Below are 288,358 nucleotides of genomic sequence, written 5' to 3'. Positions count from 1 at the left end.
TTTTCACTCAACATTTCTGTAAATGCGAGAGAAGAGTTAGCCAGGTGGCTAATTTTCAACTGTAGTCCTAGTTACCAAGCACGCATGTCTTTATGGTGGGAGGACACCCACGCAAACACGGAGAGTACATGCTAACTCCACACCGAAAAGGCTCTGCCCGGACCAGCGGTCGAACTCCGCACTGCCAACCTGCTGTGAGGCAGAAGTGCTGACCGCTGAGCCGCCGTGCTGTGTCACGGTAACCTCCGTGTAAAAACACATTACCCAGAGACGCCTCTGGGCATTCAGCTGCTCACGCTTTGCTAGCCATGAATCAACGTCAGTCAGATAACGTTCAGTGCTCTGTAGTGAGATATCTTCAGTAAGACAGAAGTGTGTGTGTGTGTGTGTGTGTGTGTGTGTGTGTGTGTGTGTGTGTGTGTGTGTGTGTGTGTGTGTGTGTGTGTGTGTGTGTGTGTGTGTGTGTGTGTGAGAATCAGCTGTTCACAAGAACAAACGCTCGCATTCATATTCTAACTACTCCTCTTCTGGTGTCCTCATCACAGAAAGGAACCAATGAGCTGCTGACATATTTAAGAGGAAGAATTAAAGGTACGGTTCACTTTTTTGGGACGCGTTGGACCCGTTTCCATCGTCTTGTTTGTAATTGTTTCAGCTAAGGTCACCAAAAGAGAATGACTTCTGGTCCGATCGGAGTTTGTCTTTACCCCATACACAATCATAGGGAAAGAAGCGGCTATGACGCGGTGAATATTAAATATTACATAATATGTTATCTTTCTGAGAGTCACAATGAACAGAAATGACTCTCAATGTGATCCGCTGCATCCAGTAGGTCTTCAGGTGTGCGCGCTCTGTGACAATCTGTCCGTGTCTGTCAATGCTGAGACATGATCATATGAGGACACCTGGAACCGTGACGTTAAGACGTTAAAGACAAAGCCAGTGGGCCCGCGTCCACTCCTACCGTGTCTCCGTGTGAAGGGAGGTTCAAGTTGCACTCGTTTAGTGTAAATTCAACCGCTGAAATTCCAATCTGACCTGTGACTGTGATGTCATGTGATCTGACTCAGGGTGCCACCAAATCATCACATCTCGTCAATGAATGAAGTCTTGCAGATGAATTACATGGATTAGAGATAGAATACAGAGATTCTGTTGGATTTGGGAATTGCATTGTGCACCTAAACCAGCAAACCCTGAAGTTTCCATGTTGATGTTATTTTTCTGTTTGTCTGTGTGTGTGTGTGTGTGTCTCTGTGTGTGTGTGTGTGTGTGTGTGTGTGTTTCAGAGGATCCTGAGAGAACAGACGAAGGGCCGACGGCCATGACGTTACCCAGCCAGGCCAGAGTCAACGTGCACAGCATTAAAACGCTCAAGTTGTTGGAGTACAGGTCAGTGATGCACGCATCACGCAATGATGGGGGCATGGCGATACACACAATCTAATGGCGTCATCATCGGCTTCACACACAGCCGGCGTCTTGGTCTTTCTGTGTTTAATCGGCGGCAGAAAGGCTTCATGTCAAGGGTCCGTTTCCCACAATGATAAAGTTCTGACGTGATTGGAGCCGATATATCCGATATTATTCTCTGATATTAGCTTATCAGAAGCCCATCAGTGACTAGAGGTGTGTGTGTTTGTGTGTGTGTGTGTGTTTGTGTGTTTGTGTGTGTGTGTGTGTGTGTGTGTGTGTGTGTGTGTGTGTGTGTGTGTGTGTGTGTGTGTGTGTGTGTGTGTGTGCGTGCGCGTGCGTGTGTGAGAAGCAGGCGGCTCATGTTCCAGATGAGCTGTTTGACGCTGCAGCAGGTCTAAGTGTCACCACTGTTAACTTCAGCAAGAACCAGCTCACCTGCACCCCTCCCAGGTACACACACACACACACACACACACACACACACAGCATCACTGTGTGAAGGAGATCACAGACTGTAATGTGGCCAGATGCCTTACTTTGTGTGTGTGTGTGTGTGTGTGTGTGTGTGTGTGTGTGTGTGTGTGTGTGTGTGGGGGGTGTGGGGTGTGGGGGGGGGGCGCAGACTGCAGGAGTTCCTGTCCTCTCTGTCAGATATCAACTTGGCTTTCAACAGACTGAGCTGCTGTTCTGACCTCTGCAAGTTCCTGCAGCTGGTCCACATCGACCTCAGGTACACACACACACACACACACACACACACACAGTGTTGACTTGGAGCACTGCAGCTGACTGTTGTCCAAGGTGACGTCTTCAAATGTCTCGTTGTGTCCGACCCCACCCTCCACCTTTCCCCCCCCCTCTCTCCTCCTCAATAGCTACAGACACAGAAATGGCACATCCTAAGGAAAGCTCATTGTGGGACTGGCTCTAGTGGCTGTAATTCTGCACCAAGGCTGAATTTCGGGAAAGAGACTTCAGATACAGTATTAGGGGACCACTAAGGTCTATATAAAAGAGACTTCAGATACAGTATTAGGGGACCATTAAGGTCTATATAAAAAAGAGACTTCAGATACAGTATTAGGGGACCACTAAGGTCTATATAAAAGAGACTTCAGATACAGTATTAGGGGACCATTAAGGTCTATATAAAAGAGACTTCAGATACAGTATTAGGGGACCACTAAGGTCTATATAAAAGAGACTTCAGATACAGTATTAGGGGACCACTAAGGTCTATATAAAAGAGACTTCAGATACAGTATTAGGGGACCACTAAGGTCTATATAAAAGAGACTTCAGATACAGTATTAGGGGACCACTAAGGTCTATATAAAAGAGACTTCAGATACAGTATTAGGGGACCACTAAGGTCTATATAAAAGAGACTTCAGATACAGTATTAGGGGACCACTAAGGCCTATATAAAAGAGACTTCAGATACAGTATTAGGGGACCACTAAGGTCTATATAAAAGCATCCAAAGAGCACCATGTCATGGGACCTTTAATAGTACTAACGCATCGATGTGTTTCAGGAACAACCAGCTGAGCGATCTACCGTCTGACATGAAGAACTTAACTAAACTGTCCTCCATCATCCTCAGTTACAACAGGTGAGTCATGGGGGGGATCTGACGATTCTTGTGCAGCATTGGGAACGTCACGTAACAAATGGCCCATTTGTGTGACGTCTTGTGTTATTTAACCACCCCTCCCAATGTAACACAAGTAGACCTTATATTTTACAATTACCGTTTTCCGTCAGATCCTTTATAGATCTCGACGTTTCCGAACGCACTTGAAGGCAGCTTCATTTCACAGGAGAGAGAGAGAGAGAGAGAGAGAGAGAGAACCATAGGGAGTGCTTTGTTGTTGCTGGAAACAGTCAGCTGTTCCACAAACTCCCAGGCAGTTTAGAGCTTGCGTTTGGCGTTTTAAAACTTTCCTGTGGCAGCGATAGAGGCAGTGATGTTTCCTGTTTTCCTGTACGGGTCTCTCACACCGCCTCAAAACACACCGACAAAGTCTGATCCAAGCGCACATGACTGGCCACCGCAGCGTGACGTGTGGTTGCGTTTGTCCAAACGGTGAGTTGGTCTCAACTTTTTGCCACAGGCCCGCTGCGTTTTTTTTAAATGTTATTTTTTGGGCATTTTTAGGCCTTTATTGACAGGACAGCTGAAGACATTAAAGGAGAGAGACGGGGGGGAAATGACATGCAGCAAAGGACCGCAGGTCGGAGTCGCACCCGGGCCACTGCGCCGAGGAGTAAACCTCTATATACGGGCGCCTGCTCTACCAACTGAGCTATCCAGGCACCCGGCCCGCTGCGTTTTGAGTGCCCCCCCCCGCTGCAGCCTAAACACAATACCCCCCCCATTCAAAGTGAATGGAAAGACCTGCGGTTTTTTGCCAAACGCAGGCTGTGTGAATGAGGCCTTACAGACGTTACTGCGTCAGCCACGATGGCCCGGAGGAGCAGAACCAGTTCGACTGTCTCTGTGTACTGATCACAGGTTCAAGTCCTTCCCTGAAGTCCTCTACCACGTGGTTTCCTTGGAGACGGTGTTGCTCGGTAACAACCAGGTGGACAAGGTGGACCCTCAGCGTCTGATGAAGCTGGTTCGTCTGTCGACGCTGGACCTGTCCAACAACGACCTGCTGAGCATCGCTCCGGAGCTGGGCCTGTGCACCAGCCTCAGGTACACACACGCACACACACACATACACGCTAATAATAATGGATTTAATCAACAACTGTAAGATGTGTGTGTCGTCCTCAGGAGTCTGAGTCTGGAGGGGAATCCTTTCCGCGCCCCCCGAGCCGCCATCGTGGCCAGAGGGACAGATGCCGTGTTGGAGTACCTGCGCAGCCGCATACCCACATGATATTTTTTTTTATTTTTTATCAATGTGGGGCATTTAACCTTTGTGTTGATTTCGCGTCAAATTGACCCGTTTTCAATTTTTGTTTTATATCAGAAAATATGGGACATAGAAATAAGCGCTGAAAATGTGTAGAAGAAAAATTTAACAATTTAAAACATTGGAAAAAGCAAAAACAAAATGTGAAAAGGTTTACAGGAAGACAGCACAAGGGTTAAATGCATCAACATGATTGTTCTTCATGTTACACAAGTCTGCAATAATCCACAGCTGCGTGTGAAGTAGGGACGTGATGCAGCGCCTTCCCTCTGAAGTGGATCTGTCTGCAGTCCATGGATGTGTCGCGTAATTTTGGACAATCATAATACATGCTGATGCCTGCATGCGTGACCAATGACAAAGACTCTTTTCTTGATTGGTTATTTGGTTGATTGATAATAAAGTTGATGCTGAGAATTGGAAGTAGTGGAGTGAGTTGTATTATAGGGTCGCAGCAACACTTCTCAAACTCATTTTCCCAGAGGGCCACAGTGGAAAAAGAGAATCACACCAAGGGCCAGACATATAGAGTTTATTACCGCATGTCACTTTTTTTTAAAAACATTTTGGTAGCTTTTTTTCCTCATTTTTGTTGTCTTTGTTCCGGCTTTTTTTGTGGCTTTCTCAGACATTTGTCACCTTTTGTAAATTTGTTGCTTTTTCCGACATTTTTGTACGCTTTTTGTTGTTGACATGAAGCCCTACAAAAGTCATCAAAAGAGTTCCTTAGCCATAGAATTTAGCAAATCAAGCAAAACAATGATACCTTTTTTTTTCACAGCCTGAATATGAAAACTCTCTGCTTCTGGGGGAATTTCTGAGTCTCAGAGTCGGCAAATCTGCACAAATGTCTGCTTTGAATGTCAGGTAAATTGCACAGATGAAGACATGAAAGGGGGGGGGGGGATGACATGCAGCAAAGGGCCGCAGGTTGGAGTCGAACTCGGGCTGCTGCGTTGAGTATACCTCTATATATGGGTGCCTGCTCCACTAACTGAGCTATCTGGGCGCCCGTCCTCAGGCATCCTTAATGCCCCCCCCCCCAGGGGCGCCGTATAGGGGGGAAAAGTTAGGACAATTCCAAGGGCCCATGACTGACAGGGGCCCCAAAAAATAGGTAAAAACTAATATAAAATTATTAAACCATCATCATTCAAGTATATATATTTCAAATATAATAATAAAAGTAATGATCTCTTTGTTTTACTAGTTTTTGGCAGTAAAAGTTAAATATCCACATTGACCAAAAAGTAAACATCCATATTGACCGACCACCCCCCTGTATCTGCATGAAATGGTTTGGTCCTGCCTTAGCGCACTCCGTGACGGTGTTTAGTTGCAGTCAGTAGATGCGCCAGAACTACAGTGACCACAATGTTGCTAAGTAATGTTATATCAAAATCAGGGGCCTGTTTCACAAAAGCAGAATATCTAAATCCAGGATGACTGATAAAGCGAGGCTTGACCTAGTCTAATCTGTGCAGCCTGGCTTGGTGCGTTTCACGAAGGCCGAGCCAGGCTAAGGAGGAGCGACTAGGTCGAGCCAGGATGAAGTCATTCGGATAGATGCGCGTCCACGGCTTTCCTCAAAAGACCGCGAGGTCGATCACAGATTTACTGATGCCAAAATGGAGAATACACATTGTACATACTTTATACAGAGTGAGCAGCAGCTTCTTGTGGAAGTATGATGACGTGAAACACATGATTTGTATAAAAAGAAAAGAAACACGGCCGCTGTAATGAAACAGCGAGAAAAAGCGCAGCAGACGATCACGGACCGACTGAATGCGTAAGCAGCCTAAACATAACTAACCACGGCTCTGAATTGAAACCGTCATAATCATACCATTCAAGGATTAGGCTACTAATCATTTTCACAAATTAACAGTTGTACTCTTTGCCTTGAAATTTACCATCAAGATCAATTTTCTACAACGCTAAAATATGATGCGTAAATATCTCTTTCACTCTGTTCCTCCCTCTCTCTCTCTCTCTCTCTCTCTCTCTCTCTCTCTCTCTCTCATGGGCTAAAATATAAGTTTCCTAAGTCATTAACTTCCACTGCTCGATTTTAATGCAAAGTGTAGCATACAACTGTACGTTTTGCAAGTGACAGTGACTCATTGAATGGTTTCAGTTAAGAGCAGTAGTTCATAAATGGATATTTTAGACTAGCATTCAGTCGGTCCGCTATTATCTGCCACGCTTTTAATAGCGTTTTTTCTTATTTTTTATAGAGGACGAGTTTCTTTCTCTACATATTATATGCCTTGCTCCCTCAAATACTGTATGGACATAGAAAATAAAGACACTGAAGAAATTGGACTAAAATCTAGAAACTATTAAGATAATTAAGTGATAAATTCCATGCACACTGTAAACATGAATGGAACAGAGTGTATTCATCAGTTATTTCCCCCCAGCAAAAAAGTTCAAAACCCATTGAGTTGTCCTCTACCTGTTGTTATATGAATGTACAGTAGCCTACATCACTAGATAGTTACTGGTCCAGTGAACTAAGACTATAATTTGGGAGGATTGTACAATAAGAATATGTTCTTAAAATTGTTCAATCTTCCCAAATTATAGTCCCAGTTTACTGGACAACACAAATTGTGTGCTAAGAATTCCAAATACAATGCACATGAAAGAGGAATAAACACGATCCTTATTGTTAAAGAATAATAAAAAAATAAATTCTCAACTAAAATAATTTAAGGTGCATTGGTCAACTATAGAAATGTACAGCATTGTATATATTGCCCTTAGTAACAGACTTCATTTGAAACATATTTGAAATTTTATCAGCCTTTTCTAATCATCTCAAAAACTGCCATAATATATTCATCAAACTTCTAACAACAATATGAACATCAGTCTTCATACAGCAATATAACAGTAACAATGACTGTCACATGAAAAATTATAAAAAATAATGGTCACAACTTTAACTAATAACTTTTCTTAAATGAACAGCAATATGCTGTATTTTAATCCAGGCTGATAATAACAATAGGGTAAAACCAGTGCTGGGTGATCAGAAAAGGCTCCAGGATTAAATAAATCCTGGCTGTTAGCCTGGTCAGGAGCAGGCTAGCTGCACAGAATAAATCTCCATGGTGATTTATGTGCCTCCGCTTTTGTGAAACCGAGTCAAGGCTAAATTGAGCCAGGATAACTGGGAAATCCCGGCTTAATCCCTTATCCTGGTTTTGTGAAACAGGCCCCGGGTTTTCAAAAAAGGAAAGAGAGAAAAGAGAGGAAAAACAAAGGAAAGGGTGTCAAACTGTAACCCAGTTTTTCACCAAGAAAGGTGGGTATCATCTAGTCTGTGAGTGGTATTAACCTGTTGGCTTAATGGTCTCCCCCTAACTGTGCCCCTCCCTGTCCCAGTGAAGAAGGTGAGCCAGTTAGCATCATTGCAAGGAGTCTGTGGGGATTTATCTGTCTCTCTTGCTCTTTTTACCATTACAAAAAAAGAAAACGAAATATTTGTTAATGACAAAAATTCTAACACATTAATAAAAATGTTATCACATAATGATTATTATGAAATAAAATAAAAAACAACAACAACCTACTGTCTGTACTGGATGCTGGACAGTTGGAAACAGTGAGTAGCTTACCTGAGCCTGCATGTAAGATACAGACTGGTATGGTAATTTGACTGTCCAATTAAAATCAAGGTTGGGACGATTGGTGCACACGGCTTTTAAAATTATAGGGGGTGTGGGGGAACGATCACCCCAAGAGCTATTTGATGCTTCAATTCTAAACCATGCCAAGAAAATTGTGAGAGACGATACGCATATCTTGAATGATAATTTTAAATTATTACCTTCGGAAGGAGGGTATAGGGTCTTGATGTGCAGGTCTAATCGACTAAAAACTCCTTTGTTCCTACTGCAATCAAAGCGCTAAATAGAAATGAAATACTGTGAACTGCCTTCTTGTGCTTTTTTTTTTTTTAAACTTCTCTTATTTGTTTTAACGGATGCTGTATTGTGTGAATGATCTATTATTGTGTTTTATGCATTTTGATCATGTGTTTTATGTACTTTGATCATGTTGCTTTGCAGGACTAGACTATGCACGGTGTCCAAGACAAATTTCCCAGTGATGGGACTAATAAAGTATAAAGTAAAGTAAGACAATATTAAAATAATCCAGTTTGATACGTTCATTTAGATTGAATTATGGAATGACATCTATAGATACAGACTTTATTATTCCCATCATGAAGGACAATTTATTTGAGAAGCTTAAACACACACACACACACACACACACACACACAAACACACAAACACAAAAAAATCTATCGTATCTAATGTATGTAATCAAGTGGTGGTGATACAGAACTAGGTAATTTGGGTCAATGTTCTGTAGTGTTAGTGTTATTTATTAGTATATGGCAATCTTGCATCAAATAGTGAACTACATACTAGACTTGCATGCAGGGGTTAAATTGGGCCGGGGCTCTCCGGGGCTCAGCCCCAGCACATAAGCCTACTCGTGTCCGGATGTGCCTGCTTGCAGTCTAAATATGTCACAAAAAATATGATGAAAGTGATGCTTTTGAAAACATGATATTTCTGTGTGTGCGTGTGAGTGTGGTGTGTGTGTGTGTGTGTGTGTGTGTGTGTGTGTGTTGTGTGTGTGTGTTAGTAAAGAGAGAGAATGGGAGAAGGAAGTTTGTGTGAGGTGGACCTGGTGACCACAGACCCAAATCTTCTCAGCTGTTGCTATTGTCATATGCTGCACTGTCTCTTCATGTGGCACATTATGTTTGGCACATTGTATGGGTCATTTCTGATATCATAACAAGGTAATATAATGTGTAATCAAGTGATGACTGATTAACAGTAATGTAAATGCTAAATGCCCTAATACCTGTTGATACTACAACAATGCAAAATATAGGCTCTTAACCTTGTAGTTTTGCACATATCATGTAAGACTCGATTTCTCCATTTCTTTGCACAAAACTCTCCAGAAAGTGCCATTTAACGGTTTATTTTTCTTTCTTTTTTCCCGGGGGTGCATACTCCCGGACCCCCCTAGAGAGAGCCCCCCCACATAACAAATTCCAATTTAACCCCTGCTTGCATGCATGTACAAATCACCAGCAGCAATATATTGTGCTAGTACTAGTATTGAACTACAAGCAGCAAGACAGTTGCAAGCCTTTAATTAGAGTTATGTAAAGCTTTTGATGGGACAGTTAGGTCCTAGAAATGTGGTGACAACAGCTGCGCAGAGGGGGCACAATTAGATTTTTTGTCATGGGAGCATCACCAGGAAAATGAGGATGCTGCTTCTGGCTGCAGCTCCCTTTCCGACCAGCAGAGGATGCTGCTGCTCCGCCACGAGATCAGATGCCAACATCATCCCACTGCATCCAGGTTCAATCTTAAATGGCTGAAATGGTGTTTGTGCTGAAATGAACTAGTTCAATGTAATATGAATCACCACGTCTCATTCATTTGAATATAGCACATGGAGATTAAAAAGAAAAGAGCTGGGAAATAAATGTGGAATTATAAAATAAGAATCCCCTGAAATAAATAAAAGTAGCCTAACGTTTAGTAGGCATTTTTTTAATAGAATTTCATCAAACGTTTGGACACACTTTCTCATTTCAGTGAATTGGAAAGGGTCCAAACCTTTGACTGGTACTGTAGGTTGACACATTTATAACAATTGCCTCTTTAATTTTATTTATTTATTTATTTGTGTAAATAAATGCCGTTCCATACTGTAAATCTACCGTATAGTACAGTACAGTTGGTGCTCGGAGCGCTAATGGCGGTGCAGTACCTCTTCCAGGACGGCAGGGGGCGCTGCATGACCCCGTCTAACGACGTCGCAGAAGTGTCTTCCGGGTCAAACCTCTCATTACGCCGCTGCGCTCCTCCAGCAGTCCTTCCGGCTTGACCGCCATCATAGACAGCAGGTAAGATTTTAATGTTGACAACTATCGCAGAAAAGCCGCGTTTAATCTCTGCCATCCGTCCTTCTCTACCGAACAAACTGAAACTACAGCCATCTACTGACCTTACGGAACATCTGTGGGCAGTATTGTAGCTCCCCAAACAGTCAAAAGAGATTTAAAAAAAAAAGTAGCTAGCTCCATGTCTGTTCGTTCTGCACTGCAGCAGCTCATATTGCTCCTGACAACCACACTAATAATTATTTATTACACATACATACAACAGTGTTGAGAAACTACTGTAGCCGCTCTGTGTGTCAGACAGGATACACGGTTTATAATTCCACCCTTTTAACGTTACATGTGTGAATGCTCCGTTAACGTTACTGTTTCACTGCCGTTAGCCAACTCGCTCAGGGAAGTACCCGTATGTGCAACACGTTCCAGTGTAAATAATCATCATGTAAATAATGTGCAACATGTTGAGGGATTGTGTATATAATGTGGAACGTTTTCCCACACGTGTATATATTTAGGGAACTTGTTCCAGTGATCTTGCTCTCTGCTGTTACTGTGGATGCTGTTAGTGGTGTCCCCATGTGTCAATGTGGGCTTACGTGCAGTTTAGTGTCCCAAATTATTTTCCAAAAACTGAGTGTCCTAAATGATGAGGGTCTTATTTGAGACAGGGTAAGGTTAGGGTAGCACAGGTGGTTTAGCAGGTTCATAATTAATCAAGAACATTGTATGGGGAATTTGGGACACCGAACTGCACGTATACCATCCCTATGTGTCTGATGCTGTTGTTGCTGTCCCCATGTGTCTGATGCTGTTAGTGCTATCTCCATGTGTCCCTATGTGTCTGATGCTGTTAGTGCTGTCCCTATGTGTCTGATGCTGTTATTGCTGTCTCCATGTGTCCCTATGTGTCTGATGCTGTTATTGCTGTCTCCATGTGTCCCTATGTGTCTGATGCTGTTAGTGCTGTCTCCATGTGTCCCTATGTGTCTGATGCTGTTAGTGCTTTATCCATGTTTCTGATGCTGTTGGTACTGTCCCCATGCGTCTGATAGCTTGTGATGTCCCTGAGCAGCTAATAACACACGTGTGTGTTTGTGTTCCACAGACATGGCTATACGCTACCCAATGGCCGTTGGCCTGAACAAAGGCCATCCAGTCACCAAGAACGTGACTGCTCCCAAACACAGCCGCCGCCGCGGGGTGAGTAAGGTTACCTGTCGCTGACTCCCAGGTAGACCCTGCTGGGCCTCTGGCTCGCCTGGTCTCACAGCTGTAAACCCCTCCATCAGTAGACTGGGATACTCCATGAGCAGTTGGTTTAACATAGGCTCACTGTATTCCAGACACTTAACCCTTTTCCCCGCAAATTCTATAAAATACTTTATTTAATGGGCAACATACATACGTCATCCTCGTCTCCTCTTTCGACTCCGACTAACCTCCTGTTTCCAGAGCCAATCGTTTGGGAGAAACCAACGGGAGTTTCCAAAGTGCGTCCTATGAGCGTTCTGAAAATGGGGAGGGTTTTCAGCCAGGGCGACAGGCAGAAGGGAAAGACTTAGGATCACAAAGTACTGGTTTAAAGCATGGTAACTCACCATCAAAATGACAAACGTTTGCCTCCATAGAATTTTTGACTTAGTCTTTGCAAATATTTTGACTTTATGATGGGAAATACACATTTACAGAGGCATTTTGTCTGACGTGAAATTCCCAGCCGTCAGAATACCGTGAGCCCCCTCAGTAATCTGGACCCCTTGTCTACTGAGTTTTTTTTATTTTTTTTTAAAGATTCCTTCTAAATAATTTGCACATTGTGTCAATCAAACTTTGGTATGTGTGTAAGACCTGCCCCCCGAGACATGTAAACCAATCAGGCGTAGCTTTCTATGCATTGATCTCTTATGGGACTTTACTGTGCTTACTGCGTCAAAAGTGGAATACAGTGAGTCTACGTTGCATATTTCTGTTGTCATTTCACAAGTGTTCAGCAGTTTGTCTACACATTTTGTGATGAAGGGACAGCTCATCCCTGAAATCCAACCTGTATGTGTCTCCTCTCACCTGTAGTGCTATTTATCAGTCTGGGTAGTTTTGGTTTGAGTTGCCCTGTGTTGGAGATGTCTGCCTTCTCAGCTTGTGGTTCTCAAAGTGCCAAAAAAACACATTTGAAAACTCTTTTCAGACCTGGTTGTCATGTAGGATCCACGGTAGAAAGAAAACTGTCAAACTAATGACGTTCTATAGAACGTAGTGTAAACTGTGGTGACGCTCTCAGCAGTCCCTCCAGAAAAATGTGATTATGCGATAACATAATTCAATGCATAATCAGCCAAAGTCTGCATATTTATGCGGGGGCCACATTTTTTTCAAATACGTTGCACTTTCGCCGCATAAATTGCCGTTTTCTGCGCAAAATATGCAGAGCTTGCTTGATTTCATAATCCCTGCATTTTCGTTGCAAAAAATTCACATATCTTAGCAGAAAGTTGAAAAATTTTGCGTTTACTTCACACAAGAGCAGCCATTTTCCCCTGTTGCCATGGGAACGTTATGAAGTGACGTAATTACGCGATGTGAACATCATTGAAAAGCAGGGTGTTGGGAATCACTTCTTTCTTTCATCAAACCGCAGTTTTTGCAAGTTCACGCAATCTCATCGCATAAATATCCCGCATATTCCATCGCATTTTTTTAAGAAAACGTGCCGCATAATCATGGATTTTTTCCCCGCAACAGTCACAAAAAACTCTGCATTATTCTGGAAGGACAGTCTCAGGCTGATCTAAAGTGAAGGAGTCTAAAAGTTATTTTTTGTGAATGTATGCAGTCATTTCAGTGAGTTATAGACATGCTGCAGAAGATGTAGTGGAGCCTGTATTATGGATGAACCTGTGGAGAGTTCACACTGCTGACATGAGGTGGATCATTGTCTTCACGCACCTCCTCTTTCCTCTGCAGCGTCTCACCAAACACAGCAAGTTTGTCCGGGACATGATCCGTGAAGTGTGTGGCTTCGCGCCGTACGAGAGGCGAGCCATGGAGCTGCTGAAGGTGTCCAAGGACAAGAGAGCCCTCAAGTTCATCAAGAAGAGGGTGAGTCTGTATTTCTGCTGTCGGAGCACGTAAAGCTGCCGCACGGCCTCGGTAGCACTTCCTGCTCATTACTCACCTGTGAGAACTGTTGGAGTAAAAGACAGACTGATGGTGATCTTTTCTCTGCTGAGTGTTGTTGAGTCAGTCTAACGTTGCTTTATTTCCTCCCCAGATTGGCACTCACATCCGCGCTAAGAGAAAGAGAGAGGAGCTGAGCAACGTCCTGGCCGCCATGAGGAAAGCTGCCGCCAAGAAGGACTAATCTGTTGCTTTAATAAACGTTTACTACAAACTACAAAATCCAGACTGTTGGTCTGTTTGTCCTCTGCTTTGCTCATCAGGTCTGAGCTCAAAATACTAACCTGGTGCACTGCAGTTCACAACAGAGGTGTATAGTCCAGGTGCCAGAAAGTAGAAATCCTGTCCAGCAGCTGTCTCAACCATCACTAAACCAGCTCCTCTACCAGGTAGATGAGCTCGTTAGTGAAAACACCTGTTCTAGATGTAGAGGCAGATCCAAAAACATGGCAGGATTTTTACTTTCTGGCACCTGGACTATACACCTCTGGTTCACAAGTTGTTTATGGGCAACGTGTGCGAGTGGGGGGGTGTGTGTGTGTGGACTGGCTCTGCCGTCTGTGGCTGAGGTGACGGAAGCTGAGCTCAATCGGTAAACTTTAGATGAAATCCAGACGTGATCACTGTTGATGCATCTGAAATATAATGCCTGGTGTAAGGATGGGCTGCTTATTTACTGACATTGAATCAGACCAACCATACAGCATGCAGATGTTAATGGTGTCCTTTTTATTCTTTCTTTGTCATCACTTTAGTTGGTCAGTGCCATAACTCTAATAACTATTGTATTCCCAAAAGCTCTGAAGCAGCGATCTTCAACGGTTACTGCAGGGGGCAGCCAAATTATGAATTTTCTAGTCCATACTAGAAATGTTGAAAGATGTCTGGAAAAAAATAGATCAACATGAATCCAACATTAGCGAAGAGAAATCAGCCTAGGAGTTTACACAACTTTGATGATGGACTTTAGTGTGGTGATGTGCAGGCCCAGTTTATTTTGAACATGATAAAACTAAAATATAAATAAGAACATGAAAATGCCATTCAAGCAAGAAAACCAACAAAATATCTTCAAGATTATTGTATATGATTGAAATGAGGATTTCCACGTTCATAAAGAAGTAGGACTTTGTCACACGCTACCACAGTTTTTTCTACTTTGATTTATATAGGTGGTTATATACAAACCATTATTCTTCACTTATTTATACATGTATACTTACACATACATGCAACTGTAGTAGGTATATATGCATGACATGCATATATACCTACTTATAGGCACATACAAACGTGCAATACACACCCTATATACATTTAGGTTCACAATACGTTTTGGCCCAAATACAGTTTGTTCAAGAATGTTGTAAACAGGCCAAAATACAAAATGTATAAGTTGTTGCAATATGTACAGCTATATGCTTCATTGTGGTTTAATCCTGCCATACATATTGGTAAAACGTCAGTGTATTGGAGGCAGTGGCGTTCAAGTGGTTTATGTACTAATGGGACACCTGTACAAAAATGGACAATTCGTGTCTTATGAGGAATTATCGCATCATTTTAAACTCGAAGGCAAACAACATTTTTGGAAATACTTGCAAATCAGGGATGGTGTAAAATCCCAAATTGGTAATTGTCCAGAAAAATGATATTCTGGAATATCTGAATGCGCCACAGGAACGCTGCATGGCCACACAATTTTATAGACTAACAAACTATTCAGTAAGTGGTGAGTCCTCTAATGTGAACTTGTTGTGGCAGAGAGACCTGAGAATAGTCTTAACACAGGAGAAATGGTTGGGGCTACTAGCAGACTGGAAAGTATGTAAGGGAAGTTCACACAATATAAGATCATGCATAGATATGATGAATGATAATATGGGTTGGAAGTGTAAAACAGAGGTAGGAACTTTTCTTCACTGTGGATGGGAATGTGCATTAGTGAGTCAATTTTGGGTCAAAGTTGTGGATTTCCTGAGTAACTGGTCAGGTTCAGCGATTCCCCTGACTCCTGCCTTTATGTTTACTAGGGGACAGATCACAAATACCGAATATATCAAAAAGAACTTTTTCTGTCATTACAGCGGGCTTGGTCACAGCTTCTAGACTTATTTTAAGACACTGGAAAACTTCTTTATCTCCTAATCTGAAAGACTGGACTAATGCAAGGGTGGAGACAGCATCTTATGAGTCTATGCTTCACAAACTCTCGGCTAACATGGAGGATGGGATGACCTCTTGCGATCTCTTTTGGACCTACACAAGGGCTAATGAAAACTCAAGCCCCCCCCCCAGGAGAAAATGTTGTACCTTTTAAAATTAATGGATCAATCTGGTGCACTTTGAGAAGAATATTAAGAGGCCATATCTGATTAATATTGTGCTCTGTACGCAACTATGTCCTGTGTAGTATTATTAACTTTAATAATTTGGAGATACTGGGTCACGTGAACTGGAAGTTATTGAAGAAAAACCCATGGATTTACAATGACGTTCATAAAAAATAGAATATGCACTGAATCATTTACACAATATATAACAAACACTGACTCTCATTTTATAACTTAATATATGCATCTAAAGTGAACATGGGAAAAGGTTCTGGTCTGACCATACTTGTACAAAATGCATCATCTGACAATGCTACTTTCAAAAGCACCTCAGGACACTCAAATTGATTCATAATAAAGGATTTCGTTAGGCAACATTAAATAGGCAGACTTTGCCCCCCTTGACTCAGTTTTAAAAGAAAAGTGCAAAAACCCACGTTCGATATTCGGCCGAGCGTTCCAGCATGTTCGGTTCCAGCCAACAATTTTCATTTCTGTGCACCGAAAAAAAATGAACGTTAAATCACGGAAAACAAAAAAAAAAGCAGTAGAACAAGAATGGAAAAATGACTCAAAGAACAGCTCATTTTAGGCCTACATATTTCCATGTCTGTACAAAGGATCTGAAGGTGGTAGGCCTCAGACAACCATGAGGTGCAGTCACTGATGTTACTTGTTACTGCTTATTTTCGTTACACATTGACATATTTCACATAGAATTACATATACTTACAAGAAAAAATTATTGAATTCATAGGCAGGGTTTGATGTACATACATTGCATACAGGGCATTTTAAAGGCATGGTGTCTTTGCTCTCCTCCTCCTGCATGTATTATATAAAGTCCTATAGTAAAGGAACTAGAGATGTCTAAAAGGGAAATATTTGAAAATATTACAGACTGTAATACTGTATTTATTTACAGTCGACATTAGCAAAATTTACAGCAGCACAGTCTCCTTTCTGAGTTTCCATGCTGAGTGGCAAATTGTGTGACAAATTTCTCCATATCAAAAGATTTTGCCCTCCGAGCCTTAATACTAAGGATTCCTAAGCTGCTCAGGCGGCTGTCTGTCATCGTTATCCTTGTGTGGGGTCTTGATCAGTTTCAGTGCAGAGAAACTTCAGTTACACTTTACTTGGAGGTATCTACATAAGAGTGACATGACACTGTAAAAACTCTCTCTTCCTCAATAGCTCCAGACACAGAAATGGTACATCCTAAGGAAAGCTCATTGTGGGACTGGCTCTAGTGGCTGTAATTCTGCACCAAGGCTGAATTTCGGGAAAGAGACTTCAGATACAGTATTAGGGGACCACTAAGGTCTATATAAAAGAGACTTCAGATACAGTATTAGGGGACCACTAAGGTCTATATAAAAGAGACTTCAGATACAGTATTAGGGGACCACTAAGGTCTATATAAAAGAGACTTCAGATACAGTATTAGGGGACCACTAAGGTCTATATAAAAGAGACTTCAGATACAGTATATAGGGGACCACTAAGGTCTATATAAAAGAGACTTCAGATACAGTATTAGGGGACCACTAAGGTCTATATAAAAGAGACTTCAGATACAGTATTAGGGCACCTAAGGTTATATATAAAGAGACTTCAGATACAGTACTAGGGGACCACTAAGGCCTATATAAAAGAGACTTCAGATACAGTATTAGGGGACCACTAAGGTCTATATAAAAGAGACTTCAGATACAGTATTAGGGGACCACTAAGGTCTATATAAAAGAGACTTCAGATACAGTATTAGGGGACCACTAAGGTCTATATAAAAGAGACTTCAGATACAGTATTAGGGGACCACTAAGGTCTATATAAAAGAGACTTCAGATATAGTATTAGGGGACCACTAAGGCCTATATAAAAGAGACTTCAGATACAGTATTAGGAGACCACTAAGGTCTATATAAAAGAGACTTCAGATACAGTATTAGGGGACCACTAAGGTCTATAAAAAGAGACTTCAGATACAATATTAGGGGACCACTAAGGCCTATATAAAAGAGACTTCAGATACACTATTAGGGGACCACTAAGGCCTATATAAAAGAGACTTCAGATACAGTATTAGGGGACCACTAAGGCCTATATAAAGGCATCCAAAGAGCACCATGTCATGGGACCTTTAAGTTCCCTCGGCTGCCCCTGGTACACATCTTTCTGGTACTCCAACCACTTCTGGTGTACATATGAGCCAGATATTTACGTACAGTCGCTGAAGAACAGAGAAAAAGCTGTGTGTCTCTGTGCCACATGTATGTTTTAACATAAAAAGATAATTTATAAAATCATGCTAACAATTATTTTAATAGCTTAGTATTCTATGCAGAAAAGGTATAAAGGCTTTAGGCCGCCCTACACTTTATTGTAAGCTCAGTTTAATATGCAACTTGATTTTTAATTGAAATTTAATTTTTAATACAATATTAGTAGTAGGGGTCCCTTCTCCGTCTCTCTTTCAGTTAAGGGGTCCTTGATTTAAAAATCGTTGAAGAACCCTGCTGGTCTAGAGTTACAGAAGTAACTTGGTAGGTCAGGGTTATGACGGCGCATCAGTCATGAGTGGTAAGCACTTTGGTGTCTCTACTTGCATTAAGGAAGAAGCAAAGCATGCCTTTTATGAGCATTGTAATGCCCACTGCTTGAATCTTGTCCTGGTCGACACAGCCAAGTCTGTACTGTCCGATAGCTTATTTTTTAAAATTAAATTGGGACAAAGAGATATTCTCGAGCGACAGCTTGTGGCTGATGGTCTGGGTGATGGGGGTCTGGGTGACCCTGCACCGCGGGTAGTTGCTCCTCTATGGACGGCAGCTCCGTACCAGTATATTTTGTGAGCATGTGTTTGCGGGGAAGGACTGGTTTGGCCACTTTTGTGTTTGGCAGAAATAGTTTTTGTTGATTGCTTAAACATTTCCAGTTCCCAAAACACACACAACATTTCCCTTAACCGTAAACTGTTTCCACACAATATTTATAAGTCACTGTGCCAGCTGACAGTCAGTCAACTGCTGCTGGGAACTACTGCCTCAGCGTTGTAATATAATAACAAAAGCAAGCGCGCGTGCACACACACACACACACACACACACACACACACACACACACACACACACACACACACACACACACACACACACACATCCAGAAGTGGTAATTTATTTTTATTTTTATTATTGTTAGTAGCCTAGTAATACACATATATGACCTGATATTACCACATTATAGCCTACCTCATATTGACTTTCATATTTTCGTTTTATTTAAATTGTGTGATATTCAGCATGTGTAGCTACACTTTAAAAGATAAATTAGTGGTACATGCACAAGACTGGCACGAGCGGTGTCGCCATGGCCCTAGCAGTCACTGCTCAGTGTGCGCGGCGTTGCCCCTGGTGACGCGTCTCTATCGAGAGTAGGCCCCGCCCATGCATCTCACTCTCGGCCTGTGGTTGGCTGTCAGCAGCTACACTGCGCCGTTGACTGGCTGGGCTAGCTGTCTGTCGGTTAGCTGGGTATATTTAGCTGATTGCATTATCGGATGAGATTTAACCTGCAGTGCAACAATCTAGAGTTAAGGACATCCATATAGTTGATGGTGTTTTCATGCCGAGGAACTAAGCTAACATCTAGCAGCAGCTGGATCTTCTGTGTGAGGAGCACCGACAACAACAGACACAACAGGTTCCGAGATGTCTTCAGACGAAGACAGGGCCAAGGAGATCCTCAAGGGCTTCAGACTGTATCCTTTCTGCTCCGACACGGTGCTCTGCTCCCTGTTCATCACTGACTCTAACTAGCGTTAGCGTTAGCAGAGGAGTTAGCATGCTGTGACTGAGTGAGAAGCTACAGGCAGGTTAGCATTAGCTGCGGCGGCTAGCTGCCACCAGTCCCGCCTCTCGCTGTCCGCTACAGCCATGTCCGTCTTAATGCGAACATGGGGACTAGCTAGCTACAGCATTAAATGTTGTTGTAGTTAGGAACCAGCTGTTCTCATCTGAAACACGGCCTGCCAGCTAACACGGGTGGCCTCGGCTCTGGCTAACTGCTAGTGTTGCTAGACTTAAGTAGCTGTTAGCTGTTAGCTGTATGATGCTACATAACGGTGACAGATGGGAGATGTCAAACCCAGGTGGGACCCTATCTACAGACAAGGCAGTCCACTTAAGTGCTGCTCTGCCTAACAGTCTTTTCAGTGTGTTGTATTGTAGTTATAATAATAAATAATAATAATAATAATAATACACTTATAATAGCACCTTTCATATCATAAAATGCAGCTCAAACTAGAGCTGATATTTTATCGATATCGTGATATGAGACTAGATATCGTGTTACATTTTGGATATCGTAATATCGTTATAAGGCATGTGTCTTTTCCTTACAGTAAAGTGATATCATTTTCTGAACTTACCATACTGTTGTAACTGTTCTATTATTTGCCTTTACCCACTTAGTCATTATATTCACATCACTGATGATTATTTATCAAAAATCTCATTGTGTAAATATTTTGTAAAAGCACCAATAGTCAACACTACAATATCGTTGCGGTATCGATATCGAGGTATTTGGTCAAAAATATCGTTATATTTGATTATCTCCATATCGCCCAGCCCTAGCTCAAACTGCTTTACTGAGAAGTCAATAACACAGATATAACAAACAGGAGACAGCGAAATGATGCAATAATAAAATCCCTTAATAAATGAAAATAGGATCATACTGGTAATAATAAAACCAATTTGTTGATAGTGATAGCAACACTTTAAAAGCCATAAAACAAGTATAATAAATATTAAAGAAACTGTTATCAAATGATAACAGTGATGTTAAATTAAAAGCAAGATCATAAAAGTAGGGTTTGGAGCTTTGTTCCAAACCTTTGGTGCACAACAACACAAAGCTGCTTCGCTCACAACCTGAGGGAGACCTATAATAATATTATTATATTAATAATAATGATAATAAGCATTTAAAACCAGTGGAATCATTTAGGCCACAGTGTTATGATGCTGGTACTGCTGTGATGTGTTCTCTTTTCCTTGTTGTGGTTCAAGGTCCATTCCTCAAAAGCCACGTCTTTACTTTATATTACGTGTTGGACATTTTTCCAGTGGTGTTGTCTGTGTGTGTCACAGTGACTGACTGACTGACTGACTGACTGACTGACTGACTGACTGATGCAGAGAGTTCTAAATTCATCTGCAGACATGGCTGAAGACAGTCACTTGTTTTAAGAGGACTTTGGAAACAACTATACTGTTAGTATTCTCCCCTTTTAATGCTCTGTTTTACTCTTGTAGCACTTATTTGAATTTCCTGGTTGTGTTTGACTTACAGTCATCTACAAAATACCTAAAGCAGGGGTCTTCAACGTTTTTTTAAGCCAAGGACCCCTTAACTGAGAGACACGGAGCAGGGACCCCCTACTACATATATTGTATAAATTGAAGTTGCGTATTAAACTGGGCCTACAATAACGTGTGGGCGACTATAGCCTTTAAACATACCTTTTTTTGTTGTTGCATAGAATACTAAGCTATTAAAATAATAATTGTTGGCATGATTTTATAAATCACGTTTTAATGTAAAATCACATGTGGCACAGTGAATCCTTAGGATGAACTGTATCTGTAGATGGCCTTAGTGCCTACTTTACCTATAGGCCAGTAAGCCTATCATCAATGTTTTTTTCACAAATAGGCTGATTTATATCTGCTAAAAATAGGTTGGAATTATGTTAAGATATATTAGTTTTTGAAACGAACTTTCAAAAAATTAACAATAATTTGGACTAACTCTGAGGACCCCATAGGGGCCCCGGACCCCCCTGTTGAAGATCTCTGACCTAAAGCGTTGTTGAACATTTCCATTCATCTCTGCTCATGACAAATCATTCGTGGTTAGGAATGTGCTGTAAACTGGTTTTGCATTTTAAAGTGTGTTGGTGGTCACATCGGCTGATCTGACTGCATGTACTCTCACACTATTCGTTAGGGGCTTTCCAAACACCAGCTGCCTGCTCCACAGCAGCTTCTCAACATTAAGTTCCAGAGAAAAGCTGAAGCAGCCACCTCTCACTCACTCACTCACTCACTCACTCACTCATTTCAATTCAAGTCTTGTGCCTCTCTCTGCAAAATAATATGACAAAAATAATCATCTGAGCCAAGCTTTCTGAACTGCCGCGTGGACCGACTCGTCCTGTCGCTGGTGTTTATTGGATCCTGTCTCTACTTTATTGTGCTGTCAGTGTAGAATCCCAGGGTCCACATTCAGACAGAGGTTCAGTTGGGACAGCCCAAAGGACACACATCTGCACGGTCCACATACTTTACAGTTTTTTTACGATCACTTTGCTACTAATTTCAGAACCTTGACGTCATTTTTCAAAACTCTAGACACAAAACTCAAAACGATCATCACTTGTAACACAGGCTGTCCAATGTTCAAAACATTGCATTGTGCATTCATATCTTTAAATAAATCTTGCACTTGCACAATCATTGGTTCAAAAGACAAATTGATTGTGAAATACCAAAGAAACGTTGAAACGTTACTTTAGATCACCCACACACAAGCTACCCATAGTTTCACTGGGTCATCGTTCGTACAATCATTAAATATTGTAGTACAAAATAAGTGATACCTTTTTCATTATGGTACTAGATGTAAATACATCCCTGTAAAAGTACTGCAGTAGTAGAGAGAAAACTACAGACTGTGGATTCATTGACCATAACCTGAAATGTATTGATGAAAAACAATACAGTATCACAACATAGGTTTATTTGAATCAAAGTGAAATAATTAGCTACAAAATAGAAAAGACAGTACTGTAAAACATCAAATGCAGTGTTCCTCAACTTGCTTGTACTGTAAAAAGCTAAACAAAGAAGTGATTACTGTACTTCTACATCTTCATCAACTCTGTCTTGTGGATTTGGCCACAGGTTCTCATCTACATTGCAATTAGCCAAACATCTTGGAAAAAACCTTCGGGCATGGCGAACAATGTGGTACAAGTATATATGTATATGTATATATACAGTACAGTGTATGTATATATATATATATCCAAGGGCCTGCATGCATACAGTGCAGTACTGTCAATACTGTAAATAGTCTCAAAGGTGGTACATGGGACCATAGAAACAGTGTCTGATAAACAGTAATACATTACAGTAAAGAAGGATGATGAAATATTACATCCATAGATCATGTAGTCTAATTGGTTCATGTTCCACACTAATTGGTGACAATGAATCTCGTTATCTTGAAACTTTCATGATCTAAACATGGAATATTGTTTGTCTGTTTCCATACAGTCATTAAGAGTAATGCAACAGTTACTTATCATTTAGAGTAGTTGTATCGATTGATAGTTAGATGATTGTAATGGAATGAATAGACAATTATCTAAAATGTAATGTGTGAAATACTTTTTGAAATAGTAGTACTTTGATGTTAAGTTGTGTCATATTTAACAGGTGATCTTTGTTAAATGAACAAATGATCTTTGGTTTATGTGTGTTGTATCCAAGCAATTGAAAAAAGTATTAGAGTTTTGAAAAATTTGCATTTTGATCATTGGTTGTGAGTTTTGTGTCTAGAGTTTTGAAAAATTACGTCAAGGTTCTGAAATTAGTAGCAAAGTGATTGTAAAAACTGTAATCATCTGTCCGTGTCCAACATGTATGAACGCAGACATACGTACTTGCCGACAAACACTGGATGTAGTCCAAACAGAACCAGGTGTGCGTGGCCCCTTTAAGCTGATCCACCTGAGCTGAACAGGAAGCAGGATGGATGTTACAGCTCATCTACTGATAGTATTAAACCTCCATCATTATTTGACAGCCCTTGACAGACAGTCACAGTAACAACAACGCAAAAAGTAGTCCCATTTGCTTGAAGTGGGCTGTTTTAAAGTTGGTTTGTTTGGGTCACAGTAAATGTGCCAGATAACATCTGCTGCTGTAAGCGCCCAGCTTGTAGATTATGTTTTTATGAAAGCAGACTGCAGCTTTGTGGATGAGGTGGGGCAAACTGATGCTTCCCATATTACTGAAGACACCTTTGGATGTGACCACCTAGTACCGAATTAGCCTCAGTAATTCCTTCTAATGAGCAGCCGAGCAGTGCATACTGCAACAGAGACCCAGTGAAAGCAGGACGAACAGCTTCAGTTAGTATAATAGCAATACAGTGTGTGTGTGTGTGTGTGTGTGTGTGTGTGTGTGTGTGTGTGTGTGTGTGTGTGTGTGTGTGTGTGTGTGTGTGTGTGGCCTCTTGCTGTAGCGGGGTAATGCCTAAATCCACGATTTAGTGACCAGGGATTTACTACCTTCTGTCCATGCTGGCTAAAGCCAACACGGAGAGCTTGTGTTCCACACTGCTCCCATCGCCATTTGTTGTCCAAATCCTTTTTAAGAATATGACTAGGAATATAAAACTGGCTCTACAGCTATGAGAACAGGCCGTCAACTTGGGAAGTTTTCTCACTTTGTTGTTTACGGAGGTTCACCTGCCAATTGGTAGTCTCACATATTCCAACCAAACTGCTAACTGATTATATTGTTATTCTGAGATAGTTAAAAAAAATAAAAAGGAGAAAGTTATGCCCAAACTTTTCAAAAAGAAACGATCACGGCCAACAATAACCTAATCAGCGCCGACCTTTTTCATTCGTTGTTGCAAAAGTGAACAGAATAGTGAAGTTTCAAACCATTTCAAATGCTTATTTTCTGAGAGAAGGACTCCGAATTCAAGCATTGAACTGTAGGATGCTTCTCTGACTTTGCCAGATCACTGAGGCAGCCTCAGTTATTGGGAGCAGAGACTTCCCCCCGGGCCTGCTCCATTGACCTGAGAGCCCTCGAACTGGATGATGATGATGATGATGGTCATCTGTAACAGTTGTTGTTGAACAGGCCAGAGCAGTGTGTTGGGCTATAGAGGTGTTCAGAGTGTTGGGCTGCAGAGGTAGGGGGGCAGTGGTGGCCTAGAGGTTAGAGAAGCGTGGTTAAAACGTACTGCCTGCCTAAATTCTCTCCTCCTCAATTGAGTGTTCATTAAATGCTCCTGTGTAATTCATCAAGGTCTTCAAATTAGTTGTCTTTCCGTAACAGCGGCCGTCCTCTCAACCATTAACGCATCTTTATAAATAAACAAAGACTAAACAGTGACAGCAGCTTCTCACTGGGGGCTTATTAGCCTGTGTGTGTGTGTGTGTGTGTGTGTGTGTGTGTGTGTGTGTGTGTGTGTGTGTGTGTGTGTGTGTGTGTGTGTGTGTGTGTGTGTGTGTGTGTGTGTGTGTGTGTCCCTGGGGAGGCTGGTGCAGCTTTGTATGTTGTTGGAAGAGCTGTGAGAGTGAATGGAGGAAAAGAAGACACACCTGATCCGATGTGAACAGTAAACGTGTGTTGTGATCTTTGACATCCGCTGACATCGTAAACCACCTGCTAAAGGAGGCCGCTGTTCTTTTGTCGGCAGTGACCGGTTCAGAAATGAGGGGAGTGAAAGAGGATTGTTCTGGAAGGTGTGGAGGATGATGGGTTTGATGTGGGAGATTGGATTTAGTTAGACTTGAGAGGATTACAGAAACCATTCAACTCAGCACACTTTACGGGGGGGGGGGGGGGGGGGGAGAAAAAAAAAAAAGAGGAAAAAAAAAAAAACAAAAAAAAAAAAAAAAAAAAAAAAAAAAGGGGAAAAAAAAAAAAAATGTAAAGCCAGAGAAAAAGGGGGGGGGGTTGGGGGCCCCCCCCCCAACACCGGTGTTTTTTTTTTTTTTTTTTTTTGTGTGTGGTTATGTGCACCGTTGGTGGGTTGGTTTTTTTTTTTTTTTTCCTTTTTTTTTTTTTTTTTTTTTTTTTTTTTTTTTTTTTTTTTTTTTTTTTTTTTTTTTTTTTGATGTACCCTCACCTTCCTCCTGAACATTGACAGCGTATCAAATCTCCCCCAGTTAAAAAAGCCTGTTATAGTCTGTCACCTCCCTCTGTCCTCCTAAATATGACAAGCTGGTGAAGCCGCTGCTCATCATTACGGAGGCGCTGACCTCTCCTAAACACACTCCGTGTCTTCTCCGGAATCGTCTGAGAACCAACTGATGTATGACTGTCAAACTGAGGAATATGCTGTCCTCTCAGACGACTGTGAGTGTGTGGGCTGTGAGTGTAACAGTATGCTAACTGTCCCTTTTAAGGCGCTGACACACCAGCCCGATTATCGGCCGTCGGACAGTCTGGCGAGGTCGGTGACTCGAGTCTGGTCGGTGTGTTCCGTGCCGTCGTCAGCCATCGGAGCCGTCGGCCGATTTGACTTGTTGAATCGGCCGGTGGGCAGTCGGACTCGATGACCAGTCTGATTGGTGGAGTGCTAGCCCTCGACTAGCGACTCAGTGCACGAGAAAACCGGAGCTTACAACGCCAGTATCTTCTTGTTACTAGCCATCGTATTTTCTTCCGTTCAGCGAGTAATGACAACAACGATCCTTCTTGACTACTAAACGTTCTTTGATGAAAACAATGGCTGACGACAGCGTGCTCTGTGTTTACGAGGTCTAGAGAGATGTTCCGTCATTTCCGGTTTTTATTTTTCGGGCGACAATACCGATTAGCCTGCTGTTATGGAGACGTATTACGTCTCGCGCACGCGTACGCTCAAGTCGGCGTCGCTTCGGGGGGTGTTCCAAGGCACTTTTTGTGACCTCGGGGAGCCAACCAATCGGCCCAACTGCCTTTTCTGCCGACGGGTTGGTGTGTCAGAGCCTTTAGGAGTTGTGTGTTAGGAGGCAGTTGGGATGGAGGGCTTCACAGATGGTGTGGAGTCCAGTGCATGTGTGTGTGACACTAAGTACTATCTGAGTGTGACAGGGTGCCGAGTGGGGGATGTTCAGGAACAGAGGGCGGCGTGTCCGTCAGTCTGATATATTCACAGTTAAAGTGTGCCGCCAACACTTCCTCTGCAGAGGGAAGCAGCAGCACCCTGAGCAGCTGACCAGTCCAGTAGCCGATGGTCAGTTCTCTTAGAAGTAAACAAGCGCAGGCTTTGCCTTCAGTCATCAAATATCACCGCCCACCTCCGTCAATCGTAGATCAGTAGCGCTTGTTGGGAGCATTTCAACCTGGGCCTGGGTTAAACATCCATTTAGTCACTGACGACCAGCCCACTTCCTGTCGGGCGGGCGCGGGGGGGGGGAACGACAGTGAGTGTCCTGCAGGCTCTGCCACTGACAGCTGTATTGTGTGGACAGTCAGGACCAGCTGACCCGCTGACAGACACACCTCCACACGGCTGTCTTTAGCTGACCTGGAAGCTTTTCGTTCACCTTTCATCCGCACTCAGTTTGGACCAACAATGCTTTCTAAAGCATGATATAATAAATATATATTACTTCAATCAAATCCATGACTCAGCAGTAGGGTTGGGCATCGTTTGGATTTTAACAATTCTGATTCCAATTGCGATTCTTCCTTTCGATTCCGGTTCTTATCGATTCTCGATCCCGATTCTTTGAGGAGTGGAGGTGAAACGGGTCACATGCTTATTATTTCACAAATAAGAGGAAAGTTTGATTTTGATTCAATGGTGGTTTGCAGTTTTACCGGGCGTAAAACAAAGCCAGACTAGAGCTCCACGGCTGGAACACAACTAGCGCCTGGCCGCTACGGAAACCAAAACTTAAACGTGTTAAATGTGGAACCGATGATTTGGAGGATTGAAACCAAATCCTCCAAACGATTCCAATAAAGAAACGATTCCGATGGAATTGTAAATTTTTGGAACGATTCCATGTAGGAATCGGTTCTCGATGCCCAATCCATGACTCAGCACTGTCCTCGTCAGCTGTTTGTAGATTAGTAGTTTGTATACTGGTACATACTATATACATCAATGTGTATCATAGCTGGAACCAAATAAAGCTGCACAGCCACATGTCGGGGGGGGGGGGTTGCTTTGTTTTGTGTGTGTATCAGGGTTATTATAGGAAACAAAAACTAAAATAAGCAATGAAAAACTAAAATAAAAACTATAACTAAACTGAAACTATATTGCTAGGTTAAAAAAATCCGAATTAAAACAAAAACTAATAAAAATATCTGGAGCAGTTTCAATAGGGCCGTCACCCACCGACCGTACCGACAGCAGTCGGTGCTTGGCCCTAATAAAATAAATGAACTGAAATAAACGTAAAGCATTTCAGTTTTTTTGCCAAAATTAGATGACCTTGACATTGACGTTCCAAAAGGTGGCGCTGTGCTGCTATTGCTTCACATCGGACACTAAAGTAGCTCAAAGATCAAACGTAAAAACGCCATGGCTGTTCTCCAACCAGGCGTTCTGTATGAATATGTAGTCACATACTTCTGAGACATTATAGCTTGCTGGCAGTGTGTGTGAAGGCTCGGCAGGGAAGTGGGCTTGTCATTAGTGACTGAATGGATGTTTAACCCAGGCCCAACAATTCTCCACCAGTCACAGGTGGGTGGGGGTGATCTTTGACGCCTGAAGGCCAAGCCTGCACTTCTTTACTGCTAACATTAACTGACCTTATTGATAAGACGAGTCAGCTGGTAGTAGGGCTGTAGTCAAGACAACCTTTATCGAGTCCAAGACAAGTCCAAGTTCAGGACTAGTCGAGACCAAGTCAAGACCGAGTCCAAAGAGGTTGGAGTCCGAGTCAAGACTGAGTCCAGGACAAAAAAAAAAAAAAGTCTTATGATGCCTCTGCAGGTGTCTTTACGAAGTTGGATGTTGTCCCACAGGTTTCTGAAATTGTTGCTTTGCAGAATTTGCAGTCTGCCCTGTGTTTCTTTTTAAGCGCAGTGCTGAGAAATTCCTGATGATTTCTATAACCAAATTTGATTATGGCCGAATTGGCGGACGTCTTCGTTTGTTACAGTGTGTGTGTGAATCAATGAAAATGAATGGCAATAACGTTAGCAGGGCACGCAGATGCAGGGCGTGCAAAGATAAATCTAGTGTGTGATTGGTTATCAGGTGGCCAGTGTTTCACTTTCCCTCCAATATTATTATAAACATAATAAAGACACCTGGACTCGGTCAAGACCAAAAGCCATATTTGGCAAGACCAGTGGCAGAGGACCGAGACAAGAACAAGTCCAAATACCAGCGAGTCCGAGACCATAGAAAAAGTCCGGACTCAAGACGGTTTTTCTATACTACAGCTCTGGCTGGTAGTGACTACCAACGTGCACACACCTCCCTAACTGGGAACAGCTGGCAGAGAGATGGGGCAGCAGGATCTCCTCACTGACCTGCTGTCAGCTGGTAGTGGTAGGCTCCAAATCTTTATAGGAGAAATCACAGCAACTTTCCAGATTAAATATCCTGTTAACTCATTTTTCGAGTGATGGGTACTGTGGGTGGATTACACGAGCGCATTGTTCCCCCAAATATTCATGATGTTCTGTTCCGTAGCTGGTTGTTGTCACTCAACCTTTTCCTGACAGAAACTGGATGAATCTTCGAGATGCAGAGACGGGCAAAGTGCTGTGGCAGGGAACTGAGGACCTGTCTGTGCCAGGAGTCGAACATGAAGGTACATCACACACATGCACACACACACAGACACACACACACACACACACACACACACACACAGACCGCTTTCAGACCAGCTTACCACAGTTCCTTACAATCATTAGAAAGAGTTATTCCCACCATTCATCATTCTGACTGTAGCTCTGAAGAAACAGGATTTAAATGTGTCACACACAAAAACAATATGTTGTGAGTGGCTTCAGGCTGTGCATAAAGACTAGTGTGAAAATAAGAACAAGATAAAAAAATATATATAAATGTGTGTATATATATATATTGTGCTCAGCATAAGTGAATACACCCATGCTAAATTGGCATGGTTTTATTTGAGTTAGCCTAATAGCTGGTTTGATTTGCATTGAGAGATGATCTTATGGAAAGTACCCCATGCCAATCTCTAGGTATGGTGAAGGGTATATGATGATGGGGGGCTATTTTAATTCCAAAGGCCAAGGGAACTTTATCAGGATGCATAGTATCCTGGATCCATGAAATAACTGGCCTTTAAAAATCGAAATCTGCCTGCCTCTATGGGAATTTAACATAGGGGTGTACTGACTTATGCCCCCTGTATTTTAAGGAAGAACATTTATTTATTTACGAAACATATTCATTCACAAAGAAAATTGTTGTCCTTAAAGGTTGGATTTTTTTCCCCTCATTTTTTAAATAAGGCATTAAGATCAATTTCAAAAAGATTATTTTTGTATTCCTCTTTTTAGTCAACTTTAGCACGGGTGTATTCACTTATGCTGAACACTATATATATACTGTGTATATATGAAATGTACAGGCCCCTATTTGAAGGAAGATTATATAATAAAAAGGACAGTGTGCCACAAAGCTGAGGATATACTGAGGTCATTTTGAGTGCCTATTAGTGGTTTAGATAGTCTGGTTCAATTGTGTGGAGTTGATTATAAAGCTGTGTAATGAGCCCTAGCTAAAGTCTGACCATAACTACAAGCTTCATTAGACTCTGTGTATATTTAAAAGATGACATGCTAAAGGAGAGACATAAACAGAATATAGAGTTCTGTTAAAAGCTCTGATATCTCACCAATCAGAGCATGTTCCCATCACCTTTTCACGACCGCTTCAATGTGTGACTAATGCTGTGTGTTAGATGTTGTAGTGTGTTGTTTTCTGTGATCATTTGAGCTCCTGTAAAGTGTCTCCAAGTATCCTGAAACCGATCTATAAATCAAATATAGTATTACTATCACCAGGGTATAGATTAACAGAAGAATCCTGATGTGTGGCACAATGGTTCCCGGTTGGCTACAGGAAGATAATTAACAAGTGTAAATTCTGTTTAAAAAAAAATACTCTGACATGATTTGCTGGTGTTTATTTAAATGCAGTTATTTATTATTTAAGTGTTTACATCTCAAAGCGTCTGGTTGCTATTGGTCACGTTTGGAATCCAAAGCTCTTCTCTCAGTTAATTCCAGTCGGTCTGTCTCTGCAGCTCGCGTCCCAAAGAAGATCCTGAAGTGTAAAGCCGTGTCCAGAGAACTGAACTTTTCCTCCTCAGAGAAACTGGAGAAGTTCCGACTGGAGCAGAAGGTTTTCTTCAAGGGACAGTGTCTAGAAGGTAATCTGAGCAGCTTAAAGCTGCAGTGTGTGTTGAACTGAATGTGTTGAACCGAGTGACAGTGTTGACCTTATGTCAAAGACGTCGTCGTCTATCTATCTAATGTATGTATGTATGTATATGTGTTGCAGAGAGATCCACTAAAATCAGCATGCTAACCCGCTAGCCTGGCCCGTGCTGTCTCCTTATACACATTGTACCTCGAGATGCGGTAGTGAGTCACTGTAGCGTCCACCATGAGAGGACGCAGGAGAGGGAGGGACAGTCAGGTATCTGCAGGGCTGAGAGGGGGGGGGGGGTCTGAATTCCCTGACACACCAACCTGATAATCGGCCGTCGGACAGTCTGGCGAGGTCAGTGACTCGAGTCTGTTTGGTGTGTTCCGTGTCGTCGGCCTTCATTTTGGCCGATTTGACATGTTGAATCGCAGGGCGGGCAGTCGGACTCAATGACCAGTCTGATTGGTGGCGTGCTAGCCCGGGAAATAACGAGCGGGATGAGCCTGACAAACGCCTCTCAAAATCTGACGAAAATCTTTTAAACTGACCTTTGTCGATCTCAAATGAAGACAATTCAGCAAATGCACGGCCTATTTCTCGCTTAAAAGGTTTTCAGAAAGACGTTTCAGTGAACTATTTTCGTAAAATACCAGATCGTAATCCGAACGAGCAGCCATTATTGTCGGCCGGAGAAACCAGACCCAACGTGACGCATTCGTCATTTACGGTTTTCATTTTTTTTGGGGCGACGATACAGATTAGAGCCGCCTGCAATTCTGGAGACCTACTACGTCTCGCGCACACGCAGAACGTACGCTCCAAGTCGCCACTTTTTTGACCTCGGGGAGCTCTGATCAGCCCGACTGCCTTTTCTGCCGACGGTCTGCCGTCGGGTTGGTGTGTCAGGGCCTTGAGGGAGGAGGGCAGGACTGGCCAGTGAGAGGACAAGACCTTCCAGACCCGAGATTGAAAAGATAAAGAGACGTGGCTGACTCACATTAAAAGCTCAAGATAAGATAATTAGTGTTGCATGAGCCCTTGAGTGTCTCAAGTTGTTTAAACATTTAACAAACTATAAAGATCTCATTTAGTTCCTCTGTCTTCAGGAGGTCAGGCCAACAGGTCTGAAACGGTTCACTTCTTTAGGTGTGCTGAAATGATTGTTAAATGTTTCCATATCTGAGAAACTAGCTACAACTTGAAAGACTTTGAGCAGGGGTGTAGTCTACGTGATACACAGGTATACGCAGTATACCCACTAAGAAAGCTCCAGGATTTCCATATACCCACTTACAAATGCCCAATGACACGCAACAACATACTTTCTATTATATTTTTTATATATTTTGAATTGTCATTTATGTTTTTCTTCTTCGCATAGGCTAAATAAAGTTATTTCCACCGTAAATTGGTGCATAAAAGTGTATCCAAATGCAGGAAATGAAGTCTTTGACGCTCAAAATTTCCCTGTGGGAGGGCACCCAGACCCCCCACTATGATATGCCCCCCCTCCCGCAAAGGCAGATTCTGGCCCATATATATAGGCCAATATATTTATATACAGTACAGTATACCCACTACAGTAAATTGGACTACACCACTGACTTTGAGGAAATAAAGGAAAGATGCAGTTAAAGGAAACCTCTACTCCTACACTTTAGCTTATCGCTGTAAAACTCCCGTTTGAACTTCTGTTATTACTCTATGTTTTACACCTTTCATCCCATTCCCAGTTTTCCATCTATTCCTACTGCTTCACCTTCTTCTAACACATTTCCAGCCAGCACTCCAGTGTAGCGTCAGCCTTTCAGCATCCAGTTCCTTCAGAAATTGCATTCTCTAGTTCTAAAGTGTTAACCACTTTTTCTTTACAAGGCCATATTTCTCAAACTGCCTCCTTACAAATGTTCTCTGCTGACTCCTGAAACTATCCATAGCTGTCACACGAACAGATGATGTGTCATTCCTCCAACACACACACATGCACTGTCTTTGGTGAAAGTGCTTTTCAAGGTTTTGCCCCTCATTTTGGTGTGAGCTACAGAGTCGCATTAAAGCTGAAGCACAGAGGACTATAAAAACAGGATTAAGGACTATCGCTTTTTTGGTGGATGTCATTTGTAAATTTTTAAATTTATTATTATAATTTTTAAGGTGGCTGAGATGAAATTTAGGGGGGCTTGAACCCCCCTAAAAAGGGTCTAAAATCGCCACTGCTCAATGGGAAGATTCCTAGTGAGATGACTGTTAGCTGAGGGGCTAATACCTGCAGCAACACCAACAGAAAGCAGAGTAGGGCGAGGTAATGTCGTGATAAAATGCTTGGGTTTCCTAAAATGTGCCATAAGATCCGTCGGTTGCGAACTGTTGCTGTGTTACAGCCCTGTCTGGTTCCCTGTTACTGTGTGTGTTTCCATTGCAGTGCTGTCCCCCGGGGGCCCCTCGGTAAGCTCAGCTGTGTTCAGCAGGGCCCCGGGGACAGCACACACCAACACAACATGTTTGTGTTGCTGAGAATGTCTTTGGAGCGTCATGGCGCCCTGACACAGTATAAACTACAGCAATAATGATAATGAGCTGTGTCTGTCTGTCTATCTGTCTGTCTGTCTGTGTCTCTGTCCAGAATGGTTCTTTGAGTTTGGTTTTGTCATCCCTAACTCCACCAACACGTGGCAGTCTCTGATCGAAGCAGCTCCAGAGTCCCAGATGATGCCAGCCAACGTTCTAACGTGAGTCTCCACTTCTCTGTCGTATGTTTTCGTGCTGCGGACACATTGCTCAGCCTGAACAGCTGCAACTCACCAGCACACGGCACACGTCTCCGGGCCAGCTCACCTGTGTGCTGCGTTGACTAATCGGATCTGATGTTCGGATCATTCAGTGACAGTGTTTGGAAGATCGTCGCACTCGTTTGTACATGTTTAAAGGATCATTTATTACAAACGTGGGTCTTATTTTCATAGTTCTATCAATCATTTCTGTCAGTTATGATAACATTGTATACACCTGAGATGTGGGGACACTGAAGGGCGATGGGTCAGAAACACAAAGCCACGGGTTAGTCTGCGTTCACACAGCTTGCATCGGCCGTCAGACGGTGTGGCAAAAACTCAGGTCTTTCCATTCTTTTTATTTTTTCTTTAAGATTATTTTTTGGGCATTTTTAGGCCTTTGACAGGGCAGCTGAAGACATGAATGTGGGGGGGGGAGTGTGTGTAGCTGGGAGCTGGAAAAAACCTGCAGCGGCCAGCAGCCAAAGGTTGAGACCGAGTCAACTAGAATGTCAACCCCACGTCACGCTGCGGTGGCCAGTCATGTGCGCGGGGGTCAGACTTGTCGGTGTGTTTTGAGGCGGTGTGAGAGTCCCGTACAGGGAAACAGGAAACAGGAAACATCACTGCCTCTATCGCTGCCACAGGAAAGTTTTAAAACGCCAAACACAAGCTCTGAACTGCCCGGGAGTTTGTGAAACACCTGACCTCCGTCCCTCCTTCTCTTTTCTGTCTCTCCAGGAAATGAAGTTGCCTTCAAGTGCGATTGGAACCATCCAGATCTATAAATCATATCCCTGTTTTTCTAACGTAGACATGTAATCTTGCAGCCCTCTCCTGGCATTATGTCACGTGACCCTTTGGCGATTCGTTTAATAGTTGACAGCTAATTGATTCATCTTTGCGGCTCACGTTGTGATGATCTGAATCTGAATTCTGCATTGTTTCCATTTACTGCACTGCACTGGTTACCTGTTTACATTTACTCCTGCATTCATTTCATCAATGCCCTTGCACTGCTAACACCCAAAACTGCATAATATATTTATTTTTTTATTCCATAACCTGCCCATAAACCTGTGTAATATACATATGTATATCACATGTATGTGGATATATACATACACATACACATATATACATATATATATATATATATATATATATATATATATATATATATATATATATATATATATATATATATATATATATACAGTACAGGCCAAAAGTTTGGACAAACCTTCTCATTCAATGCGTTTCCTTTTTATTTTCATGACTATTTACATTGTAGATTCTCACTGAAGGCATCAAAACTATGAATATGGAAAATATGGAATTATGTACTTAACAAAAAAGTGTGAAATAACTGAAAACATGTCTTATATTTTAGATTCTTCAAAGTAGCCACCCTTTGCTTTTTTATTAATAAGGGAAAACATTTCACTAATTAACCCTGACAAAGCACACCTGTGAAGTGAAAACCATTTCAGGTGACTACCTCATGAAGCTCATTGAGAGAACACCAAGGGTTTGCAGAGTTATCAAAAAAAGCAAAGGGTGGAAGAATCTAAAATATAAGACATGTTTTCAGTTCTTTCACACTTTTTTGTTAAGTACATAATTCCATATGTGTTCATTCATAGTTTTGATGCCTTCAGTGAGAATCTACAATGTAAATAGTCATGAAAATAAAGAAACACATTGAATGAGAAGGTGTGTCCAAACTTTTGGCCTGTACTGTGTATATATATATATATATATATACACAGTACGGCAACATTTCTGCCCCCCACAGTATCAGAAATAGGGCTGCATTGTTAGAGTGCATGTCGAAGAACGTTTGTATTTTAGGTGCATTATTTACATGCTGAAGTAGTTACACTGCATTAAGATAATGTAATTAATAGTGGGTTTATTGTTATTTGCTACAGAATGCTTAGCCTATATGTCAAGATCAAAGTTGGCCTATATAGTAACTCAAAAAATACACTATCAATCAATACAATCACAACTGAAAATATGCAGTGTTTCCTTTTAGGATTTTTTTTAGCAGTGGGGGCAGGTCCGAACACCGCAATTCTGTAGCAAATAACAATAATCCCACTATTAATGACATTATCTTAATGCAGTGTCACTACTTCAGCATGTAAATAATGCACCTAAAATACAAACGTGAGCAAGGGCGTTGAGCAATCGCTATTATATCGAATCAACCGCTACGTGCAATTTAGCTCGCAGGTGAAGAATACAAACAACGAGCTGACAACAGAAGTTATACCACTTATAGTTCTCAAGGACGTACACACACCATCTCAACTGGCTTATCATCCGGACAGCTTCTCTTTTTCCTTTCTGCCTTTTTCTGCAGAGTGACCGCGCTATTCTCCGACATGCACTCTAACTATGCAGCCCTATTTCTGATACCGTGGGGGGCCGCCACGGTCAAATCAACATAGAGGAAACACTGATATGCCTCAGTGACTACGTTTACAAGCTGTCAATTTTCGGGTTATGGTCGGGTTAAGGTCACTATTCGGGTTTCTGAAACATTCGGAATAACCCGTTTACATGCGTGAGCAGAGAGAGTTACTCCTACATGGAATTTGTAATCAATTGGCGATATCCCGACGTAAACGGCGAGGCACGGTTAGCGTCTGGACGTAGCCTACGGACAACCTTAAGACGCAATAACTTTTCGGTCACCTTCTTATAAATCTCACTATCTCGGTACTTTCTGCCGTCAACAAAAGACATTATATTCATGGTTTTCACCACACTAATAAAGAAACTGGTTTCCTCCTCGCTCCAAAAGTGTGGTGCTGTGCTGCGTCTCGCCATGTTTACCTCTACTTCTTGTTTACTTCCGGTATACTGCGCGCAGGTTTTCTGCATTGACATATATATAACTATATTATTATAGTATATAATTATTATTATAACTATGTTTTCTGGCACATACAAGAAGTTCCTCTACTCAAAAGACCAAGATTCCTTGTGAATAGAACATGCGCAGAACACAAATCAATGTTCCTTTTGATGGGATATGCCGATACGCGTTTAGATGACCAAAATTTCGGGTTAGAAAAGGGGTAACCCAGGTAGCATATTCGGGTTTTTAAAAACCAGAATATGAGCATTTTTATTTTTTGTTTTTGCCGGTGTTTACATGGCCGTGCGCGACTGGGTTATTGCTAATATTCCGGTTTTGAACGGGTTATTGGCTGCATATAAACGTAGTCATTGTGTGTGTGAATAGAGGTGAATAAATATATTTGTTTGTGTTGCAGCAAAGTGTCAGTTCTGTTTCATGGGGGGGGGGGGTATTCGGACCTGCCCCCACTGCTAAAAAAATCCTAAAGGAAACACTGTGTATATATATATATTTTTTTTATTTTATATAATTATTTATATAGAATGTCTATTTATACTCTCTATACTCCTTATCTGTAATCTGGAAAACCTGCATTTATCTAACTATACACTGTTGTACATAATTAATCTTTAAAGTCTACATAACTGCACAGAATACTGTACTCAACCTGCACTTGGGTATTTAATGCTTCTTTTGCACTTCTGGTTGGTTGTCAACTGCTTTCCATTGGCTCTGTCCCTGTACTCTGCTAAATGACAGTAAAGTTGAATCTAATCTAATCATCTGAAATGTTTCTGTAACTTTGTGTACTCCTTCATGGGTTGATGCTGATGTCTCCGTGTGTCTCTGTCTTCCAGTGGTAATGTGATCATAGAGACCAAGTTCTACGACGACGACCTCCACGTCAGTACCTCCAGGGTACGACTCTTCTACGTCTGACCTCTGACCGCTCACTCTGACCTTCCAAACCGCCGACGTCCTGCCAAGGTCTATAGATTACCGAGGTTAGCTACAGTAAACGGCTCATCGCTGACCTGGGATCAGCACATCCGGACGAACCCAGCTGTGGTCCCTCAGCCAGTGACGTGAGCTGTGTGTTTGGTTGTTTTCATGTTTCGTGTCCACCTGAAAACTTGTTGTAAACCTTTTTTTTGGGGGGGGAGGAGAGGGGAGAGGAGGAGGAGAGCGCCCTCTGCTGTTTCCTCTGTCTCTCTGTATCCCTAACCCTCCAGACTGTTCCACTGTAAATACCCTCCACTGATCTCCAGTCAGCCAGGGAGCCACTCAGGAACACAACATCAGACGTGAAACCTGTCTGCTGGGACCTTCTCCTTTCTGTTGGAAAACACTGCTCTCCGCATGACAAGGGAGGACGCTCAGAGTCTCTGCTGAGCTGCGTGTTCAACGTGTCCTCCTGCTCATCACAACCCCCAACCCCAACCCCACCCCCACCCCCCACCCCCCTAGATAACACTTCCTCCAGCTGTGTCCCACTTCCTGTGAAGTCCACTCTCCCTGACAGAGTAGATCATTGTGTCCCACTCCACCAGTCAAACGCAGCCTCTGTTTGTAGTCAGTAACATGCAAAGTCAGAAAATGGTTCCGTGACATCAGAAAAATAGAAGTTTTACGCGTGTATTTGGACACAGCAACTCAGCTCTGAGAAGGTCCACTTTTACGAGCTGACGAGGACCGCCTGAACGCATCGTTGATGGCGGTCTCCGCGAGGTCCAGTGGTAGCTGTAGTCCTCTGAAGTGGGACACAGCATCCATCAACCCGTTTCCTGTTTCCTGAGGACATGAGCCTGGTCAGAACAGTGATGTTTTAGGATGAGAAGCTGCACACTGACGCGTCTTTTATTACATCCACTCACATGCTTGTACTTATAATGCTTGACTTTTAACTAAACCCTTATCCGGTGTAGACCTGCGTCATTTACTCTCTAGTAGTTGACAGTTTGAGCCCAGCTAGCCCCAGATGCTAACAGCTGCTCAGCTCAGCTCTGTACATTCTGGCTTCACTGCGTGGATGTCACTGTTTGTTTGTTTTTTCCTAGCGGCTAACTGAGCTGTGTAAAATAGTTTTAATATGACACAAGTTGTGGATTAAAGTTATCCAATGTTGTAATAACATGAGGTGTGTGTGTATGTGTGTGTGTGTGTGTGTGTGTGTGTGTGTGTGTGTGTGTGTGTGTGTGTGTGTGTGTGTGTGTGTGTGTGTGTGTGTGGTCCTTATTGTGTTGTTTTTAGATAACGTGCACCTGTGTGTGTTGGGCATCTCTGACACAAACAGCTTTATTCTGACCAGCTGACATTTAGTAAAGACAGGCTGCTGCTGATTGATCACATCACATCACAGCTCCACACAGCGGCCACCCCAACCAGACCGCAGACAGCAGCAGGGCACAGGGAACTCTGCAGCACTGCTACAACTAATATAAGAACAAGAAGAAGGAGTGTGATGAAATTATCCAAATCCAGAGTGTGTTTTAATGTCCGTACATTTAAAAAGACAGAGGAAGAAAGAGCAGAGCAGATGGCGGTCAGACAGCAGGTGCTTAATGTCTGTCTGCACCTGCAGCTTCAACACTGTTACAGCGAGGAGCTCAGGTCAGCATCGGGTCACACACACACACACACACACACACAAACACACACACACAAAGACAGACAAAGACACACACGCAGACAGAGACACACAAACACACACAGACAGACATATGTGGTCACCTGCAGCTTCAACACTTACAGAAAGGAGCTCAGGTCACACACACAGATACACACAAAGACAGACAGAGACACACACACACAAACCTACAGACCCACAGACACACACACACACACACACAAAGACAGATGTGGTCACCTGCAGCTTCAACACTGTTACAGAAAGGAGCTTAGGTCACACACACACACACAAAGACAGACATGTGGTCACCTGCAGCTTCAACACTTACAGAAAGGAGCTCAGGTCACACACACTCACAGAGACACACATACACACAAAGACAGACAGAGATGCACACACACACACACACACACAAACCTACAGACACACAGACACACACACACACACAAAGACAGATGTGGTCACCTGCAGCTTCAACACTGTTACAGAAAGGAGCTCAGGTCACACACACACACACACAGAGACACACACACACAAAGACAGACAGAGACGCACACACACACAAACCTACACACACACAGACAGACAGAGACACACTCACACACAAAGACAGAAAGAGACGCACACACAGACAGAGATACACACACACAGACAGACAGACAGAGATACACACAGACAGACAGAGACACACACACACAAACCTACACACTCACAGACAGACAGAGATACACACAGACAGACAGAGACACACTCACACACAAAGACAGAAAGAGACACACAGACAGACAGGCAGACATATGAGGTCACCTGCAGCTTCAACACTGTTACAGAGCAGACGCTGTGGCACCAGAGCTCCTCAGGCCAGCATCAGGTCACAAACACACATCATTATTTATTGGTATTAGTTTATGTTATGATGTTATCAGTTACCTTTTGCCCCCAACATACAGCCGGCTTTTCATATAGTTTAATAGTTGTATTGTACATGTTTGTTTATTCATGTTAACGTTTCTTTTACATTTATTTATTTCCTTTCAATGTGTTTATGTATGCATCATCCACCAATGCACATTCCCTGTAAGTGATACCTACGTGGCAATCATCCTTTCTGATTCTAATTATTTCTGCATACTGTAAGTTATACAGTGTGTGTGTGTGTGTGTGTGTGTGTGTGTGTGTGTGTGTGTGATGGAGGAGTGTGAGTGTTTTTTTGTGTGTGTGTGTTTTGTGTGTAGGAGTGTGTGTGTGTGTGTGTGTGTGTGACCTCAGTGTAACCTGCAGCAGGTGCATCATATGGATGAAAGAGCAGCGGACACCTGCCCGCAGACTGCAGGTGGGATGGGGGGGGGGGGATCAGGGTCAGCACCGAAACATTGTTGCACTTTAAAGACTCTCAGACGTCTACAAATATGGGATGGTCCAACACACACACACACATACACACACACACACACACACACACACACACACACACACACTCTCACTCTGCAGCGCTCATTTTCTCTGCAGCTATGGAAAGACAGGTCAGGGTCCAGGGCTCGCTGCTCTCTGCCTGGAACAGCGGCTTCGACATGTGGCATGACTACATGAAGCTGGGCTGCCTGCTCAAGAGGCTGGCCGACAGCCACAGAGACTCCGGGGAGGGAGACTGCGGGGAGGGACACATCGAGGCCCCGAAGAGACAATCAGCGGCGGCACCGTGGAGCCACATCCGAACCTCTCCAAACCTAGAGACCAGCTCAGCCTCAGTCAGCAGCCTGTCTGACACCAGCTGCACCGGGACGGACACCAGCTGCACCGGGACGGACTCCAGCTGCACCGGGACCTCCTCCTCAGGGTACTGTGGCTTCTGTAAGCAGAACGGGGAGTCTCCGCGGGTGTACCGGTCGCACAACCTGAAATCAGACTACGGGAAAGTCACGTGCCCGATCCTCTGGAACTACACGTGTCCCATATGTGAAGCCACCGGGGAGAGCGCTCACACGCGCCGCTACTGCCCGCAGGCACAGCGGCTGGAGGCTGGGCGGATGCTGCCGGGGCCCCGGTCCCGGTCCTGGTAACACCGGGACACTGGAGTATTGAGGACACCGGAAACACTGTACATATTTACCTTAACATGTTTGGGCAATGAGTTCGTGTTTACATCGACGGTTGTAAGTTTGTGCATTAATATGTTAGTGTCATCCTGCACAGAGAGAGATAGAGTTTAATTCAGCGTTTCATTCATTCATGTTATCCAACCTGTAATATCTGCCCTCTGTGCATTATCAGGAATAAATCAGGGAACAGTTCTTCTGCTTTGTTGTTTGATTTGAGCTTGAAAAACAGAACAATAACATTCAGTTGCTGTCATTGAAAAAAAAGAAAATGGGCCTAGAGATATATTTCCAGTCAGATGAATATGCAACACTGCAGGAAAAAACTTGATTTTTCAGTTTAGAGGTGTTGTGCTCTTTATCTTCCAGAACATGTCTTCTATTCATCAGACTGGTGGAAAGATTTCTTTTACTACACTTTGTCTTTTCGTGTCTGTAGATTTCTCCTTAATCCACCAAAAATAGCATTATATATATATATGTATATATATATATATATATATATATATATATATATATATATTAACACACACAGTACAGGCCAAAAGTTTAGACACACCTTCACATATATATATATATATATATATATATATATATATATATATATATATATATATATATATATATATATATAATATACTACAGGCCAAAGTTTAGACACACCTTCACATTCAATGCGTTCTTTTATAATTTTCATGACTATTTACATTGTAGATTATCACTGAAGGCATCAAAACAATGAATGAACACATATAGAATTATGTACTTACACAAAAGTATAAAAACAAAGTCTTATATTTTAGATTCTTCAAAGTAGCCACTCTTTGCTTTTTATTAATAAGGAAAAACTTCCACTAATTAACCCTGACAAAGCACACCTGTGAAGGTAAAACCATTTCAGGTGACTACCTCATGAAGCTCATTGAGAGAACACCAAGGGTTTGCAGAGTTATCAAAAAGCAAAGGGTGGCTACTTTGAGTAATCTAAAATATAAGACATGTTTTCAGTTATTTCACACTTTTTTGTTAAGTACATAATTCAATATGTGTTCATTCATAGTTTTGATGCCTTCAGTGAGAATCTACAATGTAAATAGTCATGAAAATAAAGAAACACATTGAATGAGAGGGTGTGTCCAAACTTTTGGCCTGTACTGTATATATATATATATATATATATATATATATATATATATATATATATATATATATATATATATATATATATAGCATGACTCTGGTTTCTCCACCTGCTGCTGTCAGAGGGTCATAAACCAAACCTATAGCTCATATTATATTGTTGCTTTATTATAAATATGTCAAATAAAAATCTCCTATACTTTGGGCCCTTTGGGTTTGCTTGAACCACCTTTCACTCAAATAGATCCATTCATGAAACAGTTAAAACATAAATAAATGTGGCCGGGTTGGATCAGTGGGTAGAGCAGGCGCATATATACTGAGAGGTGTATGCCCCGACGCAAAGGTCCAGGGTTCGAATCTGACCTGTGGCGGTTTCCTGCATGTCTTCCCCCATTTCTCACCTAGCTGTCAAATTAAAGGCGGAAAAGCCCAGAAAATTCTCTTTAAAAAAACATAAATATATAATTTAAATATAAAATACCTTTCTGCCAGTTATAGTGCTAGGGGTGACTTCCGTTTGATCCACATCAGTAATATGCATTATAAGAACACTTTATATATATATATATATGTATATGTACATGAGTAGCCCATGACCAGATAGGTGTGGATGACTTTATGTTTTTGTCAGTACTTTGAGTTCCTTTCTCTTTGTCTTTATCATCTCCTATGAAGACATATTAGCCCAGTGAGGTTGAGATGGCCTGGCCATGCAGTAAACATGCCACTCCTGCAGAAACCATGCAGCTCATTAATACCCTTGCTGTTTATTAGCCTTCACACCATATCCATTTCCTAACTTCCTGAGCATGTTGCCGGAAGAGCATCAGCCCCATGAACTCTGCTGCTCAGCTCATCAAACCGAAACTCTCTGCACCGTCAGGTGAGAAAATGTGTGTGTGAGCTCTGCAACAAAGAATACTTGAGTAATCCACTAGCAGACGATGAACCTGAGAGATAGCGTGCCATCTGCTGCTCCCTGTTAAACCCAGCACAGATTAGGCCTACAGCTCTCTTTCCTTCACCATGTCTCTGGGACACTGCAGCTTTGAAATCAGATGTCTCTTATGGCTTTGCACTAGTTATGTGCAGCATGGCCATAGAGCAGGGGTGTCAAACTCATTTTCACTGAGGGCCACACTGGAAAAAGAGAATCACACCAAGGGCCAGACATTTAGAGTTTATTGACTTGCTTTTGTTACCGCATGTCACTTTTTTTTTAAACATTTTGGTAACTTTTTCCCTCATTTTTGTTGTTTTTCTTCCGACTTTTTTGTGGCTTGCTCAGACATTTGTCACCTTTTTGTAAATTTGTTGCTTTTTCTGACATTTTTGTACGCTTTTTGTCACATTTTTGTTGACATGAAGCCCTACAAAAGTCATCAAAAGAGTTCCTTAGCCATCATAGAATTTAGCTAACCAAGCAAAACAATGATAGATTTTTTTTTTTTTTACAACGACTTATTCACAGCCTGAATATGAAAACTCTCTGCTGTTTCTGGGGGAATTTCTGAGTCTCAGAGTCGATAAATCTGCCATATTCTGCTTTGAATGTCAGGTAATTGCAGTTTAAAAAACACTTCCTATGTGTTTTTGGTTTGGCGCACAACTATAGGCAGGCCAAAATGTATTGTGAACCCAAATTGATATACGGGCCGGATCTAAATCTGCAACGGGCCGGATTTGGCCCGCGGGCCTTGAGTTTGACACATGTGCCATAGAGTATTCATAATGGCTTTACATCTTTAAAAAATAAAATGTTTACTGTTGCAGTTCATTTTATATGGAATGTGTTGTGTCCTTATTTGGAACAAAAATACCTAGGCCTACCCCTTATCTGTTTCAAATGACACGTTTCATTTTATTTTCAAAATATTTTGGGATACTAAATAGATTTGGGATGTTATTATGGTCTAGTAAGCCATCCTCTGAGCATCTACTCATCAACATTGGTTATCTATAGTACGTAGACAGAGTGGAAAGCACACATCAGAAAAGTCGAGTCAGGATCTCGTGTCTGACTTTTAACTACCTAACATTGTATATTGTTCTTTCCATTAGCCTACACCTATATCAACCTATTGCACCTTTGTAAATTCTATGGGCTTACAGCAAACAATCATGCAGTAGCCTATGCTGTTGATAGAAAGGGCAAACACGTGACAATGGGATGGCCAATGTGTCGACAGGATCATGAAAGCCTCATTACTGCTCATGTTTACTTCACGGTGTATAATTGCATATAGGAGATATATATGGTGTAAACAAGACTCTGTGTGTGTGTGTGTGTGTGTGCGCGCGCGCGCGCGTCTCTCTCTCTCTCTCTCTCTCTCTCTCTCTCTCTCTCTCTCTCCCATCATCCATTGCGAGACAGGAAGCGTCCTCTGCTTTTGGCGCGGTGATGATAGCGGTGTCGGCCATCTTGGAGTCTCTTCAGTATGTATTTCGGGTTCTGAGAGCACGCGACTCATTGATTGACCTCTTGTCGTTAAATAAGAAGAGAAACCGTTTTCGCGTCACCGTTTGACATTTATACGTAGCTATTATATCTACGTTAGTGTTGCGTGTTGCTCTCCCGGAGGATTGTTGAAAGAAACCGTCATGGCGACCGCTACCCCGAGCCGTGAAGCTGGCCGGTCGGCGGCCTCCTCCACGCCTCTCTCCCCGACCAGGATCTCTCGCCTGCAGGAGAAGCAGGACCTGCAGCACCTGAACGACCGGCTGGCCGTGTACATCGACCGCGTCCGGTCTCTGGAGCTGGAGAACGACCGGCTGATGGTCAAAGTGTCCGAGAAAGAGGAGGTGACGACCAGAGAGGTGAGTGAAGGGAGCCCTGTGTTCACTCACTCGTCCGCATGTAGTTCACGTTAGTAATAAAGTATTACAAAGCAATACTGTTACTGAACTGTTAAGTTATAATAGCGTGAGTAATGGCTGCCGACTTGCCATACAAACATGTTAACAGCCGAACACTCTCAGGACACTCGGTGCGCTAACGTTAGTCTACAGTAACTTTGTTAGCGTTAATAAGACACACGCTGCTGGCTGCTGCATTTCCTACCGTGCATTCAAACAAGACCGGGAAGATCGGGCGGGTGGGTCTGCGCGCCAATCTATAAATATTACCCAAGTTATGAGTTCACGTTCATAACTTAACTTGACGGAAGCGTGCTGAATCTACATTTTTTTTTTTCATTTGCGTGGTTTAACAACGTAAAGTTAAAGCTTTAGACGACTTTAAACGAATTTGACCTGCAGCAGAGTCACACTGAAGGCCGCTCTTCATTTACTCTGTGATGTAATCATGCTTTGGATCATTTTGCGGGGGATGCTCTAATTTAGTTACATGCTGAGGGCTATTCTCGCTGTGTGTGTGTGTGTGTGTGTGTGTGTGTGTGTGTGTGTGTGTGTGTGTGTGTGTGTTCATGGCTAAATGTGGACCTGGAGACACCAACTTTAGCAGAAACACAGAAGCTGTTTGAGTACTTTGCCAGCTGTTGATATTTCTTTTGATCACCGCGATAGCGTCATAACTGTGCAAATTACAGTCACGAGACTTTTAAGGTGTGTAGTCGGGATCAAAATGGAGGTCTTGTTCGAAGATGGGTGTGGTTTGATCAAAGGTGCAGGAAGTAGGGGGGTATCCAATCAACTTTATATATTGTATGAAATCATAGGAGGCTAATTGCGTGCATTCCCATCAGCTCCTTCAGTGTAATGAGTGGCCATTGCCCCTCCCCCCCTCTCTCTCACTTTACGCCCCTTGCCCAGCTGGTGTGATGTTAATCCCATAACTAGATGGTCTTCTAGTCTAGCATTAGGGCTGCACGATATGAGGAAAGTATCTAATTGCGATTATTTTGACTGATATTGCGATGTGATTCGCGATATTGGAGGGAATGATAATTTTTCTCATTTTCATTGAAAAACATTTAAAAAATGCAATTGATTATAGTGTGATTTTATTTTTGCAAGGCTCTGTACCAAACATATGTTTTATCATAGTCTGTAGGATAAGATTTGTAGGCCGGGATGTGTCTGCAGCACCACAATACTTTATTTTAGAATGGTTTGACACACATTTTGCTTTTCTGTATCTAATATTGCGCTCCCCCCTGCGATTTGGATATGACACTAGTCCATGTTGCGATTTTGATAAAATTGCGATTAATTGTGCAGCTCTACATAGTATTACTAATCCAATCAAATTATTTTTATCATATTTTTCTAGAGATGCACCGATCAGACATTCCCAGTTCCAGGGCTCTGTATATGGCTCTGATACCTGTGTTTAATTAATAAGCCCTATGACTGGGGGTCATTATGTGTTAGCCTGCATCAGACTGGACTTAAACACTGATTTCTTAACTTGTGTAACTGCTACGATGTAACAAATACATTTACTCTATTGGCATTTAAATAATGATTTGTGAACCAGCAACTTGGTAACAAATCTTAATCAAAACGAACAGGATTTACAATTCATGTGTTAAACAGCAGTAATGCAGCAACAAATGGACCAACCCTGAACTGAAAGGTTTATTTTTCCACCTAGCCAGCCCTGTAGTAATGAGTGTGTGTCCTTCTCTTCAGGTGAGCGGCCTGAAGGGTCTGTACGAGGCAGAGCTAGCTGATGCTCGGCGGGTTCTGGATGAAACGGCTAGAGAGAGAGCCAGGCTGCAGATAGACCTGGGCAAGGCTCAGGCTGACCTGGAAGAGGCCACACGCAGGTGAGCTGATACAGTACACCTAACTAGCACACGGGTCTCACTGTTGGAGATCAGATGAATCTGGAGACCATAACGGGTTTCTCCTTCCCCTGTCCATGTGTCCCAGTGCCAAGAAGAAGGAAAGTGATCTTGCAGCAGCCGTGTCCAGGGCCGGTGGTTTGGAAGCCCAGCTGAACAAGAGTGAGGCCTCTCTTTCTACAGCTCTAAGCCAGAATGCTGCTCTGTCCTCTGAGCTGGCTGATGTCAAGGGCCTGCTGGCTAAGGTGAGTACTGCAACCAGGGAAGAAGGACACTAGAGAGGGTTAAATGGTCTGAAGAGAACTAGAGTGTGATATTTTTTTATTTTTTAATGAAAGATGGTGCTTAAGTACCCTCCAGATAGGGCTGGGCGATATGGACAAAATCAAATACCCCGATATTTTTGACCAAATACCTCTATCGATACCGCAACGATATTGTAGTGTTGGATTATGGTGCTTCCACAAAATATATACACGATGAGATTTTAGATAAATAATCATCAATAATGTGGATATAATGACTAAGTGGGTAAAGGCAAATATTAGAACAGTTACAACAGTCTGGTAAGTTCAGAAAAGTGCATCACTTTACTGTAATGCAGCCTTTAAAACCAGGAAAAGACAACACTTATGTCATATTACGATATCCAAAATCTAAGACGATATCTAGTCTCATACCAGATATCGATATAATATCGATATATTGCCCAGCTTTACCTCCAGAGACAATACAAATCTGATCGGGAACCAGTGGGGACAGTGTCTCAGCTTTCTCCATCCCACTGAGGCTAAGACGTCGAAAGTCCTAATAGTGAAGCATCTAAGGATTGGGTATGTAGGTATTACACAGCCACAGTAGCAGAGTAATTATTTAATGTAACGGTCCGCAAGATGACCGTGACATAAAAAGACATGGGGCGGCGGGGACAATCACAGACCAGGTTCAGGATCAGTAGATCAGAATAAACCCCATGGTCATCTTCTATAATGTTGAACTCTTGTCAGGTTTTCTACCACAGCTTGCTCATCATGGGTCAGTTGGGTAAACCTATTTTGTGTTTCCATGTGCTAATATCGGTTGTAGGCAGAGGACAGCCATGCTGTTGCTAAGCGCCAGCTGGAGGCGGAGACGCTGATGCGTGTAGACCTGGAGAACCGCTGCCAGTCACTGAGCGAAGATCTGGAGTTCAGGAAGAGCATGTTCGAAGAGGTAAGGGCTGGTTTTTACTAACTACTAGTTAATCTAACTAAAGTTAAAAACATGAAATACTGCTGTTTATTAACTATATATATATATATATATATATATATAGTCAGTCCTTTTTTTCCGTTTTCTACCTTAAAACATTTTTGCATTGTGTTTAGAAGAGAACACACTTCCTAACAAGAGTCACATCTGCATGCAAAGCATTGACCTGGTTCTAATGGATGACATGTCCCGCTCTGATCTTCTTCCTGGTGTTCAGGAGGTGCGCGAGTCGCGGCGTCGACAGGAGCAGAGGATCGTGGAGGTGGACTCTGGAGTCAGACACGACTACGAGTTCAAACTGGCACAAGCTTTACAGGTACCGATAGAAACCTGTCGGGGAAACAGAATGCAAACATGGTGTAGGTGTTCCACTCACATTTCCCTCTGTACATTGCCAAAGTGCTTTTGAATTTAAATGTCTGTGGGCTTTCCGCTGGTGCGTTGAAGAGGGCAGGGCGTACTGCAGCTGTGCCATGATGTCTGGCTGGGCCCACAGTGAATGGGAAAGTTCATGTGAAAGGTGTCAGCAGCCTAATTAATGTCTATTTCAATTACTTTTTAGCACATCCAGTTTTGAGTTTAGCAGGTCTCAATTTGAATAAAACCATCGGATCAGATGTTGCCAGAATTAGCTGATGTCCTCATGAGCACTTAGCGCTACAGAACACTACAACTTGACACTTGTTTGATAGAGAAAAGTCACCTGAAGTTAATAGTCTGTGTAAAGTAGAGAACCAGTGGTTCTGTTGTTGTGTGAAAATGTGCACTTTGCTGATTACAGTGTGCCTAATTTATAATTGGCATTATTAATGTGTGTGTGTGTGTGTGTGTCTGCTCCCCCAGGACCTGCGCAGGCAACATGATGAGCAGGTCTCTCTTTATAAGGGAGAACTGGAGCAAACCTTCCAGGCCAAGGTGAGAGGCTGATTCCTTGTTCTTCTGTCTGTGGAAGCTCAGACTCTGCACACAAAGTCTCACGCAAAGTGTGTCTTGTTGTCCCACCTAGTTGGACAATGCCAAGGTGTCCTCTGAGATCAACGACAAGGCAGTGGGCACAGCCAGGGAGGAGGTGCAGGAGTCCCGCATGAGAATAGAGAGCCTGGGATATCAGCTCAGTGCCCTGCAGAAACAGGTACCGCTTCATGACCGCCTGTGCCGCTCAGCTTCAGAATTAGTTTAATTATTATTAGCTTCACGAGTTGATGGTTCTGCTGGTCGGGGGGTGTGTGTGTTTGTAGGTGGCTGCCTCCGAGGATCGCATCAGAGAGCTGGAGGAAGTTCTGTCTGCAGAGCGAGACAAGCACCGGCGTGCCATGGAAGGAAAAGAACAAGAGATGAGCGAGCTGAGAGAGAGGATGAACGCTCAGCTCAGTGAATACCAGGAGCTGCTGGACGTCAAGCTCGCCCTAGATATGGAGATCAATGCCTACAGGAAACTGCTGGAAGGAGAGGAGCACAGGTAACACACACACACACACACACACCTGCAGTAGTATTCACCCCTCTGTGTTTTTACTATTTTGTTGTATTGCAGCCTGGAATTGAAATGGCTCTTTGTTATATAATGGGACGGACACAAAATAGTAAACATTGTTGAAATGAAGAAAAAGAAAGAATATATATACACAGACAGACAGACGGCCAAAAGTTTGGACACACCCTCTCATTCAATGCATTTTATTTTCATGACTATTTACATTGTAGATTCTCACGGAAGGCATCAAAACTATGAATGAACACATATGGAATTATGTAATTAACAAAAAAGTGTGAAATAACTGAAAACATGTCTTATATTTTAGATTCTTCAAAGTAGCCACCCTTTGCTTTTTTATTAATAAGGGAAACAATTCCACTAATTAACCCTGACAAAGCACACCTGTGAAGGTAAAACCATTTCAGGTGACTACCTCATGAAGCTCATTGAGAGAACAGTTATCCAAAAAATAAAAAAATATATATATATATATATATATATATATATATATATATATATAAAAAATAATAAAAAACCTCTTGGAGTCAAGTAATTGCAACTTTATAGCATTTCATAAAGTTCCGAAGCAGTGGCAGCAATAATCTAATTCAATGTATAGCCCTATTGTATCTAGTGTAATTATTTTTTTTCCTCAACAAAATACAAAACCTACAACTCTCAACATGATGAGACATCACCACCCACCCAGACAAATCAAGAAAAGATGACCGGAACTACAATACCACCACGGCTGACTTGTTTCTGTTAGGGACAGACAGACAGACAGTAGCTTAGACAACCATAACACAACAAACACAGATATATCTCACATACATCAACACTTTTTAAAGAGTGGTCATTGTAGTAGTGGCGTGGCTCTTGTGTCTTCCTGCCGGCCTCTGGCAGCTCAGACCCAGCTGTGTCATGGAGGGATGGCTGGGGTTACCTGACCGGTGAGCGCTGTGCTTCTTTCAGGCTGAAGCTGTCTCCCAGCCCGTCGGCTCGAGTCACCGTCGCCAGGACAACAGGATCCTCCTCATCCTCCCGCTCCTCCAAGAGGAAGAGGGCGGAGGTGGAGGCCAAGGATCTGTCAGAGGTGACGAGAGGAGAGGGGCAGCTGCTCGTGTCTGAAGAAGCCACGGCCAGCGGTGCGGTCACCATATCGCCCACGGACATGGACGGAAACGCTGTCACGCTGGCCAACGACTCTGAGCAGGTGTGTAAGACTAACAGCACGCGCTGACCAGGACCGGTACAGTCTTCTGTGGTTAATGTCCTGTTGTTGTGCTGCTTAGGACCAGCCGCTGGGCAGTTGGAGGTTGAAGAGACAGGTGGACAACGGGGACGAGGTGGTCTACAAGTTCTCCCCAAAGTTTGTCCTGAAGGCGGGCCAGACAGTCACGGTGAGAAATGTCAAGAGAGGAGGAAGGGAAGAGTGCTGCCACTGTGGTATCTCTTCATTGAGCTTTGTTTAATATAATGTGTATGACCTAATAGATAATAGGAGACCAGAGGCCTGTACTACAAATCCAGATCAACATGCCCTGGATTTCTTTCAGTTACCCGGCTTCACTAAACAACCGTGGTCCCGCATAAACTGTGTCACGACGGTGGTTAACAACTAGTTCAATCAACCCAGGGTCTCCAATCCAGCGCAGCACGACCAATCACAAACCTCTACCAGAGCAGCATATTTTACATAAGAAGAGCAAACTGTAATCTTCTACATAAATAGGAAGAACACAGACATGGTTTTACAGTCAAAACGCAATACAGTCGCTGCTTCCTGACACAGGAAGGAAAGCTGGCAAAAAATAGCTGACGCTGTAGATGCGTAAATCGCAAAACTTATTAATATCACTTCCCTCATCAGTCAGGCACAAGATCTGACCATCATTACACTTTGTGCTTTCCATCAACTGTTGTTGCTTTAGTCTATTATTTCAGTTGCAACCCTGGCAGTGGTAAGCGATCGGGAGACTCTCTCTCTCTCTCTGTCTGTCTGTCTGTCTGTCTGTCTGTCTGTCTGTCTGTGTGCACCGAGCTCTGCCTGATCTTCTATAAGAACGGTGACGCTGTTGTCAATCGAGTATTGATTGGTCAGTAGGCGGTGCTTTTGCACCGGTTGATCTCTAATCTCCAACATAACCTTAGGTTAGGTGTTCAGCATAAGTTACCATGGCGATTTAACCCGGTAACAAGTGATCTACCGTCGTGGTACACCAAACCCTGGGTTGAACCTGAAGTTACCTCGTGAACGCCAAATCTTGCTTTGTAGTACAGGCCCCTCTGTTCAGTTCAGAACCCACACACAGTGATGTGTAGTAGTGTACAGCTGAACCCTGAAACATTTACCATGGGTTTTCAAGTGAAAGCGAGTGCTGAATAAATGTCTTCTGTGTCCAGGTCTGGTCCGCTGATGCTGGCGTGTCCCACAGTCCGCCGTCTGACCTGTTGTGGAAGAGTCAGACTTCCTGGGGCACAGGAAATGACATGGTTACCACTTTGGTCAACGCTGATGGCGAGGTAAAGATATCCACGTATCCCTGTGTCTTTGATTTGGCGGGTTGATGTGCTGTCATGGCTGAGGGGCAGCTTGCCGTTTTTTTGTGTTTTGGTCATGGTGGCTGACTGTCTGTCCTGCAGGAGGTGGCCACCAGATGCGTCACCAAGACTGAGATGGAGGTGGAGAATGGAGAGGAGGAGGAGGAGGAAGAGGCACAGACGGTGAGTAGACAATAAAAAAAAATCTCCCCTCTGAATGTCCTAAGGGATGTATAAGCATGAGATGCTTGCAGTGACAGGGCAGGTAAGGTGCTCTATGGTAAGGTGCTCTATGAGAGTGTGTCATGGTGGTAGTGCAAATAAGTCCAATAGTGCAAGGAATGTAGATCTAGTAATATAAAAACGATATAGCATTGCAAGGATAAAGTAAAAAAAAAAGAAAAAAAAGACAGCATTACATATGGGCATTAAATGGGAATAAAGTGGACAGTAGGATAGACACAAATCAACAGTCTTAGAGTTACAGCCATTGTGCAAGTATTAAGTAAGACCTCAGTCCAGGCTGGAGGAAGGGGTGTTAGGGGATGTGCATATGGGCTAATAGAGCCAGTAAACAAACTGTGTGAGCAGTGTGCCAGTGGACAGTCAGTACATAACTTTATATAGGAGGACTACTATAATAGGGACTAAAATAGAGGGGTGTTCATACAGAATCAACCGTTGTGAATGCAATCAGGAAACACTTTGTGTAATACCAACAAGCCTAAATTCAAGAGTTTGAGACTGAGGAAGTTTCTGTAATGAGGCCTTAATGGTGTGTTCCTTCTTTGGTTGAAAGTACATATATTCATTCATATATGAATTATATATATCATATATTCATCATTCATTCATATCATCAAATGTTTTTCTGACAATCTGGACCATTTGTGTTTCTCCTACAGGGCAAGGTGTCCTCCAGAGAGTGTGCCGTCATGTGAAGCCTTCCCCCTTTTGTGTCGGCTTTCACTTCCCCATTATATATAAATATATATTTCTCTAGAGCCACTCAGATATGATCCTATCCATCGTCTATCATTATGTGTTTGTTTTTTATTGGACCGATGGACTCTTTTTACTGCCCTCCACATTTCTGGACCTCTTTTTTTATTTTTTAACAAGTCCTTCTAAATATTACTAGCAATGCCAAGGTCTGTGGATCACAATGCTGACGGAGCCAACGATGGCTGGACGTCTAAAACTAAACTACTCTCGCGTGTTCGCCTGCGGTTCCCTTGTCCTCGATGCGCCGTAGAACACAATCTGGAGCCATTGCTCAGAAATCCACTGAAAAGAAAGCTGTCGTTAGAGTTCTGTACCCAGCGGACCTGCGCTGTATATCGCCATAAAGATGTGAAGAAGTCAGAACTGTAGTGTTGGAACAAGTGAAATCCAGACTTTTTTTATTTATGCGCTTTTACCAGATATTTATTCACGTCTTCCGTTGAAAGGGCAGATTGAGTCGGCTTTATTTATACAGCCCGATATTACAAATTGTCCACGGGCGTGCTTTACAGGAGGTCTGTTGGAGGGCCGTACAGCATCCTCTGACCGCCGACCCTCCGTTCAGATCAGGACAAACTCTCCCCAAAAAAACAGTCGAAATTAGGGATTGATCGGTGATAATAATGATGCATTATTGTGTGGGAGAGCTGATTTCTTTAATCCAAAAAGTGCTCCATGTGTGCACAACTGAACTCCAAACCCCTCCCCATTTCCCCAATCCCTCTGCTCCATCTGGTGCCCGTCTTAATGAAGGACCCGCGTTTTGAACCTTGTAGCAAAGGTTCGCAGAGGAGCGGAAGTCGTCTCTGGAACAGGAACACTACAGGTTAATAAGTCTGACTGACATCAGCGATATGTGTGCGCGTGCGACTCGTGCAGGCAGCCCGGCATCTCTCCGAGGAGGTAGGCCCGTGCTGCCTGCGAGCCCCGCTTAGCGTCGGGACACGCAAGTCAGGTATTGTCGTTCTTCTGAAAATACACACACACACACACACACACACAGTGGAAACCTCCGGTGCCCACTCCAATCGGAAGTGTCCTCGGGAGCAGCGGGGTAGGGCTAACTGCTTCTGTCTGACATGGATCGGGTGCTTATATGTGTAACGAGAGGCGCACGGGAACACGTGCCGCCCACCAGACCGGCTCCACGCGGCCTCCTGTGTGTTGAACTCTCTGAGCCGGTGATGCTCAGGAGCTCAGAGAGGCGTTGACGCCGGAGGTAGAGGCCGGAGCGGTGTCTGAGCTGCGTCTCTCCCGTTTTTCTCTTGCGCGCGTCTGCCTGCCGTGCTTTACATTACTAGTTATTTTTCTATAGAGTGGCTGTCTGTCTCTGTAATCAATTTGTTTACACAAGATAATTAATTTCTTATTTAGGGTTTTAGGATTTCTGGGAGGATTTAAAAGTTGCGTGTTTATTACCTCTTTTAAAAAATCTATCGAGGGTTCTGATGAACCAGTACTGAACCGAACACTCCTGCGGCTTCTGCCGAGAGCTTCAAAGTGGTCCCACGCTCGGGTCCCTGCAGCCTGGCAGCGTGGGCGCCGCTAAACTGACTATTACGTTTTATATATTGATAACTGAAATATGGTGGCATTTCAGCCCCTCCAGGAATGAAAGCGTACCGCCAATGCCAATTTTAGAATTAAGAAGCCGAATTAAAGGTGATCCGGAACTCCAGTAAGGGTCAATCTCCCTGGAACTAAAGTACAATAAGAGTTTGCAGCGGAGATGAAATGTGCGAACATAACTGAAATCAGTTCCCATCTTCCTGGAGGGACTGTCAACGTGATGAGGCTGTTTTGTGATATTTCATTTAACCTAGTGTTAATGCAGGGGGGGGTGGGTGTGGGGGGGCGGCATGCCAAATGTGAGTCTTTATTCATGATTGTGTTGTTGAACTACTTTTGTACACAATAAATGTTTTACATATACACATTTGATGTCAGTGGTGTTATTATTACTAATACACACGTGACCACATGCTGCTGTTACAGTATGCTCACAGTGGTACAAAGCATTAAACCTGTAAGTAACACTGTAAAAACTAGTATACACGCTCAGGTAATAGTTTGTTAAAGAGTACAAGCATTTAGGATCCATTATTGATAGAAAGTTGCATTTTGAGCCAAACACTAGTTTGCTTTGCAAGAAAAGGCCAGCAGCGCCTGTATTGCCTTAGGAGGAAGCTGGCCAAGTTTAATGTAGACGAGACCCTGATGGCCTTTTCTAAAAGGTCCTTTGTTGAGTCAGTTGTCGCCTTCTCCTTAATCTGCTGGTATGGGTCCATTACATATACTGTATATTATTATTAATATTAACAGTCTATGGTCCATTACTGTAAAACAAACAACAACTCTCCCTTTCCAGGTTAGAGTTTAGATTCTCTGCCCAGGCCTCATGTGACACCAATTGAGCGGTATATGCTCTCTCTTTTATACCTCCAGACTAACAGACAGCATAACAAGCACTTTAAACGTACATTTTTTATAATTTATGTACTGTATGTATTGTATATTGTGTTTATTGTATTGGATTTATGCTCTATTTTTTTATGGGTATTAAGACGGGTATGAGCACTGTAATTTCCATTTTTCTGGATGAAATAAACTTGACTAGACTTCATACCCCTGCAGCGGACACAGGATCCACTCTGAGCTCCGTCCACTGCTGTCATGGACGACTCTTAACAGTACTGCACAAACAGTACTGAGACAAAACATACTTTATTATTTTTTACTTTATTACGTTATCCATCAAAACAGACCAGCGTTGTAATAAATCAGCCGCCTGAAAGGTAAAAATGTTATTCCGATACTATATTACATGATTGGGGCTACGTAGGCTCTCTGTTAGTGAGAACACTGAAACTGTTTACCAATATTAAGAATAAAATGACCAAAGTTATTGATGATAGTATGGCGGGAAGACACCGTTAAGGCATAGCCTACGTTTTCTTTTTCGACAACAGACCGATACATAAATCAGCAGTGACCTCACATTCAGACAGCAGACCCAGCAGGACCAGGACCTCTCCACATCCCGTTGCTCTGCTGATCCGGTCCAGCAGGGGGCAGCACCGCAGCAGGCTGCAGGAATACACCGGACAAGAAGAAGGAGGAGAAAGCTACCAAAGCTACGGTCAAAGAACGGTTCCAGGGGGTTTCCGGGTTCATGGATCTGTTTACTCCTGACTATTGTTGAACGGGACCAGGGTCCAGAGGCTCTGCTGGGTGTTCAGGACTGTGCTGGGTGTGTTTCGGGACTGTGCTGGACTGTACTGGGTGTGTTTTGGGACTGTCCTGGAGTGTGCTGGTGTGTGCTGGGTGTGTTCGGGACTGTGCTGGACCCTTGAGGATGCTGCTGGTCCTGTCTGAAGACCATAAGGAGCACCTCTCCTTCCTGCCGATGGTTGACTCCGCAGGTCAGTTAAACTGTTCTGGACCAGGACCAGGATCACATGTGGGCTGTCAGCTGACTGTCAGCTGATTTTACACACACACACACACACACACACACACACACACACACACACACACACACACACACACACACACACTGTCCATCAGGTGTTCTATTCTAATTAAATATGATTTAAAAGAACTGAGAGTTGTAGCGGACCAGGAGTTTTCTGGGAGTTAGTTCCAGATATGTGGTGAACAGAAACTGAATGCTGCTTCTCCCTGTTTAGCTCAGAAAGCAGACCTGACCCAGACCACCTGAGAGGTCTGGAGGGTTCAGAATGCAGCACTGAACGGTTTATTTCAGATCTGCTGCTTATAAACCAACAGTAGTATTTAGAAATCAATTCTTTGAGGGACAGGAAGCCAGTGTAAAGACTTCAGAACTGGAGTGATGTGATCCACTTTCTTGGCCTAAGTGAGGACTGGAGCAGCAGAGTTCTGAATCAGCTGCAGCTGTTTTTAGGGAGATCTGTAAAGACGCCATTACAGTAGTCAAGTCTACTGAAGATAAAAGCATGGACAATTTTTTTCCAAATCCTGCTGAGACATAAGTCCTTTAACCCTTGATATATTCTTAAGGTGATAGCAGGCTGACTTTGTCATTGTTGAAATTCAAAGATTTCTGCCTTTGTCTTTTTTTTTTAACACGAGAGCGGAGAAATGAATGAAAGACAGGCAGTAGAGGTTGATGTTGATATGTGTCCTACACGTGTGTTGTCTGTCCTCAGTGGTGGGAGAGTTTGGTCGCATCGCTCTGGAGTTTCTGAGGAGAGGGACCAGTCCAAAGATCTACGAGGGGGCTGCCAGTAAGACCGCAGCTTTCGTTCCCCAGCAGCTGATTGGTCCACACTGGTGGACACATGTGGACAGCAGTGGTGGACCAGTCAGGACAATGTGGTGTCAAACCCTTGGTACTGCGTAGACAGCAGGACCGCAGTGTTCTCACAGTGTGTGTGTATTCAGTGGTCATCGCTAGGCAGAGCGAGCCAAAGTCAATGCAAAATATTAGTGGTGCACGATATATCGGCCACCGATATGATATCGGCCGATATGGTCATTTTTTTTAACACATCAATATCGGTTCGATGTCAAATTATATATAATTATATAAATATTATTTTTTTTCTTCTGAAAATCTGATGATAGTCATATTTTGCACACAGGTAAAGATGCCCAATATTAGTCATTTTGGAAAATTATTCACAAAAGTGAAAAAAAAAAAATGCGTTTTGGAAAATAGTTCTTTATTTGATTATCATAAAAAAAAAAAATTCTATACAGAGATATCAACATTGGTAAATATCGGTATCAGCCACAACAGCAATATTAATATCGGTTATCAGTATCGGCCACAATTTTCACATCGGTGCATCGCTACAAAATATATATATATATATATATATATATATATATATAGCTAATGATGATCACCGGAACTGTCACGTGACCAGCGTCTGCTTTCAGGGAAGCTGTCTGTTCCCGTGGAGACGGTTCAGCACGGAGTGGAAGGCCTGATGTTCCTGATGACCGAGAGCTCCAAACACATGGTGTGACACGCACACGCACACGCACACACACACACACACACACGCACACACACACACACACACACACACACGTCTTGGTTATAGCTTTTGGTAATTTGTGTGTGTGTGTGTGTGTATGTGTGTGTGTGTGTGTGTGTGTGTGTGTGTGTGTGTGCGTGTGTGTGTGTGTGTGTGTGTGTGTGTGTGTTCCTGTAGATCTCTGAAGTGGATTTCCTGGACTCGGTGCTGGTTCTGGGGTTCGGTGAGGAGCTGAACCAGATCCTGTTACAGGTACATGACTCTGTTTCATTGGTGTGTGTTGTTAGTGTTAGCCGACAGTGTTCTCAGTGTGTGTGTGTGTGTGTGTGTGTGTGCGTGTGTGTGTGTTTTGCAGCTCTACCTGCAGCACCACGCTCAGATCCGCAGCATCCTGAGTCAGCTGCCCTCCAACCTGCCGGCCTACCACAACCTGGAGTGGAGACTGGATGTTCAGGTGTGTGTGTGTGTGTGTGTGTGTGTGTGACCCCGGTATGGCTGTAAGCTTTCCGTTTTATCAGCGTTGACATTGCCTCTCATCGCGCTGTGCTCTGCTCCTTCCTGCCAGTTGGCAAGCCGTCCGCTGCGTCAGCAAGTGGTTCCCACGGTGACGATGCGTCTGCTGCTGGCGGGCGGGGGTGATGGCGGCCGAAGCAGCCGCGTTCTCCAGACGGACCCCAGCTCCCTACTGCACCTCATCTCCACGCTGGAGGCCGCTCTGGCCGCCATGAAAACCAGCCACGCTCGCCGCATATTTCGCAACATCAAATAACCCATCACTGCCTTTCGTACCTGGAGACGTTAGGCAGGGTTGATTTAAACTAGGCTTTGTTTTCAAACCCCCCACTATGTGGCAGATGGTACTGACTGTGTTGTACATAAGGTTTCTACGGTTTCTAACGTTGACGTTGTATTAAAGTGTCAGACAAGATAAAACGCCATCCTTGTGGTTTGTCGAAGCCAACTGTGCAAACGTGAGAGGATGAACGGTGACAGACGTTTATCATTTATGCCCTTTGTGTAACTCATGTTTGCGTGCTGCGTGACAATGAGCCGTTTATTCAGTGTTGGTGGTTCCACATTAGCCTGGTCCTACCAGACTCTCGTACATCTCTCGCCTCTCTCCATTGTCAAGTGTTAACTTCCTTGAAGGCGGGTACTCTGTTGAAGTTTAAAACTATTGGATCTGCCCAGAGCCACTCTGGATCTGCCGTAACCAATCGCTAACGTTTGGTCGTGACGTATGTAATGCTAATGTCCGACAAGAGGGGAGACAAGGGGGTAAGCTTCGCTTCAGAACTCGAACCTTCGATGGCGCCATTTTGTTGCTACAAAGGTATCACCTCCCGTTAGCATTCCACTGACCGCCATTTTTTTTTTACGTCACTTGACAGCGAATAACTTTACATCTGAAGCAGATAAAGACTCTATTTGTCCATTGTTTAGTTCTAAAGAAACACGACAATGTATAAAAGGCTCCATTACCTTGTACCTCACGTTATGGCTCCGTAGCAGACGCTTTTATAAAAATAGGCTAAGGATTGTGTCATAACCAAGCGACTTACTGTCACACAGTAGAGGAATTACCGTATAGTACAGGAGAAGCTCGCAGGCAGTTTCGACTTACATTAGCTGTTAAGGTTTAATTACTAATGTTAACTAGCATGTTAGTTAGCAATAATTAGCCTGTGCTTATGTTATCTCCTTACATATACCTACGCTGTCCGTCTCTGTAAGATTGGGAATGATTGAGATTTCTCTTGGCACAGCTACCAGAAGACTTCCAACTTTCAGACACGTTGCTCACGTCACATTTACGTTGTCTCTGTCAGTTGGAGGCTCCGCAGTAAAGCTAGCGATCACCGGAAAAGTGCTTCTAATAGCCTTCACTGGTCTCCGGCCAGAGCAACGGGATCTGTTGGTCCATTATATATATGTCAATGAGGGGAGACCGTCAAGGCTTATATTTAGCATTAGTATCGCTAGCGTTAGCCTTAGCCAACTCCTTCACCACTAACGGAGCTGGAAAATCTAACTTTTCCCGAACCCCGTGGGGGGGGCCACAACATCATGGCCACCAACTAAAACTAAGCAAAGTTTGTTCTTGCTCTGGCTCTGGATATTCGGAACCCAGACTTAGTACTGAAAGAAAATGACAATTGAGCTTAAGTACATAGGAGGGCGGAGCCAGGCTAGTTCCACATCAAGCCAGTGGGAATGTGACGCGGTCTACTTGGTCAGTTAGGACAGAAGACAAACAACCTCGGGGGTAATTGGAAAGGATGGTGTCAGGTTACTTTAATAGGAATTCAAACTACAGTATTTCAACCAGTCTAACTGCCCAATCACCCTCAAATGTCTGTGCTCTTTGTGTGTGTGTGTGTGTGTGTGTGTGTGTGTGTGTGTGTGTGTGTGTGTGTGTGTGTGTGTGTGTGTGTGTGTGTGTGTGTGTGTGTGTCCTCACCCAGAAAAAACATTGTATAGGTCGACTGTGCAAAAGCAGCTCATAACCAGCCATTTTAACCAGGGCAGCAGTTTTCAGATGACATCATGTGCTTACATAATTGCAAAAGGCTTTTTCGACTGTTGTAGAAAGAAGTGGCTGATCTTTAATGCAATATCTACATTGCCCATTATCAGCAACCATTCAGCCAATGTTCCAAAGGTCCATTCTGTTTACTAATCTGATATCATTTTAAAAGGCTAACTGAGAAAACACTGGAGAATTTTGCAATTCTGTAAGCACATAATGTAATCTTAAAACTGCTGTCCTGGTTAAAAAAACAATGCAACTGATCTCAGCTGGTATTCTGTCTATAATGGAGTGGAATGGAAATTTCTAAGTGACCCCAAACTTTTGACCGGTTGTGTGTGTGTGTGTGTGTGTGTTATTGTGTGTTATTCATCATGTGATGAAGGGGGGCTATTTTAATTCTAAAGGCCAAGGGAACTTTATCAGGATGCATAGTATCCTGGATCCATGAAATAACTGGCCTTTAAAAATCAAAATCTGCCTGCCTCTATGGGAATCTAACATAGGGGTGGACTGACTTTTGTTGCTAGCGGTTTAGACATTAATGGCTGTGTGTTCAGTTATTTTGATGGGACAGCACATTTACACTGTTATACAAGCTTAATACACTTAATACACTTAATACTTTACATTGTAGCAAAGTGTCATTTCTTCAGCGTTGTCCCATTAAAAGATATAATGAAATATTTACTAAAATGTGAGGGGTGTACTCACTTTTGTGAGATACTGTGTGTGTGTGTGTGTGTGTGTGTGTGTGTGTATGTATATATACAGTGCCTTGCGAAAGTATTCGGCCCCCTTGAACTTTTCGACCTTTTGCCACATTTCAGGCTTCAAACATAAAGATATAAAACTGTAATTTTTTGTGAAGAATCAACAACAAGTGGGACACAATCATGAAGTGGAACGAAATTTATTGGATATTTCAAACTTTTTTAACAAATAAAAAACTGAAAAATTGGACGTGCACAATTATTCAGCCCCTTTACTTTCAGTGCAGCAAACTCTCCAGAAGTTCAGTGAGGATCTCTGAATGATCCAATGTTGACCTAAATGACTAATGATGATAAATAGAATCCACCTGTGTGTAATCAAGTCTCCGTATAAATGCACCTGCTCTGTGATAGTCTCAGAGGTCCGTTTAAAGCGCAGAAAGCATCATGAAGAACAAGGAACACACCAGGCTGGTCCGAGATACTGTTGTGGAGAAGTTTAAAGCCGGATTTTGATACAAAAATATTTCCCAAGCTTTAAACATCCCAAGGAGCACTGTGCAAGCGATAATATTGAAATGGAAGGAGTATCAGACCACTGCAAATCTACGAAGACCCGGCCGTCCCTCTAAACTTTCAGCTCGTACAATGAGAAGACTGATCAGAGATGCAGCCAAGAGGCCCATGATCACTCTGGATGAACTGCAGAGATCTACAGCTGAGGTGGGAGACTCTGTCCATAGGACAACAATCAGTCGTATACTGCACAAATCTGGCCTTTATGGAAGAGTGGCAAGAAGAAAGCCATTTCTTAAAGATATCCATAAAAAGTGTTGTTTAAAGTTTGCCACAAGCCACCTGGGAGACACACCAAACATGTGGAAGAAGGTGCTCTGGTCAGATGAAACCAAAATCGAACTTTTGGCAACAATGCAAAACGTTATGTTTGGCGTAAAAAGCAACACAGCTCATCACCCTGAACACACCATCCCCACTGTCAAACATGGTGGTGGCAGCATCATGGTTTGGGCCTGCTTTTCTTCAGCAGGGACAGGGAAGATGGTTAAAATTGATGGGAAGATGGATGGAGCCAAATACAGGACCATTCTGGAAGAAAACCTGATGGAGTCTGCAAAAGACCTGAGACTGGGATGGAGATTTGTCTTCCAACAAGACAATGATCCAAAACATAAAGCAAAATCTACAATTAAATGGTTCACAAATAAACATATCCAGGTGTTAGAATGGCCAAGTCAAAATCCAGACCTGAATCCAATCGAGAATATGTGGAAAGAACTGAAAACTGCTGTTCACAAACGCTCTCCATCCAACCTCACTGAGCTTGAGCTGTTTTGCAAGGAGGAATGGGCAAAAATGTCAGTCTCTCGATGTGCAAAACTGATAGAGACATACCCCAAGCGACTTACAGCTGTAATCGCAGCAAAAGGTGGCGCTACAAAGTATTAACTTAAGGGGGCTGAATAATTTTGCACGCCCAATTTTTCAGTTTTTTGTTTGTTAAAAAAGTTTGAAATATCCAATAAATTTCGTTCCACTTCATGATTGTGTCCCACTTGTTGTTGATTCTTCACAAAAAATTACAGTTTTATATCTTTATGTTTGAAGCCTGAAATGTGGCAAAAGGTCGAAAAGTTCAAGGGGGCCGAATACTTTCGCAAGGCACTGTGTATATATATATATCTATATCTCAAATGGGGTGCTGAGAGCACATTCTTGCAGAGAGTGAAGAGTGGCCTATATGGATTTGTCTTAATAATAAATAATAATGAATAATGACACAGATTCAGTCAGTATCCTGCAGAAGTCCAGCGACCTAGAGGACCAGAGGACCCGGCTCAGTAACTTCCTAAACCAGCTGCTCACTGTAGTTTTTCAGGCAGCACATTCTTCCCTCAGGGTTTATGAATGGCTGACCAACACATCAGCATGTTGTCTGGTCCTACACTCGCTAATAATAAAGTAATTCTATACATAATGAGGACGGGCTTTGTTCTTGATATTTTATACAGCTTTCGACATGCAGAACATGTTTTTTTATTTTCAGAATTTCAGGAATGTAATGAAAGGCTTTTATCATGACGCTATAGCTCAATATCTTTATCAGGTGGAATAAAACAAGGCTGCCCCGTTTCACCATCACTTGTCTAGTCTCTCAGTCCTGATTAGAAATTGAGATATTGAGACCTTGATTGTCTTTGAGAACCAAGTAGACGACCCAGCTCCGGTTCTGAAAGTGTTGAGCAGCTTCCAGATCCTTCATTACTATGAATATATGGAACACAATGGATGACTGCCTGCATCAGGGTTAGACAGATGGGTAAATAGAGATCAACAGAGCCTCAGTGAAAGGCCTGCAGCTCTCACCGCGCTCTGCCACACAGAACTAAAGTACAACAAGTTCATTTGGATGGTTTGAAACATTTTGAGGAGTCAGTTCATGATGCAGAGGGACCTGAGGGGACTGTGTGGACAGTAGAGACGTGTCCTCAGTCAGAGCCCCATCCACCTAACCTGAACACAGAAACTGAACACAATGCTTATAGCAAACCAAACCTGCTATCATGAGTAATCAGACTACACTGCCTCTGCACATCCATCACCGTTTGGTTTGGGGCAGCCACAAAACAGGACTAACGCAGATTAGGCCTACAACACCCAATTCGGACAGCTGAAAAAAAAATCATTGGTGCACTTTTTGCACCTTACATCCCACTCCATGTGTAGTTTGTCTTGATAAAAAAGTTCCTTTTTGTATTTTTGTATATTATGTTGATGTGTGCCTATATGTATATTGCTGTCTCTATCGTACAGTATGTCTATATTCTATTTGTCTACTGAATGTTTAGTACTACATGTCTATTTGTTGAATGTATAGAGAGTTAACACCTACCGAAGTCAAATTCCTTGTGTATGTAAGTATACTTGGCCAATAAAACTGATTCTGATTCTATATCTCCTGGTGTTTACATATATGATATGTAAACACCAACAAGTGAGGTGAGAGAGAGACAACACCAAGTGAGGAGAAAGAGACAACAGCAAGTGAGGAGAGAGAGAGAGAGAGACAACAGCAAGTGAGGAGAGAGAGACAACAGCAAGTGAGGAGAGACAACAGCAAGTGAGGAGAGACAACAGCAAGTGAGGAGAGAGAGACAACAGCAACTGAGGAGAGAGAGAGACAATAGCAAGTGAGGAGAGTTGAAGGAGGAGAGTTGAAATGTGAATGCAGGGTATTTTGTTGCTTTGCTGTTTATAGTTACATTTGTTTTGGGGCTGTGGTGGCAGAGGATAATATCTGATATTTTTTCCACTTACACCTCTGTTGATGTTAGTTTTGGTTCTACTGCCAGTGTTTCTTGATCATAATTAAATGGTTGATTCTAAGCACTTGGCCTTATGCTTGTTTGTATTTGTGTTTTGTTTGTAATGTTCAATTTTTCCTTTTTTGGGCCGCTCACACCTAATCAGACTAATTGAAGCCAGATGATGTGTCAGCTGAATGTGAGCCCTACATATATCCTTTTATCAAATGTGTTCACCATTTGCCTGAAGAAGACCCAGTAGGGTCGAAACGTTGCATTTTATATTAAAAATGGGAGTTTAAAGCAGTGTTGTGGACATTAAATTTTTTTCGTTTTAAGTAGCCCACTTTCATTTGTCCTGCAACTGCCAGAAGGTGAGATGTACACACAGTTACCTAGGGGCCCCTGACCACCTTAATCCTCCCCTGCATAATTCGGCTGCTTTGGTATAAATGTATTGTATGGTTTTGTACTGTACTATCTATAACGCAAGGCCGTAGGTAATAACCAGGTAATAACCAGGAAATAACCTACCTAGGGACCGCAGAGGGAAGTGAGCTCATTGTCTTACATTTACACTGAGGTGCAAACTGAATAATGGCCACTGCCCCTGCTAAATACATACATACATAAATCATAATGGAGGATTAAAAAAAACGAATTTATTTTTTATTTTGGGTAAATGTTTTTAGCCATAAATGTATTAGGACTCTTTATGACAGAACTAACACTGCAAGCATCACTGTAGCATATGGAAAAGAAATGTACTGAACATTACTGATGCTTTAGGATTATCAGAGGAGGCTAATAGATATTTACTTTTATTATAAGTTTGTTCCCATTGATGTGCTCTGTTGTCTACTGAGCCTCCTGCTGACGATGATACACATTACTGGCCATATGCTGTTGTACATTTTCTACTTCATTAATAAAAAATAAAGAGCAGAGAGGAAAAGGAAGTGCATGAGCATCAGCTGATCCGTCTCAGCTCTACAGGAAGTCGCCTGCTGAATCCAACATGGCTGCTGTCTGCGAATAGAGAAGGAGCGGTGTTGACTCGGTTTCGGTGTGTTAGCTGGTGTCGACATCATGGCCCAATGTGTTCAGTCGGTGCAGGAGTTCGTCCAGGACTCGTTCGTCCCGATGGTGGCCGTCTTGTACAGCGAGGAGGCGGAGAGAGTGACCCGCAAGAACAAGCTGGGCTTCGCGGAGCTGCTGCGGCCTTTCTGCAGACTGACGTCCGAAGGTAGGAGAGAGAGAGACAGATAGAAAGACACACAGGGCTGTCTGTCTCTCAGCTGTCAGTCAGTGAGGGAGGAAGCGTCTTTAGCTGCGGTGGGTTAGTTAGCTCCGAGCTAGCAGAGCAGGCTGGAGTGTGACTTGACCGAGCCGGGCGGAGGAGGTGAAGACGGACACCCGGACCTCTGAGCCTCTGGTTCTGGACACACCGACAGCTAACTAGCTAACTAGCTGTTGTGCTGTTCGGTGAAGTAGTCAGTCCGTCACTCGGCTACCAGGCTCTAGTTTCAGGCTGACTCCATAGTGCCGAGCCGCCGTGTCACCGCAACAACAACAGGCTGATTTCAGGCCACGGCGGCACGGTCCGGAAGTCCCGAGGACCATGACCACGGTGACACGATACAGTTGTTCTGTCACCATAACATACGTTTAGCCGTCGAGGTATACGTGCAGATTAGTGTCCCAAATTCCTCATACAATGTCCTTAATTATGAACCTGCTAAACCACCTGTTTAACAGGTGTTTGGGTTAGGGTTAGGGCAACCTGTCTCAAATAAGACCCTCATCATTTGGGACACTTGGGAAAATAATGTGGGACACTAAACTGCACGTATACCAGCAGTCGATACCAATACCAGTGAAAGAGATTCTCGATGCCACTCTTAACAGCAAACCAATAAATCCCATCCCACATAGAACCGTGCTAGTTCAAGTTATCTGACGTTATGCAGAGGTCTGCTGGAACTGAGCACTTATGTTAGATAATATCAGCTATTATAGCTAACGTTAGGCTTTATGTAGTCTGGATCAACGGAAGTACATTTCCATGATAATTGACATACGCCAGATGTCCCTCTTTTGCTTCGGCTAAATGCTGAAAATGTCAAGTTTAGAAGAAAATTTGGATGGTGCAACAAGACAGGCCTGCTTGGTTATTTTGGGGAATGATTGTAAAGATATTCAAAGAATACGTTCACTGCGTTTCCTCTCTAACTGGGACGTTTTGGGACCGATCGGTGGGTTAGCTGTGGACGAAGTACACACGGAGATACGCTGGTAAGACCCAATGAGGTTTAACCATGTATCCAGCTAATATAATAGCTCACGTTACTGTATTGTGTCAACAGTTAACTTCATTTAATATTGTATGTGGCGTTTTCTTTTGCGGGGCGCAAATGTTCCACCAAAACGAGTTCCTTCCAGAGACCGTTTAGCAGAGCCACCGTCGACGGTCCGGAGCTTAGCGCCGACCAAGACCATTGGGATTGGTTTAAAGAAACGCCAAAAACCCAGAGAGTTTGTTCTCCTATCCCAGAATGCATCTGTGGGGTATCTCTGCAGCGCTGTGGAGATCGAGATCGACAACAGACGAGGCTCTATGTGAAAAACAGTTGCAGAGAGAAACAGACTTACTTTAGTTTAGAGTTCCATGTAAACCCATAAAAGCCGTTGGCGGAGTAGCATTATGATAAAGCCAGAGGCTGACTGCGGTCAAGCCGTCTGTGCGCACCATGGCGTGCGCAGAGAGCATGCGCTATTCACTGTTATTTCCGTGCCGGTAGACCTTCTTGTTCTTCGGCATTTAGCGGAAGACTAGAACACTCGTAGACCTATGTACCGCCCTGTCAGGTCCGGAAGAATTGCATCCCCTGGTGACCTAGGTAGGTTTTTCCTGTACCTGTGGTGCTCCACGTTTTCAGGAGATTTTGGCATTGACTTGGTAACAAAGTATGGGTTCTTGTGACATACCGAGTTCTGTATACTACTGTGTGTTGCTGGAGTTTGGACCTCGTCACACTTCTCTCTGGTCTTTCCGGAGGCTTGAGGGGGAAATACACACAAGTGGTACATGTCTTAAAACCTCTTTTGCTGACAGCATAAATAAATGTCCTGCGTTCTTCTTCTCCAGGTCACATACGGGACCCCAATAACCAGGTGCAGGTTGTGAAAAACCTGCGCATCTGTGTCAACAACGTGGTGACGAGCCCCACCCCCGCGTCCGCTGCCTCCAGCCCCGCCCTGCGGCGACTGCTCAACGACGTGGTGCTGTCCTGCCAGCCACAGGAGGGCGCTGCAACCAACGTCCTCACGGCAGGAGACTATGACCTCAGCTTCAGTGGTAAGGACCCCAAGCTGGAACCATCATCCGATGACCATAAATCTGCTTATATTAATGTTTAAACAGAACCGTGTAGTACAGTGCCCAGTTAGGACGACGCGGTTTATTTGTCTGTTAGGATGGTCACTGTGTCAGATGAATAGGGGATTCATGGTCACGCATTCTTGCCGTGACTTAGCTGACATAATGACAGACTACACGCTGGTCATTGACATAATGCATTCCCTAGCCCCTTACCCTAACCTTAACCATCACCACTAAATGCTTAACCCTGACCCTAACCGTAACCTAATTCTATCCCTAATCCTAAAACCAAGTCTTAACCCTCAAACAGCCCTTTAAACTTGTGGGGTCCAGCATTTTGGCCCCACAAAGCTGTCGGGACCCCACAAGTATACTGGACTCCCGGTTTTTGGACCCCACGGATATAGTTAAACAAGAACACACACACACACACACACACACACACACACACACACACACACACAAAAGCAGTTTACCACACAGTCGCGCAACAGACCAACACACAGACTCTGACACTGTTCTGTCAGCGGTCACCTCAGCTGTGATGCCTTCAGGGAACATCCTTATGCTCTCTAGTGGACAAACTGCACTACAGTGACAGCGCTAATAAAACAGCTCAAGCACATATCTTTGGCTTTCCATTCCTTCAATTTCTTGTTACTTATCGGTAACTGCTCTCTTCCAGGGGCCTGTTTATCAATAACTGGTAATAACAACTTATTGAAAGCACGGTAACTCTGAGACCGTCAGTGACACGCAGCTTGTTTAGCTCCAGATGAAGACGGACAGACTGTTGGCCGGGTGAGAGCCGGTCACGCCGCTTGTCTTTCTTTAACCAGCTGGACTTGTTTTCAGTGATGTCACCACCATGTTCACACCAGTTGGAGTTTCGCTGTGATGAAAATACAGATTAGAAAAACAGATACATGTACGGAATTGTATGACATTATGAAAATGACATGAATGTACTGTATGTGAAATAGAATTTGCGTAAGGGGAAATCTGCAGACCGTTACTTTTCCTTCTGGTCACAATTGGCGTTTCTGCAAGGTGCACTGTAAGAGTTGATGTAACATGGTTTCCTAATGCTTCTCCTCCCTGGTGATCATCTGTAAGCTCTCACTTTGAATGCAGAGACCATGCTAACATTAGCCCTGGCTGTCTGCTTCCACCTATCAGATCACTGTGTTAAAGCTAGCCTCCCCTGGTACAGTGCCTGGAGAGAAACACTGTTGGAAGTCAGCACCTCCCAGCAGCACACAGGTATCCCAGGTATCCCAGGTACCACTGTCTCCGGCTCATGTGTGGATTAGCTGTAGTCTCTCCTACTAGTTTTCCATCTAGCTGCCCTGTCTCTCCGCTTTCTGTCACAATGTGGTGGGTGCTTCTTGTATCAAATGATAACTGTTTATATCTGACCTCGGGGGGGCCAGATGTATAAACCACGTGTGTGCACACACAAAGCATGCGCACACCGTTTCCCACACCTAAAGTGGTTTTTCTAAAGGAAGGATGTGTTGCCTGGCGCAGACGTCTGACCAGCTGAACACCGTTTACCACAGCCAGCTGCAGGGGAAATGATCAGGAGGAGATTAAAAAAATATCTTATTTTGTTTTGACATTTGAGCCATCATTTCCCCCGGGTGCATGATATCTTTATTTGATCTTGAATTGTGTTTCAATATAACTTCTATATATTAATCATTGACCCTCTCTCTGCTGTTTTTATTTATTTATTATTATGTGTGTGTGAGATATCTATCTATCTATCTCTATATATAAACGAGTGCTGGAGTATTGATATGCAAACTGATGTTTCAGGGCTTTTCTATAGCATAGCTACCTGTAGGAATGAGGCGCGTGCCCGTGTGACTCACATTTATAACAAAGAACCAGGAAAATTACAGCTATGCATATTGTGGTCTGCAGAGTTTTATGCATCTGGCCCCTCAAACTACTTTCCCCAGTGTTTCCTCTACTCATCACCTGACTGTACAGAGTCCTGTAGCTGTAGTCAGTCCCTCCAGAAAAACGCGATTATGCGATCGCATAATTCAATGCATAATCAGCCAAAGTCCGCATATTTATGCCAGGGCATTTTTTCAAATACGCTGCACTTTCGCCGCATAAATTGCAGATTTCAAAATATGCGGGGCTTGCATGCTTTCGTAATCCCCGCATTTCCGTTGCAAAAAAGTCACATATATCTTAACAGAAAGTTGAAAAATGTTGCGTTTACTTCACACAAGAGCAGCCATTTTCCCATTATGAAGTGACGTAATTATGCGACGTGAACATCATCGAAAAGCAGGGTGTTGGAGGAATCACTTTTTTTTCTCTTTTTCATCAAACACCAGTTTTTGCAAGTTCCCGCAATTTCATCGCATAAAATTGCATAAATATCCCGCATATTCCATCGCATTTTTTAAGAAAATGTGCCGCATAATCAAGGATTTTTGCCTGCAACAATCACAAAAAAACTGCATTTTTCTGGAAGGACTGTGTAGTTCCCGATATTGAGTACATATTCACAGGTCTCTAATAAAACATTTGCGTATGGTTAGGTGATGCGATGGTGGTTCACCTGATCCCTGGCGGCCTGGGTATCCCCAGTGACTTCCAGATGGATTTGATTCCAATCCACAAGGTCCCGATTTCCATTACGTTTCTGATTGGATATTAGTTAGGTTTTTTTCTTGGCTATAAAAGATTGTCGGAGTACTTCTGCTGTAAATTGTACAAGCAAGAAGCAACCCTCAGATATTTATATAATGCAGCAGGTTAATGTTTACATCAAGAACTGAGCCCCAAAGGACTTTTTACTGACCAGGACTAACATGCCAGGCATTAACAGAGTACAGCAGTCATCAACACGCCAGAGAGCAGTGAGACCATTACACAACTGTACAGCTACACCGTGGGACGCCCACATACGTATCCATGGTGAACAGAACCATTTCTGGATTTTACCAATCAATATCAGATTACTAAAACAAAGATCCATTTTTAACTGGAGAGTTGATTATTTGAAGCAATTTTATAGCCCTGACAGAAGATTCAGACCAAAAAGGGATTGAGGTGTTTGCAGATCCTGTAGGATCGGAGAGGAGACTTGCAGAGCTGTGATGAAGATCATTCATCTCTACTGAGAACTTGTGCTTTTGCTGAGAAAGCAGGCAGTTCAAACCAAGCATTGGCGCAGTATGGGTTTCACTCCCTCCTCTAAGCTCTGTCTCTCTGCAGCTCTTTACAGATCAGGAAGGACAGGGACAGGACTGTGAAAAGTGCTCATATTATGCTTTTTGGCTTTTTCCCTTTCCTTTATTGTGTTATATCTCTTTTTTTGTGCATGTTATAGGTTTACAAAGTGAAAAAGCCCAAAGTCCACCCCAAAGGGACTTACCATCTCCAACAGAAAACACTGTTCATCAACTGCTCCAAACAGCTCTGTTGTAGTCCAGCCTTTACTTCAGAGACAAACGTGGTCACTTTGGAACACACGTTCTAATGCTCGCCTAGCTGCTAGCATGGCACGCCCTCATACTCTGCTTCTGACTGGCTAGTAGTCCCAACAAAGATGGGACAGAAGTGCGATGCCTCACTCTGTAGCTAAAACCGAGAGCTCAACACACAGGGTGAAAAGAGGAGCTGCAGCAATGTGCAGCACACCAAAAAATATGGTTGTTGTTTTTTTAATTAAACCATATAAACCTATTCTGATATAACCTCTAAATACAATTATGAACCTGAAAATGAGCATCATATGAGCACTTTAAGAAGTCCTGTTCAGAGAGGACAGCTATGTTGGGTCAAAAGGCTCGCTGAAGGGGAGAAGTTACCATGCTGAACCAGCGTCAGTGATTATAACTGATAACGCAAGTAAACATGTTGTTGTTAATGATGTATGATTCTGTTAATGGTTTTATAGTTGCCCCCCCCCCCTCCAATCTAGAGTAGGGAGGGATGGATGGATGGATGGATGCATGATGTAGAGTAGTAGCTTAGTAAGATGGTAGATAGAGGACAGGGAATGAATGACACTGGGGTTGATGGCCGGCAACCTGAGCACCTGTGTCTTTGTGATGTCATTAATGATGCCTTAGCCAAGATGGTGGCCACATGTCGACCTCTGGGAAATCAAAGTTTAAACAGGGAAAACCTGCCGTAGGACACAAAAGCTGTGTTGGAAACCGTTTCCTCATTCACTCTCTCACTATTCCCTATATAGTGTTTATTAAATAGTGAGCTATATAGGGAATGACCGAACCAGATTTGGGACACCCTACTGAAAATATCGATGCGTCAGGAGATGCTCCGGGTTATTAGTGTGACGGAGGCATCGTGTAAACAAACCGAAACCAAAATACTTCTAAAACGTCCCTGAAACAAAGCGAGCACTCAGGAGAATGGTAAAAGGTTGTATATATGTTGCATGTTACATTTCCGCTGTTTAGAAACGAAAGCCCGCTCTTTTTTCCTTTTCAGTTTTCATGGTGATTTCTGCTTCTTCTTCTCGTATGGGAAAACACGACCGCGTTGCATTGTGGGATACGGGAGTAACACGTAGGGTACATCGTTTGTAAACTCAAAGTAGCTGTGCATTGTGGGTATTTTATAGTGGACTATATTGTGAATGAAATTAACCTCAGAGTATTCAAACACCACTACAGAAAAGGCGAACACACTTTATAGGGAACTATTTCTGTGATGGGGAACGGTTTTGAACACAGCTAATGTGCGACCGCGTGCTGGATGAAGTCCTCCGTCTCATTGTGTCCGTGTGTTTGCAGCTACCACGCCCTGGTTCGAAGCCTACAGGGAGAACTTCCTGCAGTCGATGCCCGCCTCCGACCACGAGTTTCTCAATCACTACCTCGCCTGTATCCTTCCGCCAGCGCACCAAACAAATACTGTTATTGTACCACATGACGGCTTTGTTTCTTGAGTTAAATGACAAGTGTATTTGCATAATGTGAAGTATTTCCTGTGGATTAAGTATTGTCAGTAGCAGCAGTCCTGCTGTGGAGTGTGTGTTCCTTGACGCGTGGGTCCCCCCCCCCGCCCCAGGCCTGCTGGTGGTGTCCTCCACGGAGGCCGTCCCAGTGGAGCAGTTCCTCAAGCTCTCCCAGGAGCAGCACAGGATCCAGCACAGCGGAGAGTACACCAACCCCAAGTGGTTCATCCCCAACACGCTCAAGTACTACGTCTTACTGCACGACATGAGCGAGGGCGACGAGCAGAGGTACCGAACGCAGCGCCACTGTGTGCATGTTGTATGTTGTGTTTTCCTTTCTCTGTTAAAGAACCGTGAAAGTAAGTAAAGTGCTCATATTATGCTTTTTGGCTTTTTCCCTTTCCTTTATTGTGTTATATCTCTTTTTTTGTGCATGTTATAGGTTTACAAAGTGAAAAAGCCCAAAGTCCCCCCCCCAAAGGGACTTACCATCTCCAACAGAAAACACTGTTCACAAACTGCTCCAAACAGCTCAAATTTAAAATAAACTTAAGGACAAACACGAGTCATGACATGGTGTGCTTCCTGGTAAACCTTTTCGGAGGGCTAAATAACGGAAAATCCGAACAAGTGTAGTCCAGCGTTTACTTCCGTGACGAACGTGCGTCACTTTGTAACACCAGTTATAATGCTCGTCTAGCTGCTACTGTGGCACTCCCTCATACTCTGCTTCTGACTGGCTGGGAGTCTTTACCTAGCTACTGAGCATGTGCGACTCCCAACAAAGATGGGACAGAAGTGTGATGCCTCACTCTGTAGCTAAAACAGAGAGCTCAACACACAGGGAGAAAAGAGGAGCTGCAGCAATGTGTAGTACAACAAAAATATGGTGTTTTAAAAAAAAAATTAAACCATGTAAATCTATTCTGATATAACCTCTAAATGCAATTATGAACCTGAAAATGAGCATAATATGAGCACTTTAATATGAGTCAATAAGAAAAGAAGCAGTGTTAAAGATGAGTCGACAATGGTTAATGGTTTAAAAAAAGAAGAACTAGGGTGGATGAAAAAGGCTAACGTTGTGGTCTTGGTTTGTTTCTCGTCCCCCCTTCCAGGGCCGACTCGGTGTATGAGGACATGAAACAGAGGTACGGTCATCAGGGCTGCTATCTGTTGAAACTGAACTCTCGTACGTCCTCGGCAGAAGAAGATGAACAGATTCCCGACCCCTGGAGTCAGTACCTGCACAGGAACACTCTGCAGAACCAGGTAGGCCCTCCCTGCGTCTCCCTGCTACATGCAGAGACTGACACGAGTCTGCCGTGTTGTGTGTTAACATGGTGACCCTGCCCGCAGGACGTGCTGGACGAAGGAGCTGCAGCTGGGAGCGCCGCTGCTGCAGCTGTAGAGAACAACATCAGTGCAGCTGAGGGGGACGGCCAGCACCCAACAGAGAAAGGTCCGTCACTTGTGACTCTGGCTTCTCTGCTTCGCACTTCTGAGCTGACTGAAACGTTAAGGGGAAGTTATTTAAAACTGCAGTGGGTAGAAAGCAAAACAACGGCAGAATTTGAAGCCGAGTGAGACCTTTTCCTCTCCCCTCTCTGTCTTCACGTGTAGAACAGCAAATAGGAACGCTCTATCTTGGTGATGGAACGATTTTATCGGCCGGCCGATATATCGGGCCGATATTTGCGCTTTTACGTGTACCGTCATCGGCCGATACGCAGCTGCTGCGTTCGCTGATATTTTTTCCCCCCGCATTATTTACAGACAGGCGTCCACAGGCAGCTCTGTGTTACTGGAGACGCTGCAGTTCACGTGCAGACCATGCACTGCTCCTCCCCCACTAGCGGAGTGCTGGTGGTGGTGGCGCAGTGGATATGACACATGCCTTTGGTGCGGGAGATCCCGGTTCAATTCCCACTGCGGTGCATCAACTAACGAGCAAGACCCTTAACCCTGAGTTGCTACAGAGGTGTGTGGCCTCTGACATATATAGCAGTTGTAAGTCGCTTTGGATAAAAGCGTCAGCTAAATGACATGTAATGTGCTGGTGATAAATTAGAAATCAATTTATTTTATTATTATTCTTAAAGAAATGGCAGAGCACATTCCGAAAACAAATCCAGTGTGGTAGAGTTTACATTTTTATGATGTAAATTGAGGGAGCAAAATCCGCATCGGCTCCAAATATCGACTCAAGAAAATCAGCAGCCCGTATCGGCTGATGGAAAAAAAAACGGTATCGGCATCGGTCGATCCCCCCTCTCTCTCTCTCTCTCTCTCTCTCTCTCTCTCTCTCTCTCTCTCTCTCTCTCTCTCTCTCTCTCTCTCTCTCCCTCTCTCTGAAATGACCTATGATTGGCCAAAGTTTCCCGTCTAGATTTTCTGAAGCCTGAAAAGGACCGGAGCTGAAAAAGTCTAGTTTTCTCTCAGAACACTTGAATTACAATATGCTGAAAGATTATAATTGAAAGTTTGCCCAACAACGATAAAAATCCATTACCTACTGCAGCTCTAAGCAGAGCTTTATGCACCCACACATGCATGCACGCACACACGCACGCACACACACACTCTGAGTCAAACAGTGTTGTTTAGTGTGAACTCGTGTGCCCAGGGTTGATTGCTGGCTGTGTTCTAAGTGCTGAACACCACAGGTCTCTCTCTCTGTGAGCGAGTGAGCTTAGCTTCTTCCCTGTCTCCTGGCAGACGGAGCGTCCACCAGCCTGGACAGCCATCCTCTGCAGCTGGACCCAGCCAGCAGCTCGGGGAGCCTGCACGCCCTCACCGCTGCTAACGCTGAGCTGAAGAGAGGCGCCAGAGAGCCAGAGGGCCTGGCGGTGGGCGCAGGGGGCCACGGTGCCTGTCTGACCCTGAATGACCACGACCACATCAGACAGTTCATCCAGGAGTTCACCTTCAGAGGCCTGCTGCCACACGTAGAGAAGAACATCCGACAGCTCAACGACCAGGTGCAACTCTCTCACCCCCCCCCCCCCAACTGGCAGAGACGAGCTGTTGATTCTACTCTACCATCACTGTGGAGGCTGCAGTCTGTGCTGACGTGTTTCTCATATTTAGTCTATCCTCTGAAATGGGGCGAACAAAATAATAGAAACGGCAGCGGCAGCCTCCACAAAGAGCATACAGTTGAAGGAGGATTTAACTGTGTAATAACTTCAGTAACTATGCAAAGTACAGTTGAACAGTTTTTGCCTTTTTCATATTTTCAGTTGCTTTGTCTGTTTGTTAGTAGGATATTTAAAAAAACTACTTTTAAAACTAAAATTTTTAAATTTAATTACAAATAAAAGTTTGGCCAAAAAAAAAAGTTTTGTTATTAGTTTTGTGGTGTGGTTTGGCCACGTGGCCATTATGTAGCACTTCTTGAACCCTGAGGTTGAGTAACCGCGAGGACAGTGGCCTTTTATGGCGGCATTATTGTAGCAATATTATTTACAACCGTACGTGGAGAGTTGTGAAACTGTACCTGGAGCCGTATGTGCGTACTCACATTAGTGCACGTGGAAAAGAATGTGAACGCGTTGAAGGTACGAACCGCTTTTTATGAAATGAGTTCCACCTCACAAGTCTTTCTACGCCAGGGTGCGATGGACATGAATGTACGATTTCCAGATTCCACAGCTCTCCATGCACAGTGCTCCAGTAATAGCCTGTAGAGTGTGAGAGCAGCACTGAGTGAGCCCCCTGCCTCTCTGTCCACAGCTGGTCTCCAGGAAAGGGCTGAGTCGCTCGCTGTTCACGGCCACCAAGAAGTGGTTTGGCGGAGGGAAGGTTCCAGAGAAGAGCATCAGTGAGCCAAAGAGCACCTGTGGCCTTCTGTAAGCATCACACTTCATCTGTGTTTCCACACCGTGAACACTGTACACACTGCTGGCTGATCTTTCCCGTCTGTGATGGCAGATATCCCCCAGAAGCCCCGGAGCTGCAGATCAGGAAGATGGCCGACCTGTGCTTCCTGGTCCAGCACTACGAGCTGGCCTACAGCTGTTACCACACTGCCAAGAAGGACTTCCTGTCAGACCAGGCCATGCTGTATGCCGCAGGAGCACTGGTGAGAACACACACCTCACACACACACACCTTTCTGTCTGTCCTTATGAGGACCACGTGTTAGCAGGCCTCTCTAACACAGTGATTTTCAACCACTGTGCCGCGGCACACTAGTGTGAGAGATCGTCCTGTGTGCCGTGAGAAATTATCCGATTTTACTTAATTGGTCCAACAAAGTGTTTTATGGAGTTACTGCAAATGATTTGCCATTGTTGCGCATCTGTGCCTGCAATATAATGACTGGCAGATAAATTAAATACTATTCTGTATCAGTAGGTGGCAGTATATAGCGCAATAATGACCTTGTTGATTTAAAACAATAGAATTACTGCCACAGGGCTCCAGACACTTTGCGGCCAAAATTTGAGAATGTTCGACTGAATTTTACATGCAGTTGCACATGTGCGACCAGTAAATTTGCCCCCTTTTTTTACACGTTAAACGTTGAAATTTCGGTACCTGAGAGCGCATAAGCGCAAGCTTATCTGTCCTCTCTGAAATTTAAAAGAGAGCAGAGCTCTGACACAAACACACACACACTCGCACACGCAGAGCTGCAGACGATGCAGACGATGCAAACTACGTCGGCTCTGCAGTTTTGTTGAAGTCACAGTGAGTCACGGAAATGCTGATAAAGTGGTTTCACAGTTTTTCATAACTTCACGCAGACAGCAGTGTGTGGATATGATATTAATGGCAAGCCGAAAGCGGTCGCGGTGCTGTTGATGTTACACTTCCTCGGAGACGAGCAGGCACAACAGTGGTTTCTATGATCTGGTGACTGACTGACAGGCTGAGGTTGGAAGGCAAGGCAACTTTATTTCTACAGCACCTTTCAGAAACAAGGCAATTCAAAGTGCTTTACATGAAACAGTAAAGAGCAATTAAAAACGGTCAGGATGAAAATAAAACAGGCTAAAAAATAATATACAAATACAATAATATTTGTATATAATAATGGTGCGTTCTTTTTGTCCACCGAAGTCGTTTTACGAGTTGTTTTCCGGAGTTACGACCCGGAAGTTGCAAAAAGAACGCCCCCGAGGTCGTATTTACGACTCGTCAAGTCGTCTGAACTCAGAGGACCCCGAACTCACTTTCAAAGATGGCTACGTCGTGCATCACATGTAGTAAACATTGTGGTTATCTACAATTTTAAGCACTTTTGTCTTTGTTGTAACCAAATTAAGAAGTCGTACACATAGCGCTGTATACTGCTACCTATAGGCATGTTGCTACAGTCTTATTAGGAGTTAAATACCGCCTGATTAGTTATTTTGTAGCTTGAGCAGCTGAAATTGGCTAGAAACGCTCGGTTGCTATATGACAACAACGGCTTTAAGCCGAGTCTTGAGCAGAAAGCAGAGCAGTAGCCTATCGTTAACGTTAATCAAAACGTAATTTTCATGTATCAAACTGTGAAATATATGTGTGTAATATGTCAATAACTGGGTGAATAGAATCCTAAATGTTACTAAAAATGTTACAAAAATCCATCTTTTCTCCGACTCGTAGTATTGTGTGACAAAAAGAATGCAACAACCCGCGGTTATTCGTTTTTCGACACGGATGTGACGTCACGCTCGAGCTACTAGTCGCGATTACAAGACAAAAAGAACGCACCATAATAATAATATTTTTTTTTACTGTCATGACAGCAATGGGGCTGTCAGTTTACCTTATATGTTGCATCTTCAAAAGTGACACTGAATTTGAAACAGCACATTCTAATTTCTGCATCTATTATCAAAGTATTTATTAGTAATACAGTGGAAATTAGTAGAAAGGTGAATATTTGGTTAGCATGTTGATTTACGGTGTGTGCCCCTACATTTTCTGGTTGTGCCCCTAACATTTTCAGTTGGGGGCCACTGTGCTCCTAGTGAAAAAAGTTAGTCTGGAGCCCTGTGCCACCTTTCGCGCGCATCCCGCAGTGACAGGATGTAAACAGTAGGGCCGAGATCAACAATGTAAGCCTGCAAAAGTGATGGACACATTTTTATAAAAGAAAAATGCAGATTCTGATCTTATTAGGCTACAATGTGTCATTTTGTAACGTTTTTGGTTGGTGGTGTGCCGCGGGATTTTTTTTTTATGTAAAAAATGTGCCGTGGCTCAAAAAAGGTTGAAAAACACTGCTCTAACAGACCGTTGATCTGCAGATGGAAGAAGCCTGTAGTTGTCAGAGAGTAGGGACCAGTGTGTCAAAACCTTGTCTAATTTCGTAGAGTCTAACTTTGGCACACAAATGTTGCAGTTGACCAACATTAAACTTTGATGACGGTGCTAACCTTTTGAGGTACTGAAGAAGAATCCAAAATAGAGGATGCTGTCACACTAACTGTGTCAGCACATCCCATGTGATAGAAGAAGCCTGCTCTGCTGGAGGATTGAGTGCTCCGCAGCCCAGGTGCAGCATCCTCTGCAGTCACGGTATAGCCTGGGTTTGAGTTTGTTAGCTTATAGTGTAGTTAGCACAGAGAGCGCAGTAGTCACCACGTTTTGCACAAAAGAATGAGTCCCTTCCAGGTTTAAATATGCACTTGTGTATCTCCTGGTCAGCAGCTGCAGTTCTCCGACAATCCTGCTTGATACTGAAAGGCATTTTACCTGCGCTCCCTGCACAATACACAGCCAGCACAGCTACACGTGGAAGGCAGAAGCACATTGACATAACGCCTTGCTGCAGGGCAACAGCAGCACCATAGTGCAACAGAGTGGTGCTTCAGTTTCACGGTGTTATCGAACATCAGATAACACTACTGCTCTGTAAAAACCTGCGAGTGGACTGAATCATGACGTCTTTCTTCATTCCTCCATCTGTCCTCATGTTGTGTCCCTTCATCTTGTGTAGGAAATGGCTGCAGTGTCAGCCTTCCTGCAGCCTGGAGCTCCCAGACCGTATCCAGCACACTACATGGACACCGCCATCCAGACGTACAGAGATGTCTGCAAGTATGACCCCATTACACCAAGTCTCTCTGTCTGCTGGTTCAGTGTATGGTTAGGTTTAGGTCTAACAGGCTGCTGTGCTAATGCAGTGGCACTTAGAGGCTCACCATTGTGAATCTGTCTTTGTGCGCCCTAATGAAAGTTTAATATGTCTATTTGCGTTCTTTTTGGAGTGTAAATCCCTTTTAGTCTTCTCCTGATTGGTTACCCAGGACCACATTGACTGGGCAGCAGGTTTCCCTGGCTCAGCTACAGTTTGACTTCATAGATCCCATCTGAGCACCTGCCAATGTTAAAACTGTTACTGAATGAATGGAATAGAAACGCATAGCGGTCTCCAGGCTCTACCTGATCAGGTCGCCCTTGCAAGACCATCTTTTTTCCTCTTCCTGGGCTTTCTTTTTTTTCAGAATAACGTTTCAGCTGGAAACAAAATGGCTCCAAAGGATGTTTACATTTTTTCTTTATTTAACCAGGCAAGTTATTAAGAGCACATTGTTATTTACAATGGCGGCCTGGAAAAAGGCAAAGCCTCTTGAGGGAGGGGGGTGAGGGCTAATAAAGAAAAGTTAAAAAGACAGCCGCACATATCCAAACAGAGTGGAGCTCACCCAGCTGTCCTCACTTGAGGTTCCATTCTGAGGACACACAGCGTTGGAGGACAGAATGTGCAGTACATTAGGCACATGATTGGCTCTACTGCGCCACAGCTACCAGAGTAATACATGACATGTGAGAGCGTATTCTCTTTTAGTTGAGCGTATGCGTTGGTATGTTCTCTGCCCTCTACAGGAACATGGTGCTGGCTGAGCGCTGTGCATTACTCAGTGCTGAGATCCTCAAGAGTCAGGGCAAATACTCGGAGGCTGCTACACTCCTCATCAAGATGACCAGCGAGGTAAGCAAAGGCTGCACACTGCACTCCACTTTACTCCAGTACTCTCAAGTGCACAGGCACAACTGACACATGCGCTGTTCCATTGAAATGTCTTACTAATAAATAGTTCACTTTTCACTATACAGTTGGTTATGTAGCACAGTGGCGTTGCACAAATTATCCCACAATGCAATGTTTGTTGTGTAAAATCAATGGCCGCCATCCAAGACATAAATCCCATCATGCATTGCAAGACAGATGAGAGTAATGACCTGAGTATGGTGAATCCAAAGGCCTGAGTATCTCCATTTGTTACCTTGTCATTCAATAACAGAATTATGGAGTAAAATTGCATTGGATTCATTCAGCGTGGACCTTTTGTTTGTGCAGGACTCTGACCTGCGCAGTGCTCTGCTGTTGGAACAGGCTGCCCACTGCTTCATTAATATGCGGAACCCTATGGTGCGCAAGTTTGCCTTCCATATGATCCTGGCTGGTCATCGTTTCAGCAAAGCGGGACAGGTGAGCCTTTGGACCGTCACTGATCTACTGAATGTGTGAATCTATACCATACTATCCCAGGTCTGTTTGTGTTAGCTTTATATTGTTAAGTTTATTGATTCAACCCTGAGTTCCTGAGTCAATCACCATGCTCACCACACTCTCCGGGAGTTAAAAGTGGGGGAAAACGTTTCCTGCTTTTATGATCTCGCTGACATTATTGATGAGGTTATGGGAAAAACCAAGAACTCAGAAGTCATGGGGCAGTTTTGGGGATTTACTGTTAGTGTTAGATGCAGTACGTGAGAGGAATCCTGGAACAGCTCTGGTCCAGCTCCGTTTTTTAGCTGAAAGCTCACAAAGACAAAATATGGAGTGAGTTCAGTCATCCGTTATTAACCTGACTAATGGGGTATCATAACAAGACTTTTCTCGTCCTGTCTCCTCCTGTGCTGCTGTGTCTCCGTATCTTCTGCTCCTGGCTGATGCGTCCTGTCCCTGGGCCTGTCTCTTTATCTTCTGCTCCTGGCTGATGCGTCCTGTCCCTGGGCCTGTCTCCGTATCTTCTGCCCCTGGCTGATGCGTCCTGTCCCTGGGCCTGTCTCCGTATCTTCTGCTCCTGGCTGATGCGTCCTGTCCCTGGGCCTGTCTCCGTATCTTCTGCTCCTGGCTGATGCGTCCTGTCCCTGGGCCTGTCCTCTGTGTCTGCATGCAGAGGAGGCACGCGCTGCGCTGCTACTGCCAGGCCATGCAGGTGTACAAGGAGCGGGGCTGGTCCCTGGCAGAGGACCACATCAACTTCACCATCGGCCGGCAGTCCTTCACCCTGTCCCAGCCGGAGAACGCGGTTACAGCCTTCAGACACATCCTGACCAATGACAGCAGGCAGACGGCCACGCAGCAGGGCGCCTTCCTCCGAGAGTATCTCTATGTTTATAAGGTAACCACGTCTACTTCGTGTCGGTAACATTCTCAAAACTCTTCTGCTTCGCATCTACACGCCTCCTCCAGCTCAGATTAAGAAACACTGTGTGTGTCTGTGTGTGTGTTTTCAGAGTGTGATGGGGGGGGATGCAGACAGCCTCCCAGAGCTGCCTCTGCCTTGCATCCACAGCTCAGCCACCAGGGTCTACTTCGGACATGAACGCCGCCTTGCAGAAGGTAACGCAGCGATCGGTCATCTATGATCTCTTCCCAGCTCGACTCCATCCAAAGAAGAGAGCGCCGATTAGTTCATATCAACCTCCACCATTTGCTTCAAGTACATACTCCCAATTCATGTGTTGCTCACTAAGACGTTCACATTAACATCTGTCTCCACTGTTCTCTGTCACAGTGAGAACACAAGCTCTCCTCTCTGGGCAGAACCGTGGTTTTTTAGTAAGGGGTATTAATTCAGCTCTGCATGCAGAGCTCAGAGCTTTTCTCTGCACCTGGAGGAGACTTTTATAGAACTCTGCATGCAGGGTTTCATTAGGACGTTTGTCCCAGTTAGTCCAGTCTTGTTGACCTCACTGACATGTAATGGGTCCCATGATTGATTTATTGTTCTCTCGATGGCAAAGAAAGCCCTTTTTGCATTGTCCGTGAGTTCATTCACAGCCAAGTTAAAGGTGCCATAGGTAGGATTGTGAAGATCCAGGACTTAGCCAAAATGTTTTAATTTAATCATCGACAACTTCTCAGTCCTCACCCCTTTTCTGCTAAAGCCCAAAACTGTCTCCTAAGCCTCTCCCCCCCACAAGGGAGAATGAATGCGTGTGCATGAGCAGTGATTGACACGCAGTTGTTGATTGTAATGAGCTGGTGTGTGCAGGGGAGAAGCAGGCAGCCACCCACGTGTCCCTGGACCAGGAGTATGACCAGGATACGGCAGCCATGTGGGGCCACCTAGAGGAGCAACTTGTGGCCGCCGCCAACAGGGGGACTGTCCCAGCAAACTTCCAGCCCACCCAGTGCTGCCTGAACAGCCAGACAGACAACCTGCGCCACCCACTGGCTGTGGCCGAGGGTAAGAGGTGGAACTACTGCTGAGTAGGGATGCAACGAATCTAGATTTTTGGGTTTTGGCCGAATACCGAATCCACTGGTTAAGAACACATTAATAAAGTAAACAACGTCCAAAGCTGCGTATTTTTCATTTTATTTTATTTTAACTGTAACACAAGTTTTTAACTGTGACCTTGCCACCACGAGACAAATCGGCATTGCAAATTGAACATGTAGCTGGACTTGAATGGCCTTCTTTTGACTGAAAGTACTGCCAAACAACACTTTTTAGGCTCACGAGTTCCATTTTCATTTTCTCACAGCCTACTGCATTGAACGCTCCACCTACGTAAACACCTTCCCGTAATCAACAGCGGCGTCATTACGTCGACCAGCGTAGCGCGCTTAGTGCAAGCGTAGGGTTCGGTGGAAAAAAATTCTAAGGTCGAAGCCGAATCCTGGATTCGGTGTATCCCTGCTGCGGAGTACTACTCTGCACCATCAGCACACTAACCAGTGTTGACTGTCTGCTGCGCCTCTCTGTCTCCGCAGAGCCAATCATTGTGGAGGTGACGTTCAGGAACCCTCTGAAGGTGCCTCTGGCTCTGTCCAACCTGTCTCTCCTCTGGAGGTTCACTGCCGATGGTGCGTCTCCGTCCCAGGACAGGACCGCGGATTGGTCGGCAGCAGAGGCCGTCACCAACGAGGAGACGGTGTCTGTCGGGGTGGGGACCTGGCCACTGATGGACAGATGCTTTAAAAAAACTAAAGTTTCCATGGTCCCTTCAATATCTTTTTCCTGTTGCAGATGGCACAGAGAGACGACGTGGTCGCCACTGAGATCATCGTGGAGTTTCTCCTGGGGCCAGAGGAGACCAAGATGGTGAGGCTCCGGCTGTTTGTGTCTGCAGAGACTGTGTACACTTATCTGCATTGTGTTATTAGGAGTTGTCTCTTATAGACTGATTGATTAGTGGAGTTGCAGTTGCTCCTTTATGTCCTAGTGAGCTGTTCACTCAAACTGTCTGGGCATGTCTCTTATTTCCATGCAGCATGTCAGTACTGAGACTTCACCCTGACCTTATTTTGGAAGCATAGCAAACTGATTTTTTGGCTTTCAGTGGTATGATGCGCAGGCTCCTGTTTAAGGGCTGCAGGCGCAGTGAAAGGAGCTGCTGGAAACATTCAGCAGTGGATTGCTAGAAGCTTAGAGGCATTATTTATGACAACCTCAATCAGGACTTTTTTTTTTTTTTTAAACATCCACTCAGGTGGACAGCATATGTTTGAGTTTTCAAATGAAGAAACTACTTTTTGTGAAAACTATACTATATATATTTAATGCTGTGAAACTAATACACATATTTTAACATCTTCTGATGCTTTACTGACTCAGATGGGGTTTGCGCCCCTGTCCTGCAGGCCTTTCTGTCACACATTACACAACATATAGAGACTCCCATCTGCACAAAATATTTGTTCTATTACAAAAGCTGCAAGTTACATCTACTAACATAAGATTTACAGCCACACAAGTTAGCGCAGACAAAGTAGTTTCAAGAACCACAGAGCTGCAGTAACAGTGTGAACTGTTGAAATACAGCCAGCGATGCATGATGTCAAACTTAGTAATTTCCTCCCAATATAAAGTCAATACTTGGAAATATTATCAATTATGTTACTCCTTAGATGTTACTTGATGTTGTTAACAATTTAATTTACCTGCAAGGGTCTTGTACTGTAGAATATTGGCAAGATATTCCAGAGTCTTATTGAATTAACCCTAGATTTGCTCGAACCATAACCAGAGACTTTTGCAAATCTTGGGTTACCATCTACTAGACACGGCTGAGTTTCTGACCGTCCGTCGGCCACCTTTTGTTTTCAGAGATGTGTTGCACTTATGACTGCTGGCCAGTAGGTGGCAGTGTTTGGCATGACGCCCTCTGGTCCGCTGTGGTGACTGACGTGCATCAAAACAGCATCAAAACCTGCATATACATGGAAGTGGCTTTACATACTTGTCCACTGCAGTGACCACTAGGCTTGTGAGACTTACTTTCTATATGCCTTTCAGTTTTGTGTGTGTGTGTGTGTGTGTGTGTGTGTGTGTGTGTGTGTGTGTGTGTGTGTGTGTGTGTGTGTGTGTGTGACTATATCCGTGGGGTCCAAAGACCGGGAGTCCAGTATACTAGTGGGGTCCAGACAGCTTTGTGGGGCCAAAATAATGGACCCCACAAGTTTAAAGGGCTGTTTGAGCGTTAAGACTTGGTTTTAGGATTAGGTATAGAATTAGGTTATGGTTAGAATAAGGGTTAAGGCTAGACATTTAGTTGTGATGGTTAGGGTAAGGGGCCAGGGAATGCATTATGTCAATGACGGGTCCCCACAAAGATAATGAAACGCACTGTGTGTGTGTTTGCTCACATTGGTTATGAAATGCACAAAGATCATTTAAATTGACTAAAAAAAATCGTTCATCTCTTTTCAATGAAGTGGGCTGTTCCTGGACAAACATGTAGGTGTGTTGTTCTGCTAACAGTCCTGTGACCTTTGACCCCAGGCTCGACTCCGGCTGCTGCCACACGCCACTGGCCAGCTGCACATTGTGGGTGTGGTGTACGACCTGGCTGCAGCGTCCTCTGGAGACACGGCTCCCAGCACTGAAGGTCAGGCGCACGTTCGTCACTTCCTGTTGCTTTGCTCTCAGCTGGCAGGAGATGCCATACATCACACATCACGAGTCATACGTCCTTCACTTGTAGCTTTGCTTCTTAAATGTTGACTCACATTGTCTTACTTCCTGCTGTTCTTTCAACTCTCTTTCGTTTGTGTCGGGTTAAAAAATGTTTGAGAGAAGCCCGTGTTGAAAAGAAGGGCACTAACCCACAGTGTGGACGTCCTCCTGTCTCCAGGCCAGCAGATGCTGGATCTCATGGTGGTTCGGGGCAGACAGGACCTGAAGATCCGCGGCCCGCGCCTCAACCAGACCAAAGAGGACAAGATGGTGATTCGACATGGCTTGGACCTGCGTCTGAATCCCATCATAACTCCACCCATGCCCCTGATGGAGGTACCACTGAACACCACTGTAGAGACCCAGTCTGAGCCCAGTCTGGTTCCATCTCATATTTTCCTACAGAATACAACTGTACCCACTTAGCCTACGCTGTCGGACATTAAGAAAGTTAAGCATGCTTCCAGCTGGCCAGTAATGGCGTCAGCCGTGGGATTTCAGAGATCATCAAGATCAGGAAAGAAATAATAATGCAGTGATCGTGACTTTAGTATTGAGTGTATGTGTAATGATTAATGTACTGTAGTAGGAAGCATTAAATCTCCTGGGTCTAGCTTAATGTTTAGCATTCAGATCATTTTAACTCTTGATGATCTTAACTCTTTCCCATAATGTCTATTATGAACTATTATCTATTGTTTTTTTTCTTACAATAATGTGCACATGATGTCACTGAAAATATTTGACAGTTGTCTCATTTTCATTCTCTACAACCCTCTGTCTGTGACGTCACCAAAACAAATGGCAAACATAAATCAAAGTGTGTGTCTGTGTGCTGTGTGTTGTGGGTGTTGTGTGTGTCAGGTCTTCTTCCTGCAGTTTCCCACGGCGCTGCTGTGCGGTGAGATCAGGAAGGCCTACGTCGAGTTCTGTAACGTCAGCGGCGTTGCTCTGTGCGGCCTGCGGGTGGCGTCCACGCACCCAGATTTCTTCACCTTCGGCAGCCAGACCACGACGCCCGTCACGCCCCTCAGCCCGACCTCGGCTGAAAACTGCTCGGCCTACAAAACGCTGTCCACGGCGCGCGAGCCAGGCTCCGTGGCGTCCGAGATGTTGGTCTCAGCAGAGGACTTCAGCCAGCCGTCCGGTGTGATGGACATCCCCATGGATGGCAGCACCCTGCAGCCGGGGCAGTCCACCCAGCTGCCTCTCTGGCTCAGAGGACCAGACCAGGAGGGAGTCCACGAAATCAACTTCCTGTTCTACTACGAGAGCACAGAGAAAGGAATCCGAATCAGGTAACGCTGAAGTAACTGAGGGCTGATTTACAGGTAGCAACCTTAAACATCAGCAGCCTGGATCACAGAGTGCAACACCTCATAATACATTTTTAATAACAGGAGATCTATACGCGTATGTATCCTGACCAGCCTTCAGCCAATCACAGAGCCCACTTCCATTGCAGGAACGTACCCGTGCTTCAGCTCGTGCACAGGTCCAGCACACAGAGTATCACTGAGGACCAGGGTCACACATAGTGAGTGGCACTGAACACAAAGCAGCCTAACTTTACTCTTACCCCCAATTTCCACCAACTGTGGAACGTCTGCGGATCCGCTCTGGAACGGCGGCGGAGTCATTAGGTTTCCATTAAAGTCATTGAGTGTATTTCCACTGACTGAGGAACGGCTGCGTTCCGACTCCGTCCCAGCTCTGTCAGTCCGCAGATACGCAGAGCTTCCTATTTTTGCCGGACGCCGGAGAGCTCTGCAGCAATTCAGCACAATTCAGATTGTGCGGGACAGGAAGTCGAGCACAGAAACAATATAAAACATCCGGTTAATATTAAAAATAAAATCCACCGTGCTCACGGCAGATCACACTTCCCTGTACTACACCTTGAAAACACAGCACAGAGTTGTTTCCCCCTCTATTCCTCTGGATGGAAACTAACTGGTGTTGGTTTTGTGGTTCTGTTCTACGTGAATTCGCGAGATCTCGTGGGTCTTCGTGACTACAGCTGTCAGTCACGGCCGCAGCCGTGCCGCAACAAATCCGGACAGAGCCGTCACGCAGCGGAGCCGGTCCGCAGTTGGTGGAAATGAGGGGTTAGTGTTATCACACAAAGAGAAATATTCCCCCCTCGTCAGGGCCCTCCACCAATGTGTTGGGTGGAGAACGGGCGGGTGCCACCTCTCAATATGCCTGTGTTCAGAAATGAGAAACGATGGCATGTGCTGTATGTGACCTTGAAACCTAAACCCATCTCAGCCATGGTATTATTTTTTTGGGGGGATGAAATAGTCCGTAGCAATCTATAACACAGTCCTATGCTTATTCTACATAAACTATAAATAAACTTTGTGTTTACTTTAATGAATCATTTCTTATTTTCTTTGGAATTGTTGTCATATAGCCTGCTGATATGCAGTGATGATTGCTGGGTAATATAGCATGTTGATGTTGTCCAATGTGCCAGGGGGCCCTAGGGCCCGTCGTAACTACCTTAAACCACTGTCCCCTCATCCTAAAATGGTCATACTTTGATATGAGACTACTTCCTTGTTTTGTGTCTGTTTGACCAATCAGGAGCCATCTGTGGTTCCTGTACTTTCACAAAATACTACACTCTGATCAGGGGCTTTTTTGGGGGGGCCCTAGAACTTAAAGGAGAAATCCGGCCGATTTTTACCTGCATCTTGATCGCTAGATGTCACAGAGTACTGTCGATAGGAAAAAGAACAAAAATCCACCAAAATTGGTGATAGCAAACTAGAGTTGCTGCAGCTAATGGACAGAGCTCCCAGTTAGCTAAAATGCCAGTTGTGGGAGCATGTTCTAAAGAGTGCCTTTGTGCCTCTTAACAGACACAAAATTCTGTGCAACTTGAACAGGGCCCTTATGTGACAACAAGATGCGTTTTCAACTCAGACATTGTGAAGAAACCGTTTTAAATTCAAAGTTGGTACTGTCACCTTGCTCTTTGTCCATCGGTCGCTTCACCAAAAGCCCAGAGGAGTTGATCACGGAGGTCATGCCTTCGCGACGAAAACTTGAAGTTTATTTCCCCCTCAAAAATAGGTAATAGAGCACTAGATTACATAGTCACCATATCAGTGACTATGTAACTACATGGAAACGGTCCAAATGATGCCTATGGCTTGCACAGTAATAGCGTTACTGAAGGCTAGCTCTAGCCTCGCGCTGAAGTCCCGTGGGAATTCAGTTATCTGCACACTACTGTTTCCCATTTCCTCGCAACAACTGAATTCCCACGGGACTTCAGCGCGAGACTAGAGCTTTAAAAGGGTCGAAAAGCTTTAATTTCGACCCTGGTCCCTGCGGTGGAAACGCAACACGTTCCTTAGAAGCTTCCTGGTCTCGGGGGAAACCTCCTGCGGCCGCTGAGGAGCGTAGTGACACCATGTCTCTTCATGCACACTGCACTGACCCTCATGGGTAGACCGCTGGTCCCCTCCTCTCTAACTCTTCGTCCTCTCTCTTCATCCAGTCATCGGGTGTTGCGTCACACAGTGTTCATCTGTGCCAGCCGCTCCCTGAGCGTGCAGGCGTCGGCCTGCCGCAGCAGCGTTCCTCCACACCACAGCGTGGAAGACAGAAGCGGCGCTGGAACGCTGGTCTTTGTCGACGTGGAGAACATCAACACGGTGAGACGCGCAGCCCGCCACACGCACAAGTCTGCCGCTGTTTGCTTTGCTGTCAGTTTTTAATCTGCATCCTCTGGCCGGCAGAGTGAAGCTGGCGTGCGCGAGTTCCACATCATCCAGGTGTCGAGCAGCAGTCAACACTGGCGCCTCCACAGGTGTATCAACCCGGCCAAGGACAAAGGTGTGTGAGTCTGTCATGGTCTGTTTCAGTGTGTCCAGCAGTCCTGCCTGTAGCAGGGGATTTCCCCCTGTCCCCTGCCTGCTGTCACTCAGCTGTGTGTTGGAACACGAGGAGCCAGTCTTCCCTCACAGAGCCCTGTGTTCCTCTACTTGTAAAGATCTAGGTCTGTCTGTCTGTCTGTCTCTTTCTCTCTGTCTGTCTCTCTGTCTGACTGTCTGTGCTCTTCCCCTCCAGACTGTAAACTCACCAGCAGAGAAAGAGCCAAGCTGTGTTTCAGGGCCACTAGATGCAAGCCCCACCAAGGTACCTCAGACACAAGCTCATCACTCTTCTCTGATCAGATTCTGGCTTTTTGAATAAGTGCTGATTCACCCGTTTGTCTGTTTCTAGCTACCTCGGACGCCGTAGAGAAATACACCTTTGCAGACCTGAATCTGGGAAATGAACGGGTAAGATGAAAGCGACGGGTTGTCAGTTTAGTTTGTCAGACTGAATGTATTTCTCACTCTGATACCTATATTTAGTTGCCATTTGTCACCTGATCCTTTTGGAGCTCAGTTATCAGACACAGGGCGGAGTTCGCTCTGTCTCTGTGGGTTCGCCTTCATACTCTGTCAAAGTAAATTACAGGTAACTCAATCTCGAAAAGTGCTTTGACCTTTTCTCTGTGCAAAGCATTTCAACCTGCAATAACTGAGCGCTCAGTCTATTAAAGTGCTCATATTATGCTCATTTTCAGCTTCATAATTGTATTTGGAGGTTATATCAGAATATGTTTACATGGTTTAATTTTCAAAAAACACCATATTTTTGTTGTACTGCACATTGCTGCAGCTCCTCTTTTCAACCTGTGTGTTGAGCTCTCTGTTTTAGCTACAGAGTGAGGCATCACACTTCTGTCCCATCTTTGTTGGGAGTCGCACATGCGCAGTAGCTATGTAAGGACTACTAGCCAGTCAGAAGCAGAGTATGAGGGTGTGCCACGCTAGCAGCTAGGCGAGCATTATAACATGTTAAAAAGTGACGCACGTCTTTCTCTGAAGTAAAGGCTGGACTACAATAGAGCTGTTTGGAGCAGTTTGTGAACAGTGTTTTCTGTTGAAGATGGTAAGTCCCTTTGGGGGGGACTTTGGGCTTTTTCACTTTGTAAACCTATAACGCGCACAAAAAAGATATATAACACATAAAGGAAAGGGAAAAGGCCCAAAAGCATAATATGAGCACTTTAAAACATCAGCCAGACATGGAGCAACACTAGCATTCATTTGGAGTCATGTTTATGTGTACCTGATGCCCCCAGTATTCACTCTTTTCAGCTGCTAAATGTTCTCCAGCTGGTCTCTAACTGGGTCTACCTGCTGGCCGCTGCTGAGCAGGAAGCGGTTTTACAGCTTTTCCTGTCTTGTCTCTGGCGTCCTCGCTACAAGAAGCACCTTTTAACATACACGTCATCATGGGATCCATTGTTGAAATAAAAATATTGATTATAGCCAGGGTTTGTGTTACTCCTCATCCGGGACCCCCCCCCCCAATAATCTAATAATCTAATAAACTTTAAGCTTTGACAAAAAAGTTTGAAAGCAGAGTGGACATACACTTGAAACCTCATTACACGTTAAGATAAGGACTACCCAATACCGACTCAACAAATAAACCGCAATCAAGGATACAAGATGTAAAGAATAAAATCCGAGCCATGTCGGATAATACGAAAATAAAGATGATAAAAGTTTAATAATTAAAGTGATAAAACCAATGCTAAAACTCTAAAATAAAGTAAGTTGCAGTCATGTAGTAAAGTAGTAGTTTTATTGGGCATCTACGTCGTTTCTATTACATGTATACATTATATACATATATTGTTGGAAAAATAGACCTAAAGCGTAAATAAAAGCTTCAGGTGGCATTACGCTGTGAGAAGGGGTGGGGCCGGAGATACAGGGCAGGGCTTGTGGGCGGAGCCTGGTAGACTGGGCGGAGCCGGTTAGAAGGCGCGGAGCCTGGCAGAGCCGGTTCATAGATCCGAATGAGAGCGTAGAATAAAAACCGGTCAGGTGCTCGGGCAGTCAAGACGGGACGGTTAGATGCAATCGGGGAGACGTAGAAAATGCAGATGAGCCGATGGTAGCACATGGCTAACGCTGTCGGTGATCTCCCTGCTGTCTCCCGGCAGATCATCAGCTCCTCCACGCCCTGCGGAGATTTCTTCTTCCGGGGCTGTCGCCCCTCCGAGTCTCAGCGAGCGGACGAGGCGCCGTCCAGGACGTCCTGCAGCAGACAGAGTCAGTGTGTCCCCGCTGAGGACCGAGCCGCTGACATCAGCAGCATTGTCAGGAAGTGTAACGAGCTGGACCTCAACATCATCGTCATCTGGAAGGTACGTACCCAGAGCTCAGTGTCCATCAGATCAGTCAGAGGACAGCCTGATCAGGCTGCTGTTTGGGCTCAAGACCCTTGTTCCACACAATTAAATAGATTGTCTTGGAACGTGTGTGTGTGTGTGTGTGTGTGTGTGTGTGTGTGTGTGTGTGTGTGTGTGTGTGTGTGTGTGTGTGTGTGTGTGTGTGTGTGTGTGTTTTCAGGCCTACGTGGTGGAGGACAACAAACAGCTGATCCTGGAGGGCCAGCTCCATGTGGCGCTCCAGAGCATCGGCAAGGAGGCCAGCTCTCTTACTCCTAAAGAGGTACACGCACAGTCGTGCTGAAATAAAGGCTAATAAATAAATAAATTGAACAATAGAATGATTTGTGGATCACGGACAGTGTTTTTGTGTTCATGTGTCAGCCAAACTGGATTTTGTAGTGACGTTCCAGCGGCAGCAGCCGTCATCATGTCCCTGCAATGTTTCACGTCTTAGGAACTGAAGGGACTCCGTGTGGCCGTGCCACGCTACAAGGCTTTTAATTTGAAACAAATACAGGAAGTGTGGAGCGTGTATCAACAGCATGATGAACAGGAGCCGCTCATGGAACGTGGCCGGGTTGGCTCAGTGGGTAGAGCAGGCGCACATGTACTGAGAGGTTTATGCATCGATGCAGAGGTCCAGGGTTTGAATCCGACCTGTGACTATTTCCCTGCATGTCTTCCCCCTCTCTCTCCATTTTCTCACCTAGCTGTCCTGTCAAAATTAAAGGTGGAAAAGCCCAAAAAATTGTGTAGTATGTAGTGACATACATGCCTGTCTGTGATATAAACCTCTGGCTCGGCTGCACAATCGTGTTGTGTTGGCCTAATTAATGTCACCAAAAGGTGGTTCAAGACATTTCCTTATTTTTTGGGGCATTTTTAGGCCTTTATTTTCACAGGACAGATGAAGACATGAAAAGGGAGAGAGAGGGGGAATGACATGCAGCAAAGGGCCGCAGGTCGGAGTCGCACCCGCGGCCACTGCGTCGAGGAGTAAACCTCTATATATGTGCGCCTGCTCTACCAACTGAGCTAACCCGGCCACTTGATTTTATTTTCTAACGTTAACATGCAACAAGGAAACACTCACAGTGTTTTCATTCAACATTTAAGCAAGCCATGAAGAGTTCATGCTACAAATAGGCGAATAAATAATGCTGAAGTGAATATAAGGTGACAGATCAGCTGCTTTGTCCGGTTACATTTCACAAAAATAAACTGGCTTTAAACATGTGAAGCAGCTGAGGACTGTCTGTACATGATCTCCAGCATAACTTCCCCCAGAGATGTCAGACACACAGCTGTACACACCTGTAGAGGAGTCTCTAAATAAAAGAGTGTTATCGGCACCTCTCGGTGACCCGCTCCTATGAAGAACCTGTCCGACAGCAGGAAGGTCCAGACAGTCGGCTCCCGTTCCTGACACTGGAACCGTGTGCTCAGGCAGAGCGTTTAAACCAGCTGATGGAAACATTCACGTCCTGATTGTGGGATGTAACGACTGCGCAGAACGGCGGTGGCGGTGATAGCCTCCGTCCTGCTGATGTCTGTGTGTGGACGTGACCCTTCATACCTCAGGGGGTTTTATTTTGAAAAGTGAATGGATGATGTGCTGTCACGCTGTAACTCTGAGTGTGTGTGGGTTTCAGGAAGCTCAGGAGATGGTGCTGCTCAAGTTTAAATCCGAACTCCCTCCTCCAGCCGTCCCGCCCTCTGCAGAGCTGTCCCAACTCATCAAGACCAACCTGCACTACCCTGAGACCTACACACATCCTTTTGTCCAGGACAGGTGAGACGCACGCACGCACCCTGAAATGTCTCTCTGGGAAAAAAGGGTCCCTCTGCATGTAGAAAGGTTTTCATGTAGGGTTACATTTACCTGTGAGAGGACCAGTGTTGTATAAAGTACTAGAAAGCAATACTTGAGTAAAAGTACAAGTATTGTACTAGAAAAAGACTTTGGTAGAAGTGAAGGTTACCTTTTAGAATATTACTTAAGTAAAAGTCTTAAAGTATCTGATATATACTGTATCAAAAGTAATTTTCTGATATTTAATGTACTTAAGTATTTGAAGTAAAAGTAAAAGCTTTTTTTTTTTTTTTTAAAGCAAGCGGTTAGAACTTTTATTGTGAACTTTATTGTGGCTTTCTTATTGTAAAGCATATTCAGGGTTCCCATATCTTCTTAATCTCACTCATCAAATCAAAATCACATTCTTTTCTAGGACTTTTCAGGCACAATTATCTTAAGTTCAAAGAACAAACAGCAGATTTTTAGAGCTGACATCAATGTACAGAAACATTTCTTGCAAATACAGCCACGGGTGTATGACGTTATCTTCACCACTACCCTGTTCACCACTATCGTCGGGGTGGTCGTCTTCGATAACGGGAGGTCCTCCAGTAGGTGCTCGTGCTTCCATGGCGGTTTCAGTTGTGTGTCCTCCTCCTCCTTTAGCAACAAACAAGCGCTGAAATAGAGCGCGCGGCGTGCGGAGCGTGCGTAATGCAATCTAGGAGCAGTGATTCGCCAAACCTCCCTTACTGCAGTCGCACACATTTCTTCTATTTTTATTTTTTAGTAACGAGTAACGAAGATGCTTAGTGGAAATATAACTGAGTAAAAGTATACATTTTATCTAGGAAATGTAGTGGAGTAAAAGTGAAAGTTGACATAAATTTAAAAAGCGAAGTAAAGTACAGATACGTGAAATTTCTACTTAAGTACAGTAACGAAGTATTTGTACTCCGTTACATTACAACACTGGAGAGGACTTTGTTAAAGGTGTCCTGCCACACGTATTTCATTACTTTGTGGTAATGTCTGAAGTTCTACCATGGACTCTGTAACATTCTTTGTGGAAAAAATGCCTTGGTTAGCTTGTTTCAAGCCATTCTAAGGTGGTATAGAAAGCCTGCAGGAAGATTCAGCTCGATTTGTGCCAGTTCTCATTAATATTTAACGAGCTAAGCTGCTTGACTCTGATTGGCTAACAGCTAGCCAATGAGAGCCTGGCTATCTGCTGGGCGATCTCATGAATAGTAATGAGCTCAGGCAATATGATGTCAGACTGACCAGCTTTTGTAATTGGCCTGATTTCTCCGCGTATTTCTTTTCAGTGGCTAGAGCTGACAGAGGAGGTAGCAGTTCATTTTCACATTCACCACATAACACAAACACATATGGACCTAACACATTTCAAAAAGTACAAGAAAAAATGGTTTTGTGTGGCAGGGCACCTTTAATGCTCTCACACTTTTTCCTGGCCTGACGGGCCAAGCCACCAGAGGTTAGCTGCTCCAGTTCTGTCCACATCCTTACTAGAAGATGGAAAAGATGGAAAGAGGAGGTAACACATGACCGAACCAGCTTGGAATACAAGTAGCCAAAATACACAACACAGCTCGATTTAATGCTAAGCAGCGTAGATCTGTGAGGGTTAGGATGCTGCCCACACAGGGGCGAACAGCCCAGGGACATGACATGATGAATGGACAGTGCCTGTTGTAGTGTGGGCTGAAGGATGTCGGCAGGACGCTCTACGGCCCTTAGGCTGTCTCCGCAGCTCTGGCGCGTGCTGGTGTCTAAGTGACTGATGGGGACAGCAGTGTTTGAAACCGGTCCAGTATTAAGTGAGAATGCTGCAGCCTGCAGCCGCCAAACGGGCTGCAGTATAATCCATTTCTAACAGTTACATGCGGTTAATGTCCGTCCGCTAAAAGAGCTGTTTCTGCCCTGACGGGCTCACATTGTCACAAGTTGACTATAGACAGTAGTCTATATCCACGGCATTCCACTTCCGGGATGCCAAATCTTTTTCCCTACTATGGCCACGCCAAGACCCGCCCTTCAATAGCAGCTCAATTGGTTGGGGCTAGTCATTGACCTCGAGTGGTTAAGGTTAGAGATGTTCCAATACCACTATCGGTATCTGCTCCGATACTGCCTAAAACACTGGTATCGGGAAGTACTGGAGTTTATGCACCGATCCGATACCACGTAATAAAGCCCTAAAGAAAATCTACGTTAAAGTAGTTTATGTTCTTTTTCCGTTATAACTGACTGTCAAACTGGAGAATAAAAGAAAGTTCTGTGGCATTCATTGTTTTTGTTTGTTCATGTTTCACAAAGAATTTAACCTGAGCCAGACAGACAACAAAGATAGAAATAATATCACATACTACTATCCACATACAGGGATAGTAGTATACAGTTGTTAAAACATAATAAAATATATGACACACTGGCATCGGATCGGTACTCTGTATCGGCCGATACACAAGTTCAGGTATCAGAATCGGTATCGGGACCCAAAAAATGGTATCGGACCATCTCTAGTTAAGGCTAGGATAGCCAATTGGTCAGGGGATAGGACCTGAACAAATCAGGTTACGTTACCTTGCGTAAGCATGGATGCCTGGCCAATAGTAGTGATTGAAGGGTGGGTCTTGGCGTGGCCATAGTAGGAAAAGAATATATCGCTTCCGGGATTGTTCCACTGCCGCCGGATGTCCCTCTTTTCGGCCGGATGTCCGTCCCCTTCCTCTTCCTTTGTGTTGGCGTTCTAAACTCCGGTGGATTTGTGAGGACTATGGTTAACTGCTCCTCAGATCTCTGCAGGGTACATCCAGACAGCTAGCTAGACTATCTGTCCAATCTGAGTTTTCTGTTGCACGACTAAAACAACTTTTGAACGTACACGTTCCACCACAACAAGTTCCTTCCCGAGGCTATTTTGCAGAGGCACTTTTGCTCCGTCCCAGCCAAGAAGATTGTGATTGGTTTAAAGAAATGGCAAAAAACCAGAGCCCTTTTTCTCCCACCCCGGAATGCTCGGCGTTGTAGTTAGCCAGGTGTTGCTGGGGAAGATGTGTACGAGCAGAAAGATACCGAATGTGGTGACTTGTGTGGCTCTCAGGGAGCAAAGCCCTGTCAGCGCGTGTTGTCGGAGTAAAAGCGAGCCGTGTGTTGTCTCTGTGTGCAGTCTCTGTGTAGTGCCGGTGTCTCTCACGCTGTCCAACTGCTCCTCGGCTCAGGTGGACGTCCTCATCGACCTCAGGCACAGGAGCACCAGGTCAGTCTCTGAACAAATGACTTATTTGATCTATATTTGGGTATGCCATATCATATTGTTCCCGATAATACCGCTATCATTTCTGTGATTTTTAAAAGTAATATGTAAATGTAAGAAGATTGTAACATCAGAAGTTCAGTAAAAAACTTAAAAAACCTCTGTATAAAATATAAATAATACAACAAAATAAAAACAACCACAAACAATTGTATGTTCTTGAAATGAATAATATATTTTTCAGTTCATTTTGTCATATGAGGAATGTTATATACATGAATATTGTTCTTTAGGGCCATATAAATATAGAACAATATGAAAGTATTCACACCTCTTCCCTTTTTCACATATTGTGAGATTTCAGTTTTTTCTTTTTAATATACACTACCGGTCAAAAGTTTGGGGTCACTTAGAAATTTCCATTCCTCTCCATTATAGACAGAATACCAGCTGAGATCAGTTGCATTGTGTTTTTAATCAGGGCAGCAGTTTTCAGATGATATCATGTGCTTACATAATTGCAAAAGGCTTCTCGACTGTTGTAGAAAGAAGTGGCTGATCTTTAATGCAATATCTACATTGCCCATTATCAGCAACCATTCATCCAATGTTCCAAAGGCCCATTCTGTTTACTAATCTGATATCATTTTAAAAGGCTAACTGAGAAAACATTGGAGAAGCCTTTTGCAATTATGTAAGCACATAATGTAATCTGAAAACTGCTGCCCTGGTATTCTGTCTGTAATGGAGTAGAATGGAAATGTCCAAGTGACTCCAAACTTTTGTATTTGCAATAAAAAGTCCTGTTTTTGCTTTGTCCTTCTGAGGCATTGAGTGTGGACTGAGTAGGGAGAAAGTGAATTCAAACTATCATAAAGCTGAGCTGAAGCGAAGAAGACTGTTTGAAGGCAGCTTTAAACCCTGAGTGACTTCCAGGAAGTAAAGTATACTTCCCTTTAGTCTATTGTAAGGGTTATTATTATTCCCATAATGCTTGATTACATCTTCATTAGGCTGAAGGTTAGTTCCGACTGGACTAATTTCCTGCAGAGCCTCAGACGAGAAACCATCCCATCCTTCCTTTCTTTTCTATACAATGGATATATATAAATATATATATAAATATATATATATATATATTTATTTATTTATTTATTTATTTATTTATTTCAGTCCCATCACTCAGTGTCCTCGGTGAAGACATGTTGCTGTCTCACAGTGCGTTGACAACGATGACTCGTTTGCGTGTTTTCTAAGCTGTCGGCCCGTGCGTGTCCTTTTTTTCCAGCGGCGAGTCTCTGGAGGTGCACAGCTCGTTCACCTGGGTGGGCCAGACGCAGTACAAGCTGCAGCTGCGGCCTCAGCAGGTGCTGGGCCTGACCCTGCGCGCCTGCTTCCTCCAGCCGGGAGTCTACAACCTCAACACGCCGCGAGTCTTCGCCAAGCCGGCCGAGGCGCCATGTGCGAGACGAGTCAGCAGACGGCCAGTCCTGCTCTCATCATCATCCGCAGCAGCGCCTGAGGGCACAGGGACAGCAGGACACACACACACACACACACACACACACACACACACACACACACACACACACACACACACACACACACACACACACGTCTGTACAGTTACTGAGGTAGAAGGTGTATTTAAAACAAACTGCTGCAGTTTATAGCAATGATAAGTTCACGGAGCTCAGAAGGATTTAGTTTCGTCATCCGAGAATCAAAGAGTTTCACCTGCATGTTCCTTTCTCTGTACCAGTCTCTCTCTCACACACACACACACACACACACACACACACACACACACACACACACACACACACACACACACACACACACACACACACACACACACACACACAGCCTCGGACCCTCCAGCCCCACACACACACACAGACACAAACACACAGGCTCAGCCTGGGACCCTCCAGCCCTCCACACACACACACACACTCAGAGCGCCACACCAGAGCCGGCTGGGCTGCAGACACTGCTGCTGTTAGCAGAGAGCCGGCTCTGTATCGGCCTCTCAGATCAAACCTCATCCCATCCCAGGCTTCTCTTCAGCAGGACGGGCCTACAGCTGCACACCCTGTGGACTGACGCAACGACCGCAATCTGCTAATAAACTGGAGTCCATGTGTGAAATGTCCGTCACTGGGACGTTCTAACAAGAGCCGTTTACACATTGTTCACTAACGCTGACAGAGCTTGTCTCGTCTTACTGCCCATTCTCTGTGTGCGGTCACTCTGTCATGTCCTCGTGTGCACACAGTTGATTTTCTAGAGTCAACCAATCCAATCAACCCACCCCCACCCCCCCCCGTGTATTTAACCTCCTTACCCCATTGTGATCGAGCTCTTGTATCTTGTATGCATTGACCTGACAGCTTTTCTGAAAAATGATGTATTATATTTATATAACAAATTGGTTGTAAATAGAAAATAAAACTGTAACTAATGATGATGTATGTGCTGTGAGAGCCTGTCTGATATCTGGCCAGGGAAACACAGAGACTCATGAAGAAACACGGAGACATTATAGAGACAGGATAGTCTTCTCATTAAGAAACATGGAGACATAGAGACAGGATAGTCTTCTCATTAAGAAATACAGACATTATAGAGACAGGATGGTCTTCTCATAAAGAAATACACACAATGACTACGTTTACATGCAGCCAATAACCTGTTCAAAACCGGAATGGCGGTGGTGCAGCCAGACCTTACAGCAGGCTGCAGTATGGTGTGGGAACCCATGCTGCTGTGGAAGAATGAGGTCTGGATGTGTGTGAGTGCTGACATCATCAGTCCCAACCAACCAGTGCCTTGTGTCCTGTATTAGTTCTGAGACTTTGGGGGTTTAAGCAACACATATTACAGAATTACACATTTGAACATATGTTGTATTTCACTGACATACTTTTCCATCTGGCATATTTAAATGAACTGTAAATACTTTTACACCAACAAAATAACTAAATGAGTGGAGACTTCATGGTGGGAAATACAACTTGCAGAAAATACAACAGCAATAATACTAATACATCTAAGCTGTAAGCAAGGTTCAAACCTTTTAATGGTCAACTTAAGCTCTAATGAGCTCGGCCCTATGTTCCCACATTTCTAAGATTCTTCTTAAAATTAGGCCCTATGTTCCCACATTTCTAGGACATTTTCAAAATTAGGTCTTGTGTTCCTACATTTCCCTTCAATTTAAGCCCTATCCTCCCACAACATTTTTTTAGGATCAGGGGGATACAACCTGATACAAATTTATGAAAAAGGAAATGTGGGCCTAATTTTGGAAAACAATCTTAGAAATGTGGGAACATAGGCACGCTCCCGATCACACACCTATTTGATCATTCCAGGGTATGCAGCATCACAATAACTACACACTCGGAGCTGCTATGGATGAACCAGGTGGGTCACACCTGAAGACACTGGTGGGAAGGTTTGGCGTCTTTCAGGGAGCAAGTTCTCTCCGGTCCACTCCACGTTAACTCTTTCAAATGTGGCTTTCACATGACATTATCATGAAAACTGTGTAGGCCATTGGATTAACCTTTTCCAGAACATGACTGGTCACAATGACAGAGCTGACTGTACCCAGCCTATCCCAGCTGGCTGCCGTTGCCCTGACGATCCCTGTAGTGGTAAACAGGGGGGGGGAAGAAACAGCTCACATTTGGCACCTGCTATTTAAAGGGATCAACAAGAACGCAGATTAAGAAAGGCATTGTGTATCTGACCCGATTTGGATTCAGTCACGAGAAAGACACTGTTCTAATGGGGTTTGGTCACACAAGCCAAGTCTATATCTATGGCGTTCCACTTTTGGGATTGTTCCGGTGCCTCCAGAGCTTTCGCCAGATGTCTGTCCCCTAACTCTTCCTTTGTGTTGGCGTTCTAAACTCCAGTGGATTTCTGAGGACTATGGTTAACTGCTCCTCAGATCTCTGCAGGGTAAATCCAGACAGTTCTGTTGCACGACTAAAACTACTTTTGAACGTACGCGTTCCAGCAAAACAAGTTCCTTCCCGAGGCTATTTTTGCAGCGGCAAAGCTGGCTTTTCCTGGTGCTTAGCACCGCCCAAGACGATTGTGATTGGTTTAAAGAAATGCCAATACACCAGAGCATGTTTTTCCCCTATCCAGGAAGCAAAAATTACAAAACGCCACTATGGCCACGCCAAGACCCGCCCTACAAAGCAGCTCGATTGGTTGGGGTTAGGCATTTCACCTCGAGTGGTTAAGGTTAGGATAGCCGACTGGTCAGGGGATAGGACCTGTACAAATGAGGTTACGTTACCTTGCGTTCTCATGGACGCCTGGCCAATAAATGCTAATGAAGGGCGGGTCTTGGCGTGGCCATAGTGGGATTGGTAATATCGCATCCAGGAATGCTGTGTGGACTAGCCAGACCCTCCTCCGCAGCGCTGCCGAAATGATCTGCGCCCATGTGTGTGATATTATTGACCTGGCAGTTTATCCACCAGCATCCAGTCATTATATTAACTCAAACAGGCTATGTTTTTTTGTTGTGATATTGCATTTAATTAAACGTTTTTACATTGTCATCATTACATCAGTTGTTCTTCTTTTCAGACAGTGGTAAAAAAAGACAAGTTCTGCTGCAGATATATAAAAGAAGGCGGCAATACAAATCAGTGTAAACGTGTAAAAGCTGCAGAGACCTCTGCCACACATCATCGTGACACCTGCGTGACTTCTCCTCAGCCCAGTCGTTGATTGGTCGACTCAGAGGAGCTGAGTCTTGTGATTGGGAGTCTTTGGACGGTGTGTCCCGCGCCAACATCAGTCCTCCTGTTGCCCGGCGACAGGCTCGTACTCCGCTCGCTGTCTGTACAGGCAGTAGTGCTGAGCCATGAAGAGGACGTCGAACACCACGGAGAACAGGCCCAGACCAAACTTCGTAGGATCGCCAAAAATCAGCCTCCACTCGTCTGAGGAGAGACGCTGCAGTCAGTTCACTCAGTATGCTCAGTATTACATTACATTACATGTCATTTAGCGGTCGCTTGTATCCAATTAAGTGCTTTCACTAAACTCCGGAGAGCAAGAATCAAGTACAAGCACATTAGCTAAACTAAGTGCATTTAACCCTCCTGTTGTCCTTGGGTCAAATTTGACATATTTTCTACAAGTTTCTGTATCAGAAATTTGGGTTTCTTTCAACCAAATTGTCAAAAGTTATAACGTGGATGGTTCCATATACAACGCTTTTCGCAAGTAAAATAAATGATCAGTTCACTACTTTCATTGAATTTGGGTGTTTTATTCAATTTTATGGCAAGCAAAAAAGTGACAAAAATGTCGGAAAACCCGTCAAAAAAAGCGCAGAAAAAAATGAACAAAAAGATCGGAAAAGGTTTCAAAAACGTAGAGAAAAAAAAGCTTCAAAAACGTCGGGAAAAGTTACAAAATTGTCGAAAAAGACGACCAAAACATTGAAAGATAAAGTGTTTAAAGGTCCTGTGACATGCTGCTTTTTGGATGCATTAATATAGGCCTTAGTGGTCCCCTAATATTGTATCTGAAGTCTCTTTTATATAGGCCTTAGTGGTCCCCTAATACTGTATCTGAAGTCTCTTTTATATAGACCTTAGTGGTCCCCTAATACTGTATCTGAAGTCTCTTTTATATAGACCTTAGTGGTCCCCTAATACTGTATCTGAAGTCTCTTTTATATAGACCTTAGTGGTCCCCTAATACTGTATCTGAAGTCTCCTTCCCAAAATTCAGCCTTGGTACAGAATTACAGCCACTAGAGCCAGTCCCACAATGAGCTTTCCTTAGGATGTGCCATTTCTGTGTCTGTAGCTATTGAGGAGGAGAGAGGGAGGGGGCAAGGTGGAGGGTGGGGGTGTGGCCTTGACCAACTGCCACTTTGCTCGTTTGAAAGCCATGATGTCTCTCTCTCATGGGTGGGCCAAATTCTCTGGGCGGGCAAAGCAGAGAAAGGGGAGGTAACCTTGCTCCTTATGACCTCATAAGGAGAAGATTCCAGATCGGCCCATCTGAGCTTTCATTTTCTCAAAGGCAGAGCAGGATACCCAGGGCTCGGTTTACACCTATCACCATTTCTAGCCACTGGGGGACCATAGGCAGGCTGGGGGAACTCATATTAATGTTGAAAAGCCTCATAAAGTGAAATTTTCATGCCATGGGACCTTTACATTTTGATCCAGAAAAACAACAGGTTACACGGTCGACGGGAAGACAACACAAGGGTTAACTCCAGTATCACCAGCAGACCCATGAGAGCATTTTTCACACATTTTTATTACAATTCTTTTTTTCTTCTTTGCCGTTAATGCGTGCTGGACAAGTATCCATAATATATCCATTCGTAGCTACCTGTGAGAGTGGGAACGAGGCCGGAGCACGTGCAGCTCCGCAATGATCGAGCTTCATAAACCAGAATCAGGTATATGAGCGGCTTTATAAATCTGATGAATAACATGTAGGCAGATTTCTGCCCCCTTTATCTGATGTGGAATGTGTGGCCCTTTTATGGAACAAATGCTGCACACGGCACCAGAGCGAGGATAGAGCATAACATAGTTACCGTTGTTGTAGGACTGTATGATCATCTGCAGGATACTGAGGGTTCCGCCTGTGAAGTCCAGCAGCACGTTGCCTATGCTCCAGCCCTCAGTGCTCTGTTTCATGTAGTTCATGTAGGCCTGGACAGACAGCAACACCGTAAGCACCGGTCGGCCATACATTCATTCATCCTACAGTAGGTACGATGGAACGTAACACTGAACTGATCACCGTTCCAGGAACAGCACTGAAACGCACTCATGGTATATGTTGGTCATTTTCACAATTAACGGCATTGCATCCTTTTTGTCAGTACATTTTCTATAGAGCGAATAGACGTATATAGAAAGACGTGCACGTTGTAATTCAATGCAACAGTCCTTTCCTTATGAAACGGAGCGTGTCAGGGAGGTGGACTGGATTGTTTTTAGCATGGAGAGTAAGAACAGCGCTACCGCGAGGCTAGTCTCAAATCCCACAACTCAACAAACTCAACATTTGAACTAAGTTCCCGTGTCGAGTGCACGGCTGCAGCGTAAACCATCAGCGAGTGGGTGGAGCTTACCTGCGGCACATATTTGATCAGAGTGACGGCTAGTTTAATGTAGGAGAAATAGTAGAGGTAATCCAACCAGGTGATCTGTTTGGCCACGGCAAGAAACAAGCTGACCAGGGCAAAGGTCCAGCCAATCACCAGCAGGAACACGGCTGTGCGGGACACCTGTTGACCCCCCCTCTGGAGAGACAGGGGAAAGAGACCATTACACACGGATACAGAATCCAGGACACAATGACACAATCAAATACTTAGAGGCTGCGTGTGGAACCTTTTATGTGTATTAATGGATTTCCATTGCCAATGGGTGAACGGATTGTAACGCATCTTAAACAGTGAGACTTTCTCAGCTGCCTAGAACAGCCTGTGCACTGATTTGTCAAGGACTTGGGATGGATTTTCGGGGGGGAAATCCAAAGGATGTGATGTCACGGCTGTTACGAGTAGAGATGAAGATCTTTGCCCGAACCCGATGGGTTCGGTCTTAATTTCTATCATTTTACACGGGCCGGGCTCGGGCTTGCGCTCCTGGGTTGCGTGGTAAATGAACGGTCTGGTGATGCGTTTCGATTAGTCCGAAAATGGATGCTGAGGAGGTGAAACGGAGGCTGGCCTCTGGCGATTACGTCGTGGTTGCACTGGCAAAGAAAGCAAAGTCTGGGGTGTGGAAAACTTTTGACCATGTGCATAATGAGAATAATGAGCCAGTGTACAAGTGACTCATTCCTGATAAAAGGCAAAAGAGCTGCGTGCGTGCGCACATTTGAATAATAATGTTCGAGCCCGACAAGTACATTTTGATTGACAGCTGTCAATCAAAATGTACTTGTCGGGCTCGGGCCGAATTCTGTCGGGCTCGCAGCGTGCATCGCTAGCTAACGTTATCTTAGAAATGGAGTCCGCTAACATTCACAAAGAAGCGGCATCCCGCCCCCCCCACACACACCACAGAGTCCAACCCGACAGCGGCTGATAGCAGACGGACCTCAGGACCTACTGGTTTGCTGTGTGGACTAGCCAGACCCTCCTCCGCAGCTATGTGAAGGAAGGTCTGGCAAAGCGAGACTAGGTAGGGTTAGATCCTTCCCTGTTAGTGGAGATTTGAGTCTGCAGGAGTAGTTCGTAGCCTCCTTCACTGATAAACCAGAGAACATTGGTTGGATATTTGGCACAATCTGCCCTTCTGAACACTGAGATAGATGTGAGCCTGTGTACATTACCTCGTACACAGCAGCCTGGCTGATGTAGACCAAAGTGAGCAGCACAGCGTGGAGACTGAAGAAGACATCGTTTGCGGTGACCGGGTTGATTCCATTCGGGTTCTTCGTCAGGAACTCCTCCTGCAGACAGAGACACAGCACACCCCTGCTCACTAACAGCTCGGAGGAAGGGGGTAGAAAACCTTCATGGAAATATGGAGACATGAACATGTCCAGACAAACGCTGTGTTGTTGACATCCCTGACGGTGACCTGGGAGACCCTGTTTACTGCTGCGGAGCACCCTTCTCTATCTGTGGAACAATACAACTCCTCTGCTGGTTTAAAGGAATACGCCACCGTTTGTTGAAATGGGGCTTATCACGGTCTACCCTGGCTGTAGATAGGTGGGCCAACTGTCTCAGTGCAAGTAATTAGGTTGCTTTTTTTGTCTTTTCTTGGCTCACTTTTACTCACAACATGCTAACCGGCAACATAGGATTCCATTCACTACGCTAAGCTAGCTAGCGGCGGCGCTGCCGGTGTTGCACCGGACTAAAACAATGCATGCACAAAAAATGCGGGGAGACCGTGATAAGCCCTATTTCAACAAACGGTGGCGTATCCCTTTAAGGAGCAAAGTCCCTTCACTTCCTCGTGTCTGGAAGAAGTGTGGATTGATTCAGCATTTCCCCCAGGGACTCAGCAAAAGTCAAAGTATACTTTATTATCCCAGAGTTGGGAAATTTGTTTGGTCAAAGTGCAGCACATTTAACATTATACACACACACACACACACACACACACACACACACACACACACACACACACACACACAAACACACACACACACACACACACACACACACACACACACACACACACACACACACACACACTAACATTTAGAAATAAATAGTTAAGTATGAACACAACTCACAGCCTTCCCCCACTTAGACTTCAGTCAATCAATCAGTCTGCTACTGATTGATTAACTACTTGGAACACATAATGTAGACCTAAGGCAACATTCCAAATTAATGAAAAACAAGAGAGACAAGAGTTGACAATACAATTCATTATCTTGTCCTGTGTCTTTCATTAAAAAGTCTAATAGCAGAGAGGACAAATGACACGCTAAACCTTTTGGTTTGAATTGACCTTTGCAGCAGCCTACTGTTGCCATGATTGCTGAGTTGGAACCTCCTATATAAGGGCTGGGTAGGATCCTTAAAGGTGCCCTGCCACACAAAACCGTTTTTACTTGCATTTTTTGAAATATGTTAGGTCCATATTGTTCTATATCTATGTCCATATGTATTTGTGTTATGTGGTGAATGTGAAAATGAACTGCTACCTCCTCTGTCAGCTCTAGCCACTGAAAAGAAATAAGCGGAGAAATCGAGCCAATTACAAAAGCTGGTCAGTCTTGACATCATGTTGCCTGAGCTCATTACTATTCATGAGATCGCCCAGTTGCGCTGGGTAAAGGATGCTGATAGCCAGGCTCTCATTGGCTAGCTGTTCAGAGTCAAGCAGCTTAGCTCGTTGAATATTAATGAGAACTGGCACAAATCGAGTCTTCCTGCAGGCTTTCTATACCATGCTAGAATGGCTTGAAACAAGCTAACCAAGGTATTTCTTTCCACAAAAAAATGTTACAGAGTCCATGGTAGAACTTCAGACATTACCACAAAGTAATGAAATACGTGTGGCAGGGCACCTTTAAGTATCTGCTCAGCATCACTCACAATAAGATCTGACCATAGCTGAGTGACTGATGTCTGACTACATCCAATAATTTTGCTCGCTGCCTTTACCAAAACGCTGCAATTTATCTTGGTCTTGTTGGCACATGTTCCCAAATACGTAGACTAAGCCAAAGGACAATACGCTCTGAAAGACCGTTTTGTAAAATAATACAGTCCACCAGCAGTACTAGACTGAGCATCATGAGTAAACACAGTGTAGTGTCCCTTTAAAAAGGACAAAGTTACCTTTATATAGGGCACCCAGAACAGTCCTATGTTGAAGACACTGTAGGCGATGAAGCCAGTTAGGTTGAGAGCCAGGAAGTCAAAGTTGAGACCTACAACACTGAACACAAACACGTCGCTATCATTAGTCGGACTCACTTTTATTTTATTAACATCGACATGGTTAATATCTAAGGGTTAATGCCCGACAAGGTGTCCATTATCAGGAATTAAATGACGGGACGGATTTTAGGCTTAAAATGATTCAGAAACGGATTCATGTTGACAGTTTGAGTGAAATGACACATTTGCATTCTAGTTTAATAAATACAAGGAGAGCCCTTGGAGCTGGATGTGTTAGCCAGTGTAGAGTATACACTACCGGTCACAAGTTTGGGGTCACAAAGAAATTTCCATTCCACTCCATTATAGACAGAATACCAGCTGATCTGAGTGGGTGGCTGATCTTTAATGCAATATCAACATTGCCCATTATCAACAACCATTCATCGAATGTTCCAAAGGCCCATTCGGTTTACTAATCTGATATAATTTTAAAAGGCTAACTGAGAAAACACTGGAGAACCCTTTTTTGCATTGTTTTTTAACCAGGGCAGCAGTTTTCAGATTACATTATGTGCTTACAGAATTGCAACTGATCTCAGCTGGTATTCTGTCTATAATGGAGTGGAATGGAAATTTCTAAGTGACCCCAAACTTTTGAGTGCTTCCTAGGGTAATGTGTCGAGAATATCCGACAGTATATAAACACCATCTAATTTAGTTTGCTTGAGCAAATCCGCAGAGGGGGAAATGTCCCGAACACTTAGCTGAATGAGACTACCTTTTTCTCCTCCAGTTCTCCCAGGCTTGTGGATAGAAGGACACCGACCAGGCCAGGAAGTAAATCCAGCCAATCACCTGACTGAACACAGACAGGATGTCGCTATGGACTACCAGGAAGTGGATCCTGACGGACGGGCTGGAGGAGAGAGAAGCAGGCGGGTCAGACGTGTGCAGTGAGATGGGATGGATTCTGTGACGGGACAGTGCAAGCGGCGTCAGACACACCCACCTGTCCAGCTCCGTGCTGTTGCTGAGCAGGTACGTGGTCACCTGGCCGACATCGTGGGCCGTCACGTCGAAGGTGAGCGAGGACTTCTGCGCGGGCAGCAACACCTCAACAACAAGCACAACAGCTTTCAGTCGACAGCTCCTGGGTGGGGGGGGGGCCGGTACCGAGTACATTGAGATTAAAGTGCCCATATTATGAAAAGAAAACACTTTTTCTGGGATTTGGGGTGTTATTTTGTGTCTCTGGTGCTTTCACACGCATATAAACTTTGAAAAAAACAAACATCCATGCTGTTTTGAGTGAGAGACAGGGTTTCTGAATGTAACCTGCCTTCAGTCTCCGGGTGAGCTGTTCAAAATCTTCACGGCTTTCTACGTCACTAGCCGAAACAAGGGAGCTAGGGGGCTAACCGTTAGCATGCCAGCTCGTTCACAATGGCAAAACACTGCTACAACACACACAAATTCACCCTAATCTACAAAATAAATTGTATAGAACTACTTACACGTCCCTGTTCTGCAGGTATTCCACGCAAAGTTGGAAGTGCGCCCTCATTTAGAAGAAGTCTCCCGGCTAACCCTGCCTTGTACAGGCCTAAGTTGGAGAAACAGCTAGCTAGCTCACGTAATCCTTACTGAGCATGTGCTACTGACAACAAATATCTTACAGAAGTTGAGAGGTCTCACTCTGTAGCTAAAACAGAGAGCTGACACAGGGTGAAAAGAGGAGCTGCAGCAATGTGCAGCACAAGAAAAATATGGTGTTTTTTTTTTAATTAAACCATGTAAACCTATTCTGATACAATCTCAAATTACAAGTATTAACCTGAAAATGAGCATAATATGGTATGTATGATTCATTTTGCTCACAGAGATCTGGGCTTTGTGTTTGATCTTGATATCTTTGTGGACAATAATGGAGCTCTATAGCCCAGGGAAATAAGAAAACCATTGTTGCTTTGTTTCTCCTTCTTTAAAAGGTGCAGTAGGTAAGCCTTATAAAACTAACTTTCTGTCATATTTGCTGAAACTGACCCATGTAGAACTACATGAAGCAGGTAATAAAAAATAAAAAAAAAAATCTGACTGGCACCACCTACCACCTAGTGCGATTTGCAAAAACCCACCGCTCCCTGTTCAGATGCACCAATCAGGGCCGGGGGGTGGGGGGGGTGTATAACTGCGTGTCAATCACTGCTTATGCACACGCATTCATTCTCCCTTGTGGGGGGAGGGGCTTAGGACACTGTTTTGGGCTTTAGCAGAAAGTGGGGGTAGGGACTGAGAAGGTTTACTAAATATACCGTATAAAATGAAGTTGCATATTAAACTGGGCCTACAGTAACGTGTAGCGCAGCCTAAAGCCTTTACATATACATTTTAAGTGGATAGAATACTATTAAAATAATAATAATAGTTGGCATGATTTTATAGATCATGTTTTAATGTTAAACATATGTGGCACAGTCAATCTTTAGGATGAACTGGGTCTGTGGATCTTAGTGACTACCTTACCTATAGGACAGTAAGCCTATCATCAGTGGGGATTTATATTAGCTAATAATATGCTGGATTCATTATAGGACTTTTGAATTTTTTAAAGAAACTTAACAATAATTTGGAGAGCCCCCCTGCATTGACTCTGAGGACACCCTAGGGATCCCAGACCCCCTGTTGAAGATCTCTGTGCTAGAGGAAAGGTAAAGTGAGGGTCACCAAAAACACAATGGGATGAGACTTGCTCTCGAGTTGTACTTCAACTGTTAGCGTGCCTCAGGCTAAATTAGGATTCGTCCTCCTCTCCGTTCCATCTCTTCAGCATCTGAACCTGTATCCAGACTGTAGGTTCACTGCTGCATCGGTTACCTGCTCAGGCACGCTGATCACAGACGAGTAGTTTGTCTTGGAGCTGAAGGTCACGTTGAACCAAATGACAGCCGACTGGTTGACAGGGGAACTAGAGACAGACACACAAGTCCAGTCAGAACAACGCTGATCCTGACAGCTGCTTCCACAGACCACAGGAGCCCTGACAGCTACAGGACCGGGATCTAGATTTCACTTCTTTAAAGCTTTAGTGCGTAACTTTTTGATATTAATGAACGTCCGTTACATTCAAGCCGTTGCCAAATGAGTTGCTACAAAGCTAATGAAGACTATCAGCTCCGCACAACTCTCTCTGGATTTCTCAGAATGGCTATGTTCAGAAGATTGCGTCGTCCGGTGACTTTCGCGCGCAGAAACTCAAGTGACCATAATGACCTCTTCTGAAGAGTCCGTCATGTTTTTTTAATCCTCCGTGTCCTCCTTGGCTACTAGCAGCTGTGTGGAGGAGGGGTGGGGGCGCGTGCGCGATCACGGAAGGCTTGTATCATGTGGACGCGCCGACAGTGTTGTTGTCATGACTTAGAATTCCTCATGGGGGGAGACAAAAACTACGCACTATAGCTTTAACTTGCTGAGCTTTTTGCCTTTTTAGTGTTTCAAAGCGTTGTCGTGCGGCCCAGCACTGCTGTGGAACAGACACACACCTGGTTTGACATGTTTTTCCAGTTTTAGCTGCCACACACTCACTCATTAACAGACCACTGATTCAATAACTTCCTTAACCACATTCTATAGTAGGGCAGAGGTTGAAGCTATGGCTTTTAAAGAGTAACTAAAGCAGGAAACGAGTCAAAGACGGAATGTTACAATGTTACAATGTGGCCTGGCCAATGCAACTCTCCCCAACAGATTACTGTACACCCAACAAACTGAGCTGTGTATCCAACTGTACTGAAAGTGCTCCTGGATTTACAGGAAACTGTAAAAGGGTTGGTGTTAATCCCCCTTTAATAAAGGACAGGCAGACAGACGGGCGCGCAGACAGACACAGCCAATCAAACAGAAACTGCAGACTCATCATAAGCCTCCTACAACATGGTGTCAGCTTGGGAGTGAAAGACGCTAACGCTACACACATGGTTACCTGGTGGTAATGGTGACGTTGGCTTTAGAGTTCTCCTCAAGTGTGACAGACTCTGGAGCAAACAAGAACACTCTGGACTCTGGAGGACAAATGGACAGACAGACAGACAGACAGAGAGACAAAGAGACAGACAGACACACAGACAGACAGAGACAGACAGACAGACAAAGAGACAGACAGATGGATGGACAGACGGACAGACAGACAGACACAGAATAATAATCATTGGACATTCAATCCAAGATGCTCCCAGAAACAGTGCATGGTAGAGCTGGGCAATATATCGATATTATATCGATATCGTGAAATGAGACTAGATATTGTATAATATAACTGTTCTATTATTTGCCTTTACCCACTTAGTCATTTTATCCACATTATTGATGATTATTTATCAAAAATCTCATTGTGTAAATATTTTGTGAAATCACCAATAGTCAACACTACAATATCGTTGCGGTATCAATATCGAGGTATTTGGTCAAAAATATCGTGATATTTGATTTTCTCCATATCGCCCAGCCCTAGTGCATGGGCATATTTGTTTACAGTTTTACCATCATCACCATCATCACCATCATCATCATGAGGTTACTACAAGGGTGACTGAACATTTTCAGAACCTGTACATCTTCACGGGTCATTGAAACAGACAGAGATAATATCCAGGAGAGTGAGTGAGTCACCAGAGATGCAGCTCAGCGTCCCCAGCAGCAGCAGCAGCAGCAGCAGGTGGGCAGGAAGCCATGTGTTCAACCTGCCCAGAGCAGCCATGTCTGCAACACATACACACACAGCACGCAGTCCTTTCACACAATCACCGAGGTTATGATATTCACAACTGTCACTGTACTGAACTGTAACCCACGCTGGCTGGGACAGTCACTGACACCTTGACGTGTACAGTGAGTATATGAGGGGGTTTCATTATGCACACATATTCACTTCATATGACATGTTAAATCAGACAGACTGCCTGTCCCAAAGCACAGATGGTATTAAAGAGGTTTATGGAGGCTAAATAATCTGAATCTTTAATCTACTGTTAATGTTAGAACCACAGACTGTAAAGAACTAGGTAAGAACCATAGACTTTATAGAACTAGGTTAGAAACACAGACTGTATAGACCTAGGTTAGAACCAAAGACTGTATAGACCTAGGTTAGAACTACAGACTGTATAGACCTAGGTTAGAACCAAAGACTGTATAGACCTAGGTTAGAACTACAGACTGTATAGACCTAGGTTAGAACCAAAGACTGTATAGACCTAGGTTAGAACTACAGACTGTATAGACCTAGGTTAGAACCAAAGACTGTATAGACCTAGGTTAGAACCACAGACTGTATAGACCTAGGTTAGAACCACATACTGTATAGACCTAGGTTAGAACTACAGACTGTATAGACCTAGGTTAGAACCAAAGACTGTATAGACCTAGGTTAGAACCACATACTGTATAGACCTAGGTTAGAACCACAGACTGTATAGACCTAGGTAAGAAACATAGACTGTATAGAACTAGGTAAGAAACATAGACTGTATAGAACTGGGTAAGAAACATAGACTTTATAGAACTAGGTAAGAAACACAGACTGTATAGACCTAGGTTAGAACCAAAGACTGTATAGACCTAGGTTAGAACTACAGACTGTATAGACCTAGGTTAGAACCAAAGACTGTATAGACCTAGGTTAGAACTACAGACTGTATAGACCTAGGTTAGAACCAAAGACTGTATAGACCTAGGTTAGAACTACAGACTGTATAGACCTAGGTTAGAACCAAAGACTGTATAGACCTAGGTTAGAACCACAGACTGTATAGACCTAGGTTAGAACCACATACTGTATAGACCTAGGTTAGAACTACAGACTGTATAGACCTAGGTTAGAACCAAAGACTGTATAGACCTAGGTTAGAACCACATACTGTATAGACCTAGGTTAGAACCACAGACTGTATAGACCTAGGTAAGAAACATAGACTGTATAGAACTAGGTAAGAAACATAGACTGTATAGAACTGGGTAAGAAACATAGACTGTATAGAACTAGGTAAGAAACTTAGACTGTATAGAACTGGGTAAGAAACATAGACTGTATAGAACTGGGTAAGAAACTTAGACTGTATAGAACTAGGTAAGAAACATAGACTGTATAGAACTAGGTAAGAAACATAGACTGTATAGAACTAGGTAAGAAACATAGACTGTATAGAACTAGGTAAGAAACTTAGACTGTATAGAACTGGGTAAGAAACTTAGACTGTATAGAACTAGGTAAGAAACTTAGACTGTATAGAACTGGGTAAGAAACTTAGACTGTATAGAACTAGGTAAGAAACATACACTGTATTAGAACTAGCTATGTAAGAATCACAGACTGTATAGAACTAGGTAAGAAACATAGACTGTATAGAACTAGGTAAGAAACATAGACTGTATAGAACTAGGTAAGAAACATAGACTGTATTAGAACTAGCTATGTAAGAATCACAGACTGTATAGAACTAGGTAAGAAACATAGACTGTATAGAACTAGGTTAGAACACGTCAGAGTGAGGTCAGAGTCTACAGACATACTGTATATTACAGAAAGTTATCGATCTTAATACTGAAACGGTTCATTGTGTTTAACACGTAAATAAAAAGATGAAACTTCACTTACTGGAGCTGAGTTGAGGGTTGAGTGGACAGCTTCCTGTTTCGCAGCTGCTCAGTCACATGACTCTTCTTCTTTCTTCTGTTGCAGTGTGGCATCTTGTTCTGTTTCTCACTCCCGGGGGTTTGCGGCCGGCCGGGCGGAGCCCTGCCGCCCCCTGCTGGACACTCACAGAATGACTCTGACCCTGGCATCATCAGTCCTGCTGCTAAATGAGTTTTTTCCCCCTTTCTTTTTTCCTTCAATTAATTTATTGAAAGCATTTGCAGTTACAAACAACACATACAAGTAGGCCTACACATACACATACACATACACATACACACAACTACAAAATAAATACAGTCTGCAAAGTCCAACAAGGCTAATCCACAAGCAGTCCAATTCATAGCATCACTTACAGTTAGAAGAGTTCCAATATATAATAATATCACCATCAATATAATATCATATATATCTGAATATATATATGACTATCTTATGGAGTCCAAATATTCATTTACTTCACTTTCAAACAGGAAAGAAAAGTTTAGAGCCCCTGAACTTGCATTTATGGATGTGATATTTAGCGAGTAAATAAAAGATTAATAATGAAATATTGTCCTTCCTTGTCCGTCTTAAGATCGACCACACCAAAGAAAACATGCTTAAAGCAAAATGAGAAATCCGTAACGAAATAGGTTTGGGACATCTGACCAGAATATTTCTGTGTAGGAACATTTCCAAAATAAATCGGAAATATCTTCATCTGACCTTTGACAGAAAGAGCATTCAGATTATTCCATATCTGGCTTATACCGCTTAAGCACACACTTTGCTGAGTAGAATCTGTGAATTAATTTCAACGTAACTTCTCTCACTTTATTAGTAAGCAAATATTTGAAAGGCAACAGACCAAACGTTTTTTTAAACTGTTCCAATATGGGATTATATAAGGAATAGTAACAATATCTTTTTGGTATATAGAGTCCATATTGCGAGTCAGTGGCCATGGGAAATGAATGCGTGCTGCTACACGAGTAATGAATGAATCCCTCTTCAATCAACCATAGGCATTATAGGATGAGAACACCCTGGACAATCTCAACATATAACCAAAATCAGGATTTATGTCATTCTGATCTGAATTCGTGTCTCAGTCATTATTGGCCGAGATTTCAAAAATCATCTAGTTTACTCGATGTGACTACTTCCCAAAAAGGCAATCATTTATAGATTTGATTGCCTTTATAGCCTATAAACCAGGCTAACTTTAATTATATTTGGAAAAGAAAAAAATGAAAATGAAAGCAGCTTTTGTTTCCCTATCCCAAAGCAGAGTTTTATGAAACAAGGAGGCATCAACCTCTAAGATATGACTATGTTAGATTATTCACGTCCTCGGCTGGTTTGTATTGGAAAATGGTCTACAAGCATAATTTTAGTTTCCATAACACCCAGCTGTGGAATATGGAATTGCAGGTATGTGGAATTTAGAAATACATCTTTATTTAGAGAAAAGAATATGGTATGTAATGCACTTTTACTTTTAAAATGTAGGTTAAATGATTGAAAACAGTAAGACAATGGATAATGTTATCAAAGCAATCTCACAATCTAAAGTTGCGATGTCTCACAGATTTACATTAAAAGGTCGGAACCAACCTGCGTGTTAAGTTTCAGTAGGACATTTACTGTGTGGACTCCAGTGTGTGACCTTCCGGTGTGGTGCTCCGTGTTCCTGTTGGAGGGAGCCGCTCGCCAACATGTTTCTAATGAAGCTCTGTCCCGTTTCACCGAGCAGCCTGCTCTCACGGTAAGGCTGCACACACACACACACACACACACACACACACACGGTTCACGTTAACGTGCACGTTAGCGCTCGTGCTGGTTTACTGTTAGACAGAAAAGAATGGAGAGGAAGGGTCACGCTCATGGCATTTACAGTAAGTGTGTGTGTGTGTGTGTGTGTGTGTGTGTGTGTGTGTGTGTGTGTTGTGTGTGTGTGTGTGTGTGTGTGTGTCTCTGTCTCTGTGTTCTTGTGGTTGTGTTCTTGTGGTTTTGTGTGTGCGTGTGTCTCTGTCTCGTGTGTGTGTGTGCGTGTGTGTGTCTCTGTCTCTCTCTGTCTGTGTGTGTCTCTCTGTGTGTGTGTCTCTCTCTGTGTGTGTGTGTGTGTGTGTGTGTGTGTCTCGCTCTCTCTCCGTCTCTGTTTGTGTCTCTGTCTCTCTCTGTCTGTGTGTGTGTTTCTCTCTGTGTGTGTGTGTGTGTGTGTGTGTGTGTGTGTGTGTCTGTCTCTGTGTATGTGTGTGTATGTCTCTCTCTCTCTGTCTGTGTATGTGTTTCTCTCTGTGTGTCTCTCTCTGTGTGTGTGTGTTGTGGTTTTGTGTGTGTGTGTGTGTGTGTGTGTGTGTGTGTGTGTGTGTGTGTGTGTCTCTCTCTGTGTGTGTGTTGTGTTGTGGTTTTGTGCGTGTGCAGGTGTGTTTTCCCTGTGCTCCCCCGGACAGTGGCCCCGGCCCGGGGCTCGGCCGCAGGGCTCGGCCAGGCCTCCCTGCTGCACACCCACGGCGCTCGGTGGAACTCCAACAGGACGTCGGTGGTGCGCTTTGGCCGCCAGAAGTACGAGCGGCTGTACCCGGTGACGCTGGTCCGACCCGATGGATCCACAGTGAACATCAGATACAAAGAACCCAGACGCATCCTCATGGTGAGAGTACACAGTGTACACACTCTGCTCTCTTTCCTATACAAACATGGCTTTCATTCTTCCTGCTTATGTTAACATGAGTGACCAGACAGTTGGATCATATTAATAATATTACAGAAACATGTAAGCCTGACGTCATCATACTCAGATTCTAGTCAGAATAGGAGTCTGATACTGCTCCATTGGGCTGGGATTATGGGGCGCGTTTCAACCGAACCAGGAAAGAAAATGCCTCTTCACTCAATTGGATAGACCTCCAACCAATCAGAGCAACAGATAGACCTCCAACCAATCAGAGCAACGGAGACAGACGTCACAGAAGCTGCAAGTCAAAGGCAGGCCTCGACAGAGCAGAGGCGGCAATGTGTATACATACGTGATCGCGGTTCTCTGTTCCTCCTTTTTAAAATTAATGCGCTGTCGATATCTTCTATAACAGATGCGATGGCGGAATCTACACATCTCAGTTCTCCAGCGGCAGAATTCAACCCAAGCGTTCTTTGGTGACGTGGTTGATTACGTTACTGTTGATCATCTGTCCATCATCGTATAAAGCCCGCCCTGACAATTTGATTGGTCCGAAACGCTCTGGTTCGAGCATAGTCTGGACCAGAGGTGTATAGTCCAGGTGCCAGAAAGTAGAAATCCTGTGCAGCAGCTGTCCCAACCATCACTAAACCAGCTCCTCTACCAGGTAGATGAGCTCGTTAGTGAAAACACCTGTTCTAGATGTAGAGGCAGATCCAAAAACATGGCAGGATTTTTACTTTCTGGCACCTGGACTATACACCTCTGGTGTCTATATATATGTGTGTTTGTGTTTGTGTGTGTGTGTGTGTGTGTGTGTGTGTGTGTGTGTGTGTGTGTGTGTGTGTGTGTGTGTGTGTGTGTGTGTGTGTGTGTGTGTGTGTGTGTGTGTGTGTGTGTGTGTGTGTGTGTGTGTGTGTGTGTGTGTGTGTGTGTGTGTGTGTGTGTGTGTGTGTGTGTGTGTGTGTGTGTGTGTGTGTGTGTGTGTGTGTGTGTGTGCCTTAGCCATGAAGATATGATTTGGCAATATCTTCCCACACATCTTTTTATTTCAACATGGCGTGCTGTGGGACAGAGGTGTATAGTCCAGGTGCCAGAAAGTAAAAATCCTGCCATGTTTTTGGATCTGCCTCTACATCTAGAACAGGTGTTTTCACTAACAAGCTCATCTACCTGGTAGAGGAGCTGGTTTAGTGATGGTTGGGACAGCTGCTGGACAGGATTTCTACTTTCTGGCACCTGGACTATACACCTCTGGTCCGGACCGAACTTCCCGACCTCAAATGTTGTGGGCGGGGCTAAGTTCACCTGGCATCCAGGCTAGAAACATGTTTTAAAAATCTCAAACGGGTCTGGACCTGCATCAAAACACACAGTGACACAGTGATACATGTGTATGTGCACTAACCGAGTCTCTGCCTTTTTAAAGTGGGTTCTAATGATTTTAGTATCTGCTTCCAGCAGCGCAGAGATCCAAAAAAATTATTATTCTAGTGGCATATGTGATATCTGAGTGGGTTGGGGCTTTACTGACTTATTATGGCACTTCAAAAAGCAGTATGTTAGCCTTTCGCACACCATTTTGCAAGTCAAAGTCTTAGTCATCAAACACTTTCCGATCTTGGCACGTCTTACTTTGGAGACTTTCAGAGACATTTGAAAAACAGTGGTCAGTAGCCGAGGTATCGTGACTTTCAGTAGTTTTTCCAGCCAAGGCTGAGATAACCCTGATGACATCACTATGATCTCATCAGGGTTATTTACTCATAACCTGCACTGCTCCTGTGGCGTACACGTCCATGAGTATGTGTTCATATTTGTATGTTTATCGGTGTTTCTTTGTGTGTTGAAAGATGCCCGTGGATCTGTCCAGTCTGTCTGAAGAGGAGCGTCGAGCTCGGCAGAAAAAGAGGGAAGTGAAGAAGACGAAGAAACAGACGACCATCCACTACGAAGACGACTTTGAAGCTGACAAATACAGCCACTTCTGGAAGAAGAAGTGACTTGTTTATATTGTGAATATAAAGATCATATTCTCACTTCCGACCCTGCATTCGTCCATATTCGGTATATTTTTTATTGGAAAAGATCAAACGGTGGACGCTGAAACTCAGACCAACGACATTGGCAGAGTACGGCAGGATGAAGGCCAACGTGTAGCCGACGGAGCTCTGCTGCTGGGTGATGACCCTCCCTGACCTGTACCTGCTATTAAAAATGCTGAGTTAATACTTTGGTTTAATAAAGCTGTGTGTGTGGTGAATTTTTAATAAAGTACACAAACCTGTTGTTAAAGTGCTGTTGGGCTGCACATGTCCTGGTTACTGATGTGCTGCAGCCTGTCCTCTCTCTACTCTATGCTGAGTTGAATAAAGCCTTCAGGCTCTGAACAGACTGACTGTGTGTTACCTCCTGGAATCTGAAAAACTGTTGTGTACCTACAGTTACTTTTTTTTTTAAAGATGATTTTTTTGGGGCTTTTCAACCTTTGATTGACAGAACAGCTAGGTGAGAAGAGGGGGAAGACATGCAGGAAATTGTCACTGGTCAGGCTCGAACCCTGGGCCTCTGCATCAAGTCATAAACCTCTATGTATATGTGCGCATGCTCATATACAACTGAGCCAACCTGGCCACTGTGAAGATAGTGAAAACGTATATTTAGAAAATACAAAAGGCATGCTGGGAGCAGAGGTGGGATATCATGATCTGTTCAAGGTTAGAATGTACATACCTGTGCAAAAATCCCATTCAGAGTAGTGCAGTAATAACTTCATCCTATATTACATCCATAACAGTGAACTGCCTACATGTATTCTAGTGGAAAATCACATTGGATTGATTTTTGTTACTTATGTGTCTTATATTACACTGATCAGGAGTAGTACTCCTAATTTCATAAACACTTTCTTTTCTAATACAGCACTCACATGAGTGAGTTATATTATTGAGTGGAGGAAGATAAGTTAGTTAAGATATCTCCTTGTTACAGACAGCTATTTCATTAAGTAGCCTAGTATAATGAGGAAACCGCTTGAGCGCTGGTGGTTGGCAGTCCACGGCTTCACACCATAGACAGTATATAAGCTTCACACTCCGCTCCAGCAGGCGGCGGTAATGCACCACAAACTTGGGTTATCAGCCGCCAGAAACATACGAGAAATAGGTTTCTCGCGAGAATTCCATTCCTGAGATTGCGTCCTTGCTCAGTCCGACATGGGGTACTGGGACCTGGCAGAGGGCACAGACTGCGTCCAAAAGACATGGATAACTACCAAGCTGGCCACGGCTCTGGGTAAATATGTCAGCTCTACGCTGCTGGAGAGGCAGGTTGTCCAAACATAACTAACGTTAACTGTGTGCTGCTGAACCAGCGTTAATGCTAATGCTAGCAGGTTAGCCTGGTGCATTCAGGATACAACACAACACAACGTTATTAAAATGTAAAGAGAAAAAAAAAGCTTTTAGTTTCGGCTTATTCTTTGACTGAGGAGGTGTTTTTTTTGTATCTCCCTGATAATGAGTTTCTCTACCAATAGTACCGTTTGTTGTTGTCACTGCCTCTTTTAGACTATTCCACAGGCAGCCTAGATAGACCTTTTTCACGGCAGACATGTTGACATGTCATAGTAGGAATAGCACAGGTGTATTCAAAACCATTACTGATGGCTGCATTCCACTTAGGAGAGACCCTGGTATTAAACCATTACTGATGGCTGCATTCCACTTAGGAGAGGTCCTGGTATTAAACCATTACTGATGGCTGCATTCCACTTAGGAGAGGTCCTGGTATTAAACCATTACTGATGGCTGCATTACACTTAGGAGAGGTCCTGGTATTAAACCATTACTGATGGCTGCATTCCACTTAGGAGAGGCCCTGGTATTACACCATTACTGATGGCTGCATTCCACTTAGGAGAGACCCTGGTATTAAACCATTACTGATGGCTGCATTCCACTTAGGAGAGGTCCTGGTATTAAACCATTACTGATGGCTGCATTCCACTTAGGAGAGACCCTGGTATTACACCATTAATGATGGCTGCATTCCACTTAGGAGAGACCCTGGTATTGGGCATGCTGACTCACTGAAATAGCTTACTGGGACACTTGATGGAACTGAGCCATCGTTAAGGTTCTCAATTTCAGCTGTGCTTTTCCTACTATGACAAGTCAAAATGTCTGCTGTGAAAAAGGTCCATTAGGACTGGCACCTTGTTGTTTGGTTAATTGTGTGTGTGTGTGTGTGTGTGTGTGTGTGTGTGTGTGTGTGTGTGTGTGTGTGTGTGTTTAGGCCTGGTTGGCTCAGCCTATCACATAGTGGCATTCCAGCCTGATTCTGCAGTGGCAGCGCTACAGAGGGCCACAAACACAACTGTTACCATGGGTAAATATTATCATTCACATCATACTGCTTAAAAAAACGCAGGGATAAAGTGACAGATTTCTCCTGCTAGACAAGGAAATCTCGCAAATACATTTAACTGTTCCAAAGAGAAGTTCTAAAAATGTTATTGTGATGATTGTCAGAACTGCTGTGTTACCCCAAAGTTAAAGCTAAAGGTTTCTCAGCCTCATTCTTTTCAAAGTACAAAGCCACGACCATGATGAATGTGTCATTTTGGTCTAAATTTGTTGACGCATTGTTCTTTGGATTCCACGAACTGTATTCAAATTTGTGTCATGCTGAAGTGGGTGTCTGTCTGTGTTGTTCCAGCCACCATGGGAGCCATTTTCGGCATGGCGACTTGCCTCAGTGCTCAGGCTCGGGACGCCCCAGACGACCCACTGAATTACTTCATCGGGGGCTGTGCTTCTGGGATCTTCCTGGGAGCCAGAAGTAAGTATCCGTCGCGGCTGACTCTGCTTCCTCCCGACCTCGCTCTTCCAGCCGCTGACCCACATTTGATGTCCGCCATCATTGAGAATGTTCCAATCCTTTTGTTTAAGATGATATCTTAGGAGGTGCAAAACCCTGTGTTCCAGTACCCATACTACCATATTATTTGGTGTGCCAGGAAAAGGATTTAGTATGTCCCAATGCATAGTATGTCGAATAGAGATGCCCCGATCACGTTTTTAGCTGCCGTTACCGATTGTCGATCCTCAATGAGCAATATCTGCCGACAGAGGGCCGATGCCGATCATTTTGATTTTAGTTTAGTTCTAGCAGTGTGCTCGGCTGTGTAAAGTATTGGCCAGTTTGTAGTCCAGTCAAGTTTATTTATATAGCACATTTAAAACAACCAAAGTTGACCCAAGTGTATGGGGATCTCCACCAGGGGGCAGTGTAGCTGGGTATATAATGGTGTGTCACTCTTTAGTAGGTCTATGAATAAGAATCACAAGTCAGTCTTATTACTTATACCCATTTCCCACTGAAATTAGCGTATATATGCGGTATTTGAACAGGGAATTCTAATGATGGACTCCTTTCCCATTGCAAGTAGACAAGTTTGCGAAAACGGGGGTTAACTTTTCCTGCTACAGCTTACAGTGCACAAAACGGCAAACTATCTCATATCTTCGCTACTACACTTAAACTCTCCTCTGCTCCGACCCCTCACGCTACTGTCTATATCTGACTATTTTTCGGGAGGGGGGCTTATAGAGACAGGCGCTCCAACAGAAGGGGGGCAGCATCCACGGGCAGTATGAGAAAACATAGTAAAAATAAAAGTATGAACCTGAAAATGCTATACAACAGGTCTCCTTTTAAACCAATGGAAACTTCAAATCTTTTACTTAAATGTTTTAGACTTAATGTAGGGGCCTATGGAATCTGTGCTCTAGCTTTTTATTTTTATTTTTCATAATTTTGCGATTCCGTCCAAGATTCTGTTATAACAGAAACCACAGAGCCCTACCTTAATGTCGCCATCAGTCTGTCGGGCCGTGTCAAAAAAGACACAGGGCCTAACAACTCTTCTGGGGAAACCCTGTTGATTAGTTAGCTGATAGTTGATTAGTTATATTATTTTGTAGAAGTACTACTGATCACTGAGGAAAAAGTGTAAAAATATGCCAAACTATTGTCTAACTGTGTGTGTGTGTGTGTGTGTGTGTGTGTTTCTGTGTGTGTGTGTCCAGCCCACAGTGCTATAACGGGTACGTCAGCGTGTCTGGGTCTGGGTACACTGGCCTTCTTTACCAAAGTCGGTAAGATGGAGGGATGGAAGCTCGCTGCATCCCCCAAACTATGAGGAGGAAGACAGCTGTACATTAACATTAACTGTATGTTGTAAAAAGAGTTCGTATAATAAAGTTCTTGTGAAAACAAAAACCATTAAGTCTGAGTGTCATAGTGTGGCGAGGTGAGAGAAAACAAGTTGTGAAAGAGTATCTGCAAATCTACAGTAAAGTAGCAGTTTGATTATTCCGATTTATCATTTTTACAGATTTTGTTAATGTTTTTATTCTTTATGAGTGCACTACTATCCTGGTTCTGATCTGGTGTGCACGTGACATCAGATCCAGGTTTGATAAAGCCTCTGTCATCATCTCGGCAGCGACGGGCCTCACCTGTCGAGCCCCAAATGTCTCTGATGTTGCCTTTTAGGAAACCAAACAGCTGAGAGATCCACTGACCTTACAACGTCAGCATGTTTACAATAAAGGGTACAGAACAGGCTACATACAGCTGGGGGGAAATAAAGACACTACATGAAAAGCAACATACGGAAGAGGATTAGGGTCAAATGTGAAATATGTATTTGACTTTAAACTCAGAATTCTGACTTCAAACTCAGAATATTCTGGCTTTAACTCTGCGGGAAAATACTCCAATATGTCAAATGTGGCCCTAATCCTCCTGCGTAGCAACAACATACAAACATTGCAAAGCATGGGTCGTATAATAGATTATATTATATGCATGAAGTCGGTGGTTATGTACACTATATGCATGCATACAGTCTGTGTACACTGATATGTGTAAAGGTTATGTCTCCTGTGCAGATACAGTGTTAGTCACATCACCGTCTAGCACAACAACATTCAACCAAATGTACACTGAACAAAATTATAAATGCAACACTTTTGTTTTTGCCCCCATTTTTCATGAGCTGAACTCAAAGATCTAAGACTTTTTCTATGTACACAAAAGGATTATTCCTCTCAAATATTGTTCTAAATCTGTGTTAGTGGGAATTTCTCCTTTGCCGAGATAATCCATCCTCCTCACAGGTGTGGTATATCAAGATGCTGATTAGACAGCATGATTATTGCACAGGTGTGCCTTAGGCTGGCCACAATAAAAGGCCACTCTAAAATGTGCACAAGCACTAACGGACATTTGGAAAAACAGAAAAATGGGTTCCAATATCCAATTTTTTATTTTTTTCCACCTTGACAAATTAAAAAATTGGATCTTTAAACTGTTTTTAAAACCTTATTCTGTTTTTATTCAGAGGATCAGAAATTGAGAAAATTACAAAATTGCGTCTGGGCTCCAATTATTCAATACTGCAATGGTATTCTCTCCCTCGTTCCGACTAGATACACCCCGCCCCCCCACTCGAAACCATCAGTTGCAAGCACCTCTGACCCCAAAGTCTATCTTTTTTTTTGGTCCATATGCTGTTAATGACCTGCATATTCCGCAAAGTAGAGGAAGAGAATACCATTGCAGTATTGAATAATTGGAGCCCAGACGCAATTTTGTAATTTTTATCAATTTCTGATCCTCTGAATAAAAAACAAAAAATTGGAAAAACAATTTTTTTCCAATTTTTTAATTTGTCAAGGTGGGAAAAAAAATGAAAATTTTTATATTTGAACCCATTTTTCTGTTTTTCCAAATGTCCGTTTGTGCTTAGAAAATTGAACTGATAAGCGTTACACTGACCGGATCCATCCCTCTCTCTCTCTCTCTCTCTCTCTCTCTCTCTTTCTCTTTCTCTCTCGACCTGACTGCAGTTCGTCGTCGTAACCGACCTGAGTGGGCAAATGCTCACATTCGATGGCATCTGGCACTTTGGAGAGGTGTTCTCTTCACGTATGAACCCTAACCCTAACACCAGATACTGACTGGTTTTGGGAGAAGTGCTCACTAACACAAATTTAGACAGATTTGTGAACAATATTTGAGCGAAATAAGCCTTTTGTGTACATAGAAAAAGTCTTAAATCTTTGAGTTCAGCTCATGAAAAATGGGGGCAAAAACAAAAGGGTTGCGTTTATAATTTTGTTCAGTGTGCAGTATGTTCTCTCATATGTGTGAGGAAACTAACAGGTGAACTGTGTCAGAGAAAACGAGGCCTTTGGATGCTTCTTTATTAAGAGATCAATTACTAATTTACATCTTGATGAGAGATTTACACACTTTGATAACACACGGGTTAATAATTAAGCTTCAAGGTTGACGGCACGGATTCACACGTACCTCTGTCAGCTTTCCCACCACTAACTCTTACACCGTCAGAAGAGGAAACGCTGGAGGACTGGAGTGTCTGTAGGAAGTCAACACGATCTGGAAGATTGGAAGCAACATGTCTGCCAGTCTCACTACAGGTCTGAACCTTCTTTAACTCAGATTTATGCTCATGGACGTATTTTTATGGCATGTCAGAAGCAGATTGTATAGACATATACAGTATGTGACACAGGAGCACAGGGCAAAGCAGAGATACGACCTATAAATGAGTGTTAAAGCAGCTGATTCAGCAACTGGAATATATTACACAGCCTCCTGGGCTTTCTGCAACATCAGCAGTATTTTTTATTTTACCGTTAAACCTGGGCAAGACAAAAGCCTTTGCTGTGGAGACCTATTGGCCTGTAGTGGTATAATAAGGAAAAAGCAGTTGAGCAATGTATCTTTGTTGATGCCAGGCCCTGTACTGTAGCTGGTAAAGACATCTTGAAGTGTCAGTTAACCTAAGTTGTAAAAAAGCTACAGTAGTTTCCACTGAGACGTCTGCCGCCACCCTCTGGAGGGGAAGCAGGGAGCTGGGGGGCAGTAAATGAATGACTACACACTGTACACAACTGCTTCAAAACACATCCACAATATTTAAAAAAACGGTTAGTCAATTACACGTTCGTAATTATACAATACAGATATACTATACTATGACTTTTGATTACTTTTTTCGACATACTACACTATGACTTTGTATAACTTTTTACAACATACTACACCTTTTTTTTCTTTATTTTTGACATACTAAACTATGACTTTTTAGTTACTTTTTTTTAATAAACTATATTATGATTTTTAAACAAAACATTATTTTTTTTTTTTTGTTTTTTTTTTCTTCCCCCCCCCCCGCCCCCCCTCTTTTTTTTTCCCCCCCCCCCCCCCCCCCCCCCCCCCCCCCCCCCCCTTTTTTTTTTTTTCCCTTCCTCCTTCTTTTCTTTTTTTTTTTTTTTTTTTTTTTTTTTTTTTTTTTTTTTTTTCTATGACTTTTCAATGGCTATTTTTCGGCATACTATACTATGACTTTTAAAACTTTTTTTACATACCATTCTATGACTTTTTTTATGTTTTTACATACTATACAATCACTTTTTTGACATACTATACTATGAGTTTTTATGACTTTTCGACATACTATGATATCGCTTTTTTCAACATACTATACTGACTTTTTTAAAACTTTTTCGTCATACTATACTATGACAATCAATGTTATTCGTCATGTAAAACTTTACAAAGTATTATTTCAGTGAAACGTAATCCCATCAGATCCTTCAAGTATAATTCCTCACAAAGCAGAATGTGGCCTTTAGATCGGCCCACAGTAGAAGTGTCTCTCAGTTGAACGGCATCAGGACTCCAGGATCCAGCTAAGTCCCAACGACAGGACACCACCATTCCCAACATCCTGCTGGAAACCCACGAAGGCCACGAAGGCCAGCAAGCTCACCATGCCACAATGCCACTGGCTAGTAGGATGCCAGAGACGGCAGGAGACTGGGGTTGATTCCCCCACTGATAGCCACATGTCATCACTGTCCAACATCAGCCACATTAAGCACATCTAAAATTTGTCAAATGGACATTTCAACATTCATGTTGCGAAGAAAGGGGACTGGAAAGGTCCGCACCTTCTAGAACTTTTGACTTTTCAACGTACATTACTATGACTTTTTATGACATACTATACATAACATCATGTGCTTCGGCTTGTTTTTTTGTGGGTTTGTGTAGCCTCTACTCTTTCCAGGTGACATGGTAGAGAGGAGGTCGTAGCCCAGTCTCACGCACGATGGTGACATCCAGAAGGTGCTCCTAGAAATCCAGAAGGTGCTCCTAGAAAGTCATAGTATAGAATGACGAAAACGTCATCAAAGTCATTGTATTATGTTCAAAAAGTCATACTATGTATGTATGTATGTCGAAAAAAGTCACAAAAAGTCATAGTATGGTTAAAAAAGTCATAGTATAGTACAGTTTGTCGACAAAATCATGAAAAATGTTTAGTACCTTGAATAAAGTGTAGCGTGTTGAAGAAATTAAAGAAAAGTCATAGTATAGTAAGTTGTTAAAGTAAATAAAAAGTCAAGTGTAGCATGTCTTAAAACACGTGTCAAACTCAAGGCCCGCGGGCCAAATCCGGCCCCTTGCAGCTTTAGATCTGGCTCGTATATCAATTTGGGTTCACAATAAATTTTGGCCCGCCTAGTTGTGCGCCAAAGCAAAAACACAGGCAAGTGTTTTGTAAACTGCAATTACCTGACATTCAAAGCAGAATATGACTCAGAAATTCCCCCCGAAGCAGAGAGTTTTCATATTCAGGCTGTGAAACACGTTGTTAAAAAAAAAAAGTATCATTGTTTTGCTTGATTTGCTAAATTCTCTGATGGCTAAGGAACCCTTTTGATGACTTTTGTAGGGCTTCATGTCAACAAAAATGCGACAAAAAGCAACAAATTTATATAAGGTGACAAATGTCTGAGAAAGCCACAAAAAAGTTAGACCAAACACAACAAAAATTAGGACGCTACCAAAATGTTTTTAAAAAAGTGACAAAAGCATGTCAATAAACTCTACATGTCTGGCCCTTAGTGTGATTCTCTTTTTTACCAGTGTGGCCCTCAGTGAAAATGAGTTTGACACCCCTGTCTTAAAAGTTATAGTATAGTAACTTGAAAAAAAGTCCTGGAAAAGTCATAGTATAGTATGTCGAAATAAATCATGAAAACATAGTATGTCAAAGGGATATGATTAAAAAAAGGCACAAAAAGTTTTAGTATAGTATGTCGAAAATAATCACAAAAAAAGCACAATATAGTATGTCGAAAAACATTATAGTATAATTTGTCGAAAAAGTCATAGTATAGTTACACGAAAAAAGCCATGGAAAAGTTGTATGTCAAAAGAATCATGAAAAAGTCATAGTTTAGTACATCGAAAAAATCCTGAAAAGGGTATAGTATGTCGACTACATTCATTGTATATTACAAGTATGTAGTATATACATATATGGTATATTATCTCGAAAAAGTAATAGTTTAGTAAATCAAAAAAAGGTATGGAAAAGTCATTGTCCCTGATGAATAAACGTGAAATAGTGCATGGTCCTGAAATTAAATAAAGTCAAAAAAGTAGTCATAGTACAGTATGTTGAAAAATCGTAAAAAACAATCATAGTACATGTGGAGAAAAGTCCTGAAAAGTCATAGTGGTATATAGAAAAAAGTCATAAAAAGGCAGCATCGTATATGATAAAAAAGTCATATTATAGTATGTCGGAAAACGTATCAAAAGAATTCATAGTATACTATTTCGAAAGAAGTCATAGAATAGTATGTCGAAAAAAAAATGTCTCCAGTAAGGATAAAACTGACACAATTATTTTTGGTGCCAAACAGGGGCGTGGCACCAAATTCTGGGCCCTGTAGAAATGCATTTTCTATGAGCCCCTCCCCTGCATCCACAGCTATTCATTCCAGCATCTTTTTGGGCCCTCTGGGTACTCAGTCCCCTTTTTCACCCCAGTCCGACGCCCCTGGTGCCAAAAATGAACAGTCATATGTCAGTGCTCTTCTTGAAGCGCTAATGTTTAGGACTTCTTAGGAATCTTGGTGTAGTTCTGGATTCTGACTTCAATTTCGAAACCCACATCATCAGAATTACTAAATCATCCTACCATCTCAAAAACATAGTGAGACTTAAAGGACTCATGTCTCAACTGGACTGTTTTTAGTAGACTTGATTACTGTAACAGTGTCTTTAAAGGTCTGTACAAAATAAATCAGAAAACTGCAGTGTATTCAGACCGCTGCCTCCCTAGTCCTCAGTTAAACCAAGACATTTAAAAACACATCACCCCAGTTCTTAGAGCTTCACACTGGCTTCCTAGGAATCAAAGAGTTGATTTCAAAATCTTGTTATAGATAGATAGATAGATAGATAGATAGATAGATAGATAGATTTTTATTGATCCCAAAAATGGGAAATTACAGTGTTACAGCAGCAAAATATCAGACACACAGCACACATACAGAATATACATGAAATAATAGGATACAATATACATGAAATAATAATAGGATACAATACAAGAAAAAATATTTAAAATATATACAAGTTGGGAATAAAAATGTACAATTACTTAACTAGTATTGATAAAGATGTAGATAAACCTATTGTGCAAGTTGCACAGTGTAGTTGTGATGTCTATGAGTCTTATCTAACGCTCAGTGAAGAAGTTTTAAATAGTTTGGTTGCCTGCGGCAGGAATGATTCCTTGTAGCGGTCCGTGCGACATCGAAGCTGTCGGAGCCTCTTAGAGAAAGTGCTCCTCTGTTGGACCAGTGTGGGGTGGAGAGGGTGGTCGGGGTTATCCATGATATATATAAATATTGACTTACAAAGCACTGAATTGGTTGGGACCAAAACACGTGTGACATGTTGCTCTGTTAGGAGCCATCCGGAGCTCTAAGATCATCTGGGACAGGCCTGCTCACCGTCCTCAGGGTCAGAACCAAACATGCTGAGGCAGCTTTTAGTTTCTATGCACCGCAGATCTGGAATAAACTTCCACAACACTAGACGTCTGCCGCGACTCTATGTTCTTTTAAACCAAGGCCTAAAACTTTTCTGTTGGCCATTCCTACACCGCTATGCTTCTAAAGTCTTTTAAACCTACCGTCTGTCTGTTTTTAGTTTGTTTTTGTTATGATTGTGGAATTTTCAGTTTTAAATGCTTTGTGTTACCTGACGTCGTCATACTCAGGGGTGTATAAAGTACTATAGACCCATACTTGAGTAAAAGTACAAGTGCTCTATCAAAAAAGTGACGTGAGTAGAAGTTGAAGTGCTCTTTAAGCACCCCACTTAAGTGGAAGTACTAAAGTATTCAACATTTTTTGTACTTAAGTATTGCAAGTAGTTTATTTTCAAATTTACTACTCAAGTACTAAAAGTGAAAGTAAAAGTATTGTGTTATGTAGTTATTAAAGAAAGCAGTCAAATTTTGAATATCATATTGTTGGACTTTTTACTTGGTATTAGGACTGTACATCCTGGATATGAAAGAAGTTTCTGAAATAAACCCAAAAAGGTACATTAATGTCACAGCTGTTATAACTACTATTATCTGATATATCAGGAACGGCGCCACATTATTAAATTTGCGGATGATTCTGTCAATGATTTTATTTATTGGTGTAAATCCTCCTTTTTAAACATTAATGTGGCAAAAACGAAAGAGATGTGCATTGACTTCAGAAGAAATCCTGCTGTCATTTCCCCGGTTGTAATGGACAATCAACCAGTTGAACTACTTTATTGAATCAGTTCTTACTTTCCTTACTTTACTTTACTTTTTATCTGCTGGCACGGGTCACTTTCTATTAAACAGAAAAATAGAATGCAAGGTATCGTGAAGGTGTGCAGCAGTGTAGATGGCCTGCATGACCTGTATAAGGCCAGATCCTTGAAGAAGGCGAGAGCCATCCTGGCTGATTCGAGTCATCCCTTGTTGGGTGAATTTATGTTGCTACCCTCTGGGCGTAGATATAGTCTGCCATCGCGGCAGACTATATCTGTATATCTGTATAAGCCGGCTGTTATCCCCATTGTTAATACTATCCTGTGAATTCAAATTTAAATTATGTTGTACTGTGGTTGTGTTTATTTGTTGCTGTTTGGTATTTGTTACTGCTGGCTGTAATCCAAATTGCCCCTCGGGGATAATAAAGTGACCTTGAACCTTGAATAACAGTGGGTTATTAATCATAAAAGGTGTGATGTAGTGGAAAGTTAGCAAGCTAGCAAAATACAGTACTCATTTCAGACTGAAACAACTCAGGAATAGCTTCATCTGCTGCAACAATAGCTAAATATAAAGAGTACATCTTGGGGATTCATCTGCCCATCATCGTATAAAGCCCGCCCTGAATTTGATTGGTCTGAACAGCTCTGGTTTGAGATGCTCCACAACGGATAAAGTCCAGAACGAAATTCCAGAGCTCAAATGTTGTGGGCGGGGCTAAGTTTGGCTGGCATCCAGGCTAATGTAAACCACTTTAAATTACCTTGTCCAAATTGTGCTATATAAATTGCCTTGCCTTATCTCCTTTCTTGTTGTCTTGATTTATGCCCCTTATTTTAGAAGTAATTGCTCCTCTTTGTTCTTTTTTGTTCTTAGCTATGCCTAGTGATTAAGAAATGACAATTACTATATTTTACCTTTCGTATTTATTCTGTTGTTTTGATATTGATATGTTGGCTTTTTTCTCTTTCTTTTCTTTTCTTATCAGTTTCTTAGTTTTTTTCTATTTTAATTGGATTATACATTGGAGAGTGCCCGGATTAAGCCCCTCTGATGGTTTTTTGTTCCTCTCCATCACATCCTTTATTGATTATGTGTATATTAATCTGTAGTATTTATTTATGTGTAAACCAATCAAACTAAAACTAAACTAATTCTATATACAATTTCATATAAATCCCTCTTATTCTATTTTTGATTAATGTATATTGTATTATATTCTATGTATGTATTATCAGCAAGATTGTGTATGATCATTAATGTGTGTTAAATAAAGTAATAATAATCATTTGGAAAATTCAACCCCACTGCTGTCACAGCTGACATTTGGCATATCTGTGTTTGGTGTCTGCCATAGAGAAGAAATGGTATCATAGTGATGCTCTACTCTTTCTCCTTATCATGCAGGCAGCAGCTCCTCTGGGTTCACCACCGCAGCCCCCCCCAGCACAGGTGTCAGTGTGGCTGCTGCCGACATCGCTGTGGTTGTCGTCTACTTTATTTTTGTCATGGTGGTTGGAATCTGGGTAGGACTATTTGAAATCTGGACTATTTTACCCTTGCAACAATATTTACCATTATTCCTCATGACATCTTAAACATAACTTAAGAACTATCTCAGGTGAACAGGTGTTCAATGTAGTGTGTTAAACCAGTGAGAGTCAAAAGTCAAATTGAATACCTATTTTTGGATTCCACAAATGCTATTACGTATCCTAAAACTGGCTCAGAGGAAACTTGCTAAACCCTGAATACTATACCTGACAGAGAGCCAGACTGGGCTCTAAAAGTGGTAAACATGCTTGTATACCTGGGTTATAATTATTTCTTTCATAATCTAGGCTACCCAGGGGCGTAGCACAAAATTCTGGGCCCTGTAGAAAGGCATTTTGTATGGGCCCCTCCCCGCATCCACAGCTATTCATTCTAGCATCTTTTTGGACCCTCCTCACATGAGGGCCCTGGCAGGTACTAGGTCCCCGTTTTCCTCCCAGTCCGACGCCCCTGAGGCTACCTAGAAAGTGTCTCCTTTTGATTCTGGTTCTTTCGTGAGTCCGTATGTGTCGCATATGACCCCCACATGAATTTTGCTGGCCTAATCCTTACCTCTGCCTCTTCTACAGTCATCAGCGCGAGCCAGTCGCAGCACTGTGAGGGGTTACTTCTTGGCTGGCCGTTCAATGACCTGGTGGCCTGTGAGTATGATGTGGTACTATAATGATGTTTTGCTCCCAATTCCATGGTAATGTGCTAATGCTATATGGTATTGTGAACATACTGTACTGTTCTTTTGACTGATTTTTTGGCATATATATTTTGGCATTGTACAATCGTCTTGTCCCCGGTGCTTCCGCAAAATAGCCTCGGGAAGGAACTTGTTTTGGTGGAACATGTGTACGTTCACAAGTTGTTTTAGTCGTGCAACAGAAAACTCAGATTGGACAGATAGTCTAGCTAGCTGCCTGGATTTACCCCGCAGAGATCTCATCCAGCGGAATTTACGGCGGCGACGGAGCAATCCCGGAAGTGGAAGGTCGTGGATATAGACTACTCGGTCTGTTTCAGTGTCTTTGTGGATCCATATAGTCCAGTTTAATTCCTGGTTAAGTCAGATCAAAAAAGTAAAAGAGAGGTATTCATTTATTAGGATGTTTGTGCAATTTAACTACTTGGCAGAAGGAAGGATACTCTGTATTTTCCTAGGGCTTCCTCCCCCCGAAGTAACATGTCTTTGCAAAATTCTCTATTCTATTCTGTAGACTGGGAGAGTACATTCAACCACTGGCTCATCCTCACAAGGGGATGCTTTAGGAGTAAGGAACTGTCTTCCAAGGATGTACAAGGAGTGGATAGATGTTGGAGATGTTGCTATTCAGTCAGGCCTGTATGTCTGAGGACTAGTAGGCCCAGAAGAGCCTCAACTTTGACTACAGCCACAAACTCAATAGTTGATGTATTATTGTCCACAGTGTTGAGGGAGAAAGCGACTCATAATCAGCCGTACTTAGAGAACGGCTGTGTTTAAGAGTTCCAGACAGGATTACATTGATTCATGTGAGATTCGAGCCAGATTGTCTTGTTCATGTGACTGATCTGTGTGTGTTTACAGATCGGAGCCTCTCTGATGTCCAGTAATGTTGGCAGTGGTCTGTTTATCGGCCTAGCGGGAACAGGAGCAGCTGGAGGCATCGCTGTCGGGGGATTTGAATGGAACGTAAGGAACATATTCTGGAAACCATGAACCATGACTCATATTTGTTGAGCCCACTAGATGGTGCCCTTGGGCAAGTCATCGAATCCCCCCAACCCGGGGCCCCTGTCCATGGGGCAGCCCTCTCACTCTGACATCTCTCCATTTGTACATGTATAGGTCCTGGGCACGTGTGTGGATTTTAGGCCTGTATGTAACTGATTTCCCCTTGCGGGATTAATAAAGTATGTCTTCTTCATGTTAATGATCATTTCATTTGATCCTGAATGTTTCAACATGAGCTAAGAATGAATCATTGATCATCTTCTGACGTTTCATAGTAATGATGATTAAGATTTAAAACTTGATGAATTCGTGCATCATGACAGCTGCTCTGATGGAGAAACTGCACGTCTTTGCTGTTCTTCTCACTGGGTGCTGGAGCTGTACAAGTATCGAAATGCAAACGGCTGTTTAAGGGAGTTTCTACATCCATTCATCATTCCTGACAATGTGTTGTTTCTGTAGGCATCGTGGGTGCTGGTGGCTCTGGGTTGGATCTTTATCCCCGTCTACATCTCTGCTGGCGTGGTCACCATGCCGGAATACCTGGCCAAGCGCTTTGGAGGCCAGAGGATACGCATATACATGTCTGTCCTGTCACTCATCCTCTACATCTTCACTAAAATATCTGTAAGACCGACCGACACACACACACACACACGCATGCACACAGACACACACACACACACACACACACACACACACACACACACACACACACACACACACACACACACACACACACACACACACACACACACACACACACACACACACAAATGAGGTACAATCCAAGACACAGTAGAAACATGTATCTGTGTGTTACCCAGACAGATATCTTTTCGGGGGCGATGTTTATCCAGGTGTCGATGGGCTGGGATCTCTATCTGTCCACAGGCATACTGCTGCTGGTCACTGCTGTTTACACTGTGGCAGGTAAACACGCACGCATGCACGCACGCGCACACACACGCACACACACACACACACACACACACACACACACACACACACACACACACACACACACATATAGCCCGGTTCATAAAGAACTGTGCCTCTTAATTGCACCGACAGATAAAGCTATTTGAATTGATTTGAATAATACCCTGACACAATACTGTAATTATTTGTGTGTGTGTGTGTGTGTGTGTGTGTGTGTGTAGGTGGTTTGGCAGCAGTGATCTACACTGATGCGCTGCAGACTTTGATCATGGTTGGTGGGGCCTTTGCACTAATGTTCATAGGTAGGGTGCACACACAAACACACACTATATTATACTAGTAGTTAATACAATATTTTATACCAATAATGAGAATATCGGTGAGTGAACATTTCCATGTCAAATATCTCACAGAAAATAACTTTGATGCCGCAGTTTTCTCTTCCTGCTACTTTCACATTAATCCCAGGAAGCATTTCATGGACAGCCCCGTGTAATATTTATAACATTGATCAGTTCTAATGTAAAGTTCAATGTGTGTGTGTGTGTGTGTGTGTGTGTGTTTCCAGCATTCTCCAAAATTGGCGGGTACGAGGGCCTTGTGGAGCGTTATATGTCAGCTGTTCCCTCGGTGACAGTCGCTAACACCACCTGCCACCTTCCTCGCAGCGACGCCTTCCGCCTGTTCAGAGACCCGGTGTCAGGGGACCTGCCCTGGCCCGGTCTGCTGTTCGGCCTCACCGTACTGGCTACATGGTGCTGGTGCACGGATCAGGTGACACTAGCAGTCCATAGAAGTTCTGATTGGATCATCAGTAAAGTCTTTTGTTTTGGAGCTGCACACGCCTGCTCATTGGATTCTAAATGAAACGACGACTGCAGGCTGAGCTTTCATTTTAGGATGTTTCCATCAACATCACAGGAACAGTGAAACCATATAAAGTGTGTGATGTGTTTTATGACTTCATTCTCAGGAGGAATTTACAAAGACTGCTGATTTAGACCAGTAAGTGCCAATGGCAGTGTATTGCTATCTTTATGAGGACCGATTTCAGTCTCAAATCATTGTGGTGAGGACAATTCTGCACTGTGGCCGGTCTTCTTTAACTCAGTTAAAAGAGAGGCGGTCCACATCCTGAGGGTTAGGATTGGGGTTAGGTATTTAGTTGTGATGGTTAGGGGTAGGGGTTAGGGAATGTGTTGTTAATGTGTGTGTTTGTGTGTGCAGGTTATAGTCCAGAGGTCTCTGTCTGCCAAGTCTTTGTCTCATGCCAAAGGAGGCAGTGTGTTGGGAGGCTACCTCAAAGTGCTGCCCATGTTCTTCATCGTCATGCCAGGCATGATCAGCCGAGCACTGTTCCCAGGTCAGTCTCTCTGTTGGACTGTCACGGCAAACACCCTCATTAAACCAGCCCAAATATATCTCCAACCATTGTCAAATATATTCATGGAACTGAGCATGGAATTCAATACAGTTTTCTGGAACAGCGCAGGAGAACAGGTAGCCATACGTAACACATGTAAGGTATAATGTTTACTGTGCAGGATGACGTCTCTGGAAAATGTGGAGAGGTGATATTTCCAAGATCTACAACACTTTTTAAAATGTAAAGTACATGTGCATTGAAAACATGCAAACATACCTGGCATGACCTTTTAATGTTGGACTAATCACGCTGTGCAGAAGGCAAGAGCAGTCGTTTCCACAAGGTTCTGAAACATTAGGTCTGACAGCCTGAAAATAACTAACTACATCTTTTATTCTGTGTGTGCGTGTGTGTGTGTGTGTGCGTGCATGTAGATGAGGTAGGTTGTGTGGATCCAGCAGTGTGTCAGAGTGTGTGTGGAACTCCAGTTGGCTGCTCCAATATCGCCTACCCTAAACTAGTGGTGGAGCTAATGCCTGTGGGTGAGTCACACACACACACACACACACACACACACACACACACACACACACACACACACACACACACACACACACACACACACACACACACACACACACACACGGCAGAGATCACCCCTCTCCCGACGCTCCCAGAATGCATTGCCCGGCTGCTCACACAATGAATAGGAAAAGGCTGGAAATGACGCTGCCTAAGGACACGTACCATCACCCTGACACTAACACACTGCCCATATAAGGGTACACAGTCACCATTGTAAGCACTATTTTTATTTATTTTTTTATGTCATCCCGGACAACTAAATATAATATGAAATGTCGGCCTCTGCATATTGTCCCTTGAAATGAAACATCAATATCATAATCATATAGATCAGTCAATCCACCATTACCTTCCTATGTGTATTTGACTTGCTCCGACACAAAATGGCCACTTGCATCCTGTGCTTTCTCCTGCTATTATTATTTACTCCCTCTGTAAATGAATGATCAAATAATAGAGTTTTAGAATTGTAGAATGTAAACATCAAAATAATTCCATACCAACCATCTTTTTGACCCTTCTGTCTGTGCAGGCCTTCGTGGTCTGATGCTAGCAGTGATGCTAGCTGCTCTGATGTCATCTCTGACCTCCATCTTTAACAGCAGCTCCACTCTGTTCACCCTGGATCTATACCACAAAGCCCGGCCTGCAGCCTCAGAGAGGGAGCTCATGATAGTGGGACGGTAGGGCTCCAAATACTAACTGATACATATCGGAAAAAGGCACCTTGATGAAAATGTGGGATACTCCGGACTGCCAACCTTTTTAATGTTGACGGTGAAGTCGTTGCATTTAATCGGTAGGCCTTCTGTGACATCATCAGCCGGCGCAGGGCGGGGGCGGTCATCACTCCTCAACCCCCAGGAACTTTGTTTAAAAAGTTCAGCAGCCTCAGCAGCCAGCAGCCTTATAGATGAACATCCAGGTCAAAGTATCACTGATAGTCAATGATGAATTAGAATGGCTGATCAGCTGTCTCCAGACATCAGAGCCTCAATGATGCTGAGTAATCGCCTCGAGTTCTCTTCAACAGTTGAAACTGCTGACTCGCTGGATGCTGTTTGGTGGTTGGTGATAGACGGGCCAAATCAATCAATCAGATCAAACTCTTGCCGAAACCAGTCGGGAGAAGAGCAAAAACATCTTTTCCTCAGAGAAAAGCCTCCAGTGCCGTTTTTTTGCTCTTCTTTCAATGAAGGAATACTTTGTAATTCGGATAAAACTTGCGCGATACAGTCGCTTCTCGTTGCGTCACACCTAAACCCGCCTCAAAACCAACGCTGATTGGTCGGTCGTTAGGCGAATGGCTCCAAATTTTCTCTATCTCAAGATGCCAGACTGATCTGCGAGTGGAAAACTGGAGCTCACGAGATCAGGACGATCTCATGAGGCTACCCGCCCCGTGCCCAAGAGCGCCAACACAGCCTGGCCACGGAATTACCCAAAGTGCGTGTTGGCACACTCCCGATGCACTTGACAGCAATCTGGCCGCGCTGCTGGGTTCACAGGGAAAAGGCTGCAGGGTCATCTTGTGCATACAAAGTAGATCATTGAAAAAACTGCATAACGGCATAACTCTGGCATTATAGCATCAAAAATGAGCTTGGAGTGAGCCTGGAGGCCCTATGTGGGCTAATCACTAGAATTTCAATGACATTGGATTGTGTATTTCTGAATTTATGATAAGTTAAACAGTTTTCCTGTCTGATCCAGGCATCCTTCCATCCTTCCTAAATCCCCAACTCAGCCTGAAGACAAACGACTGTCTTTCAGATATCATTTGTAACGACTTAAGTCTCGCCCCAAAGCTGACATAATACTTTTTGGTGTATTTTTTTCAGGGTGTTCATCCTGGTCTTGGTGTGTGTTAGTCTGTTGTGGATTCCAGTCATCCAAACAGCCAATAGTGGACAGCTGTTTGATTACATCCAGTCAGTGACCAGCTTTCTAGCTCCGCCCATTACCGCTGTTTTCCTTATGGCTATCTTCTGGCCACGTGCCAACGAGCAGGTAGTTCACACACACACACACACACACACACACACACACACACACACACACATACACATACACATACACACACACACACACACACACACACACACACACACACACACACACACACACACACACACACACACACACACACACACACACAGGAGAGTGCATGTTTCTTTACACTGATGAATGTCCAAAGTGGCAAAACGTTCCTTATACCCAATGATCAGAAGGTTTGCAGTGGACATAGCTTTACTAAACGTGTGTTACTGAAAAGGAGAAATCTACTCTATGTTTCTTCCACTTCCCTAACTGTGTTCTTACTATCAATATGATCTAGCGGCATTAAAGGTCCCATGGCATGAAAATTTCACTTTATGAGGTTTTTTAACATTAATATGAGTTCCCCCAGCCTGCCTATGGTCCCCCAGTGGCTAGAAATGGCGATAGGTGTAAACCGAGCCCTGGGTATCCTGCTCTGCCTTTGAGAAAATGAAAGCTCAGATGGGCTGATCTGGAATCTTCTCCTTATGAGGTCATAAGGAGCAAGGTTACCTCCCCTTTCTCTGCTTTGCCCGCCCAGAGAATTTGGCCCACCCATGAGAGAGAGACATCATGGCTTTCAAACGAGCAAAGTGGTAATTGGTCAAGGCCACACCCCCACCCTCCACTTTGCCCCCCCCTCTCTCCTCCTCAATAGCTACAGACACAGAAATGGCACATCCTAAGGAAAGCTCATTGTGGGACTGGCTCTAGTGGCTGTAATTCTGCACAAGGCAGATTAGGAAAAACTGCATTAAAAACTAAGGGTCTATATAAAAGAGACTTCAGATTTTGTATTAGGGGACCACTAAGGTCTATATAAAAGAGACTTCAGATTTTGTATTAGGGGACCACTAAGGTCTATATAAAAGAGACTTCAGATTTTGTATTAGGGGACCACTAAGGTCTATATAAAAGAGACTTCAGATACAGTATTAGGGGACCACTAAGGCCTATATAAAAGAGACTTCAGATACAGTATTAGGGGACCACTAAGGTCTATATAAAAGAGACTTCAGATACAGTATTAGGGGACCACTAAGGTCTATATAAAAGAGACTTCAGATACAGTATTAGGGGACCACTAAGGTCTATATAAAAGAGACTTCAGATACAGTATTAGGGGACCACTAAGGTCTATATAAAAGAGACTTCAGATACAGTATTAGGGGACCACTAAGGCCTATATAAAGCCATCCAAAGAGCACCATGTCATGGGACCTTTAAGAAACATGCAGGAGAAAATACAAGTTGTTGTGGTCTCCACTTGGCATCTCCGTCGCAGCTGTAGCCCCAGCGTGTGGTTACATATTTGAGGAGGCGCACGTCAGCTGTGCCCCAGATGGTGTGTTAACACAGTGTGAAGCCGGCATTGGAAACTGTTAAGGGCAGCACTTTAAAAAAAACACCTGGCAGGTGATTGGATGAACCATTGGCTCTATCAAGCCCGGCATTGTTGTTTTGAACGAGTCGCGGCCGTCACACACACCTACACCACCCTGCCAGTAGCTCCTCACCGGACACTGAACGGTTCGGTGAGCTTGTAGTTCAGACACAAACGCATTGGTTGAAGCCTAGTCGTGCATTGCCAGACCTTCCTCCACAGCGCTGCGGAGGAAGGTCTGGCTAGTCCACACAGCATTCCAGAAAATAGCCTCAGGGAGGAACTTGTTTTGGTGGAACATGTGTACGTTCAAAAGTAGTTTTAGTCGTGCAACAGAAAACTCAGATTGGACAGATAGTCTAGCTAGCTGTCTGGATTTACCCTGCAGAGATCTGAGGAGCAGTTAACCATAGTCCTCAGAAATCCACCGGAGTTTAGAACGCCAACACAAAGGAAGAGGAAGGGGACGGACGTCCGGCCGAAAAGAGGGACATCTGGCGGAATTTCCGGCGGCACTGGAGCAATCCTGGAAGTGGAACGTCGTCGATATAGATTAGTTGAAGCCTGACAAGATGGATTTTGGCATGATATGCTATCCCCCGCAATTCTTGCATGACCTTGTGAGAATCCAACTGCCATGCAAAGTAGCCTCTACAAGACAGGGCCACCAGATTAAACATGCAGAACCTTAAGACCCTTTTCTCTTCAGTGTTGGCTTTGTTTGCCAGTTCCATATAACAGCATTTCATTTCCTTTGTGTGTGTGCGTGTGTGTTTCTCAGGGTGCATTCTGGGGTCTGATGAGCGGCCTGCTGGTGGGACTGATCCGCATGGTTCTGGAGTTCTCCTATACATCTCCCTCCTGTGGTCAGCCAGACCTGCGGCCTGCTGTCCTGGCCGACGTCCACTACCTGTACTTTGCTCTCATCCTGCTGGCGCTCACCTGCCTGGTCATCGCTGCTGTCAGCCTAGCCACTGCCCCGATACCTGCTCAACATGTAAGGAGCACGCCATACATTCATCAACACTTTCTACAGTCATGCCCAAGCTGCTGACACAGCGTCATTCAAAAGCTGTGACCCAGGGTCATTCAAAAGCTATGACACAGCGTCATTCAAAAGCTATGACACAGCGGCATTCAAAAGCTATGACACAGCGGCATTCAAAAGGTGTAACATTTACTTTGTGACCTCAGTGAAGGGAGCCTCCTCCCGCCTAGCTGCTGGCTGAGCTGTGAGGCTTGAAGATCACTATTACTGTTACCGTACAGTTTTATTACTCACAGTAAGATATTCATGTTGGATAATTCAATGCCAAGGTTCAGCTGTAGTACAAACACCATGAAGATAATGAGCAGCCTGAGAGCTCAATGCACTGCAAATTAAGAAAGAAATTAAGAAAATACATGCAAATACAGACAACAAAACCAAATACAGAAATGCACTTTAAATAGCACACAACACAATGGAAACAGTTTCCAGGGGACATTCAAATGTGATGCACACAAGCTGGAACACTTGTTGCCATGGTTTTTGACTTATGAAGTTATTGAAGTGTTGGAAATGAGCTAAAATGGAATTATGTTTTTCTTTTCTTTTTTCTAAACATTATGGATTCTAATGTTACTGCAGACGTTAACCTAGCGTTAGCCTTTTGCTTCTTATTTACCTGCCAGTTCAAATAATCTGATGAAATACACACAATGGGTTCATGTTATGTTAGCTGGCTAAAGTTACTTCCAGGACTGTCAACAAATATGGTTCAAGAATGAAAATAAATTGCAAATTGTTAGACTTTAAAACAAGTCAAAATCAGTTGCAATTTGACGGCACGAATAATATTTTTTAAATGTATACCGAGCCTTTCTGTGAGGAAGGAAGTGCCAGGTTTAATTTTATTCCTGGTAGTTTAACCTGCTGATCCCTGTACACACTGATCACTTGGGTTAGGAGTTAGGGTATAACCCGGGTATTTGGTATGTGGAAAAGCCCTTTCCCACTGTAGGAATGTAACGTTGTTCTCCACCTGTGCGGGGGACGAGTTCCTGAAACTAAACCGCAACACTAAAATATTAGCACGCCTTCATGAAGGATTTAAAGTTGTAGGTTTACATGGTTTAATTAAAAAAACTCTGTTTTAGCTACAGAGTGAGACCTCTCACTTCTTTTCCATCTTTGTTGGGAGTCGCACATGCGCAGTAGCTAGGTAAGGACTACTAGCCAGTCAGAAGCAGAGTATGAGGGCGTGCCATGCTAGCAGCTAGGCATTATAACGTGTGTTCCAAAGTGACCACATTTGTCTCTGAAGTAAAGGCTGGGCTACAATAGAGCTGCTTGGAGCAGTTGGTGAACAGTGTTTTCTGTTGGAGATGCTAAGTCCCTTTGGGGTGGACTTTGGGCTTTTTCACTTTATAAACCTATAACGTGCACAAAAAAGACACAATAAAGGAAAGGGGAAAAGCCAAAAAGCATAATATGAGCACTTTAAATCCTTCATAAAGGTGTGCTTGATATTTCAGTGCTGCAAAGTTACGTTCCTATAGTGGGAAAGGGCTAGTGCCCATTCCAATGTGAACCTGTGCTGCATGTCTTTGATCGGAAGGTAGACCGTGATGAGCGGCGACAGTTTGACAGCTTTCTCTGCTCTCTCCTGTGCAGCTGCACCGGCTGACCTGGTGGTCCAGACACAGCCAGGAGCCACGGATCGACCTCACGGGTCCCCAGATGACCTCTGACCCCAGCCCGGACTCTGAGCGGGGGCCAGAGTCGTGGTGGCGGAGCGCTGCTGTGCGGCTCTGCTGTCTGAGCGGCCCGAGCTCTGGTTCTGTGATTCCAGAGGCGGAGAGCAGCGAGCTGAACTCTCTGGCGGAGCAGCCGCTCTGGAGACGCGTGTGCAACGTCAACGCCCTGCTGCTGCTGGCTGCTAACGTCTTCCTCTGGGGATACTTCGCCTGATCCATGATCAGTCAGGTTACACTGGTGGACTGGACTGGCATTTTGTCACACCCATGAAACAAAACGTCCAGTGGCTAAACCAATCTGCTGCTGTGCTGGACCTTCTACGCAACAACACTTGTTCATTTACAGGAGTCTCATCAGGAAAGACATACAATGATCATTGCATACACACACACACACACACACACACACACACACACACACACACACACACACACACACACACACACACACACACACACACACACACACACACACACACACACACACACACCTCAAAATCCGTATTGTGCCTATGATCAAAGTAATCAGATCTTTTGGCCTGATTGTTAGCTTCTGTCTGATTCAAAGTTAATCAGGAATGACGCACAAAGAAAGTGGTCCATATGTCCATTCCCAGATATCTATCAACTAATGATTCCATAATGATTCAGAAATATACTGTGGTTACGTTCAACTTACCTCAATTTAATACATAGCTGTTAGTCGGGGACTGTTCATTAATGATTTGTCAGTCATCAGGTTGTTCCTGATTTCTTCCTCACTTTACTTTGCCTTTGTACTGAATTGTAAATTTCTACTGGATGAATGTGAACAATAACATGGTTTTATTGGAGTTGCCACTGATGCTGGAATGCCTAATATATCTGATTAGGGAGTACATTAAAATCCCCAAACAACAGAGCCACTGTGTCTGCCAAACTAAATCTATTCAACAGCATGGTGGATGCTAGAAAAGCTCTTCTCCCTGAGATGTAGCTCAGCAATATTGATTACTCTCAGATAGATATACAGTAAGTTACTAATAGTATCTGGATACTAGGGAAATATTCTACAACTAAAATGTACCGAGACGATGTTGAGAAACATGTTGCTTTTACAGCATGCTCCCTTCAAGCTAACCACAGAGCTTAAAGTTCTCCGCCGCGGGGCCGTTTGAGATCTGAAAATAGATCATTATATTTCTATGGAAAATATACTTATGTATTTTTTTTTAAACTGTCGTGTATATATATAATGTATTTTGCATTATTACAGTAGACCTATGAATGAAAACCTTTGTGGTGCAGCCAGTGTCAGCTCAGTAATGCACATGATTGCGCCTCTTTGGAAAAGCGCTGCAATAAATAGCTATTGGTTTAGTTTTCATATCATCGTTGCAATCTTTTGGACCAAATTGCCAATCGTTTGACTACAGTACGCCTATCATGCCACATAACTTACGCGGTTTAGAGACAAGCGGAGGAACGACTGTTAAGTTTCATACATCGCTGTATTGGATATGCGTTATGGCTTTAAACCACACGTGTCAAACTCAGGGCCTGTGGGCAAAATTTCTAAATTTAATTTTCAATGAAAATTAGGCTCTATGTTCCCACATTTCTAAGATTAATTTCAAAATTAGGCCCTATGTTAGGGTTATGGTTACATTCCGTCTGTAGTCCATTGCTACTGGATAATAGGTAGGGTGTAATTGGCTACTAAATTGGGAGAAACGGGGATGAAATCTGTGGAACATAGGGCCTAATTTTGGAAAGAAATTTTAGAAATGTGGGAATTGTGGGAACATAGGGCCTAATTTTGAAAGAAAAAAAATCAGAAATCTGGGAACCTAGGGCTGTAGGAACATAGGCACGCTCCCGTAACGCTACCCCTGCTAACTGTAGTTAGCTGTGACATGAAATGTAGCAAAGTACTTGTGATGCTAAAGTACCTAAATACTCAAAAAACACCTTTTTTTTTTTTTAAACAGTAAAAGATTGTTGTAAAGTGAGTGGTTACTTCCATCCCTGCTGTTAACAAATGGAATGTCACGGTGTCATGAGCGCCGGAAAAGAAATGAGACAAACATCAGCTCAGTTTCCAGAATATGGCAATGAAATGTTTATTTTGTCTTCGGTTGACAATGAAAAGAAACTTTACAAAGTAACAATTCAACACCAGACTCAAACTGTTTTATACGGTCTGTTAGCAGAGACTGCAGAAACCTGAAGGGAAGAGTGCTACATCAACATGTTCACAGGTTTGGCTCAGCTTCTTCCACACGGACTCCTCATGTGGAACACAGAACTCGGTGATCAGACGATCAGGACGTAGAGTATCCTAGAACATCCGTTACAGCTCGCTGATGATAGGACTGGGGTGTTGTGTGTGTGTGTGTGTGTGTGTGTGTGTGTGTGTGTGTGTGTGTGTGTGTGTGTGTGTGTGGGGGCATACACAATGAGTGGCCAAAATAAAAAGGTGTTACAACTTACAACCAACTTATTAAGAACTGTGAGCCATAAATACTCTGATAATAATAATATATTGTTTTGACTGACCTTGGACAAAAACTAAATTCTTAGCACAAAGTCAACTTACTGGACATTTTCTGGGCTTCAGCCACTGATGGGGTTAGTTCAGTTGTATGAAGGTTCAGCTCTTAGTTAGTGCCCGACTAATACTGGAATGTGGGGCAGATACTGATATCTATATTGGATTATTATAAAACCTTGATAACACATGGTGAGACATTAACTTTGTCAGCACAAATGATGTAAAGGCAACACTGTGTCTAAAGAAATTCAAACATTTTGGGACAACCTGTTCTTGTATTTTCACCAAAAAGGTCCGCTGGTAGCTAGTCGGGAGCTTTCAACTGTGGGACATGATCTTCCTCAGTAGATGACGTTTGCAAAATGTACGGTATTTTTAAACTTTTAGTATTTTTAAAACGACTCCCGTTGGCTGAAAGCTCGAGACAGAAAGCTACTAATGGACCGTGTGGTGCAAAGTTTATAATAATATCTTTGGCATTTTGTCTGAGCCCAGTTCTTGGTGACCGCCATATACAGCCGGACCATCTGAAATATATCGATATCCGACGATTATCAGCTCTACTCTCGTTTTTTTATGTTGTAAATTGAGATTCCATTCGCAGATGGAGGCCACATAAATTCCAGTGTGCACACCTCGTGATATATATTTTGTACAGAGATTCTTAAAGAATTGGGACCAGATATATTGAGCAGGATCAATTTGCTAATAAACTCGTCAGCGCCATCTGGTGGACAAATTATGCAACAACAATACTGTTTCTGAAAGTTTTGAAGCATATATACTCAGGCATTTCTATCTACCAGCAACACTATACGCCGATCCATCGGTGGCCGGTTCATCAGACAGGTCTTAATTATGAACATTTTTCAGAGTCAAGAAAAAAAAAAAAAAAAAACATTTCCATACAATGTCGTCATAATGAAAGTAATGTAAAACATGTCCAATCAGGAACATGGTGCTTTGGAAGCTGCCTGCAGCACTGTTCATAAAAGCAAAAAGGCGCGGTGTCCTCATGCACATGGAAACTAGATGGAATGACATTACTTTGTCCACAAATGGATTTGTAGGCCAGGCCATGCAGATCGGAGGCTGTAAAAGAAGTGGCAAGGGTGCAGTTGGCTTCAGCAAGTTGTACTCGAACTTGATGATAGAAGGATATGTGCTTGTGTTGGTTTCTTTTGGAGGACAGTTGGTTTGGTTGGTATGGGTTTCCTTGCAGCTCAGGCTGCGTGCAGACGGGCAGAGCTTTTGTTGAACAGGAACCGCCGGCAGTCACAGAGGATTATTACTCATGATGTCAAGGAAGCCATCAACGCCAGCAGATCTGCTGGATTCTTACCATGAACATATTTCACACTCAGACGGACGTAATTACGATCAATATGAAGGGGACAGAACAGTGACTATTCAAGAAAACAAGATTTGTAATCTCTGCATTTACAGTATAAAGTGAAAAAGAACTCAAGGCACAAATAAATACTGCAGAATGGAATACAACGGTGAACACAGCATCTGCACGCTGTCAGATTTCAGATAGTCAGGGTTGAAGGGAAGGGTGGAGTCCACCTGGGCTCACACTGGGGCTCACTGAGCCGACGCCAACACTCATCAGAGCCAAGAACCAATCACAAACTATTTAAAAACCGATCCGAGACCAAGAGATTATTTCCCAGTTCAGTGCTGGTCATCTGGACCAGTTTTGCAAAAACGAGATACTAAGCAGAAAATCCGTGAGAGTAATGAAATGTAGCCTGACGTGAAGTGCTACGTGCTGACTGCCTCGTCACACCATCCGCTAACACCGCTTCATGCTGGGAAACGCTCGTCTTAATTACTCCACTCTGAATGAAACCGAGAGGGGGAATTAAAGCACAAGGTGTCAAAGAAACCTGCGAGTCACTTTGTGAAATTCAACACTTTGTGATGGAGACATGTTTGGCCTCAGTCGGGTGGAACTCAACACTGCACCTGACCCTAAGCAGCTGAGCACCAAGAGTCATGAGTATAATGAGATGAAGTGAGCAGCCTTGGCTCAGTAATACTTCCTGCTACAGTCACACCACAGTCAGTCACCTGGAAACTGGGCTCACCACAGACCGATCTCATTAAGTGGCGTTATGTATGACACGCCAATCCGTATGCCATTTTTGCCGTGTTATCAAGACGCATACTCGCCTTTTAGCGTGTCTATCAACGCCGTTTGGCCTCCGTTACATTACCATGCGATTGCGTGTGAATTTACGCGATAGCGAGTAGTATGAAAGGGCGAAAATCCGCGTAGGGAGGTTGGTCGGGGTGGTGGTGGTGGTGGTGGGGGATGGGTAAAACGCAGGACTTCCACCCAGGAGACCGGGGATCGTGTCCCGCGTGGCACTTTTCCTTCACTCAACCGTAGCTTTTCTTTAACTAAACCCAACCGGTTCTTCTTTTCCTAAACCCGACCCGTCCGCTGTATACGGCGCTCAAAATGCGTACAGATAACACGCCACTTGGCTTAAGAAAGTGGGCGCGTATGTTTCCGCGGTCATGATGTCATGTTGGCTCATCGCCAGGTACTGAGCGAAGAAAGGCGTAACACCAACACTGTTCTCCAGACAGGAAACGGCGCGGCCTCAGAGCCATGTCTTAACCAGTGTTAAAGCTCTGTGGCAACACTGTAAACATGGCGACCGCTGCTGCAAGGGCCTCTGGGAGAGGGGTGGGGGCAGGTGAGGTCGGGATATATCCACCGTGGCATTAAGACTTTCCCAGAAGGCCTTGCAGTGTTTTTGTGGAGAGACCGGGTGTACTGACTGACCAGTAATGCTTCAAAACTGTAGAAAAAGAAATGAGAAACATTGCTCTGGCTATTTCCTACCTAGAACCTCCATCCATGGGTTGTCTCATCAGCTGTGGTGTGGTGTGGTGTGGTGTGGTGTGTCCGGCTTTCAAACAGGACCGCGAGTCATTAAAAGTACCACTGAAGCACCGTGGGAAACGTGGCGCAATCAGCCCTTTGGTGATGAGGCCATGGGTGAAGTGAAACACGTGTACACGTCTTGTTTCACAGAGCGTCACCTTGTAGTAGCCTGTTGGGTTGGGACAGGAGACACAGCCCCAGACGCTGCGGTGTCTTCTGACAGGTCCAAGATGGGGCCAACCCTCCCTGACGGGAGCGTATCATATCGACGCAGAGGCGTGCCAGGTGCTTGGTCGATCACGTTGACCAAGCATCACATTTTAATTTGCCCGTTTTGTCCAAACCCAAAAGATATTCACTTAATCATCATAAAAATAAAAGATATTCATGTTTGGAGAAGGTGGACTTCTTAAAAGTGACTTCTAGTTGCAGATTAACTTTCTGTCAATCAATGAATCGACAGATGGTTTCCTCTCGAAACCGAAACGACTCGCGGCACCCATCTGCGGTTTAATTAAAAGGTTTTAAGTTCAGTCCTTACCACGAGGACCATTTAGTAGCTACTCTAGAGCCTTCGATCACTTCACATGATCTTCATTGGCACAGATATCTGTCCTTCAACTCCACGACAACAGGGACAACTCCGCCTCCAGAACAGGTAACGAACGGACCGTCGTGGTGACATTTTTTACTACATTAAAAAAGCGCAACTCGTGACAGCGGAGATATTTACAGCCGCACACAGCTGCTGTAGTTTCTGTGCGTTTCCCTCTACAGGAGACCCAAGGACCACAGCTTGGCACAGTGTGAAGCAAGTAACGGGGACGAGGCCGTGCGACAGGACAGGACAGGAAGTAAGCTCCGGGTCAGAAATGGCCAGAGGACAAGGTCAAAACATACTCATGGTCATATTCAACAGTGAACATGTGGTCAAAAATGATGTGCCTACGCGTTTCTCTCCCATCTTTGTAGTGCCCAAAGAAGTTGAACTTTTCACAGCCATTGTGTGCCATTCAAGAACAGCAGTAGCTTCAGCTAAAGGTTCTCTCATTCTGGCCACAGTCCCGACACACAGCCCCACGCCTCAGCGTGGTACAGTACAGTGAAGAGCTTTGTCACATGGTCCAGCACTCAATCATTAGAATAAAAACCATACAAAAATCTAAAAAATAAAAACACATCTCAGACAGAAAATATACACTCTCACATGAAAGCATGTTGCGTGGACACAGTCCTGTACAGAGGAGCAGCTCCACTCGTTTCACACAGTGCACCTCAAAGCACAACAAAAAAGGCAAAATTAAGAATATACACATCTCTAACTGATGAAATAATTTAGGTTTGAAAAGAACAAAATCTGGTAAACAAAATAAATTAAGGCATGCAAAAGATCATGTCAAATCTTAAGATTTGGATACCCATGTTTTTTTTTTTGTTTTTTTTAAGCCAAACATACTTTATCGTTAGAAGATATATCTTCCTGTCGGGAAGAAACCACTCACTCTTATTAATTCCTTAGAACGAAAGGTAGCTGCCAAAAATAAAATTCAAACCCACTGGAATATCACTGTAATATGCCCGAGCATTTGAAGGCCCATATTTACATATATTTGTGTTCTGTGTTCGAGCTTTAAGAGGCTGATATTTACATACATGTTCATGCGGATTCAGCAGCAGTGCAGCAAAACAAACAGCGAACACAGACAGGAGTGCTTCTTCAACATCCTACATCAGAGGAAATAAATACCACGTATCAAAATAATTGGTTTTTTTCTTTTTTTTTTTACATCACAAACATTAATGTCATCCTCACTCAGATCCCTCTTTCAAAAGGAATACTGTGGCCCGACAAAATGATATGTAGAAAACAAATGATAGTAGAAAAAGCTCGTCTGTTGGCTTGTAAGGTGACAGTGATACATGAGAAGTGAAGCAGTGCGAGCCGAGCCGAGCCGAGCCAGCAGTGGTTCTGCCACATTAAGGCTTTGCAGTAAACATCATAGTGGAGATGCTGCTGCGCCCTCCAACCTACACACAATTATGTCAACCTGTAGTAGCTAAGCCGGAACAGACAAAAAGACATGCAACACGCACGCACGCCGCCGCCCACGCCCACACCGCCCACACACACGCCCACACACGCGCCCACACACACGCCCACACGCCCACACACACACACACACACACACACACACACACACACACACACACACACACACACACACACACACACACACACACACACACACACACACACACACACACACACACACACACACCTTTGAGAGACTTGCCACTGCCTCTTCATTTTTTCGGTTTGGATTTTCTTTTCTTTTTTTTCCTGGCTAAGATTTCTTGGCAGCATTACATGGTGCGCCTCGTCTCCCCCTCCCCCCTCCCGGCCTGTGCCCTCCCCACCTCTCTGCCTCTGAATGGCCGAACGCTGGTGAGGCCAGGCCGGAGGGGAGCTGGGTGGCCTGGGGGTGCGGAGGAGGGGCTGGGGGCAGTTCAGTAGTCTATGATGGGGGCGAGCTCGGGGGACAGCTCCACCGTGACGTTCTTGTAGAGGCTGCTTAGGGAGATGTGGGGGCTGTAGTGGAGGTTGTTGAGGCCGTCCAGGTGTTGGCGCTCTTTGGAATACCTCAGCAGCTTGTACCTACAGAAAGAGAGGAATACCTCAGCAGTTAGTACCTACAGACACAGTGACACACTCCTCTCCTACAGGACACACACCTGTGGCTGCCTGACCTGTGTCTGTTTAAGGATTGCTAAAAAAATAAATAAAAAACTGTCCCAAGGGTTCAGCAACTTCAAGCTTTAGATTACTGCTACCATTTACGTCTTCAGTAGGAACCAAATGGGAATGGAGCTCACACATATACTTTCATCATTTTCCGAAAACATGACACACTTCATTCTCCACCACACATTCTGAATCAACTTCCATCCAACACATCCAGTACACTTTCCTCTTTCACCCCTCTATCTCTAAATCAAGTTCTTACCCAGATTACCTCTACCCCCCCAACCACCTGCTCCCTTGACCCTATCCCCTTCTCACCTCCTCCAGTCCATTGCTCCCGACCTCCTTCCTTTCCTCACCCATCTCATCAACGCTTCCTTGTCAACTGGCTGTTTCCCCAACGCTCTCAAAGAAGGGAGAGTGACCCCACTTGCCTGAGGTAAATAATTACAGACCCGTCTCCCTTCGTCGATTTCTTTCCTAAACTCTTGAATGTGCCATTTAAAATCAACTCTTCTTATCTTCACCAGAACAACCTTCTTGATCCCAACCAGTCTGGCCACTCAAATGAAACTGCCCTCCTTGCGGTCACCGAGCAGCTTCATGTCGCTAGAGCAGCGGTTCTCAAAGTGTGGGGCGCGCCCCACTGGTGGGGAATAGAGACGTGACAGGTGGGGCGCGCCAAACGGGAGGGAATTTTCCTTTATTTTTTTTTTTTTTGCCCAATGCATTCGTTCTAACTTCAGACTTTTAGAAGCTGGATATATCATTTGTTGCGTGTAAATATAAATGTGGATAACGTTAGTGATGGTGACATGCTTGCTACAGTTGCGTTTCTAGAGATGAATCAGCGAAAACACGTTTTATTTCTCTGATTCACGGCTTGGTTCTAGGCGCTCCCTCTCTTCAGTCTCTCTCTATCTCTCTCCACCATATAACGCTCTCTCTCTCCAGTCTCTCTCTATCTCGCTCCACCATATAACGCTACCATGCTTTCGGGCAGTTGTTGAGGCTCCTCCGATGAGGATTTTAAAATGAATGTCATATCGTCTGTAACATACGTGATGGTGGAATCTACACATCTCAGTTCTCCAGCGGCAGCCACCTGATGTAAACAAATTCAACCCAAGCGTTCTTTGGTGACGTGATTGATTCTGTTACTGTTGATCATCTGTTCGACAATCTGATTGGTCCGAACAGATCCTGTTCGGGCAATAATTGCTTCTCAACGGAGCAAGTCCAGACCGAACTTCCCGACCTCGAATTTTGTGGGCGGGGCTAAGTTCGGCTGGCATCCAGGCTACATAACCACTGAAAACTGTCAAAAAATCTAACCAGAAATTTGGTGATTGATCGTTGTTTTGGTACATTAAACCACATTAAGCTTTTTCATGTTAGGACTTATAAAGCCCATGAGAACCGTTGGGAGTCAACCCACAGCTGCTCCACTGCCCTGCTGAAAATGTTAAGCAGAAACGCCTCAGATGTCAGATAACGGCCATAATAATTGGACTTTGGGTTCGATTTTCTGACAGTTTTCAGTGGTTATGAGGAGCAATATGAGAGAGAAATTTGGTAATCATTGATCATTGTTTACGTACATTAAACCACGTTTTTATTCATTAGTAAGCTACAGGATAGCGTCTTTCAAACATGACCTGCGCGAAAGAGAAAAATAAAATAAAATGCGTCATTGTACCCAGCACTTCTGGAAATGTACTTCCAAATGCGTCTCTGTCCAGCACATTTCAAACCAAACTGACGCCCATGGATTTACCCATGACTCAATCTGGAAAATAATTCAATTTCGTATTTTTGACCCTCTGAACTTACCGTTGGATACGCCTCGGCATGATACGGGACAGCTTAGGACGCTCCAGGCTGCAGCCATACCCGCCTCCACTAGACTAGAGAGTGACTGCACGTGTGTGTATGTGTGACTATAAATGCAGCGCGTGTGAGAGCAAACCGTCCTTATAGCTTATTAGACCGATCACCCCCGAAATTGTGCAATGCAAAACAGGCTCATTGCAGCCACTAATGCAGGGAGAATAGACCTGTCTTGCCAAATGGATTTCTGTTCTTTTCTTTTTTTAACAGATTGCAAAGTGGCACTTTTATTTCTTTTCTATTTTTGAACTTGCTGTTATTTGATGTAGATAGTTAGTTGTATTTCGATACAACTTGTTACTTCAATAAATTGGAACATTTTAAGCTTGTTGCGTATTTCATTAGCATTGTGTTGGGGCGATGGGGGCAGGTGGGGCTTGAAAATTCCCCCTTGTCCAAAGTGGGGAATGACCGAAAAAGAAAAAACCACTGCGCTAGAGCAACCTCTCTCTCTTCCATCATCCTTCTGGACCTTTCTGCTACCTTTGACACAGTGAACCACCAGATCCTCATTTCGACACTTCAGGGTGTCTCAGGCTCTGTGCTCTCCTTGCTCACATCTTACCTGGCAGACCGCACCTACAAGGTAACTGAGGATCTATCTCAGAATCTTGCCCACTCACAACTGGGGTCCCTCAGGGTTCAGTCCTGGGTACCCTCCTCTTTTCTCTGTACACCAACTCTCTTGGGTTCTGTCATTCATTCGCATGGCTACCATTCGCCTACCACAGCTACGCAGACGACACCCAACTAATTCTCTCCTTTCTCGAGTCTGAAACGCAGGTACCAGCCATGTATCTCAGTCTGACTGACATTTCTTCTCGGATGTCCACACACCATCTGACATTCAACCTTGACAAGAGCAGGCTCCTTTTCCTTCCAGGGAAGGGCTCTCCTTCCTATAACAATTGACAATTCTGTTGTAGTCCCCACCAAGACTGCGAGAAACCTGGGTGTGACACTTGACGACCAACTCTCTTTTACTGCCAACATTGCTGCAACTACCCAATCGTGTAGATACATGCTGCATAACATCACAAGGATTTGTCCCCTTCTAACGCAGAAAGCGGCTCAGGTTCTGGTTCAGGCTCTAGTCATTACGTCTAGACTATTGCAACTCCTGGCTGGCCTGCCAGCATGTGTCATCAAAAGAAACAAAGAAATCTTCATTATTAAAAATAACTCAACTGTCATTCATCCTGTCATTACACTATCTTTGAATGACCAATAAATACAATCATACAAATGTATGAAACAACCTTTAATATATCCTTTTTACTATTGCTTTAAAATGTTACTAACTAACGTTACACTAACATTTACCTATTCAATGACAATCTTTTAGTACTTAGTCCAACAAAAACAGAATATATTATATCATCCTTTGATCCAGTTCAAATCTTGGTCAGTCCGCTGTGTCGGGTTGCTGAGCCAGCAGCTCATCAATGTGTGTGGCCACGGCGCAGTGCATTCTGGGAGATGGACTCCACCGGGCTGTGTAGGCTTCCAAACGGCTGCTAATGTGATGCCATGAACCTTGTTAGTAATCCCTTCAGCTTTGTCGCTGTCTGTGGGGAATGTTTTCGCTTTCTCAAACGCTGTGTTTATCAAAGACTGCGTGGGCCGACATTTCCTTTTACTGTAAACAACCCACACGCGTGCATGCCACCCTTTGGCCTCTGACATCATGCCAGCGTCGTGGTCCAGTCACTGGCTTCTTCTCAGTAGCAGACTGTCGTCCGAGTCCGACCGCAATAATAAAAAAAACCCACTAACAACATTAACCACTGCCATTGGTGAATGGCATCTAATTTGCAGATAGGCTGATGGCAGTCAACGAGGAAACAGATACCGATGTTCTTCCAATAAATCGATACATCCCTTCTTCTATTCATTCATTTAAAGGAGTTAAATGACTTTTTGCAACATGGAGCTAAGCATAGTACAAATGAAAGAATATTTTTTTTCATTGCTTCTTCTTTAGAATAGAGACTTTATTGTAGATCTGAGACAAAAAGCCGTTTTACCTCCCGAGGAACTGCACCTCCCCTCTGTGGTGGTGAGGAATGGACTTGTACTTGCCGATCTCTCCGTCCGGTCGCGTGACATTCAGACCGGCATAGTGAACCCTGAGGAGAGACCAGGCTGCATTACTTCCTCCACCCATCTGTTTAACTGTAAACACTGTTCACAGTCTACTAACAACCTGCTGACAGAAGCATGAGCACCGTCTCCTCCCAGGCATGCTCGCTTAACATTTGTTCACAGTCAGCTGACAGTGTTCTGGACATCAAGCTAAGAACATGTTGATTACACACAAACAACATCACACGCCATGTGAATGTGAATCCACTGTACAGCCCTCTTTAGTGGACTAACCTGTTCCACAAGTCGTCATCCTCTCCTCCCCAGCCCCAGAATGCATTGGGAAAGCCGTTAATCTTGCGAAACTGCTCCACAGTGAGTCCACTCACCCCGCCAAAGAACTCGCTGTATGGAAGACTGGAAGCAACCACAAACACCGGTTACACGTAGATCATGCATCGGAGTGCCACAGAAGAAGATCTGTACTTGTTTCAACATTAGCTCCACAGCTTTAGCCGTTTATATTTGACATGTTCTCAAAAGAGTATCTGCATTTTCATGACACACTCACATGTACATGTATTTGTCCAGCTTGGCAGCAAAGTGGCGTGGCATCTGACCACAGCCGTAGTAGTTTCGGTCGTTCTCTGGGATGTGGTCAACATCGTGGAAGATCAGGCAGTCCCAGTCCAAGTCCTTCATGGCCTCCAGGAAGCCCACGTTAAACAGCATAGCTCTGTTGAAGGGCTGGCTCCCGCTCTGCGCACACACACACACACACACACACACACACACACACACACACACACACACACACACACACACACACACACACACACACACACACACACACACACACACACACACACACACACACACGAAGCCTTGATATCATGGACGCCCTTCACTACCCAAAAAGACTTTAGAACAGTGTTGCAAAAACACACAACACCACTTACACCATTACACACACGTACCTGTTCGATGACGTAGAAGGCAAACTGCAGCCGCTGTCTCTGCAGCATGGGGATGAGGTGTTGGAATAGGATTGGGAGATGTTCATGCCGGTTTCTAAATGGAATCAGGATGGCCACCTGAAGACAAATATTACAGTAACAATCCACCCATACATACTACGTCTACTAGCTGTGCCTTTTCTCCCCAGAATAATCCATTCTGCATCACAGACATTATGCTCTATATAATTAGAAGACTTGTGAAATGCATGCAGCCACCTTCCAGCGAGGTCTGCAGTCCTTTGGTTTCCAATGGCCTCCAAACTCCATGTCAAAGAACTTGGAGAACTGGAGTTCTATCTCCTCCATAGGGATCTCTGTCATGTTCACTTCCATAAGGCCCTCTGTGAACACATGATTCCAGCGAGACATCAGCATCACACAACTAAAGAATCACTGCACAGGAAAACACAAGGCTGGCACTAGAAAAGACACAGCCTCTCGGTTATTGGCTCCTGCAGGTTTGATGATTTCATGATGTTAGGAAGATAAATCCTCTATCAGTTTCTGGTGTTCAGAGTGAAGATCCACAAAGAATTGGATTGTGGCTTTCATGCCTCTATTAACTTAAAAAATGGACTACAAATTACATCCATTCTGCATAACACTTTGACTAAACAAACAGCATTTTTTAAGTTACAAAAGAGATTTATGCCTACATTTATTTACACCTACACTCACCTAAAGGATTATTAGGAACACCCTACTAATACCGTGTTTGACCCCCTTTCGCCTTCAGAACTGCCTTAATTGTTCGTGGCATTGATTCAACAAGGTGCTGGAAGCATTCTGTAGAAATGTCGGCCCATATTGATTGGATAGCATCTTGCAGTTGATGGTGATTTGTGGGATGCACATCCAGGGCACGAAGCTCCCGTTCCACCACATCCCAAAGATGTTCTATTGGGTTCAGATCTGGTGACTGTGGGGGGCATTTTAGTACAGTGAACTCATTGTCATGTTCAAGAAACCAATTTGAAATGATTCGAGCTTTGTGACATGGTGCATTATCCTGCTGGAAGTAGCCATCAGAGGATGGGGACATGGTGGTCATAAAGGGATGGACATGGTCAGAAACAACGCTCAGGTAGGCTGTGGCATTTAAACGATGCCCAATTGGTACTAAGGTACTGGTGGCTCTCCATCGTGATGTCGGTCAGCCATCATGATGGAAAATGATATCGTCCATAATTTAATTTTCCATAGGCACAACCCTAGCACAGCTTCTTGTGCAGTAGAGGTCTCGTGGAAATATAAAATGATAAAATCACTGATTCCTTGAAGTCATTGACCCTAAAACAACCTGTTCCTAGTGGAAGGAATGCTCTACTCACTCATAGAAGGTAATCGCTGTGGGCAGGGGAGGTTCTGGGCGTAGGTGAAGTTCTCAGGGAGGTACGTGGTTGGCTGCACCAGGTATTCACTGGAGTTACTGCCGTCAGGATAGTCTGCAGAAGAAATCATATGCACTCAAGGTACTTACTTTTCTTAAGGCGTGCACATTTCCTGTTGGTTTTCCTTAAAGGATTGTGAACTGCTACTGCAGCACCATTACTTCCAAAATACTACCACAATACACATTCTGTTTACTAATCTGATATCATTTTAAAAGGCTAACCGAGAAAACATTGGAGCATTGGAGAATGAGGCTATATTCACACTGTGTCAGGCCTTCACACACACACACTGTGTCAACTCCCAATGTTGATTGTCATGAATCAGTATTGTGTGTTTTGGTTAAAAAGAGAGGGCAATGATAACTTTTGTAATAGACTTTTGGTATATAGTTCTAAAATCATGCGGCATAGTTAATTAACAGAAGACATGCTCATCAGGCAGATATTTTCATAAAAGTGTTTTATCAGCCTTCAAGTGTGTTTCCTCTTCATGTTCACATTGTAGTAACTTGATTATGTCTCAGACATTTTGAAATGTTGGTATAATTTCCAACAGGCACTGTGCAGTTAGCTAGTTCGCTTTAGCACATCCCCCGCGGTCCCTCCGCCCTCTCCCCACCGCTAGGAGACTACTTTGCAGAAGGAGAATGTACAGCAGCTCTGGATGCAGTCCTTCAGTTGGTGGCTGTTGCAACTCCAGTTCAGCCAGCACAAACCCCAGAGCTGGGGGACCCAGCGGGCCGGTGCTGACTCAGAGTGGGAGGTCTGGGATCAGAAACGTCGCTGGGTCGTGTGCTGGCTGGGTTCGAGTTGCTGCAGCCGCAACTGAAGGTCCGTGTCCGGGCCGCCACTGCAAGACGTATATAACAAAAACATAGCATGTGTGACGTTATCTTCCCTGCCACTCATCCTCATCCCCTGCCCTGTCACGCTCTACTGCTCTACTGCCTACTGCCTCTACTGCCTTAAGGTAATAGCATACAACAAAAGGTTTCTCAGCTGTTTTTTTGTAGCATTAGTTGTCCTTAATAACATACTAAAAGTTTACCAAAGTTTGACCACTAGAAAGGTGTAATTTTCAAGATGACACCCTTAAAATATCCCAAGTCCTTCAATATTTGACCTGGCCAAGTAATCTTGGTGACTAACCCCATGTTGTCTGGGTCTATGAATCCATTGGACTTGTCTAATTTGCACTGACATGATTACATACTTATGGAATACATGATTTTGTCGGATTACTGTAAGGTTTTATCTTTGATTGGGGTGAACCAGAGATGTAAACGGTTTAGCCTATGTCATGCAACTCCTACTCAGTATGTGTTTTTGGACACATACCCTTATTTTGCTAAAACCCAGACTTGACATTCAATGTAAAAGTTATTTAACCAGTACTGGGCAGGCCTTAGCTCTGACCTTGTCATCGAGCAGACATTGATGCGATCCTTGAAAAGCAGTGGAGGCTTGACCCATGGAAGTGGAATGACTGAAGAAATGCGAGCATTGTGGACCATGTCTACACCCATCACATCTGAATACAACAACGCCTTGCAGGAATTCAATGACCTCACCTACACGACCAGCACCGAGAATCCTCAGAAGCAAGGATGAAAAGAGATCGCTCTGATCTAGAAAAGATCAAGGAAAAGCTTAGAATTTGCACACCATTCTCTCCAGACCCATCTCTGAGAAACATTGTAACTGGTGTTGTTGCCAAAGAGGAGGTGAATGTGCATGAGTTTGAGACTGTTGTCAATGAGATCATTGAAAAGATGATTGGAAAACCCGTTTTTGAAATATCCTTCAAATGGAAAGACCGGGCAAAAACCCTTGCAGATGACTCCACCATCAAAGTTGCCAAAGATCGAACCATTGATCCTGCTTTGCTGTTCCAAAGGTTCCTGATCATGTTGTAAAACTGGACAGTTTTCACTGGAAGATGTAATGAGCTATGAGCTCTGCTCATTTCCTGCAGCCCTGTTTGAAGGCAAGGAAATCTTCTGTAAAGCCAACAAGCCCCAACTAGTGCAGGCAGTCACTGAGTTCTCAAGAAAGAAATCTAACAAAACATCTTCCAGTGAAAACTGTCCTGGATTAAATCCAGGAAAGTTTTCACTGGAAGATGTAGTAATGAGCTATGAGCGGTGCTCATTTCCTGTAGCCCTGTTCGAAGGCAAGGAAATCTTCCGTAAAGCCAACAAGCCCCAACTAGCGCAGCCAATCACTGAGTTCTCAAGCAAGAAATCTAACAAAACTGTCCTGGATTGTTGTAATTACACAGTTAGGGTCATATGCAGACTTTACCATACGCCATTATGGTAGAGCAACAGTCGTTTTTGATGGTTCTAGCCAGTGGTGGAATGTAACAAAGTACAAATACTTTGTACTTAAGTACATTTTTCATGTATCTGTACTTTACTTAAGTACAATCAATAGTGCATACTTTTGACTTTTACTTTGTTACATTTTCCAGCAATCATCTATACTTTCTACTCCACATTTCTACAATGTTTCGTTACATTTTCTGATCAGTTTTTCCCCTCCCCGTCTTCCTGACTCTCACATGTTTGTCTCACTAGTGGTATTACCATTTAAAATGGTAATATGCAAATAAGATTAAGAGAATAAATCGTTATGCAAGTACTTTTACTTTTAATACTTAAAGTACATTTCAAATCAGGTACTTTTTATTTTTACTTAAGTAGGATTGTCATTGTGGTACTTCTACTTTTAATAAAGTAAATATGTCTCTGGTTATTTGTACTTTTACTTAAGTACTGAGATTCAGTACTTCCTCCACCACTGGTTATAGTGAAGGTCCTTCCATCACAGACAATACGCATCAGAGACGTGGTGAAAACACTCATCCCATTATTAACTTCATGCAGAGACTGAGTTTGTGGGAAGAAAGGACGATTTCCTTTCCAGATCCTGCAACAAACAAGGACTTATCAATCTTATGACCGAGGAGCTGGAGAAGAAGGGCTGCACTGCTATCAATGCATCAGGTGATGCAGACATTGTAAAAGCTGCAGTCAAGGCCTCAGAACCTCAGCCCACAGCCTTGATAGGGGAGGATACAGACTTACCCATTCTTTGCCTCTACAGGATGTGATACAACTTTACACACTTTTAGTGTTGGCAAACAGACTTGTGAATGGTGAATCAACCATCCAGTCCTGTGCAAATGTGTTTCTGCTCCCACATCAAGCAAGGAATGTCATAGAGGACCATGGGACCAAGGCAAAGGCAGTGTTGTTTGGCAGAAAGAGTACCGATTCACTTGTCTCTTTGCGCTACAACCTTTTTAGCAAGAAAATCGTTACCGCCAAATCATTTGTTATCCCATAACGCAGGGGTGGGCAATTCATTTTCCCAAGGGGCCACATGAGAAACAGGGACTGTTGTGGAGGGCCAGACCAATAGGCTAAACTCAATTATGCTCAATATTAATTTTATGTTAGGCGGCACATAAAAAAAGAACGCGCCGCTTCTCAAACGCCTCTTTTTTCTCTGGACATATTAGCGCAGCAGAGTCCACCAAACAGTCTTTAATAAACTCCCCTTCAGAGAACGGCTTACTGTTTTTGGCGATTTTGTGGGATATCACAAAGCTGGTCTTGACGCTTTGTAAAAAAAAGCCTTGTTGCTTTTGCTTCAGATGTCCGTGGCATCAATCAAGTTGTTGCATTTCTCTGCGTGTTTAGTAGTGAAGTGGCGATTAAAATTATAATCCTTTAACACCGTGATCTGTTCTCCACAAACCAATCACACGCCTTTACCTTGGACTTCAGTAAATAAATACTTAGAAGTCCATGTTTGGTTAAAAACTCCGCACTCTGTATCGACCTCTTTCTTTCTTTGCCATGAGCTGACATTTTTGAGGGATAACCGCTCAGTCACGTCCATGCTAACGTCTCTCCTGAGCTCAGTTCGCGGCTCGCCGACACAGGGGTCCGACACATTGCAGTTCTTCTTCTACTTCGTTTTAATTGCGACTTGCAACCAGAGAAGAAGAAGCTGCACACGTTTGCACAAAAAAAAGCAACAACAAAAAACAGTCGCATTCAAAATAAAAGCAATGCAGCTGTATTCCATGCATGGTGTACACTTATTTACGTTTGATTGCTAACTTCCCATTGACCTCACGCGGGCCGGTTAGGGCCGCCCAAAGGGCCGGGGGCTGTACAAGGCCCAGGTCTGCCATAATGTCTGCCTCCAATTGAGTCCTCAACCATACCACTGCCAAAAAGTTTACTTCCAGATCATGGTGTGGATTGGAAAGGAGGGTGACATGAACACAGTGGTTTGGGGATGGAAACTGGTGGACAACCGGTTCCTGCCAGTTATGACCAGTAAGACTGCTGCCCCAGAAAGCCTCCTGCAGATGATCCACTGTAATTGCACAACTGCCTGCCCAACGGTGCAGTTGCAGGGCATATGGACTACCACGCATGGTGCTTGTGGACCATGTCAAGTTGGGAATTGTGAGAATCACTTTAAATCAACCTCTATGGGAGGAAGAGTGTGACGACTAATGGTAAATCACAGTGCAAAAAAGTATAAAAAATAAATCAGAATAAGAGGAAACAACTGAAGAAAATAGAAAAGGATATGTATAAATAAGAAAAGTATTAAAAAAGTATAAAAACCAAAAGGCAAAAAAAAAAGAAACGCATTATAAAAAAATATATTTTTTAAAATCTATAAAAAAATAAAAACACAAAAAATAAAAAGGGGTTAGCGGTACTGAGCCTTCACGTGGCAGCCCTGTTTTGGCTAATTTTACAGTACCACATAGTTCTAATGAATTTATTCAAATGATATGAGAAAGGAGAAATATGCAATTATTTAAGGGAAATTGTATAATTAAATTGTATCTAATTGTATTCACCCTTTTTTTCCACATAAATATGCTTGTAACCAATTTCTTTAATATATAATTGTACTTGTAATCACTTATCTATCATGCAAATTTGCTAATTACAATATTACAGGGCCAAAACATGTATCAGGCACCAGTATTCCTGGTCTAGGAGGAATACAAAAGGAGTAATGGTCATTTTAAGGACCTGACGGCCGCCATTTAGAAAATGGGGCCTTTCTTGGAGTCAAACTTTGGTAAACTTTTAGTATGTTTTTAAGTACATCTGATACTACTGTAAACCACTGAGAAATCTTTTGTTAGAATTGTTTTGGGGTCAAGCCATATTTGCAGCTGACTGTAAGCTAAGCTAGGCTAGCAGTTCAAACAGCTTTGTTGTTAAGGTTTGAATTAGGGATGTATAAAAAAAGAGAGTTGGAGGCCAGTTAAAGTTGCTCGGTGGCACATGAAGCTCAAAAAGTTTGACTTTGTGTGTAAAATGACTGGTCCTATAGAGCGTTTCCTTTAACCCCGCCTCCCAGGGGCGCAGTCTCAGGCTCATTTTACAGAGCTTACAAGAGCTATTGTACAGGGTACATAGTGTTTGTACAGGGAAGTCAACGTTCCTCGAAAAACGTTATCCAATGATTTACAGACTCTTTTGGAAAAAAAACTCTTATTGGGCCCAATGGCATCACATGACGGACCCGGAGGTTGTAATTACACTGTTAGGGTGCGCAATCACAAAAGGCTTGTATCACATGGATGTGCCGAAAGTTTTGTTGTCATTACTTAGAATTCCTCATGCGGGAGTCAGAAACTACGCAGTATAGCTTTAAGAATCTAGAAGAGCGCTCTATAAATTGAAATATAGTACTGTGGTCACTGTTAATGTGGCTGCCATTGCTGCTAAACTTTAAGTCTTACCATCTCCACACAGCGTTGGTCATGGCTGGACATTTGAAAGGAAAGTAGAAACGGTGAATGTGAAAAGGTGTTGAAAGCCACTTGCCAACACAGTCTGATTGCTGGTTGTTACTCTCATCTACAATGCATATTGGTACATGCAGTCAGTGTGGGCCAGGCTCTCAATGTTCTTTCCTCTTCATATACTGGGTGTAGAATCTTTGTATTGAGCTGAGAAAGGTGTCTGTGTGTATCACTCACCCGTCCCGTTGAGTGTACTGTTCTTGTTGGTGTACAACCGGATCATCTGGCCGATGGTCCTCACATTGTCCCTCAACATGATGCCCTGAGCCTGCACCATGAAGAAGTACGTGTTGGCTGACAAGAAGACAGGAGAAAGAAGTTAAGACTTATACTAAATTCAGTCACAACAACACATTGGATTCTCAAGCTGCAACTAAAACACAGTGAAAGTAATATAATACCACTACAGAACTGGACACTGGAACAACATTAATCCACAGTTAACACAATAAACATAATTAACAACAATAAAAATTAATACTGTCTTCCACATTTGAACTATTGGGCGTACAGTGAAGCTGTAGCATCCCAGCTGTCTAGAATGGTCGGCCGTCGGGTTGGCGTGTCAGAGCCATAAAACAACACTAGAGAACTGTTCCCGCTTCGGTTCCCCTACAGGTTGGATGCGGAATTGTCCCATTATGCCTCATTGGAACTACAGATCCGCTACCCAATCTGGCAAACTTGCATAGTGCGGTTATAGCCGGTAGAGAGCCGCAAAGTGAATGCAGAAGTGCCGTTCACCCTGTTACGAGTTGATGAACCACATAAACGATTTTGGAAACATTATTTTAAAAAGGTACAAAAAGTTCCCTAGAGTTGCTTTAAGGAAGAGGGCTGCATATGTGATCGGTTTCAACACTTATTTTATCGCTCAAGCTTTAGTTAATCAGTCCACTGTGAGCTTGAGGAACACTCACCAATCTGCCAATACGTTTTCTCCTTATTTCATCATTCATTAGATAGGCCTATTTAAAAAAAAAAACATTCAAGTATAAAATAACAAAATGATTTGAGTTGGGAAACACATTTAATTCCTTAAAAGCATTTAGCTGGATATTGATAATTTTACCCATGCAGTTGGTCTAAATCAGAGTTGACGATGTGCGGTGGGTGACCGGTTTGTCCCAAGGCGGACAGGTGTGGAGACATGTCCGACTGGGGACCCTGCTGCTCTTACATTGTGGGACTTGTAAGGTACTTCAGACCACTGAGAAAGTCACACCTCACCTATAAACAACGTCAAGTTCTTTTTCCGTTTACGCTTATGTTTTACAACATAATCAAAAATTGTCTTGAAGTCAAAAAGGCCCCACTGGGAAGACTGAAGAGGCCTTTTTCACAGGAGACAGTTTGACTTGTCACAGCAGGAAACACACAGGTATAAATAATGAAATTAATGATTGCTGAATTCCATTTAGCTTCTCCGAGTTCAGGTTCCTGGTGTCGTGCATGCTTGCTCACTGGAACACTTTTAATAGCACAGAGCCATTGGCTGTCCAAGGCTGCGTTTCATTATTGATTCAACAACACGCCCTTGTTCACTTGCCTTCGATCACTTTCCCAAAAAAAAAAAATACACTTCCAAAAGTGTCATTCCGTTTGTCTGAAAAACCTGAAAACCAAGTAAACTTGGCAAGATGGACCCTCTGAGGGCTGAGTGGGCAAATGAACAACAATGGTCACTCCAGAGGTGGATATCACCCACAACGCTTTTGCAGTTATGCATTTGGTGCAAGAAAATTCCTCCATGGTTAGGTGGCAGTAATGTAAAACCGCAAAATCTCTGGTCCCTGGTCCTGCCCTGGAATATGTTCTGGTGTCAGCCGGGGATGATCTGGCCCTAAACTTACCCCTGGTCCTAGATATATGTTTAATCTCCCAGGTACACGCACAGTACGTAGGCAAGTATGTGAACAATCAATCACACATCTGTTCAAAATGAGCACCACGTGGATTCATCAACACAGGGAGGCTGCTGATGTTTCAATAGCCGAGGTCGAGGCCGTAGATTCTAACTGGCACAGTTAGAATCTGAGAGGGGAAAGGTGCCAATAAAATGAAAATAAAAATAAACATCGTTTAGCTCTCATTAAATTAGCAAACAAAAAATACATCCCTAATGACGACTTATTTCATTTTATTTTGTTAACCTATCTAACCTCGTTCAGATGAAGGTATGTGCCACATAAGAATGGGTGTACGTATACGACAGGTTCCTACATGAGGACCAGATAAAGCCCAGATTAGGCTCGATGGAGAGGAGCTGCTCCTCGCCTGTAAAGTGGACGAGAGTAGGTGACAAAAAGCCGTGGTCAAGTCCGACAGTTTCCAGCAGCCTTCAGGCTGAACAGGAAGTCACAGAAACACTTACATCCTGTTCGGTCCGATCGCGATTTATTAAAATGTTATCAGACCCATATATCAGCTTGTACACAGTCTCCAGTTGTTTTTAAGAGTAGCTGTCAAAATGCTCTACAGGCGATCTGTTGCTGATGTTAATAACAGACTCTAGATGATCTGTTACTGATGTTAATAACACACTGTAGATGATCTGTTGCTGATGTTAATAACAGACTGGAGATGATCTGTTACTCATGTTAATAACAGACTGTAGATGATCGGTTACTCATCTTAATAACAGACTGTAGATGATGGGTTACTCATGTTAATAACAGACTCTAGATGATCTGTTACTCATGTTAATAACAGACTCTAGATGATCTGTTACTCATGTTAATAACAGACTCTAGATGATGGGTTACTCATGTTAATAACAGACTCTAGATGATCGGGTTACTCATGTTAATAACACACTGTAGATGATCTGTTACTCATGTTAATAACACACTGTAGATGATCTGTTACTCATGTTAATAACACACTGTAGTAGGGAGCATGATATATCAACTCAATATAGTTATCGCAATATTATATCGACAGGGGTTGCAATATTTTGTTTATATAGTGGAGCGCTGCGTCCCGTCTGTTGGCTGTGTGGCTTAGTTGTGTTTGATTTAGAGCCCTTTTGAAACGCTATAACGATCATTTCATTGGCCAGTTACCGTGCCACTTCCACATTAGTACACACACGCTAATGGAGCGTACCACGTGTGTGCATATTTCAACAGAGTGACAGTGTGAAGAAGAAGAAAAAGGAAGTGAAGAAATAGAGACAAAAACCGAAACAAATCAGAGAAGCAAAATAAAAGTTGTGTCCTGTTCTCTTTATTTATATATTTTATACTGTCCAACCAGTGAAACATGTCCTGTTCTGTAGACATGGTCCTTATTTATATATATTCAGGTTGGACCAGTCCAATATGACTGTCAGTTGAAATAAACCTTGTGTAAGAAAACTTGTTTTATTTGTTATGAATCTTTTTGATGTGTTTCCCCATAACTTTTGTAATTTTATATACGTATTAATATTGATATCGCAATATCACATTTTGTCAATATCGTGCAACCCTAGACTGTTGATTCTGTTGCTGATGTTAATAACAGACTGGAGATGATCTGTAATCTGAACAGATTGAGTCTCTCTGATTTCTAAAAGTCACTACCAGCCACACAACTTGTGTTCTGTACAGAATAAGCCTTTAAATCAGACAAATAGTTAAAATCCCTCCCAATTCAAAATCAATAAAAGGCTTATATAAAACGTCATCATGTTAAGTCGATTCTGAACCAATCAGCTGTTAGATCAGCTGAGAGCCAGGCGTTTCCCAGCATGCCCTGGGTCCTCCTGGGTCTCGCAGTCGGTGGAGAGCAACTGCGCTGCCTGCCTCTCAGAACTGCGGCCGCCTCGATCTTGTGAGGTTATCGTCGCCCACGCGTGCATGACGTCAGAGCAAGTCGGGATCAAGTCGGACACAAATCTACCCAGCATGCAATTGGGCGGCGATCACCGGAGATCAATTCTGCACAGACCTGGCTCATCTCCAACGAGCCAGGATCAGGGCGGAGCTTCAGGTATCCCTCCCCCCCCTCCCCCTACTATTTTACTTTTCAACTAGTGTTTGAGTTTGGGGGATTTCACTTCCTGACTACCAAGTTCAAAATATGTCAGTGGGCAATAGGTACAAAAACATTTTTTACATCATATTGGTGATTTAGTGAATTTAATAATGTGATATAGCTAATATTCTGAAAAATCAATTGAAAAAAAGAAAAGAAAAAGTAAAGCATGTTTGCTTTGGCTAATAGAACTAACAAAAGACAAATCAATGTACATCATATATTTTAATATTAGTATAAAGCTGCCCTGCTCGTTGATATGCAACAATAACTACAATGTCTAAGGTCTAACCCATCCACAGTATTTAAAGGGATAGTTACCACAGTACAAACACTATATCTGAGGGTTAACACATTCACATCGTTCTACAGCGTACATATATACGTACTAGAGGTGAGAATCTTCACTGAACTACCGATTCGATTACGATTATCATGTCTTCGATTCAATTCAATATCTTGATGCATCAAATACATTTTTCTATTAAAGCCATGTAGGATATTTAATTCATAGCTTTTCCAGCTTCAAAAACAAAACATTCTGCAGTGCTCTAATACTAAATAAATTGGATACATAAAACTACAGCACTGAGCACATGGCACTTCCCGAATGTGCAAAACATAACAGAATATGTAAAACAGAAATGTTGTTAGGCCTACATTAAATTGTAAACAGATATAATCGATTATGAGCAGGCCGATTATCGATTCAGCATCGTCCATGTCCGTGATTCAATGCATCGGTTATTTGATTCATTTCAACACCTCTAATACATACATATCTCGTCATTACACAACCCTGGTGGTTTCTGGGTGCGTGTGAATGAGTAAACAGGGCGTGTTTGGGGATGATAAGCATCTTATCACAGAGCAGCAGCCAGCCGTGGTTGGTGAGCAGGAGACGCCGTCACACCGCATTGTCTGATTTACGCACACATGACTGGCCACCGCAGAATGACAAATTGTTGAATTTCTACAAACGTTGACTCGGTCTCAACTTTCCGGTGCAGGTGGCTGTGTTTTTTTATGTCTCACCCCACCGCAGCCTAAACCCACTACCCCCATTCAACAATGAATAGGCAGACCTGCGTTTTTTTGCCGTACTCTCTGACGGCCGACGCAGTCAGTGTGAATGCAGCGTAAGGAAATCAGGCTGGAGCTCAGATAATAGGGCTGGGCGATATGGAGAAAATCAAATCACGATATTTTTGACAAAATACCTCGATATCGATACCACAACGATATTGTTGTGTTGACTATTGGTGCTTTTACAAAATATTTACACAAAGAGATTTTTGATAAATAATCATCATCAGTGATGTGGATATAATGACTAAGTGGGTAAAGGCAAATAATAGAACAGTTACAACAGTCTGGTAAGTTCAGAAAATACTGTAATGCAGCCTTTAAAACCAGGAAAAGACACATGCCTTATAACAATATTACGATATCCAAAATATAAGACGATATCTAGTCTCATATCACGATATCGATATAATATCAATATATTGCCCAGCTCTATCAGATAATGCTACTGACAACAACAGACTATTAGCTGGTGATAACAGTCAAAATGTAAACCAAAAACAGTGTCATCTTCAGTTCAGGATAAAAGGCCAAGTTTTTTTTTTTAAAGATAAATATTTCCCTTTATATCTGCTGCCAGGCTAACACACACATATCAGTATGTACTGTACTCTGGTTCCCAACTGCACACATGCTTGAAAAGTCACATTTGTCACAGCAAAGGCAGAACAAGCAAAGCATGAAATGACTGTCCTGAGTTCAGCTGGATGTTGACTAGAGCGTGGTGGAACACAGTCATCCAGACTGGCTGAGAATCACACACACAAGCTTGTCAGTCTGTACTATACAGAACTCAGGCAGCACCCGATTGCGGCATATGTGTCAGCAACATACAGTAGAGCCGTTTTCACAAGTCAACTCCGGACACTGCCCGAGGAATCACATCCCGACTGTTTACTGGAAGATTTACACACACATTACCTGCAACTATAACTAGCTACAGCAATCAACTTCCTGCAATTTTCAAACCACATGCAGCGTACGGCTGGGTGACACAACCCAAATGTCTTAGTAATGCGTTGGCCCATGCTTCAGTGCCAGTCACAGAGTCTGTAGAAATATGGCTACATTTTCTCATGGAAACACATTCTTCTGAGCCTTTGCAATGGAAAACCCCTGACTTGTAAACATGGTCCTTTCCCAACTTTGAGAGTGCTATGGATGTGGCCTCTACAGATCAAGTGTCCGTGCTTAAACCACACATTAAGCTTACTATGAACGGCGTAGCTGTGCAAGAGTTCAAAAACAAAATAAGAAGAGATAATTGTGTCTGTGTGAGAGCTTTATTTCAGTAGAATGTGGAATATTTTTCCAAATAAGTGGAATTGGCAGTGAGTACATGTAATATAATACTTGATTACATTATATGTGTTTTCGCTGCTTCCACCTTTGGTAACAAACACCAACACAATACTGGGTAAATCCCCCCTAAATCTTAATCTAGAGGTCAAAACACATGAGTGCCTTAGATTTACTTTACAGACTCTATAGAAATGCAATCCAGTACTAAACAAAAAAACAGTGAAAACACACTATTCCAAACTAACTAACATAGAACACAAAACCACCTCAATTTCACCATTTCCTTCATCTACAATCACACACAGCTACCCTCCGGCTAACACAAGTCTTCATTTCCCAGAAATGCCTCTCTTCTCAAGCATGACCACTGCTGATTGCCAGTAAAAGCCTGCACTAGCCACACACACACACACACACACACACACACACACACACACACACACACACACACACACACACACACACACACACAACACACACACACACACACACACACACACACACACACACACACACACACACACACACACACACACACACACACACACACACACACACACACACACACACACACACACACACACACACACACACACACACACACACGGTTTGTGGCACCATCTTTGTGGGGACCCGTCATTGACATAATGCATTCCCTAGCTCCTTACCCTAACCATCACAACTAAATGCCTAACCTTTACCCTTAACCTCACCCTAACCCTAACCTAATTCTATCCCTAATCCTACAAGCAAGTCTTAACCCTCAAACAGCCCTTTAAACTTGTGGGGTCCAGCATTTTGGCCCCACAAAGCTGTCGGGACCCCACAAGTATACTGGACTCCCGGGTTTTGGACCCCACAAATATAGTTAAACAAGCCCACACAGACACACACACACACACACACACACACACACACACACACACACACACACACACACACACACACACAGATGATGGAAGCATCCACACTAACACACTTACGTATTCCTCAATATTGTCATAGACCAGGAGACACGTCTAAGTGGTCAAACATCAGGGCTGCATTGTGCTATTATTATAATTATACTGCTAATTAGAAATGGGGTCTAGTAGTCATCACATCACATGATTAAGTTTACCGACCTACAGCCAGCGTGTTGTTGACCAGAGTTCAGTGTCCCATAATCATCAAAATAGGGTTTCTTTTCTCCAATGAGACAAACTGTGCGGTAAACGCTGACTAATACAAACAAGGAATTCTCAACAACAGTCATGTGAATATGGTGGATGGTGAACACTGGGACATTTAGCCCACTCTAAAGCCGAGGCATGGAGCGGCTCAACCTGCCCGGGATACCGTGTTGGTCCTGGGTACAAACCCTGACATTAACAAACACTTTATTCATTCACATGTAAGCTGTGCAACGCCAGCTGAAGCGCATAGCATCCATAAAGCCAACACGAGGGGACAATGCGTCTGTCATATGTCCATCCGTTTGTCACTGAAAGACGCATTTTGCTTTTTTTTTTTTTTTTCCACCGCAAAATAGCGGCGGCTAGCTGGACATCATGGCTTGGGGGTGGACCTTTTAGCTGTGCGGTAGTTAGCCTATTAGCTTAAGCTAACGGGTTTAGCGTTCAGCTGGAGCTTGCAGGGCTGCAGAAGATAATCCAGACATAATCACATTAACTGTTACCTTGTGAAGCGTTTAGTGTAAACCGCTGTGGACTAACCTATTCCAGGAGCCACGTAAATGAAGTAGAGACAAGTGGTGGACATGGAGAAGAAGAATATGAAGGCCAGAAACGATCGGTTGGACATTCGCAGCAGCCGCCTCCAGTTCACCATCTTGGCTTAGGCCCGTCTCTCATTCGCCGATATAAATCCCATAAAATACTTCTTGGAATTAAAAAGTCCCCGAATTGTTGGACTGCAGTGTCAACGGTGTGGTCATGGGCAAATCTGCACCGTTAAAGCCCAGAGAAAGCAGCACGGAAAAGGCAAACGCTAGCGATGCTAGCTGGCCTGCTTTCCCCTGCCAAGAAACTTCCAGATGGAAAAAGCAGGCCTGTCGGGTTAATATCAGGCGACTAAAAGGCGCATGGAGCACCGCCGGCCGGCCATAGTGAAACCGTTATCCTACGGGCTAAGAGCTGGGCAGCAAGCTAATTAAGGGTACTCATGGTAGCCTTCCATGGTTGGTTACGGTGTCGCCAGCGAAGCTTTTATCGCCAGCACTGAAGGTTGGTCATTGAAGGAGGCAGGTACGCTCTGCCTTCACCCACACAGCTCTACTCTCGGCCGGCGCGATGTTTCCAGCTCAGGCGGCGCACTACTTCATCAAACCGCGCACTCGGGAGTCCAGTCATGCCACCGGGTGTCTCCGCACGACTGTGGCATTCAAAACACAAACGGCCAGGATAATCGATATGAGAAATAAACTAAGAGATGTCGAGCCTGCCTCCTTTTCATTTTCTGCTGGCACTGCAGAGACAGTTTTCCGGTGGGCGTAACCACCCTATGGTAACCACCCGTTCCCCTCGTCCTCGTCGCCATGGAAACCTGTCTTCCTGTAGCGCCCTTTTTTCTATTTAGAGACATTTAAATTGCAAATTTGCAGAACATTATTAATAATAATAATAATAATTCATGTATTTTACTGGAGGGGAAAAAGAAGTAGCCTAAGTGTGGCCCTCAGTTTCACTAAGGGCCACACTGGAAAAAGAGAATCACATCCAGGGCCAGGCATGTAGGCCTATAGTTTATTGGCATGCTTTTATTTCATCGAAAAAAGTAAAATATCTTAGACTCAATTACTGCTTGTCTCATATAGTCTTCTCACTTACAGTTTGGTCCACATAAAGCCCTGAAAAAGTGTGCAAAAACGTTCCAAAGCCATCCTAGAATTTAGCAAATCAAGCAAAACAATGATTACATTTTCTAAGTAGGCTACCACACAGCTGACTCACAACAACCTCTTTCACAGCCTGAATATGCAAACTCTCTTGTTCTGTGGGAATTTCTGAGTCTCAAAGTTGGCAAATTTGCCAAATTCTGCTTTGAGTGTTGCATAATTGCAAGTTGAAAAACAGCTTCCCATGTTTTGGGTTTGGCACACACCTAGGTGGGCAAAAATGTATTGTGAACCTAAATTGATATGCGGGCCGGATCAGAATTTGCAAGGGGCCGGATTTGGCCTCTAGGCCATGAGTTTGACACATGTGGCCTATAACATCTATAACAGTCAGAGAGACTCAGAAAGGAGCCCTAGTTAACATGCTTCTCTGGGTAGCATGTCCCCGCATAGACGAACATGCTGCAGATTGTTCATGCAGCTGTTTCTTATGTAGTTCTACTTAACCTAGCTATTGTTTACTTTTTCCCCTCGCTGTGTCGAAACTTCTGACTGGAGTTTGATTAACCAATCAGGTTGCTTGACACACAGGTCAGCAGATTTGGGATGTGGGGTGTGTGGGCGTCTGCATCCTTCGAGGCTCCACCTTGGCACCCTGAAACACATCTTTGCACCCACCACCCAATCAGGAGGTAGCAATCACACACTATAAACCACTAATGCCCCCGCTAGTGATGGGTAATACGGCTCTTTGGAGGGAGCTGGATCGTATGGCTCCGTTCCTTTCCGACAGTCGTTCAAAAAAGCGGCTCATTGTTCTTTATCCTCTTTTTAGGGGGTGCCAGTCTGTGTTTATCTGCAAACTTATCACTAAAATGCACTTTTGGTGCTCCTAAGATGACGCACCTGAAGGGAGTTTTCATCATCAATGATTATGCAACCTCTGGAGTGATGACGTTTAAACCTTAGCTCTGCCATGCCTCTCAATGGCCTCTTACAGTCATGTGAAAACATTAGGACACCCATGCTTGGGACATTTGATGCGGATGTGGCAGCCATCTATTTTACAGCGACAAACCAACTGGGCAAAGCCATCCTTCACCACCCGGACCTCTTCCTGGAAAGCTACCACCTCATCCGCTGTCCTGTGTGGACGACCCTGGGGGGACAGTTGGTAAGGCATACAGAAGACCCTGGATACAACCCTGTAAGCTGAGCTGCTGGCTAGCCAGAACAGGAACACAAGAGTCTCCAGGGTTTGGGCCCCATCTGTCTTCAGGGCCACCAGGAGCTGCTGCATGGCCTCCCTGCCCAGCCAGAAGTCTGGGCGGGTGTCCTCATCTTGAAAGTACCTCTGGAGCACAGGCACAGTTGCGTTGATGACAAACATCCATTGGCTACTTAATGGTGGCCTTTTGAAAATCAGGGAGGGGCGTCTGTTCCCTTTCCTGTTTGACTAGCAGCATGGGTTAACCTTTTTCTCTGCAGTTTTACTGCATACAGCCTGCAGTAGCTCATTAGCTGGTGTTGTCACAGACAGGGAGTGATGTGTAGTCATATATAAGCACTTATATTGTGTTCAGCATAACGCTAAACTCTTTCTTGTAATGATGTGCTTTTATATGTAGAGTGAACACAAATTATTAATTTTATTGAAATGTTTTAATTTGAACAACTACCAAAAGGTACAGAGTATTTTCATTAAAGATCCCTCCAGACATATTTTAAGATATATAAAAATACTTTGCTTTGAATAATGATTTGTTTCTGATATGGTTTTTCCACACAAAAAAAGTTCAATTACTTTGTTAAAATTCTTAAAATGACATCTAGTCATTCTCCCTCATTGAAAAATCCAGAAAATGCTAATGTTCTTTATTTCAAAAAGTTGGATGCAAGATGTCTCCTACACTATTCAAAGTGAAGATCAAACATCCAAGGGAAGTAACAATGTGTGTGTTCATGGTGATGAAGTAACACGTCAGCCAGTGCAACAGTGTGGCTCGGTGATGGGTTTTATGGCTCAGAGGAAGAAGATACATCAGGCTTTGGATACATGCACAACACATAGATACATAATGCATTCATTTGGTTTGGTTTTCAGCACAAGAACAAAAAAACAAATGATGTCCAGCCTTAATGCAGCTCACTGATGTCTCCAGCAGACTGTATATATATCCACGCTGCGATGTGTATCACTGGTGTGTGTCGGTCACCACGGCTGTGGTGCTGTAGGAGTACGGGCTGAGCAGCAGGGCCAAGGTGTAGTGACGATGACCCTCAGCATGGGCCTCAAACACCACCTGCGCACGCACACACACACACACACACACACACACACACACACACACACACACACACACACACACACACACACACACACACACGGTCAATGGGAGAAACACCCTCAGTGGGTGCTGAACAGGGGAGGGTATAAGTCATTGTTAAGGACAGCAGAGAGAAAAGAAATTGATGATGAACAACAGACAACATAAAGCAACAGCTCCGTTTTTATCATGAAACCCACGACGCACAACAAACACACAGCTTCGACCCCCCGCGTGCCCCATTTTTTAGTTGCATTTCTTCTTCGACTTCTAAGTCTTAATGGCGGTTGGCAAACAGCTTATTTGTTGTATGTCGCGCAGGAGCCAACTAACCGCCGGCTGGCTTACATCACTTCAGCGTTACAATTAGTAGTGTGAATGCAAACAGAGAAAGCCCTTGAAGGTATCAATAGGGGGAGCTCCCAAGTGGGCAGTTCCTCACAGAGTGTCCCCAGACATTTGGTCGGAAAAACACCTACTGATTTGGTCGGAAAAACACCTACTGATAACAGATGACTTTTGGCCCTGCTGTTCTGGCAAATGTTAGCTCACACTGCAGACAAACAGCAGAATAGCAAACAGCTGCTGAACATGCTAATGTAAATACTGCTGCGCTGGCCCAACGTACTGCCGTCAGGCTCCAAGATCAGATCAGACAACAGAAGATAAGCGTGTCATCTAGGGCCAGGAGGATACTCCATCAGCACTGCTTGTCAGATGGCCATCTATCCATACTATCGGCTGTGTCCGACCATTTCTGTAACACTCTGAAACTGACAATCCAACGTTCGTGCCCACTTTGCTCAGTGATTGGTCAGCTGAACCTTTCACTCAGCTTTCGTCACAAACAATCGAGTGCAACACAATGAATGTCTGTAAAAATGTGCTTACGTCCATATTTAAATGATATCACATATGATTCCTCTCGATGACGGCCAGCTTTTCACCCCACCTCCCGTGTTGCTGTTCAGAAAACTATAAACCTTTGATTTCTGACGTGGTCACGCAGCATGTCGAAAGAACTGATCGAGTAACCCTGGCCCTTTCACTCAAAACATTGTCCAAAATAAAGCACAAACTGAGTATAAGTGCCTATGTAGAAACAACACTGGACCCTGTAAACTTTAAAAATGTTATTTAGTTATATTTTTTGCATGCAAAGGCATAACATGGGTCAAAATATTTAAAACCCTTCTATAGACACGTTTAAAGTATGTGAAAAATGCTATGATTAATATTTAGTTAGTAACATGGTTTTCCAAAGTGGCAATAAACTGGAAGGGGCTGGAAGCACATATACTCTTTTTCCCTCATTAAGAAATTCTGGATCTAGCCTCGTCCCGCCCCCCACCGCTGCACATGCTTGGTTGACCGGGGAAAGAGCAGCGAGCATCAAAATGGCTAGAATTTTCGGAGAGATCCAGCCAGACATGTTTGAACCTCCCGTAATTTGCAGCCATAGTTTGGGCGTCCTGTCTGAACCCGGCATCAAGGCACATCATTAAAAAGTCCCATCTTTAAACGGGGAGGGGACTAAGCTTCATGACCCCACCATAATCACAGCTGTGAGGCAACACCTTCTTTACCAACCTGTCCTCACTCCCAACTCGTAAAATGCACCAAAGGCCCCTGACGCGGCTTTTTGACACACTGGGAGTGAGAATGTGTTGTCTTTACCACCACTGCTGCTTGGCTAGGGGGGGGGGGGTGAAGAAGGAGGCTGGACTGGAGGACACAGTGCAGCTCTGAGTCTGACTGACAGCAGGAGTGCATTTAAAGTGGTCATATTATGCTCATTTTCAGGTTCATAATTGTATTTAGAGGTTATCTCAGAATAGGTTTACATGGTTGGACCCCCCTGGGAATATAGCCAGCGGGTAGAGAGGAAGTTCTGCCTCTTTTGAGTTCCGGCCAAGACTCGGCTCTCTGTGTTCCAATGCCTGTAGCTTATGCTTGGTAGCTAATAAACGAGCTAACTAGACTCTGGCCTGTGTACGAATCATTACAATATTTTTGTTGTAGCTATTGCACATTGCTGCAGCTCCTCTTTTCACCCTGTGTGTTGAGCTCTCTGTTTTAGCTACAGAGTGAGACATCTCACTTCTTTTCCATCTTTGTTGGGAGTTGCACATGCGCAGTACCTAGGTAAAGACTACTAGCCAGTCAGAAGCAGAGTATGAGGGCGTGCCAAGCTAGCAGCTAAGTGAGCATTATAACGTGTTACAAAGTGACCACGTTTGTCTCTGAAGTAAAGGCTGGACTACAATAGAGCTGTTTGGAGCAGTTTGTGAACAGTGTTTTCTGTTGGAGATGGTAAGTCCCTTTGGGGTGGACTTTGGCCTTTTTCACTTTGTAAACCTATAACCAGTGATCGAAGTGGGCCGGTACTCAGCGATACGCAGTACCGGCACTTCTACATTTGACTCTTAAGCGTACCTGCACTTTTTCTTGCGTACCACTACATCTCGCATGTAGCCGCTACTCTACCACTGACAGACAAAGCGTCAGTGTCAGAGAGATTGACCCTAACATTACATAAACTACACTACCCAGAGGGCACTATGTGACTTACCTCAGATCTTGACGAATCATGTAAAGGCAAGCAGTCGGCCCACCCTATCAGAAGTTCGCTTAGCCACGGACACTAGTTCGGAAAAGCTGTCTGATGCCTGCAGCCTGACCCTAACAGATTTATCACTGCTGAAAACCTAGAAACTAAAACGAAGTGTGTCGAGTTTGTAAGTCATTATTATTAGCCTGGCTTCAGAAAGGTACTAAAACAACGCGTGTGCCAGAGCCAGCATTAATGAGGATTCTGCAGCTACCAACCTTAACGTTACCTTAATGACACCGCCGTCAACAATAACGTGAGTAATGAAACACATTATTATTATAGTATTTTTACTCCACGAACAGCTGGCTCGTTTTTAAAGATAACAAACTGGGCTGCAAAACATGTAGCAGCATCCCCTCACTTGCTGGCCAGACAGAGAGGGGACTAAAGCTGTCAAGAGAATGACACACACACACACACACACACACACACACAACTTGTTTAAATAAATACATACATTTATGTTGTTAATAAATAACAATAAATTGTTGTTATCTATTAAAGTTTTATTTTTCAATGTAGAAATCTCAAATGTCATAATGATTTGCCAATGCAAGAGAGTACTGGCACCTTTTTTTCCCACTTCAAGCACTGCCTATAACGTGCACAAAAAAGATATATAACAAAATAAACGAAAGGGAAAAAGCCAAAAAGCATAATATGAGCCCTTTAAAACAGCTGGAGCTGAATGTGAAGCTCAGATTAAAGATGTAGTAAGCACGCTGAAAAGGTGCATCATGAACATGAAATCTTCACATAGTGGTGAGTGACATGGAGTTGTCATGGTTTGTACTCACATCAGCTGCTTCATGGAATGGCGTGCTACCCTCATTCTTCCAGTAACTTTTGGTATCAAACTCAACCCGATACACTCCTGCTGAGAACTGCTGCTCCGTGATCAGATTGTGGCTCTCTCCAGTGTCGTCCGTCACTCTGCAGTGAGGAACAGCGAAACCTGTCTGCATGCCTTGTAAGTATTGAACAGACAATGAGAAGAGACATGACATTTGTTTATTACTGTACTTACCCATTAGCGATCTGCGTCCACGCCCCATCGGCAGCCTTCTGAAACACCTTGAGGGCCACAGATCCAGCTGGAGTCCCTTTCACCGCATCCAGGATTTTCACCGTCAGAGGACACTTGGTGTCTGAGCTGCCATGTTTCTCCTGCAGCACAGACACAAGCCAGGCCTGTCACACTTACAACACACCATCCTCGCACAGCCACACGGGTATTACCCAGACTGCTTCAGGGTTCAGTGTTCAAAGCACCATGCACATGGATACTGAGGGCGTCTCGTACATTGTGCATTAGGTAAAGTGAGAGGGAACTAAACTATTACCATGCAATGCTCTTTGTTATTCTCATTGGTAGTAGTGATACTGGATGATAACTCTGGAGACATTGGGAGCCCGATGTTCTTTCCCTAAGGGAACCATTGTTACCGTATATCCCACGTGCCCAAAATAGCTATCCATTAAAAAAACAGTCAGCTGTCTCCTCGTTTTTTTTTTTTTAAAGATTATTTTTTGGGCATTTCCACCTTTAATCACTGGGATAGCTTAGATATGAAAGGGGAGAGAGAGGGGGAAGACATGCAGGAAATTGCAGCAGGTCGGACTCGAACCCTGGGCCTCTGTGTCGAGGAATAAACCTCTACATGTGGGCGCGCACACAAGTCAGCAGACAACAACATCTTTGTATAAAATAAACAAAGCAGCGTTCCAGCATTTCAATGAGGAAACCAATGTTGCTGTATGTCCCCCCCCCCCCCTTCAAAAAAATAGCTATCCATTAAAACAACAGTCAGCTGCAGGTACTGTAAACCAGCCTCCCCTGGCTTTTATCGGTACATACTCTGTTTGTTCATTCATGTTAAACTATTGAGTCAGCATAAAACAAATGCGAGCTGTTTTTATTCTGCGAGTCAGGAGTTCAAAGAGCAGTGACCGATGAGTCATCTTTGTTTCGTTGAGTACGTTTTCAGATGAATCAAACTTCAGAACATTCAGTGATATCTTCCAAACAGCAGCCAATGAGCACTTCGGCTTTGTGCAAGAAAACAACGCACAAATACCACAGGAAAGTCATTCAAAATACATAATTACAATAATAGACGACAAGACAAGACTAATAGTGAAATCTAATAATATAGATGCCAGTACGGCTTTAAAGATGAGAATAAAATAATTAAAGTTGCTGAAAATAATTTCCAAACACTGTGAGATGCCTTGTTACAGTTGATTTTATGATTAGATTGGTGAGGATTTTTGTAGAGAAATTATCATGTTTTAGTCGTTAGTTAGTTAGTTAGTTAGTGAGTTGTGGTGATCCACACTAAGAAGATGAATGAATGAATGAATGAATGAATGAGTGTATTTACCTTGTAAAGCCAGGGACAGAGATACATGGGGAATAAGCTCTAACTGGAACTGAACAGGCTAAACCATGATTATTAGTAAATAAGACTTTTAACTATGATTTCAATACATCAGCCTCTTTGGTTCATCAATACTCAATCAACATTCAATTCCAAGCCAAATCATTCAGCTTCATATTGTTGCCATGTCATTTATTCAGCACTGTGTATCCAGCTCAGTGAGTTCTAGCAGCTGTTATCTCGGTATTTACAGGACACAGAGCGTGTCTGTGGTGAGAGGCACGCAGATCACTGAACCCACAAACACATCTGCTCTGCTGCCTCTTCAAAGTTTCCGTTAAGTCAGCAACAGTCGCTGTATCAGTGTTAAAAAAGGCTGCAGTAGTTAACCGAGGTGTGTTCAAGACACATCGTGGTAGGAGGTAGAGCTAAGCAATAGCATGCCATTGACCTTCTTGTTGCTTCAGATGACACAGGTTGATTAGTATTTGGGGTCCCTATCTTCAGCTGTACAGTCTTATCTCTGTTGTGTTACATTCCATCATATGTATTTTGATCAACACATCCAATCATTGACCCGTACATGTTTGAAGGATCAGGACTTCACAGTGACCCTCTGGCACCAAAGAGGATCATGTCAAATCAGGACTGAAATGTGTCGAGAATCTCCGATAAGCTCACCTGTCCGTTTACAACAATCACAGACCTTTGTTTTTCCTGAACCTCACGTGTGTCAACAAATATTGAAACCTGTAGCTCCAGACTGTACAGTATGTACCTCGACAACACAATGCTCCTGACACACAGTAGTACACAGACACTGACCGTGGGGGTGGGGGAGGAGTTGCAGAGCAGCACGGCCGAGGCTAGGAGCAGACAGAGCACTGGTTGAATCATGGTCGGCTGATGGACGGACTGATGATCAAACAGGACCTGCACTGTCTCAGGCCTCTTATAAGAGCAGCTGAGCCCCCGCTCTCACTCTTGGGACCACGTCAACACCTGGACAATGTATAACTCAGACTAAATCCGCTCTGGACCAAACCAGTGTAGATGCTGCAGCTCCCAGTCCTCCCATCACTGAGTCCTCCACAATCTGCTCTTTAAAGGAATACGCCACCGTTTGTTGAAATAGGGCTTATCACGGTCTCCCCTAGCTGTAGATAGGTGGGCCAACGCATTTTTTGTGCGTGCATTGTTTTGCATTGCCGCCGCTAGTTAGCTTAGCGTAGTGAGTGGAATCCTATGTTGCCAGTTAGCATGTTGTGAGTAAAAGTGAGCCAACAAAAGACAAAAAAAACAACCTAATTACTTACACTGAGACAAAAAATGCATTGGCCCACCTATCTACAGCCAGGGTAGACCGTGATAAGCCCTATTTCAACAAACGGTGGCGTATTCCTTTAAGGCTCATTCGGTCAATGGCGACACTTTGACGCTAAGTTAGCATTGTATGCGATGTCTTTGTTATGACAACTTTATTAACCTAGACAACATAACCTGTCATAAATAAACTTGTGTTTTGTTGTTAAAAAAGGCCTCTTAAGACTATTTATTGTCATTTTAACTATTAGCTGGTTTTTGGTGTTCAGATTCTATGTCTATTGGAATTAATCATTTCTTTTGGTTGCAAATGATTTATGAGTGCATTCAGAGTAGAAATCCACCATGAGAGTATTTGTGTGTGTTCTGAACAGTTAACTGTCCTATAGTTTGGAGTTGGGACACAGCTTTGCCTTTTCTATGATTGAAGTAGCTAAACGGTGGAGCAGAAGCTGGAGCTGGATCACTGACTCCTACGTTACACGCAGGAAGAAGACATTTGTTGATTCACCGTCTTTTTTTCCTTCTTCCATTTGTTCAAAATAGTTTGTATTGACTCTAGATGTCCCATGATGCATGGGTGAGGACATGAGGTCATGTGCAAACATTATGAGAGTACATACCAGGTAGAATAGCCTGCCATGTGTACTCTGTAGCACTGAGCTAACGTAACTCGCTGCTCTTAAATGGAAATTGGAGCTACTGTCTGACTGCTGTCATTCACTTCACAGAATGTACACTTTGGCCTTCAAACTGCAGCGCATGGTCAAAGATGAAATGCATTACCAAGCTAGTGTTATTATGGTGTGTAAGCCCCTGTAGTATTAGTAGTATTACTTGAATATGTAGTTAAATGTGTATGGATGGCGTCAGTGCAGAGGAGCCCTGTCTTCACATTTAAAAGGTGAAATTGATGTTTTACAAAAAAGAATTTGGCAACGTCAATTTGGAAACGTCAGTTTGGAAACGTCAATTTGGAAACGTCAATTTGGAAACGTCAATTTGGAAACGATCCTCACTTTCAGTGATTCACTTCACAGTTTTCTTTATCTCGTGCTGTTTTTTGAACCATTTGTTTGATTGTATTTTACAGAAAAGATGGTGCGCTCTGGTGTGAGATACATGACAATGATTCAGTGGTTTCTGTTGAGTCTTGAAAGTCCAGTGAACAGCATATTCTCTGTGTGAAAGCTTTAAGATGAATTTAAACATTACAGACCTCTAATACAGCTGCCCAGCGTATGTATTAATATGCTAGTGGTTCGGAGAACTCACTGATCAAGTCAATCCAAGTAAAGTAATCTTTATTCATGTAGTCTAAGTAAGTAAGTAAGTAAGTAAGTAAAATTTATTTATACAGCGCTTTTCACAGACAAGGTCACAAAGTGCTTTACAATGTGCATAAACAATAAAACATGGTAAAAATAGTCAATAGAATAAGATACAAGTACAACAGAATCAATTTTCAAATAAATAAAAGACATAGGCTACCCGAAAGCTAGCCTGAACAAGTGAGTCTTCACTTGTCCCTTAAAACAATCCACATTCTCCGCAAACCTAATGCTAGTTGGTAAAGCATTCCAGAGTCTGGGCGCCATAGCCTTAAAAGCTCTGTCCCCACATGTTTTCAGACGAGTGCGTGGCATGACAAGCAGATTTTGATTAACAGACCTGAGAGACCGGGATGGAGTGTGTAAATGAATTAAGTTAGCAAGATAGACAGGGGCCTGACCATGTAGAGCCCTGTAGGTTATGGTCAGAATCTTGAATTGGATCCTGTAAGCTACAGGAAGCCAGTGAAGGGAGCAGAGCAAAGGGGTGATATGGGTACACCTGTTTGATCTTGTAAGAAGCCTAGCAGCAGCACTCTGAATGGACTGCAGGCGATGAAGGACAGATTTATTGACTGAGGAGAAAAGTGAATTGCAATAGTCAATACGGGAGGAAATGAAAGCATGGATGAGCATCTCCAGTTCTAACTGAGAGACCACAGCCCTTAATTTGCTAATATTGCGTAAATGGAAAAAACAGGATTTGGTCACTGATTTGATATGAGTGTCAAAAGATAGGGATTTGTCAAATATCACCCCAAGGTTCCTTAGACTGGGCCGGACCGCCGATGACAGAGACCCAATATTCTGCCTGATCAGAGGAATAGCACTGTCTGGTGCTATGCTTAAAACCTCAGTCTTGTCTGGGTTCAGCTGCAAAAAGCTTTCAGCCATCCAGTTGTTTATGGCCTCAATGCAATCTAGAAGCCTAGTAAGCTTTGATGTCTCATTTTGCCTAAAAGTAAAATGGAGTTGTATGTCATCCGCATAAAAATGATAAGAAATGTTAAAATTGCGAATAATCTGGCCTAGAGGCAACATATATAAAATGAATAATATTGGGCCCAACACTGAACCCTGTGGAACGCCACAAGACAAGGGCGAAGATGCAGAATGGTAGTCCCCAATAGAGACCTCAAAAGTTCTATCTGAAAGATAGGATGCAAACCAGTCCAAGGCAACTCCTGATATGCCCACCCATTCATGCAGTCTCTTAATCATGATATGGTGGTCGACTGTGTCGAAAGCAGAACTAAGGTCTAAAAGTACTAACAAAGAGCATAGACCTACGTCTGAGGCCATTTGAAGGTCATTATGGACTCTCACCAGGCGCTCTTTCAGTGGAATGTCTCTTCCTGTAGCCTGATTGAAATCTGTCATATATCTCCAAATTCTCTAAAACAGCTGTAAGTTGATTAGCCACAGCCTTTTCGAGAATTTTGGACAGCAACGGCAGCTTTGAGATAGGGCGATAGTTTTTTAACACTGTTGGGTCCAAATTAGGCTTCTTTAGTATAGGTTGGATAATGGCATGTTTGAAATAGGACGGGACACAGCCAGTGGCCAATGAGGAGTTGACAATAGCCACTATACTTGGGCCAATGGCAGGAAGTGCTTTTGAAAATAATGAGGGTGGTATTATATCCAGTTGACAAAAGGACATTTTCATTTTGGTCATGTTTAGCAGCTCCTGGAGGCTAATTGATTGGAAAGATTCAATAGTAATAGGCCTAGGTGAAGAAAGGCAGTCTACATTAAAGTGTGGCCCAGGCCGAATACTTGATCTAATAGACTCTACCTTATCAATAAAAAATGACAGCAGCCTATTACAGTCATCTTGTGTGCATATTGTGGTCACAGTGGCAGGAGGAGAGACAATATTATTTATAGTATCAAATAAAACCTTGGGATTTCTCTTGGAAGAAGAGATTAAATTAGCAAAATAGACCGACCTCGAATTCTTAACTAAATTATTAAAATCCTGCATAAGCTCCTTAAGATACAGACGGTGTATTTCAAGCCCAGTGGATTTCCACAGGCGTTCAGTCCTACGGCACCTCCTCCTTAGACAACGCAATTGTCCGTCAGTCTCAAGGGGCGGTTACAAATGGGCTTAGATTTTAACTTTAAAGGCGCCACTTCGTCCAACACAGAAGAGCAGAGGTCATTAAAAGATTGCATTAAAAGCTCAACATCATTATTACCCATAGTGTTAAAGTCAAACCGGAAATAAATTGCTCAACAGTTGTCTGAGTAATAATGCGCCGACATGTCAAACGTTTCCGGCACGGGGGATCAACAATGGTAGAGAGATTAAAAAAGATACACTTGTGGTCACTAATCAACATATCCTCACAGCATATAGAATTAACCTCCAGGCATAGTGTAAAAACATGGTCTAATATCACAAATCACAACTCAGTCACACTTTGCCTGGAAGGGGCGTTACAATCTTACCATCCCAACCAGTGGATCCTGGTCCACTAAAAAACAGATGTAAAACTATAAGTCCGAAAATCATTATCATACCTCCTAGGGCTTAGTGGTCACATACGTGGACGGCACTTTTTAGCTCTTATGTCCACAATTGTGTTCACTGCTGAATTGGTGGTTTTATGGACACGTATGGGGGTACTTACACTGCCATCTGGTGGTGTCAGAAGTTTATAACACTACGGTCAAAATTCAAAATGGCAGCGAACACAAGGGAAGATTCAAGTGGTAGCTCCATACACAAACGTCGACCAGGTTAGAAGTTCTGTCATATTTCATGGCTTATTCTGATTTAGATATTTATAAAAGCCTTGTATATTTGTCATGACATGCAAATTTGAAAAAAAAGTGTAAAACTAGCAACTTTGTAAGTAAGTCGCTTAACATGAAGTACACGTAAGTGTACTTATGGACTGATGCTCCTCGAAACAGCTAATATGCTAGTAAACGTGCACACACATAAAATGGGAAAAAAGCTAGCTCTGATGCAGCTAAAAAGCTGTACATGGTCCCAATGAAATAAATAACAATTAAATCACTAAATACATACATACATACTTAAATTAGTTGGGTTGAAAATGTTAGTAAAAATGTAATATGCTAGTAAAAATGTGCACATGTAAATTAGCTTGCATATTATCCCATTGGAATAAATAACTAATAAATAATGCAAACCTACATACATAAATGAAATTAATTTGCATTTGATTTTATCATGTTTTTATTTCCAGAGCGTTTTTCTGTGCAAAGAGCATTGGAGCTACTTGGGTTAATTGATGGAGACAACTCAGATTTGGACGTATCTGACAACGATGATCCCATCCTGGATGGCAATTACCAACCATCACCACAGGAGGAAAGCAGCAGTGAGGACAGTAGTGATGATAAGGACACCATTCCTGAGTCCACTGACCACAGCAAACATCTCCGTAGTGCAGATAATAGTTAGCCAAGACCCAGTAGATATTTGTTTATTTTATGCAGTTAGGGCCTAAGGGCTATGTGAAGGATTGGAAGCAAAATGCTTATTTACAAAACTTGTTGACAGGTTCATGGACAGGGACAGAGACAGGTAGAGGTACAGGTACAGGCACAGGTACAGGTTCATCCCGCACTCTCAGACGTCGCCATCAAAGTCAAGAGATTGAGGCTGATAGCTCAGAAGATGACTTGGAAGAGCCAACACCAAGACCAAGCCAAACAAAAAAAAGAAGGGAGACTCTGAACAAGGTAATTGTTATTATTTTTGGCCTTCACACCTTGAGGGTAAATCTTCAAATTTCATATAAACTTCCACACAGATTAAAGTATTTTATGCACCAATACACCTCAATTGCTTACATGGGTAAAAATGTAACTTCCTACAATAAATACTATTTTTATTCTGATTCTGGTTGTGCAGGACGTGGACTACGCTGGAAGGCTACTCCATTGACACCAAACCTGGCAGAGTATCAGCAGCAGGACGAAACTGATCTAGACAGACATGGCTGGATCCCACTAGACTATTTTGAACAGTACATAGATAGAGATTTGATGATGACGATTGCAGAATGCTCTAATATTATGTCACTGTCTAAGAGTGGGGAGCCACTTAACATGACAGTAGATGAGGTTTACCACTTTTTTGGTGCCTGTATTTTGATGTCCTGCATCCAATACCCAACCATTAGGATTTACTGCTCCAAAGCCTTGAAAGTCACTGCCATCACTGACAAATTCACACGTGCCAGATTCTTCAAATAAAAGTGGTTATTGATCATGATGCCAGAAGACCTGAGAATGTCGGACAAATTCTGGAAGGTGAGGCCTTTTCTGGATCGGATTCTGCGAGGCTGCTTGTCTTTGAATCAACCTGATTGCGCATCTATTGATGAGCAGATGATTCCTTTCACAGGAGCCTGTCCGTGCCGACAATATCTGCCAATGAAGCCAAACCCAGTTGGCATAAAGAACTTTGTTTGTGCTACAGCAGTATCAAGGCACAGGTTCAATGATTGAGAAGGTCGAAGAACCAGAGGGCCTGAGTTTGGGAAGCTTAGTCATCGAGCGTCTGTGCCAAACTTTTCATCGTGGCACAAAGGTGTATTGTGATCAAAGGTGCGCAACGAATGATGGAGAAAGAGCTGTACATGACTGGTACAATAATGAAGAACCGACTTGCTGAAGCGAAGCATAAGTTACCCAGTGACAAAGCCATGAAAAACGCAGGAAGAGGTACCTCATCAGAAGTTTCCGCTGAAGATGGAAAGTTGTGTGTAGTGAAGTGGTACGACAACAAACCAGTATTGCTGATGTCTGTTGTTCATGGTACACAGCCTAAAGACACCTGCCAGCGCTGGGACAAGAAAGTGAAACAATATGTCTCTGTCTCGCGACCAAGCATTGTCCGTGAGTACAACATCAAGATGGGTGGAGTTTATTTGATGGATAGAATGATAAGTTACTATCGGATGAGCACCTGTACTAAGAAGTGGACAATGCGGATGGTAATGCACTTCACGGATCTGGCATTAGCCAACAGCTGGCTACTCTACCGAAAAGACCATGCAATATGTGCTGGACCGAAGACAAGACCCATCCAGTTCCTTCAGTTCCGCATGGAAGTGGCTAAGATCCTCTTGGCCCAGCATCACGGTGCGGATGCAGACCTTTCGACACAGTCAGAGGAAGAAGAAGATTCAAACCAGGGAGTGAAACGTCATGTGACAGAGTTGCACCATGTCTCAGTCCGCAGGAGGGCTAATGCCCACCTCCCAGAGATGATCGGACTGAAGAATGCAATGTGCTGCAGACAACTAGGCTGCACTGGAAGAACCCGAGTGCGTTGTATGACCTGCAAAGTGTTCTTGTGCTTGCAAACCGAGCGCAACTGTTACTCAGCCTTTCACACATAAGTGATGGCAGCGATTCTCAAGGTGTGTACATGTTCCTTGGTTCCTCCATGTTATCCGACTCTGTGAAGGTCAATCAATCAGGTGACCTCTGGGCCTCTGTAAGCAGGCCTGGTCCTTCAGTGCTCAGTTATCGCAGCCTTTAACATGTTCCCTTTTTTACATTACCAATGCAAAATGTCACATGAGCTACTCACCTACTATGTTTTTCTTTTTTTCACTATGATGTTCAAAACACATTAGTAGCCTAATGCAAGAGTGACTATTTACAATGCTTTGAATGTTTTATATTTTGTTACAGACATACAATGTCATCCTGCAACTGTTTTGCAGCATATCAAATGTTCCAAACACTATTTTTAACTGTCCAAAATGGGCAAAAATGCAATGTTTCCATGTTGTTTTTACTCTCTGATAGTCAAAACGTGTTCAAAAAATATGTGTGTTTATGTTTTATTCTAATTAGGTTCCAATAAGCCCAAATAGCAAAGAGAAATAAAACATGCATGTAAAAAAACAGCTTGGGCTAATGTATTCTGAAATTCTAGTCACCACTGGAACTATTCCATTTCAAATTCATGTTATGTTGTAAAACATTTGATTGTAATAGCAATAGCATTAAAATGTAAACTTTATTGTTTTTAAGGTATGGGTAGTATTAGTTTACAGTATGGTTAATAAGTAATAACAGTATACCTTTCATTAAACAGAGGAATTATTTCCATAATAACAAGTAATTTAAGATCCCCCAAACTCTTGTTTTTTAGCTAACCTGCAGTGGTTTAAAGGACTTATTGGGACTTTGTCTTATTCACCGTATCCCCCAGAGTTAGATAAGTCATACACACCCTTCTCATCTCTGTGCGTGTCGTAACTCTGTCTGACGCACCCACCGTTAGCCTAGCTTAGCACAGATCCTGGAAGTAACCGGCTCCATCTGGCCTACTGCTCCCAATAAGTGACAAAATAACGCCACCATTTTCCTATTTACATGTTGATATGTGATTAGTATAGTCACAGCGTGTACAAATAATAACGTCACATGAGACACAGCCATCTTCTAACCGTATACATACTGGGAACTATATTCTCCCCCCCCCCACTCCCCCCCACACACACACACTACTGTCTGTAGTCCTGTCCAGGGGAGTGTTAGTGATTCAGTGATGAGCTCTCTGACAGCTTTGACAGACGATTTCTTTGTTCTGATGTTCTTTCTATCTCGCCAATGTGTTTTTAATGCGTCTGTGCCAATGAAGGTGTTAGCTTGACGCTGCAGTGAAAGCAATCACATTCTGGCAACCTTTAGGGCGAAAGAGATCAGACTCCTGGTGACATGAGAACAACACGCCTTACACTGTCTCAACATTCAATCCAAACAAACCCACATGAAGAAATGGACGGACACACACACACACGCACACACACACATACCCGTTTTTATTACCTCGCACGCGCACACACACACACACACACACACACACACACACACACACACACACACACACACACACACACACACACACACACACTTGCTTCTATGTAGTATAAACATAAATCATGTTCACATATTAATCATGTTTACACCCAGTACAAATCATTTTAACTAATAACCAATATGAAATATGAAATGAAATATGTTTTAAAGCTATTATGACAAATAAATATCACATTCGCAATATATCACGCTTCTTTTACAGTTTTTTACGATTGTTTACACACTAAAATAAAAATTTCTGCACAATTTGCAAATTTCTACTCCAATGAGCAAAACACATCCACAGATTTGCACAACATTACACACGTCTGCTTCACCCTTTTTGCTAAACATTACACACAGTTATTTGTAAAACTATACACACATTTTCACACCTTAGACACAGATAAGGATTGTGAGGTTACTTCCTTGTCATTACAAAGCCCCGGATTGCCAATGACCACGCTAATGAACGAATTGGATAACACATCCACCAGGTGTGGAAGCACACATGTGCTAATTTGAAAACGCAGCACTCAGGTGTGCTATAAAAGGCAGCAGGTGAGTTCATCACCCTTTGCGCTGCTATTACACAAAATGGGGTCCTCCACCACCATGCAAATCTGGGACCCTATAATGCAAATCTAATACTTGCATTTCTTGACAGATTGCACAAGATTGTCACGGCATTAAACCAAGTGGACCAGATGCGGTACGTTGTCATTTGGGACAATGTCTCATTCCATCGGGCTGCTCTGGTCCAGAATTGGTTCCATGAGCACCCTGAATTTGAAGTCTTATACCTTTCCCCCAATACTCCCCCTTCCTGAATCCAATAGAAGAGTTTTTTTCAGCATGGCGGTGGAAGGTATACGACCTGCGGCCCTATGACCGTTTGCCCCTCATTCAGGCCATGGAGCAGGCCTGTGATCATATCGAAGCAGCTTCTGTGCAGGGATGGATTCGTCACACGAGGCGATTCTTCCAACGGTGCCTTGCCAATGAAGACATAGCCTGTGATGTGGATGAAATCTTATGGCCTGATCCAGCCAGACGGAGAGATGATGAATAGTTACAGTATTCTTGTTGCTTTTACAGTAGTTTTTCTTCAGAGTCAAAGTGTATGTACTTCATGCAGTAATTTTTATTTGTCTACAGATTTTATTTGTTTCATTGATTTCATTGTTGGTTGATTACTGTAACTGATTATGGTAAGAAATACTGTAAGTATTGAAATAAATACTTGAAATATTCAGTCAGCAGCATCAGCGTTGTGCAGTGCTTGGTAAGTTTGTGTACATTCTCCCTATATCTCAAACTAATCATGAAGAGTTGTGGGTTTGTCACTATTTTTTTTGTCATCTAAATTATCCCTTACATAACAATGTCTGGCCAAAAATCTAGCACGTTATTTCCTAAAATTAGTTTTTTTTTTACAAATGTGTTTTTTATTTATCACAGCAGTGTGAAACTGACTGCAATAGTGTCTGATCATTGAGGACTGTGTTGGTTAAATGAAAACTAATAGCATTTTCACAAATATGTGTATATGTTTTGACTGAAGTGTGTCATTTTGCAAACAATCTAGGAATTATGCAAATTGAGTGTGGTGTTTGGATAATTGTGATTATATTTTGAAAAAAAGAACCCGGTTTTCAAAATTGCATGTAAACAATTGAAAAAAACTGTAAATGGAATACAATATATTATAATTGTTCACAGAAAGAATATATTGCTTTTATCTTGATGACGTGCAATTAACCCATAAACAAATGAATGACATTCTCTTTTCCTTAAAGAAAATCCCATCTGATAATAATACACACTCCACACATTTTTCCTTCATACCTCATTCCGCTCTCCAAGGGCGCTAATCAAAGAGTTTCCTCCATCAGCTAGCATGCTCTCTAGCTCGACACACCCTCACAGTTTGGAGCTGGTTCCTCCGACGATGCGTGAGCACCATAGACAGTATATAAGAATGGACCAACAGATCCCGTTGCTCTGGGCAGAGACCAGTGAAGGATATTAGAAGCACTTTTTCGGTGAGCGCTGAGCGTTACTTTTTTTTTTTTTTATTTGTAAATTTTTACAAAAGAAACAAGTTATACATTTTTTTTTTAACAATATGGCATCATATACAAAAATAGATCTTTACATCCAAGAAATAGCACAAATTGGATAAAATAATGACAAATAGCAATAAAATAAAAATATAAAAATAAGCTATGTGTATATATAAAATTGAAATAGGCACTTAATACATAGAGAAAAAAATAAATAAAAAATATACATAAAAAAAACAGTATAATGGCAATATGAATAAGGAATCTAGGCTATCGATCACACTTCCTTAAAATATTCTTGTAGTAGATCAACTATATAAATACATTTCTTTTTATTAATAATTTGGATAGACTCAAAAAATTTCCGGAATTCAATTCTGAAATGAGCAAAGGCTGGTCGAGATTTAGAAAATTTTGCTTTATGGATATGAAACTTAAATTTAAAAAAAAAAAAATTAAATTTTGTGTAATGTTTTGTTTTTGTTGTCGTAATTAAAAATAACATCTTTTGCTTCCAATTTAATTTCATGGTTCTGTTGAATATTTAAATAATTTTCAACTTTTTTCCAGAACACCATAGTATATTGACACTCCCAGAATAGATGTATAATAGTTTCTTCTTCAATTTTACAAAATTCACATTTATTATCCACAGCCGCAAATCTTGAAACAAATTTGTTTGTGGGATAAATATTATGCAATATTTTAAAATGTAATTCTTTCATTTTGTTTGGGATAACAAATTTGTATGGTAGAAGCCATGTTGATTTCCAGTGAATGTTAGAATATAAAGAGTTCCAAACAAATTTTCCCCGTGGAGAGATTTTCCTTTTGCTATAAAAGTAATTCCTTATATGTTTATTTGTACATTTATGACTTTTAATATTTATTCCATTAACAAAGAGGTTCGGATCTAGTTCTTGCAGATTTGGTCTCTCAGAGTGACATTTCATTAGTTGAAGAATTCCACTAGGTATAGCATTTATTACCATTTGGTATTCTTTGTGGGTGATAGGAAAAATTTTAGATCTAAGAAATTCCTCATAACTAAGAAGTTGAGTTTCATTATTTTGTAAGTCTGCAAGAAAAATTATATTCTTATCAACCCAGTGTTGTAGATATAACAATTTATTCTTTCTGGTTATGAACTCATTGTTCCATAAAATAGTTCTGTGTGGAGAAAAGTTGTGTATAAAACATAATTTTGCAGCGTTAAGCACCTGTTGATGAAATTTAGATAACTTTTGTGATAACTTAATTTCATTATAACTGCATTGTAGTATAAATTGGAGGCCACCCATTTTTCCAAAAATGGTCTGTGGAATAAAGAACCAAAGGGAATTTGAAGCTTTTAAACATTCTTTTATCCATTTAATTTTAAAGGTATTGATCATATCCATAAAGTCTATTACTTCCATGCCACCTACATTTCTCGGGGCTGCTAAAATCTCCTTTTTTAAAAGATGGCATTTGTTTTTCCAAATAAAATTTATTAAAATGTTATTTATTTCTTTACAAAGGGATTGATGGATAAACAAAGATTGGATAGGGTAAATAAATCTAGAGATACCGTCCGCTTTACTCAGAAGAACTCTACCTAACATGGACAGATCTCTCTGAAGCCACATATTAAATATATTTTTAGTTTTTTGTATTTTGGGCTTGAAATTCTTCTCTTGTCGTTCCTTTAAATCTTTAGAGATCTGAATTCCAAGATATTTAATACTGGATTTCACTGGTATATCATACATAAGAGTGTCGTCAGTGTTGTACAGACATAAAATTTCACATTTCGAAACATTAAGTCTTAAACCCGATGCCAGAGAAAAGGACTGTATTTCTTTAAGTGAGTTTCCAATTTGTTGTTTATCCTTTAAAAAAAGAACTGTGTCATCTGCTAATTGAGAAATTTTGATCTCTCTTTCAAAAATCCTTAATCCTTGTAAATCATTACAGTGTAAAATATGTATTGAAAGCATTTCAACAACAATAAGAAACAGAAATGGAGAACAAGGGCAACCTTGGACGGCGATCTATAAACTGAGAAACTTTGGGTGGTATTCGGATATAGCATGACACAGCTACTGATGTTTTTATAAAGCATTTTAACACCGGAGATAAATTTTTCCCCGAAACCAAAGGATTGAAGTGACCTAAATAAGAATTGGTGCTCTACTGTGTCAAATGCCTTATAAAAATCCAACGATAATATTACAGCATCAGATTCCACATATTCAGAATAATCTATTAAGTCAAGAATCAGCCTAATGTTACAACTTATATGTTGATTAGCCATAAAGCCAGTTTGAGTTTCATTTATGATTTGACTTAAACCTTTTTTTAAACGTCTGGCGAAAATTAGTGAAAGTATTTTATAATCTACATTTAGCAACGTTATAGGTCTCCAATTGCGCTGAGCGTTACTGCGCAGCCTTCAACTGAGAGAGACGACGTAGATGTGACGTGAGCAACCTGTCTGAAAGTTGTAAGTCTTCTGGTAGCTGTGCCAAGAGAAATCTCAATCATTCCCAATCTTGCAGATTGAATAGGTATATGTAAGGAGATAACATGGGCACAGGCTAATTATTGCTAACTAAAATGATAGTTAATATTAGTAATTAAACTAAAACAGCTAATGTAAGTCGAAACTGCCTGCGAGCTTCTCCTGTACTATACGGTAATTCCTCTATTTTTACAAAAACGTCTGCTACGGAGCCATAACATGAGATACAAGGTAATGGAGCCTTTTATACATTGTCGTGTTTCTTTAGAAATAAACAATGGACAAATAGAGTCTTTAAACGCTTCAGATGTAAAGTTATTCGCTGTCAAAGTGGCGCCAAAATGAATGGCAGTCAATGGAATGCTAACGGGAGGTGATCATTTTGTAGCATCAAAATGGCGCCATAGTAGGTTTAAGTTCTGAAGCGCAGCTTACCCCCTTGGTGAGCACCACATTGTGAAGAGAGAGTAGCAGGAAGTTTAGCATCACAAAAACATCAGAAGAAGAAAACAGCGCTTTTCAAAATAAAAGCAGAACAGAGCACAACGTGGCACTGTAGAACTACAATGTTAGAACTACAATCTTGTTAACACATAAATATAATATTGTGTAGGAGAATATTAATGCAATTTATCAGACATTTACAAATTCATGCTCACCCAAATGCATTGTGCACTTTATTTCTACATTAGAAGCAAAGAGGAGGCTCAAACGGCTTATAATACACTTTTTTTTAAAGATTAATTTTATACTTATAATTATATTTGTTTACAGAAAACATGGGGACAGAAATGTGTATTGTGACCTTGGAATTATGAAGTTCTATCTGTGATCTGAGTGGTTCACGATATTGAGATTCAAAGTTTTAATACCCTGGATACGTACAACTGGCATGCAGTAAAGTTACCATTCATTAAACAGAGGAATTATTTCCATAACAAGTAATTTAAGATCCCCCAAACTCTTGTTTTTGCTAAACTGCAGTGGTTTAAAAGAACACGCCGACTTATTGGGACTTTGTCTTATTCACCGTATCCCCCAGAGTTAGATAAGTCCATACATACCCTTCTCATCTCCGTGCGTTTCCTAACTCTGTCTGACGCACCCACCGCTAGCCTAGCTTAGCACAGATCCTGGAGGTAACCGGCTCCATCTAGCCTACTGCTCCCAATAAGTGACAAAATAACGCCAACATTTTCCTATTTACATGTTGTGATTTGTATAGTCACAGCGTGTACAAATAACAAGGTCACATGAGACACAGCCATCTTCTAACCGTATACATACTGGGAACTATATTCTCAGAAGGCGAAGCACTGCTACTTGGGCGGAGTAATCACTGACTCTTACTACTACTCTGACTATTACTCCAACTCTGAGCGAACTCCAGGCGAACTCTCTGCTCCTCACCACGGGGCTTCTCAGGTGCTGCGAGCAAATCACTCCGCCCAAGTAGCAGAAGTAGCAGTGCTTCGCCTTCTGAGAATATAGTTCCCAGTATGTATATGGAGATGAGAAGGGTATGTAGGACTTATCTAACTCTGGGGGATACGGTGAATAAGCTAAAGTCCCAATAAGTCGGCATGTTCCTTTAACTTCTCCCCTGGCTGCACTGATGTACAGGTGTGACAGGTGTGGGCGTGGTTACCTGACCCTACCCAACCACATCCATCAGTGATGTCCTCCCCCCCCCCACACACACACACACACACTACTGTCTGTAGTCCTGTCCAGGGGAGTGGTAGTGATTCAGTGATGAGCTCTCTGACAGCTTTGACAGAGGTATTCTTTGTTATGATGTTCTTGCTATCTCGCCAATGTGTTTTTAATGCGTCTGTGCCAATGCAGGTGTTAGCTTGACGCTGCAGTGAAAGCAATCACATTCTGGCAACCTTTAGGGCGAAAGAGATCAGACTCCTGGTGACATGAGAACAACACGCCTTACACTGTCTCAACATTCAATCCAAACAAACCCACACACAGATAAACACACGCATGCAATCACGCACGCACGCACGCACGCACGCACGCACGCACGCACGCACGCACGCACACACACACACACCATGGCATGCAACATTCACTCGTTCATTAGTTTCCAGTGTGGGAATCCATGCTCACACAAATGCATTGTGCAATTTATTTCTACATTAGAAGCAAAGAGGAGGCTCAAACTGCTTATAATACACTTTTTTTTTTTAAAGATTCATTTTATACTTATAATTATATTTGTTTACAGAAAACATGGGGATGGAAATGTGTATTGTGACCTTGGAATTATGAAGTTCTATCTGTGATCTGAGTGGTTCACGATATTGAGATTCAAGGTTTTAATACCCTGGATACGTACAACTGGCATGCTGTAAAGTTTTCCTGTGTCCCACTTTAGATATGTGATGTTAAAGTTCAGCCAGATTTTAAATGGACAAGTGTTTTATGTTTAGCCACACATTCACAGCTGGAAGCTGCCCAGAACAACCACTCATGTGTCAACTGAGCACTGCTTTTGCGGATAATCATCTAATAACAAGAACTCATATTTTGTTTGGGACTAAAGGTAGAATCGTAATGTTTGTGCCTCCTGCCTCCGGTTGATCTGCTCTTGCTGCGTTCGGGGATGTCTTTCATCAAGGCCCTGCTGATAATTACTGTAACAACAATGAAACTGGTTCACATCCAATAAGATAAGCATTCACTCTGCAACAGTCCTGTACTAAACTAAACTAAACTGTACACAACACACATTAAACTGCATGTCAAACTGATAACTTCAATGAAATGATGACAGGATTCAGCGTTCCCACATCGTATTTTAATAAAAAATAATGATATTTTATGAGTAATGGTAATTGTTTACCCAGACAAGGAGATAAAAGAACCAAACTACTTCTTAAACCCACTCCCGCCCACATGCAGGTGCAGACAGATATGTTCATAAGTTCAGCATAGTTTCTTCGCCTCATTTTCCAACCAGTCAAACATGTTCTGTCTAGTAGTCGTTTCATCTACATTTCAGCTCAAAGCAAGTAAGAAGAGATGCCTTTAACAAAATCATGGTTATATGGTAAAGATTTCATGAAAGATGCATTGTGTAAGATATTTAAAAAAAAGGGTTGGCACACCGCCAAAACTCTAAACACAATATTGGGACTTGACAGGTCTTTTATTACAGACAACAGCTCTAATGAATTTGTGAATGTTTCCTGATTATGTTAAAGCTATGTTTTCATCAGGAAATCAAAGCTGTAAACAATCATATTTTCAATCACGATAAACTGATAAACATCTTGTAAAGAAAAATGTAAATCAAAGTTTTGAAGAACAGGCCATGTACATTTTGAAAGCAAGAATAAGACATTCTTTGTTAGCAATAATAATAATAAAAAAAAGGTTAAAATAATTAAATCCACCATTAATGCCTAATTGAATACACTCACTTTATATCCTTTCTTGGTCTGGTGTGACCAGTGGGTTATGATGGCTTAAGTTAGCTAATGGCAGCAAGCCTTAGATAAAGATTGCTGTGTAATTGACCTGTGCTACTGTTACTCTGTTTTAGCATTTTCCCTTTTCCTGTAATTGCCATTTGTTTCCAAATTGTATTTTTTTGCCTCTTTATTCAAATGGGAAAACCTTTAGCAACTGACAATTTAATTTGCGTCTTTGTCATTCAACTTGAATATAGATTTTGCAAGTGAAAATTTAATAAGCAAAGTGACAATGCAATCCTCTTTTCAGTTTAAATTATTTTGACCAAAAATTAGAAAGAAAGCTCAATCAATTGCATGTCATATTGCCATGTTTTTTTGGTCTCTTTATTTAAATGAAAATGTAATCTGTAAGTCCTTTCATCAAGGCAAGTCTTTTGTTAGGACGTCCCTTCCTCGTTCAGTGAGTACCCCAGCCCCGGCCCGCCACTTCACTGGACTCCAGTCTGGTGTTGTGTCCCTACTGGTTTTCAAACTAACTGGTTTCCGTATGTTGTGTTTACTCAACAGCAGCAGCTGTGGTCTGCCTGTCACCAGATTTGTCACACAGTCACAAACATATTACTGGTCATTTTCAGGTCGCATCTCATATCTACTGCGGCGAATATGATTGTATGAGTAAGCTACCACATCACAGCCACCTATGACAAAAAGAAATTACGAAAATATGATTGCAAGATGCGTCAAGCTGGTTTTGATCTCTCTGGAGCAAAAACACATACACTTTGCATCCACAGCTCGATGCTATGAGCTACTCAAACTCTAATGTTCCTTCTTCTCCCAGTAAGGTATTAATGAACTACATCAGCATCCAGGTAACATTTTGATGGTTTCATTTGAAACAGCTGGTTACCTGGGCTTATGTTAGAAATATTTATCATGTTTCTTTCCTCGCGGCTACGGCTGTATTGACCGCTACAATACAGCCCCCTACGACACTACACATTATGACTACTACATACCTTTAAACTGTGACAATACTGTCAAAATACACAATCAGTATTGATTGAGTTAGACTGTCACCATTAAAATGTATTTAATAGTTATAATGTGTAGTGTCATAGGGGGCTGTAATGTAGTGGTTAATATAGCTGGGATGTGCCAATCCAAGGTGATAATGTGACAAAACTATAACACACATATCAACACTGGGAATTACAACAGAGTAGTACCCGGATGCATTGACTTAAACCATTGCCGGTTGGTGCGGTTCAATCTGTCTAGGTCAAGATGTCCCGACACCACTGGTGCCTGGGCCTACACAGCCTCAACACTGCCACACAAAGCAAACTGACTTGAAGGCCTGACTGGTCAATCACTGTCATCAGCTGAGCTGTATCAACACATCGAGCACTTCAGTTTTGGTGATCACTTTACAAGATGTCTAAACAGAAGCCTCACATATTGAGTGTATAATATTTGCTGGGTAAAACAGCCATCCTTTATGGAACATTTAATATCATAAAAATCCAGTAATGATGACATTACTGTAATTATGACATAGGTGCATAAAGTTGCCAATTCAGCTAGGGCATACTACTTCCAAAGTTAACGCCATGGGTTACCGTACAGTTGTAAATGCAGCTTCAAACTGAAAGCAGTCACTGTTGTAGTCACTGTTGTTTACACTTTCCAGAGGAGCTTTTTGGACTTTGAGGATCCTTGTTAGAGTCCTTTTTACTCTTTCTGGATTTGCTGAGAGGAGTTTGGCTGATGACTGTCTGAATCTGTACAGGACTCACTTCACCACCACTTGCCTCAGCCCCATGCCTGTAATTGGGAGCTTCTGAGACAACCTCTATCGAACCAGCTTTCCCCTTAGTATTTGGGCCTATCCCTGCTGCTTCTCCAGTCATGTGCACGCTCTCATTCTGAACAAAGTAACCAGCCTCCTCAGCTACCTCGCTCGTTGCAATAAAACATGCGGTTTCTGCCCCTGCTGAGCCTGGATCTGTTTCCAACACTGAAGATAGGGCTTGGTCCACCACTCTAATCTCTAAATCAGATGTTGGTGATACCTGACCAGATGCATTAGTTGCACTGTTATCTAATCCCTCTCTAATCTCTAGGTCAGAAGTGACCTCTGCTTTGCCTTTTTCCAAAGTGAGATCTCCACCTTCACTCTGTTCAATTTGAATTACATCGGTGTTCTGGAAATCAGACTGAGTTGTTTCTCCTTCAGCTACTTGTCCAGATGCCACTATTCTACCACTGGCCTCTTTATTTTCACTGAACATAGAAACCTGTCCTGTGGCCACCCTGGACGGTCTCAGTTCATCTGAAGATGTGACCACATCATCCATGTCAGCAGCCCTCACTAACACTTGACCAACAGCGTCTTGTCTCTCGGGAATATCCAGAGTTATGTCTCCTCTCTGAGAAGAGTCTATCCCTTGCCTTACATGATGTGTAGTAACTTCACAAGGCATTTCTTGAGATTCAATCACTGTTGATGTTGCTGCCACCTGATTCATCTCTGCATGTTGACTTGCTAAATAAAGAGCTTCCTTATTTAAACCTTCAGTCTCTAAAGACTGAGAATCCTCTTCTAACTGCTGGAAAGACTTAATTCCTTCTTCCTCAATGTGAGAACTTGTGCCTGTTGCATCTTCTCTTTCCCTCTCTCCATCTTGGTCATCTGAAATTCTAATATTTTGCTGTATATATGGAGCCTCTTTTTCTCCATCACTTACACTGCAATTTGAGATGAGCTCCTCCACTTGAGAAACTGTGTGGGATGCATCTTCGTCTTCACTGTCTTCATCTGAGATGAAAGTTGTTTGATGTTCAGGTGACACCTCTTCCTCCACAATATCCTCCTCTTTCGCTCCATCTTTAATGTTGTCTTCTGGGATAAACTGATCCTCCACTTGGTAAATCACACTTCCTGCATCTACTCTTCCAATCTCTTCATCGTTGGAGATGCTAAGATGTGGCTGTATCAGTGATGTCACTTCCTTCGCAATATGCCCGTCTTTCTTTCCAATATCCATATTGTCATCTGCAAAGAGCTGATCCTGCAAAGTGGAACTTCTTTCTGATACAGCTATACCTTCAATCTCTTCATCATTGGAGATGCTAAGATGTGGTTGTATTGCTGATGTCACTTCCTCAACAGTTTGCTCTTCTTTCTCTTCAGTATTCACCTTGCCATCTGCAATGTGCTGATCCTCCAAAGGAGAATTTCTTTCTGATACAGCTTCCCCTTCAATCTCTTCATCTTGGTAGTCTGTGATGTTAACATTTTGCTGTATAGATAACGCCACTTCCTCCAGAGTCTCCTCCTTCTCTTTCTCTGGAATATTTATGTTATCATCTGACATTAAGGTATGATCCACTTGAGAACTCCTGCATGATGCACTGTCTTCATCTTGGTCATCTAAAAAGTGTATATTGTGTTGTACCTGTAACTCCATTTTCTCCACAGCATCTTCATCTTTCTTTTCATCAGTAATATAGTCATCGGAGGTGTTCTCAATTTGAGAACTCAAAGCATGTTGTCTTTCAATGTCTTCATATTGGTCACCAGAGGTGCTGAGACTCTGCTCTGACCCTCCATCCTCCACAACACCCTCTTCTCTCTCTCCATCACTAATACTGTCTGCATCGGCATTGACTTGATCCTCATCTACTCCTGATTCTGATGTTATATTAAGTTGATCATCATCTTCTTCTTTGTTGCCAGGGCTACTGTCTGTTTGCAGATGTTGCTCTAATGTTGAAATGGTTGGCACATTAGAGCCCTCTACCTGTACTTCCTCTGATATCAAATGTGAATCATCCACATCTCCTTCTTGTTTAACAATATCCTCCTCTTTCCCTCCATCTCTTATGTTGTCTTCTGGGATAAACTGATCCTCCACTTGGTAAATCACATTTCCTGCATCTACTCTTCTAATCTCTTCATCATTGGAGATGCTAAGATGTGGCTGTATTGGTGATGTCACTTCCTCTACAATTTGCTCTTCTTTCGCTTCAATATCCATATTGTCATCTGCAATGTGCTGATCCTCCAAAGGAGAATTTCTTTCTGATTCAGCTTCACCTTCCATCTCTTCATCTTGGTAGTCTGTGATGTTAACATTTTGCTGTGTAGATAATGCCACTTCCTCCAGAGTCTCCTCCTCCTCTTTCTCTGGAACATTTATGTTATCATCTGACATTAAGGTATGATCCACTTGAGAACTCGTGCATGATGCACTGTCTTCATCTTGGTCATCTAAGAAGCCTATATTGTGCTGTACCTGTAACACCATTTCCTCCACAGCATCTTTATCTTTCTCTTCATCAGTAATATAGTCATCGGAGGTGTTCTCAATTTGAGAACTCAAAGCATGTTGTCTTTCAATGTCTTCATATTGGTCATCAAAGGTGCTGAGACTCTGCTGTGACACTCCAAACTCAACAATATCCTCCTCTTTCGCTCCATCTCTTATGTTGTCTTCTGGGATTAAATGATCCTCCACTTGGTAAATCACACTTCCTGCATCTACTCTTCTAATCTCTTCATCATTGGAGATGCTAAACTGTGGCTGTATTGGTGATGTCCCTTCCTCCACAATATGCTCTTCTTTCTCTCCAAAATCCATATTGCCATCTGCAATGTGCTGATCCTCCAAAGGAGAATATCTTTCTAATACAGCGTCACCTTCAATCTCTTCATCTTGGTGGTCTGTGATGCTAACATTTTGCTGTATAGATAACGCCACTTCCTCCAGAGTCTCCTCCTCCTCTTTCTCTTGAACATTTAGGTTATCATCTGACATTAAGGTATCATCCACTTGAGAACTCGTGCATGATGCATCTTCTTCTGCACTGTCTTCATCTTGATCATCTGAGAAGCCTATATTGTGCTGAACCTGTGACACCATTTCCTCCACAGCACCTTCCTCTTTCTCTTCATCAGTAATATAGTCATCTGAGGCGTTCTCAATTTGAGAACTCAAAGCATGTTGTCTTTCAATGTCTTCATATTGTTCACCAGAGGTGCTGAGACTCTGCTGTGACCCTCCATCCTCCACAACACCCTTTTCTCTCTCTCCATCACTAATACTGTCTGCATCGGCATTGACTTGATTCTCATCTACTCCTGATTCTGATGTTATATTAAGTTGAACATCATCTTCTTCTTTGTGGCCAGGGCTACTGTCTGTTTGCAGATGTTGCTCTAATGTTGAAATGGTTGGCACATTAGAGCCCTCTACCTGTACTTCCTCTGATATCAAATGTGAATCATCCAGACCTCCTTCTTGTTGGTTAGTTAAAATAGGGCTCACAGTTTGCAATGATGTTCTTGCATTAGCATCCAAGATATCTGTCTTTGCTTGACCTTGGTCTATTTTATTCCCTTCACTAGGATCCACCTTTAGTTTTGGCGTTGCTTCTTGTTTAGGGATGGACCTCTCTTCACACACATTCACGGTGTCTGTTGAAATCTCATTTGGCGGAGTTGCAGACAATTCTTCACCTGCAGAATTGAGACCCACTTCAGAATCTAACAGTTGCTCCTGCACAACCTTCATCTCATCACTGGTGACAGGAGTCATTCCCTCCATAGTCTCTTCTGCCTGCATACTATCAGTACTGGCAATGACCTGATTTGTTTCTACGTTTGAAACAATTTTCTCTGCTGGACTGACATCTTCTTCCAGGTCTCTGTCACTTTGATAATCTGTGACTTTGTTTGATTGTGGTTCCAACCCAACTTCAGGAGTTCTGTCCTTTGGACCTTCAACTATGCTGAGCTGTTTTCCTTCTTCTTCTTCTTCTTCTTCTTCTTCTTCTTCTTCTTCTTCTTCTTCTTCTTCTTCTTCTTCTTCTTCATCTTTCGAAGGTGCTGCTTCCTGTCTGCCCACATTTCCTTCTGTGCTAGGCTCCTCTTCATGTAATGTTGTGTCATGCTCTGATGTGTAGGTGATCACATCTTGCTTTTCTTGAACTGTATCATCATGCATGTCCTGAGCTAGATCACTGTCATCCTTAAACAGATTTTTCATGATACCTTCTTCCTTTGAAGGCTGATGAGTTTTAGCTGTTTCAGCAGTAATGATGGTATTCACAACACTAGTGATCTTGTCTTCCTTTGGTGAATCTATTTTACATGCTTTTAGAATTTCACTGGCATCCGGTGTTTGCTTCAATGGCTGAATTCCTTGGAACTGGTTTACACTGACCTGCCTAATCCCAACTGGATTTATCCCAGCTGGCCAAATTCCAGCCTGTCTGACTTCGGGCTTCACTGTTACCACATGTCCCGTTCCCATTCTTGGCTGCCCAACACCAACTCCGAAAACAGGGACAGGCCCTAACCCCACCTGCCCTGGCTGCCCAACCCATGTTTGCCCCACATTGTTATTTACTGCAACAACACCCCCCTTTATAGCAACAGTGTGTCCTGGCAGAATGCCATACACACTCCCCTGGGCTGCTGGGCCTAACACCCCCTGAGGGGGAACAGCCTCTTTAACCAGGATAGCACCTCTGGGCAAAGTGCCCTGAGGTGAGCCTGGGTCCACCCCCTCTACCTCACCCCGACTACTCTTTTCTTTAACTAACATATAAGTACCATCAGGATTTGGCCCTACTATTTTCAAGCCCTCCGCAGGGACTGATACCTGTGGCACGCCTAGTCCACCAGGTAGCAACAGGGAGGAGCTTACTGGACTGGCAGGGCTGACAGGGCTTTTTGGGCTCTGAGTGCCCTGGATTACTGGCCCAGAAGGAGAGCCTTGGGGTCTCCCGATTAGGAGTCCAGAAGAAGTACTCTTGGACCCACTCACTACATACATGCCTGGTAAATTGGCTCTAGGGGCCCCATCTGCCAGCAGAACCGTGTTCTGAAGCCGTGGTTGAACTACATAGTGCATGGGCTGCAGTACAGGGCTGGTGGTGTAGTAAACTGGCTGCTGCTGAAGTATGACTGTCTGGGTTTGACGGGGCAGGGAAGCAGAATGACTGATGTTAGAGGAATGACTGATGTTAGTAACCTTGGAGGGAGGAAGTGTCATGGGTGGCAGGGCAGTGCTTACAGTTCTCATGGATGATTTAGAGATGTTAGTAGATGACGTTACTTTTTCTGTCTTTATATCAATATGCTTTGTTTCAACACTGCGCTCCATTTTGGGCTTAACGACAGGTTCAACAAAATTGACTGTGGTTTTGACAGCACCTGCCATTGGGTGTGTCAGGACAGGTGTGGGTGTGGGTGTTGGTGTAGGAGGCGAACAGATCTCAGCCAGGGTCTTGAATTTAAACCCAATGTCATCGAGGAAGTGTAGGTCGTCGTCAGCCTCCAGGAGGCTGCAGCAGCCTACTGAGCCAGCAGAGGAGCCCATGCCCTCAAAACCATACTCCGAAAGGCCATCGTTCAGTGGGACAGCACACATCGCTTTCTGTTTAGGGCAAAAAACATAGCACAAACACTGGTGTCAATAAACTCTGAAAATCTGTTTCTATATGAAAGATATGGTGAAAAAACAGTTGATATCGCACCTGTGAGTAGTAATCTTTGAGAAAAGCGTCAGATAGGGCCATATCATCAAACAGAGATGTGGTGTGTTGGGCACCAAATGTTTGCCTGCCGAATGCAGCACTGCCATTGCCATAGTTGGACAATTCCCTTGAAAACCGGTAGATGTTGTCAACCTCCATAAAACTTTGACTGGTTTCCTGAAAGTTATACACAGATTCATCATAGATTGTAGTTTTCTGATTTCCTGTGATTTTGGAAGGAAACATGTTGAAGTTTGCCACTGGTGCACTCTCAATTTTCTTCTGAGTTCCCAATTTGATTGGAACACTTTGGAGAGGCACTTCCTAAAAAGAAAACCAGAAGAAACAAAATGTTACCTATCAACACATACTAGTTTGATTTTCACTTGGCAATATGGGTGTGGGTGTTTAACCTATAGCCTATGCAAAAAAGCATAGGCTATAGGTTAAAAGTTATAAGACTCTAAACCATAAAGTCACCACCATCAGCTGTGTTTTAAATGTGCAGCTTTAAAGCAGGGATGTCATACATTTCAAAAAGAAAAGTTTAACTTCTCAATGAAAGTGGATGCTTCATAATTACTTATCATGCCCAACTATAAGAGGAGCTATTTTATTCAAAGCTTAAACATGATTCCAATAATTATTGAATAGGTGCTTGAAAGATCAGTTTTTAGAATATTTTTCCATATGTGCACCCAATTGAAATGATCGGTGACAGGAGTAGCCTGCTACCCATGGGAGTAGGAAGCATTCAAAATGGATGGGACAATCTAACGGTGGAGATCCTGGTGATTTCCTGTATTCTGGTTCCTTGGAACAGGTGGTTTGATACTTTTATATTTGTATAACATGTTTTGTAAAAAAAATTATATTTTGTAATTTCATCCAGTTGAAGTGGTTGGCTCCAGATTACATATTGGAAGATATTAAAAAGAATGGAAATTGATTTGATGACTAATTCAGAGCCATCTTAATTATGACCACTCAGTGTTTATTTAAACTTGAGGATTTCTGACTCAAAAGAGCACTGAGTGGATAGATCGATGCATTGACATGGTAAAAGTGTGTGTTGTGTGTGTGTGTGTGTGTGTGTGTGTGTGTGTGTGTGTGTGTGTGTGTGTGTGTGGGGGGGGGTCTAAACTAATTTTCTCATATAATAGCTCCGGCGCCCATGCTTCTACCATGCTTTGCACTTTAACATTGCAGCTTAGTTTCTACACAAACGTTAATTTTCACTACCATTATGTCTGATTCTGTGTATTGGTGAGAATGGCTGCCAACCTTATCCTCGCCTCTGCCTTCAGTGTGGTAGGACATGAGGTGTTCTTTGGCGTCAAATGGCAGATCACTAAATCGGTCAGGAAAGATGGTGTCTGCTCCTCCGCACTGACAGAACAGCAGGAGAAGAAGGATGACTGCAGAGAGAAGCACAACATACATACTTCACAATGTAAAGTGAATTTAAGTCGAGCTCAAAGGGGCTTTTTACCTCTTGTGTCAAGAATTTCTAATTTCAGTCTATACAAAAGCAAAAACGAAATATTAAATATTTGAAATTTGATGAAATTTTAACCGACAGTGACGAGAATAAATCCAACCTTTGAGAATCTTCTGTTGTCAAATGTATGTTATGTCAGACAGGTGGTGACTTAAAGCTACAGTAAATAGTTTCTGTCGCCCCCATGAGCAATTCTAAGTAATGCCAACAAAACTGTTGCCGCGTCCACATGATACAAGTCTTCTGATACAAGTTTCAAGTCTTCCGTTGCTAGCATAGGCTGTATAATATTAATGGACAAAGCATCCTGTTCGATGAAGTGCTGCAAATGCGGAAGTGCCTTAAACCTGCATTCTATCTGAATTCCAGCAGGGGGCGTCACGTGCTGTTGCAAAAGCAGTTCGGTTTCTGTAGAAGACTATGAGAAAGTGACCCACTTCTTACTTGATTTATTACCGCAGATTTTAAAATCGGCGATAAAGTGGGGGGTGTTTTAGGGCGTGGCTATGACGTGACTGCCAGTGAGAGTGTGTATCGTAACGTGGCTCCTCCGTCACTCTTCCTTCTCGTCTAAAATCATCACATCCGCAACCAGGATGGCTGCACCCGTAACGGCAAACTCGACGACTCATAGCAGAGCTCCACAAACCAATGGGTGACGTCACACATGCGCTGTCCATCAATATTATACAGTATATGGTTGCTAGTAGCCAAGGAGGACACGGAGGATTAAAAAAACATGATGGATTCTTCAGAAGAGGTCATTATCTTCACTCGAGTTTTCTAAAAACTAGCAATACACTCAAACAGTATGCAGAAAATGGAATAATGCTATACAAATTCAATTAAAAGTGTCATGAATATTTATTCTGGAAAAGTATTCAGCCTGTGTTTGCTTGCCGAATGCAAAGACGTCTAAGTAATTTACAAGATATACCTTCAGCAACGTTTGAGGAGGTCAGTGGCTACACTCAGAAATTAATCAGTTAAAAAAAAATTGTAAAATCTTTGAGTATTTGTCTTTATGATGCGGTAGTAATATGTGCTAGGGTGTTTGTTGAAGCTCCACTCACACAGCAGTAAGCACATTGCCGCTAGCATCAGGCCGATAGCTGAGGCAGAGAGCTTAGAGGAAGTACTTCCTAGTCTGGCGGCCTTTACCATGCAGTCCCCTGTGTCCACACAGGTACAAATATCCACAGTAAAAATTTCCTTGTCCGGGCAAGACAGACCCTTAGCGTCCACCACCTCCACCTGCAGCTGGTATGAGCCGGGCCACAGCGCTTCGTGAGAGTGAAGAGCAGCACTCGTCTCTAGAGAAAACAAAGCATAGAGGGCTGTCAAACTCACTCTGTGTTATCATTATTACCAAATCTTAGACTCTGATTTAAGGGTTGAACATCCTTGTACTTATGAAAAGATGTATCTGAATTTGAAGATCTGAATTTAAAAATGTCTCTTACTTGAGTTTTTGTTTAGCACTTTACTGAATAATATTCATTACAGGCATTTTTACTGTGAGAAGCGTTTGCTAAAAAGAAAATGATCAAAACGATTACTACTGCAAGAGGAAAGAAAGCAGTTTGTATCTGTTTTTGTCTTCTGACCCGAACCACATAGCACATTTTCTTACCATTGATGACTTCTACATCCCATTTGCCTCGTGTCCCTTCAGGTATGATTCTGAATGTAAATGGAGCTGCGTTGGGACTCACATCCTCATCAAAGCCAGTGACATTAACAGTTTTGACATCAGAGCACAGAGTGCTGCGGGTGGTGGTCAGGGTGGGACAGTGGTCATTGTGGTCGAGCACTTGAATGGCTATTGTTCCCGTTGCTGTCTTTGGTGGCAGGTCTGAGGATGACAACAGTTCAGTGAGTCAAACAGCAGACAGACTGGCACACCTGTAGCCCAAAGGTTAGTGACATATAACCGCAATGTCCCCGGTTCGTTACATGTCAAACCCCTCTCTCTCTTCCCCGCCCATTTCCAATCTGCATCTACACTATCATCTGATCTGCTGTGTAGGGTACAGGTCAGGTCATAGTAATAGCTGCACTCAGGTGTTCCAGCTGTGTGGAAGTTCAAACGTAGACTAGTTTGAACGTAAGTTCTAACTTAGGTCAGAGTTTACGTGCTACTAACATGTTGGTTGCACCTGCTGAAATAGTTCTGACGTAGGCATAAGTTACAACCTAAATCTTACAGCTCGCCCTCAGAAGGTGTTAAAAAGCGGTTGTCATGGCGGCATCCTTTTGACAGGTGGGATAACATGGAGGATAAGGAGGAGTGACCGGCTGATTTGCATCAGCAATGTGTTCTCTCTCGGAGATACAGAGGATTCCCGACCTGCTGGCAGGTTAGATAACCTTCAAATTAACAGCTCATTTCTAATTAGAATAGCTATCATTATGTTTGTTATAACATTACAATTTCATCCGCCCAACAATAACCTTGTACAGTAAGTTATATTATATTACCCCAAGGTTAGTTTGACGTTTCACCACCCGATTTCACTTTGGACTAACCGCACTGTAACTAAGATGAACCTTACGTCTCTGTGGTGCAACCAAACATCAACACAACTTTAGTATCAAACTAGCTGGTTTCAACGTATGGGTTAGTGTAGACTTTACACTCTTTTCCTAAGAGAGAACTTACTGTACACACAGCTGCTGCAACAGGCTGCTGTTTCCTGCTGTAGCTTTACACAAAATCAATGACTCAAACATAAGTCTTGGAGATTTAAGTCTGCCGAAACTACCTGCTCAGTACACTGTTTTCTGACAACACTGTCACATCTGAATAATCACCATTTTAAAAAGTGTTTTTGTAACGATGTCAGGTTTTTTAAGAGGTTTATTAAAACTGACAGTGGATGTACTGTATGTTATTTCGCCTCTGGGCTTCTTCATTCTATGACTGACACACCTTGAGCCCCAACGTGGTTTGGCAGGTTCTGTCAAAGATCTGTGTGCTTTATATTGTAAATCACCTCCAGCAACTGCGTTTATGAGCTGCTCACTGAACTCATAAACGTAGAGGCGATGAATTATGTTAAGCAGGGAAGGCAGAGCCTGTTTGGACAGAAATAAGCTTTAGGGCTCTCAAGTTTTGAAAATAGGCAAGAGTGACATCCCCTGCCCCCCCCCCCCTCAAGAGATTATGACTGGTGTTGTTTATTGTAAGCGTTTGTTGCCTTTTTGATGTTGTAGCAGAATCACGTGAACAATTCCAGGATACGCTTTTTTTTTTAATTGGTTATTGCATTAAATCTAACCCAGATACAATAGTGCTATTTTCTGATTGGCTATTGTGTAGCCCCTTTTCTTTTTTTTTGATCGGCTGATAAGTGGCAGGCTCGACTTAGAACTCCAGGGGAGACACGCTTGATTCCTGCCGGTTCCATAGTGAGAGCGGCGCGGGCAGAGAAATTTTGGGGCGCTACTGCATATTGAATATATTAAAAATAGTTTTTCCGGGCGCCCAGATAGCTCAGTTGGTAGAGCGGGCACCCACATATAGAGGTGTACTCCTCGACGCAGCAGGCCTGGGTTAGACTCTGACCTACGGCCCTTTACTGCATGTCATTCCCCCCTCTCTCTCCCCTTTCATGTATTCATCTGTCCTATCACATTAAAGGCCTAAAATGCCCAAAAAATAATCTTTTAAAAAAATCTGCGTGAGAAATACAATGTGTGGCGGGAGTGTGTGACAAGAGACCAAAATGAGCTCAATGCGTGACACTTGAGAGCCCTTACGTTTTCATGTTGACAATCATTTTACAGGAATATAAAGGACAAATGGGATTACCTTTGGTTATGGCCAGGATCTTGGCAATGTAGGTACCATTCACCAAGAATGGCGACTCTCTATCCGGTACCTTGATGAGTTTAATCTCAGCTGTTTCTTTATCAATGGTAAACCAGTTACCTGGATCATAGGCTTTGGCATAACTGGAGCACACACACACAGAAAAAAATTCACAGAAATGTAATAATTCACAACAGTAAACTGTTTAGCCAAAAGTTCAACGTTTGGGGGGAAAACACGTAATCACTTTGTTTCTGATCCCCTCACTTGTCATACAGCGCCACAATGAGCTTTTGGCTTTGAGTTAAATACCTTGAAAACTATTAGGACATCATCATCATCAGGGCAAAATGCTAATCAGTCCAATACTTTGGTGTAAAACATGCTAAACTAAGATGGTGAACATGGTAAACATTACAAACGTCAGTGCCTAAGTACATTCTGACAGGTCTGCTGGCTTGGCTGTACACTCTTCTGCTCTGTTAACTGCAGCTTGACTAACCTGACATCTTCAGCTGCTTTTCCGGTGTCTGGATCGACAGCAGCGAACACTGTGATCACACCATCCTTGGGTGCTTCCTTTGGATCCTCTGATACAGGAACCTTCTTGGTGTCAGGGATGAAAGCAGGACCCTCTGGCACATTATTCACTGCTATCTTGATGGGATAGGTTTTTGCCGGAGGCTTTGTTCCTGGTTTGACACCTGGCTTAAGTCCAACACCCACTCCAGGCTTAAGTCCTCCTTCAAGATCAGCATCTAGGCCCACGCCAACACCTACATCCACACCTGCATCCATCCCCAGGTCTGCTCCCAGGCCTACCCCTGCACCTCCACCAGCTCCGGCAGAAGCTCCACTTGCGCCACTGGCTCCGGGAGCCAAAGGACCACCACCCTCTCCAACCTGAACGTCCACATCCATCCGTACAGCCTCCCCCTCCACAAAAGGAGCTACATTCGTAATGACCAGGCCGAGCTCAAGATTCTTGACTTCTTCAAAATCCACAGCCTGTTTGGTCGGGATGGAGCATAAAAAAGGTTGAGAGAGAGGACAATAAGAGATAGAGCAGCAAGCACATGTTAGGGAGCCACCCAACACTAGATACAGTAAGTCAAAAATAATAATAATCAAAATACCACAGTATTTAAAGTCACATACAGTACATACCTTGATCAGCTTAAGGATGCCCTCATTGGTTTCTCTGTCTGTCTCAATGGAGAAGAGATTATTCTCATTTCCTTGGGCGATCTCGAAGACAGTCACCCAGTTGTCTGTGTGCACAAGGTCATTGTCCAGAGCTTTGATTCTCATCACAACTACATCGGCGACATTTTCATCCACTTTGCCATTGTACTGCAAACAGAAAAAACATGAAGTCTTACAGTTTTATTCTTTTCTGTACACAAAACTCATGAACACTGGGAACAGACACAACATTAGCTGTCAGTGAACACCAGAAAAAAAACATCCACCCTGAAGACGTCAAAGGCCATGGGCCAGGACTACTTATTAACTTTCATTCTCAAATATCTGAAGCAGCACATGGAGCTATTATTCTTTTAGTTCATTTCATGCTGACAGGTTCTTGATTCTACATCAAGTCAGGAAAAACACATACACTAGAGGAAAACACATAAATTAAAATATAAGTTGTATCTTGAATAAAAGCATTTCATTTTGGTTTATTGGTTTTGATATGTGCATTTTCGCCCACTGCTGGCTGGACTACTCTGTAGATGCAGATTCTGGATACTGAACCCCTAATAAACGGAATTGAGGCTTAGATAAGAGAGGAGGATGTAAGCAAACACTTTCTTGACTATGACTGATCCATTTGCCAAGCAAACTTTCAGTTAGACAAAGAACGTGTTGGTCAAAGGGAAGAGTTAAGAAAGGAAGAAGAAAGTTGTTAGAAAGCTTTATTTCGTAGAATTGCATTGAGGATTTGAACTCACATCTATACTGATTCTCACACAGCGGTTTCTACTGCGAAGCTTATTGCTGTCTTTTAGTAATCTTTAGGACACCGTAAGGAAATTGGTTGTTTTTTTTTAACTGGAGTGTGCGTCTGTCTCCGTCTCCTCTCAGGCTGGAGACATGAGACAAAAGGTAGGACAAGCCGCTTCAATGCTTTCCCTGAGAAAGCGTCTTTTCATTTGTTGAGCTGTTGTCGTCATGGGTCAGTGATTGGCTAAGCTGTTTCATGGCAATGACACCAATGATGTGACTGGCTGAGAGAGTAATTATTAATCACCACACCCTCTGGTCTATACCCCCACCTTCAGCGAGATGGTGGAGACGCCCACACAGTCCCTGCGCCCAGGATCCAACACTTTGTGCTTTTCGATGCACTCAGGCGATTAAAATAGGGCCCTTCCTGTTTAAAGGGGTACTCCACCCATTTTACACACCAAGATAATTTATTGGTCATCACCGCTGTGAAAAATATACATAACCCTGATGATGTCATCAGGCACATTTGAGCCTGATATAGTATGGTCTGATGTGGGCCTTTACCACGCAGGGAGGCGCTAACAAATGATGCTTTTAAGTTGCATTATGGGAAATGTGGTATTAAGTGCTTTTGGACATTAAACGATACTGGGTATTGCGGCTGTAAGCAGTCCAACAAAGTGCTGCCGTGAGGAACTAAACACTGAGAGATGCATAAGCACAATGTGATGCGCTCGAGATTGTATTGCAATGATTTAATCCTCCACACGTAAAAGACAACTAGCACTGCAGTTACCAGATGTAAAGATACTTTGTGAGTCGAAATAAGTGCGTTCGCTCCCAGTCTCACCACCTCTCTGTCAAAGCCCAAAAAACCCAGGTGAACAGGTGAAGCAAACAAATATGTTATCACTTCCGCTCAAACCGCGATGAAAACGCCCACCATCTACAATATAAGTGCACAATATAATAATCAATAAATAATATAAATGAGACCATAAACAACTTAGAAAATGTGGCTCCTACACTGGGGACTAAAAGTCAGGATATTTAAACCTCTGCTGCACAGACCTGTCTGTCTCTTGTAAGTCCTCCAACCTTATGGAAGTGCATTTAGTCCTCAAGCCATATTTAATTACTAACTTAATTAGTGTAACTGAAATCAAATAAAGAGGGATCATGATCAGTAGGTGCGTATGTGTTACAATGTACCAAATATTCATGTTACATTGCTCTTTTCTATTGTGTCATTGACGTGAAAAAGTGTAGCTTTTTGTTAAAGAAGTTCCATACTGTAGATAGGATCAAGCTGTTTGACTATTTTATTCTATTTATTCTATCATAAAGTCTGTTGATAGCTTTTTCCTTTGATTCCCCCTGGTCAAAAGTGTCTTCCATTTCCAGGACCCATTATTGATAACCATTGTTAATGTTAGTAAAGTTCCACCTGGTCAAAAGGTAGAAACTAACCAGAGGAAATGAAAAAAAAAAAAAAAAAAATATATATATATATATATATATATATATATATATTATATATATATATATAATATATGCCATATTCCTCACCTCAGATTTTTCCAGAGTGGGGATGTTATCATTGATGTCCAGGACTCTGATCTCCACAGTTCCTGTCCCAGTTCGCCCCCCTGGTGCCCCTCCCAGATCACTCCCATGTACAACCAGTTTGTAGAAGTCACAAGTCTGTCGGAGGAAAAACAGACGCATGCTTCTGTTACAGGATGAAATGTGATCACACTGTGCAGCCAAACGTGTCTTTACAGCGTGAGAAAGTAGCTCAGAAAAATGCTGCTGCTGAAATTTTTTTTAGAATCCACCTTGATGTTACATTTCAGAGAACATTTTGTTCCAACTAAAGTTTTCTCATCGTGCCACAATTCCACTTGTAAAAGTGTGATTTGATTAGGTGATCATTGATTGTGAACTGCAGGAGGACAAAGGAGATCATAACTCAAGAGAAAGGGTTGACTATCCTTTTACAGGTTTTCATGTGTTTTGCGTGCAGTGAGCAGTCGCCTCACCTCTCTGTCCAGGGTGGCCTCCTTGACGTACACTTTGCCTGTCTGTTTGTCTATAGTGAACATGTGACCTGTGCCCCGTGGCTCCTGGCTGGCGATGGAGTAGGAGATCTTTGAATTATCTGTTCCAGCTTCGTCATCATCTTTCCCCTGGATCTGCATAATTAAGGTCCCTGCAGTGGATCCCAACAATACAAGACCATTTCTGTAGAATCCATCACATTTATACTGTTCACACATACACTGTATCCAGACTGTGTTTAGATTTAATAAGACAGCATTCATGAAAATGTTGTGTGAAACATGAATCTCAAATGACTTTGAATTAGATTACAAACATAACCATCGACTACCAACCCTTATCATATCCCACTCACATCATCATGCTACTCCCTGGTTTACTACTGAGTCCAAAAATAGGTTTCTTTTCAGGAGAGGACAGGCCATTTTTATTTCTATTGGACAGACATTAGGGTTGAGGTTCTTCTTGTCTGGTCTTTCAGCACCTCAACCCCTGGTGAGTGACTCCCTGGACCCCCTGCAGTTTGCATACCAGCAAACATTGGTGTGGAGGACGTCATCATCAACATAATCCACTGAGCCTACACACATGCTGTTTGACTTCTCCAGCTACTTCCTCCAACACCATCCAGTGGCGGCATTGTGACTGAGACATTGTCTGCAGCATCATGTCATCATGAACGACAACGTGAAGTCCAGAGCCATGTTGGAAAGGATGGTGTCACAACAACCACCTCCACCCATAGGCGCACCCACGTGTACCCGACTGCCAGTAGAGTACATTCATTTAAAATCAAACTTTGCAGTTGGTGCTAAGTGGCGCGTCTGTCATAGTGTGATTGGTTATGTCGCTGTCAGTCCCCTGCTCCATATCCAATCCACCAATCACAGCGTCTCTCGGATGAAAACGCCTCTTTAGTGACCCCCCCCACTCCATCCCCTCACTATACAGTGCGTGCATGTGCTTTAGGTGATCAGAGTGAGACTAAAATGGACAGATTTGTTATGAAAAAAGCAAAACCTAATGATGCAAGTGCATCGACGACATCCACCACCAGTGCAGAGAGTTCCACCAGTACCCTGTCAGAACCCTAGGCTACTAGACAGGTGGCACTGCTTCTTAATTTCCCACGAAGCTGACCGCGGTTAAGTGTCAGTTAAACTTTTCATCTCCAATCCTATCTGTATTTGTGAGAAGTGGCGCTGTCCTGAGTTGAAAGGTAGCCTACTTTACAGCTTTATTATTGAGTTAATAGGCGTGTGTGTTCATGTCGGCTTCTGTCCATTTCCTAAGGTTCTGAAATGCAAAAAAATTTCGACTACTTTTGTTTTTTAAAGGGCGTGCACCCGTAAGCACCCACGGAGGAAAACATAAATCGGCGCCTATGCCTCCACCAAGGAGCTGGTGGTGCAATTCCTGGGAGAACACATGAACAATTAACTGGAGAACAACCAGGCCCTGTCTCGGAAGAGGCAGAGCCAGCGGTTCTTCCTGGTTTAGTTCTATACTGCGACTCTTGCCTGTACCTCTCCTTTGTTTCATTGTCTTTGCTGTTGCTGCTTTGACACCTGAATTTCCCTGCGGAGATTAATAAAGGTTTTTATCATATCTTGTAAAAATAAACAAACCTGGGCTACTTTAAAACAGTTTGAACAACAAATGCTGACCTTCATTACAACATTATTATGATGAAATCACACCAGCAACAACGCCAAATCTTCCAATGGCACTTCCTACATCCTCGGACCACACCCATCTTTAAACTCAGCCTTCATTGTCATCGTAACTACACACCTGTAAAGTTTCATGACTGCATCTTGCATGGCTGTGGCTCTATCGCGATGACAAAATCTGTGCGCAGACATATAAAAACCTGGCAAAGTACTCAAAACTGCCTCTGTGGTAGTTCCTGCTACCGCGGGACCGCAGGAGCAGGCTGAAGGAGAAATAAGCGTTTAAAGTTGGAGCGTACCTTTTTTGCTTGCCTCACTGACATTGCCATTATGCAGCTCAAAATAAGGAGTGTTGTCGTTCATGTCCAGGACTTCGACATTCAGTGGGATGTCCTCCTCTGCTGGTGTTCCATCATTGAACACAGCCCTCCCGGATAGCTGCATCAATTACATGAAGAGATGGGAAAGGCTTGACGGTTTTCACATGGTTTGGCATTTCTGCACGCCTTTGCTGCCTTGTTAAAACTTAATTTAACATGCTAGCTTTACATGCTAATCACATTGGCTTGTAGCTTCGTCAGCAGAGATTGAATCTACACATTTACAAATTACCGTCACAAAACGTAGACAGCAATCTGACACACTTGGGAGCTGAAACGTCACTCAGAAACAACATTTTGTCTTGAGGATAAAAACGTGTGAGGGGAAGCTTAACGACGTTCGTTAAAGCCTTGTGACTGAAGAAAACTGCTGAGTGTCCCAAGCTCCAACTCATCTGCAACAGTTTCAGTCCATACAGTACAGTCAAAGGCCTGGGACTTATCTATTTAAAGACTTACATTGAAGAATGGAGTTTTCTCCCGGTCCAGCTTAGCAGTGACGCGTACAAACCCAGTGGTATGGTCCACCACAAATAGGTTATAGGGTGGCCTGTCAGCTCCTGATCCGGAGAGATAATACTTCACATCCAGATTTGTTTCTTTATCAGAGCGAATCTGTTAACACATCACACACAGAGAATTCAGAGACTTGTAAACACTGTCATGATTGTGGCTATTTTAGGGCTAAATTACAACACGTTTTGATATGTGATGGCTACTGTTGAATGGCACCATGAGAACATCTTGAGCCATTTCTTTGGAGCAGACGCCAACCAGAGCTGTAAACCAGAGCTCCACCACATTAAGAATCTTTCATTACTCCATTCAGGAAGAAATCATGCCACCATGTCCGAGACAGGAGGCTGGTATCAGTCTCCTCAGCTAGCTGGATGGGACATCTCGACTTATAACATTAAGGTGAAACATTGCCCCACGTATATTCAGAAACAGATAAGATAATGGGGCCCAGGGCACATATGTAAAAGGCCCTCCTGGTCCCCTCACCCAGCCACGCTGCTGCGAGCAATAGTTTTAGCCCTTACTGTAGAATGCTTACCTGACATCACCAGACCAAATTGTAAATGCAGGTTAGTCTAGAACCTCTCAGTCCATTTTCGAATGCCAAGGGCCAAGTGCAACAGGCATAGACCAAAATGCCATTGGATGCAATTGGATCGACCTACAACCAATCAGAGCAATGAAACGTGACGTGGCGCAGAGCGACAGAAACAGAAACTGTTTTGCCATCAGATAAAAGTTGTTTTCACTTTGCCTGGGAACCAGACAAATCTACAAGCCAAGTTTCATTTGAGATTAGGGCTGCAACTAACGATTATTTTCATAGTCGATTAATCTGTTGATTATTTTCTCGATTAATTGATTAGTTGTTTGGGCTATAAAATGTCAGAAAATGGTGAAAAATGTGGTTTTTCCCAAAAGCCCAAGATGACGTCCTCAAATGTCTTGTTTTGTCCACAACTCAAAGATATTCAGTTTACTGTCACAGAGGAGAGAAGAAACTAGAACAATATTCACATTTAACAAGCTGGAATCAAAGAATTTTTACTTTTGTCTTAAAAAACATGACTCAAACCGACTAATCGATTATCAAAATAGTTGGCGATTAATTTAAAAGTTGACAATTAATCGATTAATCGTTGCAGCTCTATTTGAGATTTGGTCTGGTGATGTCAGGCTACAACAGAAAGTTCCATATTAGGTGCAGCCATTCATATTGTTTTGGAAATTGCGTCAACCACACTCCTAATAGTCATCGTCTCAAAAACTCCCCAGATAAGATGAACGGTTGTGATTGGCCGGCAGATCTGTCCAAAGTGGAGGAGAACCAGATTCACCTGCCAGAGCGAGAAAAACCAGAGCTTGCAGATTGGCCTGGTTCCCTGGAATTTAGAATGCTGCTGTTAGTTGAAAACTGCACCTGAAAGGAAGATCTGCCACAGCACACTGACACTTAGTCTCCACGAATATTATACAAAATCTCTTTGACTCTCCAGCAGTGTTGTAGTACTCAAGATCGGTCTCAAGACCACTATTTGAAGGGTTCGGTCTCGGAATGGATTGCACTTTTACTCAGCCTTGTCTCGGTATTAGATAAAGAGGACTCTGGATTTTATTTCAAGACCACAACTGCAGGGCTATCACTAAATTGCCTGTGCATTGTCGGATTTATGTGTTAACATAATAACTATGATTTGATGTAAACCGTCCTGCTTCAAATGCAAGCAATAACGTGACTCATTTCTAATTTGAAATTTGTTAGTGGATGGTACAACTTTGAAAAGTAGTGTTGAATAAAGATGGTTAAGTTGATTTCATCCCCTTAGTGTTTGTATTCGTTTTCTCGTAGAAACAAAGGGGAAATCCATACACATAAGATTCACCTTTGCAATCCTTTTTCATTATTTTATTGAGGCATTTCTCAAGATGCACTTATGGCAACGAAAGAGGTGAATGAAGAAGAATCTTAATTCGTTTTCTGTGGGTGTTTTTGGTTTTGTTATTGTGGATCTTTCAGATCAATTTAAGGAGTGCATATGGTTAGCATTTTCCACATGCTATCGTGTCATGCAGTGTGGGACTCGCTTTAGTTTGGTCTTGGTCTCGATACACTGGTCTTGGTGTGGACTTGGTCTTGGTTTAGGGGGTGCCCTCTAGTAAGAGATGTTAATAACATGCTCCTGCGTAGGGGGCCTCTTAACTCTGACATTTGAAATGTCTCACACAATCCTTCACTCAAAACGGACATTCATGGTACACTGTGTTCAGCTCTACCCCACCCCCACCCCAGGCAGGTGAAAAAAGAACTTGTTAAAGCCTGTTCTTAACAGTCTGAAAGGAGTTTTGTTTGGCACTTTCACGTTATAACAACACTTCTATGGTGATGAGTATATATCAATCTTATATATCAGTCTTTAGCCCAGCCGAGGACTGAAAAAACAAGTTGAAAGGGATTTATTCACTGCAGGGTTTTTAGCAAACCAGCCAATGACGCGACAGAAACCACTTCTTTGTTCCTCGTTTTCTTCTTGTGAAGCTCATCCATCCAGGCACTTTAGCAGGTTACTCCACACATCGTGATGCCAACATACGCTAACTGTGGGAAATAAGATTTTATTAAGCAGAAGCCTAATGACCTTGGCAATGAACTCCCTGTTGGTGTAGTCTGTGTTCTCCATCAGCTTAGCAGGAGGAAGGATCCACTCCCTCTTCGTCCTCCTCAGTGCCGTTGGCCTCTGGTCTCTTGCCTCAGCGCTGAGCACCTGAAATCAGACGGCGGAGCACTTTTTAATGGAGACTGCAGGGAACAGTGTGCAGCGTTGGATGCACTCTGTCTACTTCAGAAAGCAAATGCTGGCCTTCCCTCCTGAAATGAGGGAAACTAGTAGTGTGAAAGTGTGAGAGCTCAGGTGAGCTAAGGTGTGGTCCAGTTCCTGACGAGAGCACGGATCACTGAATGTGAATAATGTTTGGCATTCAGCACCGGTTCACACTGAGAAAACTATGTCTCTTTGCCAGGACGGGGTGGCTGGATATTATTAAGGAACTTATGTCACGATACCATATAATTGAGATTTTCTGCAACACATGGCAAGTTTTTACCTTTTTTTTTTTACAACTTTAAATGATGTCCCCAAAGGAAAACGTTGTATCTTCCACGCTGATGGTCACCCCTGCTGACCTCACCAGAAAAAAAACTCAACTGCACCAAAAAGTTAAATCCTCATATGCAATCTTTATAATAAAAGGATGATTCACTTGATCATTGATGATTAAATGTGAAGAAAAATCATTTCGTATCTTCCATCCTCTCCATCTCATGACTTTCAGTTTCTTTTCAGGAAGAAATTATGTCTGTTTTTCCTCCACTACAACAGCGTTGTGCCTACTTTATTACAGATATTTCAGAAGAGAGTCGGTTGAAATCTTTTGCAGAGTCACACACACCTACCTAGATTTAAAGAGGAACTAACAACTATAAAGTGTAATGCAGAAACAATAAGGTAACTTGAGCCCTGAAGATGTTTTCCGAATCTGATACGAAATAGAAGTTATGTACATATAAAAATTGATGAAAGGTGTAATGTGATTTATTTTGGAGGGTGGGTAAACGACTGTCTTTTTCACAGCAGACATGTTGGCAGGAGGGAAATCCCAGGAGTAAATAATAGCATGAAGGATCACTCAGGAACAGAACAGAGCCACAAATGCAGTCACAGCTGTGGAATGGGTTCAGAAATATCCGTAATAAAGAAGGCACAACACTATGAAATGATTAATTTCCCTGTAATTAATCACATGATTTTACAATGAAAATAGTATTTGTTCTTCTCATCATTGTTTTTAGATTTCTGCATGGATTTGTGGCTGGTTATGACTTAACAATCATTTTAATTGTAATAGAATACAACTGCAGGATGCTGCTTAATTTCATATAGATTCTGACTGCTAGTTCAACTGTGTAATCCCTAATGTTAGAAATTATAGAAAGTAATTGACACACACACACCATGATGCACAGCGATGCCCAAAACAAGCACACAAAAGCTATTAACAATCGTAAATAATTGAAAGGGGAAGAAAAATACATATTAGAAACACCTTGCGTAAAACTTCATTTCAGAATGAGTATTATTATTTGATAATATAGTCTTATAATAATAGTCTTGTCTGTTTTTGTCAGGTTTGACTTTTTTCCTTTTCTTTTTAGAAGCACATTGAGTTTTGTGAAATGTGCTATATACTGTAAATAAATATTTGGTTTACATTGTTTCCAGAACAGGTCCGGCTCTAAAACACAAACAGAACCAGCAGACTAAAGATTATTTATCATATATGAATAAATTAATGAATGACAAATTTTATTACTGTGAAAAAAAAGGTATGCCCAAAGAAAGGACCAGATACCAGAATAGCAAAAAAAATTAAACAAATGAAGCTTCTTGTCTTCTTTGCCATGCTTTAGAGCAGGGATCTTCAACAGGGGATCCTTGAGCCCTAGGGGGTTCTCAGAGTTAGTGCAGGGGGCCGCCACATTGTGTTAAAATACATCTTTTAGAATTATTATTTTTTTTATCAAATATTATGTCTGAAAATATACATTAATATGAATCCAACATATTAATAGCAAAGATAAACTGGCCTATTTGTGAAAAAAACAAAACAGACATTTACACATTGAAGATAAGCATACTATAGGTAAGATAGCCACTATGGTAGCTATACAGTTAAGCTTAAGGATCAACTGTGCCTTCCACATGTATTACATTACATTACATTACATAACATTTAGCTGACGCTTTTATCCAAAGCAACTTCCATTAAGTGCATTCAATCATGAATGTACATGTAAGGTATGTTAAATGTTAAAACATGATGTATATATAATAACCATTTATTTTCATCTATTTTGCCCAGTTTAATATGCAACTCAATTGTATACAATATCTGTATGCAGTAGAGGGTCCCTACTCGGTCTCTATTTCAGCTAAGGGGACCCTGGACTATAAAACGTTGAAGACCCCTGCTTTAGAGACAAAAGTCACTAATTTATATATATATATATATATATATATATATATATATATATATATATATAATTTATATATATATATATATATATATTAAATCACAGCCCTCCATCAGAGATCAGAGCACCATAATATAGTATTAAATATAGCATGTATGTACTGACTGTACTGTGTTTGGATGGGTTATTATTCGTATTGATATAACTGACAGATGAAACATACATCTAAAGTGCAATGTAAAGTGCCGATGTAATGTACTGTATATGGGACTTCTAGCCGTCCGTGTCCCTGGTTAGGCTTTTAGAAATGACACACATGGTAAAACACTATAAAATAGACATACAAACTAACAACTGAAGCAGACAAATAGGCAGTCACAGATGCATAAAAGCAGACATGGAGCAGCAGTCACACAAGTACATGCATAAAGACCAACGATACAAAATATAAAAGCTGACAATTCAAGCCAACAGTCACATATAAAAAAAGGCATATTTGCCTCTGTTTAAGCCATAGTTTTACCTTAGTATTAAACTTGATCATTTAATGCTTTTATATTAGATTATATTCAACGTTATTGTCATTGTGCAGTGTACAAGCACAAAGACAGCGAAATGCAGTCTGCGTCCAACCAGAAGTGCAAAAAAATCAGAAAAGTGCAATGCGATATATAAGTATAGTTGGTGCATAGGCAGGACAAGAAATATATTACAGTGTTGTAAGAGCAGAATAAATGTGGTATGTAATATGAACAATGTATGAACAACATGTACAGATATGTGCAATGTAGTAGGAGTGACATTATACTAGTAGTAAGAATAATATAGATATAGATATATGCAGTGTATTAACAGAATATATAATAAGAGAAACAGAATAAATATGGATATACTGAATTAACCATATAGACAGCTATGTACAGTGTGGTAACATTATAAGAGTAGTAGATATCAGATGGTATGGTATTCCAAATCTGTGGGCCTTTAACTGAAAAAGTGGACTGTGTATGCATACAGTATGTAAGTAGGTATATATGCATGTATGTGTAAGTATACATGTATAAATAAGTGAATAATTAAATTGTTTGTATATAACTAATGTATAAAAGTAGAAAAAGAGGGTAGGGCCAGAAAGTTTTTTTTTTAACTTCTTCCGACTCCTTTTTGAACATGGGAATCCATATTTTGAATCATTTACAATAATCTTTAAAGATGTGTTTTTTTTAGCATGTACTGAAATGTATATGTTTATATATTGATCATTTTTTATTTTTTAACACTTTCAAAATAAACTTAATCAGAAAATAAGAAAAGAATATGTCTTGATTGTTATTGTTGTACCAGTTATTAAAGTGAAAACTAACAACAGCTGACAGGGCCGTTGATCAGGATCGTAAACACATATATAACCAAATATCTCCATCTGAATCCATCGCTCCCCTCTGATTATCAACATTGATTTATGAATGACCTTTGAGTCTCAGTAACACTTTATAATATTGTTATTAAATGGTAAAATATAGTTCATATACCTTACAGTTGAAAAAAACCAATGAAATGATAATTATCGGTATTATTATCATTAGTTTAGTGTAATTTAAAAGAGTTAGTTTCTAAATGTAGATAGTACTTTGTCAAGGGTTAATACTTGTTTTGTAATCAACTGTTATAAAGTTGCAACTAATGCTTATAATAATTAGTACATGATTAAAAACAATAAATCTCTTTCATCGAGCTATAGGAGATTATTATTGATTATTAGTGTCCTGATAACAGCTATCTAAATAATCTTTATAGATGATATACAAAGTATTTATTGACCATTCACAAGGTATTATTATCATCGGCTGCAAGTTTATAAAAAATCATCCATTTAATGTTTACTGACGGTTTACACATTTACAACATTTAGTCACAAATACTGAATATGATGTATCAAATCTTAGGATGAGTGCATCACTAAACTGTTAAAACAACAACATGTAACATGTCTAATAATTAGTAAATATTGTTGGTTATCATTTCATTGTTTGTTAACAGTAAAATAACTTAACTAAAAGTTAATTAACTGACAATTGGCCATTTATTACTGATGGTTATTATAAAGTGTTAGTGGATTTTGTCATTATCACAGATATTCTGTGTCTTTCTCGACGACACACGCGACAAATGAAACCAAATCCCCGCCTGTGCTTGGTCGCACGCACGGCTCACTCCGTCCATCGCTCCCACACATCTAATTATAAATGATAACAAAAACGATAACGCATAATGCTGTGACGGTTACAGCGTTAGATCTGGAACTCGGCAACAAAAGTTGAGTCCATTGATTCTGTGAGACGGCTCTATCCTCACATCTCTGCACACTAGGCTGATATCTGACTCCACTCTTGGGGAGGCCCTCACACCTTTATATCTTTATTACATCTGCTGTCTCTACACAAAGAGATGGGGAAACCTCAGTCAGTTCCGAGATGTAAACTCTGCCATACAGCACCTTTTAACAGACACACACACACACACACACACACACACACACACACACACACACACACACACACACACACACACACACACACACACACACACACACACACAGACAGACAGACAGACAGACGGACAGACAGACAGACAGACAGACAGACGGACGGACGGAAGGAAGGAAGGAAGGAAGGAAGGAAGGAAGGACAGACGGACGGATGGACGGACAGACAAACGGACGGATGGAAGGACGGAAGGACGGAAGGACGGAAGGACGGAAGGAAGGAAGGAAGGAAGGAAGGAAGGAAGGAAGGAAGGAAGAAGGAAGGAAGGAAGGACAAACAGACATACAGACAGACGGACGGATGGACGGACAGAAGGAAGCAAGGACGGACGGACGGACGGACGGACGGACGGACGGACGGACGGACGGACGGACGGACGGAAGGAAGGAAGGAAGGAAGGAAGGAAAGAAGGAAGGAAGGAAGGAAGGAAGGAAGGACGGGCAAACAGACAAACAGCCGGACAGACGGACAGACAAAGGGACGGACGGACAGAAGGAAGGAAGGAAGGACAGACAGACAGACAGACAGACAGACAGACAGACAGACAGACAGACAGACAGACAGACAGACAGATGGACTCTAACTCTTTCCAGCACATATTTGTTCCAGCATGTCTAAAAATAGCAGCTCCGTGTTAGCCGTGTGGTGTGTTCAGGCAACCCAAAAAACCAAACAAAACCAAGCTGACGTGAAGTGATCAAACAGCTTTAAAAAATGCACCAAATGCCCACTTTCTCTTTACCAATGCATTATTTAGCCATCCAGCTTTTTGTTTGATATATTATAGTATGTGTCTGCTGTAACTGAAGAAGATTTGCAACCCGGCGTCGCTTTGAAAAACAATTACAATAAAGCCGTCACGTATACTACTCTACTACTCTAACTGTTATTATCCACTTAAGCCAAGCTCTACTTATCATTATCAGTAATTGCATTTCTTAAAGTACGATGTAATCCACTTGTCCTGTGAATCCGTGTCCTGCAGCGACACGTCTCACCCTGGCCTGCAGCAGGCCCTGCTGTGTCAGGCTGGAGGTTTGGAGTAGCTTCAGGGGGAGTACTCACCAACGCCAGCCCCAGCAGCAGCAGCAGCAGCAGGCCCTCTGTGCTGCAGAGTCGAGCCATGAGTTAAGGGACGTCACACATACGCCAGGAAAACCCACCGAGGTCTGCACAGAGCAAAAGGGTGAGCCTTGAATAAGTCCTGTTGGAGACACACCCATGTTAGACTCATCCCCTCCCTTCACACCTACAGCCAGCAGCCCCCCTCCTCCTCCTCCTCCCTCTCCTCACTTCATGCATGATTTCACAACTGTCACACGCATGCATGTTTCTCAAAGGTGTGTCTGTTCTGCCGTACAGTTCCAAGGTCACAGTAAAAGCCTCAGGACAGAACACTTGATCAGGCGGACGAGGACAGACCGGTAGAGCACACTGCAAAGACATGCATCACTTTATCATCCGATGTAGTTGGTTTTCGACAGATCTGAATAAGCCCAATCTGCACACTACACCCCATCGCAGTAAAATAACTTCTCCATAGATAACGTCTCCAGGTGTGATCTCAGGCCTCAGGCTAATCTCCCATTTCAATACTAATTTCTATTCTTTTCACAGAAGCCACTCATCATGTTGATTGCTTAGTTTTATTTTCTGTCATGTGTAATTGATTACCAATTTAATAATTTTTCCTTCATGTGACATAACTTCTTTCAAATGCAGACAAAACTACATGCGTGCTGTTTTCCTCCGACCCTGTCACTAATGAAACCTGTACATGTCTCAAGTAAGTCGATGAGTCACGTCAGTTACTGTCACAAACAATTTATTTGTCCCATGACATCATGCGAGGTACAATTCCAGGGAAATGCAAACCCATCAGCTCCTTCAACTTGTGCATGATTCATCATAAAGCAGAATGTGGGGACGGAGGGGTTGAGTGCTGCCGGGTGTATCGGTTTCAACCCTTTCCACCACCCCCCCACAAAGGCAAAAACCACCTCAAGAGAGCAGGAACACTTTTTGCACAATTGAAAATGTTTTATCAATGCACATAAAAGTAGGCGAACAGAAACACGGTTCTCAACACGATTACATTTCATACGGGGAGTGGAGAAAACTGACATGATGTTGTCCTACCTTTATTTTATTTTTGAATGCATATTAATAGAGGTAATGCCATCTTAACCACATACACATGTCAAGCTACTCCTCTGTGATTTATTTGCTCTGGGACATTGTTATGATTAATATGAATCAATATGAGTGGCAACTATAGGAGAAACTGCCTGGCCCTAACCAGTGGTTCTTCCCTTTCGTTTATAGACCTGTGAAACATAAGACCAGGGCGAGCTTCGTTAGTGGCACTTCAGAGACCAAAGCTCAGTTCCTCAAAGGGACCGACAAGTCACCTTATCAAGCTTGTGTCAATCCTATGTCCAGTATTAAGCAAAGATTTAATGATCACATTCCCTAACTGTAAACAACAGGAGATCATGTACATGTGTGTCTTTTCCCTCCTGTCCCTATAAACACTGTGGGTGTGCTCCATATTGACTGACATGCCAATTCAAACCATTTGGCAGCAAGTTGTAAAAAGAATCTCCCGCAATGTTTTCCTTCCAAAAGATATTTGTGATCTTTGTCAGCACAAGTTGTAGGGATGTTCATGTGTATAACTTTTGCATCTTGGTTGCTGAAGATGTTTAACGGTAAATAGAGATCTATGCAGGGACCAGTGTTGACATTACATTAGCACCGGCTCACCGGGGGTGTGTAACACTGTCACCCTAAAGCGTGATTTATGGTCCTGCGGAGCCTCGGGAAGGAACTTGTTTTGGTGGAACGTACGTTCAAAAGTTGTTTTAGTCGTGCAACAGAAAAGTCAGATTGGACAGATAGTCTAGCTAGCTGTCTGGATTTACCCTGCAGAGATCTGAGGAGCAGTTAACCAGAGTCCTCAGAAATACACCGGCTCACTCTCACGTTGACAGACCCACACACACACACACACAAATTGACATTGTTTTGTATTGTATTCATAAAAGCCTTTATGAATTTGAATTGATTAGACAAAATAAATATGCTACTTTGTATACTCTATACTCTATATACTGCAGCTACAAATACATATTTAAATAGATAAATAGTCTTTGTGAAAGTCCTTGAATTCAAGAAACCTTTCAGGAATCTCCCAGTCATCTGTTTCTTTGTCATAACGCACATGAGCACAACATTCTGCGTTGCGTGCGTCACACATGATTACTATAATCAGTAGCATCCTCCCTTTCCTCAGAACTCCTTTCAAAACTGTTCTTTCACATAATTTAGGCAGGCAAGGCAGTTTTATTTGTATAGCACATTTCATCAACAGGGCAATTTAAAGTGCTTCGCATAAAACATTTAAGAGCAGGTAAAAACAATTTAAAATATAAAAACATAAAATAGTAGAATAAAAGTTACGGTGCAGTGTAAGAAATGTAGATAAAGAAAGGGAGCATCAAAAAGAAAGGTATTTAGCCTTGATTTAAAAGAACTGAGAGTTGGAGCGGACCTGCAGTTTTCTGGGAGTTAGTTCCAGATATGTGGTGAATAGAAACTGAACACTGCTTCTTCCTGTTTAGCAGCGACTCTGGGGACAGAAAGCAGACCTGATCCAGACCACCTGAGAGGTCTGGAGGGTTCAGAATGCAGCAGCAGATCAGAAATGTATTTTGGCCCCAAACCGTTTAGTGCTTTATAAACCAACAGAAGAATTTTGAAATCAATTATTTGGAGGGACAGGTAGCCAGTGTAAAGACTTAAAAACTGGAGTGATGTGATCCACTTTCCTGGTCTCAGTCAGCGTTCTGAATCAGCTGCAGCTGTCTAGTTGATTTTTTTAGGGAGATCTGTAAAGACACCGTTACAGTAGTCAAGTCTACTGAAGATAAAAGCGTGGACAAGTTTTTCCAAATCCTGCTGAGACATGAGTCCTTTAACCCTTGATATATTGTGGTAGGCAGTGGTGGCCTAAAGGTTAGAGACGCAAGCTTGTGACCGGGAGGTCGTTGATTCAATTCCCAGATTAAAATAAAAAATAAATAAATAAAAATAAATAAATAAATTCTTAAGGTGATAATTGGCTGACTTTATTACAGTTTTTTTTCGATTGCTAAACGACATTGGGCACAACTGGAGTCACATGTGCAAAACTCTAACTACAGTCTGCACAGCAGCAGTTCATGTGGACCAAGCTCTAGTTTGTTTCTCATTGCTTGAACACAGTTTTCAAAACTCTACACACTTATCCCATGACTTTAACCACAACGTGCACAACACTGTAGATTTACAGCACGTTGTTCAAATGCTAACACACTGCTGTCAAAACTGTTAACCACACATTCAAAACAGAATAGATTTCAGTCTGGTGCCTCTCAAACACTGCTGATTGGAATTTTAGCTGAAAGCCTAAGCAGGTGTCTTGTTTTAGACTAGTTAGTGAACATATACGGTATTTATATAGAGAAAGATCAGAAAGCCTTTTTTGTATACAAACACCAAATAAGAATGAAACAGTTCTACACTGTACTGTTTGAGAGAAACTGGTAAAAGAGCAAAGATACCAACATGTCCAGGTAAGATGTCTGAGGTTATGTACACAGATATACAAAAAAAAATAGTTAAACTGTGTTCTTAACCGTGGTAAAGTTGGTTTTATTTTGGACATTGGATATTCGACACATTCGAAAATTCTATTATGCAGCTTGCCATTTTGACCTATTCATGTCAAAATACTTCTGATGAACTCAGCTAACCCCCTACACATAACACAAAGCTTATTTAAAAAAAAAAAACATCCTTCGATTTTAAAATATTTTTTAATATTAAAAAAATGCTATGAATCTATTATGCGGATTCACATACACAAGGCTTCTTTTTTCAAAAATCCCATCCTTTAATTTTTTTAATATTTTTTAATGTAAAAAAAATGCTATAAATCTATTATGTGGATTGACCTTTTGACCTATTCATGTCAAAATACTTCTGATAAACTCAGCTAACCCCCCTACACATAACACAAAGCTTATCTTTTCAAAAGAAACATCCTTTGGTTTTTTAAATATTTTTAAATATAAAAAAAATGCTATAGATCTATTATGCGGCTTGACCTTTTGACCTATTCATGTCAAACCACTTTTGGTGAACTCAGCTAACCCCCTTACACATAACACAAAGCTTCTTTTAAAAAAAAAAAAATCCTTTAATTTTATCAATATATTTTACTCTTCACCAATAACCGGAGTTTCCCGCGAATTCAACCAATCACAGCCAATGACCAAGCGGAAGTGAGAACGGGTTGACGTAACACGCTTCATGTACCAACAAAACGTACAGCGAAAGACCGTGCAAAACATTTCAGACCGTCCTGCCAACCTGTATTCATTTGAACATCAGTGTAAGCTGCATAATTTTTTCAATGTAAAGTCGCTGAAAGCTTCTCTTGTTTCAGTCCTGTCGGCTCTCTGCAGCGGGCTGGGCGGCTGCTCAGTTACCCCCGCGACTGACGTGCGTGTGTCAAGCTGCATAATAGATTTATATCGTTTTTTAATATTAAAAAATATTTTAAAATCAAAGGATGTTTTAGCACTTTTTTACATAAAAAATAAAAAATAAATTAAAGGATGGGTTTTTTGAAAAAAGAAGCTTTGTGTTATGTGTAGGGGGGTTAGCTGAGTTCACCGAAAGTGGTTTGACATGAATAGGTCAAAAGATCAAGCCGCATAATAGATTTATAGCATTTTTTTATATTTAAAAATATTGAGAAAATTAAAGGATGGGTTTTTTGAAAAATGAAGCTTTGTGTTATGTGTAGGGGGGTTAACTGAGTTCAGCAAAAGTGGTTTGACATGAATAGGTCAAAAGGTCAAGCCGCATAATAGATTTATAGCATTTTTTAATATTAAAAAATATTTTAAAATCAATGGATGTTTTAAAAAAAGAAGAAGCATTGTGTTATGTGTAGGAGGGTTAGCCGAGTTCACCAAAAGTGGTTTGACATGAATAGGTCAAAAGGTCAAGCCGCATAATAGATTTATAGCATTTTTTTATATTTAAAAATATTAAAAAAATCAAAGGATGTTTTTTTTTTAAAATAAGCTTTGTGTTATGTGTAGGGGGTTAACTGAGTTCATCAGAAGTATTTTGACATGAATAGGTCAAAATGGCAAGCTGCATAATAGAGTTTTCGAATGTGTCGAATAGCCAATGTCCAATATAAAACCAACTTTACCACGGTCAGAAAGTAATGGAGGTGAAAGCATTGGAAACACCACATTCATTTGTATTTAGAGATGATGCAGACATTCAATGTGATGAAGAAAACTTGCCACATGATGCTGGAGAGAGGCAGGATTAGTCACACTATTCTTTGTTACTGTTATGTACCTTTAGTTTTTTCCAGTAATTCCATAAATAACTAGAGACAAAATACTATATTGAAGCAAACTGCTAATTCTTAGTCTTCTTGTTTACCTTACATGAAAATTGATATATTATAAAATCTATATCTTTTTTTTAAAACACTATTGAGTAGTGTAAAGTCACTCAAATTGTTCAAACTGTGAAGATGAAAGTTTGTAATTTCTGTAATGGTGTTTGATCATAGTGTTTTTACTCTCAGTGTGTTCTGAGTGACAGTGTGTGTTATCTCAGTGAGGATTGTTCTGAGTGTTTGGCTGCACTGAGCCTGTTTTGAGACGTGTGTTAAGAGTTGTGTTGCTTTGAATGAGTTTTGCAGGTGATGTGAACTGTTTAGCTCAGGTGACTGGTGGTAGTGCAGACTGTAGTTAGAGTTTTGCACATGTGGCTTCAGTTGTGCCCACGTTCGTTTAGCAATCGAAAAAAACTGTATTGTCTTAATGTGGCTGTTGAAATTCAGGTCTGAGTCCATGACTACACCAAGATTTCTGGCTTTGTCCGTTGATTTCAACATTGTCGATTGAAACTGCTACTTTTAATCGTTCCTCTTTTGCTCCAAAAACATCCACCTCAGTTTCTTCTTCATTTAATTTAAGAAAGTTCAAGCACATCCAATGGTCCCTAGCAAATATATTCTACTAATGTATTTTACTATTACCACAGAAGTCAAACAAATTAGCAGTAATATGGTAGTACCATAATATTTTACATGATGTCATGGTGCAACGTTTAGGCCTTTTCCACAGAAGTTCACAGTAAGTGTGAGTAACAAAATAGATGACATTCTGGTATTGTTTATGCAGGTTCCCTGTAACACTGTCATCAGGACCTGTTTGTTATGACTCACACCTGTGCTTTTCCTACTATGACAACTCCAAATGTCGGCTACTCTAGTGCAGTAAACCCTCATTAGCACTGAGGGAAACCAAATATTTCCACAACTGCACCACAAATCACAGCCTCATGACAATCAACCAAAATGTACAGAGTATGCTTTAATTCAATTCAATTCAATTTTATTTATAGTATCAAATCATAACAGAGTTATCTCGAGACACTTTACAGATAGAGTAGGTCTAGACCACACTCTATAAATTCCAAAACCCCAACAATTACAGTAATTCCCTCAAGAGCAAGCATTAGCAGTGGCTATTGCGACAGTGGCGAGGAAAAACTCCCTTTTAGGAAGAAACCTCGGCAGACCCAGACTCTTGGTAGGCGGTGTCTGACGGGCCGGTTGGGGGTGTGAGTTTAGAAAATAACTGCACAGCTCTATAAATCTGATTTCTTAAAATACATAAGAGTGGTGCGCTATTTGCAGTATTAAACCTCCACCACATCCTGTAAGCTCCGATTTAGGTTTCTGCTGCTGGGTGTTCAAAAAGGTTGAATTTCCCACGACCAACATAAACCTTGTGCAAAAACCACGGCCTACATTACTTGATGCTATATGTATATGGATTTGGAAAAAATTATCAAACATACACATTTCAGGAAATTACTGGCTTTGACTTTGACACACACACACACTGACAAAATGAATATGGTACTTTGTCAAAAAAGTTTAACTAATGATACACACTACTGTATATGCAACGTACGGAAAGTAATAATCAGTGCCAGAGAAAGTATTACGTAAAAAGGCTGAAAGAACATACAGTAAATCATAGGCCAAGTGCACTAACGTGGAGGCTGAGAGATAAAGAACGCAACATGACAGTTAGCCAGTTAGCCAGTTAGCCAGAGGCTACAGGGGGCCCAGCTACTACTGTAACCAGCCAAACAAGTTAGGTGACTGTAATGGTTAGAAGGAAAGACGCTGTAGGGTTTTAGTCATGTTGAAATATTTGAATACTCTATCAAATAGAGATAGTTAGTGATAGATAGTGGTCAGAGTTATCCATGATAGATAATTTATTCAGTAACCTCCTCTCCACCACAGCTTCAAATGCCTCCTGTTTGCAGCCAATAACTAAATTTAGTATAGTTTAACGTAATAAAAAACAAACAAATTTGAATGTTTGTTCATGCATGTATGTATGCATCTGTATCTATGTGAATGCATGGGTTTATGTGAACAGTAGGTAGGTAGATATATGGTGTATGTAAAGATGTATGTATAAGAGAAGCATCAAATTGTTTTGTATTTAACTAAAGGATAAAAATAGAGAAAGGGGGTAGGACCTGAAAAGTTTGTTATGAACTTCTTCCGACTCCTTTTTGAACATGGGAATTTCTAATTTGAATTACTTACAATAATTTTGGAAGATTATGCTGAGAAGTACATTACCTTATTAAGCTGTCATTTTAATGTTAATTTTATATATGTATGCATGTCTGTATATATATATTTTTATTTTATATTTTTTTACATGTTCAAAATAAACTACTGCTACTACTACTAATATGCATGTGCTTACTTTTCATTTTGAAATATTTGTTATTTTATATTAAGGGCATAGACAAAAGATCAATTAGGAAAATTTCAATTGTGAATGTTATTGCAATATTGTTGTAGGCAACTTCTTCTTTCTGACATGAAAAAATGGTTTACTTTGATTTGGTTTGAGTATACCTTAATTTACCCAATGCAAAAGATGACAAACCTGATGAGTAAACCAGAAGAAAAACTAGTTACAGTAATAACTGTGCTGCACACATGGCCATGATGAACAGCAGCTCTGTACTGCCATCCAGTGGCAGAAACACCAACTGGCAGCAGATGCTGGGAGACCTTATCTCAGCCACCACAAAGCCATCGCGACTAACTGACAATAACAAAAATGAATAACAAACCACTAAACTAACCATGGAAGCATGCTGCTTGTTCAGGAGGTAATTCAATTACGCTAACAACCTCTGTGATTTTCAGATTAAAAGCCCTGTTCTTTGAAATAAATTGCAGGATCTTTGTTGCATAAGGGCTAAAGGTGAGACTATTTACCCCTAATGCTTTATTAGTATAGAAATGTGCACTTCTCAACTGGACTAAATACATGTTAGGGGACGTAAACGGAAGAAAAATATTTTTTTTTGAGTACAGGATTTACACAATCTGAAATCTCAGCTTATTTCAGCCCTCTCTACCTATTCAATTCAATTCAATTCAATTTTATTTATAGTATCAAATCATAACATAAGTTATCTCGAGACACTTTACAGATAGAGTAGGTCTAGACCACACTCTATAATTTACAAAGCCCCAACAATTCCAACAATTCCAGTAATTCCCTCAAGAGCAAGCAGTGCGACAGTGGCGAGGAAAAACTCCCTCTTGGGAAGAAACCTCGGACAGACCCAGGCTCTTGGTAGGCGGTGTCTGACGAGCCGGTTGGGGGTGTGATGAACAGTGGCGATAGTAGTCACATTAATAATGGAACAGTGACTGGATGTTGCGGGAAGCTGCAGGGTTCAGCAGGACGCGCAAGACATTGCAGGGCATCGCTGAGCTCAGCAGGGGAGTGCAGCAGGACCACGCGACAGCTGCAACAAGGGTCTTGGTGCCAACGTTCTCCAAGGAAATACGCTGGGGAAAAAAGCATAAGGACTCCGGGGTAAACTCCCCAGAAGCTAGGATTAGTAACAAGCATTTCTGGGACGGGCTGCACACAAATAGTAATAGTAATAGTAACAGTAATAGAAAGGGAGAGGAGAGAGCAGCTCAGTGTGTCAAAGGAAGGAAGTCCCCCGGCAGTCTAGGACTATAACAGCGTAACTATAACAGGTAACTAAGAGAGACAGGTCATAAGGATATTGTTATTGTGGTGCATACCTTCCACCATGCACCACACTAGCTACTGTAATAAAAGCAACAGATGCCCAAATAATCATTCAAAAGGCCCCACTGGATATCAGTGAGGAGCAGGGCCGGATTGGGACTCATTTTCAGCCCTGGATTTTCATGCCTTAGACCGGCCCACTTTACTTCACGAATGACTATATTAAAAAAATGTAATCAAAACCTTAGTATATAAGTCTGCAATAGCGCCCTGTTCTCTACATCCTTGTAATTCGGTGTATTTTGTAAAATATCACTATTTCCAAGTGTTGCTTCACAATGTAGATTTATTAGAAAAGTTAACATCTTAACAATAACCCAATGATGTTGAACAATATCAGGAATCTGTTTCTATGCTGTAATCACAGATTAAATAAAGAACAAGATACATTGTATTGCACTTTCTAATGACATCTATTTTTTCCTTTGAATATTTCATACAACTTTCATAATGGGTCACAAGTAATATTTGGGCATAAAAAGTGACTATATTATAGCTAATCTGATCATGTTTGCTTGTTCCCACACTGTGATACAAGAGCTTACAGTAGATGTGCCATCCACACTGACAGCAGCTATCCCTAATGCACACTACTGGCTCTGCTTCTGACACTAAATCACATTTTATAATTTTTTTATTTTTTTATTTATTTGTTTTCAAGGATAACCCCTTGAGATGCATCATCTCATTTTCAAGGGGGTCAAGTTGTCATAATTCTCAGCACAAATCTCTCCTTTTTACAAAGCTTTCTGATCAAGTCAAGTCAGTGTCATTATGGTAGTGCCGAATCATCTGGCATCATCATTAGTTTGATTCATAAACATAGACGCTGGTTTGCAGTCACTTCTCCTAACTAACTCAGCTTACCCGTCTCATCGTCTTCATTTGGCGTTTTGCTAAAAATAGAAAAAGTTCATCCATAATATTCAACTATGATTTCAACCCAGTACCATACCTGAACACCGGCCCTCACAACCAAACAACCAGACCGGCCCACCGGGAATTCTCCCGGTGCTCCCGATTAGCCAATCCGGGCCTGGTGAGGAGTTGCAGAAGCATTGAGATTTGCTCAAAACTAAAATGATCAATGAAGTTGTCCAATAGATCATTATTTTGGCAAACAAATCCCGAATAAGGAAAATCCAAGGCACTCTTGTTCAAAATTATTTAAAAAGCCATTATTTTAATGGCTATTTCATAATAGAAAATTTAAAAGACATAGGGAGAAGCAACCCACGCGTAGCGGCACAGACAGCAGCACAGACAGCTGATGTGTTAGTCATTTTGATAAAGAAAGGGTGGGAAGGGGGTGTTGGGGAAGTCATTAGCGTTTTTTTCACTAGTCCGATCCGACAAGTGAAAAAAAATGATACTTGCCCAAAGTCAATTTTTACTGGCCCCTGTACAAATAGCAACAATGAAGGATAAATCATCTGGGAACCATGAATGTCTGTACTACATTCAGTGCCACTGAAATGTGTTCTGATTAGGGCTGGGCAACGATTAAAAGTTTTAATCGCGATTAACCGCATGATTTACCTGATTAATCGCGATTAATCACATTGTTATACGCAAAATCCAATAATGAATTCAAAAGTAGTGTATTGCGCAATTTTATTCATGCCATATGAATGAAAGTGCCATAACATTTGTTCTGCAAACACTTAACATCAGCATTTTGTTTATACAGTAGCAGTTAAATAAAATATGTAGTGTAAATGTCAATTTAAACAATGTAATCAAAGCAAATACAAAATTAAAGCTTATTGCCACTGCCAGGGCATCCACGTTATCCTGTTTGTTATCTATATAAAAAAACTGGCCACAAAATCCTGAGCCACAATCATGACATTAAAACTGTAACTCTGAGGTAATTATTACCCAGTGATGTCCAGTAGTCCCCAGTGAGAGCAACAACAGGCGCTTTTGCAGTCCTCTCCTTTTCATAACAACTTGTGTATTCTTCTTGTGATGATGCGTCTTGAGGGAATCTCATACCTGCTGTCATTTGTTGCGATTCTCAGAATGTTTCTCAGACCGACATCCTCGACAACACTAATCGGCCTGCAGTCTGTAGCTATCCACTTTGCTATGGCATTTGTTAGCTTCTCTTGCCTTTGTTTATCTATACTTCTCCCACACTCTGCATCTAATGTAGTTTGCCGAAGCCTCTCGTTTGTTTCGTTGAATGATTTGCAGGTATCAACTGTGTGTGTTGCACTTAGGTGATATTTCAGACTGGAAGTACTCCGGTGATAAGAAAATTCAACTTTGCAGTGGTTACAAATAACTTTGGTTCTGTCGACTGCGCCGTCTGGAAGACCTTTAAAATGAAAATGTAAAAGTTCTGTACCCTTCTCCATGTTTGTTGGTTTGTTTATCCGCCAATTCTTTTCTTTTTAGGTTCCTGTAAGCGCGGCAGCAGTCAGCACAGACTTTTACAAAATAAAAGCCTGTGAGCGACAGACTTTTACAATAATAAAAGAAATTATATAAACTGCGTTAATGCGCGATAAAATAATTGTCGGCGTTGATTAATTAATGAGTTAACGCGATAATAACGCGTTAACTTGCCCATCCCTAGTTCTGATATTTGACAGGATAAGTGAATCTTTGACATCCTGGTGGCACTAGAAGAGAAGTCAGGGGATCATCGAGTCCATTCATGTGCAATAACTCTACTTAATTTGCACGTTATACTCAGATTACATACCCAGATTGTATACTATACAATGTGACACAGAATCAAACAACAAGCCCTCATACCTAAAAGACTGAATAGGTCGATTGCCAATGACTCCCAAAACAATAAATATAAAACAACATATAAAATGACACATAGCGTCTTTTTTAATGGTGTGATATGTCCGCACGGTGGCCATTTTAAACACATGACCATTACATGCTGTCACTACCCGATGTGAGTTGCAGATGTGAGTTGCGCATGTGTCACTTTGCGACAAGTAGCCTAATGTCTATGGTTTTGAGCTAACGTTAACAATCAAACAATCATAGATAGCTAAAACTAATGCCCTATATTTAGGGCACTAGCTAAAACGTTTTTGAAATGACTGCTAGCTAAGATGCTAACGGCGTTTTGAGCTAACGTTAGCAATCAAGTAGTCTACTAGATGCTAACGGCGTTTTGAGCTAACGTTAGCAATCAGACAATCATAGATGGCTAAAACGTTTTTGAAATGACTGCTAGCTACAAGTTAGCAATCAAACACAACAAAGGCTGTCACTTGAATGGCGTTTTGAGCTAACGTTACCAATCAAACAATCATAGATAGCTAAAACGTTTTGAAAATTATTTCCATCTTGTGTTATTGTATGTAAAGAGAAAAGTTTATTATTTTACGGATTTCACAAATTTTATGACACGTTATGCCGTAAACCGTTTGAATCTGAGCATGAGCGACTCACATCGGCACTCGACTCACATCGGGTAGTGACACACATGGCTGTAACACGTGACCTCTGTGGCAGGTTTAATTATGTGACTATTCTATTGCAGGTAACGGTCACAGTTTGAAACACGCAGGTAACGTTGTGAAAGCAGAGAAGCAGAGGAATTCTATGGTGTGTGAGAGAATATGTGTTTGAAAAGCTAATGACACATTGCATTAAATGTTTAGGGAGTGATGAACCATTACAGATATTAAGCTTTACAACCTAAAACAATAAACCTAAACACGCAGAGCCTCCCAGCCATGGTCCACCACATTTCACCTGGTTAGCACTGTGTGTGTGTGTGTGTGTGTGTGTGTGTGTGTTGTGTGTGTGTGTGTGTGCGCGCAGACCATATTTGACTGACTAGATTGCCATTACCCATTTAGGGCTTTGTCTACATTTCCTGGACATTTGTGTCCTGACTTCCACCTGAGCTGCTCAGCCAGAGTAACTAAAAGTCTCTGCAGGGCCTTTATGACGATCTCGCCCGGTATTTCGCAATGCTTTCGGCTTGATTCCACTTTAAAGGAATTCACGTCGCTTCAGGTATATTTGAATAATTATTGGAAGCCTGAAAGGGGTAAAAATGATTATCCAGTAATCCACCAAGAAAGGATTAATGGCGTCATGGTGGCCCAGGGGGTGAAGACACTGATTGTCTGTGGACCTTTGTTGGATGTCATTACCCCTCTCTCTCCCCTCACTTCCTGTCTCTCTGTAATGCATCATATTGAATAAAGAAAGATATCAGAGAATAAGTCAAATTGAATTGAAAAGTAAAGTGTGTAAGTCATATAAAGTAAAGCACTTATCTTAACGTAGTAAAAGTGCTTTCCCGAAGGGGAAAAAATAAACACAATGCAAGTAAAATCAAGAAATGGAATCATAAAACAAGAGAAAAATGCAGTCAAAAGTACATAAGATCATAAAATAGTTAAAAATGGAGGGATTTAACAGTTTTACAAACTGGAGGCAGCATCAGTTGGCTGCGATAATGTTCAAATCTTTCTGAAATGAATTGTTCTTTGAAAATATGCCCCTGTGCATGCTCTGTCCTGATCGTCTTCATTGCTTCTGGGTGTGTTGTTACTGTCAAACACTGTTTTCCCTCTGCCAAGCCAATTACAGCAAAAAAAAGTAAAGCTTGTCATTCACAGTCATATCATGTTTGAGCCTGCCCTTGTGCAGGCAGAGACACAAAAAACGCTTGTGGACCTGAAGTGTTCTGTGCAAAAGAGTTTATTAAAGTAAGCCAGCGTGAGACAAATGCTTCCCATTGGACATCCCTGAGACAGTCATTATCGCATTGTCAAAATGTCTTCCAAGACATTAGCATCCGTCTGCATCGTAATAAATGAACGAGTTTTTACCATTCATAGGCATGAACATGTACACACGATAAAAAAAGAAATTTAGTTCAACACAAACAATTGTGGATTTCACGTTCTCAATTGATTTGAGTCTTAAAGTTTAAACATAGCATAATTGGCCATTTTACATTTTATACTGAAAATGACATAACACAAAACCCATGACCTTACCTAAAAAAAACTTTGTCCAACATAAAAACATTTCCTGTAGTACATTCAAGAGCAACAATCAAATGGTATAAACACAAGAGCTGTGTAAAGGCAGATTGAGCTTGTTTAGCTCAATCTGGATCACCATAAACCAAAGTGCAAATTAGCAGAAACAAATGTTTAGGTTTTTGTCAAGATCACCCCCACTTTGTATCTTATTGCTTAAAAGTGCTTCTGCTTTAATATATATGTATTAAATATAATAGTCTTAGCTAGGCAAACATATATCTCTCTCCAAAGGTGTATAGAGCAAGAAAGCAGGTAATTCATGGTCAGCTGACTAGGAACAGTTCCAGTGGGTTATCTCCACCCATGTTATCACAACAATGCATTCCAACCCAGACTCTTATGGCGTTTTTCCACTACATGGTACCTGCTCAACTCGGCTCGGCTCGGTCTTGAACTTTGACCTGAGGTCATCGAGGAAGTGCAGGCCATAGTCATAAACCAAAAGACAGTCCTTTCCTCCAAGGTTGTCATTTCCACTGGCCACCTTCTGTTGAAAAAAAGGAAATCATCCCCAAGGTTACCTTTTTTTGTAGCAAATATGTACTTTGTTATTGCAAAGATCCAAGACCACAAAACTCCCACTATGGCTGACAGAAAGTTAAGAGTAGAAATACTTTACTGTAATGACTCCTCACCTGAGTGTAGTACTGTGCCAGGAAGTGGTCTGGCAGAGCAATGCCGTCATACATTCCTCCACCTACTCCTGAGTAGAAGTCCCTGCCGCCCTGCTGGTTCATCATCCCCCATGCCCCTTCTCTGTGGCCACTTGAAAAGACTTCTTGATAGCCAGCCCTGTTAATCCCATCCATGGAAGTAATGGATCTCTGGAAATCCAAACCTGCCATGGGTGCCATTGCTAAAGTATTGTTAGTCATGCCCATATTCACATTGACCATATTTCCATCTATTTGTGTTGGCACAGCCAGTAGCGGCACCTCCTATAAAAGGCCAATGATCCAATGTTAGTACAGAGTCAACAGTTATACTGCTGCCTAAATCACTTAATGCAGCTTTCAAGCAGACATCATCTCAATAGCAAGTGGTCAGTATGAATGAATGACAGTATTCCTGTCCTCAACAGTGAGGCTGGTGTGTTGAAAAGGCAAATATGTTAATCTTACCATGTTCTCTCCCTGGCCCTCAGTGCGGTAGTTAATGAGGTGTGATTTGGTGTCGAAAGGCATCTCAGTAAAGCCCCCTGGCAAGCCCCAAGCCCCCCCACATTGGCAGAAGAGCAGCAACAGAAGAAGTACTGCAAAATCAACAACAACAAAGTTTTGGTCTAACTTAGTCTTAAAGGCAGTGGTGTGGTCCTTTGGGGTCCTCCAAAAGAGAAAGTGCAGTTTCAGTTTACCTTACAATACAGTTTGGTTATGCTTTCTTTTATCAAAGGAAACCCTGTGGTACTTTAAAACAACCATTCTGGTGTAATTTTTTGACTTCTTTTGTTGTTAGAGCCCGTGAATGAATTAATTTCCAAACCACAACTACTGGTTCATTGTGGTTGTTGAAGCATTTAAAAGGACCTGAACATTCTCAATCAGCTTCTTCCTGTGAGTGATGGGATCCTACATATACACAGCTGTATCATTTTTTTTGTGATAATAATACATTAAGATTTTTTTTCACTTCAATTGATGCTTATCTAGTCATGAATATGCAATATGCAATATAATGAAAAATACTTAATATTTGAAGCCAAGTTTGCAGGTGCTCAAATTCTCTTGTCTGTAGGCAGTGTAGAGGGTTTGAATGCCCAGAGGAAGTCCCTTTATGTCACACCAGTGGAGTTACAGCTATGAACAACACAATATACCATATACTATACATAGCCTTATTGAGGTATGGAGTCCTCTTTGGCTTTTATCAGCCCACATTAAAGCTTATCTGTAGATACTCACACATTAGTAATAAGCTGATAGCAGCCAGTCAGGCTTAAGGGGCCGTCCACACGGAAAGCTTTTTTTGTGCACATGTTTTGCATCGTTTGGGCCGACCGTCCAAACGAATCCTGTAAACGCACTGCCTGAAAACGCACTTTTTTTAAACCTGGTTTCAGGGTGAAAAAATTCGAAAACGGCTCTCGTTTGGCTTCGTATGGATGGTGAATACGGATACGACCCCGTATCAATGATGTCATCGCCACACCCCTTGACCTCATAGCCTCTGACCTCGGCTCCCCCCTCCTCATAACAACAATGGTTGACTACATGCTTGTGTTTCTGCTGGAGAAGATATTGACCCTATTAGGATTACTAGGGCAAAATATTATGCTCCTGTGCCACCACGCTGAGCAAAAACATCTTATGGACAACCGCATATGCCACATCATTTTAAATAAACCGTGAAGGGCTACTAGGAGGGCAGCCAGGAAAAGATTTTGGGTTAGACCAGGTAGAACCAGCAGTTGGTGGGACAACGTTGTTAATGGCATTGCTGTGGACGAAGAATGGAGGGAGAACTTCCGCATGTCCAGGACATCTCTCCTCGCCCTGAGCGAAGAACTCCGTCCATACATCGATTGGCAAACAACAGCCATGCGTGCCCCAATTGAGACGGTGAAAAAGGTTGCGTTGACGCTCTACTATTTGAGCGACGAAGGACGGCTACGAAAGACTGCTAACGCCTTTGGCGTGTCGCGACAGGCTGTGTCCGTCGTTGTCAGGCAGACCTGCAAAGCGATCGCTATCCACCTTGGTCCAAAATATGTAAAGCTGCCTTTTACGGAGCCCGAGGCTGAGGATTTGGTTTTGGGTTTCCATCGCACTCATGGCATGCCACAGTGTTTGGGAGCGGTCGACGGTACCCACATCGAAATAAAGCAGCCATCTACCAACTCCATGGACTACATCAACAGGAAAGGCAAGCATTCCCTTAATGTACAGGCTGTCTGTGACTACAGGTTTAAATTCATGGACGTCGTGATAAAGTGGCCTGGGAGTGTACATGATGCGCGAGTTTTTGCTAATTCAAAGCTCAACTCCTACTTTAAGACTGGCAAGATCCCTGCTCTGGAAAAGCAGATTGTGGACGATGAGGAGGCCATACCCATTTTCCTTCTGGGTGACCCAGCCTACCCTCTGCTTCCTTACTTGATGAAGGAATATTCCAGTGGTGGCTCCACACCACAAGAACAATACTTTGGCCTATGTTTGTGTAGGGCACGCATGGTTATCGAGTGTGCTTTTGGTCGCCTTAAAGCCAGATTTGCTGCACTGAGAAGGCCTATGGATATCAATTTGCAGGACCTGCCCCATGTAATTTACGCTTGCTTTGTTCTCCATAACTTTTGTGAGGACAGTAAGGAGACTGTGGCTGATCATTCTGTGTCGGGAACAATACAATGTGATAACGACCTGCAGCCACCACTACAACGCAACAACTACATCACAGACTGTAACGAGGGGGAAGGAAAGAGAGTGAGAAGAGTACTCACAAAGTACCTTGACCCTTAACAAAAGACTAAAGTTTAATCTTGCTACTTAAATATAAGTTAGCTCTTGGTCTTATAACGCAACATGAACCTAGGGGTTATTAACATATGTACTAATATATGTACTAACTTCAATGGTAGCATAATGAGTGTGCCTACATGTAAATCGAAGCATTGAGACATGCATAAGTGTACAGACTGTGTATTTAAAAAGATTATGAAGACAGTTTCATTCATGTTTACAAGAGGCGCGACAGCCATCTTGAAAACAGTGTTGAGCAACCGAACCATGAACGCTGTGTTTGACCTATGTTGCTCACTTAACTGTCGCTACAAAATACAAATTGTTACCAGATAGTGAGAAACATATTTTAAGTCTTCCCACAAAAATGTCATCAGTTCCTACCTGCTGCTCAATGTTTCTAAACTTCAGTAGGTCATAACATGATACTGGCAGTATAGTGTACTGATTGTCATTTTGAAAAGTATTGTGAATAATGTGTGTCTAGTGAAAATAAACAAATGACTGCAATCACTTCCAGAAATCTTTTTTATTAAAAAGTACATTTTTAAAAATGTACAACTATAAATCACTCCAAGTCAAGTCACTCCGCATGGTCTTGCAGCAGTGCTCTTCTGAATGAATACCGCTCATTCTCTGGGCTGTGTCTTGGTGTGGGTGTGTATTGTCCAGGTTGATTGGGTGTAGCTGTCTGCCGAAAGACTGGGTGTGGTGTGGAATGAATATATGATGGAGGGTAGCCATGGTATTGTCCGCTGCTGCTGTGGGGGGGTACGAACTGGGGTCTGATAAGCAATTCCCTCATCAGGGAAAAGCCATCCTGTATTGTGCTTGTTATATTTGCAATGTTTATTTGAGCCATGTTTTCAGCGTGACTTCTTGCTGACTCCTCAGACAGCTCCAACATCCTCCTCTTTATTTTAAGATCCTCCTCTGCTGGGTCAGTGTGTGCTTTCCTCTTTAATCGATTCCTTCTGTGGCTGTCCAGCTTGGCCTAGAATTAAGCAAAGCATAGCATTAGTATTGGGCAAGTTAATATAAAACTATATTGTGAATACTGATGCTAACACACCTACATAAACACAACGACACAGCACTGTAGCATAGATAGCTAGCTAAGCTTGAAATCATGAGCATACCTGGAGCAAATCCCGGCGCTGTTTCAACACTGCAGGAGGAAGACAGGCGGGTGACTCTGTTGACTTTGGGGATGCAGGCATCTCCTCTGTCGTTGTTGATGACTCGGACGACAACTCCACCAGGTCACCCGTCTCGATGCTTGAGGCGATAGAGCGTGTAGCGGGCGACCCACCCCAGATCTCCTGGCAAAGTTCGTAAAATATCATTACCACCCGTCCTTGGCCACTTCGACGTCCTGTGTCCACGTCCCGTCTGTATTTTCCACGAATATTCTTTAGCTTTGTGGTCACCTGTGCTTTCGAGAGTGCAGTGGCCTCGTGAGGGAAGTCCTCGGTTGCCTCCGCCGGTGTACTGTGCCAAGCAGCGTTGATCAAATCCATATATTTTGACTGGCACGACTCCCAGTCAACATTTTCTTGTAATTTGCTCGCCTTGTAGTCGAGTGTGAGTCGCAGCAGCAGTTCGACTTCACTATCGGTCCACACAAAGGATTCTGGTTTCCTTGAACTAGCCATTTTCGTCGTCTTCGTCTTGTTTTATGGTCTCCTCTTCTACTTGTCTGTTTTGTATACAGCGCGCCACTTCCTCTTCCTCTCTGTATACAGCGTGCAACTTCCTTTCTTCTCCGTTTTTGGGTGAATTTCTGTAGCAACCAGCGCCGCCTATAGGCCTGGAGTATGAAGTAGCGCGTTGAGTCATTTACATATGGATTCGTTTGGACGCAACTATTCTTGAAACAAATCCAGGGAAAACGGGTAAAAAAAAAGATCGTTTTGGTACGTGTGGACGTGGCCTAAGTCCTTAATGTTTTTGTTTTTCCTTAAGTGTATTGAGACCACTTCTCTGACATCCCAGGCTTTGTCTTCATGTTCTATCCATTCAGAGTCAGACCTTACTGTGTCCTGCATATCTAAAGTACTCAAACATATTTTTTACTCTCTATATGGCAGCACTTACTATGTATGGGGTTGTGTATAGGATGTAGTAGTTTTCAACTGATGATGTGACAGGTTAAAGGAAATACTCATAACCTGTTATACACTAAAAGGTATTAGTAAATTCATAGTATGTGAGGATCTTAAAATATCTAAAGTTAAAAAGATCATGCAGTACTATCCGTCACACATACAAAGGGTAAAAATTGTAAGAGGAATGTATAAATGTTATATTGATTGCTGTATTTTGTGGTGTCTACTTTAAGGGTAAAAGTGTTAATCTACTAAGTGCTCTTAATCTATGAGCCTGAGATCGATTGCTTTGGTCTCCACCTCATTACACCAAAGTTCCCAGTGTGGAAACATAACCGTATCACTCTCGTGATTATTTCTCCCCTTTTTCAGGTACGTTATTGATATAAAACAGAGTTCATTTAACAACTTGCTAACATGTCAAGAGTGTTTAAGGTGTGTTTTAGTAACATTTTGATCAAGTTAAAGTTTGCAGAGTGTAATATGTGCGTGTGTGAGCGGAGCCCCGCTCGGTTACAGCGAAGAATAGCTTCGTACTGAGAGTGGCCGCCATTTTTATGTCAATTGTGAATTCACATGTACGAAGTATTTTGCGGTGTTATTTGTATAATGTGTTTCAAGCACTTTATTGACATTTTTGATATATTTAGTTATGGTTTACTGAGCTAAAGCTACTTTGTGCTTGATAGTTATATTGAAAAATTTGTATATGTTTCAGTGAATTACAGTGTATGCTGTTGTGACTTGAATAAGCCTTGCACCCTACAAAACTACCTATTTCCTGTAGATCTGATGTTCTTTAAAATGTGGTACTGTATTACTCTAAAGTTCTCATTGAGGAAACATAATCATTTCACTCTCGTGATTATTTCTCCCCTTTTTCAAGGGCATAACAATGACATCCTATGAGTTCAGTGTGTTTAAAGGTCCCAAATTACACTTTATGAGGTTTTTTAACATTAATATGAGTTCCAGCCTGCCTATGGTCCCCCAGTGGCTAGAAATGGTGATAGGTGTAAACCGAGCCCTGGGTATCCTGCTCTGCCTTTGAGAAAATGAAAGTTCAGATGGGCCGATCTGGAATCTTCTCCTTATGAGGTCATAAGGAGCAAGGTTACCTCCCCTTTCTCTTCTTTGTCCGCCCAGAGAATTTGGCCCACCCATGAGAAAGAGAGAGACATCATGGCTTTCAAACGAGCAAAGTGGCAGGTGGTCAAGGCCACACCCCCACCCTCCACCTTGCCCCCCCTCTCTCCTCCTCAATAGCTACAGACACAGAAATGGCACATACTAAGGAAAGCTCATTGTGGGACCGGCTCTAGTGTCTGTAATTCTGCACCAAGGCTGAATTTCGGGAAAGAGACTTCAGATACAGTATTAGGGGACCACTAAGGTCTATATAAAAGAGACTTCAGATACAGTATTAGGGGACCACTAAGGTCTATATAAAAGCATCCAAAGAGCACCATGTCATGGGACCTTTAAAGGTTCCAGTCTTCATTTTGGTATTATTTCACACTTGAAAAGATGTGCTCACTGTCTTCGACCTAGTTTTGGTCTTGGTTTTGAATCATTTACTCTGGCCTTGTCTTTGGCCTAAACTGGACTACGACTAAACTCGACCTGTCTTGTGATTGTCGTGAGCACAGCAAAGGTGTAAAATGTCTTAGCCCACTTCATCAGAATGAGCATCACATCATACTTACGTAGTAACAGCAGCAGACCCAGGACCAGCAGTCCGATGCCTAAAGGTCCGAACTCTGATTTTTTGCTGGTGGCTCGTTTTCCACACACCACCCCGTCCACACAGGTACAGACTTCGACCGTCACTTTCTGTGGGTCTGGACAGGCCTCTCCCTGCTTGTCCCTCACCACAAATTTCACCTCGTAGAATCCAGGCCACATGGATTCCTGGGCATTTAGGGAAGCTGCAGTGTCTGCGCCATGAAAAGTGTACTTAGTCAATCGTCCTTACTCTGCAGTTGATTACAAATTGAAATTTCAAAACAAGGTTCCAGACATTCTGGTAACTACTGGTCCAAGAAAAAAAAGAAACAAATGTATAGCAGACACCAATTAATGTCGATACAGAGCCATTTTTAATTTATTAATTTATTTCTACATCTGTATCTATCTTTTACTTTACAAAACTTTTAAGTAATTGTCAGTATTCCTCTCACCATTTAAAGGGTTCACCTGCCATTTGCCCTGAGTGCCCTCTGGGATGATGACAAAGTCAAAAGGAGGTCCGTTTGGGTAGGAATCTTTATCTTCAGCGTTCACAATGACAGAAACATCCGTGGTGCACATAGTGTGGAAGTCAGTGGTCAGGACGGGGCAGTTGTCATTCACGTCCAGGATATTAATGGTAACTGTGCCGGTTCCTGTGTTTCCCCTGGTTCGCCATTTAAGTCTTGACCTCTCACCGCAGAACGTATTGATCTGTTTTCTGAAATTAGAGACATAAATGACTTACAGGGACTGCATCACATTTCTGTGAGATGGGACTATAAATGAGTTTGCTGCATGGTTGCACATTGGACAGAGTAGCAATGGTCCTGCTGTAAATTCCAGAAATGATAGGATTCACAGCCAATGAACTTGCAAATTTCTGGTATTTATAAATGCATATGTTGCAAGATACAAGGTAAACACTGGTAAATGTTCTGAAACCTATTAGAGTCAACAAGCATTCTGCAATTTCTCCAAACAAGATAATGAAGTCAGAGAAGGACATGTAGGAAATGTTATTGGCTTGAAGGTGAGGAACATTAGCTGTATTATCTTTGAAAACCTTCAGGAATATTTGGAGCAAACTGCCAGGTACACTGGTGTCTTTAACAATAAATCAACGGTGAACTTCAGCTAAAGCAAATTACGATAATTGAAAAAAGTAAATGCTTCTTTAGCAGGTATTACGCAAACATTTAATCAGGAATCCTATGGGTCCCAACAAACGTTGCTTAATGTTGTCTAAAAGCTGCATTAACTGAACGTTTTGGCATTTTAGGCATTGACATATGTGAAGTGTATGTTGCTATAATGTTGTTACGTTAATGTTAAAGGAAAAGATAGACTATTTCTATACTCCCAATGCAATTAGGTCAAATGTTTATTCTCCTTTTAGCTCTGGTTTAGTCTCCACCAACTCCCCTGGTTGGGGTGGGTGGCTAGCGCATAGTGGGTCTGTCAGAGCTCTTTTGCACTTTCCATCTGCCTGCTGCTGGAAACAAGGTACACAGACAGCAGTCCAGAAAACCAGAACAGCAGAGCTGAGAGGGGTCCAGAGTTTGGTGATATTTCTCTGTGTTCATCACTTTCACCAACACATTTGACATTACACATTGTCATTTTAAACACTGTTGAGTAGGCTGTGGATGTAATTCAAACTGTACCTCTCTGTCCAGGCCAGAATTTTTGACAAGGATGGTCCCATTTTTGTTCATCTTGAACATGTCATGAGCTGGTGTCTGATCTATGATGTAATAGGCAATCCGAGAGTTCAAATAAATTGGTTCATCATCATCAGTTGCAGTTACTGTCATAACTGTAGTCCCTGTAAAAACAGCATCACATTACCAAAATGGAAGATGTTATGTGTAGTTTTCTTGTAAACAAACCAAAGTTACGTTTATGGGGTGGTGATGGCGCAGTGGATATGACACATGCCTTTACGTCGCCGTTCTGGCGCTTTTCCATTACATGGTACCTACCGGCTTCGCCTCGACTCTACTCGGCTTTGCCCTTTTGGTTTTCCATTATGAAAAAGGTCCCTGGTACCTGCTAACAGGTAATTTTTTAGTACCTCCTCAGTCGAGGTTCCAAGCGAGCCGGAGGCAGCCGAGAAGGTGACGTGAAACCCTGCTGGCTACAGATTGGTCGGAAAGAATCGTCACTGATCACTGCATTGCTAGCGACAGACGGCATTTTTAAATAGTTTAGCCAGCGGTGTTTTTGGCTGCCGGAGGCTCCACGCAGAGCTTTCTCCGTAGCATACAAGTGGCCTGATGTTTATACTTTGTGTGCTGGTGTGTGTGTCGAACCGCGCGGGGTGTGTGTGGGGAGCTGGTGAGCGAGGGAGAAGTGAGAGAGTGCCGCGATTAGCTCCGCAGCGAGTAGTGACTCTAGAGTCATAGTGAGAGAAACAAAGTGTCTCCCCTGTTCTTTCTGACCCAGGTGGGAAATCTGGAGCAGGAAAAGTTAACTATCTTGTTGATTTCATGTTGTTTACGGAGAAGGAGAACCAGGAAATGAGTCAGGGGAAATGCATTGACATATATAAAATGGACCAATAGACCCGCTGCTGCCTGGACGGAGACCAGTGAAGGCTATTAAGAAGCACTTTTCGGGTGATCTCTTGCTTTACCGCGCCGCCCCCAACTGACAGAGACAACGTAAATGTGACATGAGCAACGGTTCGAAAGTTGGAAGTCTTCTGGTAGCTGTGACAAGAGAAATCTCAATCATTCCCAATCTTACAGAGACGAGAGCGTAGGTATATGTAAGGAGATAACATAAGCACAGGCTAATTATTGCTAACTAACATGCTAGTTAACATTAGTAATTAAACCTAAACAGCTAATTTAAGTCCAAACTGCCTGCGAGCTTCTTCTGTACCTATACGGTAATTCCTCTACTGTGCGACAGTAAGTCACTTGGTTATGACACAATCGTTAGCTTATTTTTACAAAAACGTTTGCTACCGGAGCCATAACGTGAGGGTACAAGGTAATGGAGCCTTTTATACATTGTCGTTGATAGGTTGGATATTTCAGCCTACATGTTTCAAATGTATTTTATATCTTGTATGTAGGGTACCACACAAGAAGGCTAGTCTGGGGACAACCTTCACCCACAGGAATGTGTAAATTCATTATGAGTTTGGGTACAACTTTCACACAGAGGAATTGGAGCCAGGAATGTGGGAATCTATTAGGAGCACGTGCCATAAAAGGTGTAGTTTAAGAGTAAACTGTCGCACGGAAATAGATAGCTTGAAAAGTGTGAGGACAAAAAGAATAAAGGAGAAGTTATTCTGATGTTGCTAGAGACACTATGGGTACATGCTCTTAGGAGGGTGTACACATGGTTATCTTCCTTTCTAAGAGAAACCTTGGCAAATACATTTGGTGCATGTCAACTGTTCTCTCTTTCATGAAAGTATGTTTGTTTGTTGTGTGAATAAAGTTGCATTAGTCTGAATTCATTGTACTCAGCATTTGTTCAGTCTCCATCTTATTTCCAGATAATTCCCAGATATCAATGGCGCCACCGAACAGGATACAGATCTAATGAGAGGTGTGTAGCTGTTTCATTCAGTGTATGAAGGAGTTTGCTCCCTTTAAGCTTGTCTGTGAAATAACTGTTTGATGGGAAGGAAAGGATGGAGATATTAAATTATTAATTGGGGTAAGACTAAAATTAATGAGGGAAATTCCAAAAAGTTTAAATGGTGTTTGAATTGTTGACAGCTGATGTTGCCTTCATCCAAATCTAACCTGTGACAAAGTGTTGCGCAACACGATTAGATAGATTGTGAGTGAGGTTATTTGAAGATTGTGACCTACAGAATCTGGCAACCCGCTCATTTTATGGCCAAATTCCTTTCTACTCTGAGAGTGACTGTTTAAAGCGCCCATATTATGCTAATTTTCTTGCAGGTTCATAACTGTATTTTAAGGTTGTACCAGAATAGGTTTACATGGTTTAATTTCTTCAAAAAACACCATATTTTTGTTGTACTGCACAGCTCTCTCTCACTGCTGCAGATCCTCTTTTCACCTGGTTTCTGTTTTAGCTACAGAGTGAGACCTCTTTTCATCTTCTTCTTCACTACTATCTTTAATTGCACTCGCATTACGCTCAGTAGCTCAGATGTAGAGCATGTCAGCTAGCTAACTCTAGAGACAGTAAAGAAAGCCTGTTTCTCCAACTTTGGTCAGTTACAAGCAGAGGTTAAATTCGGGCCGGAGCCGCACCGGAGCCCAGCTCCGCCTCAGGTCCACTATACACCCTGCCGGAGCTCAGCTCCGTCCCCTTCAGCATCAAACATTTTGCCGGGGCTTCAGCCCCAAATGTATTTTGAAGTGTTGACTGACAAATATGAAACTGGACGTCGCTTTGTGCCCATTCTCGCTGTAAAAGCTGGGCAGCTTCAGGTTTATGGATGCGCTTTTGCTGGCGTCATGCTGCGGCAAATGTGTCGCGTTTGTGCTCAGTGCATTTCTGCTATAAGTTTCCGGGTTTCCACCTCCGATGTAGAGCAGCCGCATAGCCACTTCCTAAACGTCTCAAACGGCGCTTATGTCTGTCAGACGGTCTGAGATCTACCGTATCAGCAGACCAATCACGTACGCGCAGCAGACTACGGTGCAGGTACATTATTTTCTGAAATATAGTGACTTTATTCTTGTAGGCTAATAGCCTATTATAACTTTATTTTTCACAAAATATCACGACTCCTCCAAATCTCAGAGAGCACAGGTGGGATGAGTTATATTTTGAATGTGCACAAGTCAACTCAAGTTTTGGACATGAGCAGAAATCTTGTTCAAACATCTGAAATATTACAGTCCAGGGGTTTATTAAATGAATAATGTATCACTGAGGTGAAAAATTGTCATATGCACATTTACAGAGGTTACTTCCGACAAAAGATGCAAAAGAGGGAAGAATAAATTAGGCCTAAGCTACATGTGTGCTGACTCAGATATAATTAGAAAAGTTGATCTAAAGGAGAATAAATAGATGAATGCAATACAGAATGCCTGACAGCCTTACTGCAATATTTTCCATTATGTTTTTATTTTTGGATTGTAATGTTTCCCTTTACATAAAGATATTTCAGGCATATTTATTCAGAAAAGGTAGAAGTAGATGCATACAAATTCACCAAAATGCAGGAAATATAGTGTTTAATGCTAAAAAAAATTCTGGGGGAGGACCCCCAGACCCCCACATCATAAGTCAGCACACAAATCTGTAAGCAAAACCTTGGCATTTGGGTTTGCCAGGCCAGTTATGATTAGACCAAATGTTGGTGCCATCTAACAAACTGGAAGCTAAAATGAACATACACTGGCTATTAACAAGCTGGGCAAGCCAATCACTGTTAAAAAGGCTATAATAGTGGTTTCTGATTCTCTTAAATCAACATAATTTTCTTGTTTAAAAAGATGTTTACATATTTGCCAACCAATATTTTCAAACATGTTCAATTTCATACATTTTCCAAGGGTGAAATCCGTTGCCTGCCTGTTAACATTAGCCTATAAAAAGGTAAGAAATAATAATAAAGTAAGTGAATTGTAAAGTATTTCTCTTTGTTTGAACTAATCAACCCTACCTTACACATTAATACTGGAAAAAGAGCCCCTTTGGTGTAAAAACACATTAAGTCATTTTACGGCGCGATTTTGAATGACAACCATTCCCTTCCAAATAAGGGCTCCCCCTCCCTACAAAAACCCCAATTTAACCACTGGTTACAAGGCAGGATTAGCTGGGAGACTTCTAAATGAGGGCGGCACATGGAAGTAGTTCTTTGTGGATTATGGTGAACTTGTGTGTGTTGTAGCAGTGCTTTGCTATTGAGAACGACGTAGCATGCTAGCTTTAGCATGCTAACGCTTCCGACTACCGATTGTGGTTAGCCAGCTCATTCCGATTTTGAACAGCTCACTAGGAGACTGAAGGCAGGACACATTCAGAAACCGTATCTCACTCAAAACAGCATGGATGGATTTTTTCAAAGTTTGTATGTGTGTGGAAGCACCAGAGACACAAAAGAACACCCCAAATCCCAGAAAAGTGATTTTTTCATAATATGGGCACTTTAACTTCCGTAACTTCTCTTCCCCTCAACAGACCTCTGCAGACATTATAAATGATTGTCTTGTAATCATCGGGCCTTTGTGTATCCTAAGCATGTTAACTTTTTTATTTCTTCACAAGCCCTCTGCCTCGGTGAGTGAAAACACATTTTTATCATCCTGCCTCTGTGGTAGTTGGAAGTTGGAACAAAGAAATAAAATATGTCCTCCAGAGGTCAGCCTCCGTTCGCCTCCCTCAACATCCATTTTCGTGCTAAACAAAATGGATCACCCAGAGTGATAAGAAAGACAGAGTGGCGCGCACTCCCATTGGACTCCGTTGTGCGCCTACTTCCGGGGTATGCAGCCTCGCATAGTTCCAAACAATCATTATATGGCGTTGGACATCATTCATTTCCATTGCTGGCCGTCGAGTAACTTCTGAAGTGAGTTGAATAGCTACCTGTTTTGAATTGTCAACTGTCTATATTTTATCAGAGGCCCTTTATGATGCATATAATGATCTTTATTTGTATGTGCACAGCGTAATTATATATATCTTTAACATGGTAGAAGACCGATTGCCTTCTAATTTGTTAGCTTGACTTCGCCAGCTGTGAAGGTATCGCTACACCAACAATTACGAAGTTCAGTAGTGAATCTCTGACAACTTTTATTTAGTTAGTTATTGATGTCGGATTACTAGGATCATTAAAGGTGCTCTAAGTGATGTAGCGCTTTTTTAGGCTACAACATTTTTGTCACATACAGCAAATATCTCCTCACTATCCACTAGCTGCCTGTTCCCTGAACACATCTCTGTAGACGCCCAGGCTCCACAAACGGCAACAAAACAAACTGTGCCAACCTGCCCCAAAAACCATAACAAACAGTGTTCCAGCCAATAACCGACAAGAAGGAGGTGGTTGAGTCATGAATACGCATTGTGGAAGTAGCCTACGTGATAACGCTGCTGCAGTGATGGCTCAACCAATTGGCTGGAACACTGTTTGTTATGGTTGTGGGGCAGGTTGGTGCAGTTTGTTTATGTTGCCGTTTGTGGAGCCTGGGCTGTCTACAGGAGCGTTGTTTTACAGTGTGTTCATGGGACAGGCAGCTAGCGGAAAAATGTTAGTGCCTAAAATGGCGCGTCACATCACTTACAGCACCTTAAAGGTTGATTAAGGATGGGTTTTATTTAGGTTTTATCACTGCGGAACCCGCGGTGTTGGCTAGTCAGCTGAGTACTGTGTGTGAAATAAATTGAAATAAAGGTTGCGTTTGTTTAATTATACCCTGACAGGAAAATGTCTCTGGCTGAAAGATTCAGACTGATGAATCACCTTGATCGATCATCTGCCCCGATTGTATCCTTGTGTACTGCTTGTTTATGTTGGATCATCGGGGATTCGTGGACTGCACAGAGCGGAACAGGCTAAGACGTTATCTGACTGCTGCGCACCTACGGCGGACAGCTCTGGTGGGATAGACCGGGGTCCCGCGGTGTACTGCAGGCCTCCCGGGAAAATGAGGAGCAATACAGGAGTCATTTAATGCTAACTATTGTGTTTAGTTCAAGGTCATCTTGAAAGGGCTGTTGGATTACAAATTATTCCACACAAAAAAATATCATAAGCCATGATGAGCTTTAACGTTTTATTACACAGATAGTAGTGTCTTCCCCAATTTAATTTAAACACTAATTTGGTCTCTGTTAAACATATGTGTGAACTTTTGGTTAACTAAATTGTTCCTCTTTCTTAGTGCCAAATTAATTATTTTTTTGTCTCCTTTCACCACTATTCCTCTTTCCTTTACACTTATATATACACACAATATTCATCCCTGTTCCTTCACTTTGTTTTTGTTTTTACAGTTAGATACACACACACTTGTTCTTGTTGTCTCACTCATTGTTTAATAAAAAATACTATTTTATTCATTCATCCAAGCGTAATGAGTTGTTATTCTTTAATATATCTGATACTTTGTGAATGGCTTAGTCTTAAAATTATCATGGTTGTGTGGTCAACTCATGCCTCATCAGAAGAAGTGGGCTGGACACTAAATACTAAATGTTGCTACTCTGCTTTCTCAATGCTCACTGACCACAGGTAAGCAAAAGCAAAATCAATGAAAGCCAATAGTCCAGAAGCCACTAAAGCCAGTAGCTAGTGCTTCCCATGCTAACACGAACGTGAAGCTTTCCATCAAAGTTAAAACATATCTAAGAAATACTTATACATAGCTTACAGTTGTCACCCTACCACTGCAAATGTAAAACTTTGACAAATATGCAATAATGCAATAACAGTCAAAGAAGTACTTGGGTATGTGTTTTAATTTATATTTACCATTCAATATTGCAATTGCTGCTGTCAGTCCCATAGAAGAACATGACAGCGCGGTGTGTTTGGAACTATACAGGCTTACATGAACCATGTGACCATCCCGCTAGCGAGAACAAAGAGTGTCTCTCAACTCTTCTCTCTCTGTGGTTCGGCATCACTTAACAGCTCATTTACTGCACAACCTGGAGCGCAAGCTCAAGCCTGGCCCGAGCCAGTGTAAAATGATAGAAATTAAGACCCGTCAGGTTCTGGCGAAGATCTTTAGCTCTACCGTCATCTGGCAGTGCCTGTAGCCGGCTCACACTCACCTATTGGCGGCTAAACAACTGCCGCTGGTAGCTGGCATCCCGGGAGCTCTGTAGCAGCTAAATACAACCAGCAACTGCTGCTCTGATTTTATCGTCTATGGCACTATAGACTGTTTTCTGTTCGCGTCTTTATGGCCTTCATGGTGTTGAGCTCATGACCCTGATCCCATGAGTGCGTATGGCCCTGTAGGTGCATAACGCCCTTTTCTGGTTGTGTTGCCTTAAATATTTCATTCTTAATTTAGGGTTTGTGACAGTGTTTATTACTGTGTGAGTGTGAGAGAGAGGGGGAAATGCAACTACAAAAGTTACACTCCTCTCTCTCACACACACCACACACACACACTCTCTCTCTCTCTCCCTCTCTATAATGTGCACAACACCTGGAAAAGGAAAGCTGCTCTGTCGTTAAAAGTGTTTTGTGGAGCAATGCAGTTTGTTGACATGTTAACAGAGTAAGATACAGAGTACTCCAGTTTTACTGGTATGCAGCCCATCTTTTGAAATGGTTGGTGCCCCCACCAATTTCGCCACTGACTTGACATACTATGTTTTAGGACACTATATAGTGTGGAAGTATGGGTATTAATAAAACGCAGGAATAATGTGTTTTGGAGAGTAACACTGAATGTAAACATGAGAGAGATGTAACAAAAAGGAAAAGCTTGCAGATCCAAATCAAAAGTTGTTTTTATTTTAATCATAATTTAATGAAGCTATCAAGGATTACGAAACAGTATAGACATGTTACACAAAAGCAGAAACACTAACCTACAGGACTCCCCTCATTCACCCCGGTCTGGATGTCTTGAAACACTGGAGAGTTGTCGTTGTCATCCATAACCTCGAATTGTAACGCTTACATAATCCTCTCTGCAAGGCTGCCATTCTTGTACCTAGCAACACCTTCCAGCTGAAACAGAAAACTCAAATGTTGTCTTCATCCTCTGTCTTAGCAGGTAAATGTTCAGACATAAATAGCCTGTGACGTCAATGTGTAGCAAATGGCTGCCAAATATTTCAATATTCAATATGACAAGCACAGAAGAAGAACAGAATCTGTCATTACTCACCATGGTGGATTTGATGAATTCCCTGTCAAGAATTTTGGTGACACGAATGTGTCCACTTCTAGGGTTGACTACAAACACATTGAAGGGATTTTGGTTTGCACCCCTGCCTTCTAGAGAGTATACAATATTCCCATTCCCATCATCAAAATAGGAATAAATCTGAAACACAGTGCACAGAGCTGGTTAAGCTAAATACAGTTTAATTCACATACATTTGAAAAGCTCTAAAGCATAATTTGTTGAGAAATATGTGATGAACAATTGTCTCTTTCAGTCAATTTAAAAATTTTAAAGTATTTATTTATGTATTACTTTTGCAAACAAATTAAAGTTTTGAATAAATTCCAGGATACATCTTTTGGTTATATCACTGTCATGTGACCCATATAATGTAATAAGACAGGTACACGGCATATGAAGTCAACAACACCTCATTATTATCATAAAACATTGTATATTTTTCTTAAGTAAACATGAAACTGTTAATTACCATCAACAGTCATACCATTAGGACCTTAGCTAATGTTAGCAATTAATTGCGGTTAAACTTAAAAATTATGTAAAGAAATTGGGATAAGATAATCATGCAATAATTGTTACAGGCCTAGTGCTGGCCATTTGCTAAAATGTATAAGACAGTATGGAGTTAGATTTCAGCTCCTCGGTCTCATGGCAGTTTGTGTAAAAACAAGAAAAACGTCTCCATGAACACGAGTAAAATAACGTGACATTTACACGTAAAAGGAGAAAAATAACCTGACATTTACACGAAAAACAGAAAACGTCTTCGTTGAACACGAGAAAAATAACGCGGACATTTACACGTAAAAACGGAAAACGTCTCCGTGAACACGTATCAATAGATTAAGAATAACGTTGACATTTACACGAACTCGTCTGAGACCGGGTTGTAGATTTAGGGCTGGGTATCGGTTCAAAATCTTTCAATCCGGTGACAATTTCGATAACCTCAGTTTCTGATGCCGGTTCCTAATGACACTTTTTTCGATACAATATGTTTTAAAATCCATTTCAACATCAACAAAAATACATTAAACACAAAGCTTTTATTTTCCACCTTAATTGTTAATCAAAACAGTTATCAAAATTAAAAAATTCTAAAAACTGCTCACTCAGAGTAAGTGCCTTGCCTTGTAAGCTCAGCCTGTCAGTCAGTCATCAGGGCAGAGAAACCACCGTTTTGCGCTGCTTGTCGAGGAAGTGTAACCGCCAACAGCACCGCGAACCGCTTCGCTCGCCATTAATATCACATCGCAGCAAACGCTGTCTTCGTGCAAGTTTTGAAAACTGTAACTACACTTGAAACCAACCGGGACTCTCTGTAACTTCAACAAAACTGCAGACAGTTTACTCCGTCTGCACCTCTGTGTGTGTGTGTGTGTGTGTGTTCGTTGGAGCTCCGCCGCTGTCAATATGCAGAGAGGACAGATAAGCTAGCGCTTCACGCTGCAGACGCTTTGAATCGGGAATTTGGCAACCGAAAGATAAATAATTTTCCGATACTCATAGGATTGGATTATTTTTTCCGGTGCCATAAAAGTAGCGACGTTCGGTACCCAGCCCTAGTTAGATTAAAGAGATTTTGGTCAATGCATGCTTAGGTTCCCATTTTATTTCTTTAGAAGCAGGTAAAGTTAACCCAAAAGAAAAAAGTTTTAGAAGATTGCTTTACATTCCCTTCAGGGTTTGTCCTCATTTGGTAATTGGGACAACAGGTGGACATGATGTTAACTGACTCAAAGGAACACACTATACAACCTTTTGGTATTAAAATAAATGTTTTTACAAAACAGCACGGAATTCCTATATTCAGGCCTGGATATACTGTTGCATCAAACAAAATTTGTAAATCCAAAAAGTCTCTCTCTAGGAGTTCCTACCTCTAATAGATGGTTAAACCTATTCCAAACCTTCTTATTAAACAATTATTGCTGTTATTCCTTAAAATGTTTTAAATTTTATAGGCCACATTTAGCTTTTCTTCTGCATATTTGTGTTTAGAGAGACACCCTTTGTGTGTTATGTAAAGCAAATACACAAAGAGATGATAAAAACAAAGGGAGGTACCACTTCTCTGATGGTATGTCAGATTTAAAATCAATTTTCTTGTTTCTTGATTCGGACATTGGAGCAATGGTTACATTGGGGCTCTAGAAGGTACACAAGCTTTGTGCCACATGAGTGTTAAAATACTTCTGTTTCTTTCATACTCATCAGTTAACTAGTGGCATACTACAGAGTTGAAGTCAATGACCAATGACTCACCTTGAAAACAACGTCTTTGGTGTAGTCTACATTTTCCATCAGATATACTGGTAGGACAAGAGGGCAGTAGGCCTTCACCGCAGCAACAGCCTGCAGCTGGAATACAATACATGGAATTACTTCACAATGGACTCTTACTTGACTGATTCACATAGGTTGATGCTAGAATGGATGGTTCGGAGGAACAGGCAAAGCCGCGACGACCTGCTCTGCCTCTGATTGGTTTTACCCTGATATTCCTACTCTAACATTAACCCATCTCACTCCTCTATCCTAAACCCAACCAATCAGCCAATCAGAGGCGGGTCATGCCTTTGCCCACTCTCGAATTGTAAGGGATTCCATTTCCAAAACAGTAATTATATTACAGTTATTAATTCAGATGTTACCAGAACCGCATATGTTTTTGTTCTAGGTGTGATGATGAGTCAGGGCCAGGGCAGGTCACGTTGGCTACCAGCCAAAAAGCTAAACTAAGGATCAGGATGGAAGAAGACAAAGAGTCCAGGCCTGAGGCTACTTGCCAATATTGACTCATGGTCATAGCACCACCTGCTGGCAACAGGAAGTCATCCTTATACTCAAGGTGCTGCATTTTAACGGACTCCTACAGATTAAACACACATTTTGAGCGTTTAGCCATGAAACAGGAAGTTGTTGTAACTCCAGTCTGCCAGCCTGATATGACAAACACCCATTCGTATGTGTGGTCTACACTTGAAGGTTTTGCCCCCCCTTTTATAACTCGAACCATCTGTCGTAGACACTTGTGGGCACAGGAAATGGGACAACATTTGCAATACACCATTTCCAATAGCGCACACTCCACGCAGGAAATGAAGTCTAACTCGTGTCTCAGTGTCCGATGGTCACGCAAATGCACGGCTGCGTCGACAGACATCCCACTGGGAGGAACCGTCAATCGCTGCTTGTAGCTTTGATATTAAATTAAATCTTTGATATTGATCCCACATGGGAGGAAGGATGGTTTACGTCTACAGCCAAGCCCACATCACTCAAATGACTAATTAAATAGTAGTTATACAACCATAATAAACAGATCCAATTGAGTGTGTTTTGTACAGGCAATCTATGCTTTTACCTCAGTGCGGCCTGTTTGTACATACCTCGCCATCCTTTACGCATCGTTACGTAAACAAATACCTCGAAGTGGGCGCAAGAGCCGTTAGTACATCTGGCCCCTAGTGTCATTCTAATGAGGGAGAAACTCCTGATGTAATCGTTTTGTCCACTGATGCTGAATTACAGACATTGTACAGACATCATTACCTCCATTTTAATAAAAGCTAGGAAAGATTCTCAGTTGCGCGTCGACCTCATCAGCTCCTGTTATTCTGGCTGGTCGGGGCTCTGCCCTGTCTCAACTTGGTGGAGCTAGTACGCACGAAATGCCATTTGCTCAAGAATGAGAACGGTAAGGTGTCCCTTTCAAACACAAAACACACAGTGTAGAGTCAGTGAGATGTCAGTCCTGAGAGGAGGTCTGACCCCATTAACCTGTTTGTTTAACTTATTTTAGATAATGTGTGACATGCACCTACCGACACCAAAACAAATTCCTTGTATGTGTAAAAATGTACTTGGCAATAAAGCTTTTCTGATTCTGATCTGATTCTGATCTGATTCAGAAGTGAGTGCATTCCCCTGCTGATGCTCCTGCAGAGTTTACTGTGGCTGAAATTTTACCTGCACAGAGCGAGGGTGGGACTAACCTGTTGTTCAGGTTCTACTGACTGTTGCCTTTTATTTGTTGCTGCTTAGTGAAATAATACAAGTGCAACCATGCCATGATGGTCAGTGTGAGAGTTGAAGCATGAGCCAGCGTGGCTAGTCAACGGTAGCATTCTGTGGGTTGAAAATTTGATAACGCTTTTATCAAAAACTGAGCTGTCTTTGTCATCCGTCCTCATTCTGCTGCTTTCATTGGCAAACAATTACACAAACTTAATGAAGGAGAGGTCAATCTCAAAACTAGCAACATCAATGTACTACAACTTGTTCAAACACCATTTCAAGATGGATACTCACATTGTAAGCCCTATAGTCAAACCATAGAGTAAATCCATAACTCTTTTGCATAGCTTTTTTAAAAATGTGTAGCAGCTGAGGTGTTACAGATTTCAATGGTCATGTTGGAGTGCTAACAGCAGTGGTTTTGCAGCATGTTGGCCTCCATTGGTTAACACTATTGCCAGTCCTCTGCTGATCACTACTGTGAGGGCCTGTGAACTGTCAGGTACTGGTTAGCTGCTTGTGTTGAGAGGAGAGGCCGCACGCCCTAGCTCTCCTACTGAAAGAGATCTAACTACGCCCCACCTGTTCAGTCAATGCACAGACATGTCAAGGAAAACAGAAGAGCTGGGATGACTCACCCGCTACATCCCATTTATGAAAAACAACTCTTCACTATACAGCTGAGAAAATATCTCAAAGCCCCTTTAACACCCTTCCCACACTTGAATAATTATTCACTAGTGAATCATAATATGTAGTCTGCAACTCAGTACTCAGTACTAGAGAAAAGAGCATCTGTGTTGTCAGTCAGTCCAGGTACAGCTGGATCACTTCAGAAGTTGTAATGAATGATGAATGATGAATTTGTTAGCCAAACAATTGAGCTGGAACATAAATGCATTTCTATCATCCATAAACACACTGATGATCCCCTGACCACTAATGATTGATAAGAGCAGGATTCCATAGAAAAACATAAAACATAAGCTGACACAGTGTACAGAATGATAACAACTTAGCATAAATAAGAATATATGATGATTTAACAATTAACTAACACTATATGTAGACAAGCTCGAATGCCTCTGTGTGTTGCCATGGCAGCCGGTTCGCGTCAACATGAGCCGGTCATTGTCCTGAGCGATGGAGTGAAACATAAAGACTTTCGGACTACAACGCGGTTCAGTGTCTAACAGTGGGAAACTCACCCCAAACAGCAGCCACACACACACGGCCGGAGAAACCCGAGTCATGATGGAGAGAAGTCCCGGGAAGTGAAGACAAGTTCCGTCAAGAGTTCCAGACAGACTGAGCTAAGAGAGGAGAGGAGGAGGCTTATGAAAGAGGACGAGGAGTGTTACACACACACACACACACACACACACACACACACACACACACACACACACACACACACACACACACACACACACACACACACACACACACGCACACACCACACTTGTACGTATGCACAGAGTTTGCTACAGTAATGATCCCAGAACATGGAGCGTTGCTGCACCGTCTGCTCTCTTATTCTCTGTCCGCCCTCTCCTTCTCCCTCCTCACACCGTCTCCTGCCGCTGCTCTCCCATCACTCAAGTGTAAATGCACTTCACACATTTGACTTGTTTTATGAACATGGATTAATTGAAAGGGAGTTATCTTTCAGAGCCATTTCAGAACGGTTAAATGCTGCCAGTCCGACATGCAGCCACTCCGACATGCTTCTATTCAGACATGCCACTATTCCGACATGCTGCTATTCCCTAACCCTAACCCTAATGGAAACAAAAATTGTCGGAGTGGTGGGACGTTTGAAAACAATGGAAGTGCCGCCACTCTGACAATTAGCGTTAATGTCGGAGTGGGGGTATGTCGGAACATGTCCTTTCAGAACATGTAAATACATGCATGCAATGAATGAAAGCTGGCAGCAGAACAGACTGTAACCACAGCATCATATCACCTTATAAAGTTGATGTCACGTTTGTGTCCACCTGATCAATGTTAGTTCAATATTCTCTCTTTAACTCATTAGGGAAATATCTTGCTAAATGTTCAGACACCACCTCCAGTGGTGACTCCATGATGCTGCTCAGGGCAGACGGCAGATGGACCTCGGTTACAAATCTCCCTGTAGAGTCTAAGCACCAAAGACTTTCTGCCAAGACCTAATTGTCACATAGTGATAAATATTAACCTTTACTTCATTCACTTACCTCTCCTCATTGAACTGTTGTCCGTACTGACGTGTATTTAAACGCTGATGTGTTCACTGACTGACATAGGAACTGAAATGTCTTTGTAGGGTGATGCGTTCCCTTACTAATGTACTGCCATTCATCATATATATATATATATATATATATATATATATATATATATATATATATATATATATATATATATATATATATTCATCTGGGAACCATGAATGTCTGTACTAAATGTGTTCTGATATTTGACAGGATAAGTGAATCTTTGACATGCTGGTGGCACTAGAAGAGAAGAGTCAGGGGATCATCGAGTCCATTCATGTGCAATAACTCTACTTAATTTGCACATGTAATACCCATGCTGTCATTCTTCTTGGGAGGACAGTCTCCAGATTGTATACTATACAATGTGACACAGAATCAAACAACACGCCCTCATACCTAAAAGACTGAATAGGTCGATTGCTAATGACTCCCAAAACAACAAATATAAAACAACGTATAAAACGACACATAGCGTCTTTTTTAATGCTGTGATATGGCCACACACGGTGGCAATTTAACATGACCATTACACATTAGCCTGACAAGCCAGACCTACATCAAGATGTTGGGTCTGGGAACTCACCATTGACGGAGCTCAATCCGAGGGGCGGGATAAGCAGTTGTCTTTCAAATTCCCTCTGCACGCAATAGGACAGCGCTATAACCAACCAGAGCAACGAAGAAGGTAGCGAAGCTAGTTGATAGATTAAACTTTAAACTTTTGCCGTATCTGGTCCAAAAACATCTTCCTGTTTTAAGAATGATTTCTGTGCCGTTCTTTGTTCTTTCTCAAAGAAAAGCTTAACTCCAAGTCTTCCAGAAGACCGCGTTCCCAGCAGCAGTAGCCATAAGCACGCCCACCGACTCTATACACGATGGGTTTGGCCTGACCAGATTTTGGTTTTTCCAGCTCGCGAAGTCAACGGAGAGTGCCTAGACTGACCCTGGCTGCAAATTAAATTAGCTGCTGCTAGGGGGTCTAGATTTCTAGGCTAATTACACATGGCTGTAACACGTGATCTCTGTGGCTGGTTTAATTACTATATGTGACTGTTGGTAACATTGTGAAACAGGGACGGGCTGATTCCTGAGGCATTGACAGACACAGGGCCCTATTTTAACGATCTGAAACGCAAGTATGAAACGCAAAACGCAAGTAGCTTTGTGGGCGGATCTCGGCCGCTGTTGCTATTTTTACCGGGCGGGATAAATGACTCTTGCCCCACGCAAATCTAAAATGGGTTGGTCTGAAGTAGCTAGGTGTGGTTTGGGTGTAACGTGAAAATAACCAATCAGAGGGTCATCTCACATTCCCTTTAAGAGCAGGCGCCTTTGTTCCATTGCGGATTGCTATTATGACGGCGGATTTGCCTGGCGCACGCCAGCGGAGCTGTCCGGGATGCGGCAGTAATAAATACCCGTCCTGATCGGGTGGCGATGTTGTTGCGGCCTCGGGCGCATCTCCTCAAGTCTGGAGAGGATTGCTGCAGCCATGGAGCGTGGGCTCCAAACGCACCACCTGCTCCTGTTGTGCCCCTTCCTCCTTCCCCCACTCCATCTCCGTCCACCCGCTCCACCAGGAGCGCATCGCTTTCGCCACTCCGGCCAGATTCCGCCAGACTGTCCAATCCCGGCCGTAGTTCAACATCACGTCTCCTTAAGTCCCCTAATATTTCCTCATTTATGTCATCAACACATCCATGATTCATGGAACTGTTGTGTAAATCACAACAAGCACGCAAAGAATGCTGCGACTTATGAGGATTGAACTGTAAGTGCCTCCTGATCTATCCAAACACATGAAGCGCATTTTCAGTAATATTTTTCCTTGTAATTATGTATGGTTTGCAAAAATGGGGAACTGCTGTAGATGAGAGGATGTATGCGCGTTGTGCACACGCTACATTATGGCCAAGCATGCGCCCCTAAAATAGCATCTGAATAACGCTACGCCAACTTTAGACTAGCGCCACTGACTTTAGACCAGGTTTTTCCTGGTCAGCGGCGGAATTGTTTTCCTGAAACTGCAAAATAGCATGAGAGAACGTTTGCGCCAGAACACGCCTCCTCTTTTCGCTGAACCGCCCCAGAGCGCGCAAATACATTCCCTAATTTACCGACGTGCGTCTGTGGAGGGAAAAGTCCGCTGTGCGTCTGTTGCAAAATAGGAATGATACATGTGTCGGTGTACAAAGGCAATTGCGCTGGGGTCCAGATAGGCCGACCCCAATGTGCCAGGAGCAGAACAGTAGTGCATGATTCAAAGCAGAGGAATTCTATGGTGTGTGACAGAATATGTGTTTGAAAAGATAATGACACATTGCATTAAATGTTTAGGGAGTGATGAACCATCACAGGCATTAAGCTTTACAACCTAAAACGATAAACCTAAACACGCAGAGCCTCCCAGCCATGGTCCACCAAATTTCACCTGGTTAGACCTCTGCTCAGCACTGTGTGTGTGTGGTGTGTGTGTGTTTTGTGTCCTGACTTCCACCTGAGCTGCTCAGCCAGAGTAACTAAAAGTCTCTGCAGGGCCTTAATGACGATCCGCCCGGTGCGCCCTAATGCTTTCGGCTTGATTCCACTTTAAAAGGAATTCACGTCCGCTTCAGGTATATTTAAATAATTATTGGAAGCCTGAAAAGGGTAAAATGATTATCCAGTAATCCACCAAGAAAGGATTAATGGCGTCATGGTGGCCCAGGGGTGAAAACACTGATTGTCTGTGGACCTTTGTTGGATGTCATTACCCCTCTCTCTCTCCCTCACTTCCTGTCTGTCTTTAATGTATCATATTGAATAAAGAAAGATATCAGAGAATAAGTCAAATTGAATTGAAAAGTAAAGTGCGTTGGTCATATAAAGTAACGCACTTATCTTAACACAGTTAAAGTGCTTCCCGGAAGGAAAAATAAACACAATGCAAGAAAAATCAAAAATCACAAAAAAATGCAGTCAAAAGTACATAAAATAGTTAAAAATGGCAGGATTTAACAATTTTACAAACTGGAAGCAGCGTCAGTTGGCTGCGATAATGTTTAAATCTTTCTGAAATGAATTGTTCTTTGAAAATATGCCCCTGTACATGCTCTGTTCTGATCGTCTTCATTGCTTCTGGGTGTGTTCTTACTGTCAAACACTGTTTTCCCTCTGCCAAACCAATTACAGCAAAAAGTAAAGCTTGTCATTCACAGTCATATCATGTTTGAGCCTGCCCTTGGTGCGGCCAGAGACACAAAAACGCTTGTGGACCTGAAGTGTTCTGTGCAAAAGAGTTTATTAAAGTAGTAAGCCAGCGTGAGACAAATGCTTCCCATTGGACATCCCTGAGACAGTCATTATCGCATTGTCAAAATCTCTTCCAAGACATTAGCATCCGTCTACATCATAATAAATGAACGAAGTTTTACCATTTATAGGCATGAACATGTACACGTACAATACATAATAAAAAAGTTTAGTTCAACACAAACAATTGTAGATTTCACGGTCTCCAATTGATTTGAGTTTTAAAGTGTGAACATAGCATAATCGACCATTTTACATTTTATACTGAAAATGATATAACACAAAACCCATGACCTTACCACGGTGACTAGTAAAAAAAACTTTGTCCAACATAAAAACATTTCCCTGTAGTTCATTCAAGAGCAACAATCAAATGATATAAACACAAGAGCTGTGTAAAGGCAGATTGAGCTTGTTTAGCCCAATCTGGATCACCATAAACCAAAGTGCAAATGAGAAGAAACAAATGTTTAGGTTTTTATTAAGATCACCCCCACTTTTTTATCTTATTGCTTAAAAGTGCTTCTGCTTTAATATATATTTATCAAATATAATAGATTTAGCTAGGCAAACATATGTCACTTCCAAAGGTGTATAGAGCAAGAAAGCAGGTAATTCATGGTCAGCTGACTAGGAACAGTTCCAGTGGGTTATCTTTGCCCATGTTATCACAACAATGCATTCCAACCCAGACTCTTATGGCGTTTTTCCACTACATGGTACCTTCTCAACTCGACTCGGCTCAGCTCGGCTTGGCTCGGTCTTGAACTTTGTCCTGAGGTCATCGAGGAAGTGCAGGTCGTAGTCATAAACCAAACCTTGTTGGTTGTCATTTCCACTGGCCACCTTCTGTTGAAAAAAGGAAATCATCCCCAAGGTTACCTTTTTTGTAGCAAATAGGTACTTTGTTATTGCAAAGATCCAAGACCACAAAACTCCCACTATGGCCGACAGAAAGTTAAGAGTAGAAATACTTTACTGTAATGACTCCTCACCTGAGTGTAGTACTGTGCCAGGAAGTGGTCTGGCAGAGCAATGCCGTCATACATTCCTCCACCTACTCCTGAGTAGAAGTCCCTGCCGCCCTGCTGGTTCATCACCCCCATGCCCCTTTCTCTGTGGCCAATTGAAAAAACTTCTTGATAGCCAGCCCTGTTCATCCCATCCATGGAAGTAATGGATCTCTGGAAATCTAAACCTGCCATGGGCACCATTGCTAAAGTATTGTTAGCCATGCCCATATTCACATTGACCATATTTCCATCTATTTGTGTTGGCACGTCCAGTAGCGGTACCTCCTATAAAAGGCCAATGACCAATGTTAGTACAGAGTCAACAGTTATTCTGCTGCCTAAATCACTTAATGCAGCTTTCAAGCAGACATCATCTCAATAGCAAGTGGTCAGTATGAATGAATGACAGTATTCCTGTCCATATCAGTGAGGCTGGTGTGTTGAAAAGGCAAATATGTTAATCTTACCATGTTCTCTCCCTGGCCCTCAGTGCGGTAGTTAATGAGGTGTGATTTGGTGTCGAAAGGCATCTCCAGTAAAGCCCCCTGACAAGCCCCAAGCCCCCACATTGGCAGAAGAGCAGCAACAGAAGAAGTACTGCAAAATCAACAACAACAAAGTTTTGGTCTAACTTAGTCTTAAAGGCGGTGGTGTGGTCCTTTGGGGGCGCTCCAAAAGAGAAAGTGCAGTTTCAGTTTACCTTACAATACAGTGTGGTTATGCTTTCTTTTATCAAAGGAAACCCTGTGGTACTTTTAAAACAACCATTCTGGTGTAATTTTTTGACTTCTTTTGTTGTTAGAGCCCGTGAATGAATTAATTTCCAAACCACAACTACTGGTTCATTGTGGTTGTTGAAGCATTTAAAAGGACCTGAACATTCTCAATCAGCTTCTTCCCGGGAGTGATGGGATCCTACATATACACAGCTGTATCATTTTTTTGTGATAATAATAATACATAAAGATTTTTTCACTTCAATTGATGCTTATCTAGTCATGAATATGCAATATGCAATATAATGAAAAATACTTAATATTTGAAGCCAAGTTTTCAGGTGCTCAAATTCTCTTGTCTGTAGGCAGTGTAGAGGGTTTGAATGCCCAGAGGAAGTCCCTTTATGTCACACCAGTGGAGTTACAGCTATGAACAACACAATATACCATATTATACATAGCCTTATTGAGGTATGGAGACCTCTTTGGCTTTATCAGCCCACATTAAAGCATATCTGTAGATACTCACACATTAGTGATAAGCTGATAGCAGCCAGTCAGGCTTAAGTCCTTAATGTTGAGTCCTGTATTGAGACCACTTCTCTGACATCCCAGGCTTTGTCTTCATGTTCTGCCCATTCAGAGTCAGACCTTACTGTGTCCTGCATATCTAAAGTACTCAAACATCTTTTTTACTCTCTATATGGCAGCACTTACTATGTATGGGGTTGTGTATATTAATAGTTTTCAACTGATGATGTGACAGGTTAAAGGAAATACTCTATAGACCACTAAGGTCTATATAAAAGCATCCAAAGAGCACCATGTCATGGGACCTTTAAAGGTTCCAGTCTTCATTTTGGTATTATTTCACACTTGAAAAGATGTGCTCACTGTCTTCGACCTAGTTTTGGTCTTGGTTTTGAATCATTTACTCTGGCCTTGTCTTTGGCCTAAACTGGACTACGACTAAACTCGACCTGTCTTGTGATTGTCGTGAGCACAGCAAAGGTGTAAAATGTCTTAGCCCACTTCATCAGAATGAGCATCACATCATACTTACGTAGTAACAGCAGCAGACCCAGGACCAGCAGTCCGATGCCTAAAGGTCCGAACTCTGATTTTTTGCTGGTGGCTCGTTTTCCACACACCACCCCGTCCACACAGGTACAGACTTCGACCGTCACTTTCTGTGGGTCTGGACAGGCCTCTCCCTGCTTGTCCCTCACCACAAATTTCACCTCGTAGAATCCAGGCCACATGGATTCCTGGGCATTTAGGGAAGCTGCAGTGTCTGCGCAAATGAAAACTTAGTCATTCGTCCTTACTCTGCAGTTGATTACAAATTGAAATTTCAAAACAAGGTTCCAGACATTCTGGTAACTACTGGTCCAAGAAAAAAAAGAAACAAATGTATAGCAGACACCAATTAATGTCGATACAGAGCCATTTTTAATTTATTAATTTATTTCTACATCTGTATCTATCTTTTACTTTACAAAACTTTTAAGTAATTGGCAGTATTCCTCTCACCATTTAAAGGGTTCACCTGCCATTTGCCCTGAGTGCCCTCTGGGATGATGACAAAGTCAAAAGGAGGTCTGTTTGGGTAGGAATCTTTATCTTCAGCGTTCACAATGACAGAAACATCCGTGGTGCACATAGTGTGGAAGTCAGTGGTCAGGACGGGGCAGTTGTCATTTACGTCCAGGATATCAATGGTAACTGTGCCGGTTCCTGTGTTTCCCCCTGGTTCGCCATTTAAGTCTTGACCTCTCACCGTCAGAACGTACTGATCTGTTTTCTGAAACTAGGGACATAAATGACTTACAGGGACTGCATCACATTGCTGCACATTGGACAGAGTAGCAATGGTCCTGCTGTAAATTCCAGAAATGATAGGATTCACAGCCAATGAACTTGCACATTTCTGGTTTTTATAAATGCATATGTTGCAAGATACAAGGTAAACACCGGTAAATGTTCTGAAACCTATTAGAGTCAACAAGCATTCTGCAATTTAACAAGATAATGAAGTCAGAGAAGGACATGTATGAACTTATATTGGTTTGAAGGTGAGGAATATTAGCTGTATTTTCTTTGTAAACCTTCAGGAATATTTGGAGCAAACTGAGGTATAATGGTGTCTTTAACAATAAATCAACAGTGAACTTCAGATAAAGCAAATTATGATAATGGAAAAAAGCTCAAACAGCAAATGCTTGTTTGGCAGGTATTACGCAAACATTTAATCAGGAATCCTATGGGTCCCACACAAAGCAACTGGGTTCATTTCTGCAGCATTTGTTTTAACGACACATTTGTTGATTAGCATTTCCTCATGAGCATGTCAACATTTCCAAATGTTCTTTTTTCCTCACAAAACAACAACATTGAAACCATGCAACTAACCAACACAATACAACATGTTGATATGGAAAACTACCTGGTTTTTTCCAGAGTGTTGGCCGTTGTCATTCACGTCCAGGATATTAATGGTAACTGTGCCGGTTCCTGTGTTTCCCCCTGGTTCGCCATATAAGTCTTGACCTTTCAACCCCCGCAGAACCTACTGATCTGTTTTCTGAAATTAGAGACATAAATGACTTACAGGGACTGCATCACATTGCTGTGAGATGGGACTATATATGAGTTTGCTGCATGGTTGCACATTGGACAGAGTGGCAATGGTCCTGCTGTAAATTCCAGAAATGATAGGATTCACAGCCAATGAACTTGCAAATTTCTGGTATTTATAAATGCATATGTTGCAAGATAGAAGGTAAACAGCGGTAAATGTTCTGAAAACTATTAGAGTCAACAAGCATTCTGCAATTTAACAAGATAATGAAGTCAGAGAAGGACATGTATGAAATGTTATTGGCTTGAAGGTGAGGAATATTAGCTGTATTATCTTTGAAAACCTTCAGGAATATTTGGAGCAAACTGCCAGGTACAATGGTGTCTTTAACAACAAATCAATGGTGAACTTCAGCTAAAGCAAATTATGATAATGGAAAAAAGCTCAAACAGCAAATGCTTCTTTAGCAGGTATTATGCAAACATTTAATCAGGAATCCTATGGGTCCCAACAAACGTTGCTTAATGTTGTCTTAAAGCTGCATTAACTGAACGTTTTGGCTTTTTAGGCATTGACATATGTGAAGTGTATGTTGCTATAATGTTGTTATGTTAATGTTAAAGGAAAAGATAGACTATTACTGTACTCGCAATGCAAGAAGGTCAAATGTTTATTCTCCTTTTAGCTCTGGTTTAGTCTCCACCAACTCCTCTGGTTGGGAGTTAGTGCAGGGTGGGTGGGTAGCGTACAGTGGGTCTGTCAGAGCTCTTTTTCACTTTCCATCTGCCTGCTGCTGGAAACAAGGTGCACACGAGCAGACAGCAGTCCAGAAAACCAGAACAGCGGAGCTGAGAGGGGCTCCAGAGTTTGGTGATATTTTTCTGTGTTCATCACTTTTACCAACACCTTTCACATTACACATTGTCATTTTAACCACCGCTGAGTAGGCTGTGGATGTAATTCAAACTGTACCTCTCTGTCCAGGCCAGAATTTTTGACAAGGATGTATCCAGATTTGCTCATCTCAAACATGTCATGAGCTGGAGTCTGATCTATGATGTGATAGGCGATCTGAGAGTTCCTATTCCCTCGTTCATCATCATCAGTTGCAATTACTCTCATAACTGTAGTCCCTGTAAAAACAGCATCACATCACCAAAATGAAAGATGTTATTTGTAGTTTTGTTGTAAACAAACCAAAGTTACATTTACGGAGTGGTGATGGTGCAGTCAAAATGACACATGCCTTTGGTGTGGGAGATCTGGGTTCGATTCCCACTGCAATACACCAACCAATGTGTCCCTGAGCAAGACACTTAACCTGTAGTTGCTCCAGGGGAGTACAACCTCTGATATATAGCAATTGTAAGTCGCTTTCGATGAAAGCATCAGCTAAATGACATGTAATGTAACATCCAGTGTTTTTCACCAAAACACTTAGCAAGTTGTATCCTCAAGTGCATTTTGTTTCTCATAAAATATTTGCAACGCTGATTTTTCAACTATGTTTAACATTTAAGACAAGGGGCTCAAATTGTGGGTCAGAACAGCCAGAAAAGCATGCTGGCTGCATACTGCAGAATGTGACCAAATGTAGCAGGACATCCTGGTATTTTTGCCAGACTGCATTTAGAATTTATTTTTTAATTTATTTTTTGTATTGTATATATTATATGTATTTTAAAAAAATCTTTTTTTATTGCATAAATATCGCTATTTATATATACAGTGTATATATATATACACTACCAGTCAAAAGTTTTAGAACACCCCAATATTTCTAGTTTTTTATTGAAATTTTAGCAATTCAAGTCCAATGAATAGCTTGAAATGGTACAAAGTTAAGTGGTGAATAGCCTGAGGTAAAAAAAAAAGTAAGGTTACCCAAAACTGAAAAATAATGTACATTTCAGTATTTTACAAAATGGCCTTTTTCAGGGAACAAGAAATGGGTTAATAATGTAAAGCTGTTCTGCAGCAATGGAGGTTGATCAAGCTTTGAAAGTTGGTGCTACCAATTCCCACAGGTGTTCCAACTTGTCTGGATTACTTACAACCCCCTCTGTTTGTATAAAAGTATTGTTGGAACACACTGTGGTACCGTACCCTCGTGAGCATTATTTGAACAGTATTGTACTGCAGAAAGTAGTATGTTGCTATAAAAATGGCGGGAAAAAGGCAATTAACAATGGAAGAGAGACATGGGTGGGGGTGTTACATGCCAGACAAAGCTCCTGTCTGCATGTGTTTTTCTCTTGTTCTTTCTCTTGCTCACTCTGTTTCTCTCCAGGTGATTGAGGTGATTGCTTTCCACCTGTGTTTGGAGTTGACCAATCAGCATGCAAGGTGGCAGTCAATAAAAGGACTCCTGAGAAGCAGGAGCTTGCTCTTTCTCTGCACTGCTGGCTAGTTGCTAGTTTTCTTGTCTGTTATGTTTTTATGTCGTTACGTTTTGTGAGGTAGAGGACCTTAGGTAAGTCGGGGTACCCTGTACATTTTGCACGTAGTTGATCATTGTATAGATACACCAGGCTTAGTGGTGGTTGCCGCCTGTGTAATGTTCTCTTTATCTTTTTGTAGAGAAGCAGGTTAGATATTTGGTTTGATTTGTTTTGCTTGTGGTGAGCTAGGCCCCAGTTTTTTGTTATATTGATTTCATTTGTTTGGCACAACCTCCCTTTCCCATCCTCCACCCTCCTGTTGTGAGCTATTTCCATGTTTGGAATAAAAACCAAATGTTTCACTTTTACACTGACTCTGTCACATTTTATTGATTGTCGTGTTACTGTCCCTGGATCCATCAGAGGGGTCGTAACACAAGTGCCTCGGTGAGTGAAAACACATTTTATCATCCTCCCTCTGTGGTGCTGCTCCTTATGTTGTGTTGGATCAATTGATATTACGTTACATGGTGAATAGTGTGTAATGTTACATGCTTGACTGTTATAGAATGGACCTGTATGCATCGTTGCATGACGTTCACTTTTTCTGGCTAAACTCCCCCACCATGGCCCCTGAAAGGACTGTCATCTAGAGCTGTAATCGGGCCTTAAAAGTTAGGCCCGAGCCCAACAGAATTTGGCTCGAGCCTGAAAAGTACATTTTGATTGACAGCTTTTTAAAAGCCTGAACCAGTTTACAGCCTGACATTATACAAATGTGCGCACACACAGCTTTTGCCTTTTTTCAAGAATTAGTAATTTATAATTTTATTTTTTTATTTTATTTTTTTTTAAAATATCATTTATTCATGACATAGCCTACAGGCCACTTGGAAGTTGGAACAAATAAATAAGTCCTCCAGAGGCCAGCCTCCGTTTCACCTCCTCAGCATCCATTTTCGCGCTAAATGAAATTCATCACCCAGAGTGATAGAGAAAGAGAGTGGCGACACTCCCATTGGACTCCAATGTGCGCCTACTTCCGGGGTATGCAGCCTCGTATAGTTCCAAACAATCATTATATGGCGTTGGACATCATTCATGCCGTCGAGTAACTTCTGAAGTAAATTGATTAAATAGCTACCTCTTTTGAATTGTCAACTGTCTATATTTTATCAGAGGCCCTTTATGATGCATATACTGACCTTTTATTTGTATCTGCACAGCACACTATACAGGCTTATATGAACCACGTGACCACCCTGCTAGCGAAATCAAAGTGTCTCAACTCTTCTCTCTTTATGGCTCTGGCATCATCTAACGGCTCATTTACCGCACAACCCGGAGCGCAAGCTCAAGCCTGCCCCGAGCCAGTGTAAAATTATATAAATTAAGACCGAACAGGGACCCGTCGGGTTCTGGCGAAGATCTTTAGCTCTACCGTCATCTGGCAGTGCCTGTAGGCGGCTTACACTCACCTATTGGCGGCCATACAACTGCCGCTGGTAGCCGGCATCCCGGAGCTCTGTAGCGGCTAAATACAACCAGCAACTGCTGCTCTGATTTTATTGTTCTATGGCACTATAGACTGTTGCTCATGTCGTTACGGTTTGCGTATGGCCCTGTGGGCGCATACACCTTTTCTGCTTGTGTCGCCTAAAATATTTTATTCTTTAAGTTTGTGACAGTTTTACGTGTGTGAGAGGGGGGGAAAATGCAACTACAAAAGTTACCTCTCTCCCCCTCCCGATCATGTTCACAACACCTGGAAAAGGAAAGCTGCTCTGTTAAGTGTTTTGTAGAGCAATGTAGTTTGTTGACATGTTAACAGAGTAAGATACAGAGTATCCCAGTTTCACTGGTATGCAGCCCATCTTTTGAAATGGTTGGTGCCCCACCAATTTCGCCACTGACTTGACATACTATATAGTATGGGTGTAACTAAAATGCAGGAATAATGTGTTTTGGAGAGTAACACTGAATGTAAACATGAGAGAAAAAAGCTTGCAGATCCAAATCAAAAGTTTTTATTTTAATCATTTAATTAAGCTATTAAGGATTACGAAACAGTATAGACATGTTATACAAAAGCAGAAACACTAACCTACAGGACTGCCTTCATTCACCACCCCGGTCTGGATGTCTTGAAACACTGGAGAGTTGTCGTTGTCATCTACAACCTGGACTCGTAGGTCAAAGTTGCTTTCTGCAAGGCTGCCATTCTTGTACCTAGTAACAATTGTCAGCTGAAACAGAAAACTCAAATGTTGTCTTCATCCTCTGTCTTAGCAGGTAAATGTTAAGACATGAATAGCCTATGATGTCGATGTGTAGCGAATGGCTGCCAAATATTTCAATATGACAAGCACAGAAGAACAGAATCTGTCATTACTCACCATGTAGGAATCCATGAATTCCCTGTCAAGAATTTTGGTGACACGAATGTGTCCACTTCTAGGATTGACTACAAACACATTGAAGGGATTTTGGTTTGCACCCTTGCCTTCTAGAGAGTATACAATATTCCCATTCCCATCATCAAAATCGGAATGAATCTGAAACACAGTGCACAGAGCTGGTTAAGCTAAATACAGTTTAATTCACATACATTTGAAAAGCTCTAAACCATAATTTGTTGAGAAATAATTGCAATGAACAATATAATGGCGCTTTTCCATTACATGGTACCTACTCGCCTCGACTCTACTCGCCTTTTTTGGTTTTCCATTACGAAAAAAAGTCCCTGTTACCCGCTAACAGGTACTTTTTTTTAGTACCTCCTCAGTCGAGGTTCCAAGCGAGCGGAGGCGAGCCGAGAAGGTGACGTGAAACCCTGCAGGCTACAGATTGGTCGGAAAGAATCGTCACTGATCACTGCATTGCTAGCGACAGACGGCATTTTTAAATAGTTTAGTCAGCGGTGTTTTTTTGCTGCCGGAGGCTCCACGCAGAGCTTTCTCCGTAGCATACAAGTGGCCTGATGTTTATACTTGTGCGCTGGTGTGTGTGTCGAGTCGCCGTGTGTGTGTAGCTGGTGAGCGAGGGAGAAGTGAGAGAGTGCCGGCGATTAGCTCCGCAGCGAGTAGTGACTCTAGAGTCATAGTGAGAGAAACAAAGTGTCTCCCCTGTTCTTTCTGACCACGGTGGGAAATCTGGAGCAGGAAAAGTTAACTATCTTGTTGATTTCATGTTGTTTACGGAGAAGGAGAACCAGGAAATGAGTCAGGGGGAAATGCAACGCTACCAAGCCACGCCCACGGCAGTCGCTATGACGACCAGCCACGCTGAGGCGGTACTAAAATCTGCAATGGAAAAGGGACGCACAGTGCGGCGAGTCGAGCAGGTACCATGTAATGGAAAAACGCCATAATTGTCTCTTTCAGTCAATTTAAAATTTAAAAATATTTATTCATGTATTACTTTTGCAAACAAATTAAAGTTTTGAATGAATTCCAGGATACATCTTTTGGTTATATCACTGTCATGTAACCCAGATAATGTAATAAGACAGGTACACGGCATATGAAGTAAACCACACCTCTTTATTATCATAAAATATTGTATCTTTCTCTTAAGTAAACCTGAAACTGTCAATTACCATCAACAGTCATACCATTAGGACCTTAGCTAATGTTAGCAATTAATTGCGGTTAAACTTAAAAATTAGGTAAAAAAATTGGGATAAGACAATCATGCAATAATTGTTACAGGCCTAGTGCTGGCCATTTGCTAAAATGTATAAGACAGTATGGAGTTAAAGAGATGTTGGTCAATGCATGCTTAGGTTCCCATTTTATCTCTTTAGAAGTAGGTAAAATTAACCTAAAAGAAAAAAAGTTTTAGATTTGAGAAAAAGCTTTTAAGAGAAGATTGCTTACATTCCCTCAGGGGTTTTTCCTAATTTGGTAATTGGGACAACAGGTGGACATGATGTTAACTGACTCAAAGGAACACACTATACAACCTTTTTGGTATTAAAATAAATGTTTTACAAAACAGCACAGAATTCCTATATTCAAGCCTGCATATACTGTTGCATCAAACAAAATTTGTAAATCCAAAAAGTCTCTCTCTAGGAGTTCCCACCTCTAATAGATGGTTAAACCTATTCCAAACCTTCTTATTAAACAATTATTGGTGTTATTCCTTAAAATGTTTTACATTTTATAGACCACATTTAGCTTTTCTTCTGCATATTTGTGTTTAGAGAGACTCCCTTGTGTGTTATGTAAAGCAAATACACAAAGAGATGATAAACCACAAAGGAGGTACCACTTCTCTGATGGTATGTCACACCAGTTTTAAAATCAATGTTCTTGATTTGGACATTGGAGCAATGGTTACATTGGGGCTCTAGAAAGTACACAAGCTTTGTGCCACATGAGTGTTAAAATACTTCTGTTTCTTTCATAGTTATCAGTTAACTAGTAGTAATAGAGAGAGTTGAAGTCAATGACCAATGACTCACCCTGGCAACATGTTCCTGTTTGGTGTAGTCTACATTTTCCATTAGTTTTTTTGGTGGGACAAGAAAGCAGTGGGCCTTCACCGCAGCAACAGCCTGCAGCTGGAACACAATACATGGAATTACTTCACAATGGACCCTTACTTGACTGATTGACATTTGATTTGTGTATTTGGTTGATGCTAGAATGGATGGTTCAGAGGGACAGGCAAAGCCGTGACTCGCCCTACTCTGCCTCTCAGGGGCGCCGTATAGGGGCATAGACAGTATATAATGGACCAACAGACCCCGTTGCTCTGGACGGAGACCAGTGAAGGCTATTAGAAGCACTTTTCCGGTGATCGCTAGCTTTACTGCGCAGCCTCCAACTGACAGAGACAACGTAAATGTGACGTGAGCAACGTGTCTGAAAGTTGGAAGTCTTCTGGTAGCTGTGCCAAGAGAAATCTCAATCATTCCCAATCTTACAGAGACGGAGAGCGTAGGTATATGTAAGGAGATAACATAAGCACAGGCTAATTATTGCTAACTAACATGCTAGTTAACATTAGCAATTAAACCTAAACAGCTAATGTAAGTCGAAACTGCCTGCGAGCTTCTCCTGTACTATACGGTAATTCCTCTACTGTGCGACAGTAAGTCACTTGGTTATGACACAATCGTTAGCCTATTTTTATAAAAGCGTCTGCTACGGAGCCATAACGTGAGGTACAAGGTAATGGAGCCTTTTATACATTGTTGTGTTTCTTTAGAACAATGGACAAATAGAGCCTTTTATACATTGTTGTGTTTCTTTAGAACAATGGACAAATAGAGTCTTTAAACGCTTCAGATGTAAAGTTATTCGCAGTCAAGTGATGTAAAAAAAAATGGCGGTCAGTGGAATGCTAACAGGAGGTGATACCTTTGTAGCAACAAAATGGCGCCATCGGAGGTTCGAGTTCTGAAGCGAAGCTTGCCCCCTTGTATAGGGGGGAAAAGTTAGGACAATTCCAATGGCCCATGACTGACAGGGGTCCCATAAAATAGGTAAAAACTAATATAAAATTATTAAACCATCATCATTCAGTATATATATATATATATATATATATATATATATATATATATATATATATATATATATATTACAAATATAATAATACAATTAATGATCTCTTTGTTTTTAATTGTTTTTGGCAGTAAAAGTTAAATATCCCCATTGACCAAAAAGTAAACCGACCACCCCCCTGTATCTGCATGAAATGGTTTGGTCCTGTCTTAGCGCACTTATTGACGGTGTCTAGTTGCAGTCGGTAGATGCGCCAGAACTACAGTGACCACAATGTTGCCAAGTAACGTTAAATCAAAATCTGGTTTTCAAAAAAGGAAAGAGAGAAAAGAGAGAGAGAGAGAGGAAAGACAAAGGAAAGGGTGTCAAACTGTAACCCAGTTTTTCACCAAGAAAGGTGGGTAGCCTATAGTCTGTGAGTGGTATTAAAGGTGCTCTAAGTGGTGTGACGCGTTTTTTAGGCTACAACATTTTTTGTCACATACAGCAAACATCTCCTCACTATCCGCTAGCTGCCTGTCCCCTGAACCATAACAAACAGTGTTCCAGCCAATAACCGACAAGAAGGAGCTGGTTGAGCCATCACCGCAGCAGCACATAGGCTACTTCCACAATGCATATAGATGACCAGGGGCATTGGACTGGGGGTAAAACCAATACGGATTACCATTCACCTGGATATTTTCATTTCCTAATTAAGTTTCATAATGCATGTCAGATGAAATGTAAAGTTAGTGTATTGGCTGAATAACTTGGTTGATTGACTGACTACATTTTGTATACAAAAAAGACTATCTAAGGTCTCACCCACCCCTTGCTAATGCGCCAAATGGTTTAGTCCATCTGCACGCATTTTGTTTATGTTTGTTCATCTGGTGTAGCGCAAACTTCTGCTGTAGAAATGTCTTTCTCAAAGAAAGACAAATCAGGCTACCAAAAAGAAAGTAAAGACAAGAGAAGGAGAGAAAACAAAATGAGGGGAAACAATTGGTAACTGACTTCTTTTCAAAGAAAGGTGAGCAGAAACTAGAAAATGAAATTCACGGTGCTAAACTGCTTGAATATCTCCGCGACCATTAGTGCTAAAAACGGACTGAGACAACCCATATAAAGAGCAGAACATATACTTTCAAATGATAATTTGGTTATACTTGTAATCTGAGGTAAAGGCTAAATAAATAAACTACACTAGCAATGCTGTTTGCATATAACACACCATTGTAATAGCCTAATTTAAAACATGTTTAATTTTAAATTAATAGGCTATAATGTCTATAATTAGCAATAATAGGCTAAAACCATCTTTAGTCATTTTGACTGAAAGGTGTTAAGTAACACTAACATCTTATTGTGTTTTATTAATATCAGATGTATCCTTCATAGAGAAAAAAGATAGAGAAGAGTGAAGACAGCGGGAGCATGAGTGTTGCTCTGAGCACAGTGTGGAAATGAGAGCTGAGGAACTGGAAAGTAGGCAGAGCAGTGCAGACCAGTTTTTGCCAGAGGATCCAGGACTATGGCCAGATAAATTAACAGATGATCAGAGAGACACCATAGTATGCAGGCTGGCAAGTAAAGGTACAGAGAAAACAAACAAAATGTAGTAGTAACCACAGTAAAGTAGGCTAGAGAATGTTGACAAATCTCTCTCTCTCTATAAACCTCTAGGTCTACAGATTCATGTGTACAAAGGCAAGATTATTATTATTTTTTTTTTTTGGTGGGGAGGAAAATAGGGGCCCATCAGGACTGCCCAGGGTCTTGTGCTACGCCCCTGTTCATGACTCAACCAACTCCTTCTTGCCGGTTATTGGCTGGAACACTGTTTGTTATGGTTCGTGGGGCAGGTTGGCGCAGTTTGTTTTTGTTGCCGTTTGTGGAGCCTGGGCTGTCTACATAGACCGCGTTTTTTTTTACAGTGTGTTCAGGGGACAGGCAGCTAGCAGATAGTGAGGAGATATTTGCTGTATGTGACAAAAAATGTTGTAGCCTAAAAAACGCGACACACCACTTAGAGCACCTTTAATACCACTCACAGACTATAGGCTACCCACCTTTCTTGGTGAAAAACTGGGTTACAGTTTGACACCCTTTCCTTTGTCTTTCTCTCTCTCTCTCTCTCTCTCTCTCTCTCTCTCTCTCTTTTCTCTCTTTCCTTTTTTGAAAACCAGATCACTTAGAGCACCTTTAACCTGTTGGCTTAATGTCCATAATGAAATAAGCTAGCTAGCTACAGACTAGTGTTAGCCTACATGTTATCACCATTTAATCAGTGCAGGGAAACGTTTAGCAAGATATTCATATTAAATCATTGTCCCTGCCCCTTTTAGCAGACTTAACAACAGATGAGTCAGCAGCACCCCAGTCTCCCCCTAACTGTGCCCCTCCCTGTCCCAGTGAAGAAGGTGAGCAACATTGTGTTCAATGTTCAATGTAGCATCATTGCAGGGAGTCTGTGGGGATTTCTCTGTCTCTCTTGCTCTTTTTACCATTACAAAAAAGAAAATGAAATATGTATTAATGACAGAAATTCAAACACATTAATAACAATTATTTTCTCACATAATGATCATTATGAAATAAAATTAAAAAACAACAATCTACTGTCTGTAGGCTACTGGATGCTGGACAGTTGGGGACAGTTGGAAACAGTGAGTAGCTTACCTGAGCGTGCATGTAAGATACAGACGATATTAATATAATCCGGTTTGATACGTTCATTTAGATTGAATTATGGAATGACATCTACAGACTTTATTATTCCCATCATGAAGGGCAATTTATTTGAGAAGTTTGCACACACACACACACACAGCCCGGTCTCATGGAAGTTCGTGTAAATGTGACGTTATTTGAATCTATTGATACGTGTTCACGGAGACGTTTTTGTCGGTTTTTACGTGGTGGACACGAAAATGTAAAGTAATGTATTTAAATGGGAAGCATATTTTGTGGCCACAGCACGAAATTGTAGGGAGTAATATAAAAAGCCGAAAATCCGCATAGGGAGGTTGGTCGAAACACAGGACTTTCACCCGGGCGAGCGGGGATCGCGTCCCGTGTGCGGCGCTTTGTTTCCCGGGGATGGCGTCCCTGCGTGTGGCGTTTTGTCCCGCGTGTTAGGCTACTGTGCGCGGTTCTTCCGGCGTTTACTTTTGCCCATATGTTTTTCCTAAACCCAACCTCCACCATCCCCGTTATTGTGGCGTTTTTCCCGTTCGTTACTGTAAGCCTGGCGCTGCCTCCGGCGTTAAGCCGCTCTTTTCCCCGGGCGTTTAAGGCGCCTTTCCCCGGCGTTAAGCGCCCTTTCCCCGTAAGTTTTTTCCTAAACCCAACCTCCGCCATCCCGTTTGTGGGGCCGACCCCCCCCGGCCGCCTCGCCGCTTCGCGAGGCGCCTCCCGGCTTATGGAGCGACTTTTCGCCGCCCCCGCGTCCTTTTCCCCGAAAATAATGTGACCTTTACACGTAAAAAATTATGTGACATTTACACGTAAAAAACGAGAAAAACGTCTCCGTGAACACGTATCAATAGATTAAGAATAACTTGGACATTTACACGAACCGCCGTGAGACCGGGTTGCACACACACACACACACACACACAAATCTATCGTTCTAAATTCCATTTTACATGTCCACTTTATTTTCTTGTTGGCATATATGTGCTAAAAATCTGCTGTTTTCATTGTTTTCAGAGGATGATATTAATTTATTTTGATTGAAAAGTTAATATATATTTAAGTTTGTTCGTTTTTCTTTTTTTTAAATCTTTCATTAATAATTATAATAATTAATAATAATAATTTTGTTAAGAGAATTTTCCATTTTCTCAAATTTTACAATAAAAATACATTGAGACTGTAAAAGATGGCCTTCAGCACATTTTTGATGGTTGCTTTTAATCTTGCATCAAATAGTGAACTGCATACTAGACTTGCATGCATGTACAAATCACCAGCAGTAAATATTGTGCTAGTACTAGTATTGAACTACAAGAAGCAAGACAGTTGCAAGCCTTTAATTAGAGTTATGTAAAGCTTTTGATGGGACAGTTAGGTCCTAGAGATGTGGTGGTAACAGCTGCGCAGAGGGGGCACAATTCGATTTTTTTTCATGGGGCCCAAAATTCCTGGCGGTGCCCCTGCTGACTCTGATTGGTTTACCTTGATATTCCTACTCTAACATTAACCCATCTCACTCCTCATTCCTAAACCCAACAAATCAGCCAATCAGAGGCGGGTCATGCCTTTGCACATCTCGAATTGTAAGGGATTACAATTTCCAAAACAGTAATTATATTACAGTTATTAATTCAGATGTTGCCAGCGCAGGTCACGTTGGCTACCAGCCAAAAAAGCTAAACTAAGGATCAGGATGGAAGAAGACAAAGAGTCCAGGCCTGTGGCTACTTGCCAATATTGACTCATGGTCATAGCGCCACCATCCTTATACTCAAGGTGCTGTACTTTAACGGACTCCTTCTACAGATTCAACACACATTTTGAGCGTTTAGCCATGAAACAGGAAGTTGTTGTAACTCCAGTCTGCCAGCCTGATATGACAAACATCATTCGATTATGTGTGGTCTACACTTGAAGGTTTGCCCTGCCCCCCTTTTATAACTCGAACCATCTGTCGTAGACACTTGTGGGCACAGGAAATGGGACAACATTTGCAATACACCATTTCCAATAGCGCACACTCCACGCAGGAAATGAAGTCTAACTCGTGTCTCAGTGTCCGATGGTCACGCAAATGCACGGCTGCGTCGACAGACATCCCACTGGGAGGAACCATCAATCGCTGCTTGTAGCTTTGATATTAAATTAAATCTTTGATATTGATCCCACATGGGAGGAAGGATGGTTTACGTCTACAGCCAACAGCCCACATCACTCAAATGACTAATTAAATAGTAGTTATACAACCATAATAAACAGATCCAATTGAGTGTGTTTTGTACAGGCAGTCTATGCTTTTACCTCAGTGTGGCTTGTTTGTACATACCTCGCCATCCTTTTATGCGCACGTTGCAAAACAAATACGCCTGAAGTGGGCGCAAAAGCGTTAGTACATCTGGCCCCTAGTGTCATTCTAATGAGGGAGAAACTCCTGATGTAATCGTTTTGTCCACTGATGCTGAATTACAGACATTGTGTTCTGACTGGATTTGTTCCCGTTGTCAATCAGAAACTACTACAGAGCGACTTATTAGATACCGGTGAGAACTGTAAGGTGTCCCGTTCAAACACAAAACACACAGTGTAGAGTCAGTGAGATGTCAGTCCTGAGAGGAGGTCTGACCCCATTCAGAAGTGAGTGCATTCCCCTGCTGATGCTCCTGCAGAGTTTACTCTGGCTGAAATTTTACCAGCACATTTGAGAGCGAGGGTGGGGCTAACCTGTTGTTCAGGTTCTACTGACTGTTGCCTTTTATTTGTTGCTGCTTAGTGAAATAATACAAGTGCAACCATGCCACGATGGTCAGAAAATAGTGTGAGAGTTGAAGCACGAGCTACAGAGCCAGCGTGGCTAGTCAACGGTAGCATTCTGTGTTGAAAATTTGATAGACTTTTATCAAACACTGAGCTGTCTTTGTCATCCGTCCTCATTCTGCTGCATTCATTAGCAAACAATTACTCAAACGTAATGAAGGAGAGGTCAATCTCAAAACTGGCAACATCAATGTACTACAACTTGTTCAAACACCATTTCAAGATGGATACTCACATTGTAAGCCCTATAGTCAAACCATAGAGTAAATGCATAGCTTTTTTTGCATAGCTTTTTTTAAAAATGTGTAGCAGCTGAGTGTGTCACAGATTTCAGTGGTCATGTTGGAGTGGTAACAGCAGTGGTTTTGCAGCATGTTGGCCTCCATTGGTTAACACTATTGCCAGTCCTCTGCGGATCGCTACTGTGAGGGCCTGTGAACTGTCAGGTACTGGTTAGCTGCTTGTGTTGAGAGGAGAAGCCGACACGCCCTAGCTCTCCTACTGAAAGAGATCTAACTACGCCTCACCAGTCAATGCACAGGCATGTCAAGGAAAACAGAAGAGCTGGGATGACTCACCCAGTACATCCCATTTATGAAAAACAGCTGAAAAAATATCTCAAAGCTAGTTAATACCCTTCCCACGCTTGAATAATTATTCAGTAGTGAATCATATTATGTAGTCTGCAACTCCGTACTATAGAAAAGAGCATCTGTGTTGTCAGTCAGTCCAGGTACAGCTGGATCAGTTCAGAAGTTGTAATACCTCAGGCATCCAAACTCCTCTGTTGACTGAATTTCGGATGAATTTGTTAGCCAAACAATTGAGCTGGAACATAAATGCATTTCTATCATCCATAAACACACTGATGATCCCTGACCACTAATGATTGATATGATGAGAGCAGGATTCCATAGAAAACATAAAACATAAGCTGACACAGTGTACAGAATGATAACAACTTAGAAAAAAAAAAAGAATATATGTAAGGGTTAATGCCCGACGAGGTGTCTATTGTCAGGTATTAATGGACGACAGCGAGGCGTGAACCGTCCGACGCTTATACCGTCCGCTTATACCATGGTCACTTGCCAAATAACATATTTATACATACATTAGTTCATATTTTAATTAGTTTTACAATCGAAATCTAAAGTTTATCCAAACAATAACTCCGTTTCCCTGGTTACGCCTGACGGTTTGACTAATACCTGGTACAATCATTCCCATCCATCAGGTTCTTAAGCAATGCAAACGTTGTTCTCCCCACCAGGAATTAGGAAGAACCTTAGATACGACTTGCCTCCCTTAGCAACCGGAGATATTTATATAGTCCGCTCAGCTGATAGAACCCTTCAGTTTAGCTACGAGCCAGAAAGCTAACACTATGCTAGCAAGATCCAAACTCAATAATATTGTGTACAGTTGGCAATCAGTAAAAATAATTTGACAGTATGTTGAACAACAAGACAAGCTAGCTATCCAGCCATGTCATTGTCCCCAAAACAATATAACGACTTTTACGAAGAATTTGATCCGTGATGTGTAACGTTACTGTCGGCTGCAGCGGCGCAGCCTGAAAAGCAGCGAGCTGAACAGTGAACGGGATGTGAGATAACGTTATTCGCTTTGAAACAAAGTCAGTCCAGAGGGCCAGTATCTTGCAGCCTGTGTGTTTTAGCGCCATCCTGTGGTGTTCAGAGGAAGAGTTGGAAATAATAAATCCACATTTCCTTTTTGATTTAATGTAGCGCATTCATTTAGAACAGTAAACAGTCAGTTTCACCGAACTCCTTTAGTAGGTGTCCTACATCACTTTTTAATGGACACCCTGCAGCCAATCAGAATCGAGTATTCACCCAGACCATGGTATAAGATGATTTAACAATTAACTAACACTATATGTAGACAAGCTCGAATGCCTCTGTGTGTTGCCATGGCAGCCGGTTCGCGTCAACATGAGCCGGTCATTGTCCTGAGCGATGGAGTGAAACATAAAGACTTTCGGACTACAACGCGGTTCAGTGTCTAACAGTGGGAAACTCACCCCAAACAGCAGCCACACACACACGGCCGGAGAAACCCGAGTCATGATGGAGAGAAGTCCCGGGAAGTGAAGACAAGTTCCGTCAAGAGTTCCAGACAGACTGAGCTAAGAGAGGAGAGGAGGAGGCTTATGAAAGAGGACGAGGAGTGTTACACACACACACACACACGCACACACACACACACGCACACGTACACACACACACATACACAAACACACAGTTGTACGTATGCACAGAGTTTGCTACAGTAATGATCTGAGAACATGGAGCGTTGCTGCACTGTCTGCTCTCTTATTCTCTGTCAGCCCTCTCCTTCTCCCGCCTCACAACTTCTACTTCTGCACAACACTTCACACATTTGACTTGTGTTATGAACATGGATTCAGTGAAAGGGAGTTATCTTTCAGAGCCATTTCAGAACAGTTAAATGCTGCCACTCCGACATGCTTCTATTCAGACATGCCACTATTCCGACATGCTGCTATTCCCTAACCCTAACCCCTAACCCTAACCCTAATGGAAACAAACATTGTCGCAGTGGTGGGACGTTTGAAAACAATGGAAGTGCCGCCACTCCGGCAATTAGACGTCAATGTCGGAGTGGGGGTAAGTCGGAATGGATGGCGGAACCCTTTCAGAACATGTAAATACATGCATGCAATGAATGAAAGCTGGCAGCAGAACAGACTGTAACCACAGCATCATATCACCTTATAAAGTTGATGTCACGTTTGTGTCCACCTGATCAATGTTAGTCCAATATTCTCTGTTTAACTCCTAAGGGAAATAACTTGCTAAATGTTCAGACACCACCTCCAGTGGTGACTCCATGATGCTGCTCAGGGGCAGACGGCCCTCGGTTACAAATCTCCCTGTAGAGTCTAAGCACCAAAGACTTTCTGCCAAGACCTAATTGTCACATAGTGATAAATATTAACCTTACTTCATTCACTTGCCTCTCCTGATTGAACTGTTGTCCGTACTGAAGTGTCTTTGTAGGGTGATGCGTTCCCTTACTAATGTACTGCCATTCATCAGTCCGGAGGATAAATCATCTAGGAATCATGAATGTCTGTACTACATTCAGTGCCACTGAAATGTGTTCTGATATTTGACAGGATAAGTGAATCTTTGACATGCTGGTGGCACTAGAAGAGAAGAGTCAGGGGATCATCGAGTCCAATCATGTGCAATAACTCTACTTAATTTGCACATGTAATACTCATGCTGTCATTCTTCTTGGGAGGACAGTCTCCAGATTGTATACTATACAATGTGACACAGAATCAAACAACACGCCCTCATACCTAAAAGACTGAATAGGTCGATCGCCAATGACTCCCAAAACAACAAATATAAAACAACGTATAAAACGACACATAGCGTCTTTTTTAATGC

General features: G+C 42.5%; 16 protein-coding genes and 1 long non-coding RNA gene across 21 annotated transcripts in view; 11 read left to right on the top strand and 6 right to left on the bottom strand.

The window, feature by feature from the left end:
- The window catches only part of lrrc40 (leucine rich repeat containing 40), a 9,846-nt gene extending 5,081 nt beyond the window's left edge, over nt 1–4,765 (top strand). The window contains exons 9-15 of the mRNA XM_039812167.1: nt 546–591; nt 1,293–1,395; nt 1,762–1,869; nt 2,042–2,149; nt 2,957–3,034; nt 3,938–4,123; nt 4,205–4,765. Of these exons, the coding sequence (XP_039668101.1) occupies nt 546–591; nt 1,293–1,395; nt 1,762–1,869; nt 2,042–2,149; nt 2,957–3,034; nt 3,938–4,123; nt 4,205–4,310 (735 nt within the window). The 3' untranslated portion in view covers nt 4,311–4,765. The remainder of the gene's footprint in view (nt 1–545; nt 592–1,292; nt 1,396–1,761; nt 1,870–2,041; nt 2,150–2,956; nt 3,035–3,937; nt 4,124–4,204) is intronic.
- A 5,385-nt stretch (nt 4,766–10,150) lies between these two features.
- rpl36 (ribosomal protein L36) lies at nt 10,151–13,698 on the top strand. Its single transcript, XM_039812398.1, has 4 exons — nt 10,151–10,305; nt 11,408–11,502; nt 13,264–13,398; nt 13,571–13,698. Exons 2-4 carry the CDS (start codon nt 11,410–11,412, stop codon nt 13,658–13,660), a joined length of 318 nt encoding a protein of 105 aa, XP_039668332.1. The 5' UTR covers nt 10,151–10,305; nt 11,408–11,409; the 3' UTR covers nt 13,661–13,698.
- A 5,625-nt stretch (nt 13,699–19,323) lies between these two features.
- pde6d (phosphodiesterase 6D, cGMP-specific, rod, delta) lies at nt 19,324–38,777 on the top strand. Its single transcript, XM_039810708.1, has 5 exons — nt 19,324–19,572; nt 29,312–29,400; nt 30,874–30,999; nt 33,622–33,727; nt 37,502–38,777. The coding sequence occupies exons 1-5, from the start codon at nt 19,523–19,525 to the stop codon at nt 37,581–37,583; spliced, it is 453 nt and encodes a 150-aa protein (XP_039666642.1). The 5' UTR covers nt 19,324–19,522; the 3' UTR covers nt 37,584–38,777.
- Nucleotides 38,778–40,519: 1,742 nt separating this feature from the next.
- nanos2 (nanos homolog 2) lies at nt 40,520–41,564 on the top strand. The gene has a single exon (XM_039810706.1). The coding sequence runs from the start codon at nt 40,683–40,685 to the stop codon at nt 41,331–41,333; it is 651 nt and encodes a 216-aa protein (XP_039666640.1). The 5' UTR covers nt 40,520–40,682; the 3' UTR covers nt 41,334–41,564.
- Nucleotides 41,565–44,904: 3,340 nt separating this feature from the next.
- lmnb2 (lamin B2) lies at nt 44,905–53,669 on the top strand. The gene is made up of 13 exons (XM_039810705.1): nt 44,905–45,329; nt 47,106–47,242; nt 47,349–47,505; nt 48,347–48,472; nt 48,729–48,827; nt 49,355–49,426; nt 49,518–49,643; nt 49,750–49,970; nt 50,964–51,204; nt 51,284–51,391; nt 52,395–52,514; nt 52,635–52,715; nt 53,438–53,669. Exons 1-13 carry the CDS (start codon nt 45,114–45,116, stop codon nt 53,471–53,473), a joined length of 1,740 nt encoding a protein of 579 aa, XP_039666639.1. The 5' UTR covers nt 44,905–45,113; the 3' UTR covers nt 53,474–53,669.
- Nucleotides 53,670–56,555: 2,886 nt separating this feature from the next.
- Nucleotides 56,556–59,497, top strand: commd2 (COMM domain containing 2). Its single transcript, XM_039810707.1, has 6 exons — nt 56,556–56,959; nt 57,728–57,805; nt 58,464–58,546; nt 58,742–58,816; nt 58,920–59,018; nt 59,130–59,497. The coding sequence occupies exons 1-6, from the start codon at nt 56,893–56,895 to the stop codon at nt 59,331–59,333; spliced, it is 606 nt and encodes a 201-aa protein (XP_039666641.1). The 5' UTR covers nt 56,556–56,892; the 3' UTR covers nt 59,334–59,497.
- Nucleotides 59,498–66,104: 6,607 nt separating this feature from the next.
- trappc8 (trafficking protein particle complex subunit 8) lies at nt 66,105–99,589 on the top strand. The gene is given in 30 exon segments (XM_039811190.1): nt 66,105–66,376; nt 68,279–68,488; nt 73,303–73,392; nt 73,580–73,754; nt 74,585–74,738; nt 74,826–74,928; nt 76,185–76,447; nt 77,202–77,317; nt 77,400–77,550; nt 80,404–80,504; nt 81,294–81,399; nt 81,769–81,900; nt 82,595–82,819; nt 82,935–83,040; nt 83,696–83,890; nt 84,421–84,593; nt 84,677–84,751; nt 86,432–86,537; nt 86,784–86,941; nt 87,470–87,903; nt 90,117–90,273; nt 90,358–90,454; nt 90,689–90,757; nt 90,845–90,903; nt 92,628–92,831; nt 93,037–93,138; nt 94,511–94,650; nt 97,847–97,936; nt 99,222–99,385; nt 99,388–99,589. Coding segments are annotated over 30 exon segments (4,380 nt in total). The 5' UTR covers nt 66,105–66,219; the 3' UTR covers nt 99,456–99,589.
- A 2,883-nt stretch (nt 99,590–102,472) lies between these two features.
- On the bottom strand, nt 102,473–115,080 carry ctns (cystinosin, lysosomal cystine transporter). Of its 2 annotated transcripts, XM_039810154.1 has the most exons (11): nt 114,955–115,080; nt 112,971–113,060; nt 112,285–112,363; nt 111,180–111,270; nt 109,315–109,418; nt 109,084–109,221; nt 108,261–108,360; nt 106,286–106,405; nt 105,075–105,245; nt 104,532–104,649; nt 102,473–102,906 (listed from the first exon to the last, which is right to left on the bottom strand). In XM_039810154.1, the coding sequence occupies exons 2-11, from the start codon at nt 113,056–113,058 to the stop codon at nt 102,758–102,760; spliced, it is 1,158 nt and encodes a 385-aa protein (XP_039666088.1). In that variant the 5' UTR covers nt 113,059–113,060; nt 114,955–115,080; the 3' UTR covers nt 102,473–102,757. The 2 variants fall into 2 exon arrangements, with proteins under 2 accessions (XP_039666088.1, XP_039666089.1); XM_039810155.1 differs by lacking the exon at nt 114,955–115,080 and having other exon boundaries at nt 112,971–113,079.
- Nucleotides 115,081–116,612: 1,532 nt separating this feature from the next.
- Nucleotides 116,613–120,056, top strand: mrpl55 (mitochondrial ribosomal protein L55). The gene is made up of 3 exons (XM_039810156.1): nt 116,613–116,743; nt 117,406–117,634; nt 119,515–120,056. The coding sequence occupies exons 1-3, from the start codon at nt 116,694–116,696 to the stop codon at nt 119,662–119,664; spliced, it is 429 nt and encodes a 142-aa protein (XP_039666090.1). The 5' UTR covers nt 116,613–116,693; the 3' UTR covers nt 119,665–120,056.
- Nucleotides 120,057–120,782: 726 nt separating this feature from the next.
- Nucleotides 120,783–123,946, top strand: ndufa11 (NADH:ubiquinone oxidoreductase subunit A11). Its single transcript, XM_039810157.1, has 4 exons — nt 120,783–120,955; nt 121,958–122,050; nt 122,381–122,503; nt 123,754–123,946. Exons 1-4 carry the CDS (start codon nt 120,877–120,879, stop codon nt 123,864–123,866), a joined length of 408 nt encoding a protein of 135 aa, XP_039666091.1. The 5' UTR covers nt 120,783–120,876; the 3' UTR covers nt 123,867–123,946.
- Nucleotides 123,947–126,052: 2,106 nt separating this feature from the next.
- slc5a9 (solute carrier family 5 member 9) lies at nt 126,053–144,935 on the top strand. 2 transcript variants are annotated; one of them, XM_039810153.1, is made up of 14 exons: nt 126,053–126,174; nt 132,799–132,913; nt 133,511–133,582; nt 134,497–134,601; nt 135,106–135,270; nt 135,471–135,576; nt 135,807–135,887; nt 136,154–136,359; nt 136,813–136,948; nt 137,386–137,493; nt 138,069–138,219; nt 139,378–139,546; nt 141,742–141,957; nt 143,617–144,935. In XM_039810153.1, the coding sequence occupies exons 2-14, from the start codon at nt 132,896–132,898 to the stop codon at nt 143,911–143,913; spliced, it is 1,830 nt and encodes a 609-aa protein (XP_039666087.1). In that variant the 5' UTR covers nt 126,053–126,174; nt 132,799–132,895; the 3' UTR covers nt 143,914–144,935. The 2 variants fall into 2 exon arrangements, with proteins under 2 accessions (XP_039666087.1, XP_039666086.1); XM_039810152.1 differs by having other exon boundaries at nt 126,067–126,174; nt 132,795–132,913.
- Nucleotides 144,936–151,341: 6,406 nt separating this feature from the next.
- On the bottom strand, nt 151,342–173,005 carry b4galt6 (UDP-Gal:betaGlcNAc beta 1,4- galactosyltransferase, polypeptide 6). Its single transcript, XM_039810151.1, has 9 exons — nt 172,243–173,005; nt 164,297–164,413; nt 158,203–158,316; nt 157,088–157,212; nt 156,830–156,946; nt 156,424–156,611; nt 156,147–156,269; nt 155,795–155,896; nt 151,342–151,790 (listed from the first exon to the last, which is right to left on the bottom strand). Exons 1-9 carry the CDS (start codon nt 172,355–172,357, stop codon nt 151,643–151,645), a joined length of 1,149 nt encoding a protein of 382 aa, XP_039666085.1. The 5' UTR covers nt 172,358–173,005; the 3' UTR covers nt 151,342–151,642.
- Nucleotides 173,006–175,217: 2,212 nt separating this feature from the next.
- ttr (transthyretin (prealbumin, amyloidosis type I)) lies at nt 175,218–181,653 on the bottom strand. The gene is made up of 4 exons (XM_039812313.1): nt 181,511–181,653; nt 179,332–179,471; nt 179,102–179,237; nt 175,218–175,666 (listed from the first exon to the last, which is right to left on the bottom strand). Exons 1-4 carry the CDS (start codon nt 181,580–181,582, stop codon nt 175,559–175,561), a joined length of 456 nt encoding a protein of 151 aa, XP_039668247.1. The 5' UTR covers nt 181,583–181,653; the 3' UTR covers nt 175,218–175,558.
- Nucleotides 181,654–186,046: 4,393 nt separating this feature from the next.
- LOC120565856 lies at nt 186,047–189,051 on the top strand. Its single transcript, XR_005640296.1, has 3 exons — nt 186,047–186,087; nt 186,564–187,062; nt 187,235–189,051. It is a non-coding gene; the product is annotated as an uncharacterized LOC120565856 (long non-coding RNA).
- An 8,518-nt stretch (nt 189,052–197,569) lies between these two features.
- On the bottom strand, nt 197,570–226,406 carry LOC120565107. 2 transcript variants are annotated; one of them, XM_039810506.1, is made up of 15 exons: nt 226,293–226,406; nt 220,289–220,414; nt 217,593–217,748; nt 217,053–217,191; nt 215,062–215,231; nt 214,589–214,723; nt 212,234–212,419; nt 211,569–212,074; nt 211,067–211,209; nt 208,886–209,107; nt 208,326–208,565; nt 207,036–207,169; nt 205,752–206,075; nt 203,474–205,651; nt 197,570–202,018 (listed from the first exon to the last, which is right to left on the bottom strand). In XM_039810506.1, the coding sequence occupies exons 1-15, from the start codon at nt 226,350–226,352 to the stop codon at nt 199,874–199,876; spliced, it is 6,864 nt and encodes a 2,287-aa protein (XP_039666440.1). In that variant the 5' UTR covers nt 226,353–226,406; the 3' UTR covers nt 197,570–199,873. The 2 variants fall into 2 exon arrangements, with proteins under 2 accessions (XP_039666440.1, XP_039666439.1); XM_039810505.1 differs by having other exon boundaries at nt 197,570–205,651.
- Nucleotides 226,407–240,141: 13,735 nt separating this feature from the next.
- Nucleotides 240,142–287,096, bottom strand: LOC120565108 (desmoglein-2-like). Of its 2 annotated transcripts, none has more exons than XM_039810509.1 (7): nt 276,005–276,072; nt 249,466–249,626; nt 248,251–248,519; nt 247,777–248,007; nt 241,629–241,759; nt 241,143–241,445; nt 240,142–240,994 (listed from the first exon to the last, which is right to left on the bottom strand). In XM_039810509.1, exons 2-7 carry the CDS (start codon nt 249,504–249,506, stop codon nt 240,845–240,847), a joined length of 1,125 nt encoding a protein of 374 aa, XP_039666443.1. In that variant the 5' UTR covers nt 249,507–249,626; nt 276,005–276,072; the 3' UTR covers nt 240,142–240,844. The 2 variants fall into 2 exon arrangements, with proteins under 2 accessions (XP_039666443.1, XP_039666442.1); XM_039810508.1 differs by lacking the exons at nt 240,142–240,994; nt 241,143–241,445; nt 241,629–241,759; ... (1 more) ...; nt 248,251–248,519; nt 249,466–249,626 and adding exons at nt 269,468–270,232; nt 270,472–270,742; nt 272,492–272,652; ... (1 more) ...; nt 278,369–278,467; nt 286,960–287,096 and having other exon boundaries at nt 276,005–276,146.
- LOC120565109 (cadherin-2-like) lies at nt 257,133–263,009 on the bottom strand. Its single transcript, XM_039810510.1, has 4 exons — nt 262,863–263,009; nt 259,900–259,995; nt 257,614–257,772; nt 257,133–257,453 (listed from the first exon to the last, which is right to left on the bottom strand). The coding sequence occupies exons 1-4, from the start codon at nt 262,905–262,907 to the stop codon at nt 257,400–257,402; spliced, it is 354 nt and encodes a 117-aa protein (XP_039666444.1). The 5' UTR covers nt 262,908–263,009; the 3' UTR covers nt 257,133–257,399.
- Nucleotides 287,097–288,358: the final 1,262 nt, after the last annotated feature.

Source organism: Perca fluviatilis, chromosome 9 (assembly GCF_010015445.1).
Source record: "Perca fluviatilis chromosome 9, GENO_Pfluv_1.0, whole genome shotgun sequence".
In the NCBI taxonomy this organism is placed as follows: Eukaryota; Metazoa; Chordata; class Actinopteri; order Perciformes; family Percidae; genus Perca; species Perca fluviatilis.
The sequence above is the reverse complement of the archived record's forward strand: the minus strand, read 5'-3'. Positions and strand labels throughout refer to the sequence as shown.

What these genes read in the sequence shown, in the direction of transcription:
- LOC120565107 (XM_039810505.1), bottom strand. Translation starts at nt 226,352, where the DNA reads ATGGCTCGACTCTGCAGCACAGAGGGCCTGCTGCTGCTGCTGCTGCTG. An exon ending in CAGTGAGGCAAGCAAAAAAG is followed by an intron (nt 215,232 to 217,052) that starts GTACGCTCCAAC and finishes GATCCACTGCAG; the next exon opens with GGACCTTAATTATGCAGATC. An exon ending in GATCCTGGCCATAACCAAAG is followed by an intron (nt 209,108 to 211,066) that starts GTAATCCCATTT and finishes TGTCATCCTCAG; the next exon opens with ACCTGCCACCAAAGACAGCA.
- mrpl55 (XM_039810156.1), top strand. Translation starts at nt 116,694, where the DNA reads ATGTTTCTAATGAAGCTCTGTCCCGTTTCACCGAGCAGCCTGCTCTCA. An exon ending in CCGAGCAGCCTGCTCTCACG is followed by an intron (nt 116,744 to 117,405) that starts GTAAGGCTGCAC and finishes GTGCGTGTGCAG; the next exon opens with GTGTGTTTTCCCTGTGCTCC. An exon ending in AACCCAGACGCATCCTCATG is followed by an intron (nt 117,635 to 119,514) that starts GTGAGAGTACAC and finishes GTGTGTTGAAAG; the next exon opens with ATGCCCGTGGATCTGTCCAG.
- LOC120565109 (XM_039810510.1), bottom strand. Translation starts at nt 262,907, where the DNA reads ATGACTCGGGTTTCTCCGGCCGTGTGTGTGTGGCTGCTGTTTGGG. An exon ending in GTGTGTGGCTGCTGTTTGGG is followed by an intron (nt 259,996 to 262,862) that starts GTGAGTTTCCCA and finishes ATTGTATTCCAG; the next exon opens with CTGCAGGCTGTTGCTGCGGT. An exon ending in CCAAAGACGTTGTTTTCAAG is followed by an intron (nt 257,773 to 259,899) that starts GTGAGTCATTGG and finishes ACTGTGTTTCAG; the next exon opens with ATTTATTCCTATTTTGATGA.
- rpl36 (XM_039812398.1), top strand. Translation starts at nt 11,410, where the DNA reads ATGGCTATACGCTACCCAATGGCCGTTGGCCTGAACAAAGGCCATCCA. An exon ending in AACACAGCCGCCGCCGCGGG is followed by an intron (nt 11,503 to 13,263) that starts GTGAGTAAGGTT and finishes TTTCCTCTGCAG; the next exon opens with CGTCTCACCAAACACAGCAA. An exon ending in TCAAGTTCATCAAGAAGAGG is followed by an intron (nt 13,399 to 13,570) that starts GTGAGTCTGTAT and finishes TTTCCTCCCCAG; the next exon opens with ATTGGCACTCACATCCGCGC.
- commd2 (XM_039810707.1), top strand. Translation starts at nt 56,893, where the DNA reads ATGCTGCTGGTCCTGTCTGAAGACCATAAGGAGCACCTCTCCTTCCTG. An exon ending in CCGAGAGCTCCAAACACATG is followed by an intron (nt 58,547 to 58,741) that starts GTGTGACACGCA and finishes GTGTTCCTGTAG; the next exon opens with ATCTCTGAAGTGGATTTCCT. An exon ending in AGTGGAGACTGGATGTTCAG is followed by an intron (nt 59,019 to 59,129) that starts GTGTGTGTGTGT and finishes CCTTCCTGCCAG; the next exon opens with TTGGCAAGCCGTCCGCTGCG.
- ctns (XM_039810154.1), bottom strand. Translation starts at nt 113,058, where the DNA reads ATGGCTGCTCTGGGCAGGTTGAACACATGGCTTCCTGCCCACCTGCTG. An exon ending in GAGAACTGGAGGAGAAAAAG is followed by an intron (nt 108,361 to 109,083) that starts GTAGTCTCATTC and finishes GTTTGTGTTCAG; the next exon opens with TGTTGTAGGTCTCAACTTTG. An exon ending in CATACAGTCCTACAACAACG is followed by an intron (nt 102,907 to 104,531) that starts GTAACTATGTTA and finishes GTCTCTCCTCAG; the next exon opens with ACGAGTGGAGGCTGATTTTT.
- ndufa11 (XM_039810157.1), top strand. Translation starts at nt 120,877, where the DNA reads ATGGGGTACTGGGACCTGGCAGAGGGCACAGACTGCGTCCAAAAGACA. An exon ending in CAAGCTGGCCACGGCTCTGG is followed by an intron (nt 120,956 to 121,957) that starts GTAAATATGTCA and finishes GTGTGTGTTTAG; the next exon opens with GCCTGGTTGGCTCAGCCTAT. An exon ending in AAACACAACTGTTACCATGG is followed by an intron (nt 122,051 to 122,380) that starts GTAAATATTATC and finishes GTGTTGTTCCAG; the next exon opens with CCACCATGGGAGCCATTTTC.
- nanos2 (XM_039810706.1), top strand. Translation starts at nt 40,683, where the DNA reads ATGGGATGGTCCAACACACACACACACATACACACACACACACACACA.
- LOC120565108 (XM_039810508.1), bottom strand. Translation starts at nt 287,004, where the DNA reads ATGACTCGGGTTTCTCCGGCCGTGTGTGTGTGGCTGCTGTTTGGG. An exon ending in GAATGAAGGCAGTCCTGTAG is followed by an intron (nt 272,653 to 276,004) that starts GTTAGTGTTTCT and finishes CTGTTTTTACAG; the next exon opens with GGACTACAGTTATGAGAGTA. An exon ending in GCAGGTGAACCCTTTAAATG is followed by an intron (nt 270,233 to 270,471) that starts GTGAGAGGAATA and finishes TCATTTGCGCAG; the next exon opens with ACACTGCAGCTTCCCTAAAT.
- ttr (XM_039812313.1), bottom strand. Translation starts at nt 181,582, where the DNA reads ATGATTCAACCAGTGCTCTGTCTGCTCCTAGCCTCGGCCGTGCTGCTC. An exon ending in ACTCCTCCCCCACCCCCACG is followed by an intron (nt 179,472 to 181,510) that starts GTCAGTGTCTGT and finishes TCTGTGCTGCAG; the next exon opens with GAGAAACATGGCAGCTCAGA. An exon ending in TGGACGCAGATCGCTAATGG is followed by an intron (nt 179,238 to 179,331) that starts GTAAGTACAGTA and finishes TCCTCACTGCAG; the next exon opens with AGTGACGGACGACACTGGAG.
- b4galt6 (XM_039810151.1), bottom strand. Translation starts at nt 172,357, where the DNA reads ATGGTGAACTGGAGGCGGCTGCTGCGAATGTCCAACCGATCGTTTCTG. An exon ending in ACAGCGATTACCTTCTATGA is followed by an intron (nt 157,213 to 158,202) that starts GTGAGTAGAGCA and finishes ATGTGTTCACAG; the next exon opens with AGGGCCTTATGGAAGTGAAC. An exon ending in ACTGCAGACCTCGCTGGAAG is followed by an intron (nt 156,947 to 157,087) that starts GTGGCTGCATGC and finishes ATTTGTCTTCAG; the next exon opens with GTGGCCATCCTGATTCCATT.
- lmnb2 (XM_039810705.1), top strand. Translation starts at nt 45,114, where the DNA reads ATGGCGACCGCTACCCCGAGCCGTGAAGCTGGCCGGTCGGCGGCCTCC. An exon ending in TCAAGGGCCTGCTGGCTAAG is followed by an intron (nt 47,506 to 48,346) that starts GTGAGTACTGCA and finishes TATCGGTTGTAG; the next exon opens with GCAGAGGACAGCCATGCTGT. An exon ending in AGGCGGGCCAGACAGTCACG is followed by an intron (nt 51,392 to 52,394) that starts GTGAGAAATGTC and finishes TTCTGTGTCCAG; the next exon opens with GTCTGGTCCGCTGATGCTGG.
- pde6d (XM_039810708.1), top strand. Translation starts at nt 19,523, where the DNA reads ATGTCTTCAGACGAAGACAGGGCCAAGGAGATCCTCAAGGGCTTCAGA. An exon ending in ATCCTCAAGGGCTTCAGACT is followed by an intron (nt 19,573 to 29,311) that starts GTATCCTTTCTG and finishes TTTTCCTGACAG; the next exon opens with AAACTGGATGAATCTTCGAG. An exon ending in CAAGGGACAGTGTCTAGAAG is followed by an intron (nt 31,000 to 33,621) that starts GTAATCTGAGCA and finishes GTCTCTGTCCAG; the next exon opens with AATGGTTCTTTGAGTTTGGT.
- slc5a9 (XM_039810152.1), top strand. Translation starts at nt 126,153, where the DNA reads ATGTCTGCCAGTCTCACTACAG. An exon ending in TCATGGTGGTTGGAATCTGG is followed by an intron (nt 132,914 to 133,510) that starts GTAGGACTATTT and finishes CCTCTTCTACAG; the next exon opens with TCATCAGCGCGAGCCAGTCG. An exon ending in GGCCACGTGCCAACGAGCAG is followed by an intron (nt 139,547 to 141,741) that starts GTAGTTCACACA and finishes TGTGTTTCTCAG; the next exon opens with GGTGCATTCTGGGGTCTGAT.